General features: G+C 41.9%; 1 protein-coding gene and 2 long non-coding RNA genes across 7 annotated transcripts; all 3 read left to right on the forward strand.

The window, feature by feature from the left end:
* Window positions 1–32,299: 32,299 nt before the first annotated feature.
* Fam204a (family with sequence similarity 204 member A) lies at window positions 32,300–140,662 on the forward strand. Of its 5 annotated transcripts, none has more exons than XR_005875892.1 (9): window positions 32,300–32,407; window positions 114,959–115,200; window positions 115,680–115,767; window positions 115,993–116,023; window positions 116,213–116,312; window positions 125,714–125,803; window positions 133,700–133,907; window positions 139,034–139,140; window positions 139,597–140,662. XR_005875892.1 is itself a non-coding variant. In XM_005085346.4 (8 exons), exons 1-8 carry the CDS (start codon window positions 109,328–109,330, stop codon window positions 139,646–139,648), a joined length of 771 nt encoding a protein of 256 aa, XP_005085403.2. In that variant the 5' UTR covers window positions 109,325–109,327; the 3' UTR covers window positions 139,649–140,662. The 5 variants fall into 5 exon arrangements, 1 of the variants encoding a protein (XP_005085403.2); XR_002386093.2 differs by lacking the exon at window positions 32,300–32,407 and adding an exon at window positions 109,325–109,388; XR_002386094.2 differs by lacking the exon at window positions 32,300–32,407 and adding an exon at window positions 109,325–109,388 and having other exon boundaries at window positions 115,993–116,015; window positions 116,205–116,312.
* Window positions 140,663–229,832: 89,170 nt separating this feature from the next.
* LOC110343770 lies at window positions 229,833–231,726 on the forward strand. The gene is made up of 2 exons (XR_005871280.1): window positions 229,833–229,876; window positions 230,781–231,726. It is a non-coding gene; the product is annotated as an uncharacterized LOC110343770 (long non-coding RNA).
* Window positions 231,727–245,225: 13,499 nt separating this feature from the next.
* LOC110343777 lies at window positions 245,226–266,896 on the forward strand. Its single transcript, XR_002386106.2, has 3 exons — window positions 245,226–245,318; window positions 263,111–263,173; window positions 263,267–266,896. It is a non-coding gene; the product is annotated as an uncharacterized LOC110343777 (long non-coding RNA).
* The last annotated feature ends 21,462 nt before the right edge of the window (window positions 266,897–288,358 follow it).

Raw genomic sequence — 288,358 nt, forward strand, 5'->3', positions numbered from 1 at the left:
TTAAAGGCGTGCGCCACCACCACCCGGCTTCTCTTCCCATCTTAAGGGCTTGTGGCTCACTGGCTTTCCGAGGGAGCCATTGGCCAGATTAACGTAGAGCACAGAACCAAGAAGCTGTTCCAACGAAAAAGACTCCATACAGTCTCAGGGCATACTTCCTGCGGGTGGCCACAGGGCAGGCATAGGACGATAAGTTTTCCACTGCTCTGTGAGGTAACCCCCACTGTAGCTCTGGAGAGTGATCGTTTGGGATTGGCAACACTCTCTGGTGATTCTTTTTTAAATTTGTTTACGTGCACACTTGTATGCGCCTGTGTGAATGTGGGTGTACATGTGCCATTTGCATGTAGAAGTCAGAGGACAATGCTGGGTGTTATTCCTGGTCTCCTATCTTGTTTGAGACTGAGTTTCTTGTTCACCAATGCTTCCAGGGATCCTCCTGTGCCTGTCTTCCATATCACAGCAGGGGTGTTAGGATTACAGATGTGTTCAGGCAGATCTGGTCTTTTTTAGTAGGTTCTGGGGAATTTTTCCCTCCTGAGCCATCTCCCTAGCCTGAGACTCTGGTTTCTAATTGACAGATGGTAAAACAATTGATGCTTTTGTGGTTGTTTCCAAACTGGAATCCTCAACTGCCATCCTTTCCATTCTTAGAGTATGTCATGGGACATTCTCTCTGTGTACCTGTGCTCCAGGAAGAAAAAATAATAATTCTCCTGAGTGGTAAATTCTCATTAATCCCTGGAACAGTCAGAATAGTGATAATGAAAACAGTAGGGTCACTTATTGCCCATCTACTAAGTAACAGGCTTTGTAAAAAAAATAACTTAATCTATCTGTCATTTAATTTCCTCAATACTCTTAGGACAAACCCACTAATATCTCCACTGATAAAGCAATGGACTGGGTCTCAGCTTCTGGAGATCTCTACAGACATACATAGAAGTGATTGCAGGTACTATAACCCCAAACCCCATGCCTGCCTCTAACTACCAGGCTGAGCTCTGGCGGAAGAATGCCACTGATTCTGGAATATGTAGAATCTGCTAGTGCAGTAATATCCCCTCCATCTCATTACTGTCAACATGCTCCCAAGTGTAGGAGAGCAGAAAATAGACTCGGGAGAGCTCCTCTGGAAAGAATGTGTGCCATTAACTTTACAGATATTACTTATATGTTTACTCTATGATGCCAATTAGATATAGCAATTAGATATTTATTGGCTATTTATTATTAATTAGTTGTTCATTAAATATTCATTGTGACTGTGTCAATTTAAACTTTCACCAGTGAGCTGGGCCTGGCTAGGAATACCTGTCAACTCAGCTACAAAAGGAGGCTGAAGCAGAAACATCTTAAGTTCAAGGCCTGCCTGGGTTGCCTAACAAGTTCAAGGCCATCATGGACAATTTAATGAGACCATCTCAAAATAAAATAAATAGTAAGGGGGCTTGGGATGTATGTCAGCGATAGAGCATTTGTCTAGTGAGACTCTCAGTCCTATCCCCAACACATAGCAAACAAGCAACTACTGAGATCCCTCTCCTGAGCAGGGCAGAGGGTCTTTGCTTTCTACACACCCTAGTCTTCATCTGGACCAAGTATTGCTACTTTTAAAAATGACAGCGTTATGGGAACTGGTTGTTATCTGATTGAGGTTTTGATCTGCGTTTTGTGTATTGAAAGGCTGTGCAACATATTGACTGTATCACCATTTCACCCCTGTGTTTTTCTTTTATTTGTTCTCTTATTTTTTTAAAGATTCATTTCATTGTTACTATGTGTATGTGTGTGTTCTGTGTGTATTTTTACGCTTATGCAGCTTCCTGCAGAGGCCAGGAAAAGTTATCAGATCTCCTGGAGCTGGAGTCCCAGGCCATTATGAGCCACCTGATCTGGGTGCTGAGAACAGAACTCCAATCTGCCAGAGTAGCAAGTGCTATTAACGGCTGAACCGTCTGCCTGGCCTCTGTTTGCTTGTTTTTTGGGGGGGCGGGGAGATAAAATGCCTCTCTATTGCTCACACTGTTCTCAAATTCATTAACTGAAGAAATCCCCCTGGCCCTGCTTCCCATGTAACTAAGACAACAGCCATTGTATACAACATTTTCTCTTGTACTATTTTCCTTTTCTTCCTCCGTCCCTTTCCTTCCCACTTTTTCGTTGATACTGGTGATTGAACCAAGGGTCCCATGTATAATAGCCAAGAACTCTACCACTGACTCCATTCCATAGGAATTCTCAGACTGAACACTGAGGTTTCACCAGCAATGTGTACCACAACACTTTCTGCTGCTCGTTGTTGTTAATTTTGTTTAAGGCAACTTTCACAATCACGATTGCATACATTTTTTGCTTGTTCTTGGCGGTATTTCAGAACCTCATATACAGAGTTGTTTATATTGTCTTCTAATCTTTAAGCTTTGGTTTCACATTGAGGCCTACAGCATACCTAAAACATATTCTTTTCTCCACTGCTGGATGAACGACTGGGGTTTCTTCTTTCACAGAACAAATCCACTCTTTTTTTTTAGCTTTTTAAAATTACTTTAATTTTAAATAGCTTGCTTCACATGTCAATCCCAGTTCCCTCTCCCTCCCCTCCTCCCGCACCCCCCACCATCCCCCCCCCAGCCTCCCACCCTATCCCCACTTCCTTCCACATAGGGGGTATCTAGAGTCTGTCATTTCACTCAGGGCAGGGTCCAGACACTCCCCTAAGAGTCCAGGCTGAGAGAGCATCCATCTTTGTGTTATGGACACACGAAGTCTGTTTGTATGCCAGGGATAAACACTGATCCACTGCCCAGAGCCCCAAAGGTTGCCCAGGACTCCTCACTGACTCTCATACTCAGGGGGTCTGGATCAGTCCCATGCTGGCCTCCCAGCTGTTGGTCTGGGGTCCAAGAGCTCCCCCTTGTTCAGATCAACTGTCTCTGCTAGTTTTGCCAGCCCATTCTTTACCAATTTGGTCATCACTCCTCTCTCTCTGTCACTGGGTTCCATGGGTTCAGTTCAGTGTTTAACTGTGGGTGTCTGCCTTTGCTTCCATCAGTCACTGGATGAAGGTTCTAGGATGTCATCTAGGGTAGACGTGAAGTTCATTATCAGGAATGGACATTTAAAGTGGTTTCTCCACTATTGCTTAGCTTGCCAGTTGGTATCATCCCTTTAGATCACTAGAGGTCTCACTGGTGCCAGATCTGTCTTCTAACCTATGGCTCCCTCTTTTATGATATTTCTTATCCTGTTCCCCCCTATTCTGCCCCCACTCAACCTTCCTGTTCCCCCAAGACCTACTCTCTCTTCCACTTCTCTCCCTCTCTTCTTCCCAGCTCCCACTCTCCCCCACCCCTTGCCATGTTTCCAATCTGTTCAGAAGATCTTGCTAGTAATTTTTTTCATTTTACATACCAACCCCAGTCCCCCCTCCCTCCCCTCCTGTTACCCCCACATTCCCTCTCCCCACCCCCTCCCTACTCCTCAGTGGGAATAAGGTTTTCCTGTGGGAGGCAACAAAGTTTTGCCAACCAAATTGAGGCAGGACCAAACCCCTCTCCCACTGTATCAAGACTGAGCAAGGAACCCCCCCCCCCACACACACACAAGAGAATGGGCTCCAAGAAGTCAGATATTCTGGTCCCACTGCCAGCCCCCTCCCCCCCAACAGATCAAACCACATAACTGTCACTGACATTCAGGGGGCCTAGTTCAGTCCCATGCAGGTTCCCTAGCTGTCAGTCCATAGTCGGTGAGCTCCCAATAGCTTTGAGTCAGCTGTCTCTGTGATTTTCCCCATCAGGATCTTGACAACCCTGGCTCATATATTCCCTCTTCCCGTCTCTCCAACTGAACTCCAGGAGCTCAGCCCAGGGCTTGGCTGTGGGTCACTGCATCTGCTCCATCAGTTACTGGATATAGCCAGAACCTCTGTTCTATTGTTCAAAACAGAGTGGTTTAGGGCTCTGGATTGCAGAGGTGTCAGATGGAGAAAAAGCCATTCCGGCTTAGAATGTGCCTTCTGGGCGCATTTTACAAAATCAGCCACCAGAGGGCAGAATGCGCACGAGCGTCCTAGATCAAGGAAGACACAGGAGTCCGTGTTGCTTGTGAGCTTTTCCAATGAGCTAGCAAAAACTTTCTTGCTTTTTTAAAGAGATGTTTTTCAGCCATGGTTGCTGTTTATCCCAGTTGAAGTCCCCTCCTATCCTGAAAGAGAAGCTCACTCTGTAATTCTTATCAAACTCTTGACGTTTGTCACAAGAAAATGCTGGAGGGAGGGAGAGAGGAAGAGAAGGAGACAAGGAGGGAGGAAAAAGGGGTGTGTGCATCGGGTACTCTAACTAAGCAAGCCAAGGGACTTGTCAGTGAGTACGGTAATGTTTCTAAGGAGGCTGTTCTCTTACTGGCCATGCTATTTTGTTGTTCCTGATCAAGCTTTGTGGTGTGGGAAATGGGGTCCGCATCCCTTGGGCTGTTAAGTCAAATACTGTGATGTTTTCCTGCACTGATTTTTCTTTTCCTTTCTTTTCTTTTCTTTCCTTCCCTCTGTCCCTCCTTCCCTCCATCCCTCCCTTTCTTCCTCCCTCTCCCTCCTCCCTCCCCTGTCTTTTTTATAAGTAGAAAGAAAATCACAGCTGGGGAAATAAGCTACAGTATAATTTTTCTCTTGGCGCCTTGCCGAGATCCCTGGACTAGGGATACACACAAAGATCAAACTCTGCCAAGGGACTCTTGGAGCTCTTTGTTGTTAGAGCCTCCATAGGTGCCACTGTCCTGCTTTTAACTAATTGAACTTCATTCGGAAGAGATGCTTTTTTTGTTTTTTTTGTTTTTTTGGTTTTACGAGACAGGGTTTCTCTGTATTGTTTTGGAGTCTGTCGGTCCAGCCTGGCCTTGAATTCACAGAGATCCGCCTGCCTCTGCCTCCTGAGTGCTGGGATTAAAGGCATGCACCACCACCGCCCGGGCAAGAGATGCTTTCTTATTGGAGAAGTCATTCGTTTTTTTTTTTTAAGAAGAATCTACAGCTAAAAAAAGTTAAGAAAAATTATTATTTTTACTCAGAACATTTTTTTGAGAGGCCTTCCTTGGTTTCCACGGAAACTCCCCCTAGTTGTCCTCATGGCGATGATATCACCTCCTCTGGAAGGACATAGCCAAGCAGCATCAACTACACCTCCCCCTCAGTTGTCCCTGACTTTGTGCTTAAATGGTTCACGTCCCTGCTGAACCACGAGGCCACTGAGAACAAGAACCTTACCCTGGGCTACTTAGTGTGCCCAGAGCCAGCACTAGTTGGGTCTGTGGCGGGGCTCAGCCGACTTGAAGTCTAGTTCAGGGCTATCGTTTCAGGTCTCACACATCACCTCAGAGGCACAGCTGAGCTTTCGCCTCACGGTCTTGTTTGACCTGCCTGCCGCCTTGATGAGAAGCACTCCAGCCACATGGTATAGCTACATGCTGAGGTTTTGCTGTGCGTGTTCTTCAGAGCCCTGTGGTATCCAAAAACTGATTTACACAAGCTTAAATCCAAGCCTCCTGACACTTCAAAAAGTTGAATTTTTCTCATTCCACATGATAAATGGCTTTCGTGTGCCTAGGCCTTTAAGGTTTATGTCCTGGGAGGGCAAAGGAGGGTAATGAAAAGAACATGGCCTCCTGGGTCAGTCGGTAGATGCTTACATATTGGTTGCACGCATAAATGAATGGTTTGAGGGGGTTACAGATATGAGACACTGCAAATAATGCATGTGTTGAGTGCTTTGCTAAGTGCTTGCTTTGAAGTTTTATCATGTTTACTCTTAAGAACTCTTGAGGTAGGTCTCCTTGTTAGCCCCATTTTACAGCTAAGAAACCCAAAGCTTGGAGAGACTACTACATCTCTGAAGCTACAGAATTAGTCAGTTTTTGAGTCTTGATTGTAACCATGGAATTTTGGCTCTAGAGCCATAGCTTTTACTCCCTGTGCCGAGTTGTGAGTGTGTAGAGTTCTTTAGGCAAAGAACAGGTGTTGGTGCTGGAGAGACTTGGAAAATGTTTTCTTAAAATTATACTCTGTGTGTGTATGTGCTACCATATCCCACCATTGACTATCACATCTACATGTTTTTGTTTTTCATTGAGTTCTGGGGACAGAACTCAGGTCCTCATGCATGCAAGGTAATTTTCCTGACTGAGCCACCATCCCCACCACCACCACCCTGGCCTTAAAGAGTATACTTTGATGGAATAATAATGTAGAAACTAAAAAAAAGACTGATAAACATACTTGTTCTAGTTCCCAGATCTTCTGATCTTTCTCTAATAAAGAGACATCTGTATTGGATGAAGACAGAACTCCAAGCTTCTCAGGCCTTGGGACTTTTGGAATGGCAGGGGGACCTCAAAGCAGACAGGGCTTTCAAGGAGAGGCTGTTCTGTCACCACAAGGACTTTCCTCTCATCTTCTCCCAGTGGCGTTAGACTTGCCTTGACGATTCCTTGTTGGGAACAGCTTCAACTGGAGGGGGGGAAGCTCTGGGGGATGGGTTTGTAGCCAGAATTTGCCCTCCTAAATCTGGCCCAAGCGATAGAAGGCATCTTTGGCCTGGAGAAGTGTAATACAAAGAAAATCCTAATTGCTACAGCTAAGTAATTAGAAGATCCAACCCATAAATCAGAGTGCAGCAACCCCTTTAATTATGTGGACAATTAAGTTGGTGAGTAACGCACTCTCTCCCTTGGCTGGGCATACTTAACAGCCAGGAATGGCAACAAGTTTCAAGCTGATTTATCATGATTTTGTTTGGCCAGATGATTTTTCTGCATTTTAATGTGTTTTGTGGTTACATATTTGCTGTGAACAAACAATGCTTTTCCCAGGTAGTGCAGCATGCAGAGGGTTGGCTGCACAGCTTTTTTGTTTACTATTCCTTCAGGCCTCTCCTAAATCAAACAATGTTATGTACTTGTTTTTAAGTAGCTGCACTAAAATCTTAAACAGTCTTCCTTGGAGTCCTTCATTCCCCCCCACCTTCTGCCAGTGTGTTCACACACAACGAAGTATTTGGGAAGAAAAAAAAAGCGATCTATTTTCTCGAGTTGCATTTTGAGACCAGGGTGTAAAGTTTCGATATGAAACTTTAACAACAGCGCAATCAGAAACAGTCATTAATTCTTAGTGATGAGACTCCGAGGAGCTGGGGGTCACACATGGGTAATGTTAAAGTGCTGTGTGCACACGGTCTTATGTTAGGCACACCACTGAAATTTCAAGCTGTGTTTCTTGGGGCTGGGGAGATGGAGCAGTGGGTGAGTGAGCTTGCAGCACCAGTGTGAGGACCTGAGTTCAAATCCCAAGAACCCATGCAGAAAGCAGATTGTGGTCATGCGAGGTGCCTGTAATCCCAGTAGTGATGGGGGAACGGAGACGAGAGAATGGATGGAGCTTGTTGGCTGCCAGTCTAGCTCAGGTTCCCGATGAGAGACCCTGTCTCAAAAGAATACGGCAGAGAATGATAGAGCAAGACCTCTGGCACTGACCTCTGGCTTCTGCAAGCATATATGGCTACATGCACCTGCACGCACATGTGTAATGCCACATGCATAAATACACAATACAAATCATGTTTATTTATAATATAATGAAAGTGTTAGTCATGACCTCTAAAAGTTTGTTAGGACTCAGTAGGACTGAAGAGAGACACCAGGCTATTTTTGTATACTATGGATGAGGGTTAGAGACACTGCACAGGAGGCTCCTAGGATCTGGGACACAGGCCACACTAAGTGCCACAGTAATTATAACCAGAATCAGCACTGGCTTTCCTGTCCACAGGCACCAAAAGAAGCATAAATCAGATTGCAGAACCCTGGCCTCGTCTGTGTGGTAACCCCTCAGAGACCCTTCTCATAAAGTCAGCAGAAGGAATACGACATTGGCTAATGTTTTTCCTTTTAAAAAAGGATTTACTTTATTTTGCATTACGTGTGTGAATGGATATATACCTGTGAGTGCAGGTGCCAGTGGAGGCCAGAGGTGTCAGATTCCTTGGGGGCAGGAGAGATGATTCAGTGGTTGAGAGTGTACACTGCTCTTGCGGAAGACCAGGGTTTGGGTCCCCGCACCCACGTCAGGCAGCCTCAGGATGGCCTGGTGCTTCACCTTCCTAACTGGTGTCACCCCAGCCTCGTAGAGTAAAAGCAAGGCCAGTAGCCAAGTTCCAGGGAATCTTCCTTTATAGAAAGGATTCTTCCTTCTCTAGGTGAACTTTCTGAGTGGTGCTGCCCTGACAATTGTACATTTGGTGGATACAGTTCTTTTTTTCAATTGGGTTAGTGTATTAGAGTGTGAGGTTTTGTGGAAGAAAATGATGGGGAAGTGTGAAAACAGAGACGGCTTCGGGAGAAGGAGAGAAAGACCAGCCAGGAAGATCATGGAAGGTTCCCAAGTGGTTCCAAGGGAAGGGAAGAGAATGAGATCTCAAGGGACTCCTTGATGGGTGGTTGATGTCTTTCTGTATGTGTTTCTCTTATTGGTTAATGAATAAAACACTGTTCGGCCAATGAGGCAAGAAGATAGGTGGGACTAGGAGATGAGGAGAATTCTGGGAAAGGTAGGCAGAGGCCCCAGCCAGAGTCATGATGCTGCCAAGGGAGTAACAACATGCCAGGGCATTACTGGGTAAGCCACAGCCTCATGGCAATACATAGATTGATAGAAATGGGTTAATAATTAAGACAGAGCTAGCCAATAAGAAGCCCTAGTCAACAACCAACAATTTTATAATTAATATAGCATCTGTGTGATTATTTGGGACTCAAGGGCAGCAGACTGGTGGGACAGAACCACCGCAGCAGATCCTGGATCCCATAGCTGTTAATAATGAACAGTGGGTTCATGTGAGGTATTCTTCACTGATTCTTACTGTCCTGAGAACTTTTACACATTTCTATTGATTCTTGAATCAACCACAGGAGGTAGAACTTCACTATTTCCACACCAAAGATGAATCCCCTGAGGTCTCAGGGACTCATCTGAGGCCTCAGAGTCAAGGTCCATGTACAGACAGGTCGGCCGTAGTGGGTAGGTGCTTGCCTAGGGCTCCAAGGACTTTTTCTCCAAAAAAAATGGGCTTTATCTTCCAGAAGATTTGTCTTTCAGAAATAAATCAAGGAGACTCTTGGCTCCACAGCTGTCCCCAGATCTGAGGCCTACAGTGCAGCATGGTTTGTGCTGAGCAAAGGCCTGGAGACGGACAGAAAACGGTGGCCAATGCCATGAAAGATGTTACACTACTAGAAGGGAAAGCAGGGACCTTTGTGCAGCAGTGTGGAAAATTCGGGAGAATCCCCACAACAGACCCTGTGCTAGTTGGGCTAGTGGTAGGTATTCTGTGTAAGTGGAACAACCATCTGTCCTGAAAGACAAGCCATGAGAGATTAATGGTGGCATGGGGTTAGCAGAGATTGCTTTTTTGTTCCCTTAAAAATCCATTGCTTGGCAACATGCAAGGCATATATTTAGAATAAACCCTCAAAGAATTGTAGCAACATCCGGGGCTAGGGGAAAGTCTAGTTGGTAAAGTGCTTGTGGTGTAAGCGTGAGAACCCAAATTTGATGGCACCCAAGTTGGGTGTGGTGGTACGTGATTGTGATCCCAGAGATGGGGAGGTGGAAGATTCCCCGGACTCTTTCATGTGCTAGTCTAGCTAAGTTGATGAGCTGTGGGTCCTAGTGAGAGACCCTGTCTCAAAAATCAAGATGGCTTGTCCCTGGGAACAACACAAATGGTTTGCCTCTGGTTACCCTACCCGTGTCCAACACCCCAAAGAGAATTACACACAATACTCCAAAACCAAAAGATTTGGGGTAGAAACACCACAAACATTGTGTCATAGGACCAAGACATCACAGCAGGAAAGAAAGAGAAGAGAGAAATGATGCCCAACTAATTTAGTTTTGCTGTTATTTGATGACAGTGTTAAAGAATATGAGGACTTGTCTAAAGTTCTGGCTTATGACTTGCTTTTTAAAAATGCCACTGAAACCCAGAAACCCTAACCCTAAGCCAGCTGTAGCCTCGGGGGGTCTTGCCATCCCTATACAATCAGAGTCATCACAGTATTCCTTGGTGGCACTTGAAACAAAAGCAGAGGAATCACAGCAGAAGATCCATTTGGGGGAAAAAATTTAATGCCTTTTTTTTCATACCCGATGCTTGGCTTTGGATTAGCATCCAAAATGCAGGTTGCTTCCTTCTGCCTGGCTCTGACTGGGAATCTGTTGAGGGCTGCCTGTCCTATTTAATGCTGGGAATTTCACAGGCGGTAAACAGCATCTGGGCATCGCTGCCTCCTTTGATGTTTAGCACAATTTACAACGAAAGCTTTGGGAGACATTTAAAACCATGCAAGGTCCTAAATCATTAAAGGAATGTGGTGCTAGACTTAAAAAATGATAATTGAATGCATTCAACAATAAAGCTGCCAAATTTTAGTAGCCAGTTTGCTAGAGGCTCTTTGGAAGAAACCAAGTTAAACTGGAGAAATGAAGAAGAAAAGAGTGAAGAAAAGAAAGAAATCATTAGAGAAAAACAAAATGATGAACATTTTCGAGTAAGAAGTTGCTGTTCTATAAGCCAAGCACACACATTGAACCAGGGAGGAAAATGAAAAATAGGTTAACTGACAGCATTAAAAATAGTGATCAAAATGTAGTCACCCTAGGTACTGCTGGTGTTTGGCCACCTTTGACAATGTGGGGACAACACTTCTAACAGCTCTACCTTCATGGAGTTGAGAGCCTGGTGTAAAATTTAAATTTTTTTTAATTTTTAAGAATTATGTGTATGGGAGAGACAGCTGACCCCAGCAAGTGGGAGCTCACCAGCTCCAGACTGGCAGCTGGGGAACACGCACAGGACCGAACTAGGCCCCCTAAATGCAGGTGACAGTTGGGGGGCTTGGGCAGTTTGTAGGGCTTCTGGCAGTGGGACCACTACTTACCCCTAGTGCATGAACCGGCTTTTTGGAACCCATTCCCCATGGAGGGGTACCTTGATCAGCCTAGATGGGGGTGGGGTGTGTCCTGCCCCAAATGATGTGACAGACTTTGGTGATTGTTTTCCATGGGAGATCTCTCTGAGGGGTGGGTGGGATGGTGGGAGGATGGAAGGGAGAGGGAACTGGGATTGGCATGTAATTCTAAATTAATATATATTAAGAATAATTACGTGCGTGGTGCTGGAGAGATGGCTCAGCAGTTGAGTACTGGTTGCTCTCCCAGGGGATATGATACCACTCTTCTAGCCTCCATAGGAATCATGCAGGTACATGGTACACAGAGATACATGCAGGTGAAGCACTCATGCCCATAAGATAATAATAATTTGTGTGTGTGTCTATATGAGGGTTATGTGCATGTATGTGTGTGTGTGTGTGTGTGTGTGTGTGTGTGCAAGTACCCCAAGGGCCAGGAGAGGGCCTTGGATCCTCTGGAGTTAAGAGATACGGGTTGTTATGAGTGGCCTGGCATGGGAGCTGGGAACCACGCTTGGGTTTTAGGCAACGGCAGCACATGCTCTTAACCACTGAGCCACTCCAGCCCAGCAAAAAAATATTTTTAAGGCTCTTTGGATAATTTCCAAAGTATCCAAAAACCAAACAAAAGGGGAAAGCAACAACTATTATTGTTTCTTCTCTTATAGTATTTCAAAACAAATCCCAGACCAATGACAAACAAACAAACAAACAAATAAAAACAAACAAAAAATAAACCAGAGCATTTTGTTTTCTTACATGTCTGGGGAATACAAACATTTTAAAAACAGCAACTCTGCAATAGCATACCACACTCAAACTAATGCACTTGATTCCTTAATATTAAATATAGAATGAGTATTAACATTTCTTTCTTTCTTTTTTCCTTTCTTTCTTTCTTTTTTTTTTTTTTTTTTTTTTGGTTTTCCGAGACAGGGTTTCTCTGTATTGTTTTGGAGGCTTGGAGGCTGTCCTGGAACTCGCTTTGTAGACCAGCTGGCCTTGAACTCACAGAGATCCAAGGTGTGTGCCACTGCCTGGCGACTGTTAACATTTCTACTTTAAGCCTCTTCGTTTGTTTATTTGGGTTTAGTTTTGCTCTTAACTGTTTTTTTCCCAGTAAGAGTGCACGTTGTTATGCTTGTAAGGCTTCTTTTCTATTTATTTCTCCATCTCTGTTTTTTAAAAATTTCTCTTTCGTTTTGTATATGTAGTGTGTGTGTGTGTGTGTGTGTGTGTGTGTGTGTGTGTGTGTGTGTAGGCTGGAGGTTTATGTCAACTATCTTTCTTGATTTCTTCCCATTTATAAGATACTGAAACACTATCTCTCATTTGATTAACACACAGAGCTTCCTGATTTCACTATTCTAACTAACCAGATTGTCCTGCCTCTGCCTCCCGAGTTCTTGATCACAGGCAGGCCACCATGCCTGCCTGACATTCCTATGGGTACTGGACATCACAAATCTGGTTGTTTTTGTGCTTGCATAGGCAAGCACTTTGCCTACTGAGCCATCTGCCCAGCCTTCTTTCTTTCAATTTATCTTGTTTTGCACCTTTAAACATGTAGATTTAAATGCATTTTATGTATTTCAATTCAATGAAGCTATTCTTCTGATGCTCACATTATTGGGGGTTGGCCAGTGGAGTTTACACATTGGCTCTTAAATCCTTTGACAAGTCCCTGCTGTCTTTGGTCATGCCTCCTCTGCTTCTGACGTTCAAGTTGGTCCAAACTCACTTCCGTGTTTCCAGAAGTCTTCTGTTGCTCGGAAAGGCCATGTTTTGGTTGTTTGGAGACCACAGTCTTTTTCAAGGTGCCCTTTCTCACAGGTTGGTCACTGTTTTCATCCATCCTTTTTACAATGGGTACTGTAAATGGGGAAATCTTTTAAAGATAAAACATAGTGAGTTTAATACCAATTCTTCCAAGGCAAGACCAGGACCACACGGCTTTTATGTGAGGCCTTATATGTGTGTCTCTTTTTATGTCTGCGTGAGTATTGAATCATCTGTCCTCATGTTGGTGTCTCTATTGCCATTTGTATTGCATGAATCTTCTTACTGAGCATCCTCTTCAGGAAAAGTTCAGAGGAAAAAATCTTCTGAGTTCTTTTATCTTCATAATAAACCCCGTGTATTTGTACTTTACCATAAATTTGACTGGTTATGAAATATAAAATAGCATCATTTCTTTGATTATCTTGAAGGTGTCATTTCATTTGGGCGTAAGGCCCAACTATTCACCATTTAATGGCAATCTTGCATTCTTTCCAAGTGACTTGGTCTTTATTTGAAACAGAGGACTTTTGTTTTTTTGTTTTTTGTTGGTTTGTTTTCTGTTTTCCTTAAAGTCCAGTAATTTGTTGTTATTATTGTTTCGTTTTGGTTTTTGGTTTTTCAAGACAGAATTTCTCTGTGTAGCCCTGGCTGTACTGGAACTCACTCTGTAAACCAGGCCTGGCTTCAAACTCAACAGAGATCTTCTTGACTCTGCCTCCTGAAAGCTGGGATTAAAAGCATGTGTCACCACTGCCTGGCAAGTTCAATAACTTTTAAGATTACATTTCAGTACTGCTTTTCCCTCCCTCCCTCCCTCCCTCCCTCCCTTCCTCCCTCCCTCCCTCCCTCCCTCCCCCTCCTCCCTCTTTGTCTCCCCCTCCCAGACTATGTCTTTCAATATGTAGCTCTAAAGTAGTGGTTCTCAACCTTGCTAATGCTGTGACCCTTTAATACAGTTCCTCATGTTGTGATGGCCATAAAATTATTTCGTTGCTATTTCACAACTGTGATTTTGCTACTGTTATGAATTGTAATGTAAATATCTGATGTGCAAACCCAAAGGGGGTGTGACCCACAGGTTGAGAACCATGGTGGGTTTGTTTGTTTCAGGAAAATGTTCTTGAATTCTCATTTTTCAGTATTTGACCTCCTCTGATGATTCTTTGTGTTTCCTTGAGAATCGGAGCCCCTATTACACATGCTACCCTTTTCTTCCTACCTGCTAGATCTGCCCTTTAAAAATTCTTTCATGGCTTCTTTTCTCCATTTCGTCCTTTTGACTTTCTGTCTCACAAGGCACTGTGCACCATGTTTGCTGTCTTTTACACTTTTCCAGTTTGTTATTCATGTACAAAGTGGCTTGTTATTTTATTTCTAACTTTTCTTAACTTCTACAGTCCCGTTTCTGAATCTATATTTTTTCAATCACTTTCTACATTTCCTCTAGCTCATGGTGAAATATTAATCTACATTTATCATCAGATTTTGTGGGTATCTTTTACCAGCGACCTGCTCCTTCTCTTAAAAGTGAAAATCTTGTATGGGGAACTCCACCCTAAGCCATTTTTTTGGTCATTATTATGTCATGTTACTTGATAGTGGGATGGGGCAGCCAAGGGATTTTTTTTCTCTCCCTTGGTTTCTAAGCTCCAGAGTTCCCTCTTCTTCCTCCCTCCCTGCCTTCTAATCTTTTTGCTTCTTTCTATTCTCTGTTCTCTTCCTCCTCCTCCTTCTCCTCCTTCCCCATCTACCTCCCCTTCCGTTTAAGAATACAGCTTCATGCTGTACAGTCGCCAACCCACAGCTTCCTAGAGCTTCATGCCGAAGAGTAGTCTACCCACAACTCTGTGTTGAGATTTCCTTTTCTGGTCCTGTCTTGTTCTGGATTTTCATTTCTCTTCAGTGAGACACTTTCTCCTGGATGGAAATCTTGCTGTTTATTTAGGGGAGTTGAATCGTTCTTGTGACTTTGAACGTTGTCCATTTGTTAGGTATAGATGGGAATACTAGTCCCTTAGTTCCCCTAGTATACACCCTAGGTTTAGATTTGATGCCTAGGTGAAGACATTGAAAAAGTAATAATGGGTCTGATGGAAAAGAATTGTGTAGGTCTCGAAGTCAGGGAAGGGAAAAGAGGAACACACGTGTAGGTTGTAAGCTGTACTTTTTGAACCAGACGATCAGACTAGGTGTCCCAGGAGTTGCTGAAAGCCCAAGGGGGAGAAAGGCTCGTGCTGTACAGGTATAGGACGACTTCCAGAACGGAGGGCATGAACTTGCAGGCCTGGTGCGGGCCACAGTGGGTTTGCGAGCCTAGAGCTGGAAGATGAGACGGAAGGAGTGGAAGCTGAGGTCAGAGAGCTGGAGGCCATCAAGTTAAGACTTAAGTCTCGCGGATCTCTGCAGGAAACTGGAATTTTCATCAGAGTAAGCTGGGAAGTGAGAGTTGAGTCTACTCCATCTGCGGGCACAGAAGAGGCCAGGTACTCCGAAAAAGCTGGAAGTCCCTGCCACATTGCTAAGGGCGTGTCAGGTGGGGTGGTGCCGGCTGGGTCTTGGGAGGCCCAGATTGGGGCTCAGGGGCCCGAAGGGTGTTTGCTCTCGTAAGAGTCAAATCTGCCTGACTCTCCCTGGGTGTTTTTTAACAGTGTGCTACTTTTATGATGATAATTACCCACTGCGGGTTTATAGGCATCCTGTGTTTGATGTAACAATTTATGAACCGACGACACCGATTCGCACCTTTCATCTTAAGATTTTTGAAGACGGCGACAGTTTCTACTCTGAAGAAGCCAATTAATTAATTTGATTCTGCTCTTTCATCACTGCGTCCATTTCAGAGCTGGTTACACCGAGGGCTGTGGGCTGCAACGGGAGGTGCCTGGAGCTCCAATTTCCAGCTGCTCCCCCGCCCACAATTCTCAGAGTAGCTTTGGACTTTGTAACTTAAATGTAGATGGAAATGGAAACGGTTTGGTCTGGAATACGATTGGAACTTCTTTACAGTTTGTGTTTGTGTGTCTCACATATGTGAAGGTGAGTTTGCCCGTGTGTGGAGGTGAGAGGCCACCCTCAGAAGTTGATCCTAGACTTCCACCCACTTTATTTAAGTTAGTGCCTCTTGGTTTTGCTCACGGGTGAGTATTGTTGGTCCCTAAGCTTAGGGGCATTTTCCTGTCTGTACCTCCCATCCTCTAGGAGGCGCACTGGGATTTCAGGTGCACACTACTCCATTCAGCTTCATGTGAGTTATCAGGATTCAAACTCAGGACTTCATGCTTGTGTGGCAAGAACTTTACCCACTGAACCACTGCCCACAGCCCCAGATAGGACTTCTAAAAAGAAATTTGAGTTTCCCTTTCCCGATAAACTCAGAAACGAAGATTCTGAAAACCCTCAACAGTGGGGCTATCTCATACTAACTTAATGTGAGCTGATTTCAATTTTCTGCATTTGGAATTTTAAAAAAAAAGGCAAGAGAGAGAAAAAAAAGGCAGGAGGTTTTCCTGTGAGAAGCCAGTTTTGTGCATGCTTGCCTAGCACGGCAGTACTGTGCGCCACCCACCTGCGGTTATCTGGCACAGTAACCTCAGTAGTGGAATTAGGTTGTGTGTCCTCATCGAGCTGTTTAGTTCTCTTACCAAGAATCCCGGGTTCCTAATTCCAGTCTCTACCTCATCTGCGAAAAGCAGCACTTTGTCTCTTTGTTGGAACAGAGCCTGCTAGGCTGCATCCTGAGAAGTCAGGGGTTCCCGCAGAGGCTGGTCCTTATGGGTGACCTGGGGCATTTTCAAGAGTAGTATGCCTTTATATGGCACACCCTTCTTATTTTCCACCTTTTGCCATGGGGGTCTTAGGTTAAGAGTCAGGAACTTCCAAAGTGTATCTCAGAAGTGTGTGATCCCAAGGAGCGGACCTTTAAGACCAGTGTTCATTTATCTAGTTTACCTTGACCATTGTCTTTCAATGCCTTTCGTCTGTCAGCCTGTCTGCAAGAGAGTCAATAACTCTTTGGACCCAGGGTAGGCTTTAAACGCTGTTCTTCCAGTTGCTTTTCAGGGTTTTCTGCTTTCTTGGGGAGGGGGGATACAAACAGTGCCAGACACGGGCTGGTGTGTGTTCTCTTATTGGTCTTGGTTTCAGCAACAGGCCAGCTGGCTGGTGGGGGGCAGGGAACGAAGAGCCTAGTGCATACTTCTTAGGTTGCTTTCCTTTTCCAGTTCAACCAGAACTCAGAGAGGGGTAGCATCTGCAGGCCTGGCTGTCGTGGGCTTTCAGCTTCTTGGATAACAAGATAAAGGGCAAAAGCTGAATTTTCTTGTGCCAAGAAGATCAAACCCAGGCTGCAGAGAGTGGCTAATGGTACCCATTAACCTCTGTGAGTGCTAAAGTCCTGCCGTGGGAATTTTGCCAGAAGCAGCCCTGAATAGAAAACAAGATTTGCCTGGCTCCAAATAACCATGGGATGGGGGCATGGAGATTTATAGGAAAAGCAGATAAGCTGTTCCGTGCCCAGCCCATGAGGATGAACTCAGGGCTGAGTCCAGCATGTGAGGAGCCAGTGTGATTCAGATACATGTTTGGTCCCACGGAGAAGTGGACAAAGGGAGTTCCTGAGCTGGATGCCTGCCAATTCAGATGGGAAGCGTGTGTGCAGGGTGGGCCAAGAGATAGGTATCTGCCTTCTGGGTATTTCTGCCATGCTGGCCACTCTGGGGGTTTCATGGGCTTCTGCTGACGCCTAGGCTTGGCTCTGCTCTTCTTGCTGGTGAGACAGGGATAGTCAGCCACATGTGAAATGAGGAATGGTTGAGCCTGAGATGGCACGGACTTTGTGGGGTAGGAGATTGGAGCATGGGTCACCATGAGTGTCATTTGAAACGCTGTAAGGCTCTAAAACCACTCCATAAGAGAGTTCCCCTCCTCTTCTTTGACAGGTTAGCAAGCAAGCCTGGGTTAGTTTCTCAGCTAGTGAGTCTGTGAACTAATGATTGTGAGTATTTTCTATAACCAGCCAAATAATATAAAACGTCACCCAGTTTGAGGGAGAGGTGGCCAACCAAATCCATCTACCCCCAAACAAAAGGCCGTGAAATGAGGTCAATGTCGTTAATCGTGAATCCCGCCACTGCATCAATGGTCTGGGCCAGGACATTTTGTTCTGTTTGGTCTCATTTGTAAAATGGGACCATTGTCTATAAAGCCTTCTTCGTCTTCAAAGTCTAAAACTAAGGAAAATCTCCCCCAATTAATTTCAGTGTTCAGTAATTATCAATCCTAGACCATTCTAGTCAATCCCTAAGAGTTTCCAACATGATTTTTGTACTAGATCCCTCTGGCAACACTACAACTATATTTAAGTTACGCTTGGGTATCAAGGTTATTGAAGCCTTGTAGAAAGAGTTTGGCAAAGACCCTTCTGCTTCTATTGCGTGGAATACTTTGAGAAGAATTGGTATAAGCTGTTCTTCAAATTTCTGGTAAAATTCTGCACCGAGGCCATTGGGTGGTGAGGGGTGGGGCAGGGGAGGGGTAACTAATTACCTAGAAGATGCCGGACTTGGTGACTCTGAAAGTCACTTCCATGTAATATTGAACTTTGGGTCCGTCCCAATTTCTGATAGGTGTTATGATGGCTAGAATGTTCCAGAAACGTTAACCTAGTAAGAACTAAAGGGATCAAGAACCCATGGCTCCCACTAGAGAGCTGAAGACAGCGCCTTACTCTTGGATCAAGATTCTTTCGAAACAGTCTTTTAAACTATAGGCTATTTTATTCACAAATTTGCAACAGCATCTCTTGGACGTATCACACGTTGTCTTGAGGGCCTATTTAGTTTGTTGGGCGTCCTCTTTCAAGCTAATAGCTTCCTACACTCACGTTGACAAACTGCAGGCTGAGTCGGGAGAAGGCAGGAAATGTTTAAATTAAGAAATGGATTCAGCGGCAGAGATCTGTGGGTTTCCTGGAAGAAACGCGACTTCAGGTTTTCAAACTTCAAATCTGGTTCTAAACTTCCGCTCTATAACAAGAAAAGGCACCCGTTGATGACCCTCATCTGTGCTCATTGCCCACCTCACCGGTGAATCGTCCCTCAAGTGGCAGAACTGGAAGGGAAGTCTGTAAAGCTTTGCAATGAGGGGAAGAAACTCTCATTTCAGCCTCCCTTGCTATGTATGGGAAATGCCTTAGTCTCCTGACAGAGATTCCAAGCAGATAGTGTCCTGTTTTCCAAGATCTAGTAACTTACTGGCCACGGGTCTGTAGGGCTTTTCCTTGTGTTGGCTTTTGCGGAACTGAGCTTCAGCGCTGGTGAGCACAATGCCCATGTGATCCACGATTCCGCCATTTTTTATCCATGTCCCAGACCCCTCAGAACTCAAAGCCACAGATGCTTTGACACAACTAAGAAAAGTTGGGGTGACTTTTATTAGCTTTGATTTTTTTACTTCATTCTCATAAACTATGCAAAAATGCATCGTTTATAAGAACAACCCAGAAGAACCGTTGCCAATTACAGTGTAAAACGAGAAAACGATGCCACAGAAGCAGAGACCTGGCTGTGGCAGATGCCCTGTCAAAGGAATGATTTATAATCTGGAAATGCAAGCAGCAAGCGAGGCCCACCAGCTAGGACTGCATCATCCGAGGCAATCAAATCCTGCAAATATAAAGCAATTTTGTATTCCCATTTCCAAGGGTTCCCCACAATAAGGACTCTTGTATGCCCAAGTTTAGTATTCAGAGCAGAAACCACAAACCCTAACAGCCCCTCCTGGTCAAGATAGTTAATCACAGTTCCCAGGCACAGACAGGCTGTCAGAGCATCGCTCCAAGCGGCTGGGGATTTGCCTGTGCGTCAGCTTCTTTCTCCGAGAACTAGAAAACGATGGTGGGTCAGACATCCATTTGCTTTGTATATTGATATAATTTCATCAGAATTTATGATGTGGGAGTTATTGCACAGGCAAGAAATGTAATCTAACCTTCATCTCACACAATGCGGCAAAGATATTATGTTCTCCAGAAAATATATCCTGACTTGTTGAGTCAGATTATACACATGCTATCCTAATGGACTTCAATATTTCCTTGGACAAGTCATTGCTATTTGCGTGTATATTAAATTGGCTTGTGTAGAAATTCCCTTTTTTTAAAAAAATAAGTAATGAAGAATTCTAATGCTATTACTTCTTTTCACTTTTTCTCAAGTTCTGGCATGTGCGTGCATTCTGGTAAATTTTAAACATCTGTGTATAGCTTATCCTAATTTCTTCAGCTCATTTTTGGATTCCTAATATGTGACTATTGCAATGGCATACATACACGATTCTCTTTAATCCTTATGATGACTTCACAGGACCCCAGTCCTGAGATGGAGGACATGTCAACAGCCTTCCAGGACTATTTTTTATAGATTATTGCCACACCAAGACCATCAGTCTAGCTATTGTTTGACTCACAAAAGAATTTTTTTATCACCTTGAGTTCTGTAGCTTTTCTTAGTGGGAATTTGAACATGAAATATATCTTTAAGTGAAGAGCTTTCAAGATGTTGCTTAAGTGTTTCATCTAGAGCTAGACTTTATTTGAATCAGTTCCTGAAATTAAAATCTAAGGAAAGAAATGACAACTTAAAGATGCGGAGTAGTGAGTATATAGAAGTATCTTTCCATAATATGTTCTGTTTTCTGCTAAGGAATGTGACTATGTCACTTATCTTGATCCAGGCAGCAAGCGTCACTGCTACAGTCCCTGTACACTGGTTTTTCCGAGCTGCAGACTCAGCGTAGAATTAAGTGATGAGTAATTTAGAACCTAATTTTTGAAATTATGTCTCAAGCAAGACAAATTTTATCCAAATGGGAGAAAATTCACCCCAAATAATAATTGCACCTCTTAATTTAGTGTCTACTGCCACAGGCTGAGTTGCAAGGGAAGGGGATTTATTTTGGCTCATGGTTCTGGAGGAGCAAAAGTGGCAAGGTCACACCTAGTGCTAGTCTTCTTGCTGCCAAAGTCTGTGTGGTCAGGGTACCCATGGCTAGGCTAAGGCAGCACATGTTCTATGTGTACCTTCTGGTTCCTTTCTTCCTCCTTCTGTTCTTCTTACATTTCCTTTCTTATTTTATTGTGTGCATGTATGGTGTGTGTGTGTGTGTGTGTGTGTGTGTGCACGCCTATTCCTATGTAGGAATGCAGGCACATACATTGTTCAACACAGGTGAGGGGTCAGAGGATACCTTGGGGGTTGGTCCTTACCTTCCTTGTTTGAGACAGAGTCTGTTCATCATTTTGCCATGCAAGTTGACCCATGAGCTTTTTGGGATGCTCTTGTCTCTGACTCTCATTTCTCACACGGAAATGTTGGGATTATAAATGCTTGCCTTACATGCCAGCTTAATATTTTTTCATGGTTTCTGGAGATTTAAACTCAGGTCCTCATGATTTACCCACTAAACCATCTCCCCAGTCATTTCCTTCCTTCTTCTTAGGACGCCTGTAGGATTCAATCTTAAAAGTTCAATGCTAATAACACTTTCTAATTCCAACTACCTCCTAAAGACATGATATCTAAACATTAAAGCTGGATTAATTGTATATAACTTCAACAGATACCTTCAGGGAGGACAGATGACATTCAGTCCACAGCATGTCACATATCTCTGCTCCTCACCTCCCATTATTGTTCACATTTTGCACATGAAGAAATTTGTGTTCAGAAAAGTTGAGCACTCAACTTTGTTCAAGGCACATGGATAGCATAGGTTGCTGCCTACATAGAGACCAATGAGTGTCATATTTCTGGGTTTTTCCCCCAGATCCAGGGTGGGACTCCTTTCGATTATTCTTTAACAACCTAAACCCATTCCCATTTTCTTCTTTGTCCCAGAGAAGCTCAAAAGTCCCTTTATAAATCACATTCAGAAACCTGTGGGTCTGACCAGGGTTCAGTGAACCACTTGTTCCCTTAGAGAAGGGATTCACGTACTCAGCTAATGGTTCTGCCATATTTTCATTCACCCTTTCTTGAATAGGGTTGCAGTGTCCAAAGCTATATCAGCCATATCACAGCCTTGAGGTGGAAACGAAGCATTTTGATATTTGGCTGGGACATGGCTAAGCAGCTAACCCATTTCCCAGTTTCCTACCTCCATTTTTCTTGTGGAAGAAAAACCAACTCTTGCTTTATGCACAGATTTAGCAAAATGTCCCCTACGGAAGTCTACCACCCACTGTGTGAAAAATCCATTTGGTCTTAGGTTTCTCATAGGAAAATATAGGCAGAAAATGTTCTTACTCTTGAGTCTTCTGGTGTGGCCCATATGGGGAAATGGCTGTCTCCAGGGAAGAAGTTACATGTGGGATGTTTACAGCTCAGGAGATCCTGGTACAGTGCAAAAGTCTGAAGAGGGTCTGAAAACCCAGTCACCTTTGCTATCACCTCATTATATTCCTTATTAAACCCATTCTTGTCATTTGGGAGGCTTCTTGACCACCAAACAACTATGCGATTGAGTAGACTCGCTGCGGCAAGGCTCATGGGAGTTAACTTCCCATTCCACTAATCTTATTCACATTTATTTTCATCTCTGTAACCCCATGAAGATAAAGTTGACAGAACTAGCAAACAAAATTACTAGACACCAAACTGTAAACGAATTTAAGATGGACAAAGAACATTATTATTTTTTTTTATCAAGTATGTCCCATTGAAGCCCCAAAGTGAGAGTCAGTCCTCCGTGCAAAAAGAGAGTGTCCCAGACCATCCAATAAAGCCATAGGTGATTCACGTACTCAGCTACCTCAGGGCATCTGATCACCACCTTCACCAGCTCTGTATTCTAGATCTACTCACTCTCAACCCTTCCAGATTTGATGTCCAACTAGTGGTTTCTGTCCCTCAGCCTTTGTTTGTTTCCTGGTGACTGTTCCACCAGGAACTCTTTCTCCACATTCTCCTTCCAACATCTCTCCAGTGGACACTGTCCTTCCAGTTGGTCCCCACAGCATGGGCATAGGAAGCTAATCTCTCCTCTATTCACGGACATGGTAAGTTTGTTTTCAGTTGGATGACAACATCATTGTTCACCTACCTATTTGAGAAGCGGGAGAAGAGTGAATATGGTATGGTACCCGACTTTGAAGAGTCTGCTTTGAACTGAAGGAGATGATATTCACACAGTGCTGTGCTGTCATGCCATAACTTATGACAAACGCACAGTGCATCTCTCGAAGCCAGGGACTCTTTTTTGTCTCTAAGTGTTTACTGGAATGCAAGTTGCTCCTCAAGTAGGGCTTTCATTTTCCCTTTTCTCTCTCCAAATCCAGCCCTTTTCATCTACCTAGTCTTGAACTGACACACAGGGCTGTCAACAACACAGAGACTCCTGGTACCAGTGTGGAACCAGCTCTGTAAATTCCCAGGGGTTGGGCACACAGCTCTTTATCGTTGTCTGTGTCAGCGTTACAGCACAACGAAGGCCCTCAAAAATATTTATGGAACGAGACATTGATGTGCTTTTTAAAGCAAAGCTTTTCAAAAATGGAGGAAACTGAGAGGATTGTGTGGCTTTTCTAAGGTAGTAGCCCAACCGATTGCTGAGCAACAGTCAGAGGTCACAGCTTCAGAATTTATGCTCACCTGCTGTATTGATAGAGTCAGACAAGAACGGTACATGCATAATTCCCAACTCCATCTAAAGTAGAATGTCCTTGGGCTATTTCCTGTCAGTTACCTTGAACAGACCTGATATATGGCTTCCAAGCAATCTAAAGCTATGCACTATTTGTACGAGTTTTTGCAATGTGGAAAACTTTCTCATAGGCAATATGTCACCACATACCTTTCAGGTCCCCATTGGGGTCCTATCCACTTGCCAGGGTCTTTGCACACTCCTGGGTGTTTAGAGAACCACTTTCTCCCCTCTTGACTGTTATGTGAATCTGTTTCTACTTAAGGGCACATCACAATAAAACTGGCTGTTAAATTTAGTCTGGCCTTGGTGAAATATATGTCCACTTCACTGGTCAAATGACTAGAGCTACATTTTTCAGCACTTTTCAATGCTGGGAAGGTCTTTATTTTCTCTTTGCAAGATCTTTGCAGAACATGTTTCAAGAGGCTGCACTACTGAAAACACGATGCTGGTGATGTTAGTAATATCTAGGCAGGAATCAATTTCTGTCTCTGTGGCTTTCCTCTCATCATTGTGTAGGGATGAACGGCAAACACTGGGCTCACAATGGGCAAGCCTGTTCATCAGGTAGTGCTGCTGACTTGTTCTGCTTGGAATGACAAGGTTCTCTAGAAGAAAGCTGGAGGCAACTCACATGATATTCTTTAGGGGAAATATGCTTCCATTACTTTAAGAATGCTCAGGAACTATGCTAATCACCATCAGTGCTCAAGAAAGGGGATAGCATAGATTGTTGTACTGAGCTAATTAGTGTTGAAGAGCATCTGAGCTGGCAAAGTCAAGTAGAATACTATCTCATGACCATTCATTTGGTTTTGTTGGCTTTTCATCCCCACTGTTACCCTCTTGTAAGCAAATCTACGCATATGGTTTATTTCATTGTTTCTTAATCATTTTGTTATCTTAAGTCATTTCTATTTACCTACTCCCCTGTAGAAAGAGTTCCTTTATTGTATCATTTTTATAATGGTGACTAGACAATTGGGGAGAGAAGAAAGTAACAGCTTGAAAGTATGAAGAAATTATGAGTGGCATTGTGCTGAAATTGCAGGCAATTGTCTTGTTGAAATATTATATAATGTTAGCAAAATCATTTTGACCCACGTGGTGTGTGTGTGTGTGTGTGTGTGTGTGTGTGTGTGTAAAATGGTTTTACTGAAAATGTTTTAAAATGACTGGACTAAATGAAAACAATAAATATAAGTGCACAAAATTGTTCCCACTAAAAGGCAAAGTTCAAGACTGAATTGCAGCTGTTCAGGAATTAGGATAGTTTGACTTGCTACTTTTCTACTTTAAGATATCAGACACTTATTTTGGAAAGAATAAAAATAATTTTTCATTTCACTTGAAAAAATAGTCTAAAATATTATTGTAAATATCAACCCTATCAAATGTAAAGCCTTCCTGTAAAAGTAACAGAAGTTTTATTTTTTATTTCTTTATTGTTACTTTTATTGATTTTTTTGAGACAGGGTTTCTTTGTGGCTTTATAGGCTGTCCTGGAACTAGCTCTTGTAGACCAGGCTGGCCTCAAACTCACAGAGATCCGCCTACCTCTGCCTCCCAAGTGCCACCAATGCCCAGCCAGAAGTTTTGTTTTTTAAAGACTATAATGATAAGAATTGAAATGGCTCTGTGGAACAGGAAAGAAGCCCTTTCATGTATTGTTTAAGCACAAAAACATAATATGCCATGAAGCATAATAAGCAATACGGAAATAAGAGCTTACTTAATAAATCTTGAGAGTGAGGAAAATTACTCTTTCCTTCCTATATGCTCAGAGTAACCTTCATATGAGAAAAAGAGTAAGCAAGAGCAAAAGTCAAATCAATAAAAATTTGCCAAACATGTAATAGAACCCCAGCTACTTGGAATATAGTGAAAGCAACTGAAATAATTATAAGTTATTATTGCATTGCAAAAAACCTCAAAATGCCTCCACACTAAGTATAGTAAATAAAAATAAATTAAACTTTTAGACAGTAAATTTCAATAAGAATGACAATGCATAGTATTCTTCTTGACATATAATGATCAAAATTGTAAGGATAACATAAATATGCTAATTAATAAGCAGGTCAAAGTATTTTCCAAACTATTTAAATGTGAAAAGCACATAGTATGTTTTGTGATTAAAATTCAAATGAAAAGTACAATTTATCTCTATTAATTAAAAACTGGACTACCTAATAGGTGATGGTCCTGGGATATGTTTTATCATAAGTAGCAAACAGTAATTGTTGAAGTTAGTAGAAATTAGTACAAGGAGCATTCAGGAGTTATGAAATATTTGTGTCCTCTGGCAACTGCTCTTGGGACTCAACGGGAGGAAATGGAGAGAAAGTAAAACATTATCTGTGAGGAGCATGTCTATTGAAACACCACTTGTAATAGCAAATTTTAAAAAAAGACAAGAAAAGAAAGTAAACAGTTTACAACTGTAGGAATTAGAAGGAAGGCTCGGTGGTTTTTATTGCACTTCTAAGTACTGGAGTTTGTTTTCCAGCATCCACATCAAGTATTCACAACTACTTACAACTCTAGCTTCAAGGAATTTGGTGTCCTCTTCTGGTCTCTACAGGTATTCAAAAGCATATACACAGAAATGTGTGTGTGTGTGTGTGTATTTGTGCACACACACATACCAGCAGATGAAAATAAATACAACTTTTTGAAAAATCCAAAACCGAAAGTGTAACTATAAATACACAACAATAAAGAAAAATGTAATTGATAACATTAAATAAAAAAGAGTGTGTCACAAAATTGTTTAATAGTTGTGGTAGAGCTGTATAAAATATGAGTAACAGCCTGAAAGAAAGTATGAAGAAATTATGAGTGGCATTGTGCTGAAATTACAGGCAATTTTCCTTGTTAAAGTGTTATATAATTTTGTTAGGAAAATTGTTTTGACCAGTGTGTGGTGTGTGTGTGTGTGCAGAGCAATGGTTAGTAATTACGTGACCTTGAAGAGGTTACTGGGGACCTTTTAAGCTTCAGTTGGGCCATGCGTATGCAGAAGATGATAATAGGATTCACTTGGAGTTGTTATGAGGCCAGATGAGGCAATGCAGGTACCACACCCGTTCCTCATGTGTGGCACTGAGTGAAATTGCCATCAAGTGTGTGAGAGCAGCAACATCTTAGGGTGGGGCGATGATTGCCAGTGTTTGCTCTGGTCTCTACAGTTCACAGAAACCTGTTCATACTTCCAATCTTGACCATTAAGTGTTTCCCTAACTCTTGCCTGCTATATCTGATTTAATTTCCCGCTCTCCAAGATGAGCTACTGGCTCTGGCCAAGCCTGAGATTTCCCAGCCACTGAACAAATACTGACAAAGTCACACTCAAGCACATTTATGTTCCAGAAGGAAGACAGGCAAACGCACAGCGCAAGAACATTTCCAATGGTCATCTTCCCACCGTTCTGTACTGGTACAGTGGGATTGGTTGTTAATGGCAGGCTGGGACACAATGGTTGGTTGATATCTTGACATATCTGTTGCTAAGTATTCAATACTAAATCTGTAGTTAAGTATTTTAAATATTATGTGAAAATCAATGTACATGCTTTGGTTACTTGCTTTTTATAACCAAAAATAGGTCCTTGCATCCTTCACATCTCAGTTCTACAGACACCCCATCTTGGGATTATATCCTGATCTCTCCACTTTCCTCCTCTTTTCCTCCTGCTCTCTCTCTCTCTCTCTCTCTCTCTCTCTCTCTCTCTCTCTCTCTCTCTCTCTCTCTCTCTGTGTGTGTGTGTGTGTGTTTATGTGTGTGTAATAGAGAGACAATTCATGTATTCATGTATTTCAGTGTGGTGTGTGTGCAAGTGTGCACATATATACATATGAAGGCCTTTGGTTGTCCTACTGTATCTCTTCAACTTAACTCTCTTAAGACAGAATCTCTCGCTGAACCTGGAGCTAGGTTGGTAGCCAGTAAGGCCCCAGAAAGTCTCCATTCTCCTCCACCATTCACAGTGCTGGGGTACAGGTGTTTGTGGACACATTTAACTTTTTTCTGTAGATGGTGAGATCCAAAGGCAGCTGTTCGAGCTTACGCAGCCAGTATTTATGCCCACAAAGTCATCTTTCTAGTCTATACCTCCTTCTTCTTTGAAAATCATTATCAGTTTTACTCAGATCTCTAAGTGATTCCTACAGTGGAAAACATGCTGTTTTTTGTTTTCATCTATAAGGACACTGAATGTAAGGTACACATCCTAGAAGTACACACTTGAATCAATGGACTATTTTATTGTTGCTGTTTGTTTTTTGTTTTGTTTTGTTTTGAGACAGGCTTTTTCTGTGTAACAGCTCTGGCTGTCCCGGAACTCACTCTGTAGACCAGGCTGGCCTCAAATTCACAGAGATCCATCGGTCTCTGCCTCCGGAGTGCTGGGATTAAAGGCGTGTGCCACCACCGCCTGGCTAAGTAGTAGCTGTTGGGTTATGGGTTTTTTTTGTTGTTGTTGTTGAATCAATGAACTTTTTTTAACTAACAAAAGACCAAGTATTTACCTTATATCTAGTTTTCTTCAAGAAGAGATATCAGCATTGATCCACTCATCATGATCAAAGGGGATTATTTGGAAATCATCCACCCTAGTTCTCAGCCGAGGGTGTGGCTCAGTTGATAGAATGCTTGCCTAGCATGTATAAAGCCCTGGATCTGCAGTACCACATTCACTAGGACTAGTGGTATAGACCTATAATCCTGCAGCAATGGAAATGGAAACAGGAGGATCAGAAATTAAAGTCATCTGTGGCTACAAAGGACACCCTGGGTTATGAGAGAGGGGGAGAGGAGGGAGGGATGCAGAGAGGGAGGGAGGGAGGGAGGGGGGGGAGATATGCTGGAATTGGATTTTTCATAACAAAGCCATTTTAGGGATAGCTCATCAGTTAAGGACCTTGGTTTGATTCTTAGCACTCACATGTGAATTATGACTCTCTGTAACTCCAGTTCCAGGAGAACCTAATGCTCTCTGCTGGTCTCTTCAGACACCAGTCACTCACATGGTGCACAGAGATACATGCAGGACACACATCCTGTATGTGTAAATTATGATATCTTGATGATGACGATGCCAGTTAGAGCTGTTTTGCCTAGTTGGAGTTTTCTTTCTAACATAAGTACCTTGCTGACAGTACTTAGGTCTCCAGCTTAAAATGGAAACACAAGATGTAAAAGATGATAACTAAGTGCTCAGTGTGGATTGCAAGTGTAGCTTAGAGAAGAGGCTGTGTCCTCACCCCGAAAGTGCCCTATTATAAAGAAATCAGTCAGCTTTTTTTTCCTGGCAATTTCCCAGCTCTGTATTAGCTATCCAGATTAATGTCAGATCATACCCCAGGAATTATTCATGAAGCCCCTCTGCACAATGTAATTGCAGGGCTTGGCATCCCGAGTGGAGTCTCGCTGTTTTATAGATTAGTTTCTCTTCCTGTCCCATGGAAGAGACAATGATCTGAAGCAACTTAGTCTAGGGAGGGGAAGGAGTTGTGATTTCACATGAAAAAAGCGTTTGTCAATTGAGAGATCCTGGATCTCACTTACCTGTGCCTTGGGAGAGGGGACTGCAGCCTCACTGAGGAGATAGGTGGCTTTGGGCCCATGAATGGTGACTTTCATTGTGGCTCTTTCCCAAGTGAACAGAGGGGCAATTTATCTACATTTAAGAATTAATTGTATCAAACAGTAGCTCCACTAATCTCTGCCACCACATCACCCAATGTAATGTATTCAAGTGGATGAAAATACCTTTCTATTTCCAGGCAGGCAACTATCTGGCTGTACTGACCCTTTAAAGAGTATTCAATGTAATCCAAAGATTAATACTCAAGAGAAGTCCGATGTTTTACCGCAGACATCAAGTCAGCTCAGTGATTGACCCTACTGGTTGAGATTATAGACTCTGATTGGATTGTTCAGATTACTTTTGCGTGTACTTGCATGGGTGCACATGTGTTTTGAGGAACATATGTGTGCATGTGGGGAAGCCAAGAAGAGAGCCTTGGGTGTCATTCCCTAGACACCATCCACTTTGTCTGTTGAGGCACAGTCTTTCTCCCTGGCCTAGAATTTACCAAATAGGCTAGACTATTTGACCAGTGCTTCCCTGGGCTAGAAGTATGAGCCGCCAAAGGTGGCGTTTTAAGATATTGGTTGGGGGGGAGGTCAAATTTGGGTTCTCATGATTGAGGGACAAAGAGTTGAACAACTGGGTTATACCCTGAACCCCAAGGCTGTAACTTTTAAAGGTTAAGAAAGGCAATTAAAAAAAACCTTTTCAGTGGAGTTTTCTTGTTGTTTTATGTTTACTACAAGGATGATAGTCTTAGACCATTTTGCATGAGTTCCTAAGGTGCATGGGTGTTTTATCTTCTATGTGATCAATGAGTGTATTCATAAATTAATATCTATAGATATGAATCTATTCATTATAAAATGCATATGTATGTACTATATACATATTATATAAAATAAATATTTTGGTTCTAATTGAAACCTTTTCTGGAGGAAATTTAACAGAACATTTACCAAAATAAGTTGATGTACTGACCTAATAAGAACTTGTATTTTCCTCACAATTATATTAAATTATAGCTGCCAGGTTACCTCTTTGTCCTGGTCAGTAGTTAGCAGGTTAATGGGCTTGTCTAATTGCAGGAATCTTCATCTTTCTAGAACTCTTAAAATACATTTTCTTTGAATCCAACCTTTTTTGTCTATGCACCCCAATTATCAATCAGTCAACCATGTTTTTATTTTGCATGTGTGAATGTTCTGTTTGCACTTATGTCTGTGCAACATACGTGTGCCTGGTGCCCATGGAGGAGAAAGGAGGGCACTGAGTCCTCTGGAACTAGAGTTATGGATGGTTATGGATTGCTATATAGGTGCTGAGAAGCCAACCCAACCTCTTCAAGAGCAGCCAGTACTCCTAACACTGAACCATCGCTCTATTCTCAGAGCTACACTTTCCATTGTCTGTTTGCATGCTACATACTTACTATGATACTTGCATAATATAGCTACACATATGTGTGTGTACACATGCATACACAGAGATATCTGTATATGCACATGTACAAATAGGTAAATGTATAGATATGTGCAAAGCATTGGGAGATATCTGGATAATGCTAATCCATAATTTAGATACCTAAACAACACTATTGTCACATGTATCTCATTTTTTACTAGACAGTGTGTTTATAACTTTTACCTAAAGATGGTTATTGAGAAAGCAGTGAGAAAAATCCACAAGGATAGAGCGTCCATTACTAAAAATAGAGATTTCACACACACACACTAATGAAAAAAAAAGGGCCATCATTGTGAACTTGTTCTGTGACCCAAGAATGTTAACCTCAAGTTGTTTCCTTCCATGGAAATTCATTAAAGAAAAACACAATACAATATACCACAGATTCTAATAATTTAACTTGAAGTTGGTTTTTTTTTCAGATAGAATGTATCTTGGCCTAATAGGCCCTATGCAATTATTTCCCACATATCACTTCAGCTATTTGGAAGATTTAATAGGAGGGGAGATTCATTATACACTATGCACACTGTGCACATCTGTATTTTATACCCACAGAGACTCCACTTCTTAGCAGAGAAAAAATGTCTCCTGGAAGACTTGCAATAACACCAGTCACTCTTGAGTGGCCCTTAAGGGTGTTTGAGTTAGCACCACCACATGCCTACCAGCCCACTTTAATTCTGAGAACCCTTCAAGAATATTCTGCACCCACAGTGGCACAGAGTTTATTGAGCACTGAAAATGCAATTCTGTTTTGTACAAATGAAGCCTGGAGCACAAAGCTGAGATGCTTTGCTCTGGTCATAGAGTTGAGCAGATGTTGTAAATCCCCTATTGGTTTTTGGTGGGCAAATATGTCTTTCCAATTGGAGGTTTTCTTTTTAAGTTTTTACATGGTGTGTGTGTGTGTGTGTGTGTGTGTGTGTGTGTATGTGTGTGTGTGTTTGTAGAGGTCAGAGAACAATGTGTTGGATTTGGTTCTCCCTCTCCACCTTCTAGGGATAAAACTCGGGTCCATCAGTCTCAGTGACCAGTGCCTTTACCCATCAGCACCAACTATTAGTTTATTAAATGTCAAGTATCTACTCACCTTGGATGCCAAGGACATTATAGCTCTTATATCATCATTTTGGATCAGCATGCTGCTTTTAAGCATAGAGCTCTTTCTCTGTCTAAGATAGAAGTCAGTCCCTGATGAGATTTTGTGTTTTCTAGATCCTGGCCCTCTCCTTGAATATGGTTCTTCACTTTTAATTACATGATTTACTCTCTATATTTCCCATTAATCTAGAAGCATTTTATATATATATATATATATCCCTTCTCTCTCTCTCTCTCTCTCTCTCTCTCTCTCTCTCTCTCTCTCTCTCCCTCTCTCTCTCTGTGTATGTATGTATGAACGTATGTATGTATGTGTGAATGAATATATGCATGCTGGTACCCATACAAGCTAGAAGAGGGTACTGGATACATTGAAGCTGGAATTATAGGCATTTGTGAGCTGCTTGTGGTGTGGGTGCTGGGAACTGATCTTAAATGCTGAGCCAGCCCTATAGTTCTGGGCCATGTCTTCCTTATTATGTTTTTATACTCTCTACTTAGCCTGGGGTCTGTATGCACTGAGTAGGCACATTTTAAATGTTTATTAAATGTCTGAATGGACCAGTGAGCTACTCTTCAGTGTAAGTCTAATAGGTGGAAGCCATTTAACTACTAACCTTCCCTTACAGTCCTGCAAGAAAAGATCAACAACTCCTGCCAAGCCAGCACTTTCCTCTAGACTCATCAGATAAAATGTGTGGTCGATTGCATGCTTCGAACTTTTCCTGCCAGAGGAGGTAAAGAACGTATTTCTCCAAGTAATCTCTCACTGAAAGTTCTATTTCTTACCTTGGAAATGTGCCTACTCTTAATTTAGAAGCTATAGGTTTCATCCCCTTGGAGTAAATGTTAAAAATTCTGGAAAAACCCAGAAAGATCTGTTCTTCTTTATACTATGTGGTGAGCATTAATTTAGGACTCTTAGCATTGGGCCATTGATATGCTAGTCCCCAAAACTTGTGAATGTTTTCAAGGTGCAAAATGCTCACTCATGTGTGTAAATGGGTTAAATCCTTGCAACGTCAGAGGCAAACATTGTTGTAGCTGCAATGAAGAAACAGACATAAAGAAGTTGTTTAGCTTGTCTAAGGCTGCCTGGTCAAAGACTGCCAGAAGAGACTTGGCCCTCGGGAGTGTGGCTACGTGGTCTTGCCGTGCATAATATTCTAATGTCATCTGGATGTTTTGAGACGGACTCTTTTTGATTAATATCTTTTTCCTTTGTTGCTGACAAGGCAAGGGCCTGTGGCTGCAGTTGAGTGTCTGAGTTGCAAGTGTGTTTTTTTCCAAAGTAATTATGCCTGAAGACGAAACAGGGAGAATAAGTTGGTAGTGGATCAATATATGTAGATGGGGAAATGCATTTCTAAAGTTTCTGGAAAAAAAACCCTTGAGTGTGTGTCGGCTGGGGACGGGGCGGAGGTCTTACTAACCCTATTATGTGTAGCTGAGACTTCCATCAAAACCATAGCAAACCTCTTACTTTTCAAGTACGTGGGTTACAGGTATGATCCAAAGAAAAACAAAACAACAAAACCTCAAACATCAGAAAAGAAGCAGAACCTCACTCATCAGAATTATTTTCTGTTTGTTATTTCAAAATTCTTGGGTCTTGAGCGGCTTGGCAAGCATTCCTTGCTCTGTCCAGCAGAGGGCAGGCGAGGTAACAAAAATCTCCAGCTAGGCTAAGTAAGCTTCCTCTAACAGGCAAGAGGCCACTCTGGGCACTTCAAAGCCACAGGTTGAAGATGCCAGGTTGCAGGGCCCAGGAAAGAACAATAAAAATTCCTCTTTGCACTAGAAGAAAAATAGGGAAGAAAGAGTCCTTGACAGAAGGGCTTGACACTTCTCTGTTAAGGTTTGAATTTTGAGTGTGAGAAAAGTTGGGGCTGGAGTGTTAAATGTGAAATCGGAACTGTTTCTTCCCCAGAGCTTTGGCAAAGACCATTTTCATTAAAGAAAATGAACAGGGGCCAGCGGAGAGCAGGGGAGAGGAGCAAGCCGGCAAGAAATCAGGGTTTCAATAGGAAAGACCCAGGGGAAGTTTAAACTCCAGCAATAAACTGAAGTTATTCTAGAAGAAAATTTAATTTTAAATTGTTTTATCATCATTTTCACTCTGGCAGTGGTAAGATCGCGCTAGTTCCTGGAGTCATTCTCTGCAACTTTTGCACCTGTGACCAACGTTCAAAAGTCACTATCTGGATGCTTTTGTTCCGTGATGCTCTGGAGTTGGGGCCGTGAATGCATTGTCTATTTCCACAGAAAACCTTCTCCCAAACCATTGACTCTGTGCTGAGAGTGTGCGGTGTGGTCAATGTGTGAACTCTTCTGAACTTGATCTTATTTTGAAAACATGTGGCATGTGTCTTACAATACGAGACAAAACTTGAATTTCAAACTGTTCTGACACGCTCTCAAGGCTGATGCATGAAAGCCATATTAACCCCCCACAGACACAGACTGCCTCTATTTCGTCCTTGGACTATGTTTTGGATAACGCTGAGGACCAGCTTTCAGAATGCGGTAGTGAGACAGCAGCACAATTTGATATATTTTATTCCTGCAATTAAGCAACGTAGCCTGAGCAAAGGTGGGTTGGGGGGAATTGGGTTCCTCATTTTGAAAATGGCAAAGCGACCCTAGTAGTAACAAGTAAATAAAACATGCTCAAGGCTAGAATTAGCTTCAGAGCAGTAATAACAACCCGGGTAATCCTCGCGGTATGGTTGTACCAGAACTACCCGAAGCTTTTTCAGCACCAGTGGGTAAAGGACCTGCTTTTAAAAAACAAAATGACAGAATGGAATTTGAAGATTAGGGCTCTCCAAAGGCCATGGCATCCTGTTTTTCTGTTTCCCTCACCAAGACAGGTGAATTCTTCATCTGAAACTTGCCATCATCAGCCCTCACCCAAAAGCACTCAGCCAAGAAGTGACCTAACCCTTCAAAGGGCACAACTCTATTCTGTGAGGAAAAATAGAAGTAGCAACTAGAAACTTCAATCGGCGCATTGGTATCCCAAAACTATGACAGTGTCACACCGGTGTCATTAAAGCTAACTAACCATATTAAACGAATATTAGAATATGGGCTCCTTTGCATACCATAATGAGCAAAGCTGCTTTTAAGTTTCTCCCTGTGCTTTGAGGTGAGCTGACATTTACATTCCCAAACTTTGAAGTCGGAACAAAATGCACAGGTAGAGGGTACTAGATCAAATAGTAATCAACTTCAAAAAGCGTTTTGGCTGCTGGATGTCCCTGGGCTAATTCCCTCTAGACATTTTAAATGTAAATGTCTAAACTCATTTAAAAATGGTAAATTGGTCTAGGTTCAATCAAAAAGCATCCTGACGCAGAACAGGGAGACTAGGCTAATTGTCATTTGTTTGTCAAATGAATTTCATTTGGAAAGCAATGAAACCTCCAAGCTAATTCTTTTAAGGTGAGCTGGTAGTTGTATTATCAGTTAAATGCAGTAAAATGCATAATCATAGGATGATAATGGAAACAGAACCAGTGTTAGCGCTGGGGCTCTGGCTGCCACAGGGCATGGAGCGATGCAACTTAAGTGCTGTAATGTTGCCTTGGCCACAATGGTACCAAGTCTGGTCTTTAGCCTTACAGATACTTTCTTTGCATTTTAAAAAACTTTATCAAAGCACCACGGCAATATAGAAAATGTCAAAGTGAAATGCACTGTAGGCAAATTGAGATTTCATTAAGTTTAAATTTATTGCTTTTGACTGATGTATTACCATGCTTGTTAAGAGCCAGTAATTTGGAATATCTGTCTGCTTAGTAAAATAGCTTTGTCTCCTTGCATATTACTTTGCATAGACTTTGAAAGGCCACAGTCATTCCAAGTCAGTGAGGGCTGTTTTTAAGTAGTGTTTTGAAAATGGTAAAGCCCTCTGTTCTGGTAAATGTCCACACACATCCTGAAAGTCATGTAAACACGATGGAAATTAATCGTGGAACTCAAATCTATGGGGTTTTTGTTGAGTCTTGACTTGTTATGATATGCGCAAAGATGGATGGGATTTAGAAGGAGGATGGATGGCAAATGAGGATGAAGGATACACCATGTCCAGTTACCAGAGAAATTGAACTCTGAGTGGAGCTGGTGGAAGAATATACCTACAGTGGTTTGGGGAAGGCAGGGAGATGGGATGATTCAACTTAGATATTTCACAAGTAAAGACAGGGAAGAGTTGGAAATCACGTGACTGTCTGAAGTCCAGGAGAACACATAATTCCTGTGTCCACTCGGGTCTCAGCTTCATCGTTAGTTGGGCTATGGAACCTTCCTTCTCCCTTCCTTGCTGCAGCGACTGGTCCCTAACACAGCAGCTGCAAAACTTTTCATGAAAAGATTGTGGCGGTTTGAATGTGAATGACCCCCCACACACACTCTTGGCATTTGAACATTTGGTTCCCACTGGCAGTGCTTTTGGGTGGGTCTGGGAAGAGTGGCCACGCTGGAGGGAGTATGTCACTGGGGGATGGTTTTGTGGTTTCAAACACTCACATTATTCCTAGTTTGCTTTTTATGCCTCATGCTTGCATTTTAAGATGGGAGTGAGTTCCCACCCTATTGCCACATCTCTCCATTCTGACAGTAATCGACTTTTATCCCTCTGGAACTGTAAGCCCAAATAAACTGTTCTTTTTTATAAGTCTCCTTGATTATGCTGGTTTATCACAGCAATAGAAGAGTAACTAATACACACACAGTAGACCTGGAGGCAAAACTTTATGTAGGTATTTGAATGGCAACAACAGAAGTAAACATGCAGAATTACTTTGGTGAAATTCAAAATAGAACAGTTTAGTGCCTTTGAATGTTTTCTTCACTATAGATCTACTAATGGGAAGAAAGGAGTTCTTTTCAGGGAGGGAAACATTCCTTTGGTTTGAAAACAGGCAGTGGGTTGGATTTGAGTCCGGGCCAAAGTTTACAAATCCCGAGCTAACATGTTATGCTGTTTGGTTTTCTACACTGCACAGAGGACTCTGTAATCACTCTCTGACTTCTCATTTTGATTATCTGTCAGTCTACAATAGAAAAGAAAGTTCTATGAGAACAGAGGCCTCATCTGTCATGGCAGAGTGGGTGCCAGGGTCACCAAATGGTAGCAATCATTTGGTTGATGCTTAATGAGCACAGAGTGAGTCCAAATGCTATTGCCAAATGAATAGATAAGAAGGCACTGGCAGGCAGTGGTGGCACATGCTCTTAATCCCAGCACTTGGGAGGAAGAGGCAGGTGGATCTCATGAGTTTCGGTCCAGTCTGAGTAGCCAAGGCTATACAGAAAAACTGTCTTAAAAAAAAACAAAAACAAAAAAAAAGGAAAGAGGAAAGAAAAAGAAAGAAGACACTGGACTTCCCAAGGGACAGGAAGTACCATTGGAGAGATGGCTCAACAGTTTAGGAGCACTGGCTTCTGCTGTTCTTATAGGACTAGGGTTCGATTCCCAGCACCAACATGACAGGTCACAACTGTCTGTCACTCCAGTTCCAAGGAATCCCACATCCTCTTTTGACCTCCACAGGTACCAGGCATGCACATGGTGCACAGACATACATGCAGCCAAATCATTCATACACATAAAATAATAAAATCTTTTAAGAATTGTGTGTGTGTGTGTGTGTACACACAAAAATATAATCATATATGTGTATGGTGTATACAGCCTTTGGAAGGTGCATAGCCATTTATTTCATTTATTTGCTTCATATATATATATATATATATATATATATATATATATATATATATGTTTCCATACACCCTGAGGGACTGGTTCTAAAGCCTCCTCCATGCATCTGACATGAGCTGTTTGTTCTGCTGGGATCTCCTCAGAAGCTCCAGGCTCAGAAGAGCAGCGGTGGTGGGGGCAGCTGTCCAGAGTTCAGCTCACTCACGATCATGACCAGGGGATAGTGATAAATAGCCACACAGTGAAGGATAATAAAGGCATTAAAATACGCCTTGTTCCGGATAATTAGCACTTCCTTATAATCATAAAACTAGGACGGAATCTAGGGACTAAAATACGGCATACGCCAGAAATAACCCGAGGTCCAAGTTGTATGCTTAGTGATGCCATTGGCAAAGATGAGGATGGGAATCTAATGGAAATGTGTGCTTCCTTTCCCCTGGGAGGTCCAGTTCTTAAGCTATTCATTTGGCAGTGGGATCTGGATCTTACTCTGTGCCCATCAAACATCAACTGCGTGCTCCCAATGCTCCCCATGTCATACTATATTTTCAATTTACTAAGACCTATCTGACTAAATCACTTCTTAACTAGATAGTTTTTTTCCTTATGATAGACCACTTTGTTGGTATATGGCAAGGAGGGCACCTATAAATGAGAATCTTATATATATATTTTTAAAGTCAGAACTAAACCTACTTTATTACCTTCCTTGACTATGGTGACAAACTGAGCTTAGTGGTGGCTCTGCACAGGGTGTGACCTTAACCCATCAAGGAAGACCATTTGGAGATGTGTGCTACTCTATAAGGCAGGGTGTTAAAAGAAACTTCAGCCAGGACTGAAGCAAGGCATTGCTAATCAGAAAATTAAATCAGTTCTCATATTCTAATTAACTGATACTTCACGAAAGGTTATCATATTCACATTGAAGAGTTGCATCTTTATCAAAAATTCTGTGGCTTTCTCAGTGTTATCTATATTCCTTATATTTATTGAAATGTTACTGGATAAAGGGATTATATTTATAATATATTTATAATTCTCACAATGATCCATTTGGGGCTTGCATCATTAGCTCCATTTAGTAGATTTGAAGAGCCAAATCTGATGTCTGGTAGCTGGGAGCAACACAGGTGTATATGAACCCAAGTTCACCTGCATAGTCATTGGCTGAGTAAACTCAAGTGTTTACTGTGCTTGTGGGATAAAACAATGAAATTCCATATAAAGGTGGCAGGATATAAAATAAGAGCTTTTAAGTATCTGATCAATAGGGTCAGTCAGGCCAACCTGTATTTATAGAAGCAAAAAGGGAGTTTTGGTGAACATATGTATTGAGTTTACAACCATCTAGTCAAGTTGACTGAGGTGCCAACCAACCAAGCCCCTCACCTACCAGTCTGCCTGCTTTTATGTTACTTTCAAGAGATGCTTCATAGAGGCCTTTATAAATCAGTGAATTCAGTGTCACCCAGGAATTTGTTCTAAAGAAAAAAAACTCTCCCTCCCCCCACCTTTATTGAAAATAGCTTCCCCCACATAATATATAATTACAATTTCCCCTCCCTTTACTCCTCCTAGTTCTTCCCCATCTCCCCTCCCATCTGGATCCATCCCTCTTCTGTCTCATTATAGAAAACAAACAAGCTCCCAAGGGAAAATAGTAAAATAAAATAAGATGAAACAAAAACTGACACATCCTAATAGGAAAAAGCAAACAGAAGGAAAAGCACCCAAGAAAAGGCACAATGAGCACCTATAGATGGAGTATCCACTCATACACACTCAGGGATCCCCTAAAGCAACAAAGTAGAAGCCTCAATATATACGCAAAGGATCTGTAGGATAAAACGAGAAACGTGTGTGTGTGTGTGTGTGTGTGTGTATGTGTAAAATAAATAAAAAGTAAGATAATTTTTTAAAAGCCCCGACATGACTTTATGAGATAAGGAATCTCCAACCGTACCTACCATTAAGAGTGATCTGTTTCCCTAGTTCGACACCCTAGGCAAAAAAAAAAAAAAAACCTGTTATTTCCTTTTGCAAGCAACTTACCAATTGGAGCCTAACCCATTGGAGATGGCTCTGGGTTAGGGATGGTGGGGAACATGTGTCCGCTTTTCCTTTCAGCTCTAGGGCTCCATCTTCTGCAGACCCATGCAGGCCCTGTGTATGGTGCCTCTTTCTCTGTGAGTTCATAAAAAAACAAAGCCAATTCTTGGACTCTCTCCTGCACCTACTGAATCAGCATCCCTGAGGCTGGTTCCCACACTCTGTATCAACAGGGGCTCCCTTTGTTCTACTGCACAAGTATGCTGAGGAATCTCTACTTTAGATACGTGCTACCCCACAAGTGTGCTGGGGCTCATAGTCTCCACACTATTCCATCTCCACAACTTAATTAATTCCCTCCCCCTGCTGCAGTCTTCCTACTTGCATCGGCAAGAAACAGTTGACAATAATAAGCTAAACTCCCATATTGTTTAGAAGGCCAACTTCTCTAGGATACTCCTAATAAATTCGGCATGTGACCAGTTCAATCTCACACATTTTAAGCAAGCAATAGGATTGTAGGAGGCTAACCACTGGACTCAGCATTAACTTGGCAAGTTTATTGACTAGTTTCAGAATTTGGTGTAAGTTTTTTTTAAAGGGGTTTCTTTTCAAAAGTGGTAGTCTATTCATAATAGGGATGATAACTCTTAACTCAAGGGACTGGATGAACATCCTCAAACTATTCTGAGTAAATGGCAGATTGCTGTTCACTGCTCACTGTAGAACTAGCCACAGTATTAAGAAGGGGGGAAAAAAAAAGCCCAGGCGGTGGTGTCACACATCTTTGATCCCAGCACTTGGGAGGCAGAGGCAGGCAGATTTCTATGAGTTTGAGGCCAGCCTGATCTATAGAGTGAGTTCCAGGACAGTCAAGGCTACACAAAGAAACCCTGTCTCACAAAAATAAATAAATAAAATAAAACAAAACAAAAAAATGAAGGAAAAAAGGGAGAGGTGCTTTTTCAGATGGTCATTAAAAAATGAAAGGACTTGCGTCTTGGAGAATTCCTGATTCATTTGAAGGTACAATTTTTTAATTTAAGAAATTATGGAGCCAGAAGTGGCTCATAAAAAGTTGTTAGAGTACTGCTCTTGAGGGAGTGTCCTCATTTTGGTCCTTCTCTTCCATCCTATGACGTCTTTTGGGAACTATCCCAGGTTGGGTAGCTGGTGAAAGAAAACTAATGTTCTACTTGGCAGGCTGCTGTCACTCCACCTGCGGGGACATGAAAACCCTGACCTGAATGTATCCGCCAAAGATCATGCCCATTAGATTAAGTCAGTTGGATGTGGAAAACACAATTTGCAAATTCATGTATGGGGACGCACTTATTCTTGAAAATGTTTCCAGGCCAGAGCCAGTCGAGGCTGCAGAGAAGTGGCAGTCAGTTCCACTTAGCCACCCACCTGTATACTGCCTGCTGGACCCCACTGAGATGATCTGATATTCAGCTTAGATACATACCAGCTGTAACAATTCACTTTAGAAAGGGAATTATTTCATGCCCAATTACAACACTCGAAACAGTGTAGCCTAAATATACACTTTCAAAGAAGCTGTTAAATGTTGCTCTAAGAAGGAAAAACACATTACCTTCAGTAAGTTTTACCTTTTTTCACGTTATCCTTTTAATATGTTTTTGAATAATGAATGGATTGCATTCTGTGTTTATTTCAGCTCCAGAAAGAGAGAGTGCCACTCAGGCAGGGGAAAAAAAATAGATGTTTCAAATCACTAGCAGTGATAAGTGGCCCTGCGCGAATAAATTTGAAAGAGGGAGGCGCTACAAAGTCTCTCTATTAGCATCATGACACCTTGCAAGAGGGAACTTGTGCTGGGGAAAAGTTGGGAGCAGTGTGACACATAAGAGGAGAAAAACCTGCCTTCGATTGCTTTCTAGGCTGCACACGCAGGCACACATGCACACCCCCCACAGCTCAGCCTTAGGCTTGTAGCTGTCTAGAAGTAAGACAGGAAGGTTGCCAGGCTCTGGGTCTCTAAATCCTGTCTGATCTTCAGACATCACCTCCCGTATCCGAACAAAACATCACCTGTTGGTCATGGCTATCAGAGAAATTTGCATAGCTGCCTCTGGCGTGCGAAATCTGTCCTCGCCGAGGCAGACATTTGGAAGCAGATAGAGCCTGAGAAGAATGCCTCTTTCTGACTTTAGAGATTAATGTAGATGAGAACCCATCACAACCGTTTTAGGGAGACACTTCTCTGCTACTGATAACTGGAATTGGGACTATCGACTTACCTAATAATGGGCCCCTTTTAGTTCAGCCACGGTCACTTATCAGCTGCATTAGTTTAAAACCTGCAATTTTGAACTTCGCATTATTGAGCTTTAGGAAGATTAAATTACTGAACTTTTGTTGGTGAGTATCTCTGTGAAATTTTCTGAAAAGGATAGTCTTCTTTTAGGTGAAAGTGAAGCCAAACCACATACTTTATTGATATTTACAGGCATACAAATGGTTGTGCTAATGTACTCTAATGTCTGTCTACTTGATAGAGAGACAGTGGTTCTGTTTTTCGCTTTTCTTTTTCTTTCTTTCTTTTTTTGAGATAATGTGGAGTACTGTAGTCTCTTTGTGAGCTTAATCCTCATGATTGATGCTCCCCTTCCTTCTTTTCCCCAAAACCTTATTTATAAGAAGGCTTACACCAAAACTATTTCTCTGAAAAAAAGCTCCACGGTTGCCTCTGATGTGAGCATAGTCTCCAGAGGGTTCAAATACAAAAAATAACCCCCAATTTGGTCTCTCTCCTCTCCCCCCTCCCCTCCTCTCCTCTCCCCTCCTCTTCTCTACTCACTCCTTCTCTCCTCTCCCTCCCCTCCTCTCCTCCCCTCCCCTCTCCTTTTCTCTCCTCTCCTCTCCCCTCCAGTCTCCTCTTCTCTCCTATCCTCTGCCCTCCCCTCCTGTTCCTCCTCATCATCCTGCTTCCTCTCTCTATCTGTCTCTGTCTCTCTCACACTGTCTCTCTCTCTCTCTCTCTCTCTCTCTCTCTGTCTCCTGTGTGTGTGTGTGTGTGTGTGAGTGTGTGTGTAAAGGTAGTTCAGTAGTTAAGAGTGGGTTCTGTTCTTGCAGAATACTGAGCTCAGTTTCCAGCACCTATGAGGGTGCTGTAACCTCCTGTAACTAGCTCCCAGGGGGAACCAAAACCTCAATCTCTCCAGGTATCTGCACTCACATTCATATTCTGTCCCAGACACACACACATATACACACCATTAAAAGTGTTTAAAAACTAATTAAAATACACAAAAGTAAAAATCCAGTGCATATCGAAGTCTTTTTCTAATTCTGGTTATTTTTAACAGAGCTCAGGTGTTTGGTAGTCATTGGGAAGGAAGGAACTTTGGTCACTTGCGTGTCTGTGATGGGCACAAGCAGTGGCCTGAAAAACCCCCAGGACTTGGTCATGTTTTGATTTTAATAGACGGCTGAAAATTTGTAAGAATAATGAACAGTAGCCAGAGGTACGTTTCTTTATAGTAAGCCTTGACACTGATGAAGCCGATGACCATTTTATAATCAATAACATTTAGCAAGGCACGAAAACAGCACCTGCCACTCCAGTAATGTACCAGATTGGTCAGAAAATGAAGTTGTTCTTATGTGATTTCCAGACAGTTCAGTTTCCATTTAAATCAAAACATTGTTGATAGTAAATTGGTTCAAGTGGTGAATCTAAAAGCTGTACTCTTAGTTGGATGTTGGGGGGCACAGGAAATAGTATGCAACTCCAGCAGTTTTGAAGGCTGAAGAGGGAGGCTTGTGAGTTGGAGGATACCCTGAACTACACAGTAAAACCTGGATCTCAGTAAGTGAACGACTAATGAATGAATGCGTGCAAAAAGTAAAATAAAATCAAGACTCATAGTATCTTATTGGCATTAGTTAGAAAATCCTGGTATATCTGTTCTGTGTTGGTTTGGAATCCTAAATCTGGAAATGAAAATAATCTTTTACAGGACTTTTTCATGACCTGAATTAGGATGCAGAATGGGCGTAGATTTTTCCACATCCTACTAGACACCCCAAGTTTGTGTATATCCAGGTGTTTATCACATGGATCCATTCCCAAGTGTGGGGACATGTGGAAAGGTAATTATCGACAATCTTACGAATGACTATTCACCAGGATCTGCCCACAAAGGGGCTCTGGCTTGAAATGAAAGTTTTGGTGGGCTTATTTCATTCCTTATTTAAGTATCAGGAACCGTCTGCGTAGGCTCTTCCCCTAGCTGTCTTACTATGGTACACCTGTGGGGACCATAGTGTATCCAATATTTGAGATAACTAAAGTCTCTTTAAACAAGATACATAGTTGTGTCAAGGGTAGGTAGACTTTTCCTGAGACACCAAATGCCCCTGGAGCACAAAGAGAACAAGAGGACAGATGGGTGTAGGGACACTAACGGACATCAACATCTCAGAGACATCAACTCCAGAGAAGTGAAGAAAGGAAAGGCCAGGGGAGGAAGGGTCACTCTGATAAGAACAAAGAAGTCGCCTCCAGAACTTTCTCCCATTGTACCTATTACACTTACGGGTGTGAATAATGATGTTTTGTTTTCAGAGAGACAGTCATGAGCAAAAGAGAGAGACAGTGAGTGATAAGCAAGCTTGGGGAACCTGAGAATGGCACATTTGTGATAATATATGTTAATTTAGTTGAATAGATGTGGATATTTTCTTAAAGAACAAAGGAAGTTGGGCCACTGCTAAGATCCACATGCTTAGGGCTTTCTATAGATGTTACTTGTATTTGAAATGGGCGAATCATTCTCGGTCATATTTTTCCATTACATTTTGTTGGGATGGCTTATTTTATTTTAAATTACCTTTTATTTCCCCTTGTGCTTTGGAGATAAAAACTCTAGTGGAGCCAGACTTCAAATAGATGATGTTCCAAGCACATCAAAACAAAGAAAGTGTTTCTGAAACCAAATGAAAGCATTTTTTGAATGACTCCCACATCCATTCAGGGCTCCTTTCAGCTCAGCGGCTCTGGCTCAGATAAAGCCTCAGACACCTCACAGCCTATTCAAAAGTATCAGATTCAACCGAAGGTGAAGAAAACAGGCTATCTGGAATATTCATGAGTTGGGAACAACCCAAGTTTGGCCATTGTCTGAATGACTCTACAACTTCTTGGGGTGTATGTTACATAACAGATATTCACAGGCACCCAGAGCTCCTATCAAGCCAAACCTTGTAAGTGAGTCCACAGCCTCCCCCCTCCCCCGGAACACCCTGCTCCAGCTCCATAATTCTTTAACCCAGGTTCCAAGGAAAACACTGCCCCGTCTTTGAGGTGTACTTTGAGCTTCAACTAGGGCCTTGATAATGCTTCTTAAAGTTTGTTCAAATTCATGTTTTGTTTTCACAGTATGTGGAGTTTTTTATCTCCCATTGGAACAATGCCAGGACTAGCATCTCATAGTTTTCTGAACTAGAGAGACAAAATGTTTACTGAGCCAGCTGAGACCTAAGCAGAGTGTACTAAGAAGCCTAAATAAACCTGTTTCTCTTCTGCACAGTGAGAGTGGTATTGCTAAAGTGTCTGTACTGAATCAGAAATTACAAGACACAGTTAATACAAACACTTAATACTTCCTTCTCAGTAGGATTGCCATCCACCTAATGGCTTGCCTGCAGCTGAGTTCAAATACGTGTTCCTAAAATCTTACATGGTAGTGGAAGAGTCCCTGTGTACATCCCAGATCTCCTTCTATTGTGTCTTTGAACAGGCTGATTTTTTTCCACCCAATTTTTCCATGTACATATTCAAGGAACAGAATCTTACCATTGAATCCCACTGCCATATTACCCAAATATAAATAGATGGCAAGCCAGCAATGAGATCTAAGGCTGACCCTGAGCCTGGTGGTGAAAACTGAGACAGGAGGGTGCTAGGGAAACCAATGATACTGTCCACAGAAGGTCAGATTATGCCTTCCCCAAAGGTATGTCCTATGCTAAGCCTTGGAACCAATGGACGTGAGAAAGGGTTTTCACAGATATGATCAAGGATCTCAAGATGGGATGGTCTTGGATTGCCTGGGTTGCTCCTAATTCTAGTGACAAGTATCCTCCTAAGAGACAGAAACCTGAGAAGAGCACAGCATGGAAGGAAAGGGAAAATGAACCGCGAGGAAGAGGTTAGAGTTGTGGTCACAAAACCAGGAACACCCAAACTGGGAGGTAGAGAGAAGAACTCCCTTAGAACCTTTCGAGGGAAAAGTAGCCTGCTGATACCTCATCTTCAGGCTCCTACTTCTAGATTCCATCTGGATCTTGTTGCCATTCATTATTGCTCTCTAGGCACTAACTGTGTTGGTGTGGCTGTTCTTTGCCCACAAGAAGCCACAGGCACAGTCTGCCTACCAGTTGCAGGAGCTGTGCCAGGCACAAAGTACCATTTCTCGGATATCAGTGAAAGACCAAGTCTAAAGCATGCTGGAAACTGCACTGCTATTGGGCATATGAGAGCTCCCGCTTGAGGGTCTGGCAATTTGGGTCTCCCAATTTTTTTGTCCCATGATAGCTTTTAGAAAGTCCATGTACTTGACTGTAACCGTGACTGGTGCTGCTGAAGTTCCTTTCCAGTCTGGCCCCCAGCCAATTAGTCCCAAATAGACACACCGATGCTATATTAATTGTAAAACTATTGGCCGACGGCTAGGGCTTCTTACTGGCTAGTTCTCTCTTAATTATTAACCCATAACTACTAATCGATGTATTTATACATGGTCTTTCTTAACAGAGAACTCCTGGTGTGTTCTACCTTCTCAGTCTCTATGTGGCATCTCTTTCTGTGGCCTCCCTCTGCCTTCCTTTTCCCCAGAATTCTCCTGGGCTCCTAGCCCCGTCTAGCCTCCTGTCTCTATTGGCCAATCAGTGTTTTATTCATCAACCAATAAGAGAAACATGTATACAAAAGGACATCCCCCATCAGACTGGTTCACTTGCAAACACTTCAGGATCATGCCTTTTGGGGTGGATATCAGGGGTCACTACTGTGTTAGCTGATCTTAGTGGAAGGTAGAAAAAGGAACATCTGCTCTATTGTCTTTACCTGAGTCTTTTTGGCCACCCGCATAGGGCTTCAGGGTACGTGGTTGGTTGAGAGGGAAAACAATGATGAAGAGATGGGTGCAGAATACATGCTAGGATATTTAGGGAAGGCTTTCAGCTGGAGACTTGGCCTTCCAAGAGATTCTGAGTCTCTCTCATGATGGTCTGCAATTCTCACAGCTGTTAGCTTCTTTACGGAAAGGGGGATGCTTGGAAATGAACTAGCTGGAGGTATACTTTGGACAGCTTTCACATCAGGGTTGAAACTCTGACTTACCGCCTGGCTTACAAGGAAATTCCTGCCCCAGTGGGCCTCTCTTGGTTCCTCTCTGAGCTCTTTTTTTTTTTTTTTTGATACCTCATTTGAAGTGAGTGCCTCAGATTTGTTGACTGGCTCCCTGTTCCTCACATTCTGCTTTCCTGCATCTTAGTCATGCCTTCTTCTCCTCTGGAGAAGCCTTTCGTGATCTAGATTATGCACCTTTTAGGGAGACATGGTGCTAAGCTAATCTTGCCATTACTCTCTCAGTGTGCCTCCTATACTGAAATGCCAATATTACTTTTCTATCCTGCCCTTCACTTCCACGTGAGCTCAGAGGTGAGCAGAATGCCTGTCTGGTCTTTTTTTTCTTTGTATCATATACATGCCATATTAATGTGACCCTAGGCATTTCCCTGTCATGTGACAGAACTCCTGGGGAGACATGAATAAATATCTACTCACCTCAGATAGTAGGGATATTAGAAAAGTCCAAATTTTGAGTTTTATTGGGGTTATTTACAGGACCAGAAATAACTCAAAGTCATTTGCATAACTGAAAGTCCACCTCAGCATGGGTGACAACACACAAAAACTAGAAACCTGGATTGGACTGCACTAGCATCAGGCAGCTCAACAAATTGGGGTGTCTTCTCCGGGTATCTCAGTTGGTCTGAGTTTCTCTTTCAGACAGCTAGTCTGGTCTCTGTTACTTCCAGGCAGTGTGGCTAGTCTAAGCCTCTTCTAGGCATCAGCTAGTGTGAGCTAAGAGCATCTCTCAGCAGTTCTAACCACTTGATTTTCTTGGAGACCTGGTGAATCTGATCGTTTAAGGGACTTCCTGAAGTCTTTGAGTTGTTTTCTCCTGAACATTCCTGTAGGATTGAATGTTTCACATACCCGTAGAACATCCTATTGTTTGATCTCCCTTTCAACATCCTGTGTCTAAATAAACTTACCTGCAAGATGGACAGTTTTATTTTGGAGGAAACTGACATACAGCAATTGCCAGCACCCTAACTATGTATGCCATCACTTGATGTCCAAAATCTGAAGTTTCATTTTAGAGCTGTATGCTTGCATTCACAAATACTACATACATATATTTCATCTACACTCCCATCTATCTATCCATCCTATCTATCTATCTATCTATCTATCTATCTATCTATCTACCATCAATCTATTATCTATCTACCTTCATATTTATCTATTCATTCAAACATCTACCTACCTTGTCTGTCTGTCTATCTATCTATATCTATCATCCATCTATCCATTTACTCTGTCTACCTATCCGCCTACCCATCAATCCATTTACTTGTTTGTCAGCTAGCCATTCAACTACCCACTCACACCTGTCTATCCAACAATCCTACCCATCTTAAATATCCATCTGTCTCATCCATCTGTCCCATCCATCCATCTGTCCATCCATCTATCCATCCATCCATCTATCCATCCATCCATCGTCTATCCACCCATCCTTCACTTTACCTAATACTTTTCTCCAACTTGTTTTTCAGTCCTTAATATCATGTCTTAGAGAGTTTTTTGACTCCATGCATAGGGAGCTACCTAATTTCATTTGTGCCTCAATAATTGTTTATGGGCAGTTGGGTCTTTGCTTGTTATAAGTCAGGTAGCAAGGCACCTCCTCATCCCTGTATACTTGTACACAAACGTCAGAATTTCTTTTTGATAGATGCAGTTACTGAGTTAAATTTCCAACTATCCTTATAATTTCCATGAAGACTCTTCCTTTGGCTTGATACCTGGCACTCTCAGGGAAGTACCTCTATCTGGGGAACATTTGCATTTGTTTTGAGTTGTAGTTTTCAGTTCTACTTCAGGCTTATTTTTTCCCCATAGATTTGTGCTTTTCTACCTTCAGAAATTTCTTCAAACTCTGCTCACTGTTTTCTATTTTCTAGACACATCATGAGCAGGCAAAGGCACATATATTTCTGATGATTCATAGAAGATAGTAGTGAACTTAGCCAGCTCTGTGGAACCATGTGGTGATAATTATCTCATGTCCCATGACCAGCTATACGTGGAATATGTACTTACTTCGAGAGAGAAAGAGGAAAGAGAGAGAGAGAGAGAGACAGAGAGAGAGACAGAGAGAGAGAGTTGCTGCTTTGGGTAGGTACCAGTATTTGATCAAGCACAAACGTTTCCTTAAACGGTCTGGTCTGGTAGTACTATTTGTGGATCATTCCTGAAGATATTTCACTACAAGGTACTGTGTAGCAGGTAACTATCTATGTGGGGGCAGAAGTAGGATGAGTTTGGGGGCAACATTTAAAGGCTTAGTTTCCATGTGCATTCAGTGTGAAAGATTATCCTCCTCACCAACAACCCCCCTCATTTCTGGAGGCCCCAGAACCTCCTACCAGATAATGACAAGGAATTTAACGGACCTCTCAATTTGCGTCCAATAAAAGGACGTGTTGGCATACATGTCAGAAGCTCAGCTGCTTTTTTACGTTTCCTTTAGAGATTTGACACCACTTAGATTTCTAGGGATGTATGACTGTTAATGGGACAGCTTCAGAGGATGCTTACAAACAAGTACAGTGCTCGGGATTCTTGGCTGGAGTTTGCTACATTCCACTCGAGATTCACAGAGACATTCTAACAACCTGGCTTCTATCGACTGAGCCCCAAACAGGTCCTAGTCTCCAGCTCCCGCACCACTCCGGTTGCCCCTGCTGACAGGTGCTGCAGATGTGAGGCCTGCTGGGCCTTCCTCGGCAGCCATCTGTCAGCAAGGCCTTCGCTCCTCCAGGCAACAGGCGTGTTGATAAGAATATACACTTTCTGCAGTTGACAGACTTTGCTATTCAAAACACTGTTAAAAAATGGCTATAGGAATTTAATTAGCGACTTCCATTAAGAGATTAGATGAGAAGGAACAAAGAGAAACCGAGGGAAAGGCTTCTTAATAAAACGGGAGAAGCTCTGGAATTATTCATGGCATAACAAAGGAAATGTAGAAACTGTTCCGTGAACTGTCAGAGGTGACAGTTATATTCGGATGTTTTCTTGTGGCCTGGCTGGGCTCTGACTAATGAGGCTCAGAGTGAAAGGCAGAACTCTGAGAGAGCGCCCGGTTCTGGCTCCATAGAGTGAACGATAGACCTGAGCAGTGCAGCACTGTAGTGTGCTGCCCAGTAAGGGTGCATGGCCCCTAGGGTCTGCGACTAGTGGACTTAGCTCCAGTGCTCAGGGGCTTACCCTAACATGGGTCACTTGTTTTATCGCCATGCTAAGATGTGGTGTGAGAGAATAAAGGATCGTACACATCCATCCTTTCTCAATAAATAAATAAAAATAATATAAAAAAATTTAAGAAGTGCATGAGTCATTCCAATGACTTGGCAGAATCATGGCTATGCAACTGTCTTCATCTGGTTTACAGTTGCTAGTGCAGAATACAAGAGACATAATTTATAAAGAAAAGAACTACAGTTCTCATTGGGAAGTCCGGTATAACGGCACAGTAGTCAGTGAGGGCTTTTGTGCTGTATCACAAGAAGAAGAGGTAAGAAGAAGAGGAAAATAAATACGTTTATTCCTTATCAGGAGCCTGCTCCTGTGATAGCAGACGGACTCCCTGATAACAGCTTTAGTCTGCTTTTGGAGGCAGACTGTTCATGATCTAATTAGCTCTTAAAGGTCCTAGCCCTCAACATTGTCACATTCAGGAGTGAGTTCCTGAATGTGAAGTCTGGGTAATGTATCAAACCTCAGCAGTGTGCATGGGGGGCATGTATTTAGATTTTATATAATAATACTAAGTGGAATTTCTGAGCTCATTTTGTTTAAATATCTTTGTTTCCACCCATGTAGCCCAGGCTGTCCTTGAACTTGCTATGTAGCTGAGGGTGACTTTGAATACCTGATCTTCCTGCCAAGTAATAGGTTTACAGGTATGCACCATCATACCCAGTTTGTGCAGTGTAGAACCTAGGGTTTTATGAATGCCGAGAAAGCACTTTGCCAACTGAGCTACATGCCTAGCCCATATATCTTAGGTTAATTAGCAAAACATATGGTTGGTTCAAGAGCCAAGGGTGAATTCACACACTGATTCCTTAAATGTCAGAGCTCTTCCTGAAGAGATTCCTAAAGACCAAGCAGAATTGAATTCTGGAAACCAGGTTTCCACCTGCAACCAACCTGTGACTGATTCCATCAAGTGAATTGCTTCTCATATACGGAGACATAAATGGCTTTTACATTATAATGTCTTCTCATTTTGATTTTTTAGAGGCTTGAAGACAAATGGACTCACATGAGAATCCACAGTGGAAATTCATATCAGAATGTGTCAATGAAAACAACTTCATTTTTTAAATTTTTGTTGACTTAAACAGATTGGTAAGATTATCTTTATGCTTTCCAGAAGTTCTGATAGCCATGGAAAACTTGGTGGAGTAACTCAGTGGTTGAGAGCTGTCTTAGCATGTGAAATTCTTGGTTCCATCTCACCTGTGTGTGTGTGTGTGTGTGTGTGTGTGTGTGTGTGTGTGTCCTTGTATAAATTTAGGCTTGAATTAAAGCTGACCTCTGCTATAAATCTGTCAAATGTATGTAAGTATGTGCACAAATTTGTCTAGTAAAGTAAATAAAGTTCTTAGGAGATTGACTATCCTTAACTCCAAAGTCAAAATTAGATAAAAGGGCATTAACAGCTGAGTTACACACAGCCTTACATACCATGAATACAAGATATCTTTATAGTGGGTCCTAGATACTAATATGTTAATTATTAATTTTTTGTTTATTTTCCTAAGGAGGAAAAGCTCATTTAAGATGAGATAGATAGGTGAACTTAAAGAGGGAATAGAGAGCTAGAAAATGGCAGATGGCATGCCAAAAGAGCCAAAGGAATTATCATCATTGCTGTTTGTTCTTGTGAACTCAAAACCTTTTTTTATAGTTGTTAGTGTAAAATGAACTGAATCAGGAAAAAAATGTGTGACTCCAGTGTTGCTAAATGCAAGTGATCTAGTTTATGTGGGTCACAAGGGCTGCTCTGTAGCCTTTGTAAGTGACACATCGATGACCTCCGGCCTTTTGGGGTCTAGATTTCCTATTAGGTATCCCAGTGGGCACTCCCACCTGTCCCTTCCCCCTGGACTCCTCTCTTTATCTACCAGAAAAAGGTCCACAATGACTCATGACTTAGTTATACACCTTTTATAACCAAAATGGGGGATGGGTCTCTGATGGCTTAACCCCCAGAAACAAAGGACAGGGCAATAAACGTTGCTTCTTGCAACTACTGGCACAGGGTTTTAACCCCAACTCCACTCAAACTGTACCATTCCTAAGAATGAGTGAAGCACGTCTTCCTCAGAATCTGCCTGTTTAGGACCATTTTCAGAATTGATCAAACTCCCACTTTCTCTTCGTACACCTGAATTCAAAGGTCACTTCTGGTGCCTTCTGAAACATCCCTGCTGCCTTTGGGACTTGAGTTCTGTGTTGTAATTCCCATTGCTCATCCCTGGGATGAATATCTCTTTCTTCCGCAAACATTTTAAGAGCAAGGACCACCTGCCACCTGGTGTTCTAGACATTGGAGATAGCACGGGAAACAAAAGAGAAAAAGAAAAGGCCCGAAAAGCACAAATGCTGCCTTCATGGCATTCACATGATGGTAGAGAACATCAGTAAATGGGCATAGAGCGAGGTGCACAGAATTTCCATCAACATGAGTGGAAGAGGGTGAGGGATCCCCTCAGATGTGGTTGCCTTGGTAGCAAGAGAAGATTTCCTTGTGGGTTATGGAGTAGGCTTTTGAAGGTAACACCCTTGTAGAGCAAGAACTAGGCCTGGCTTCTATATGTAAGAATGCCAAACTCCAGTAGTTCCCATGTAGGGGGTACCAGTAATTTCTTTCCCAACAAAGGAAAGCTCTCAGTACTAACTCTTAAAACTAGAGTCAGTTCAAGGAATACACTCATGAAAATTAAACACCTTCTTGTATTTTTTTTAAACACGCTTGAACCAGAAAATCTTGGAATGGGGAAGCATCCTTGGCTCTTGATCTTGAGAAGTCAGAGGTGGCCAAAGCTATTTGGGGCTGAAGAGGGTTATCTGATCTTCAGGGAACAGGCAGCCGGCTGTCCCCAAGATTATCCTTAGAGGGACTATGATGTCCCTCCATCCTGCAGTATCTCTTTTAAACTTATGTTTAAATAGCCGTACTTAAGTGATAAGGAAAGTAGCCTTTCACCTCCAGGATCCTAACTGGATTCAAACTCTAGTCTTCGGGGAAATGAGTTTGGTCGTCTAAGCTGAGCCTCGTAGACAAAAGTCCTTATCTCCAAACTCCAAGCATAATTCAGCCCACCATGGTAGGACTGGAAGTCTGCTCACAGGGAAAGAAACAGAATGAGTTAGGGTGGAAAGTAAATTACCAAAGAAGTTCAATCAATCCCGAATTCAAATCCACACTTTAAATGATGGTTGTTTTTTTTCTGTCTGGAATACAAGACTTATTCTGAGCATCACACCTTCCTAGCTGCATCCCCAAGAGGGCGTGGGCACTTAAAGCAATTAAATCTCTAAAAAAAAATTGGTTCAAAGCTGCATAGAAGCATAAGGTTGGGCACTTTAATAAATTTAAATATTCTATGAATAGTTTTCTTATCTACCGAAGAAGAGCATGGCCCCTATGTGCTGCAAGGAAGAGCCGTGACTTTTTTTTTTATCTTGGATATACCCAATGATGTCTAAACACATCAAGGAAATATCATGTGCTAAGACTGTGCGTTCTCAAGCTGACCTGGCAAATTTAGAGCAACACAACCAATGTTGTCCCCCAAACACTGCAAACTCAAGAATAGAACTGAGCCAAAAGGAAGTGAGGAAGACCAGGTCTCCAGATGACTCTGCCTGATTCTGCAAGGAATAATTATAGACAAGAAGCTTGGCAGACTGAGCCCATGGGTGAAAAATGTACCAATGGAGGAACACTTTGTGGGGGAACAGTTGCTTTCGAAGGTATGTAAAGCCAGGCATTATTTTCTCCGCCTTTGGCCTGCCCCCAGCCCCTCTGTGTTCCATTGACAGACTTAACATTTTTGCCCACAATAAAATGGATGACAGTTTCATTACAGAATGGCATCACTTGTCAAACTTTGAATTACTGATCATAAAAATATCTGTTCTGCTTTGAAGGATTGTTGGAGGACTTCCATTTTCCCCTGTATGTATGTATGTATATTTTTTTTATCAGTAGGGACTGTTTAGTGCAACACACACAAGCAGGGTGCAGAGGGGAGGGAGGAAGACATCAAACCGGGCTGCGGAGCCCAGGGCCTGCTGTATTCTCCCCATATAAACAAGCTTCTATCACAGCTCAAGACAGCAGAAATAAAAGGGAGCTTTTTTGGCTCACAGCTATAAAAAAAAATTATCATAGTGATGAAGTTCCTCAGCCATCAACAGAGCTGTGATAACGCTGTTTGATGATGATTTTCCCATGAATGTTAAACAGCCGCCACTGCGGAGGCAAAGGAGCTTATCTGCACCTAATACTGATCTCTAATTCCTGCCCTTCTTGAACCATCCATTTTCTAACAGCATTAACTGGCAAATTTACATCCCATCTTAATGCTGCTAAAGAGGACAGGAGATGAAGAGCAAATGACAGCAGTGTAATGAGGGTGGCTTTTTTCTCCTTTCTCTTTAATGGCTGAAGATTTACACAATTGTCTGTAAGCTTATATAGAGAGCTTACCTGAACCTTTTCCCAGCATGGATTCGACTTGCAGGCGCTTTTGTTAACTAAACACACATAAATATTTTTTAAGGAGGTTTAGTGGACTTCAAAAGAAAGCCAAAACATGGGGGGGGAAGGGGGTAAAAGTCGCCAATTCAAATGTCATAAATAATATAAAATTTTGTAGAGGGCTAACAATCTCTGAACAAGTGAGGTTGTTAAAAAAAAAACAGCATTCTTAGAGATGACTGCACGGCCAGAAAGATTTCAAATACTAAGGGATGGTTAATTAAAGTGAAGATTTAAAAGGGAGCTGTGTTCCACGTGCCACCAGGACCTGGGATTTCTCTGATCATGTAACATCCCCTCGAAATACTACCTGTTCACTAACAGGGTGTGAAGAGATAGAAGGTAGTTTCAATAGTAAATCTGAATGTAGGCAGCTACAATAGCTGGATGTGGGGAAATCCCATTTGTGTGTCCAGATGATAAAGTAAACCAAATTAAAAAAATCACCATGGACAGAGCCATTTAACATCACAGGCTAGAAACCTTGAAGTTGTCTTTGACTCCCCCATCCCTTTCATCCTCTTTATCCAGTTCATTACCAATCCTGCCTTTGCTTCCTTTGAAATGCTTTAGGAAAAGAATAAATAACTCTTTTTCTTTTCTCCCACTGCCCTAACCCAAGTGTGTCTAGCACTTCTCGATTTAAGTAGGGTTAGACTCCCACTGTTTCCCCCAGCTCTTCACCTAGATGGCTCCTTTCGCAGTGTTGTTTAAATGCACCTTAATATTTCTACCATGCAATTTGAGTCATTAGAAACCAAACAAGCCTGTCATTGTTCCTGCCCCCCCCACTCCACTATTCCCAAGCAATAATCCTCATGGCATCCTCTACAGTAATGAGCCTTGAATATTAATTTCATACAAGACATAAGACCCCCGTGAATTGAAAGCTATAGAGTACCGGAAAGGGGGGGGAGATTACGACAGAAACTAGATGGAAAAATGTGTCACATTCCAACACTGCAGCAGAAGCTGTAGAGCCCCCCTTCTAAGGACAGGAAGTGGGCATTGTTGGCTTTTTGGCCTATGTTGCTCTCAGTGGCATGTTCTTCTTTGTTTTTCGTCACTCTTTCAAGATGTACACAAACTCTTCTTAGCTCAGAGGAATATAAAACTGAGCTACATTTTGCCTGCTGACGATAGTTTGCTAACCTCCAAGTCAGAGGACTGGACTCTGGATTATTAAAATGGCATCTTACCAAATTTACCCTTAAATTTGATGTGAAAATAAACAAAGCTGTGTATGGTACTGCATGTCTGTAACCCCAGCGCTCAGAAGGCTGAAACAAAAGGATCAAAAGTTCAAGACTATTCTGGGCTACGTTAAGGAAAAGCCTAATGGGCTTTTTTTTAAAAAAGAAATTGATATATTAACTTTAATAGTCATAATAGAAAAACAAAGGACCTTAAATACCCAGCAGGGTTGCCCAACCTTTGATATCACAACACAAAATTGTTATTTTTAAAGTTCATAATCAAGAACTATATGACTTACCAAAAATTGAAAAAACAATGATCTCATGATATTTCAAATAAGTCTATGATTTTTGCGTTGGATGTGTTCATAACTACCTTTACCCACATGCAGTCTTAGAGCTATGAGTTAGACAAGCCTGCTAGAGCAATCTTGAAAAAAACATAGGTCAGAATTAGAGGACTCATACTTCCTAATTTTATGACTTACAATACAGCTATAGAACAAGACAATGAGTGAAACACTTAAGTAGAAATCAAGCACAGAGCAGAGAACCCAAAAGTAGGCTCAGGGTTATGTGCTCAATTGATTTTGATCAATTTTTGAGCAAAGCAATCCAGATTCAACGGAGTAAAAGTGGGTTTTCCAAGGAATGATACTAAAATTTGAAGATTTGTCTGAAAAGACTCCAACTTCTTTGTTACTAGGACACTCCTGTCCTTTGGTTTTTCTCTTCCTAAAGAATACTGGAAGCTTCTTCCCTGGCTGAGCTGAGGTCTCTCCCTAGCCCTGCCTTCCATGGTTTCATGACTACCTCTTGCCATTCTCCACAAAAAGCCTCTCCCGAATGCTACTGTCCCCCTGACCTGGGGAAGTGTTAGTGGAGCCTGTAGCTTCCTCATCTGTGAGATCATGGAGGAACTGCTGGATACAGAGGAAATTCCTGTAGACCCCTGAGAATGGGACCTGGAAGACAGGACACATGTAAGCCCTACTGCTCTTTCTTTCATCTTTGAGCCTATTACTTTTCATATCCTCCTACTTTCCTGTCCTAATTAGACAGAGAATTGTCTTCATTAATGATTGAGTTGGAAAGACTTGGCCCACTGTGGGTGGTACCTAGGCAAGTTGTCCTAGAGAACCAGAGATCAAGGCAGCATAGAAGTCCTCCATGCTTTCTACTTCAGTTCTTGTGTTTAGGTTCCTGCCTTGAGCTCCTGTCCTGACTTCTCCCAGTGACTGACTGTGACCTCAAAGTGTGAGTTGGAAGGGACTCTTTCCTCCAGTTAGTTTCTGATGGTCAGGGGGGTTTCTCAGAGCAACAGAAAAATCAAGCTAGGACAGTCCTCTCTTGCCTGGAAGGTCGGGAACTGTAATAAATGAGGGCCATTCTGGTTTGCTTTGTTTTCTTTCTAATTGAAGGAAGCATTTTCATTTTACCCCCAACCTATAAGCTCCTTTTACTTAGTCTAGAACTGGGCAAACAATAGATGCCCAAGTACTTTGCAGTGTTGTTTCCAATCCTGTAGTACAAGAACAATATGAGTCCTTGTTGTCTATTTCATGGCTGCATTGTGGCAATATAGACAAAGAGATGTAATTTAATAGGAAAAATCTGTAAGCCGAACCAAGCACTCATCTTTGTGTTTCAGTATGTTCTAGAACCATGATAAGAAATCTTTTCAGACACCAATTACAAGCTAACAGATAACTCCATTTCTATTTCCCTAATGCATGGTGAATTTTTCATACTTAGCGCTGGCATGTCAAGCATTTGGAGGAAAAATGAAACTTTGGCTTTATAGGACACTTAGAGATGTGATTTTTTCTACTGACCTAGACAAATGTGTTCTCACATAGAATGTGTACTGCCAAGCTTTCCACCCATGAGTGTCTAAGGAGGGAGAGGATAAATCCATTAAAATTGGAAATAATCAAGACCTCACTTGCACTTTGAAAAGCTTTCTGTAACATTATTATAATCAGTTTAATCTGTATAGAATTTGGGGGTTATATTGGTCACTAAAATATAGATAAAACTTTTTTCCCCAGTGTTGAGCTAGGTAATCACAAACACAATAATTACTGATGTAACACTATAACCAAAGATACAGTGTGTTATGTTATCATGTTGAACTGGCCACAGAGAGCAAATACACATCAGAGAAAGAATGAGAATCCATTTATGAAAGACGTATTGAGCATTAACTATGTACCTGCATGGGAGACGGAAAGGAGAGTTTGAGCCCAGTAATAAGAGACAGCACAAATAAAAGCCAAATAAATGAGGTCATTTCAGATAGTGGCAAATGCACTGGCTGTTGAAAAACAGTAGCTGGACCTTGGTTGTTGTCTGACAGAAGAGACAAACATTAAAACTTCTTATTTCTTAGCTTCCCAAAAGATGCCTATGTAAAGAAATTATATATAGAACACCTCTGTGGAGGGTGACTTTATTGCCTTCTTTGTATGTTTCTGTTTTCTCGTTTTGTTTTGTTTTTTAAACATGGATATGTTGTACTTCTATACGCAAAGGGAAATTGTAAATACAAAACTTTACTCTGAGAGCCACTAAATCCAGATTGTGTGGACCCTCCAAATAAAGATACCGTAGAGATTTAAAATTCTAACGAGAGACCATTATGCATAACTTTTTTATATTCATGGATTCTGATGTCTACTAGATAAGGTAGGATTTTTCTAAGAGTCATGTAGAGAAATACCTAGCACTTAGATACTGTTATGGAAGTGTTTTCTAAATTTAAAAAAATTGATCAGTGAGTCAAAATGATGTCTAATTCAGTTTAGCGAACAATTTGGGGGGAATTGCACCATACAACTTGTTTTGCAGGCATCATGGAGTGGATACAAATGAGCGTGAATTGTCTGAAGTTCAGGCTTAACTCCATGCCATATGTTTGTTCCCTCCCCTTCTCCTGTTTTAAAAATGTTAAATTAGTGCATATTGACTATACCCGTTAGTAGATTTCTTTATGGCTTTTTTTTACATGTACATAATGTATTTCTATCATGTTCACCCTATACCATCTCTTGTTCCTCTCCCAATCCTGCCATGCCACGTCCCCTTCCCAACTTGCTTCCCTTTTTAACTTGATGCCACCCTCTGTCATTCTCTATTTTAAGAAACCCGGAAGCCTTGGCTCTAAGAAACTTAGAAATCTGTCTGGATAGTTGCACAGTTATCTAGCTAATTTTTATGCAGCAAAAAATATTTTAAAACGTCTTTACATTTTTTTAATAGTCAATGTTCGTTGTACATGATACTAGGTTGTAAATGACATTTTCTTACAAGTACGTATTACACACTGAGCATACTCCTCCCATTCTACTCCACCCTTCTCCATCCCTCTCCCCTCATCCTACCATTCCCCTTAATTCCTAATACAGTTTCTCTTCTACTTTCATGTCATCTGCACAGATACAACTTTATGTCTCTATACCAAGGTACAAGAACTACAACTGATGCTTTTGTTTCTGAGACTGGCTTAATTTACTTAATATCATCGTCTCCAGTTTTTGCAGGTATTTTCAAGAGAAACAGCTTAACTTCATTCTTCTTCGTGGTTGGAAAAACAGCCATTGTGTATACACCACATATTCTTTATCTGTTCCTCTGCTGATGGACACCCAGGCTGTTTCCATAACTAAGTTACTGCTGTAGTAAAGGCTGATATGTGAGTACCTCCAAGATATTTTGATTTGAAGGCTTTTGGGCAAATAAATATCCAAGTGCTATATCTGGGCCACATGAGTAGGTCCATTTTTAGGTTTTTGCTGTTTTGAGACACCTCTATGCTTATCTCTATAATTGCCGGTCCTACTACCTAAAGGTTTCTTCATCTTCCAATAGTCCCACAGGCTAGTGACCAAGTCTTTAGCATGTGACCGTTGGAGGTCCTTTCAGATCCAAATCACCATGGCCTCTTCTCCAAATCCCAATAAATTTCATACTTACCTCTTATAAGTTCTTGGGAAAGCCATGATATTTAACTGTTTTTACAGTGAGTGTGGGCAATTAAACATTTCCAAATTTTCAGTGAATTATTTGCTGTTTCAAAGGGATGGGTCTTCAAGGGACACTGAAAAATTAAGGTGTTATGGGTTGGGCACACTGGGTACATGGTGGGTTCATTCTGAGTCGGTGCCTCTTCTACTCCTACCGTTTTCTTCTAAAAAAAAAAAAGTTCCCCCAAACAGCTCTGGATTTTCTTCCTAAGCCTTCCGTGGCAGTGGCTGGAAGGATCTCAGTAATGAGGTTGAGGGAGGCAGGCTGTTTGTGAGAGTAGGTCTACTTGAGTGCTAGTGTGAGTGTTAGAGACTATGTGTGACCCCAGAGACAGAGCCTGGGGGAAGCTCTTTCCTTGAGAAGTGCAGGACAGGGAAGGTAGGGGTGGTTGGAACCTGTATGTTAGTTATGCCCCTGCAGGATCCATGGGATTTCAGATCCCATCCTCCGATATCTAGAGCACTGCAGACCCATTAAGTCCCATGGTCTCCTTCCTCTACCCAGGTGAACAAACATGTCCATCTGTTGTTGTTGCAGAATATTTGCTTATGCCTTAAAGGTGTGTCTCTGCCTAAGACACCTTCTGATTGGTTTTAATAAAGAGTTGAATGGCCAATAGCTAGGCAGGAGAGGATAGGTGGGACTTCTGGGGAGGGGGGAGGAGAGAGACAGAGACAGAGACAGACTAAAGCTGGGAGGAGGAATCTAGGCATGCGATTTCGCCAGCAGACTCAGAACAAGTCGGATGGACCATACTAAGAAGAGGTAACCGAGCCACGTGACAGAACACAGATTAAAGAAATATGGGTTAATTACGTTGTAAGAGGTAGTTGGGAAAAGGCTTAAGCTGAGGCCAAGCTTTCATAATTAATAATAAGTCTGTGGGTCATTATTTGTGGGCTGGTGAGCCAAAGATAGTCTGGCAAGAAAGCTTGCTGCAATCTGTCATTTCTGTCTCTGCCCCTCTGCCACTTGGCCCGTCTCTGGCACTCAGCAGAGTCCAATCCCAGTCCTCCCAGGACATGCCAGTACCTTCCCTTCAAACTAACCTCTGTTTTCAGGTGCCTGTGCCTGGAAATAGATTTATCTACCAACGCCTTAGATTCTTCTAGATATTGACAATTATCTCCACACAGAATTCTCCAAGTTGCTCTAGAGTCTCCTGCCTGGACTGGTTATGGGAACTTATGTGAGGTACTTAGCTTAAGTCTCAGCCTGGCCTCTTTTCTTTTCAAGTGCTTTCCTGAGCCACCCCCCCACCTCACTTTGCACACCCCTGTGCCTTTGTTAATTCTCTTGGCTTCTGGATACCTGGTTCTTCCTCACAAGCATCCACATCCGTTGGGTAACTCCCAGAATGTCCCCTGACAGAAGACTGTCTTCACCCGAGAGCATTCCCCTGCCCACGCTTACTGCAGGTAGAAGCTTTTTAATGAATGAACTAAATAGTGAAGGCCGTTTGCTGTTTGTGATTAATATTCCTACCACCATGCAGAGTTTGTTGTCCGTGATCCAATCTGGTGTAAGAAAGCCCTGTGAAATAGGTAGGTCCAGGGTTACCTCAGCTTATAGAAAAGAAAGCTAATGCTCCAAGCTGTTTGTTCCTGGAAATTCAGTCATTCCATTCCTCTGCTAAGGCAATATAAGGAAGTAATTAAGTTCTATTTATTTGTGTGTGTGTGTGTGTGTGTGTGTGTGTGTGTGTGTGTTTACTGGCAGAACCATCTCCCCATCCTGACCCAGCTGATCTTTTCACTAGCTTGAGCTGACAGCACTGATGTGTGTATGTGGGGGTGGGGGTGGGGGCTGGGGGCATTGAATGACTAAACATTAGGTGCTCACCTTCACCAAGAACTAGGCACTATTCATTCACTTCTTTTGTGAATATTTACGAGGAGCCCACTGTATGCCAATCATCCTTCCTCGGTGCTGCTCAGGGTATGTGTAAACAAGAGACAAAATGCCTGTCCTGGCTGGAGTTGGAGCTCAATGATAGGACACTTGTTTAGCAACCATAAAGCCTTGTGCCCAGTAACCCTGAACTGAGCAAAAGCACCCTACTCCTCTCAGCTCTTACTTATGTATTATATTGCTTATTCTGTATTATTTGTGGATGTGTGCACATGTATGTGCTATGGCATACATGTGGTGTTCAGAAGGCAACTCTCTGGAGTTGATTCTCTGCTCCCACCTAGTGATTCCTAAGGGTCAAACTTAGGTCAATGTGTTTGGCAGCAAATGCTTTTACCCACCGAGCTGCGCCACCTGCCCAAACACTCTTGCTTTTAGTGGCCTGGTCCTGAGAAGTGGTGTATTGTCAGTCCTGTGTTAGTTGGGATTCTGCCCCTGCGTCCCCTCTTCACGTGGAGACAAGAAGCAGTTGGGTCTGTGATTCTGTGGCCGGTCTCTCAAGGGCTCCTTTTAGACAGGAGCTGAGTCTCTAACTTTTTAATTACTTTTTGGAGGTCAAACAACTCCAGCAAATTTGGTCAATGCGCTGAAAAATCATATCAGAGGCAAAGCGAGCAGTATAAAGCCACTGGTGTCACTGTAGCTCCTTTATTCAGTTGCTGCTGGTGGAGAAGATATGGTGTCTCTTAAGGTCAGTGTTCCAAGTGAGGGAAATGGTAGCATGGAAAACCATGGGATGGATTTTCAGCTGGATTTACTGAAAGACAAGAATAAGTAGTGAAGCTAATTTTAGAGGAGAAACACACACTCTAAGTTTAGGCTAAAACATGCATGCTTGTGGGGCACATTGCTCCTCAGCACAGGATATGATATGTAGTTGATTTGATTCACAAAATAAGCCTAGATGATCTGTTACACACTACAATTACTTCTAAATCTTTTTATGAGGGACACATAAAAAACCGGACTTTCTGTGCTGTCAGAGATGTTTTCTTTCATTTCTCCCTCCCCCCCTTTTTCTAATCTTCCTTAAAATATTGGTGTGAATTAAACTCACGGAGGAGGAAGCCAGCGATGTCTTCTATAATACAGTTATGAAAATAAGAGGAGAGTTGTTACTATTCCCATCTGGGAAAAGAGATGTTTGCAGACTGGTGTGGAAGTTACCACATATCTCTGGCCCCCAAACTCAAGACCTGGTTAAAGCATTCCCTTTCCTGCTTCAGACAGAGAAACACATTTGACCAAAACTAAAACTATGAATACCTATCATCTGCCTAGAGATCCCAGGAAATCATCACCAGCAAGGACTAGGGGCTTTGTTGGATCTGATTACACATAATACTTTCAGTGGGGAAGGATGGCAGAGAGTTTGAATGGTGCCATGCTGGCCTTTGCAATTTTAATTAAACCATGCTCCATCTGGCTACTGCCGTTAAAGCAGGAAGTCCAGTACAGGAAGTCTCCTCTGAACTCTTATCTCGGATCAGCAACAATATAAACATAAATTATACATGTTATATATATTAAATATAAATTATACATTTACAATATAAATTATACATACACCCAGAGGGTCAGAACTGGACACACATTACAGAGTGGAAAATACTGTTTGATTTAGTGTAATATTTCCGAGTCATCTACTTAAGGCTAAAGAGTCTACCCGTTCATCATTGCATGGCAGTGTACTCAGCTGGCAGCAGACGGAACTGTCACCATCATTTTGCCCATGCAGAATTTTTGATGAGTGGTACTCCATGTGGCTACAAATGAGAGAGAAGGGGAAACAAATTGGTGCTGAACTGAGTACTGAACGTCTGCTGGTTACCTCTGGACTTCCGGAAGTCCCTTTTAAGTGCAAACTGTTTAAGACATGTCCCTTATCATATGCGGGTAGTGGGGTAGTTTCACAATATGGTTGGTGCTTCAAGGCTCATTAAAAACACACATTGTAGGTATCATGACCCACAATGGCATATGAGAGTTGGGAAATGATAAGGATCGAGTTTCTGTGCCCTAAAGATCATGACTGTCCCTCACTGTGGTGACTAAAGTACAGATACCAGCTTAGTCTGTGGATTGGGAATACGCTTTGCTGAAACTATAGCTCTGTGTCTAAGAGTGGAAATACTACAGGTAATGACTTGTGGAATAAAAGCCACAAGGCTTTGACAAATCGAACCTGAAGAAAACATGAATAAGTGAGAATTTAGGAGCTTGCATCATATTAGGGATAACAGGTTTCTTATGTCCAGCATTTCTAATCGGGCACTTAGTGTAGTTACTTTCTAAACTGGCCATACAGCATGCACTGTACTTTCTGTAGACACCTGATGCGTTGCTGCAGATGTGAATGTGGAAAGGGAATTTTCCTAGGCAGAATGATTTGTCATGTACGGAATTCCCTTTTGTCACCTGCTTTAGAAGCTTAGACCTCCATGCTTCATCTTTCTTTAGAATGACCCAGGCATTGTGTTTCGTGTCTATTTGTGATTTTAAAAAAAAGATATTATGTGTGTGCATGTGTTTGCATGGGTGTGTGTGTGTGCGTGTGTGTATGTGGAAGCCAGAAGACAAACTCGGCTGTTGTCTGTTAGGCTCTGTCACCATGTTTTGTTTTGTTTTGAAGCAAGGTGTCTCACTGGCTTGCCACCTGCCTAATAGGTTAAGCTGGCTGGATAATGATCAACCTTTCTCTTCTTCTCTAGTGCTAGTGTTTCAACAGCACACGACTACGTGCTTTTTAAAATCAAATCTTTATTGTTTAAATATTTATTCTCCCCGTCTTTGTCTCTGTCTCTGTGTCTCTCTGTCTCCGTCTCTGTCTCTCTGTGTCTCTCTCTGAATGCCATGTAAGTGTAGATGCTCACAGAGTCCATAAGAAGGTGTCAGATCCCCTTGATCTGGAGTTATAGGCAATTGTGAGTCACATGATGTGAATGCTGGGAAACAAACTCAGAAATCACTCTGTTTCCGACTGTCTCTCCAGATCCACCTGACATTTTAAAAATGTGGGTTCTGGCAATTGAATTCAAGCCTTCATGCTTTCAAGGCAAGCATTGAGCTGTCTTCCCCAGTTGTGATTATAATCAATAATTTAACAGGGGTAGACGAATAGATTAAAACCACTGCTGCTCCCTTTCCTAACAAATATAACTTCAGGTGTCTCTAGAACCCATGAAATATGAAGTTGTATACATAAACCTTCATTAAATGTGAATGTTTTTCAAGGCTTGAAATTATTATTTTATACTACAGTAAGGTTTTCTGTTGTACATAAATAGGCCTTTACAAAAACATCTTCACAGATTTCAGTAACGACAATAATGAAATAGTTATCTGCTTTAGTTTTGCTAACTACAAATGAAATTTTGTTAGTCTTGGTTTTGTTTTTTTTTTCAGGCCCTTGCGGTCCTGATACTCACTATGTAGACTAGACTGTCCTGGAACTTATAGAGATCCACCTGCCTCTGCCTCCAGAGTGCTAGAATTAAAGGTGTGCACCACCACCATCACCTGGCTCAAATGAAGGAACTTTAAATTTTGAGTCTAATGAATCTAAATGCTTAAGCCATAGCTATTTCATAGCAAGCAGAGACAAGCGCTTAAAAACAATTGCTGTGCCTAATAACTGACCTCAAAACTGGAAGTGTTTCTCCGTTGTATATCAGTGTACATATGAGCATGATGCTAATGTGCAGAAAACAAGTCAATATTCTCTTATAACCAGGAAGCTGGTATGGCGTTCTAATGAGATGGATTGCATGCTTGTTTTTACATAAAGAGTTACCTTGACGTTGAATGTCAATGCATAGTACATAGAATATCTTTAAAGTTTTTCAGAGTTCATTGATGTTTTGACTTGGTAATTATCAATGCCGAGCCACTTCACATAAACATTTACTACAAAATAAGAGGATATGTTTAGGGCAGTTTCAGAAATGTTCAGAAATTCCATTCTAATCCCAAGACAAAATGTATTGAATTATTTTTAATGAAACTCTTCAGCAACTTGAAAAGCGACTTTTAAAATCAAATGCCCTAACATTGTACAGTCCAAAGATAACTGCTTACATACTTGTTGAGGCGCAATGTGAGGAAAATATTGAAGATCTTTGTTTTTTCTTTTTTAAGATTTATTTATTGGTTATGTACAGTGTTCTGCCTGCATGTAGGCCTGTGCACCAGAAGAGGGCACCAGATCTCATTATAGATGGTTGTGAGCCACTAACTATATGGTTGCTGGGAACTGAACTCAGGACCTCTAGCAGCCAGTGCTCTTAACCTCTGAGCCATCTCTCCCTTCCCAGATCTTTGTTTTCTATAGTTAACTCATCATGTGTCTATAAGAGCAGAAAACTTCATAATGATGAGCACTTTACTTTGTAACACAAGTCTCAAGACTGAGCTGAGGTGTTTCACACGTTGCTTTGAAGGAAGAAATGGGTCACTAGGGGAGGGCATTGAGGTTTTGAAGCCAAGTCTCATTTTCTCAAAAACAGTTTGTTACTGGTACTGGACAAACCCAAACTCCAGCACCATTAAATGGTGGGGAAAAATAGTGCTTTCAAAGAATCGCTGTGGTACAATTGAATTTTTACATAGGAAACAACGAAGTTGGGCCTCTCAAGCTTTAAACAAAAATTTGCTCAATCAGTTGAAGCAATCAGGCATAGATGCTACATTCCTGTAATCTGCAGGCGGCTGAGCCAGAATATTACAACAAATCCGTGCCAGTCTGGGTTACACAGTGAGTACCCCTGTCCCTCACTCCTCTCTCTCTAACACACACACACACACACACACACATGCACTCACGTGTGCACATACACACACATGCATGTATGAATGTATGTGAAAATAAAAAAAATCTATAAATTAAGGTCATGAGAGAGCATGCTGGTAGAGATGGGGTTCTAGCCAGGATTCTTTTTTAAAAGGGGTATTATTTATTTATTTTTGATAATTTCATCCATGTAGACAATGTATCTTGATTATATTTACCCCAACCTCCCCTTACACTTCCCCAGGTACTTCCAACACATTATCTCCCTTTGTATCCTCTCTCTCTCTCTCTCTCTCTCTCTCTCTCTCTCTCTCTCTCTCTCTGTCTATCTCTCTGTCTCTCTGTAACCCATTGAGTCCAGTTAGTGCTGCCTGTTGGAGTATTGGCTGTTCTTGTTGGCTTGATCTTGTGCAGGTATCCATGACTGTAGCAAGTTCCTAGATACACTGACCATACCATGTCTAAGAGATAGCATTTTAACAGTACCCCTTTATAACTACTAGTGCTTACATTATTCCAACCCCCTCTTCTGAGATGTTCTGAGACTTTGTGCATGTGTATGTTTGAAGATCAAATATCTATGCTGGTAACATCTCTGAGCACATATAGGACCTGACTAACATCATAAAGTATAAGAAGCATGGGTAATTATAATCTGTAATTCTCAGAAACATAATTGTTCAATGACTGAAGCTTCCCAAAATAATTTAAACAGTCTTAAAACCGGTGTATAGCAAGGACACTGACCTCAAATTTGTAACTATATACATATATATGTAAATCTCTAAAATAGAGGTAGAATTGAAATGTCTTGACCAGAGGTAGAACTGTGTAGTGCAATATGATAAAAACAATCTTAAATTGTATCAATATACAAAATATCTTAAGCACATGTGAAACATACATACATAGAATATAAAGATCATTTTATATTTGTGTGTAAAACATCATAAACAGAAAGAAGAGCCTATACAGTATGACAAAATATAATATACAATTATCCAAGACAGGTATACAAAGTTAATTTTACATATGTTTCAACATACTAGAATCTAACAACGCCTAGAACTCATCATTGCTAAAATAGTTCACAAGAAGATATGTTAATCTACCTATGTCCCATCCCATCCATACTCTTTAAACTTTTCTAAAAGAGATTCCTGAGTCTGACCATCATCTTCAATTACCAACCCTACCCAACTTAAAACCAACCCTAAGCAGGTGATAATTATCCGTTTTGTAGGGAAAACCCCCCAACATACCATCTAAGCCATGTTGGGCACCAATTGAAGGTGGGGTTTAAATGAGTTCACGAGACCCAAGATAAATGATAAATAGGTGTTTTATTGGGGAACAACGTACACAGATAAGAGTAAATAACCGCCTCAGCCTTCCTGCTCCAGAAGATGCAGTCTCTGCACTTCCAATGCTTTCTGTGACCCAAGAGAGGGCTTGCCTCCAGCTCCTCTACCTTAAAGGGGTCACATCCACACCTGAAACCATGCACAAAGGGTGTGGTCACTACTACAAATTCACTGGTAAGGCAAGATATCACTATGTGTGTGTGGTGTGTGTGTGTGTGTGTGTGTGTGTGTGTGATATAGATGTTCCATTTAGTGATGAGCACTTGATAGTCACTTGCTCTCAGCACTTAGACCAATTAATGAATCTCTGCATTAATAACTAGCCACTGAAGAAAGAATCTTTTGTGTCTGGGGTTGAAGACAGCAAAGATCTATGGGTATAAACACAAATATTTAGAAGGCAGTTTGACAACACGTCCATTTAGCAAGACAATAGTCATAGCTTACACCTAGATCCCATGGCCTTCCAAGAATGGACTTTTGACCACCAAAGTGAGGGTCTTTTTTGCTCTACACATTCTTGGGTCCACAGAGTTGAAATCATGCAGACATATCTTTCACTTTGGATTTTACTTTTATGTTTTGCCACAATAAAACAAAACTAAAGTTTCATAAAAATCCCCTTAGTGGAGTGGATAGGTGTGAGGAAGGAGCTAGGGATTAGTTAGTGCAATAATTGAAAGTCGAGGCTGGACCAGGAATGGAGTTATATGACATGGCATGAGTGCGGAAATCTAAATTTAGTGTCTGGGAAGAGGGGTGGTGCTCAGTGACAGCTGGAGAGTGGTATGCAGCTGACAGAGCCCAGGCATTTGAAGGAGACTTTCCACGGTCATAGCACACATGCCCACATCTCTCTATATAAAGGGTATTTATGTCTCCAACAAAACTAAGCTCATCATAATCTGCTCTTTGGCACTAAATGCTCAAGGATATAGCCCCTCTACAGGTGATTTCCCTTTTGTGGAAACGACAAAGGAAGGGCTAAGACAGCTATTTTATTAATATTATTATTATTAATTATTATTATTATTTAAAGACTTCTACTCAAAGTTAGATCAGAAGTGATTAATATTGATGTCCCATTGAGTTGTATTATATTCTTAGTCACAGAGTTCAAAGTTCTACTTGCTTTTTACCAAGGAACCCAATTTTGCTGTTGTTTTTTTATTTGGACACACTAATAATCTACAGAGCTAGATGAATTGTGTGATTCATGAGTGCACGTGATTACTATGGAAAAGGGTGGGGCCGATGGGAACAGACGGGAGAGAGATCACCGCTCTCGCCCAGCTGTGTCTTGGCTCCAAATGCTGTTTCTGCACATCTGTAGCCAGAAGACAAGTCCTAGTCTTCCGTCACTACTGCTCCTGGAATTAAGCTGACAGCTCCCCCCTTGTAGCCGTGGAGTACCAGCAGAGCCATCTTGAGACTTAAGCAACACAGAGGCTTACACTGTATGGTTCTCACGTTTCTTCCCAAGAGACGCAAGTGACAGAGTTTTAGAGAACTTGCCAGATTTTTAGATTTTAATAAGAAAAAGAAAGCAAAGCAAATGCGTTGACTCAATGAGAATTTTATATATTTATGTCAATTGTCATCCCTTAGGGCTCTAAGTATGTTGAAGCTCAAAGAAAGCATTTCTCTAAAAACTGAGCACACACACACACAAAAAGACATTTCTGATGCACTCATCATGTTGCTATCTAGCAAAAGAACAGGCATGCGAACATCAGACTTCCTCCCTCTCTCCCTCCTTTCCACTGCGTCTCTGTCTTTCTTTCCTTCTTAGTGAGACACGATCCTACTTTGTTGGTCTGGCTGGTGTAGAACGCTCTATGCAGACCAGGATTTCCTTGAACTTGCATTCATTCTCCTGCCCCCATCCCCCACATGCTTCACCACAATACCCAGGCACGGACCGCAATACCCAGGTTTGTTTTCTTTTCATTTAGTCAATTTTTATTTTGTTTTTAAATTTTATGTATATGGACTTTATGCTTGAATATATCTTATGTGTCACATGTGTCCCAGGTACCCGCAGAGGACAACGATGGCGTTAGATTCCCCCCTGGAACTGCAGTTATAGACAGTTGTGAGTTCGCATGTGGGTGCTAGGAACAGAGCCCGGATCCTCTGGAAGATTAGCCAGTGCTCTTAACCACTGAGGCTTCTCACCAGCTTCCATATCTTTTTTTTTAATAATGAAGCCTTCTTAACTTACCACATAGAGCATTTAAAAAGTAAATCGATGTTTAGACAGTAATAATACCTGGGAAAGTAGTGAAAGCTGTGACAATTGGATATTTGATCCCATAGTCTTGAAGTACCTGAAAATCGTGCCCATATCAAGTCATGCCTACTGCTACATCTATACTGTCTAGCATGGAAGATGATGATCAGTACACATTCACAGTATGAACACTAGTGACACTGAAATTGGTGTTGCTGTTGTTATAAATGGATTCTGTATGCACTACAGGGAAAAAGAAACCCAAGATACAACACCAGTGCCAATTCAGGGGCGTTAGTGAATAACTGGGGGTGGGGGTGGGGGGATACTTGAATACAAAGTTGCTTTATTTGTGATTTCAAATCTAAAATAATTATACCTGTGCATTCGGTTTTCTTTTTCTATTGCTATGATAATGCACCATGACCAAGGCAACTTACAGAAGAGCCATATCTCTAGCTCTAACCTTGTTTTTAAGACAAAGTCTCTTACTGACCTTGAGTTCACCAAGTAGGCTAAGATGGATGGCCAGAGACCCCAGGAATCCACCTGTCTCTGTCTTCATAGCACTACAGTTAAAAGCAGGTGCCACCATGTCTGACTTTTTGTTGTTGTTGTTTTCTTGAGACAGGGCTTCTCTGTGTAGTCTTGGCTGTCCTGGAACTCACTCTGTAGACCAGGCTGGCCTCAAACTCACAGAGATCCCGCCTGCCTCTGCCTCCCAAGTGCTGGGATTAAAGGCGTGAGACACCACTGCCCGGCCACATTTGGCTTTTTATGTGGATTCTGAGGATGCAGAAAGCATTTTATCAACCGAGTTACCTCCCCGCCCCAGTGATAAGAATGCTTTTGATTCTGTATCATTATTTCCAAGTTGTTTTAGTAGGAGGACTTTTCACTTGTCAACCTCTTCCCTTGCCCTCATTTACTGCCCATATTCAGGCATCACGCAGCCACTGCAGTGGGCAATTCTTAATTAGAATTTTTAGTGCTGGTCTATCTGCCATGGAAGTCTCTTCATCAAGCTTTGGACCACAAGTTCCAGTACCTCAGAGGTATCCCCTCATTCTCTTTACAGGTCAAGTAGCAATCTTCCCATTTCTAGAGACTTGAATACAGCATTTATTACCATTATACCTAGGAATGACTGCTTCCCCTTTCAAAACTAAGTTCCCTTAGTGAACAGGAATGCATCACGTGAACCTCCTCCCATATTATACACAGCCTCCATAGCACAAAACGGGAGCTATCGGGGACTGGAAACCACTGATCTCTTTCTGTATACCTTACCATGACTCCCCTTTACGAACACCGCAACTGAGGGATTGCAAGATCAAGTTGCTCAGGCTCATAAAGCTGGTGCTCAGCAGTTCCAAAACAGAATTTGACTTCAGAAGCATCCGTCTTGACCTCTGTTTTTATTTTTTTTGGTTTTTCGAGACAGGGTTTCTCTGTATTGTTTTGGAGGCTGTCCTGGAACTGAGTAGTTGTTGCTCAATAAATTTCCATGGGATGATTCTTCCTCGGAGCCCATGCGCTTCTGCACTTACGCAAGAGCCAGACAGAAAAGATGTCATTTCCCCATTTGTCAGTCTAGTGCCGCCCCCAAGCATCCTCTATGAATGCACCTCCTTGGTGAAGGACCCCTCATTACCACTCATTTTCACAACAGGGATATCTGACCAGCCCTGAACCTGGCCATGCCACTGGTCTAGTTTTCTATGAGGACTATCAGAAAGGATGCTCGGAATGGCCGTTGATTAAGGCAGATTCTGACTCAGCAGGTGGAAGACCAGGCCTGAGATTCTGCCTTTCCAACTACAACCCAGGAGGTGCTGGTGTGACTGGTTTGTGCATACAATGTCAGATGCTCAGGAGATAGCATTACACACTCCTCTGAGCAACCGTTTGCCCTTTCTGTTTGCCGTCACTGTCTGCCTTGCGCGATATTAAAATGAGAGTAAAGGAACATGTGCCAAGTAGCTAGTACAGTGGTTAGACATAGTAAGGATGTTTGGTTGGGTTTGGTGGCTTTCCCATTTTGTTTTTATCAACATAAACCAGTGTAAAAAATCTGTAATGATCCGACATCACAGTATTTCCACTGGGAAACCAAGACACGAACCTTCAGTCACACATAAGTCTTGGCTCATTCTCTTAAAAAAAGAAAAAAGCAAACCAAACCCTTGTATTTACAATATCCATCTAAGTGGAGGGGTGGTGGTGGTACATTTGGGTAGTCCCAGCACTTAAGAGACAAAGGCAGGAAAATCATGAGTTCAGGGCTAACCTGGGCTACATAGCAGAATCTCATCTCAAAAAATACATGTACACATCTATCTGTAAAGTGTGTGTGTGTGTGTCTGTCTGTCTGTGTGTGTGTGTGTGTGTGTGTAAAAGCCCTTCAGAACTTAAACTCACTCCCTAATTGCCCATCCTCTGCATATTCTCTGTCTGCCTATTAACAGCTGATGATGAATCACATCAAGAGAGGAAATCCTTAGTGCTTCTGGCTTCTCACCATTACTGCAAATCCGAAAATTGCCCAGAACTGCAGCTTTGAAAGCTGCTCGCTCCTTAGATTTCTACTGTGAATTTGCACATAATCTTCCACCCTGACGTACCTTTCAAGCTTCCTATTTAACTATTTACCAGACACACCCTTTACATGTTGCCGTGGCCCCGCAACCTTCCCCCCTCACCACCCATGCTACTGCCCCTGCCATTCCTCACTGCCTGTGGGTGTGTCTCCCTAGCATGCAGGGGACACCTGCCTCCTTATCCTTCTGAGGTCCCTAACTAGACTGAACCAGGAACTTCTCTTGGTCTTGAACTCTGTTACTGACATTTTGACTGACACCAAGCATGAAAATCACATTAGTCTGGTTGTATAAAACCTTCACTGGCTACCTGTAAAGTACAGGATTATGTGTAAAGTCCTAGTTATTAACTTACAAGTCCTTAAATTGACTCAGGTTTGAATACCTCAGAGACATCCCAGAACCATACATTCCCAGTCGTTTCCTTTGGTCTCGCTCAATTGGATTAGTTCTTTTTGGCTGAAGACATTGAGCTACGGGGCATTTTTTTTAATGTTTGCTGTCTACTTATGGAATGTGTTAAGCGTGGAGGTCAGGCTGTCTTACTCTCTGTCAAGCTTTCAGCCCAAATTTAAGAGCTAGCTTTCTTTTCTAGATTGCTGATTCGGTCAAATCGGTCATAAATCGATCCGGCTGTGTTTTAGTTTCCAAATCACTGCTCCACTCTGGTACTTTTATGACGCTGCTCTAAGACTTTGTTTGACATGTCACAATTAAAATTTTATACTATTCCACTTAATATCTTTGTTTTTCACATGCTGGCTTGAAACACTGTCAAAGTGAATTTACTAATTAAGTGCTGTGTGTGACATATTACTTTCCCCCATCTGCTTCAGAAGGATGTCACAAAAGATGTTATATACAGAAGAGTCTGGATTGTGAAATATTAGGGTATTAAATTCAATTATGTGCATATATTTTACCTTATTTGAGTTATTAATCAATCACTTCACTATTACAGTTCTCAAGAATTAATTGTTGAATGGACGAACAGGTGCCAGACACACAGGGGAACGTACTGGCATAGGTCGTAGATTTCTTCAGCAAATTTAATTTAACATCTTTTGATAAGGCATGAATATGTCAAAAGTGGACTAACAACAAAATATTTAAGTGACAGGCTGCAGCGGTAAAGAAAAATGTGGCACACAGACAGCACCCAATTAATGCCAAGCAACTTCAACATACCCTCACAACTCTATCATGTCTGAGAAGAGTTAAGTTTCCTCAGATCGGGTCAGTGAGAGGGAGACCCCAGGTATGTTTCAGATGGAGTTGGGAGGCTTTGGGGCATCACAAGAAACAGAGTGATAGCAGAAATGAACAAATCTCTATGATTTTTCTATCCTTATTTTTTTTTAAAGACAGTGACTCATGTAGCTCCAGATGGTCTCTTTTATGTAGCTAAGGATGACCTCACAGGCATGTGCCACCACATCCAATAATTCCAGGGAACAAACCCATGGCCTTATACATGCTAAGAAAACACTCTACCTACTTAGCCACATCCCGATTGTGCCTTTTCTTTAACATCGGCACAAGGGGGTGCATAAATGAAGCACATTTCCCTGAAAGTAATTTTTTAAGTAAGTAGGTTTCATTATAGATTTAATTTATTACATCAAGAAGTTTCTTATTTTTACTTTAATGGAAAGAAGACGTTTATTTCGCTTTCCTTAATGCCTCAAGATACCAGATTGGGTGCAGAAGATGGGATAAGCAAAGCTGAGATCATGAGGAAAACTCTTTAGGGAAGTAAAACTAGGTGAATTTGCTGGTGGTATTGTCCTTGTTGGGACTGGTTGAGGACAGCTCAGTAGGATTGGGGAACCAGGTCTGATATTTGGAGCTAAAACTAGATAGCATATTTGAGGATCACAGCCGCCATCATCTGACAATATAAATCTCTTTCAAAGCTTTTGAAAGCCAGTCTGGTGTATTTCTTTGGGAAGAAATATATTCCCTATATATCATAAAGAGATCAGTGTTACTCCAATCTAACTAAACTGAAGTCAATTAACAAAACTTAGCGTGGCCTATGATGGGTCACCTGCTGGACCAGGAGATAAAGAAACTAGAACAGCTTAGAGTCTACTTGTTAAGTAAATGTCTGACACAAAAAATAGTTATCCATGGTGATGGTGGTGGGGACAGATAGAGACTGAACAAGTACCAAACTTAAGGTCAAGTATTATTAGTCTGTGTCCCCAGAATTCAGAGGTGCAGACGAGGAGGAAGATATAGATTATTTGAGAGAGAACTCCACTGGAAAACACATGGCTCAGAGTGTAACCCGAGTGACACAAGCATCATTTGGAAGCCTGACAAGAATTTGGTGCTGTAGGCCTCATCTCAGACACACTGACTCAGGACCCCTGCTTTTTACAAGACCCCAGGTAGATGCCAGCACTACTAAGAGACGCCAATCAACCTGTGCTGCACCAAACAGAGACCTCCAGGAAGAGAACCCAAATCTGATGTGGGAGGGACCCAGTTGTAGTTGTGGACTCCCAAACTTCTCCCTCTGGGAGACCTTCTTGATTCTTAGGTAAAGTATTTGAGTGTGCAGTTGTAAGCTTCAGGTTCTGACAGAATGTGGCTTAGTAGCCCAACCATGTGGAAATGTACTCATGAATTCTGAAGTGTAGAAATGTTTGGAAGGTGGGCACAGGCTTAGGGAAGGGAAAAATGGAAAATGCTCACTATTCTCAGCATGTTTGATCCTACCTGAAAGTGCCTGCAGTTAAGGTTGGAGTCATTCCTTTCAAATATTAATATATATATATGTATATATATGTGTGTGTGTGTATGTGTGTGTATACATATATACATATATATGAAATGAATGGATGATACAGCTGTGTGTGGTAGCAGAATACTGTAATCTTAGTACCCAGAAGGCCAAGGCTGTAGGATAGCAGCAGTTCAAGGCCAGCCTGGGCTATGGAATGAGATCATGTCTCAAATAAACAAATGGCAAAATGACTTTCCTGCTTCTGCTACATAAGTCCATGCTTATCTGGTTTGAGTTAGTTAGAGTAGTTCCTTAGAGAGCGGGGAGAGGATAGACTTGTAGATGGAATCATCAAAATACGAGCCATAACAACCAGTAGAATACTCCAGAGGTGAACAACCATGCCACGACCTTCTCATATGAGATGAGTTCATCATGACCAGGCAATGTTCTGCTTAACTAGCTGTAGAGTATGTCTCACACTTTTATTTTATTTTTAAAGATTATGTACATTTGTTGTTTTACCTACATGTGTGCAACTGTACCATGTGCATCCTTAGGGCCTACAGAGGCCAGAAAAGGATGTTGGATTCCCTGGAACTGGAGTTGCAAACAGTTGTCAGCCGTTGCGTGGTTGTTGGGAATTAAACCCATGTCATCTGCAAGGGCTGAACCACTGAGTCACCTCTCCAGACCCAACATCTGCTTTTCCTATGTATGAGTATTTTGCCTATGTGTGTGTTTGGTACCTTTGGAGTCCAGAAAAGTGTATTAGCCCCCTGTAACTGGAGCCACAGATGCTGTAAGCTCCCATGTGGCTGCTGGGAGACCTGCATCTATTTTTTTCCTGTGTATGAGTGTTTTGCCTACATGTGCACTATGTATGTGTTTGGTGCCTATGGAGGCTAGAAAAGTGTGTTAGCCCCCTGGAACTGGAGCTTACAGATGCTATTAGCTGCCATGTGGATGCTGGGATTGAACCCAGTTCCTCTGAAGAAGGAACAGAGTTCTCAACTGCTGAGTCGTCTCTCCAGCCTTCACAACTCATCATTTTAAGATTCAACTGATCCATCCTTTTTTCCTGTTCTTTCCTTCCTTCCTTCTCTCCCTCCCTTCTCCTTTCCACCCCCCCTTTCTTACTTCTTTTCCCCCATTTCCTTTCTTTTTCTTTCATGTGTTTTCCATGCAAATCAAAACTATCTGAAAGCCTGCCAAGGCCAAGATGTAATTGAAGGTGGCATTTAAGCCTTCGTGTCTCCTTTGTCTCTAGAGACATCATCATAAAATAAAGGACTTCGTCAGGTAATGTTTTGTTCATTATTCAACATCACAACGGGGTGAAAAAAGATAATTAGACATATGGCGCTGCCGACACATAGTTTATGAGGAGCTTCTAGTTAATTAGTTATGGTAAAAGGTTTTTATATATCCATAATTACTTTATATTTCAGGGTGGGGGGGGGGAGAAGCAAACATCCATGTATTTTATTTTACCTGGTGACAAGTTTATCAAAGTGATGCTGGTGTGATGATTCTTCGGTGCCTTCTCCAGACTTCCTGGGATACCACGCAACATGTCACAGGGGGATTTTTAACAGCACACAGCCCATGCTGACTTCAGTAGAAGCTACACATCTGCAAACTTACAGTCTTGCTAGATCCTATTTTTAAAAGCCATCTTCTTCGTGTCCTAGGTTCCCTTGATCATCCAGGTAAGGTTAACCTAAGGAGATTTTTTCAGAGAATAATTATAGCAAGTTTGCCAAAATATAAGACAAGACACCTTATGAGGGTGCTTTTTTTTTGTCTTTTTATTTCTGCAGTCAGCCACTGAAGCAGAAATGATAGCCAAACAGTACGCTGGGGAGAGGAGGTGGCTTCATGGGCACAGCCCTTACTAAATAAGTGTGAAGACTAGAGTTTAAACCCTCAGAAGTCACATAGAAGCTTGCTGTGGCCGTGCACACTTGTAATCCCAGTGTTTCTGTGGTGAGGGGACAGACAGCAAAGAGACTCATGTCTCCAACAATGTGGAAGCTGTAAGCGCTGACACCCAAGGTGGTCCCCCTGACCCCTTCACATGAGCCTTGGCACACTTATGTCTGCACTCACACATAAACACACACACACACACACACACACACACACAAATTCTAAAAAATATACACCAGGAATGTAGCAGTTTCTAATTCATTTGTTTAAAATAAGTCTAAGCCACAAAATGTGTCTTTTTTTTTTCCTTACCACATATTTTCCTTGAATGGGTTTTGAAGAACTCTTTCTAATTAAGAAATGGAGTTAAAAATCAAGATCAGTAATACAAGGTTTCTCTTTCAGTGTTTAGGCTCAGGGAAAAGCCAGGAGACCTCCGTTGTGTCCTATACTCCCTGAGTATCTTGGAGCACAGCTTGCCTAATAATTCATGATGCCTACTCCTGAGAGAGAGAAAAAAAAATTAGTCAAGTAGTAGCATGCCTTTGATTTGTGAACACCTAAGATATCACAAAAGGCTGATGTCCCAACCGTGGGACCTGAGCACAAATATCCCCAAACGCAGCCAAGTGTTTTATTTATTAGGACACAAGATGGAAACTTGAGATGGGTGACAGAGAAGACTAGACCCACAATTTCCACAGCACTTTACAAAATGCCAATGTCACTTTATCAACTGAAAGTTGCCAGCTGGACAGCTGTAAAGAGAGAGTGGAAGACTCATGCTTCTCTCTGATCCTGACGTGGTACTTGCTGGCGTAACACTTTGAGATGTGGCTATGGGACTCACCACAGTGGTCACTTTTAAGTGTCCAGTGCAGTTTACACACGCCGTATTCAAGGCTGATTATTTTTTTTTCACTTTGTGGAAGCCTAGGCAAGTGGGTGACTTACTTGAGGCAAGGTTGCTAATCTTTCCAAGCCTTGGATTCCTTATGTTGAAAATGAGATAAATACTAGGATTAAGATAAGCATCAAATGTGAGGTGGTTAGCACAATGACACAGTAAATAAACATTAGCCATTGGTGTTTTTACTCCACTAAGTACCGTCATTACCAGTCTCACAGATGATGAAGTTCAAAGGTAAGGACATTGCTGTTCCCATAAGGGTGATCTGGAATGGATACTCAGGACCCACACTCTAGCTTTTATTCTCACCAAAAACAACTGTGATGACACTAAGCCCGTCATCTCCTCCCTTGCCTTTCCCTCTTGGCTCTTCATTCTGCTAGATAACCTAAAAAGCAGACACAAAGCTCTGTCTCCTTTGCCCACCTTTTGTGGGGACCTGGAAAGCACTAAAGGCCTGGTAAGCAAGGCCTACCTTTCTTAAAAAAATTATTTTACTTTCAAGCGTGTGTGTGTGTGTGTGTGTGTGTGTGTGTGTGTGTATGGTGTGTGCACACACATGCATTGATATACAAGCACAGCCCTCCCTGCAATGAAGTATAGAAAAACATCAGGGCTAGTAAGATGGTACAGTGTCACATGCCCTCCCCCAAATAGATAAATAAGTCTAAAAACATTTTTTTAAGGACCATGTGAATGATCTATGGAAGAAAACAACTAAAGAAACCACACTTGGTTGGCAGTATGTGGAGATTCTGAGTATGTGAGAGCAAACCGTTTTCTTTGCTGCAATAATTAATGTGTTTCATATCCCAGATACTTATTTCTACCCTAAACACGAGCAATGCCTCAGATGTGGAATTATGTCACAGTGTTATGCTGCAGTAAAGAGAAGCCATCTTTAATCTCATTTCCTTGAGATAATTAAGACAATATTTACTATTTCCGTGTGTTTTAATGAGACTACTTTTAGCTAAGATTCTAATCGATAGTAACTGTCCTATAATCTAGACAGCAAATATCAATTTGGAATGACAAAACAATGCTTGGAAATAATCTTTGTCTCTCTCCAGAAAAATCAGAGGTAGTAGTTTTAGTATATGAAGGGTGTGTGGGCTCCTAAGATGTGTGATACTTCAGTGTCTGATCAGTGTTCTAAGCTTATTTATACAAAGTACCACAGTGTTCACAATTCCTGAATAAACAGTTCTCAATAAAGCACGCTAATTAATTCTCAATTAATTATGCTAGTTTACACTAATTATGAGTGTATTTACAAAATTGAAGATTAACCTGGAAATTTGAAAGAGCACCATTTATATTGATGGAACAGGGATGTATCTCGTGTAAGCACCCACTGGTGCAATGTTCTTATTTTGCTTTGCTAGTTTGATACCCACAGGGTTCAATGCAGAATGGGAGCAGTTGACATCAGGAGGTAATCTGTTTGCAAAGTTACCCATTTCACTTCTACCTCCATAACTGCTACTGACAATGATAAATCGTGTGCATCCATAAAAGGAAAAACTAGACTAGGTATCTTACAGCACTTTGTCGCTGCCTGCTGAGGCTGTGGGTACAATGTTTCTAGATCCTCTGACTGCTTAAGGGAACTGAGAAGGCAGCAGTAATCCCTGCTGAATGCAAAAGAATTGAAAAGCTCATGCTCAAGGACACGTAGCTTGAATAGCAGGGCCAATTACCTTGTAGAGGTTCAAGTGGGTGTATCAGTAAACCGAGATGGCTGTTGGAGATAGCGAAGACACCGCATCTCTTTAATAGTTGTCAGGATCCAAGGGTTGTAGCCCCAGTTTTAGAAACTGCTACACTTGGCACACATAACAGTATTTAAGGAGCTTCAAGGACTCAGTTTCTCCAGGACTTACTGATGATCATTCATCTGATCCATCAGTTAGTAACCACTGCACCTTCAAATACATGTGCACATACATGAACACGAGTGACCACCTGGGCATGTAGGTCTAAGCATGCATGTACATCTCTGTGTGAACATGGATATATGTGTGTACACATGTGCGTCCTTCTGCACCAAGCTTGGTGGTAGTTCTCCAGTATTTCAAAATGAAAAACTCAAACTTTATGTAGCTCTCACCCAAGCCAAGGCGGTGGGTATACCATCGTTTTCTCAGCAGAAAATTACTGCTTAGCGGATATGTAATCAACATGTTGAGGTGGTGGGCGTGATGGTGGTGGTCTACTATGGAGAGCTGAAAGAGTCAAAATGGCAGAGCAATTTGAGACTATGACTCACTGAGTAGCAATTTCCAAGCCCAGTTCCCACGCTGACCTCTTCTGTGCTCACAGCCAGAAGCTGTTCTGAGGGTTAGCATCTGGTGGAATAAGCTATCACATTCCAAAGCAGATAGAAAAGGGCTTCCTCACCACAATGCTTAGGTAGAGCTTGGAGGGGCCTCTCCAATGGGAATTTGGTATAACCCTCGTTTCCCATTCAAAAGGCTTGATAACTTAAGTCCTAACCCACTTTTAGCTCTTGATGAAAGAAATCATCTTCTAAGGCAGGCCATCTATGGACTTAGAATGCTGTGGATTGTAACCAACTACTATGTGGAGAGTGTTGTTTCACTTTATCTATTTATATACCTACTAATTTGGTGTTGGGCATTGTGCTTGCCTAGTACTGACCTGTTTTCCAAACTCTGTCAAGAGTAATTTATACATCCAAAATGAAATTTGCCACATTAAAGCCAAGTTATTAATGTCAGGAGTCGCCACTGTGCTAAGAACAAAGAAGAACTCTAAGCGCTTATCGTTCATTCATCTCATGCTTTTTAATCCCTGGTGCATTTCTTTAATGCAGAACTGATCTTGTCATAAATTATTAGTTGTAAATTATTTGTCTTGTGACCACTCATTTGAGTGAACTGTGAGTCGATTTTGGATATAATTTAAAAATATTACCAAAATGAGTCATAATTCACTGACCAAGAACATCCAGCTAAGAGCTATAGACCAAAAGAAAAATGAGTCATGGTTTCATCACAAGAATTACCTTCGGAGAAATATTAAAGAATTAAGTATTATTTTCAGTACATTGGGATTAACTGTTATTTGCAACTGAGCCACTTTGCAGCAAGCACTGTACTTGATAGAGAGAGCAAAAACACAGGAAGAGCTCTGCCAGGACCTTTCTCTCTCTCAGCCTCAATCTAGATTAGTGCCTCCCAACACCCATCCATTTTCTGCTTCCCTCTAGGGCATTGCTAGCTACCTCAAGTGATTTTATGAAATTCTTCCAAATTCCCCAAATAAGATTAATTTTAACTCACATTGGTGACAAAAGAAAAATGGGTGCCATATGGCAGTTTGCAGGACAGAAAATGCCGAAAACCAAGTTAATAACTTGGGAAAAAGATTCCAACTCATTAGCCAATTTAAGCGAGGATTTAAATAACACTTTCCCCATAAATAACGATGCTTATTAAAGTGTGGTGTGAGAGTAGTTGAGACTATCCTTAGGGTGTAGTCAGTATATATGCGTGTGTGTGTGTGTGTGAATGTATGTATGTGTATGTGTGTACTGTGTGGCATGGTGAACGTGGTGGTGTGTGTATGTGGGTAGTTTTGTGTGTGTGTATGTGTGTGTGTGTGTGTGTGTGTGTGTGTGTGTTACGACACTTTTGAGGCCACAAATTCTCAGTAAATAGGAATGTAGTTCTGAAAATTAAAAGAAAAATAATGTTACTGAGTCTCAAGTCCTCAAGTTACATATTGAAATGCCTCCCCCTGCCCCAATTGGATACACATCCAAGTTTCAAAAATGATTTGAAAATGCTTTTCTTTTTTAAAGTATATTAGGGGGATGTTTTCCCTTATGGGCTGCTGCACTGTACTTTCAGATGTGGCATCTCACCTGAAATGTAGTGCTGGTGACATGACTGGCCACAGACAGAGAATCTGAAAAGACTATCTTCTGCACCACACGCAGTGGCCAACATTGATACAAGAGCTTGGTCTTGCTCTGTCCCATCCCCTAGAACAACAGAGGGAGGGATTACTAAGGGATACTGGAGCATAGAATAAAACAAAGTAGTTGGTTCTCAAAGACAGAATTTGAAGTGAGCGGGAAGGCACTGGTCACTTGGAAACCCCTGAGTGAGGACACAGGTGATGGACCACAAGGATGGAAATTGGAAGGCTCGGGGCATAGTGGAAAATGAATGATGCCTTCTAAGGGAAGGCATCTGAGCCTAGTTAGTTTGCATTTCTCTTTTACAGGGATTAGCTTTCTGCATAATTACAAAAAAATGTGTTTTTATTGTCACTTGCAGGTCCCTGAAGAGTTTTTATTTTTATTTTATTTTAGATTTTTATTTTAGTGTAGGAATATTTTACCCTGCATGTGTGTTTATGCAGCATGTTACGTACCTGGTGCCTGTGGGAGTTAGAAGAGGGTGCTGGATCTTCTGCAACTGGTGTGACAGATGGTTTTGAGTCACTATGTAGAGACTGGAAGCTGAACCCAGGTCCTCTTCAGGAGCAGCGGTGCTCTTAACTGCTGAGCCAACTCTCCAGCCCCTGAAGAGTATCCTCAAAATTTCACCTCCATTCATGTTAATGTGGACTAAAGATATTCTGATTTTAATATTTATTCAGGGAGAAGTAATTAGAAATAATACCTAGATAATTATATTGTTTTAAGCATGAATATTTTATTATACTCCAAATTGGTTGAATTTATTAAAGGGTTCATTATAAGAAACAAAATGCCAAAGAATTCATTAAGAATTTAGGGAATCTGGTTGTATAGGCCATCATATGTAATCTATCTACCCTCCAGATGAATTATACCAGATTTCTCAGGGACTCATAGATCTTATTGTTAGTAAACTGTAAAGCAGAGTAGACAGCTTGCCATAATTCTAGACTCTACTCTGAGTTAGTCTCCCACTGAGCTCAACAAATTCTCACATGTTTCAGGCTGGCTTTGATCTTAGTACCTAGAAGAGGGAGGATACCCTTGAACTTTTCATCCTTTGGCCTCCCAAGTGCTGAAATTATAGACATGCACAGCTCACCACACACAGCTCTCCCCCGAGTCTCTTCCTGTAGGTGGTGGACACAGAAAAACACAAGCCGATATTGAAGGGGACTTCAAGTTTACTTATGGAGGCCAATAATCACAACAGTAATTTTCCCTGATTGGCCAAGCAACAGTTTTCCATCCAATTAATTTCTGAAAACTCCTCAGAAATCTCTGATTTCAGTTTTTGAGAAGCCACAATTGGGGCCAGCAAGATGGCTCAGCAGGTAAAGCAACCCTGATAGGCTGAGTTCAGTCTCTAGGACCTACCTAAACAGTAGAAGAAGACAGTCACCTCCTACAGGTTGTTCTAGGACGTACCTACACGGTAGAAGAAGACAGTCACCTCCTACAGGCTGTCCTTGACTTCCACATGTATGCCAAGGCGTGCGTGGGCATGTGTGTGTGTGCATGCACACACACACACACACACACACACTCACACTGGATAAATAAACGTAACAATTGTTTCGAAAAGAAGCCAGTCACAGTTTGGTTTAATAAATATGCATATAAGCAAACCATGCTAAATTTACATGGTAAAGATGTCAAAAAAAAAAAAAAGACATGTCCACAAACCCGAAAACTTTGTGGGAGGGAGGGAGGGAGGGAGGGAGAACCTCTTTCTAGGGAAAGTGGGCAAGCCTCCCAATAGTCAGCCTTCGGACCTACAGATGAAGAACAGGAATTTCAAAGCATAGGAGAGAGGTGTTTAGTGCAGAGAGGGTAGCAGCTGGAGGACATAAGGACATCTGCTCCAGGGGGCAGGAAGCTGTACAACCTTCCTGGGGTGTGAGTGTGCGGACATGCTAGAAGGGAGCAAGCATTAAAGGGCATGTGTGCGAACTGAGGGTAGGAGTTCTGATCAAAAGCAAGGGCACTTTAACACTATGAAGACTTCCCAGGAAGTTCCGCTATTTATAGCAGTGGTGCTGGCTGCGTTTATTTGCTGGGTTGCGTTTATTCTGTACCGAACGCAAGACTTGTTATTTAAAAAGATGTATTTAACCACTGCCCCAAATCTAGACAGGGCACTCCCCATTATTAAGACGGGCCAGTGATTGGTGATGCCATTCTGTAAATCTGTCTCTTATTGGTTGTTGAATAAAGCACTGTTGGCCAATAGGGAAGCAAGATAGGTGGGACTAGGAGTCGAGGAGGATTCTGGGAGAGAGAAGCACAGGGAGCCATGATGTAGCCGCCATAGGGGTAAGAAGTCCGGGACCCTTTCTCCAGTAAGAGAAATACTTAGATTAACAATTATGGAGTAAATACTTAAGTCAGAGATAGCCAGTAAGAAACCAAGCAAACTGCCAACAGCTTCATAATTAATACAGTGCCCTGTGTGTCTATTTGGAACTGATGTGGCTCTGGAACCAGGCTGGCGGGAAGGCTTCACTCTACAGGCCAGAGAGGCTGGTATACCAATCCTACAGCTGCCCAAACCCAGAACCGGGGTTATGACTGGGCCCTCCCAACATCCGCACTATATATGATCTGCTGGAGCTTGTGAAGGGATCTGGCCTGAAGACCCAAAGCTGTAGGATCTCCACAACACAGGGCAACAACAGGATATTCAGGAAGGAGGAGTCCTAGTGAGGGCCCAGCATTAATAGTGTAGTAGAAACCAGAGGCCTTGAGCTAGACCAATGGCCCTTTGCCATAAACACCTGTAAGTAAAGCTATATGAACAAAGGGGTTTATGTAACATTGAGGCTTCCAAAAGATTTTTAGTTCCCCCCTCTCCCCTGCCTTTTTTTCTCTTAAACTTTGTTTTACTGGGGGTGGGGGGCCGGAGGAGCACAGGGGAGGAGAGCAAAGGGACGGGTAAATGAATGGGATCAAGATACATGATATAAAAGACTCAGAATCAATAAAAAGAAAGGAAAAAAAAAAAAAAAACGACGGGCCAGAGATCCACAATTACTGGGAATCTAAAATAAGTCATGTGTACAAACTGAATGAAATCATGGTCCACATTTGCAAGTGAGACTAAAGTTCTACCTTCCATGTTTCCTGTGACCGTCATCTACTGCTAAGAAGCTGCCAGGAAGTATGCCCATCATGGAATTGACCCATTAGCAAATGCTCTTTGAATCGTGGTGGGAGTCGTGGTAGTTGTGGAGGGGGGAGGGGAAGCTTCTTTCTTTTTCTATTCTCTATTGTTAATTATAAATTTTTACTACCGAAGCTTCCCCTCCCATCTCTTCCCTTCCTTCCAACCACCTCCCCTCTGCCCACCTTCCCAGTCCACCCCTCCTTCACCTCTGTTCAGAAAGAGGCAGGCTTTCCTTGGAAGCCAACAAAGCATGGCCTATCAACTTGAGGTAGGACTAAGCTCCTCCCCTAGTATTAAGACTGGCCAAGGCAACCAAACCAGGTTCCCAAAGGCCAGACAAAGTGTGTTACAGACACCCCTCTCCCACTGACAGGAGTCCCACAAGTAAACCAAGCCACACAACTGTCACACATATGCAGAGGGCCAAGGCCTACCCCATGCAGGCTCCCTAGCTGTGGGCCCATAGTGTGTGAGCTCCCATGAGCTGGCCAGTTGCTTGTGTGACGACCCTGACCCCATCCTGAGCCATCACTTCAGTCCCTGAAGAAATGTTTTTGTTTTAAATTAACAGAGTTGTATAGTTACATATATAGGCCCACAGTATGAGCTATGAAAAAACTGGATGCCTGGGGTAAATGCTAGATTTGTCACTTATGAGCTGCGTGCACAAGCTTTGTTTGTCCGTTCTGTTTTGGACAAGTTATTTAACCTCTCTCTATGTCCGTTTCTTTAGAACGCATGTGAAGTAGGACCTCCCAGGTAGGATTCTAGTAAGGGTCCAGGTGGTCTTCTCTGTCCCTTTAGTCTGTACTCCAGCAGTTCTCTCTCCTGTACTATTGTTTTGGAAGGTCATCCCGTACGGAGGGCATCAAGGGGGTGATTTGCCTTATGGCTTGCTGTGAGGAGGTAGCAGCCAGAGGGCAGGAAGCAGGAAGAAAGTGAGGTTAGAGGTGTTTAAATCCTCCTCTTTCTGCCAGGTGGCCAGGCATTGTCTGCGACCCAAGGTTCTTGCCAGGCTGCCTCTGGGAAGAAGCTCATGCTGGTGTACCTCCTGGGCTCCCCTGTGAGTCCCTGCAGGTGACCTGGGAGGGGGTGACAGGTGCCTTGTCACGGGTGAGGCAGGGTGTTGCACCGTCCCTTACTGAGTTCCCCAGAGCCAGGAACTGCTTTGCCGTTTTATTCGTTGCACTTCAATGTATCCAATTTGTGTGTGTGTGTGCCATCTGTTTCCTGCCAGGATCCTGATTAATATGACCAGGTCTTCTTTCTGAAGCACTTAGAACAATAGCTGGCTTGCAGTAATCACTGTATAAATATTTGATAAACAAAAGAAATGAGAATAGGAACCATTTGTAGTCAACATTAGACATATGTTTCTGTAGCCATACAAAACAGAACTTCACAGCTATTTTCCCAAATAAAAATACTCTCCTCAGTGGATTTTTATATGGATGGAGACACTGTCAATTTTCAATCACATCTGTAGTGCTTTGGTTTAAAGGAAAAAGACACCCAACTCCTGAATAAAATGTTAAGTTGTTTTTAACTTGACTTGAGCTGATGGTAAATTTATTCATTATAATAATTACATATAGCTACTTTTCTCTTCTTAATAGTCTTTGCCGCCTTTGTCTTTACACTCTTAAAAACTTACAATAGTTTCATTGATGTTTGGGGATAATTTGGGATGCAGACATCTTTGCTTTTTTATTAGCTGGTCAGATTGGACCCCTTTTCGCTACTGTTTCTAACATTAGGGATTCGTCTAAGCAGAGTGACACAGGACCCTGCTGTGCACAGAGGAGGGGATTGGGCACACCGGCGCCCTTTGTTCCTTCCCTCAGATCTAGAACCTTTGGGTCTAAGGCACTAAGGGACCTTTTTACCTTCATTTTATTCCAAGGTGTTTATCTGTCTCATTCACCATTATTTTTGGTTTGTGTTGTGATCACACGAACCAAGATCACACAAACCAAGAGTAGAAGCCACCTTTTGTTTATTTCCTATTTCAGGTATGGTTATCTTGGGTCCATTGTGGTGGTAACATCTCCATTTGTTATTTTAAAACTAATTCATTTCTTAATATTCTGGTCCCAAGCAAGCAGCAAAAGAGAAAAAAAAAGGTTTGAAGCTTTGTTTATCTGAGCATATGTTTCCTTTTGCATTTATGGAAGATGATAACTTGCCTAAACAGAGTACCCTAAGGTCTCCAAATCTCTTCCTAAAAGTTCTGTAGATGTTACTACAGCAGCTCCCAATTTCTTCAATAGCAGGGAATATCTGGTTTGTGACACTTGTAACTAAACAAGGATACTCTCTAGAAGGCTATTGCTATAGAAATAATATGCCTTCTTACATGTAGAGACTAAAAAAGGAAAAGGCTCTTTAATATAGCACATGTCGAGTTCTGGCTAATGCCCAAAGAGGAACTGGCCTTGAATAGATTTTACTAACATATACATCTAAGGCTTAAACATTCCATTTGTGCTGTCCTCCTTAAGTCTTTTTGTGTCACCATCCCAAGATACACTTTGAGCAATACAGAAAGAGACAACAGACTGCAAATCTGGTCACCTGGGAACATAGAAGATGTATGGGACTCTGTGCTGCCCCTTGAGCTGCCCGACAGAGGCATGTTCTTTGAGACGGGCTTAAAGGCTGGTTGTAAGGTGATTGTTATGGGAACTGAGCCCAGTGGCTGCTCAACCTTGGTGAGCAAACATTCATATTCCAGCATCCTAAAGTATGCTCATCCCTTACAGGGCCTGGTTAGCATGCTCCTGATCTTTGTGTGTGTGTGTGGGGGGTACTTTGGAGACGGTGTCCCTTTAGCTAACTTCTGCTTTATCTGATTCAACGTCTCCTAAGCAAATCTATTTGTTAAGTCCTTTATGGCATCAATTCCATTACTTCACATTTCTTCTATAGCACTAGACCACAAAAATAGTTTTTAAGTTTCAGCGCCAGACTTGTGGAAAATGTAAGTTTATTTTGAAATGATACTCTACACGAGGTAGCTAGAAGGATGTCTAGAAATAAGCTTACCAAAATAATAAGACATAATTAGAACACACTTTAAAATATTCAGTTGGAGAAGAGGACAGATTACATGTGTGCATGGAACCAGAAAAAACTTAGTATGACAAAGATGTCGTTTCTCCTCCCCAAAGTTTATAGATCACAGTAACTGGTGCAATTGGTAACCATTGGGGTTCTATTACACATGCAAAATAAAGCCAGTGTGGACTGAAGATCTAACATGAAAACAAAATTTTAAGACATTTAGGAGAAAATAAAGTAGAAATATTTACCTCATGGTAGAGAAAGGGTTCTTAAGTCAAATTTAAAGACAAAAGCCTCACAAAAAAATAGACTATAAAGGCTTGTACATCAGTCATTTAAACACGCATACACATATACACATATATACATACATACATATAATTTAAAAGTATAAGGGGGAAAGCCACAGATTTGAAGACATTTGAAAAAATGTATAACAGTCAGAGTACTAAATAATAAAAAATTGAATTCAGTAAAAAAGAAGAACAATATATAAGAATAGACATCATAGTAAAGGACATGTGGATGGGTAACAAATAAAGAGAAAGATGATGAGTCCTATAAGACTCCAAAAAAATAGCAAAGATAAAATTGTAGTGGGAAAAAAACTCCGAGACTGTGAAGTGTTGATGGGAAAGACCAGGAGCTCATATGATGATGGGTCAGAGTTGGTGCAATCACTGTTGGTGGCCTCACTTAACCAAGGTGCATGCACTGAAGCTGAGTATGGTGGAGGACACCTATAGTCCCCAGCGTTGTTGCCAGTTTAGGAGAAGTGGGAGCAACCTGGCCCACGTGGCGAGTTCAAGGCCATCCTGGATTAAAAAACTACTACCATCACCACCACCAAAAACGCATGCTCTCTCATGCCACCAATACAGTTACTTCTAGAGTAATAAACCTCCAACGTGGTAAATGTCCTAGTTAGCTTTTTTGTCAACTTGACACAGTCTTAAGTCACCTAAGAAAAGCCTCATTTGAGGAATTTCTTAGCAAAGAATAGCCTATGGGCATGCCGATGGTTAACTGTCTTGATTATTAACCAATATACGAGGATACAGCCCTGTGGGCTGGGAGAGCTGAGACCTGTTGAAATTCTTTTCAAGAGAGGCTGGGGAAGATTTTAGGTGCCAAAAAGAGCTGCCCTTGTTCCCAGGAAATGACACATGGTAAATAATGAGCAGGAAAAAAAATGGGTTATAAACAAACTAAAAAAGATATGAAATAGACCCTTGACAGCTTTCAACTTCCTATATGTAATGTTGGGTGCCAGAAGTAGCTCAGATTTCCAATTGTTCTTAATAATGAAAACTCAGAGTCAGATATTGGGATTAAAGCTGAAGATCAGAAAAGCAAAGCAGCCAGCCACTAGAGAGCTCTTATCTCTACCAATGCTCAGACCAAAGGGGCGATCCTGTCCTCAGACTGCATCCTCAGACTGCCTTGGCTGCATTGTTCCTCAGGCTGCACTGCTCCTCAGACTGCACTGAACTCCTGTCTCCTCCTGCCTTATATTCCTCTCTCTGCCCAGCCACATCACTCCTGTCTCTACCTCCCTTGTTCTGGGATTAAAGGTGTGGGATCCCAAGTGCTGGGATCACCTTTGTGTGAGCTCTGTTTCTCTTTTAGACAGATTCAATCTCTAGTAGCCCTGCCTCCCAAGTGCTGGGATTAAAGGTGTGTACCATCTGGGGCCTGGCCTCTATGGCTAACTAGTGTGGCTATCTTGGCACTCTGATCTTCAGGCAAGCTGTATTTGTTAGATCATAAACAAAATATCAACCACATTGGGCAAGATAAAGAAAACTGTTTTCCAAAGCACTGGAGAATAGAGACAGGCAATGGGGGATGGGGGGAAAGTAGTATTGGAGGATCGGAACGACAATAGAATGCCTCCCATTATAACTCTACACTAGAAATCAGCCCCCGAGTCCCATCCCAAATAAAATTGCCATAATATGGCTAAAAATTCTTGCGACCTTTCTGGCACTAGAAGGCAGGATATAGGGGAGACATGATTATAGTAACTGGAAGGTGAAGAGGGAGATCTTGGGGCAAAAGAGAGCCAGAGAGCAGGATGTTCTCTGTTCTGTGTATGTATCGCACGCGCCTTTGACTGACTATATTTGTGGGAGTAATCAGTAAGGATAACCTAAAAAATTTTTTTAAGTGTTTTCTCTACAAAGAATTCTATCAGCTATTAAAAAAAATCTGCTGAGTTTTTGTACTAAGCTAACAATGTTGAGCCGCGCTTGGATATCATACTCTTGGTGAAACATCTCCCCGGTGCACACACGCGGCACGCGTTGCAGAACCCTTCGTGCTCATCTTTTCCATCATCTTCTCGTGCTGGTTCGTTTCTCTTCTCTGAGCCTGCTGGCTTTCCATATCACTTCTTCCTGCTCACTTTTGCCCCTGGCATGTTAATCAGTCATATCCTCTTGCTCACCCGCTTTCTGCTCACAAGGTTGTTTAGCTTTGGCTGTCACATGATTCCCCATCCCACCCCCACCCCTCCAGTATCTTCAATAGACTTGGGACAATTCACTTATAAAGAGAAAGGGTTCGTTTAGTTTATGGAGGCTCTAACGAAGCTCAAGCGGTCTCATTCGTATTGCTTTGGGGATCTAATAGGGGAGCCAGATGTCGGTAACGGCGATCCTGTGCCAAAGAGCGCTGTTCAGTAGAGGAAGCACAGCCGTAACTGTCCTCTAGAAATGAAGCTCATTGAGACCAAGGGCCACAAGGTCATGATCAGCCCTTGGTGTAGGAGGGAGAACCTTAGACAGAAAATGGTATCATTCCTCGGGTACCTTTTCACCCTTTGTGTGTGTGTGTGTGTGTGTGTGTGTGTGTGTGTGTGTGTGTGTGTGTGTGTGTCAGGGGCTTTCAGGGACCCTGGAACTTGGACTAGTAGATTAGGCAGGCTGACCAGTGTGCTCGAGAATTCACCTGGCTCCACCTTCCCAGCACAAGGATTTTAAATGCTCATTAGCATGTGAGCTCTGGGGTCAACTTGGGTTCCTATGCCTGCCACTTAACTAAGACACTTCCCCACCCAAACGCTTTCATAAACAATGTTACTAAAAAAGAAAATGATGCCAAATTATTTTGGGACTATATCACACACCTCTGATGATTTTAAATTACCCAAGAAGACTGCTGTATTCGTCTTTACCTTTCTCTCCATCTACCCACTTTACTGCCAGAATATCTACCTTGGCTGAGTTGGTTTATAATGAGAACTAACTAAACATTTACCTGCATGAATGAACTGTGCTTCCTCTGTCACAAATCCCAGAGTTAATTTTTTTAATGTATGTGAAAATTATGGTCCATAATGTCATTCACTTGTCTCCCCGTTATGATATGTCTTCTCTAAAATACTGCTAATAAAATTATCCTGCTGTAAGATTAGCAACATGCCTGTGCTTCCTTGGAGTGTCCAGCCAAACCCTTCTCTGGTCATCTGTTGCTGCTGGAGTGTTCTGTTGCCTCTATTCATCAGGCTTTCTTTCTACGTGGCTTGTTCGATTCACCCTGAGAATATTTCAGCACTTCAGATTGTTCGATGTCCAAAGTTCCTTGGGTACCTGCAAGATCTATAAGCTAAAACACTCCTGGGTTACAGGTTTTAACTTCATTGAAAACCGACTGCACATTTTTATCATTTAGTCATGAGCATCGGGTGGCTTTCCCGTTTTCTGCTGAAGGCATGGTTCTGATTAGGCCAAAGCCTTTCAGCCTACACAATTAGCGTTTCATAGCACACTAGGGAGCATTTATTAATTTCCATTTTACTTGTCTTTTGAAGGTTACGAGGGTTACAGGTTCTAAGTTAGAGTTATTGAAACTTTAAAAGGTGTAAACAGGTAAATATTATGGTCCTTGGAAAAGTGAGAAAATTTTCCCCTTTAAGCATGTGATTAATATTACTAATAAAAATGTCATCGGCCTTTCCTATCATGGTGACACAGCTATAAACTCATTTTGCATTTGTGTGTGTGTGTGTGTGTGTGTGTGTGGTTTTCTTTCTATCTCTAATAGGATCCTTTTAAGGACTGCTCAATATGAGAAACTACCTTATTTAAGAAGGTCTTGGTGCTTTGTTGGTCTTCCACGATGATTCTACATGAAAAGTAGAATCTTCCTATGCATTTGGTGAAGGCTTGTCTTACACTAAAAATCTGTTATTTGTTTAGTTGTTTAGATGAGAGTTTTGAGATGCAGGTTTTTTTGTTTCTTTGTTTCATCCAGTGGAACAACAACAACAAAAAAGTACTGCTTCTATTAAGGGTTCAATTTTCGGAACACTGGAAAGCATATTCTTTTGTGGGTAGAGCACTTCTTTCTCTACTTTAATTTAGTTTTGTTTATACACTATTACGTAACTTAAGTAACTATTTCCTTACAACATTAGTCATAGTATACAGGATTGGACATATAGTAAATATTTAACTTTCATACATAAGAAGCAATAGCTTTTAAACAGCCTTGGTTAGGATAACGTGCTTTACCCAAGTAGAGTACAGGATTCAGTACAATCTGCCTCACAACCAAATTTGAAAACATTTTTATGGCCCTGAAGAGAGAAACCACATTTATTAGCAACCACTCCCAATTTTCTTCCTACTGCATCAGCCCTGTACCTCATTAATCCACTTCCTGCTCCATAGATTAAGCAGTGTTTAAATTTTGTATTTACTTTTTAAAATTATTTCCTTACTTATTTTTGGTGTTCTGAGATAAGGTCTTACTACATAACTCAGGCTGGTGGGGTACTTACAGTCTGTTTGCTTTTATTCTGCTAAGTGCTCGGATGGCAAGCCTGTGCCAGCAGGCATGGAATTTTAGTACAAATTTTAATTGTTTTAAAGTTTTGGTGACTTATAGCCTTATTAGAATGAGTACACTCAATGCCCCAGTCAGATTATAGCATTTTAAAAAATCTTGTCAGGATTTTTACTTTTCAAATGAAGTACCTGGTTGAAAACACTGAAGTTCATTAACTTGTGAGAGTGCTATTCTTGCCTGTGCTGTTCCTCTGCTTGTTTCTTTCATATTTATACTAACACAAATGCCGGGCTGTTACATTAGAAAGATGCCAAGTATTTGAACATTTAGCGTGATCCGCACCCAAAGGTTCAAAACAGAATGACTCAGGCAACTGTATCACTCCTACTTTTTATTCAGATTCCCTCACCAAAGAGCAAGAGAGGGAGAGGGGGAGGGGGAAAAAAGGGGGAGAGGGAGTGTGTGTGTGAGAGATGGGGGGGGAGGGAGAGAGAGAGAGAGAGAGAGAGGTCATTGTCAGTACACATAAGGAGTCTGCATTGTGCATAAACCATACATGTCCACTATAAATATATTTGTGTGTATACAGTAAACATGCTATGTGTTTCTAGTCCATGTACATAGGATTTATTTCTACAAAACACTGAAAGTCACAAGACATTCTCTAGAGAGTCTAGGGGTTAGAGTCTAAACATGGAAAGCAGAAATCTATAGACTAGTTAAGTGTCTGATTCTCCTGCCTTTATTCATGCCATTATTTGAAAAGTTGGAGGTCGTTTGTCCATTCACTCATTCATTCAACAAATGTTTATTGATTAATGGCAATGTAAGGGTCTGGTATAAGACCCAAGGAAAAGCTCAGAGCTGTTTTATAGCTGCTTTGGGAAGTGTCTCCCAAATCTAGCACATGAAAGGGTGGACTGTCTTCTTACAAGAAAAGAGCTTAAAGAGTCATGCATCTTCTTCTTTTTTCCTGAAAAAAAACTGCAGACTATATGTTTTGAGAAAATTCAACATAATTGGTATATACCCATCTTTTTAGGTGAATTAGGCCTTAACTGACAGATAACCCATTTTGTCCTAAAATTCAACAAACACTCAGAAAATCTCATTCCACACAATTCTTTTGGCTGCCGCTTGCCATTTATAGTTGATGGCCTTAAGCAAGAAATAAATGTAAGGTTAGGAAAAAATATTAATGCGAGTTGATAACAAAGCCAAATTCTGTAAATCTATAGCAGCTTACAGCAGTCACAAAAGCATGCAAAAGTCTTTCATCTATTCAAAAATATGCAGTGCACAGAATGTCTGCTAAGGTGCATGACAAGTCAGAGTTAAATATATATTAATAAATGAATTAGCTTCATAAATAATAGCCATAATGACATTTTAGGAGACAATAAGTCTGAGGATTGTCAGAAAACGGTTGATGTATGAGCTTCACGTCTCAGTGATTCTTCAAAATGAATAGGCTTTGCAAGATAGTTCAGACCCGAGACCAGCCTATTTCCTTGAATAATTTACTTGTTGTCAATTTGTACAGCCACATTACACATGCAAATTGTGCTGCCTGTGCAAACACCACTTGGAGATGATAAAAACAAATTTACGAAGGCTATAGAAGGAGGATTTATTTCACTTTCTCACCCAGGTCAAGCAATACATGTATCTGACGATTGTGTGTACCCAATTTTGTTGTAATTATATCAGCAAATTATTCCTTATAATCTTATTATTTTTAGCAGTCTCCTTGTGCTTGGGATAATTAGCTTTCTTCACTCAGTGTAAAAACAATTCAACTTGCCAGCCAGGCAGGGCATAGCTCCATTATCTGTTTTGGGTTTAAATTTATTCCCTATATTCTTGGACACTTTGTGTAAATTAAAAATTTCATAGTCCCTAATACTGTACACGCTGTTCATTCAGTGATGAATTAAGGCCCCTAAACCTCTCCGTTTGCTATTAGATATCTCACCCACTTTATATGTTAATCTGTGCTAATGAATTCCACAACCCCTAGCCACAGCGAGATGACTAAAATTATTACCACTTACAGAGATATGCCTTTTTCATTTAAAGTTCAATTCAAATTGCTCCCATAAACAGTCTGCCACACAAAGATACCTCCTATAAAGGAGAGTTACTTACCTATAAGTAGAGTTCTCTGAAGGTAGTATTATCTTCAGATGCACATTCCTAGGTCACGTGCCCTCAGGTCTGTGGCATGGTGAGGAGAGGATTCAGAGCTGATGGGTAGGTCTTTCTTTCCTTGGGGCTCTTCATTAGCTCTGTGGCCTGTATTCCTGAGGGTTACTGGTGCCACACCCCTTCACCCAGCCAATCCTGTTCTGAGCATGACAAGCCCAGTGTTGATGACTGAAAAAAAGAGTTGAAGGACTGGTTGTCTTGAGTAATTTCATACAAGCAAGAAGCACACTTACCACCTTAAAAAAGTTACCTATAAAATTGTGTGCCTCATCATTGAAAAATGAATGTGGGGGGCTTTTAACATATAGAATGACATTTAGCCTCTATATTACTTTTATATGAATAGCATTTTTATTGTGTAAGTAATGCATTATCCTTGTGGAAGAATTAGAATATATAAACACAAAAATAGATTTTTTAAAAATCCCACTTGCTCCCACCACCCAGTGATAGCCACAAATGCTGTCTGATCTCTTCTTAGGATGACAAGAGACTGTTATTGTGACTTATACCAGTAATTCCAGCACTTGGGAGGCTGAGACAAGGGGACCACTGAGAGTTCAAGGCTCATCTGGGCTACGCAGTGAGTTCCAGGTCAACTTGGGATGTGCAGTAAGACTCTACACACACATGTGTATATGTCTATATGTGTGCAAGGTCTTACAGTACACACACACACACACGCACACACACACACACACACACACACACACACACACACGGGTTAAATCACTAGTCTTATCATTCCCTTTTTCAGCCATTCTAAGGAAGGCACACAGGGAGCCCATCCCTTTGCCTCTAACTCTATGACTTTGCCCACTTTCAGAATAGCATCTGTGCCTCTCACTACAGTTAGGTAATTCCTTGAGTGTGTTGTGCTGAGCCCTTAGACCCATTCATTCTTTTACCCTCAGCAGAACATTCAAGGCCGTTTTCATATTACTTTGGCACCGGTGTGCTTGAGGCACAATCTGTTGGGAAGGTCTTTGTGGGGACTTTATCGGATATTGGGTGGGTGGAGAGGTTGTTGGTATAGATGCACTTCACATATGCAGTTGATCTTTCCATGCTTCTCGGAATGTGTGTTGCCATTGTGGCTTTGTAGATGAGAATGTTTAGGGTCAAGGGGATGATGCAATGTGCTTAGAGAAAAGAATTAGTGCCTGGGCCTTTGCAAATTCTGATGGGAAAACTCTTTAATTCTTGCTCTTAATTGTCACTTGAGACTTTGGCACTAGGGGTGGAGAGATACTCGTGTGTTTTTAGTATTTCTCCTTAAGGAAAGATCATCTCCCATGCTAAACCTTTGCGATCCTTTTGGGTTAGAAATTCAGAGCCTCATACCTTGTTTTATTTAGAAGCTCTTTAATTATTTATTATCTTGAGAAGGTGATTTACATAAAGCAAATATTTCACTTCAGGGGAGTTTATAATAGTCTACCTTTTATAGTATCCTCTGCTTAGAAGTCAAAACAACTTCTTGGGAATGAGGTTTGTTTTTTTTTTATTTCTGTCCATGGTTGAGAAAATTAATCCCCAGATTAACTTCACTAAAGATCAAACTGGAGAGCAGCATGATGAGAACCTGCCCCAACTTCCTGAATCTTTTCCTCATGGTGTTACACATCCACACAGTTAAGATGGAAATACATATGATAGATTACAGCCTGGAAGTAGGTTACATTTAGAAGAACTGTTTTATATATACCATCTTCAACTATGAGGCCACCATGTAGATGATAGATGGAGCAGCTGCAATTAACCTGAGTTGATATTTGGCAGAGCCAGGTGGAAAACTCTTAACACATAATCTCCCTCAGAGTGTGACATGCTATTAAGGAAGGATTAGATGTGCTTCCCTGTAGCATCTTCTCTGGAACACAGTGTGTCTGTCTCACTGTTTCATTTCCACTTATGACTCCCAAGTGTTTGAGTCTCTCTCAAGAAACTAAGCTCGGAAGAATGTAAAGTAGGCAGGGTAGGCTTTCTATGCATCAACCATTCTCAGGCCTGCCTCCTTCTTATCTCTCTTTCCCGTCAACCCTGCCTCTTCTTGAGTGCCCTGTGGCCCATTAGTTCTCCATTACCTCATGAAAACCACTTTTCTGAAACAAGTTGGTCATTCAAACACATTGTCAACCAGTTGACTAATAAATCTTAGTGTGCTTTCTTCCCAGCAGTATTTTCATCTTGACAGGGATTAAATCCTAGTGCCGATGTTTGTGAGCCAGGAAAATGTTCACAATGACTGTCAAATGGTGCAACTTAGCTCAAAGTTCTCAAGCGTTAGTGACATTGTGCAAGTGTGGCATGTCATGTGGAAGACTGGGTTGCTTTCTTGGTCCATGTTACAGCTTACATTTTGGGCTGGTCTACTCATGTAGAAAATGGGGATATTCAAGACCCCCCTCATATGGTTGCTATGCGGGTTATATCACTGTGTGTGTTTAAACACACTTAGATTAGTGCTGACATTTCTGAGGAACTCTGTCCATTCTGTAGTCTCCCCCCCACTTGAACTTCCTCCTCATTCTTTGAGATGATGTGGAATGGAGGAACTTACAAGAGCTTAGGAACCAAGTATTCTGGGCGTAGATCTTGACCATATGGTAGTGAGCACATAATATTTATGAACTTTCATTTCTTTTAGGGTAAAAAAGAGATGGTTTAAATATGTCATGTTTTGTTGTGAAAATTAAGAAGATAATGTCTGAGCCGGGCATTGGTGGCGCACGCCTTTAATCCCAGCACTCAGGAGGCAGAGGCAGGCGGATTTCTGTGAGTTCAAGACCAGCCTGGACTACCAAGCGAGTTCCAGGACAGCCTCCAAAGCCACAAAGAAACCCTGTCTCGAAAAACCAAAAAACCAAAAAAACAAAAAAAAAAGAAGAAGATAGTGTCTGCTTAGTAATGTGCTATATACCCAGTGGGTACATATTAATGAATTACAGTTATTGCAGATAATTAGGTTCGAAGGTACAATTTTCTAGATATGAAATTGTCTCTGACAATTACATAACCAAATATAGGTGTCAGCTTGTTGACATTTAAATAGTTAAGTTCCTAGGCTTCTGAGCCAGAATGCCATTTCCTTTACACAAATATTTTCCTGCAATCTAAGGCAAATAGACAAATAAAACTACAATGGTATTATTTGGAAAAAGTGTTCTGGGAATGTCCTAACAAGATGTTAGGGAATGGACTATCACGATAAAGAAAGGTTGAATATTTGAAGTATATGCTGAAAGACTTCAGTAAACAAAAAAGTCATAAAAATAAAAGATACAAATTCTGTTAAGCATAGTTACAAAAATTTTATTTTTATGTGTGTGTAACTGACTTTAAAAGTTATTTTTATGACAGGCAGTGGTGGTGCACACCTTTAATCTCAGCACTTGGGAGGCAGAGGCAGGCAGGTTCTGTGAGTTCAAAGGCTACAAAGTGAAGTGAGTTCCAGGAAAGCGAGAACTGTTACACAGAGAAACTGTCTCAAAAACCCATTTTTATATAGTAATATATTTAGTATTATATAATAGCAATTATTAGTAAATATGTTATATATCTTAGTGTATATATATACATATATACACATATATGTGTAGGTAAAACACAAAATAAAAATAAATCATTTTTATTAATTAAATTTATTTATTTACTTTACATCCCAAACAAAATATTCCCTCCCTCTTCTCCTCCCATTCTCCCTCCCCACCTCCTCTCTGCCTCCCTCAATCCACTCCTCTTCTCTTTCTGTTCATAAAGGGACAGACCTCTCATGGATGTCAACAAAGCATGGCATATCAAGTTAAAGTAGGACTAAGATTCTCTTCTCATATTAAGGCTTGGTAAGGCAATCCAGTATGAGGAATAAGTTTCCAAAAGCCTGCCAAACTGTCAGGGACTGAGCCTGTTCCCACCGCTAGGAGTTCTACAAGTAGACCAAGCTATACAATTGTCACACATGTAGAGGGTCTAGGTCGATGTCATTCAGGCTCTTTAACTATCATTCCAGTGTCTTTGAGCTCCTATGAATCCAGGTTGTTTCAGTGGGTTCCCTTGTGTTGACCTTGACCTTGACAATCCTTCCTCCCTCGCTTCAACAGTATTCATGGAAGTAATCCACCATATAAACAATCTGAGAGAAAAATCAATCTTTTATAAAAGAGATTCCATGAGAAAGAGGGTGGGGAGCTAGGTCTCTCAGTAGAGTGTCACCCAAGCTTGAGGACCTGAGTTTGTATCCTGAGTACCCATATAAAAATGGATGTGGCACAGTACATGCCTCTAATCCCAGTACTGGGTAATCAGAGGAGGATTTCTATGGCTACTGAATTGTCAGTCTAGCTGAATTGGTGTACTCCAGCCTCAACAATAGACTGTCTCTTTTACTTTGCTTATAATTTCAGAGGTTTCAAAGTAAAAAGTAAAAATTTCTTCTTTTAAGGTGTATCTGTCTTGTATTGATGGAAAAACTAGCATGACTATTATACAGAGATATAGGAGAACATGATGATTTCTTTTTTTCTCTCTTTAAATTTTTTACATTTGTATGTGCACATACACCATGGTATACATATGGAGGTCAGAGAACAACTATAAGAGTTATTCTCTTTTTCTAACATGTGGGTTCCAGGGAATGAACTTGGGTTATCAGGCATGACAATAAGTACCTTTTCCTGCTGAGCCATTTTGCTGGAACAAACCATTTTCAACATAAAAATCAATGAATAGTAATCCTAAGATTATCCAATGTTTGAATTAAAAATGAGAATTTTTAAATAATTGTGTTTTAGGGTGGAAAGGAAAACAAAACAATGAAAAGATAAGAAACCTCGGTTCAGAAATATAAAGAATACAGAAAAACTAAATAGGAAGTACCAGTTCAACAACGTTATATCAGTCCTTCCCAAACTAATCTATAGATTTAACGTATATCTGATCAAATTCTCCACTGTAGTTTTATTTTTGTAGAACTTAAAAAACTCAAATTTGTATTAAAAAAAGCAAGCAAAGATAATCAAAACTATTTTGAAACAACAATTACAAATGGTTGTAAAGCTTATACTACCTTGCTTAAATGTATTGTAATACTGCTGTAACCAAGATGGTGTACTATTGGAGGAGAGATAGACCAATATAAGAGAATTCAGGGTCTAGAATATATATTCACATTTACATTATTAGCTTGAGTTTCAATAAATGTACACAGTGATTTAGAAGAGAAGGTTAAAGAAATCTCTCTGAGACAACTGGACATCTGGGTGCCCAAAAATGAGCCTTGACTTCTGATTGGCACCATATTTAGAACTGACACAAATAGATCATAGACATAAAAATTCTATAAATAAAACAGAGAAAATGTCCTTGTGAACTTGAATAATTTAAAAACTTTTAAACACACACACACACAAAACCTAACACCACAAAAGAAAAAAATCAGTAAATTGAAATTCATAAAACGAAAATCCACTCTTTGAAATCCAGTGTGAGGAAACAAAAATCCCAAACCATAGAAGCCATAAAACACTAGGGATATTAAATTTAATGTCATGCTTAGCTATAGCTACATATCTCTGTATACGTGTCAGACTGTTTCTGCCTGTCCCCAAACCATAAAGTAACAGGAGCTCTTGTACATTGTTGATTGCTGATGGGAATGCACAGTGGAATCATGGGAATGCACAGTGGAATCATGGGAATGCACAGTGAAATCATGGGGATGCACAGTGAAATCATGGGGATGCACAGGAGAATGGTGGGAATATATTTAGCAAACCGCTTGACAGTTCCTTAAATAGTTAAGCTTTACTGTACAGCTCAACAACCACCTACAAAGGGATATTAACCCAAGAGAAACTGAAACCTTTTTCCACACGCAATCTATGCAGTGTTTCTTAGCATTTTACACTTTATTGCTAAAATTCACAAACATTCCAAATAGCCTTCAACTGGTGAGTAGACAAGCTTTGTGATCACTACTCATGGAATGCTACATAGCAACAAAAGGTACAAACTTCTGATGCATGTGGCAACTTTGATGATCCTTCCCCAATGTTAAGCTGAATAAAATAACCAGACCCAATAATCCATTTAGGAGATGTCAAAACTATAAAATATTTCAGCTGTTTATAGGAACTGGAGGGTAGGAGTTCTTTACTACAAAGAATCTGGAGAGTAAAATAAAAAATATTTTCAGATAATAGAAAAATCAAGAAAATCTGGTGTCCGCAGATTTACTATTATGTGATAAGCTGGAGGAAATTCTTTAGAATAAAGAGAAATGAAAGCAGATATAAACATTCATCTGTGGGATGAGCATAGATGGTTGTAAATAAAATACATATAAGTAAATGTAAAAGATTATTTTTAGTCCTTACTCCTGTGAAAAACATACAAGAATTAAAGAAAAAGAAGCGACTTCATCATGAAATCCACACATTATATAGATATAATATGTAGGACAACTTCTAGGATGGGTCCAAAGCATTATAGAGACTTGTGCAGTTCCAAGGTTTCTAAATTGTACGTGAACTGTTAAACACACCCTCTGCGTAGTATGTGAGAAGTTATGGAAAAATACTGTAAACCCTAGACTGACCATAAAGTGATTACCAAAGGGCATAGATAAAACCCAATAGTGTGCATTGGAATGCAGTTTCGGAAAGCACCTGAGGATGAGCATAGAAAGAAAAGTAAGACATATTTCTAGAGGTGGCCAAGGCTCAGGGCTGAGCAGACAAGATGGCAAAGGTCTGTGTGGCATCAGATCTGGTCATGTAGGCTGAGAACATATCAGTAACTCAAGAGCGTAGGGCAATAGCACTTTTAGAATTGGATTTAAGTGCTAAGTAGCTTACTTAAAACATGAAGACAGCAAGTGCTGTCATTTGGATATTGAAGACTCCACCTCAGCATCCTGTGTTTACCTGGGGTTGTGCTTCTGGGTGATGAAAGAGGCTTGAAGGAGGTCTGTGAGTTGCTGGAAGTATGCCCACTAAGAGATTAATGAGACTCTGACCATACCCTTTTCTTTTGCTTCCTAGGCCTTGATGAGAGCTAATGCCATGCCATACTGCCTTACCATAGCACAGCACAGTAGGATCAACACGTGACCTGAGACCCCTGAAACTATGATCCAAGGAAAAAATCTTTACCCACCTCCCCCAAAACTTTTTATAAATTATATCAGATATTTGCTTATGACAAGAAACTAGCATAGAAACAATTTGAACTTTCTAAGACAGAGCACAGTAAGAGCGAGGACATTTGAGGCAGATCATTCAGGAGATGCTCAATTTAGCAAATATGATTTCTTCAGTAGAGACAGTGTTCTGGGTGACCTGATTGTAGGTGTTAGAAAACAATGCCACATCACTATACAGAAAAGACAGCTAAAAACCCTGAGCAAGCTGTGATTTCCCTCCCCTCCTCTCCCCTTCTTTCCCCTCCTCTCCCCCTCCTCTCCCCTCCCTTTCCGTTGACTTCCCTTCCCCTGCTGCTTTCAATTGTGGACACATTGAAAAGGTTCCTGAAGGGATCTTCTGGTCACACAAAAGTGTTTTTGTTTTCCATTTTAAATTTACAACTTCTTCTTTACAGGTACTTCCTCTTACCACCATGATTGTCAAATATAGTTGGGATACCAGGTAGTAGTATTTTTATGAATCATTAAAAAAAGATGATGGAGAAGAGACACTAGAGTTACCTGATAGACCGAGGTTTCCAGATGGTGTATCTGTTCCTAACTGATCCCTTCCTGTGAGGAAGCAATTAGCTGAAAGTCATTGTGAGCTGTAAAGATGCAAGAAAACTCAGAGATTAATTTTTAGAACTTTTTGTCTTTCTATAGCAAATGGAAAATATATTGGTTCAATCCCCAAAAGTACTATACTAGGAGACCACTTGCATGGTCATTGGCCATATTACATAGTTTTATTGTTGTTTAGAACAAACCAGGGATATGGTACTGTGGGGAGCCAGTGAAACCCTAAGTAAAGTTATGAAGAGTGGGTGAAGTCTTGAGTGAATGGGTATTATTTAACATGGGCACAGTCATATCAAAAACTAAGTTTAAGACCATGATTATCCATGGTCTTAAACTTCCCAGTACAAGTATCTATGAATAACTGCTCAGTGTGTGCAAGTACAAGTGTTTATGATTGACCATTATGTGCAAAACTAGCAACTTCAACTTGCTCCTCCTGGATGTTTACAGCCTAAGATATTGTCTACAGAGATTTTTCCCCCCTTCTGAGACTAACTGGGTCTTCCCCTTTGTGCTATAGAAAATAAAAGTGCTGAGGTAGCTGCTACCACTCCATGAGAGTGCACATAGACTACCTGACCCCAGCGTTTCTGTTTCTCTATGTGTTATGTCTTTACTTTTTGTCATTTCCCTCGTCCCCCATTACCTTTAGTCAGGTCAAGACACCAAGCCATGCAGGCTGTCATATGGTACAGAAGGTAGACAGCAGCTCAGATCTTGTGAACAACCGATGGTGGAAGGTGTTTGAAAGTCACATTTAATTAATGATATTTTATAGGCACTTACAGTGAGGGAGGTAGCCCCTGTGGCCAGGCTGAATTCATAAACCTGAAACAGCATGAATAGAAGGAAGAAGTGCTCGGTTACAACGAAATGCAAAGAAGAATGGAAGGCAATAAAAATGGATGGGAAAAAACTAATCGATGTTCAAAATTGCCCCTTACCCTTTATTCCCATTGACTTGTCTGGATGCTAGTCTTTCTTCTATAGTGATCTTCTAGCTATGCATGTTGCTTTACATAGCTCCAAGTCAACCTTCCAGATGTTTAACATTCATCTTCCCTGGGGACCTAAATCATTATGTTGTTTTCTTCATCAGAATCCTATAAATTCTTCCGTTGGATCAACTAGAGCATCAGCATTTGTCTGAGGAGTTGCTCCAAGTCTGACCCAAGAATATTTTTTTGAGATAGGGTCTCAGCTATTTATCCCAAGATGATCTTGAACGTGCAATGTTTCTTCCTCCACCTTCCAGGTTCTAGGCTAACAGATGAGTATCACCATCCTAGTTCTAAGCCAAATTCTTATGGTTTTGCCAAATCATGCTGTTCCTAGTACTCAATACTTGTTTGCTTGATGTTCCTCAGCCGCGTGCCCCATTCCTCTTTATCTAATTTACTTACATTTTCACCCCTGCCAAGCTTAAAGAGCCCGTTCACATACTTCTGTATCCTCACCCCTAGACGGAGATGGCACCAGACACACAGTAAAGATCACTCACTATATGGTGATAGGGAAGGAGAGAGAAAGGACACCAAAGCCTCTCTTTTCATGAGACCCCACTGGTTATGCCATTTCACTGGTTATCACAGATGTCTACCCTTTGACTGTTCTGCCCTGGGATTATTAAGATTATTAAGGACCCCCCCCCATGAGGCAATATGCAACACTGGGGGGAAGCAGTGACTCAGTGTCCAGTGAGCCCATTGTATTTGTCTGTTAGCTTTGTGTGCCTTGTCCTGGTTCTGCGCATCCTGGGTGCGTGGCATTAGACAAGCTGTTTCAACTCCTACCTATAAAGGTGATGCACCCATATCTACCTCATAGGATTGCCTAAGACACTAGAGGCAAAATATAAATGTGCACAAATACTCCTTAAATATCTCTCTTATGCTGTCTTTCCCCATCAGACCTGAAGAGTTTGAGAGTACTAGACATGGACACTAAGGAAAAGCTGCTCCTCTTCAGCAATTCCCTATATTATGGAAAATTTCTTTCCTCAAATGTAAATTCTTGCTTGATGTCATAGTGTTGTTAGTTAGGTATATTTTTGAAAGATTTAACATTGTTTATATATGTTTTACTCTGAAAATGTAAAATAAAGTTCATATAAATTATAAATTCCCAATCATGATGGATAGCAACCCAATTATGAAATTCAGAAATCCCTGGTTTCAATTTCTTCACCTAAGTCGCTAGGCCATATTTTTGTAATTTTGAAAGAGAAGTACATTGTATAGAAGGAAGTTAATTATTCTTTCTCAGTTTCAGCAAGAAGTACATTTATTACATGTTCAACAAAGTTGTATTCACTTTATCCAAATGAGAAATAGTTGGGGGACTTCATTATATTTGGAGAACATTTCCATCAATCAGAGATTTAGCAGCCACCAAAAAAGAATTCCACAATTAATCTTGTATATCATGGGTGTGACTTGTAATCTCTACACTAAGAATATTAAATATGAGGGAGAACTGTTCATAAACCTTAGTGTTCCTTAGCAAAGAAAAAGAGCTCTGTCTTTTTGAAGATATGAAGAATTTAAATGAAACTTACATGCTCGAAATTAGTGCCAGATGCAATCCAATTCCAGCACAACTCACTAGCTGTATGGTATATTTCACTATGATTTACTAAAAAGTATTCAACAATCCTATGTTTCACTGAAATCTCAAAAATACAAGTATTTCATTCACAAAACACATGGCTTGGCAGGCTTCCAGGATGGGAACTTTCTGGAGTGAAGATAAATTTATTGATTAAGATAAATCAAATAACTGACATTTTCCTTAGAAAACTTGCAAAACATAAGATCAGAAGTTGACAGTCTTACCATTTGAAGCAGAACACAACTCTGAGTTATTATCAGACTTCATTAGTGTCATAAGTATATATTTAAGAATTTCATGTTAATATTGGGGAAATATAATGTAATTATGTACATGTAAAATGTATATAAACTAATGGTCATAAATCTTTGGAAATTTTTATCAATTTCTACCCAATGTACAGTAATATGCAGTAAATAATGAACATTCGTGAATGGAATATGTGTAGAAGTAATTCAGATACTTAAACATGCATCATAATTTCTTTCCACCCCATGCTATGACTTTTCTCCCTGTCCTCTCACTGTTCTGGCCATATTTCTGCCTTTAGCAATTGTTATGGGTTAGACAGTTGTGTGCTTTCCCCAAATTCATGTCAAAGCCTTAAGCCACAACACAGCTATATCTGTATATGGGGCCTCTAGCAAAGTAAGTTAAGTAAAATAAGATCAAAAGGATGGGTCCCTGACCTATACCATTAGTGTTCTTATGAAAACTCCAGAGAGCTCTCCTAAACTGTGTTCCAAAGAACACATAGATAGTAGCTGCCTACAAGCCAAGAGAAGACACCATGCAAGCAGACTTTACAATATCTAGAGCAGGAAAAATGCATTATTTAAGATACTCAGTCTATAGTATTTTGTTATGCTAACAACAGAATAGCACAATTAAGCCTCTCAATGCTGACAATTACAAAACGGTATCACAAAAAAATGAAAGGACCCAGAGACTGTGTACTGGGGTTCAAACTTCAAGCTGAAGTTCAAAAAGCAAAGTAGTGGGCCACTAGCTCTTACTACCACCTCAGGCTGAATGGGCTGATCCTGCTGCCTCTCCTCAGTGTGACTGGAGAATCCTAAAACTTCAATGTCTTCCTATCCTCAAGGTGGCTGGAGAATGAATCTCTCCTATCTTCAAGTGTGGCTAGAGAACCAATGCTTCCTACTCAATAATGAAGACCCCTCTTCTATCTTTTATACCCATCTAGCTCTGGGATTAAAGGCATGTGATCTGTTACTCTTTTAGATGGATTCAATCTCGTGTATCCCTGGGTGGCCTTGAAGAAAGATCTGGCTACCTCTTAACCTTGAGTCCTGGGATTAAAGGTGTGTACCACCACCTCCTAGCTTCTAGCTGCTAGGATTAAAGGTGTGTGCCTGACTTCCATGACTTGTTACTGACTTTGCTTTCTGAATCCTCAGGCAAGCTTCAATAAATACAAATAATATATCAGCACACAAAACCAGTTTTATATATTTCCTTTACATTTTAAGGATGTGAGTCAAAGGAAATCCCAGTCTTGTCACTGGAGAGTTTCATGTGAATCCTTGAGTTATTCAGCTTTGCATTTCTCTAAATCACAGGATGCTTGAGGTGGAAACTCAGTCTTTTAAACTTATCAAATTAGGACACATTACCACCTCATAATCTTGCACTATCTTCCAGGAAATATTGGAGGTTGCATGACTATTTAAGCAATAGGATTAACTACCTCTCAATGCTATATGAATTTCTTATTATTAAATACAAACAAAAATTTTGTGCATCAGAATATTTTTAAAAGGCTTGTGTTGATAATGTTAATAAGTGAAAATTGCTGGGCAGTGGTGACTGACGCCTTTAATCCCAGCACTTGGGAGGCAGAGGTAGGTGGATCTCTGTGAGTTTGAGGCTAGGCTGGTCTACAGAGCGAGTTCCAGGACAGGTTCCAAAGCTACAGAGAAACCCTGTCTGGAAAAATCAAACCAAATAAAAAACAAGTGAAAATTATTTTGGGTTAAGCAATGTGTACACTGTTTGGCCCACAGCTAACTAGCTCTTTGATTTGAATAGCTAAATACCTTGTATTTCAGCCTAATTCACGAGTATATTAGTATTCCTGCAACATGTTGCTGAGTCTTAGTCAAATCATAGTAGCTGACTTTTAGTCAGTCATTGTGACAGCTGATCAGACCATGTTGATCTAAATTAAATGCCCAGATATGACCAACCATGCTATTATATCAGTTTCTTTTCCGTTTTTAAATCTGCAGAGATTGCTTGCTCACTGGTGGAACTCTGAACTTGACTGGATCATAGCCCTACTCCACACGACACAGCTGTTTAAAATAAATTCTTCAAAATTTAATTTGCCCTACTTTTTTTTAGCTTGTTTAAAATGTTTTGTATCTCGTGTATACATGTGCAAACAAACATGTCCCAGGACACATGTATAGACTCCAGAAGACAACTCCCAAGCATAGTTCCTCAGGGATATTCACCTGTCTTTTGTGCTCACTGGCCTGGAGCTTGCCAAGTAGCCTAGTCTGGTTGGCCAAGGAGCCCCAAGAGTCTGCCTATTTGCCTCCTCAGTGCTGGGATTACATGCACGGGTCACTACCCCAGGTTATTTAAGATATGGATTCTGGGGATGGAATGAACTCAGGTCCTCCCACTTGCTCGGCAAGTTTTTCACTGATTGAGCTACCTCCCAGCCCTGTATTTTCTCATATAACTACCACAGAAAATAGGAACATATACTTAATACTTCAGAAAACGTAATCACTTCTGAAGTAGTCCTATACTCATCTCGGTCTCTCTGCCTGGTTTTATTGTCTTCACGTGGTGATATTTTCCGATCTTTTTGTCATTTGCACACCACCAAGTTTCTCATCAGGACCTTTACAATGTTCCCCAACCTAGTAAACAAACTTCTGACCAGGGGTGCTTCAGCTGGATTTCCATCAACCAGATGGTGAGTGCCTAGAGAACAGGAATCAGACTGAGAATTGCATGAGGCCTGGGTCGCAGTGGACACTCAAATATATGCAGAAAGAAAGAAAGAAAAAAAAAGGGGGAAAAAAGAGATCAAGGAATCCAAGAAAGGAAATGGGATTGATGAATGAAAACATTCCCTGAAGAGGGCTTCTACAACAATTCAGTAAGTGTCGAAGTCAGTATTTTCCTCAGCCAGAAGCACCAGCACAGGCAAAGAGCTAGAAAGACCAAAGCTAAAAAACAAAACAAAACAAAACAAAACAATAACAACAAAAAAACCAGAGCCGAAACCAAAACCTGCTGGGTCAAAGGAGAAAGTGAGGAAATGGAGGGAAAACAAACAAACAAACAAACAAACAAACAAACAAACAAACACAGCCTCCTCCTGGGGGGGATAGATGAGCAAGCCAGGCTGTTGCCTTGGCGACCTCAGAACCAGAACGGCCGTAGCCGATTGGCTGAGCCGCTTGAGCCAATGAGGAGGTGCGATGTTGACGGGGTGCTAAGATGGCTGCTGAGCCGCCGCTTCCCGGCCGGTAAGTTCGGCTTCGCGCAGCTCGAGTTGGCGTCCGGCTTCGCGGCGGCCGGTCGGGCTTGGGTTCCGGGGGCAGGGAGGGCAGCGGAGGAGTCTGGGCGGCCGGGCTTCACGGCTCCTCCGCGGGGTCGCGGAAGCGGGCTGGGAAAACTCGGCTGTGGCAGACCCCGCTCGGCGCCGACCCGGGCCGCGCGAGGAGGGGCCGGGCAGGTTCCCAGTGTGCTGCCGCATCGGGGACGGCGACTTGGGCGTCCCGGCGGGGATCCTGACGCGGCTTTGAGATCCGGAGGTGGCGCGGCCCTCAGAGCCGCCGAGTTCCAGGTTGTCAGCTTTCGGAGAAGGTGGACCTTTTTTCCGAGCCACCCCGGGTCGCAGTCTTGAACCCTGTAAGTATCTGCACCCGCGCGTAATTTTGTGAATCTTTGCACACGAGGTAGGGGGACTCTGGGGTGGTGGGGGAAAACGTAGTTTCCGGGCCTTGGCTGTAAACACACGTTGTCTTGATTCAAGCTCACCCTCTCTTGCAAAGAAAAGAAACAAACAAGCAAAAAGAAATCCCGCTAAGTAAATAGTTCATGTGAAACAGAACCGAACTCGGGCCTGAGATCCCCGTGTGTTTTCTGTGCAGTTTTGAGAAAGAGGAACCCATTTCCTAACAGTAAATTGAGACATTTGCATCGATGTTGATAGTTTTTAAGCTCATGAACTAAATAAGTGCTTTCTTGTGGTCTTACAGGTTAGATGGCGGTTATAATTGCTCTTAAAATAAGATTAAATTTAGATGTCTGTGATTTAAAATGAATACAAAGTATAGTCATTTGGTGAAAATGCAGTTTACGTTCTGTCATATTAGAGACAGGAAATGCTTATCCATTGAGAGGCTCAGGCTTTTTAATCATGTGGGCATTGCTTTTAAGCAGTTGGGCGGTCCAGAAAATACATTTCTCAGACTTTTACGTGTGACTTTCAGTATGTTAGTTAGCGTAATATCTTGCCTGGTTTTTCATATGTAAAAGCTGTATTTAAAAAAATCAGTGCGTTATTTTAGCAATCTTATAATTACAGCCTAGAATCATTGTTTTGGCTCTTCTCCCAAATCATTGTCTTCAAGAATGCATCACCAACTTTGCCCTCTAAAAAGAACATCATTGAAAGCCACCAGGCTCTGCCTTTGTAAAATAAGTGGATCACAATGATTTAGGCCAGTTGTGAAAGGGTTGATGTTAATTTCTAATGAGTGTTGTGATGAGGATTAATGCCTGCCTCTTGGTTTGTGTGCCATGTGTGACATGGCCTGCTTTGTTTTTCTCCTACCGCTTTTGTGTCTTTTGTTGCGACTGGGTTTCCTGTCCTTTTTTCAGTAGCCTGGGTGCAGAGCCTCTAGAAGCTGGTAATCTTGACTGGATTGTGAGGTAGAGGAGAGAAACTGCCTTTCCTGGACTTGAATCAAGACTGCATGCTTAGGGGAGAACAGGGTATTACATCAAAGAGTGAGGCAGTTCTGGGGCGTTTGGCACACTTGACAACATTAAGATTATAAACATTTTACAGACGTAAGACATCTCAGTGGTAGCTGGTGTGACACTTTGAATAAAGCTTAGTAAGGATGGAGACCCAATGCCCTCTCAGGGCTGGAAGTCATCTGAATTCCAAGCCTGTCACAAGCTACAACTTTTACTATTGAGATTTGACATCTATATTTTCTGTATTTTGAGAGATGAGATGATATTCATTAAACCTTAAATTTTTTTTTATTTATGAAAACGGGGTGTATAAACATCTCTGGTAACAAGCGAAGGATAATGTTTCACTGGTTTTAAGTTTTCTTATCAAGATGATATGCTATGGGGGATTATAATTTGATTTAAAATAAAATACTGAGGTTAGCTTAGGGACTTACATTATAAAACTGAAAAAACCATAGAGTACCATCTGCTGAACTACTCTGTTGTCAATGCATTGTTTTCTGCCGGTTTGTGCTCACCATGGCAATGGTTGTTTTTTGAGGGTGAAACCCTCTTTATTTAGCACATTCAGTTCATGGCAATGGTGTCTGTTCAGAACTAGAAGATGTATCTCATGTTGTACACAAAATAGTTTGTAGGGTGGGCTAAATCATAACTGCAGTGGTGATGACCGCATGAAATGGAGGTGATATTTGAAACTTTAGAGAAAAGGGGGATTATGGCTCATCTACATCTTCCTTGCAGTTATGATTAAATTAAGTATTATTGGGTTACAGGCTAAAAACTGAAAGCCTACAGATTAACTCATTGGCTGTGCTATGTGCCTGGCTATAATCTACTACGTCGAAGAATTGACTGTTTGTCTGTTATTATTCCACATCTTTTGAGACTGGCTGAGTGAATTTTCTCAGTTAAGAGACTAATTTAGGGTTTTTCCTCCCTTAAAATAGACGAACATCCTGAAAGGAATGAAAGAGACACTTCAAAGAAATAATCTCCCTTCAGAGAAGTGCAGACAGAAGTAACAGAAGGCCAGTTGGAAAACTATGCGTGACACATATTGATAGGAATAGGAAGCCAGTGCCTCACACAGAAGCTCACGGAAGGCATCACCACCAGCCTCTCTGTATTGACTGGCTTGCAGTTGAGCTGCTGCTTCAGTGGGCAGCTTGGTCTTGCAGACTTATTGCCAGTAGTTACCTGAGTTTATCAGCAGAGACCCGAATCTCCCTTACATCTGTTCTTATGTTTCCTTTTTCTTTTGTGCCACCCTCCAATATCACAGGAGACTGACGTGTGTGGCTAAAGATTAAGGACTGAACTAAAAAACATACCTTATTTGAATTTTGTATTATGAATTTGGAGGTTCTTTTAACTTTTCTTCTTCAGGTACATTTAAGAAACTATCAAGCTAGAAAAATGCTGAAATGAGGACAGTTTTGGATACCATATCAGCAGTAGATAAAAGTAATTTTGAAAAAAGTTCAGAAAGCCATGAAAATTGGATAGCTGCCTGAAGACTGATAAGGAAAAGCATAACTTGCGTAGGGTAACTGAGACTTCTCTCTATGGGAGTGCACATTTGGAAGCCCAGAGTGTAGATTGTGAAAATTCCAGACACACTAAAGCAGAGGTCTGCTCATAGGTGGCACATGCTATTGACTGTCCAGGCTGAATGACATCTTGCCCTGGTGTAAACATTGCTCTGTGAGGCTACCGATGCTGTCCTGTTTTTGTGTACTTTTGTTCTCAAGCTCTTAGAGAATATCTAGCATGCAGTGAAAAATGCCATGGGCATGCTTTGTATAGTAGGCCTAAGCATGCTTTAAAAATGTCTCAAGTGTGTTACAGTTTTAGTGTCCTCAAATGCATAATGAGCCTAAGGATGTTTTGGAGAATTTACTTTACTACTCTGCTATCCCTGCTGGTATATTTTACCGAGCATCTTAAGAGTTTTCTTTATCCTAACTTTGAAAACCTACAGACCAGGTTTAGGGGTAGATGCAGGTTCATATAACTTGAGGATTCACTTTGAGTTGAACATAAATTCTGGATAGAAAATTACACACAATGATTAGAGAAGTCCTGTATAAATAAGGAGCATTAATATTTGAGTTCCATTAATGGTCTGCCTCTTGTTTTATTGCCCTCTTCAGAGGCCAAATACCAGGTTATTTATAGACATGCTAGATTGTGGAGGAACATGATTTGTATCTGTTGATAAATGAAGCACCACAAATATCAGAAACTTCAAAGGTTTTTTACGGGCCCTCCTATCCATATTAGGGGTGATAAAAATGCATTCCATGACCAAGAAATAATAGCAAGAACCACTGAGCGTTTGTTTTTTGATGCACAGTTCAAGTTTGTTTAAAAGAAAAACAGGTTTTCAGCACCAAACATTCAAACATTTATTGAACCCCTAGAACCTCCTGGACACTCTTGAGTATCTCACTTCATCCTCAGACTAGCCAGTGTGAGTCTCCTGTGCTACAGATAAAGAAACTGAGAGTCAGAGTTGTTAAGTGATTTCCTTATGCTTCTAGTGGAACTGGAATCTGGAACTGGAGTCAGGAGACTAGAGGGGTCCTTTTAACAAGCCAAAAGAATGTTTCAGAAAATCAAGTTCTGCTGAACCTGGCTTAAAAACACAAAAATAGCCGGGCGGTGGTGGCGCACGCCTTTAATCCCAGCACTCGGGAGGTAGAGGCAGGCGGATCTCTGTGAGTTCGAGGCCGGGCTGGACCGACAGCCTCCAAAACAATACAGAGAAACCCTGTCTCATAAAAACCAAAAAAAAAAAAAAAAAAAACCCCCACAAAAATAAACCTGTTTCTTTAAGTCTGAGAGGCAGTCCTTAAGAGAAAGCAGAAATATGTAATTCAGAGCAATGAAAGATCCTTAATACCTGTGACCTGAAGAGAATGGGGTTGGTTTTCTTGCTGGCTTAATTGCGAAATAGGGCAGGACACTCAGCAAGACATCTTTCTGTTCTGTTGAGAGCTGTAACTGTTTTGAATTCAGTTGTATGAAAAAGGTAGTCCACACTGTCAAAATCAAATGAAATTTTTGTAATCTTGGAAATGATTACACTAATTCTGAAAGTCATTTTCATGAAACGTAATGATTATACCAGTGGACTATACAAATAGTGTAGAATCCTGTACTGAATTTCTTGTTTCTCAAATATATATAGTATTGTTATTCAAGAAGTATGTGTGCTTGTTACATTTTAGAATTCTATTTCTTCTGGTTTGTTTTAGCAAACTGTAAAATGTAAAACTAGGGTATCTTCTTCACCTACCAAACCTGTTGTTTACTGTTAGTGTTCCTACACTTACCTACTTTGTGTATGGGTGTGCTTGCATACACAGAGGTGGAGGCCAAAAGTTGTCTTTCACCTACCATGTGTGGATGGGACTCAGCAAATGCCTTTACTTGCTGAGCCATCTTGTTGCCCATACTTCTGTACCCTTTAAAACATGTATACAACTTACAGTTTTTCCTTAGCTGCTACCCTGCTCCTTGGAGAGTCAGCCCATTGAAAGTTATGTGTGCTTCGTCTGGACGATGCTTCCACCCACCTTTATTTCGTCCCTTAATAGGTACAACGTGAAGCACGATATTTTAAGCCCTAAGCTGGCTGTGACGTTTCTTGCATACACTCGCAGCGCTCAGGAGGCGGAAGCAGGAGGGTCTTCAGGAGTTCAGGGCCAGCCTGGGTTCCAGAGTACGGCCCTGTCGAGATAAAATTTAAAAATTCCTACAGAGTGTATTGTTGAGTGTTTGGCATTCTTGAGCCGTGAGTGCTTTGCTAAGTTTCACTTAGGCAGAATAATTCATACTTTAGAAAACTAGTATTCAGTTTTTTCTGGAGGTATTTGTTGTTAACATGCTTAAACTGTTAAGTTACTTTTAAGCTTTTTTTTTCAACTTAACACAACTGATTTTAGCTATTTTATATGGACGGTTCAGCTCATTTTAGATTAGAAAGTATAAATTGGCTGTTCCTAGATCATTGGTAAACATATTGGTCTCCTGGTTTTGAAATAGTTTTTGTGGTTACTATTTGAGTTTGAATTCATCTTTCCCTTTCTCCTTCTAGAAGAAAAGATGTGGAGTGGTCTGTTACCTCCTGGGTTAAATGAAAGCGATGTTGAATCAGATTCTGAAGATGAAGCTACACTAGAGAATCCAGAACTTAATTTACAGGAAGATGGAGAGACTGACAGCAGTAGGAACCCAAAAATGTCAGATTTCCCAGCAGGCAAGCCAGAAACTGAAACAGAGGCTGATGCAGATGCATATGAAAAGTGTCCTTCTGGAATTCCCCTGAACATGTGGAACGTAGGTTTTCTCTGTGTTGTTAGGAAAGTGTGCTTGTGTATATGTGCACGTGTTCTCTGTGTCTGTGTGGTGGGCAGAATATGTTGGTATAAAACAGATAGCAGAAGCGGCTCATAATACTGTTCACTGTTCTTTTAGCCATTTGGACACTTTGATTCTAGTTTTACATAAATAGAAGAACAACAAATTTATCTGTTCTACTTTGCCTAACATATTAAATTAGTTTATTTCTTTTTTCCCCATTTAACTGTGAGTCACTGAACTTCATTCTCTGCTATCAAACACCTTGTATCATAACCAATGAATATCGCAGTCAGCTGAGAGCTGTGACAACTGGAGTATCTTAGGAGCAGAATTATTTGGTTGGTGACTTTAGAAATGGTATAGCACAAGGATTTTACTCAATACATCTGTTCGTTGTTAGAATGTATGGTTGTCTCCAGCACACACACACACTTGCCTTCTCTTTTTTTACATAGAAATTTCAAGAATTGCATAAAAAACATTCTGAGCAGAAAAATTCAGCATCAAGATTCAAACAGAAAAAAAGAAAACGCTGCAGAAAAGGTGTTTATTTTAAATTTAGATTGTTAGTTGTACTGACTCTAAATTGACTGAGTTAATTTCTTTTTTCTCTCTTTTCCTTTTTTTTTTTTTAAATTTAAGTTAGAAACAAGCTTGTTTCACATGTCAATCCCAGCTCCCTCTCCCTCCCTCCTCCCCCAACCAAATTTCTTAAAACTTGATTTTGGAATAATGACTGAATAATTAAGTATTCTAAATTCCTTTTAGGCAAACTGAAAAATGAAAAAGAATCTCACAGGTAGGTGGAATTTAAAATGGTTACTATTCAGCAGTGTTGTGGAACTTTGTAGATTGCTGCACTACTTATCTTGATAATGATCAGACATGAGAAGTAGTCATTGAAGTATAGTTATTGCGGGCACTTACAAACAGTCAAAGTAAATAGAGCCGTAGTTTGTGTACACAGACTTAATTTGTCTTCTCACAGTGAGCAGTCCTCAAGTGACACCCAGTGGAAGGAGCTTACTCAGTATTTTGGAGCCAATGATAGATTTGAACCCCCTGTTAAGCAGAAAAAAGTTGAGAAGGTAAGAACCATCTTATTATTTTTGTACTATTCCATTATATATTGGCTAGCAGGACATATTTGTGATTAACCTTACCTAAGATACTGCTTCATATTAGAACAAAACATCTTGCTATGTTCCAAAAAGATGCTTTATAAAGAAGATACTAAGTTTAAAACTCAATCAGAAGTCTAAGTTGTGAAAGTACTATTGTGAGGGCCTCACTCTTTTTGCCTTGGGTGGTGAAAGAGGCCCTCTCACTGAGTCACAGGTGAAGACCCTACAGGAGGAGTTTGTAAACCGAAGTTTCTCTGTTCAGCCCTGTCCTGTAGCAGCTTCCAAAGAATCATTCAGAGACTTTTATTAATTAATAATGCTCTACCAATAGCTCAGGCTCACTAATAGCTAACTCTTACATTTAAATTAACCCATATTTCTATGTTTTGCCTTGTGGCTCAAGACCTTTTACCTCATTTTCTTTTCTTTCTTTCTTTTTTTTTTTTCTTCCTTGTTTTTATGAGACAGGGTTTCTCTGTATTGTTTTGGAGGCTTTCAGTCCAGCCTGGCCTCGAACTCACAGAGATCCGCCTGCCTCTGCCTCCCGAGTGCTGGAATTAAAGGCATGCGCCACCACTGCCCCGCCCGGCCCTTTTACCTCATTTTCAACACATCCTGCTTGTTTGGCCACTGGCTGGCATGTCTGTCGACTCTGCCCCTCCTCATGTGAGTTCTTAGTTTAATTGTTCAACCTTATCCTGCTGGGCTATTGTCAGGCAGTTTTTATTATTAACCAATGAGAGGAATACATATTCACAGCATACAGAAGGATCATCCCACAGCAGGGGTTAATGTGAGACCTGTTCGTTTTTTAGTGAGAAGGTTAGACTGGCTGGAGTGGAGTCTATGAGGAACAGGGTAGCTAGCCCAAGACTCAAGATAATCCTACAGAACTGTCAAAACTGGGTGGGGCTTCAGAGCCAGTGGACTTCAGAGAGCCAAATGGACTTCATTTGGGCGCACTTGGCTTTTAAGCGAGTGCCTTGATGTAATTTGTGATTTAAAGGTCCCCTGACTGTTAGTGGAGGATAGATGATGATGTGAAAGTAAATGAGAAAACCGCGGAGTGTGCACACGATACTGACAGTGGTGATGAAGATGCACACAATACTGACAGTGGTGATGAAGATGGAGGAGTGGGCTGCTGTGAGGGTTTGATGTGAAAGTAGAATTGGTAGTCTTTGCCTTCGCATCGTTTCTCAGGTTTTTCCTCTAGCGAGTTAGAAAGTTGAGAAAAGTTAGAAAGAGAAAAGATTGAAAGTAGAAGCTATTCAGAATTCAGTTTGGGGCATGAGTGTTAATCAGAACACAAGAAAAAAAAGTAAATACTTGCTCTAATTTGAGGTGGGGGCTCAGAGCAGTATCTGATCATGAGGTATATAGTTGTAGTTGTTACTCTTTAGAAATTAGAAAAGATCTTTAAGGAATAACGCACATATTTATGGTGGGGAGGGGAGTGGTGTTGGTAGAGCCTACGAGTGAGAGACTCCTGTGTTCCCATGGTAGGGTTAGAGGCCTAGGGGGAGGCTAGTGGAGCCTGTGAACCTGTGTATCCTGTGCTTGCTTTAGAGATACCTCTACATGGGTCACCGCTGAGGACTACCCAGTATACCCAAAGACCTTTGCCAGTTTCTGATGGGTTGGTATTTTTGTGAAAAACCTCTCACTAAATCTGTAATTCGTTGGTGATATCTTACTGTGGAGATGTAAACTAAGGGCCTTTCTCAAGAGAATTTTGTATGTGATGTGTTTTAGAGTTTTGTTGTGTTTGATATGAGGCCTGGTTATATTTATTGCCCAGGCTAGTATTGAACTCCTTATCTCAGTCCTTCAGCCTGTGACTGGGATTATAGTCACAGCACACTCATGTGGCTTCTTCTCTCCAGTTGTACAAAGAACTATTAATTCCAGAATGACTCCTATAAAACCGGATACTTGGCCTGGGATCATTTTCTGCACCTACTACTGAACAGATACAGAAGTAATACATTTCCTACAAAGCACATTGGTAGAGTTGCAAGTAAATTCTGAGTCTTAAGATACCATGCTGATGTTCCCTCAACTCACTGTGGAAGGTAGTGCATTTCCAAACATGTTTTTGTGATGATCTTCACCCTTGTGATTCATGTGTGCCGGGAACAGGTCATGTGACTTTGACTTAGGCTCTTGATTGCCAAGTCTGCCCTGAAGCAGGGAGGAAGACCTTGTTGACTGCCCTGAGCCATGGGCTATCTCTGGTAGACCCGTTATGGAGTCCTAGCCACCGACTAGATCAGTGGTTCTTAACCTGGGAGTGGAATGACCCTTTCACAGGGGTTGCCTAAAACTGTATTATTTACATTACAATTCATAACAGTAGCACAATTGCAGTCATGGAGTAGCAATGAAAATAATTTTATGCAGGGGGGGCACCACAATATTAAGAACTGTATTAAAGGGTTGTAGCACTAGGAAGTTTGAGAACTACTGGGCATGAATGATTAAGTATTTGTTCAACTCTTTTTTTTTTTAACCTGTGAATTAAATGGCCTTTGATTTTCAGTTATTTGCAATATTTATTATCTTTTCTCATAACAGTATTGGCTTCAGAGTATCTAATTGATAAGAGACATTGAAGCCATGAAATCAACTTTGTAAACATTCTAAAATGCAGAGATTTAGAGAATAATTTTTTTACAACCTACTAGAATCCTGTTGTTACCCTATTGTTTGAAGTTGTATAGTCTGAATATTGGCTAGACACGACTAGCTCTTGTGGAGTTACAAGGATTCTTCATAGTATCATTTGAAGAACTCCATCTAAGGACCTAGCAGCTTATCTCAGTGTGCACTACATCCTTTCTAGAAAAGTCAAAACAGTTGAAAGTACGAACTCTGTTTAAGAGGAATTGCTATGAGTCTGACTGCGATCGTATGCGCATCCATTTTGTAAGTTTGGGTTCTTTTCCTGCAGCTATTCCTCTGCATAAATGACACCTGGTGAAAAAAGCTATGGGTCTTCTAATCAAGGAAACTGTTGATGGCCAGGCCTATATTTTGCCAGCAGTTACTATCCTACAAGTAAATGCAAGCATGAAAGGAAAGGAAGGCTTTAGTAAAGCTGAATTATTTCAGCTTCTCTTGGGAGTTGAGTGCAATTGCATGCCAGTAATTCTGCACTCACTGTCTAGGTTGGGATCATGGTTTTTACATGATGTTTCTGCCAAGGTCTTTACTGTGAGTCCAGCAAAGTAAATAAACTTAAAAAGCAAAAACAAAATGTCCACATTGGAGACACCATAATGAAAGCAATGAATAACTGTAAGTTCAACAGATAGTTAGGAATCTGGTATTACCATGCAGACACGTGGTACAGTGTAAACAAATATGGATTTCCAGTCTAGCGTTTTATTCTCTGGAGTAGAGGCCTGATCTATTTCAATATCAGAAAGTCTTTTTATTTTGTTTTCACTCAACCCTCAAGAACAGTAAAGCAAAACAAAACTTCTTAATCTCATGTCTATCATACACCCACCTTTGGAGTCCTGCCAAGCTGAAACTGTTGCTCAGCCCAGAATGCGTTATCATAACACTGCTGTCACCTGCCTGCCAGACAATACAGAGAGGCTTATGGGGTTTCTTTAAAATATAGTCTTCCTAATATCCAGCACTGTTTTAAGGTGTTCTTTCTGTTAAATATAGCTATAATTGTATTTCTGGCAACAGTTAATGGAGCTTATTAATAATTTTTTAATCAGCAATTATTTTACATCTGTGTGGGAATTTCTGTAGAATAAATTTTGCTCATTAATTTCACTATAAATGTCTCAAATATCCTATGGTTGACTCAGTTTTATTAGGTAGCAGTCAAACAGTCATTATCGAAGTAATAGTCCTGGGTATGTCAAATGAATACTTTTAGTATGAAAACTACAGGTACTTTTATTATTCTTTTAGAATTACTGTCTTTAATGTTTGTTTAAAGTTGTTTACTAAGTTGTTCAACTGCTGTTGCATAGAATAGCGCTTTCAAACTTGCTCTATTGTTGTGGTAGAGTATTTTTTCCATCTAGATCTTTATGTGGAACTCCAGTATACAGATCACATCAAAACCTGGCTGCCTTGAGTGCATTGGGAGGGAGGTGCAGAGTTTTGGGAAGAACTGGGGTACCCGAAGTTCTCCTGATATTAGTTACAATGTTTTCTTGTGATTTCCCCATGGCCATCTCTGTAGGGAGGGCCAGTGTTAATCTCCTGATAGATGCAGAAACAGCTTAGTGTATTTGCCTTAAAAAGCAAACAGCAGGAAAGATATAAGACCTTAAACTCAAGTCATTTGGTCCTCAATCTGACTTTTTCTAAAGTAATAGATGAGTTTAGTTTTTAACTTACTTAATTTTTGTATGATTTATATATAAAATAATAAAATCATCACATATGACTTGTATAATATATATCTTATGTTTGTATTGAAATGTTTTTCCTTCCTGTTCTTTATGGAGAAATTGTCCCATTTTGCTTCTGGATATTTAAATTCAGTCATAATTGGGCAAATTTCAATCAGTAGTTTATTTTTATTGTTCTTTAAAGATTGAATATATTATTCAAATAAACATTTAGCCTTGAGATTTGTGTAGAAATATATTGTGATGCTGTTGGACGTAAAGAACTTTGGTCACATAAAGAGCTTTCAGGTACACATGTGGGTTGAGTCCCCATCCGACACACCTGCTTGGCTTGACATCTGCAGGACAGCTTTATTGACTACAGGTCAGTTGTCGTCTTATGGGAACCTGTTATGTAGTGCCCTTAGCTAAAATTTCCACTTGTGGCTAAATTGTCATTCCTTTACATACCTGTCCTCTGAGATATATTTTACCCTTAATTCTCATTCAAGTAAAAAAGTGTGAAGAGTACACCAAGGTACTGTAGCTGTCAGCCATGGTCTGCAGCTCCTGCTGCTCTTCTGGTAAAATCCCGTGTAAATCAGAAACTACTTTGGGACCTTCTTGAAAAGCTTGAATACTTAAATCTTGTTTAAATCTTGTTTGATACCAGGTGGTGGTGGTGGTGGTGGTGGCGCACACCTTTAATCCCAGCACTAGGGAGGTGGGGGCAGAGGCAGGTGGATCTTTGTGAGTTCGAGACCAGCCTGATCTACAAGAGCTAGTTCCAGGACAGCCTCCAAAGCCACAGAGAAACCCTGTCTCAAAAAACCAAAAAAAATAAAAATAAAAATAAAAAAATAAGAATAAGTCTTGTTTGATGAGGCAATTTACTTGCCCAGAGTTGAATTCTTGATACTTGGAGAAGGTGAAGTCTGTAACCTTACCTGAAAGTCACCTGATACTAGAGATGAGAACAATTAAACACTACTAGGTGTTTACTGTGTTCTAAATACTGGCTGATAGTTTACATGTATTTTCTTGACCCTAATCATCACTTTGTAGATAGCATGGCTTTATATTTACTTGATTTCAATGAAAGAACTGCAGCCGTAGAAATTTGGATACCCTCCATAGATTACTTAGTTCCTGAATGAAAGTTCTACTTCATTTGACTTTTTCAGTAGCGTTTTTGGCAGAATGCTGTGAACTTATCTTCTTATGGTGATGGGAGTATTTATAAGAATTTTGAATGCATTTAGACTGCTAATATGTTCTTAATAAATACAAAATAGAATAAAAAATTCAGAGCTAGGCATCTTGCATAGATTTGCCTGTAAACTCTCTGTTCTAGAGGTTGAGGCATGATGAGTGCCGTAAGTTCCCAGCCAGCCTAGGGTACAGTGTGAGACTGTGTATCAAAACAAAACTGAAAAAGTGAAGGGAAGAAAAAGACAACAGCATTGTATGGACGAAGAAAACAGACTCACAGTGTAGACCAGGCTGGCCTTGAACTCACAGAGATCTGCCCACCTCTGCCTCCCTTTGCTGGGATTAAAGGCATGCAACACCATGACCTTCAAGGACTTTGAACTTCTGATCATCCTGTATACACCTACCAAATGCTGGGATTACAAGCATGTGTCACCACTATGCCAGATTTAATGCAGTGCTAGAGATCAAACCCAGGGTTTCCTGTATTTGAGGCAGTACTACTTGCTAAGAGATGTTCCCCATTCTCATTTAATTTTAAAGTGAAACTTCGTCTTTATTTAAGGTGAGCAGCCCATAAGAGTTTCTGGGATAGGGGAGTTTTCCCAACCCTTTGTGACATTCAGTGCTGAGCTAGATAGCTCTATGTGTCAGAGGGATAGTAACAAGTCAATTCAGTAGAATGGTTTAATATGTGGACTTACCCAGGTCTGAGAATCTATGGATTACTCTGGGCATTGTATACAGGAAGGCAGCACCCAGATCTTTAAAATCTCAAGAAGCCTAGGAAATTCGAAGGGAGCATAGCTACTGTGTACATAATATTCATGTCTTAAGAGAGGATTAGTGGGCAGGTTACTAAGGTGAAAAGAGTGGAGCTGTCTAGGTGATTGCTTGGGTAAATACTGAATTGAGGTATCTGGCTACCTCAGACGTTGTGATATAAGAAATTAAATTTGATGTTAATATTTACTTCATCTGTCTCAGAGGCATTTGAGAAAATCTTTGTTCTGCAAAGGGAGTAAAGGCTATTGTGTTAGCAGTTTGTAAATAAATAGCTTCATTTCCATTATAGATTAGACATGAATTTCAAAATGGAGAATCTATAAACTTCTAATTATACTACACTCGGGGAGCTCAAGATAAAAATACCCTTGAGCCCTGAAGAAATACAGAAGCCAGAAGAAGCACCAAATCCTCTGGAACTAGAGTTCCAGGTGGTTGTGAGCCGCTCGATGTTGGTACTGGGATCTGAACTTGGGTCCACTGGAAGTTCAGCAGTGTTTTAACTGCTGAGCCATTGGTCTATCCCCAAGAAATACATTTTTTATTTATTGCATATAAATTTGTATGAATAAGCATGACCATATGCTATCCCTTTTTGACTGGAAGGACATCATTGCCTCAGTGTTACTATTGTGGAATTCTTATCCGGGGCTGTCAGTGTAGGTGGGTTCCTTCAGTATTAATGCAGACGTAAATCACTGCACTGCAGCTTTCAGTGTGGTGTACAGGCTGAGTGAGCGCCTCCTGTGTGGAAAGAACGGGTGGGATTTGGGGATGCTCCAGGCCAGTGACTTTACACAGAGTTTGCATAGACCTTAAGAGAGGAGAAAGACAGGGTTAGGAGAACAAGTGCTGAAGGGGGCATGAAGTTCAGTGACGCCGACAGGAGAGCAGTTTGGTGTGGGACACCGGACAGGTGCCATGGTCAGAAGGTAACAGAGTAGGGTGATACCTGATGTGAGCCTGAAAAGATGGGGAAGGGTTTTTTTGTTGTTGTTGTTGTTTTGGTTTTTTTAAGGGAAGTATGTCAGAGGCACTAGGAACATTAATAAGATGGCACTTGTGGCCAGAGATTAGGAAGTATAGCACTGCTAAAGATGAGACTATGAAAGAGTTATCTAGATAAACCTGATAGCTAGGTAGTTGATCTGCATTCGGGCACAAGAACCTTAGTTTTCCATCAACCCGAATAATACATTTTTGAAAAGTGTTTGATGAGCCCTACCTAGTTTGGTAATTCCATAACATTTAAAATTTTGATTTCTTGAAGTAAATTTAGTAAATTAAAACATTTCTTTAGTAGATTTGCCCTATTGGCATGTAAGAGCCGGTCCGTAGACCTCAGTTGGAGGACACAGGCTTGGAGTAGAAGAGTTAGAGCTTCCTGAAAACGAAAATGGTTGGGAAAGAATCTTCCATTTCTATAGGCACACACGACAAGAGTAGAAAACGAGCTTTAGAGTCTTATATCCTAGGGTCATAGGGCAGATAGTTGAATGAAGGTCTCCAGCTATTATGGGAATTGAGTTGACTACCCCAGTTCTGAGATGGGATTGTGATAAAGGAGTCTTCTTATGCCAGACATCAAGTGAAGTGCCCAGTGGCCTCTGCTTCAAGTTTTTGTTTGCTTGGTTTTTGGTGGATTATCTTGTAGTTAATAAGAGTCTTCATTTTAACAACAGTTCAGGAACAAAATCTTCCTCTGTTGACTGCTATGATGAAGTTGGTGGAAGAGATTTTTTTTTAGCATTTTGCTCCTATGTAAGAAGGAGGAAGTTTGTATGAGGTCCAAGATTCATTGTGTTGAAATAAAGGAATAGGAGACAGTCACTAGAAATAAAATTGTCCTATTAGACCACTTAAAGCTCTGATGTTCTGTAGTAACTTTTCACAGCTAGACCTTGTTTATGTCAGGGTGTCCTTTGATAAGTGCATGATGAGCCCTATCTAGTTTGGTGATTCATGACAGTTATAATTTTGATTTCTTGAAGTAGTTTTAGTAAATTAAAGTATTTCCATAGGAGGATACAAGAATTATTTGTTGCTTTCTTCTCTATATAGTCAGCATAAAAGCCCATTGAAGATGGCAAAAGGCTCATTAGTGAAAGTGTTAAGCTGTGGTAGTGGGCTATAGATGAGAATTCAGACTTTTTACAAACCTGAATGTGGGGTGGGTTTACAGCTCATAGACTAATGTCAGCCAAGTTGCTTAAATTATGGCTATTTCTACCTCTTACAAATAAGCTACCATTTCGTGGAGCTTTTAGAAGGATGCAAGTGATAGCTTTAGTATCATAAGCCCCTAGGTTCTACCATGTGGTGAGTACTCCATAATTTTAAACCATTTCTGTAATTAATTACTATTGCTGTTATTAGGGAATAGCAATCTTTGGTTTACCCCCCCCCCCCATAAAGGGAAGCTTTTTCCTTGAGAGGAGCCTTCCCGCCAGCCTGGTTCTAGAGCCGCATCAGTCCCAAATAAACACACAGGAGGCTATATTAATTATGAAGCTGTTGGCCTTGTTTGTTTCTTACTGGCTAGCTCTGACTTAAGTAATTACCCCATAATTGCTAATCTAAGTATGTCTCTTACCTGAGAAGTTTCCGGGCTTCCTACCCCATGGCGTTACATCTCGACTCCTGTGTTTCTCCTTCCCAGAGTTCTCCTGGACTCCTAGTCCCACCTATCTAGATTCCCTATTGGCCAGACAGTGCTTTATTGACAAATGCACAGGACTTCCCCAACACCCCCCCCCATCTTAATTTGCATCTCCTTTTTACTGTTAACTTGTGAAATTTGAGAAACTTTATTAGCCACTGAAAGTTTCAGAAATGTCTTATTGATAATCGGGGATCGATGCAAGCTTTTATAGGGTTATTGAGAGGGCTGAATGATGTTGCATTTGCTATAGTGCTGTGACATAGTCTTAGTTAGCAAGTGATTGACTTTCTTTCCTGTCCATAATTGTCTTTGTTTTTTTTTTTTTCTTTCTTTCTTTCTAGTCAGGCCTTGAAAAGAGGATAGACCAGGCTGTGGAGGAATGGGATGTTGAAAAGGCCGAAGAGCTCAGCAACCAGCTAGCTACTCGAGAGGTAAGTCAGACTGATTCTGATTTTCTTCTTGCCCTTATTCTTCTCTCCCTTTCTACTGTTTATTTTGAAAAGATAGGTTTTGTGCTGACTCTGGTGCTTTAAATCTATTCTGGTCTAAAACTTAAGCTGAAAATTATGCATAATTGATATTTGACCCCAGTTTTACCTGACTTCAGCAGGTTTTTTCGCTTTATTTTGTTTGAGGGTGGTATTGTTTTTCAAGTGTGATTAGAAGGGTGCCTTCATTTTTCCATTTCTGTCTTGCTCAGTTGATCCTCACTGAGGGCAGCTGTGTGTTAGACAGTCACACCCTTCAGCCTTTCCTTAGCCCTTGTTTATAGCCTTTTATTGTAGATTCTGTAGATACTGCTCAGTCCTATGGGTTTTCACCTAATTCTCCCATAGTGTATAGTATAAAACTAATAGATACATTTCCAACTGTAGAAGGTCACAAAGATTCACACCTTTGGAGGTGGGGGGGTCCTGTAGACCTATCACTCATACCTCGTATGTTTTCCTGTTCTATGGTTCCTTTCTCTTTGTAGACTAAAAAACTTGAAAATCCGTATCCTAGTTTTAATTTTTAGTACCTGATTCCCTATCTTCTTATCCTTTAACACTCCTTGGTGTTAAGTCACATAAAACCCATCATAGTTCATTTATGAAAATCCTGGCCCTTTCTAGTGTTCTAACTCATTTGCAGGCTTTTGTTTTGTTTGCTTTTCTTCCCCCCAATCTGAAGTTAGAAAGTTCTATTTCCATAAAGTATTCTATGGAAATACTGTTGCATTCTTCCATATCAATTGTCTAAAAATCCCCAACATTTGTGGCCATTGTGGGGTTTTTTGTGTGTGAATTTTTGTCTGCAGGCCTTAAAATATCTTTTGGATTTTTATGTATGGAGTAAAAAGATTCAAAAGAAAGACTGAAGACTGGTGATTCCAAAATCATATAAGAGATTTAAGAATTTCAGAAATGTCTTTTTTCTTTTAAGTCTTTAAAAGTAATTGGTCACATTAAATATTGCAATGTATAATTTTTATACATGTATATTAGTAGCTAATATAAAAGAAAGTACAGAGCCACGGGTATTAAGGACATTGGCTAGAAATAGCATGATGACAATTATGTGGCATTGAAAAAACAAAAAATGTTGATAGTTTAATCTGGGTGTGGTGGTTCATCCAAGCACTTAGGAAGCTGAGGCAAGAAGATTACTGTGACTTCAAAGCCAGCATGGGTTACAGAGTGAGACACTATTTCAAACAAAGCGAACTCTGACATTTTATGAATTGTTCTATCGTGGTAAAGTCAGTAGAATTTATGCTTGTAATCACGTTGAGTGTGTCACTGAGTTGCATCAGACACACTCACACTGCTATGCAGAGTCTCCCATTACCCATCTCCAGAATTTTTTTGCAAAACCAAAACTCTACAACTTTAACTTACTCTGCAGGTTTCTCTTCACCCTACTTTGACATTACCACTTTACCTCTGCACTCAGTTTCTGTAGGTGCTTCATGTAAATCATATGTTTATGCTTTTGTGTCTGGTGTAGTTTGTTTGGCATAACGTCTTTAGAGATTATTGTGTTGTAATGTATGTCCAATTTTCTTGTATTTCAAGACTGATACCTGTCTCATTTGGGGTATTTGTGTCATTGTTTGTACATTTAATTGCTGGTAGACAGCGCTCCCACTGTTTGACTATTACAAACCATGCTACTATGAACATGAGTATACTAGCATCTGTTTGAATCCCTGTTTGACCTCCCTTTGTGTAAATAGAATTGCTGCATTATTTAAGAAAAAATAAATGCATGTCAGGCATTTGGTATGTTTTTAATTTGTGAGGATGCTATGACTCAGCACAGCCATCAAAGCTTTGTCAGGTTTTCCTTGTAGCCGAACTATGAAATATACTTGTTTGCTTTTTTCTTTTAAGGCATTCTACTCTTACCATCTTCTGATGTTCCTTATACTTACAGTTTGACAGTTGCTTATTTTTTTTAAATGGGGGGTCATATTTTGATTAAATGTAGCTCTTGTGTGGATATAACAAATAGTATTTCATCACAATTTTGAAGGGGAAATATAAAGTTCATTTAATAAAATCAACTTGAAGGTATTTCCTGTTAGTTGTTGGTTATCTAGGCTTCTATTGAGTAAGACCCCTATGAGTCCCGGTCTGTGCTTTCACTCAGCAAACTTGTGTGCATGTGTGTGGGGGGCATCCTTGGAACTCAGCCATAGGTGTGCTGTTAGTTTCTTAAAAGTATAGTTAATTGCTGAGATAACAAGATTATACCAATTAGTGAATGTCATCTGCAGATTTCGACAGGTTGGCCATGGAAACAAGAGGGCATGGTGGGGAGGAGCAGTGCTTGTGGACAGGACCTCAGGTTTGGCTGTAAGGATTCAGATTCAGGAGGACATCAGGGTGGGTGTGGGGAAGAATAGGATCTAGGGAGGCTTTTGAGGACTGGAAAGCACACGGGGCACTAGTAGCCAATCGGTGAGTTGCACCCTTCCCAAGTTGTGGGTGTAGAAGCTGATGGCAGCCCAGTGTGGATCCGCCGTGAGGCCTTTCAGGGGGCTGGTGCTTACCTGTATGTCTACTGAGGAAGTACCTCACCCTGTGCTACTTGTTCACCAGCTGTCTCTTGAATGGCTTGGAAGGTTTCAGGGCTGCTTCATATTAGTTTGGGATGCTGGTCAGGACTTGTTGTATAGTTGTTGTGAAGCCCAAGACAACACTTAAGAAAAACCAGCAAGACTAGTGTGTGATTGCTTGATGATTTTTAGAAATGTTGTGTCTGTCTTCCTTGCACTCTTAAAGATTATAGGACTCAAACTCTCTTGCCTTTTCATGCATCCTTCCTTTGGAGGATCCAAGCATTGTGTCCCGTGACCTCTTCCTACTACAAAGGCAGTTGCCACAGCAGAACCCCTCCATCTGTCAGTCAGTTGTCTGTTTACCTTGCTGGGAGAAAGGATAAGGCAGAGCATAGTTTATTCCACCTGAAACCAGGGGAAGTTTGCAGAGAAGCATCTGTTGCATTACAGGTTCTGGGTTCCTTTTAGCAGGGTTAATTATTTCATTTGCTGTTGAGGAAGTTGTGCAGTTTGAGGCCAGGGAGATGATGTGGTGTGTAATGGTGCTTACTGCACAAGAGTAGCAGCCAGAGCTTGGTCACAGGGATCCATGTGAAGGTGGGAGGAGAAAACCAGCTTTACACAGTTGTCTTCCCACACTGAATGCTCCCGTATCCATACCACAAACACATATAAACAAGTTTGAAATAAAAAAAGGGTCTACAGGTTGCCTCAGTCAGGGACCTGAGTTAGATCCCTGGTACCAAATGATAGACAGGGAGAAATGATGTGGGTGTGCACATACATACACAAAGGAATTTAATTTTTTTAAAGTAAGTTGCAAAATTTGTAAAACTTTTTTTTTATCATTAGTCCACACACTATTTAACTTTGCATTTATTCCATTCATTTTCACACTAACAAAGGTATTTCCTGTTCTCTAGCTCAGCACTCTGTTGCAGTGTTCCTTGGATCTAGAGTAGCTGTTCTGTCCTCGTTTTCAAGACCTTGTTTTTTGAGGAGAAGCCAGCTAGTACTCACTGTTCAGTTTTGTTTTGTCTAGTGTTTCCTCATGATCTCAGGCTCTCCAGAGGCATGTGCTATCTCTCTGTGTGTGCCACTTTTTGATAGTTTTACTTTGATGGGGTGATACCGCTGAGCTTCTCCACTGTGCAGTTAGTCTTCCCCCCTGTGATGAATAAATGCTTACTAGCACATCTCTCCTTGTTAGTTGTACTTTGACCTATTTCAGCGTCTGTTGCTGGTTCTTTTCTTGTGTAGGGAAGCTATTACTGTGGTTGCCAAATGAGTTTAGATCTTTAAAGCAACGTTTGACTTAAATAAATAGTGTGTGTGTGTGTGTGTGTGTGTGTGTGTGTGTGTGTGTAACACACATATGAGTGTAGGTGCCCAAGTAAACCAGAAGAGGCATCAGATCTCCTGGAGCTGGAATTCAATGTACTTGTGAGCTGCCTGATGTGGTTTTGGGAACTGAAGTCTAGGCCTCTGCACGAGCAGCAAGTGTTAACTTGGAGCCATCCCTCCAGTTCCACTTGACAGTACTTTCCTTACATGGCAAAGGAAGATTAAAATTTAGTTTAGTTTACGTGTGAGGATTGTAAATTGTTTTCTGAATCCATATCCAATCTCATGAACCTGGATAATTTCCCAAATGGTGTGACGGGTTGGGAAGGCACCCCATGTGTGTTCTGTTCCAGCCTTGCTGTATTAATTCCACCCTCACCCTGGGAGCTACCTTGCTGTATACATGTTTGACTACCTAAAAATACCTCCAGTGTTTTAGAAATAGGGATTTCTTTGAGGACACTGATATTGTAGTTTGATGTCTTCTCATCTTGCTGTTTTAGAAGTTGGAATTTTATAATACTGACTAGGAGTTTTATTTCAAGATCTGTCCTTTCCTATAATACTCTATGACAAATGAGATTGCTTTAGAAATACTGTTTTTAGCACATGTGAAAATAACATTTTTCTCAATTGTCCCTTTACTTTGATACATATGTAAAGCTGTGTTATGGTAAATTCAAATGATTTATTGTGAGTTTAAGGAGTTCTGATTAAAAGAAAAACCAGTTGTTTATATCTTGGATAATTGAAAGGACAGCTGGGTCATGTTTGCTGTTCTGACACAGACTCAGAAAGGCAGCCCGTGCTGTGCCTACCCTTTGAGCACCTGTGAAGAATGTCCAGTCAGGAAGAGCTTTGGCAGGGAATGGTGCAAACTTTAGATTCTCATATTCTGTGACGATGAGATGGGATTTTAGAGAAGTATGAGTTTGGGGCAGAAACCTTTTATGAATAGAGTATATATATGCATGGTAGGTGTCCTTTTGAAACTCAGGTAGATTGGTTTTTAATAACGGCACCGTTTGCTTTTCTCAAGGAGCAGTGACTGGGACCTGCTGATAAAGCCTTTGCTCAGAGGCACAGACCCCAGAGTTCTTAAAACCCTTTCCAGCCATAGGTGAAGCTCATTTTGATGTTTAACATTTAAAAGCCTGTGAAGCGAGTAGGGCAGCATCAATTTTGAGAAAAAGGAAGTTAAAAGTAGAACACGTCTGTGAATAGACCTTGAAAACAGCCGTCAAAGAGTGTACGCCAAAATTAGGCTGTTGGTGTGCTCTCATTGTGTGGCAGCAACCACATGATTTCCCAGAAACGTGTCCCTCCAATTTGTGATGACTAAGTTTGTGTGGACTCTGGTTTGGGGGAAGGGGGTGACTTAAGGTCTGTGTCTAAGCTGAAACTGCTGTGTTTTTGGGTTGCTGTGCTGCTTCAGACTGCCCCTCCCGCCCCTCCTGCCCCTCCTGCCTGTTCAGTGCTTCAGCAGTTTCTAAGGAGAAATAGACATGTAGACCTAGACTGATGCGTTGACTCTTGTGTAGGGCGTGTCGGGCTGAGCTGATCTGCTCCTCTTTAACCCTCGTCCTCAGCTGCTGTCGTTTCTGATTCATTCTCTTCATCATAAGGCCCACTTCAGTCTAAAGAGACCTGTAGAAACAAATACTTTGAAATTCAGTGCTAATGCCTGAATTTAATTTAGTGGGCAGCAGTTGGAACAACTATCACATTTAGTAAAAAGGATTTTTCTCTAAGCCTCTTTCCGTTAGCTTGTGGAGATAAAAACCAAGTTCACTTGGCCACAAAACAGTGTGTTCCCACCCTCAAATGAATTACCCCTCCTCTAACTACATAAATTCCTCAGGTATACTTCAGTTCCCACCCGTCTAGTGTCAGGGCAGAGTGGCTCTCTTTCTGTTTTCATGAGTACGTTTTTGGGAAGAAATATCCTGAAACCAAGCTTTCAGGTTAAAACTGCTCAGATACAGTGCTGAGCAGTAAGTATATTTCAGTTAGCCACAGTGAAAACTCGTTGCTGGATCATCTAGCCCTGCTGAAGAAGGGCAGATTCTTTCTGTAGTTATAAATATTGTGATTTCTGACATCTGAAGAGTGGGTAAAATGGTAAAAATACAGTACATATTTTTATATATATGTACACACTCTAAGTAATATGTAAAGTATATATAATACATATTCATATTGAAAGTAAATGTCATATCTTTATTCTAACCAGTATTTAATGGAGAGGAGATGTTGCACTTAGTGGTGTGTTTGATAAATGCTGTCAACCATGAGTTTTCTCTAAAAGCAGATGGTAGGTTTTACTTAGTCATTTTTTGTGGATATCTGCAGGCTCTGACAAAATGCATTTAATACTGTTCTGCCTTCCAGTCCTGATGTTTTCTTGCTTGACTTACTTCCCTTTAGAGTAGTTGGTACAGTTAGTACCATTTTCTTTTTGGTATATGTCACTGGTGTATTGGCAGTAGGAAGGAGGATAGGGCACTGGGGAGGACAAGCCCTCTCAGGCGTGGGCTGTTGCTGCTAGGCAGCTCTACCAGCTGCTAGAGGAGATGCAAGCCCTCTCCTTGGGGCCATACGTGTCTGCTGAGGGTCATCCAGGACTCCCTTTCATTAGCTTTGGTCTCTCCCAGTGCTGTTTAATTCAGACATTTCTCCGTTATCCTCTTGTTGTCTGCACATAGCTGGCTGTGGGGGCTTTAACGTGGTAGTTTTTTTATTTTTTTTTTAAGCCTTATTCTGCTTAACTCTAACAAGTGATTCAGTTGTTAGTTACGTGTAGATGAACTTAGCACAGTGCATGGATTAAGCTTGTCTGACCCTGTGGGAGAAGGCCTGGATGAATTCCTTTACACCTGGTTTAAAGATATTTTCTTCCCATAAAAAACCCTGCAGCTTCGAAGTCAAAGCATGTTGACCTCAGAAGAGTAAAATTGGTGTTTAGCGGAGGGCATCTCTCTGTGGTTTTCAGGTGTGCTCATTCTAATCTCATTACATTGTGATGCTTTCTTTTAACCTGTGGGGTCTGGCTGGGTGCTCACCTCGAATGGCATTCCTTATGCGCTGTCTTAATTATGTTTATCTGTGCTTTTAACTAACCTTAAAAAAGATTTCAGATGTTACAAGTCTAATTAAAGAGACAGACAAAGCACAGTTTATACTGTAGATTTTTTTCTGCAGTTCAATTAATCAGCATGTTTTCTCTTTTAATTAAAACCATTTTAGTAAATTAAAGCCCACAGCAAAACACATATATAATTTGTTTGTAATTAGCTCTTAATTGGTGGTAGTTGAAGCTTAGCACCCTTGGTTTCTTTCTTCATGATTGCCATTTTATTAGCAGCCAGTCATTAATTAATCTTTTTCTAATTAGCTTATAAAACTGTTGATGGCACATTATTGTAAATGTGATTTTAAGTTCAAAGCTTGTTAATAGGCTTTCTTACTTAGAAGAACAGAGATAAAGAAATTGCTGAAAACAGTACTACAGTTCTTTCAGAAAACTGTCTTTCTTATGGGGGCTGTGTAAAGCATCTAACAGCTTACGGTTAATTTTTTAATGCCTTTTTCCCCTTTATGAATAGAATAAGTTGTTTGAATATAAATGTCAATATCCAGGAGTAATTTCAACAGTGTAACATCTTTTCCTTCTGCTTTTGGAATGTTGTAATGTATGTATAATTTGAAGTTATTAAAGCAGGTGTTATATAAACTATTTCACTATTAAATCAAAGTTGAGTGTATGATCATATTGTATGCATATGTATATGTGTATATATGCATCTCTCTTTCTAATGTGTTTTGAATCAGGATTTGTTGGCTGCGCTTTAAAATAAACTGGCAGGAGTTATAGGTATGTATGTATAAGTATGTATCTGGTGGTACTTCTAGACACTAATGTAATGTACAATCATAGGCAAACATGTCAGCCTGTGTATGCAAGCACTTCAAGTTGACATTGAAACAAGATGCCAGAGATACAAAGAAAAGAATTTTGTTCAAAATTCTACTGATCGAGCTGCGTCATAGCTTGGACTGTTGTCGGAACACTGGCATCCCAGGTGTAACCATGGAAAGAAAGACTATTGCAACATTGACTACGGCAGATACCACCTTAAGCTGGGGTTTGTGTGAAACTTATTAGCCTTGTTACATCCTTTCTTGAAATACACTGGCATCCTGAGTTGTTTTTAAAAATCAATTATTGCAAAGTTTGAAACTTAATTTTAAAACACAGCAGAACTAGCTATTGGAAATGCTTGTTCTTTGCTCTTGAACTTTGTATGTTATTTCAACTTTGACTGTGTCTTTGGTTGTTTTCAGAAGGCATTTTACGATGGCATGCGAGAGACACTAGAAAGGGATAGCTGACAAGGAAAAAATTAAAAATTGGATAAAAAGTAAATGAATAATGTCATATTACTAAAAAGATGAGAGGCTAATTTGTGCCGACTTTTTGCTAATTTTGTTCAAGCTTCAAAATGAGGAGCTGTCACCGTTCTGTGTAGCGCTGATGACAGTGCCAATGATCCATGAAATAAGCTGCCGCTGGCTTTGTTCTGATAAGAATGAACAAATCTGCACAATGTTCGGCTCCCAGAATCTCATTTTCATACTTGCATGCAGGCTAAAAGAAATAAGCTGTTTGCAGGCTTGATTAATCAGACATTGGAGGGTTTTTTGTCTCTTTGATCTCTTTCGTCTCCTAGGTAACTTGCTTGACATTAATGTTGAGCTTGAGTAAAGACAATCAGGAATTGTCGACCAAACTGATATAAAAATTAAAGACCTTAACACTTTAAGTACTCCAGTAATGGTTCCGCTTTACTTCAGAAAACATCTGTTTTCATTTAATTAAAGAACAAAAGAGAATGGCATAAATATTTTTCATAGAGACCTATTATTCTATAAAAAGTTAAAGTATGATAATTGGTATTTTTAAATAAGTGCCTTGAAAGTGTTCAAAAGGGAGGCAAACTTCATAACTCTGTTACAAGCTAGTAATTTTGAGATGACTAAAATATTTTATAAAATGGATAAGCAGTTTGTAATTGTGCTAGATTAAGCTGTAGGAATCAGATGCTGCAAATGATTATCAGGAAACTTTATGACAACATTTGCAAGAGGCACTAACTTCATTTTGAAGTTTTTTAATCTGCACTGTTTATAAAGATGTGCCATTATATCTGTTTTACGACCCAATATGATTTACACGCACTGAACCTGTAAAATTGAAAGGAATTAAAAAAATGTCGTGGTGCATTTGCTTGAGGTTGTGCAGGCGCTTTTACAAATCTTCCAAGTGGCTGTAAAGATGAATGCCTCAAGGGTCCAGCCAGGGCCCTGCTTTTCCAACCAGCTAAAGCCCTTATCTTAAATCCAAGCAAAGTACCATTAATCTTTTTGAAAGACCTTTTATGGCTTTTAATATATCCCAAATTAGAACATTTTACACCCTTGGTTCCTGAAATATGGTGATAAAAAGCCTTTAGAGCTTAATTTTCCTTACCGCATGCTCTGACCAATTTGCAGTTCTTTGTGATAATGTTTAGACACCTTAATTAAAATGCAGCAAAATATTGGATGTTCTATATGGAAAATGCTGATACTCTGGCTACACATACAAGAAATTCTGTATGTATTTTTATTCATTAAAAAAGTCTTCTTACATTGTGTTACTATAGTTATCTGATGACCCCAAACTGGTTTGTTTTTTTTTTTTTTAATTTTTCTTACTTAATATAAAAGCCATTGACCAAGCTTTTAGGGTGTTTACATTGGGTAGGAAGATGCATTTTTTTTCTTTATAGATGTGAAAGGGTGATTCTTCTCTGCCTGTTTTATTTGTTTGTCATAGAGAAATACAGCACAATATTCTTTTATATTCTGAAACTCAGGTTTGTCATCTTGACTGAAAAAATACATTTCTTCGCAACCTTCTTTTCATTGAAGGCCTTATTATCCTCTTGTATTTCCAGATATCCTTGTTCCATTTCTTCCTCCACAGAAATGAGTGAAACACATTCATTTAAGTATTCAAAGGTCAAAGACGCCTATGAATTTTCATCATCGTTCCAAATAAGTATTTTCTTAACACACACACACACACACACACACACACACACACACACACACACACACACATGCGCTACATAGAACAGCCTTGTTTTAATGTTTATTAGTTGAACGTTCTGTGTTCTGTCTAACCTGGCCCATGGTCTAAAGTAGGTAGATATGTACACCCTCATAGGAGCATTGTCTGAAAGTGCTCCTGTGAACCTGGTAGTTTATTAACATAGTTCACAAAGTGATGGCACCCACTGTGCTGAGAAAAGAATTCTTAAAAGATTATACTGTGTCTTGATAGTGGTCTCTGTAACTTTGCCATGGTGCTGGTGGTTCTGGATTTGGTTTTAGTTTTAGCTTTGCAGGAGCATTGGAAGCATTTCTCTTAGGCTGTGGTTGGGTGGAGAGTCAGTCCTTTGGAGCACCAAGGTGCTGGTTGCCTTGTCTATCCTGTTTCTGGGGAACTCAGATGAGGAACTTCAGTAAGTTAAAAATACATCTTTCACTCATGGAGATGGTATATAGCAAATGTGTTCACATTGTTTCTTACCCAAGGTAGAGGCTGAGTTTAAATAAAAAGTAGCTGAGAGGTACATAGGACTGTGAACTGGGGAAATTCATAAACTGTATCATACATCATTCTTTTATTTGATTTTTAATGCATCAGAATGAAATTAACAGAGAAATACAGATATTTGGGGAATGGGGCAGGAAAGAGATTAAGTCATCCACGTGAATCAGCATCTTGGGCTCACTTGGTGCTCCCCATGTGTCCAGTTTTACCTCACACTTCCCAATCCCTGGCATATAGCTGGAGCTATGTGATTAACTCTGATCAGAAGCAATGTCTGTGTTACTTTACCAGCCAGTATGAGACCCTCTTAGTTCTGACATGGTCCTGCCTGTCCTCCCGGTTAAAGTGAAACAAGTGATTGATATTTGTCACTGCACTAACCTGAGCAGCAGGATCTAATGTAATCTTTCTTCATGTATGACAAGTACACATGTTTTCAGTGAATGGGAATTCTATCTTAATGAGAAATGATGCCCCAGCACTTTCTCTTGAGTTTCCTGTTCTTAATTGCAGTGATGTCCAGTCCATTGATTAGTCTTTGTGTGCTGTGTGTGTGTGTGTGTGTGTGTGTGTGTGTGTGTGTGTGTGCACGTACCTTCATGTGTACTATGGGTTGGGTGTAGAGAGAATATAATCTTAAATCTTCACCGGCCCTGCCAGCTCCTGGGGATTCTCCTGCTTCTGCTTCCCATATTCCTCATAGGAACTAAAACCGAAGCATTTGCTACCATGCCTGAATTTATTGGGGGTGGGGTGGGGGGGTAGGGTTTCCAGGTATTTGAACTCAGGTCCTCACAGTAACATAGCATCTCCCTGCCTAATTCTTAGCCTTGGGGTAGGGGGTAGAGAGGTTAGCTTAGGTGACCTTTTCTGGGATAAAGAGTTAGGAAAGAAGAGAGTTAATGGAACAGAGCCAGCATGGAGGCAGCCATACTTCTCTCTCACCCATTGTGTGAAGGGATGTCCAGTATGGCTTAATGCTACATCTCCAGTGGCTGGCAGAAGCAAGCTTCTGTGCCTCCATAAAGGCTCTGGAGGACATGCTCTTGTACCGCTGCGCAGCTGGCACTGGTCTGGATTTTGAGGAGACACTGAGGTTGCTTTATCAAGTGGGTTTTGGTCCTGCTCGGTCCTTTCAGTGGCTTTGCTGCTGTTAACCATGTCAGCACCTTGGTTTGATTGTTCCCTTTCTTCTGGAGGGGGGAAGAGAGAGAGAGAGAGGGATGGAGAGGGAGTGAGGGAGGGAAGGAGGGATAGGGGAGAGAGAAGAGGAGGGGGGGTTTCTTTTCCTGAATTGAGAAACCAGGTCTGTTTTTCTCAAATTTGTGAGGGCTTGTCTCTTTTGCCCTAGAGGAAGTGCCGCCCAAGATCAGCTGAGAGATGTGTCAAGCATTACAGGCTTCGTCTTCCTAAGTTGACTTCTTGCGCATGAGCTCTTCCAACCATTGCCTTCCTAGGCTGCCAGCCAAGCAAGTCTCTAATCCTCAGATTTTGATAGGCTAAATTGAATGGCTTCCTCTCTACCAGTCTGTCTGTCTTCTAATGTGCATTTAGTTGAATGAAGAAATAGAAACGCCAAGAAACATCAGAAAGATGGAAAGCCTTTGTTGATTTAAAGCTTGCTTTGTTTTTGAGAGAGTCTAGCTATGCAGCCCTGAGTGGCATGGTGTTCATTATCACAGCACAGCTTTGCTTCACTGGGCAGCATCCCTTTGCTGGGATTCCAGGTGTTTCCCACCCTACCACCAGGCTTCACCTCAGTTCTTGATGTGTGAGTCATACACATGGATGGATAGTTTACATTGAGGACCTCCTGAAACTTACGCGCCCGCATTGCTGCACTGGAGATGCTTCCTGGGAAATACTTTGCAACCTGGCAAGCCTGAGAAGTGCAGAAGCAAAAAAAATATATAGGCTGAGCTAGAGAAGACACCTGGATTGGGGGTTGTGTTAAATGAATCTTGTGGGGCCAGCAGTTAGCAGCCAGGGAAGCATGAGCAGGGCTGCTGCCCAGGGAACAGCTAAGTCCTGGAGTCCAGCTTCTTTACTTTCTGACTCCTCTTACACTCTTTTCTCTCTCAGAGACTTAAAAGCTGTTGCCCATCATGCAGAGTGCATTTATGAAGCAGTGATTAGCTTCCCCATGTCTCATTAATCCCATCTGTGACTGCCAATCAGAACTTCTGATCAGCATGAGATAGCTGGTGTGACCATACTGAGTTGCTATAATTCTAGCCCAGAGCAAAGAAAGTTGATGTCTCTGTCAGTCTGTTTGCAGCCTTATCAGGGCAAATTCCTGTTCAGCCTATAGAATCGCTGAGATAGCTTGAAGGGCCTCATTACTACCTTTGTGGGCCTCAGAGGGATCTGAGTTTGGGAAGGGTTCCCATCCAGGAGATGGTGCCATTTGAGCAGAGGATCTTTGAGTAGTGGAGGGAAATACAGGCCATATCTGTGTATTTGCTATGCTTTGTTCAAGGGTTTCTTTATTTTTTAGGCACAGTTCCTGAACCATGTGCTCCCAGTTTTTTGTACTATTATAATTCTTATATTAGCTGGAATATTTCTTTTCACATATTTTTTCCCTTTTTTTTTTTTCATAATTCTTAGCTCGGTGTAAAAATTGCCCAAGCAATTGCCTGCCACAAGTTTGTTAAAGCCAAAAGGGAGGCTGAAAACTCACAAGCTGCTCGAAAGAAGAAGAAACTGGCGTGGGGGTAAGTTCACTTAAGACCTCTGTCCTGGCATGGAAGAGAGACTGGGACTCTATTCCAAGCACACACATGGTGGCTCACAACTATGTGATTCCAGGGGATTCGATGCCCTCTTCTGGTTTCTGTGGGGACCACCACAGAAGCAGACATACGTGCAGGCAAAACACTCAGACATATACAATAATAATAATGTTTAAAAATCGGGGGAAAAAGAATCATGATTCTATTTACTTGGTAGGAATTGCAGAAAGTATGCTTGTCCATTGAATCCAATATGTAGGCCACTTATCTAATGTTTTATGTCTCAGTGGAATGGTTATGAGGTTATAAATATAGAGGCATTTCCTCAGCCTCTGGTGTTTGTGAATTTATAGCATGTTGGTCACTTACTAAGCATGTTATTTTAGTAGAATATTTTGTTTTAGAAATGAATTGAGATTTTTATGCTCTTTGTTTTAGGTTTGAAGCAAAGAAGAGATGGGAAACTAAAAGCAACATGGGATATATGTAGCCTTACAGAGTTCTTCAGGACGTTTATTGATAGACTATCATGCTTCATTTACCAAAAAGAGTTTCCTGCCTAGGTTAAAAAATGTCAAAAAATTGCTAGGGCTGGAAAAAGATAAGCCTAAGACTTGGGAACTGATTATAAACTCTTTTCAATCTTTTTTTCTAAGAAGTCTGTGAAGGAAATTAACATTTTTATATTTATGTGAGAAATTTTAAGCATTTGTATAAGAAAAAAGGATAGGGTTTTATTTGTATAAGCCTGCAGTTTAAAATCAAGTTTGTGTTTCATCTGTTTGGTCTAGCATAGCCTGTGAGGTCCTTATATTCCCTTATCTAGTCTTAGTATGGCTGCACTTTTTCTAGAATTGTGTTTTTCATATTGGCTTTTGTTTATAATGGATTAGTCATAAATAGAAAAATTCTCAATTGTTGCTAACTTTACAAATGACTTTAAATTACTTTAATGCTATAAAAATAATTATTGATTCTTTTTGGAGGCAGTAGAATTAATGTTTTGTTGTCACCTAGTTAAAGGAATTGGTTAATTTTGTGTAATGTCAATGGAAGTAATTACAGTAAAAAGTGGACATGATGTATCTGGAGAATGATTTAAGTTCAGCTTTGCCTAGAAAACATCTTTCTAAATATTTCTCAACCATGTCATTCTTTAAATTATGATTGTGCTAACAGATAGTTGTAACTCGGGATATCATAACTTTGGATTGTCTAACAGCTCATTTGTTTTTACCTCTTCCCCCACTACTGCTTAAATAGAATGAATTAATGAGGCTAAAAAGAGAGTTAATACCTGGGAAGTCATTGTCCTTAAGTATGTGTTTTACAGTCCTAGTGGGAAGAGGCTTTCAAAAGTCATTTGATAACTGGCAAGACTACATGTGGATACTGTGGAAAATGAGTCATGATTATAATTACATTATTTTTAGATTTAGCAGTAACAGTTTTATTAACTTATGGTGATATGTAAATTTGCTTTATATAAAGAATAAGTGAATAATTTGTTGCCAAATGTCGTTCAAGTGTTGCCAGGTGGTAGTGGTGCACACCTTTAATCCCAATACTTGGAGGCAGAGGTAGGTGGATCTCTGTGAGTTCTCAGCCAGCCTGGTCTACAGAGTAAGTCCCAGGACAGCCAAGGCTATACAAAGAAACCCTGTCTCAAAAACAAACAAACCAAACAAACAAACAAAAAAGAGTTCAAATGTCCAATCTTATTTCCATTTAATTGGGAAAAACCAGTGTACAAAAAAGCAAGATTTAAGAGATTGGATAACCACTGACTTGTCTTCATAACTTTAAAATGTTCCTGAGTACTGTTTACTTACAGTAACCTACTTCAGACTCCTAATGAGTGAATGTATGCTTAACAGTATAGAGCTATTTTCTCCACCCACTATACATGAGATGGATTATCTTTGAGAAAGTTCCTAGAATGGATAGTTTTGTATGTAAGGCCTCAGAACATGTGTTGTCCTTGGGCCTCCACCTTAATTTTCTGTTTCCTTACATTCACTTAGGTCTAATGATTTTTGTTAGAGATTTTCCTTCTCAGGACTTGGCATCTTGCTTTCCATTAGGGTCAGACTATGGAGCCTCTCGTTCAGTCTGATCAGCAAAGTCCCCCTCACCTACACCTGGGCCAGCAGTTTACCTCTCTGGGCCATTTGTTCTGTTTTTTAAGATACATTGATTTCCATATATGTGTATGGGTGTTTTGCCTGCATGTGTGTCTCATGTGCATGCCTGATAACCTATGAAGGGCAAAAAGAGGTGTCATAGCCCCTGGAACTAGAGTTGTAGGTAGTTGTGTGAGATACCACGTGGGTGCCCGGATCCTCTGCAATAGCAGCCAGTGCTCTAACTGAGCACCTCCCACCCCACCCCACCCCCCTCACCCCTGCCCCCGTTCTTATGTCTATCAGACAGTGCTTTTGCTTGTATCTGCTGGTCTCTTATTTGGTATTAGTTTTATTTGGGATCTGTAATTTAACTTAGATAACTTTATCCATTAGAGCAATAAAACGGTAGCATGATTCCTAGAATATCAGTGTTGCCCAAGGGGTGTAGTCGTGGCCACATTTGAAGTAAGGGTTCTTTTTGGGCCAGTTAATAACTGTGGTTCCTGAAGCTTCAACTTGTTCATTTACTACCTCCAGAGTGCTTGAATTAGATTAGTAATGTGATTGTCAGTTACCGTTGAGTGAGATTAGTGTGTTTGAGGCCATTGGTATGGAATTAATGTAACATGATTTATTGTCTAAGTACTTGAGGCCAGAACAACTTACTAAAGAGGAGTACTTTTGAGCTTTTACTGCACTGATTTTGCGAAGTAGAGCTGGTAGTGCATTCTTGTTTAGGAGCCCTCGGGGTGTCTCTGATTTCAGCAGAGCTGTTCTGTTTCTCTCACCAAAAGGAGAGTTTGAATGTGCAATCTCAAGCTTGCTATAATTAGTTCTGATGACAGTTAAATACCTCAGCCAAGACTATAAATCAGCAGTTAAGCTCTGATTTTTTTTGCAACTGACCATAAATCTCGAACACTGTAATTTTGGGTAGGCAGATAAAGGAGGGGCAGGCCTTGGACAGAAATAAAATGTCACTGGAACTTTGGTAACAGCTGTAAACCTCACACTTAAAATCTGATACCGCTTACACCTTTTGTCTAAGCCATCTTTGAAGTCCTCTAGTAACTTAGGTTATTAACAACCATTGAGAAAGTTGAGTCCGTGTGTCTGTGTGTCTGTCTGTCTGTCTTGTCTCTCTGTCTCTGTGTGTGTCTGTCTGTCTGTGTCTCTGTGTGTGTGTCTGTCTGTCTGTCTCTCTCTGTATGTGTGTCTGTCTGTCTGTCTCTGTGTGTGTCTGTCTTTGTGTATGTGTGTCTGTCTGTCTGTCTCTGTGTGTCTGTCTGTCTCTGTGTGTGTCTATCTGTGTGTGTCTGTCTGTCTGTCTGTCTCTGTGTGTGTCTGTGTGTGTCTGTCTCTCTCTCTCTGTGTGTCTGTCTCTGTCTGTCTGTCTGTCTCTGTGTGTGTCTGTCTTTGTGTGTGTGTGTCTGTCTGTCTGTCTGTCTCTGTGTGTCTGTCTGTCTCTGTGTGTGTCTATCTGTGTGTGTGTGTCTGTCTGTCTGTCTCTGTGTGTCTGTGTCTGTGTGCCTGTGCGTGCTGGTGCACACCTGAGTGATCTTCAGAACTTTTCACCTCATTTGAGCTGGGGCCTCGTTGAACCTTGAGTGAGGCTGGAGCCCATCAAGCCTTGTTCTTGCCTATGTACCCTGCAGCACTGGGGTGGTGGACCTGCAGATGACCATGCCCTGCTTCTTATATGAGCTTTGCAGGACCAAGCGCAGGTTCTCCTGCTGTGCAGCAAGTACTGTTACCCCTGAGTCATCTCCCTAGCCCAAGAAATTAAAATGCTTAAAACATGAATGCATTACTTTCAAAATGTCTACATTCACTTAGTTAGGGAAAGATTAATGCTATACGTTTGGAAATCTATATCTTAATAACGAAATACATCATATAAGGCTGATGTTTCAATCAGATGGCAGTTGTGTGTGGGATTTTTTGTTTTTGTTTTTTAAAACAGTAATAAAGTTTGGGAAAATAAAATGATATGTCCAGTGCCATTTTGAATGTGGTCATCAAATTCAGAACCTCTTGATACAATTCAAGTTTTTTTGTGTGTTGGCAGAAGTTGGCTTTATTTTTAGTCTCTGGCGTGGTTGTAAAAACACTTTGCATGTCAATTTAATATTTTTTTAAAGCCAGCTGTTTATTCATTGGCTTAAAATTTACACTCTAGTAGAGTCTTAGCTCTGACTTTGATAAAATAAATAGCAATATTTAGACAAAATGTACACATGAACATCTTTTTCCAGAAAACAATGTAAATTAGTGTTCATGGCATCAGTGCCTTCTAACCTGGTATCAGGCCTGAAAGTATGCTGTAGAGTTGGGTCTTTATAAACTCAGGGCAGCACATTTTATGTGCTTTTCCCCATTCTGTATGTGTGTGTGTGTGAGTGTGAGTCAGTTAGTCAGCTTGACTGAGGACCTATCTCTACTCCCTGGGTGCTAGGATTATAGAAGGCTACTGTGACTGCCCAACTTTTACGTGCATTCTTGGGTTCTGAACTCCAGGCCTCTAACTTGCAACACTGAGCCATCTCCTAGGGTCACTTGATATACTTTTATTATGAATTAATCAGAACATGTCTTTAGTTTTCAGACTCATTAACTTTATGCTAGCAAGCACAGTGATATATTGAGTCATTTTATTAATGTGTATGTGTACCTTTTTGTGATTTAAAGATTATTTTTGTTCTTTGACAGTTTCATATGTATATACAACATACCTTGATCATATCTACCCCAACTCTCACCTCCCATTCTCCAGCATGTCCCCCTTACCTTCAAATACATAAATGTGATGATGATGATGATGATGATAACCTACTGAGTCTTATTAGTGCTGTGTAAACACATATGAGTTTGGTTCCTTCCACCAAAGCATGGGTAACCTACAAATAATCACTACCCCAAAGAAGTGTCCTCATTCAGCAGCCTCACCTGCCAAAAGCCCTTCAGCTAGGGGTGGGGCCTAATGAATTCCTTCCCGTCTATGTTGAAATGTTGACTGGCTTGATCGTGTGCAGGCCTCATGGGTTCATATGTGCACTGGCCTTCAAGTCTAGAAGATAGCATGTTATAGCACTGTTCCCCATCTTCTGGCTCTTTCTCTGTTTGACCTCCCTTTTCTATAAAGTTCCCTGAGCCTTGAGCATATATGCTTTTGACCTTACAAAATACTAAAGTAAATATAACCATTTTCCACGTTTTGATAAATACACAGAGCTGCATTCTCTAGTCTGCATTGTTGTATTTCTTCTCCATACCGCCCACCTCGAAAGGAAATTTTGCTCACATACATGTTTGCATTGTGGCAGTAATCAGCAGACTGACTAGGGAAGGGACCCTTGACCTCAGTGAAGAACAAGGCAGCGTGGCAGGTTGTGGTAGCCATCAAGAAGCTTAGTCACTGCCCTTTGCTCTGGGGGTCGGAATGAAGTATGTTGCCTCTTTGCCATCTCTACCTTCTGCTCACTGGTAAATGCTGTGCAGGTGGGTATTGCTGTTGCCGGGTCGTCTTGAGCTGTAGCAGTGCCCCCTGTGTAGCTTCTTCCCTGCTGGCTTTGGCGAATCTGTTCTTTGGAACCCAGCTACTGACTCTGGTGGGACAGTTTATGAAATGCCACAAAATGCCTTATGTTTTGAGATCTGCTTGTAAAATTAAGAATTAACTGAGACATAATTACGTTTTATTGGTATTAGTAATCCCTTTTTAAATTCAAGGAAAAAAAGCAATAAAATTTTCCAAGTGAGATGGCATTTTCAAGCATTGGGTGTTTATGTCTTTTTGCATTCAGATCAGACTTATTAGGGTGATAATATTCAGGAATGAAAGGAAAGTTTGGGGGGCAGTGCTCCCACTCCTAAATGCTCCTTTGCCAGGTTTCTCCCTATGTCTTAGCAAATTGTTGCCTGCCACCTCCTGAGTTTGTGGGCCACCTCTTGTTAAATTGCCGTGAGGGGCTTGCTCAGTTACAGGTCTGGAATGAGGTAATCCTTTCCCACCTCTCATTCCTCAGGGTGTGTCTGTCCAGTTATTACTTGTTCATTGAACCTGGAGCTTTAGAAACCAACTACAGTACAAGCTGTAATTATTGATGTCTGTTTCATTTTCATCTGTAAGCTCTGGCATTTGATCAAGAAGTTAATATATCACTTTATCTCCAGGCTAAACATCTCAGCTCTCGAGGTTTTATTATTTGATGGATAGCATACAATTATGGCTGCCCAGAAAAAGAATTGTATTTATTTGTAAGGTGGATGATGCTAGAAGTAATTATGAATGTCACAGGGAGTGGTGAAACAATGAAGCTTTGAGTTCCTTTGGATTCTTACCCTGGTAATATCTGAGAAACATTTCTTGAACACCTCCTCTCTTTTAGCTCTGAAGTGATTCTGGTACAAATGCAATCTAATAGAAAATACTATAGACTAAATTTTAAACAACAGCATTTACATAGTTATTAGTGACTCAGTGGCTTTGCTGAACACAGACAAATAGTCCTATGTGGTAATTTAAGTGACCCAGGCCTTCAGATTGTAGTTCCTGGTTATCTATCACATGTCCCCATTCCTCGCTGGGCAAGTGGCTGTAGTTGCTGTCTAGCTTTAATGACTGATAGATCCTCCTGTTAGGTATTGTCATGGATGTATTATCCAAAATACAGTAACTCAGGTACAGTAGGAATCGATTTCTTGTTCACCTGAGGCACAAAGTCTGATTCTGCTACCAGAAACCTCTGCCCCATGCAGTCCTTTGAAAGATAAGTCTGCCAGCAACTTTCCTTCCACCTTTGCATAGCAAATCTAACTGTCACCTCCTGAATCATCCATAGTTACAGACCTGGCTTGAAAATAAATCCAGCTAATCCTGCTCACTCTTCCCTGGCTACAATTTCATTACTGTACGACACTTACAGCAAGGGAGGCTGGGAAATACAGACTACTGTTTGCAGGAAGGAGAGGAAATAACTTTAGTAAGTAGCTAGCAGAGTCTGCCGCACTGCCTCAGACACACGTGACCTTGCCGTGGTGAGGGTAAGCTTTGCTGATACTGCGAAACCGGCTGCTGCCTGTGGTTTGACAGAGTCGTCTTCACTTGGATATGTTGACAGAGCTGAGTCACAATAGCCACTTGTAACAACGTAGAGTGTGGTGGCAGGGCAGGGCAAGTGCTGAAGGGACATCAGTGAGCTAGGCACAGGCAGTGTGAGGACCCCGCCAGGCAGGAGCTGGAGACACACTTGAGGAGCCACAAGAGGAGAGTAAGCAAAGCCAGGGCTGCAGGGTTGGCCTGAACCAGCTCCCTGCTGTTGGGATGCATACGTGGTTGGAATGCGGTTTTTCTAGGCATCCTGATGGGCGAGTGACAAGGGAGGCAGAAGGATGGCAGGCTTCTGACTTTAAATGATCTCAGAGGGACATCAGTCCCAATTTAGACTTGCCACGTCAAGGTTCCTAGGGAACGCACGAGGAATGTCAAGTGGACAGCTAAAGGGATGGTGGGGGTGGGGGGTCAGAAAAGAAGGCTGCTGCAGAAGAAGGTTGAGGTGAAGTTCCTAAAAGGTGACATGTCATCATCTGTAGAAGTGAAGAGGTGGCTGTTTGCATCAGATGTGGCATAGGGTCATGGTCACCAGAAACCTTAAGCTGGGGTGGAAGTCGATGGTGCCTTCAGTGCGTTTCCTCAAAGTGGAACTACAAGTCTCTTCTGAAAGTGATATAGACAGGCATGTCCTTGAAAAGTCTAAAGAGAACAAACTGAGCTGACAAGATGGAAGTGGCTGAGCAGATCAGTGCTGGTGTGGAGGGGCGGAGCTCCACATGAATCCTGCATTTGTCACTTCACACTGGAGTCATGGTCAGTGACTTAGGAAAGCCAGCTTCTGGTCTAGAGGTCTTCCCCGGTGAAGGACAGTTCTCTAGAATTAGAGCTGGTGAGCTTGACACGCAGGACAGCACTGGGGAGTGTACACACTGGGATAGCTATCTGGCAAGTCTGAAGGTAGCCACCCTGAAGAGGGGAATGCTCATGTGTGCAGCAAGCATCTGGACAAGCCATCCTGGATGTTTGTTTATAGCAGGACAACATCTGTGTACAGGAGATCTATTTAGACAAAGCAACATGCAATGATGATCTTGTGATGGGGAAGTCCTTCTGTGTATACGTTGATGAATAAAGCACTGTTGACCAATAGGGAAGCAAGATAGATGGGACTAGGAGGATTCTGGGAAATGTATTGAAGAGAGTTGTCACCATGTGATCTCCCAGGAGGAAAGGATGCATCAGGAAAGGTGAGTCCTTATAAAAATATGTGTTGGTGATTATGGATCAGTAATTAAGTCAGAACTAGCCAATGAGAAACCATAGCAAACGGCCAACAGCTTCATAGTTAATATAGTGTCTCGTGTGTTATTTGGGGGCTAAAGCGGCAACGGGACCCAGGCAGCTGGCGGGAAGAATGCACAACACAATCTTGAAATCAAAAGGGTTTAGATAATGCCCAGTCTACTTGGTGTCTAAGATTAAGTGAGGAACAGATACGCTGGGCTAGATGGAAACCTGCTGATTCTGAAACTAAAGCGTGACTAACTCAAAATACATGAAACTAGGTTTCAAATCCCCTTAGTCCTCTGGACTTTGCTTGGCATTTCCCATGGTGCTCACATCCTCTGACCCCAATCTAGGTTAGACCCACCAAATCAAACAATTTATTGCCATTTCTCTTTAGCTTGGAGAATCTCCACAAACACTATAGAAGTGGCAGATTAGCAACCCGTAACTCTTCACTCTTTGCATACAGAGCTCTTGCACTATCCTTCTAAGCAAACATTTGTTCTGCAGATGAGAAAGTTGGGGTGCTAGGAGGATTAAGAGCTCTAAGACAATACAACTAGCATGAAGGGGCCAGAATAGAATCTAGGCCAGGCCTTTGGGTTGTGCCCTGTTATGGTGTTCTGTGTGCCCCCTAACTTAATCCCTAACTGTGTATGGTATTTTGAGAAGCAAATGAGAGTTGGTTCTGACTGTTGTCATTTGTGGCCTCATAAGAAGAGAGACCAAGCTAGCAGATGTGCTGTATTTCACTGCAATGTAGTAAAGAAGCCATCACCAGATGCTGAGCAAGCATCACTGTTGTGTTCTCGGCCTCCAGAACAGTGTCCTAAATAACCTGCTTCATAATGTGTGTGGTCCTTGGTGTTATCAGCACCCACCTGTCACAGAATCACATATTAAAACGAAAATGCCAGGGTCCCTTTTTGGGGTAGTCTGGTTGGCAAACTCCAGGCCTATCTAAAAACACAAAAGGCAGATGGCACAAGGAACAGCACCAGAAGCTGTCTTCTGGCTTCCACACAGGTGCATGTATACAATCTGGTGACTAGTGTATCCTAACAAAAACAGGCTTTTTTTTTTTTTGGCCATATGAAGACGCTAGAATAGGAAAGATTGACAAAACAGGCAAACTTGCACATTCTGCCAAAAGCCACAGGGAAAGAAATGTACTGTGTAGTGCAAATATGAAGTCTGGCTCCACTCACTAAAACGCTTAAAGATTGTAAATAGAAGAAGGAGAAGAAGAAAGCAAAGGAAGGCACCATTCATGTCAAAGATTCGATTGGAATCCTCACTTGACACTTGTTTCCCAACAGTGCTCCTAAACAGGAAAAGAAAATCTAAAGTCCACATGCATAAAAAAGTTCTGTTCCCAATGACAAATAGCTTTAAAGTCCTCAGATGAACCTGTGCACCTTGGAATAAAATTAACACATTACCAGAAGTGGCTGAAACCATTCTTGAAATCGGAAGCCACCTGCAAGATCCTTGCTCAGTCCCTTTACTTCTCCACCCATGAGGTGGGGGCGTGGGGGTGGGGAACACAGGAGAAGGACACAACACACACTACCTAAGGTTCTCACTGCCAGAGTGCAGGGTGCCACTAGAGGATATTGCAAAGCTGAGGTCAGATAACAGGCTTTGGAAGAATACCCTTGTCCATTTTCTTGATTCAGTAAATACGTGATGAAAACCATACTGAACAAAACAATTACAGGCTTCATAGAGCTTCTGTTCTAGTTGTGAAAACATAAACTCTACAGGACCACAGTGGTACCCAAGCAATCCTGGCCAGCAAAGCCAGTATCAGCCGATGTATTTGGGATTCTGATGCACATGCAAGGATGAGAATGTACCAAAGAACTATAGACAAAAAGAAGTCCATGTTGCTGGCATGCAAATGTTGTCAATAGTGAAGCAGTTCTGGTCCACAGGACAACTATATTCAGATCCCAGCTCTGCCACTTAAGGGCATGCAACCCACACATCAGTGATCTTTTTCTGTGTTAGGTTCTTCTGAAAAAAAAAGGGGGGTGGGAGTGACACCCAAATGAGCTACTACTAAACTTGAAAAACGTACAAGTACTTCCCGAACTAGCACATTGCAGCTAAGATGCACTTGGGCACCTAACACACCATACTCCTTTGTTCTGTCTCTGCGAGGATGGGCAACCAGGGAGACAGGTAATTTAGTCAGTCTAGACCAATGATCAGTCAGCCATGTATACTTCCCTTTCATTTATTACCTAAACTCAAAGGTTGCTGTCCTTCAATGGAACCACAGGGTACAGATACCTTCCCACTCTCTTAGACTCACTAGCAATTGGGAGAACTGCCAAGACTATCAACACTATGGCTCTCATAAACATCTTTGTTGCTTCTGTCTTACTCAGGAGTCTGGTGTCTTGTTGGCACCCATGAACAGGCTAACTTGGTAACTTAAAAAGTGGGATAAGATTCAAGATCCTTCCTGATTCTTGGGGAAAAAAATATTCAAATATTTGGTAGCATTACTAGTTTTTACTCCAGTCTGCAGATTTTCTTAAAGAAACAACAGTGAATATGGTGATTTCTATTTTCAAAGAATTCCCAAATGAAGAAGAGGTAGATTTCATGAATAAAATTGACATTGAAAGAGGTTGGGGTCTATAACTCAATTAGCAGAGTACTAGCCTAGCACGTTTGGAGCCTTAGGTTCAATCCCTGCAACCACATTAGGTAGGCATGGTGGACTGTGGATATACAACCCATATTCGTGAGGTAAAGGCAAGAGGATTTGAAAACCAAGTTTATCCTTTGTTTCATAATGAGTTCAAAACTATCTGCTTGGGACACATGAGACCCTGTCTTTAAAATATGGTACACATGAAAATACGATGTTAGAAAAGCTCAGACTTTGGGATATTTTATTTGGAGTATGACCTCAGGTTCTGGGCACTAACTAGCTACAGACCTGTGTGGTGCCCTGAGCTAACACTGTAGAGTTGTTGAGAATAGCATGCAGAATTCAGCACAGGACCAGGCATGGATAAGCACTCTATTACCAGTTTGGATTCTTCATTCCTTTTAAGACATGGCCAGCACACGCATGAACTTCTTGGATCTTCAGGATTAGTAAGGCCTTCATGACTCTCCTACATTCCAGGTAGATGCTGTTTCTTTGGAACTATCTGACCCACACCTCAGACTTTGCCACAAAGACTTCCACAGTGCTAAGTCTCTATGATGAACTAAGAAAAGGACTACCTTTAGAGTCAGCTCTTAGTTTATATGGTATTTAATATGATTGTATAAATTAAGTTTATATGGCTTATGCAGATTTTATAAATATGCACAAATACAGTATGCAAGATATGCTCTGTGCAAGTTCTTGCCCGAGGCTATAACCCATAGTCTAACAGGTCTTTTACTTTTTATGCTACATCCACATGATCTTTCCCATCTCTGGGCTACCAATCAGCTCTCAAGTCATGACAGGGAGACTTCTTGTTATAAATGCTCAGCCTAATGTAGGCTCTTTTCTGGCTAGCTCTTTTAACTTAATCTACTAGCATGTTTCTCTTTACCTTTTGCCTCAGGGCTTTTTGCTTTTCTTCTGTATATATTACTTTCACTGCTTCTCCTGTCTGGATGGTGACTGCCTGGCTTTTTGCCCCAGGTATGTCCCCCCCTTGTTACGGGATTCTTCCCACCAACCTGGTCCCAGAGCCGTGTCAACCCCAAATAACATATTAATTGTTAAGTTGTTGGCCATTTGTTTTGGTTTATTAGTGGCTAACTCTGACTTAATTATTAACCCATAAACATTAACATATATTTTTATAAGGTCTTATCTTACCGAGAACGCCAGACTTGCATCCTCTCCTCTTGGGATCACATGGTGACTCCTTATTCTTAATTACATTTCCCAGAATCCTCCTTGACTCCTAGTCCCACCTATCTTTCTTCCCTATTGGCCAACAGTGCTTTATTTATCAACCAATAGGACAAACATATACACAGAAGGACTTACCCCATCATCCTCTCTTTCCTTGTTCTCTTCTTTTTCTTCCTCTTCTTTCTCCCAAGTCTAGATTTCTCCTCCTACTAATTCTCTCTGCCTGACAGCTCCTCCTATCCCTCTCCTGCCTTGCTATTGGCCATTCAGCTTTTTATTAAATGAATCAGGTGCCTTAGGCAGGCAAGGTGAACCAAATGCAACACATCTTTACATAATTAAAATGTGACACACCTTTACACAGTTAAAGTAATAGTCTGCAGCATAAACAAATGTAGCACATCTTTGCCTAGTTAAAGTAAATTTTCTATGACAGTCTCCTATGTGGTAAATATTCACTGGTAGAATTAATGAACCAAGGAACAGACAGATTCTTTAATTTTACCTATCTTGAGATATTTCTGCACTAAATTGTCCTTTGTATAGCCTCCTGGAAGCAGAGATCATTCAGAATATTGTTTTGTCATCTCTGTGTTGCTGATTTTTAAGCTGCAGAGAGATGTATGTGTGGACATAAACACTAATTTGCACAATTAGTCCTCGCATACCTTCTCAGTTTCCCACATCTGTGGAAACACTTGTTTAAGCACACCTGGGTTGTCTAGATACACTGTGGCTTCTTTGTACTTGTCTCTGCTCAGCAAGCCATCCTCGACTTGAAATTGTATTTCATTTGAGGGCATGTAACACCCACTTCCAGTCACATTAGGCCTTAAGAACAGCAGAGGTAAAGTAGTTTGGGCATTTTGAAGCTCATTATCATCATCAAGACTAATGTAAATGTTATAAGAATTGTTACATTCCCCCCATCTTTCCACTCCCCCCCATCCAGATTGAGAGTAAAGTAGCTTGGCCCTGCCCCTTTGCTAGCTTTGGTACTGTTGATCTGTCCCTGCTCCTCAACATGGCAGTGTTGGAGAGCTGGCCCTTGTGGCATAGTTACAGGAGAGCTGGCCCCGATGGTGTGAGCCTTGAGCATGGGAAAGCTGGTCCCTAGTTTGCCAGTCAGCTGTTGCAAACAGGAGAGCCAGTCCTGCCCTTTACCTGGGCAGGAGAGCTGGCCCTTGTGGCATGGGTGCAGGAAAGCAGTCTGACGAACCAACTCAAACCACCCAGTTCCAGGTCCAGGGTGTTGAGTTGGCCTACCCCAAAATCTATTCCATCTGAGAACTGCTGGAGTTTGTGAAGGGGCTGGTCCTGTGGAACCAAATTTGCAGGATCTCCATGACAAAGGGCAACAACAGTATATCTAAGAGGAGTGCTGGTGAGGCTCTGGAGCCAGTATTGATAGTGTAGCAGAAGCTAGAGGCCTTGATTCAGACCAGTGACTAACTGCAATGAGCATTTGCAAGTAAAGCTGTTGGAACAAAGGAGTATACTATGAGACACACAGACACACTGCAACTACCGTGGTGAGATTTTTTATTATTATTATTTATTTTTAAATTTAAATTAGAAACAAGGTTGCTTCACATGTCAATTCCAGGTCCCTTTCCGTTTCTCTCTCTTCCTCCCATGCCCTCACCCCAACTCCCCCAACATCCCCTCCTTTCCCCAGGGAGGGTGAGGCCCTCCATGGGGGTATCCATAGTCTGTCATTTAATCCAGGGCAGGGCCTAGACCCAACCCCAAGAGTTCAGGGTGAGAGTGCATCTCTGTTGGAGATTTTTTTTATTATATATGGTTTTTTAATTTTTTTGTTTTCTTTTGGTGGGGAGGTTGCAAGGGCAGAGAACAGATATGGAGGGATGGGGAGATGTATGGGATTGGGGTACATGAAGTAAAATTCACAAAGAAGCAATAAAAAGCAAAAAAAAAAAAGTTCTTTCTTATTGTCTATGTTTACAGTCCTGCCTGACAATTCCCAGTGTACTTTTCTCTACATTTTTTCTTTCCTCACTCTCTAATAGTAAGAAAATCCACTTGTCAAAGAATTATGATTTTCTTTTACCCTTAAGGAACTGAGCATTCAAGACTTTCCTCTAAGGAAGGAAGATAAGGCAAACAACCACATCAAAGACTTTGTTTGACCTCCAAAAATACTTAACCAGGATTGGTCATTGATCAACAGGAAGAGGAAACCAAAGGGTTGGGGAGAAGGATGCAGACCCTCAAGTAGTGCCACCCAAAAAGAAGATGGGGTAAGTTTAGTCAGGGTTCTGGAAAGATGTAAACACTGGAGTATTCGGGAATTAAGCAGTGAGTTTTCTCCATTTGGGGTTGAAAAAGGAAGCATTCACAAGACAAAGATGGAATTATTTGGGCCCAGAGGGAATTGTCATGCATTGTATGCTGTCCAGGGGGCTGCAGAAGGATTACAGCCACCATTGTGGCTTCTTTAGAGTGAGGCAGCAAACAATGTCTAGTGGTTGCTTAGCAACCATTAGCCCATCGCTGCCCTTTTCCATTAAACATTATCTGCCTTCTTAGATTGTTTTAATTTACTTTTTAAACAGGAAAGGTAATGCAGCAGAATTACCAGTGAAACTAATGATGAAAAATGTGAAGGTTTTGTAAAGGTTGGATCACTCTTGAGTGGGATAGTTGGCAATAGGTAGTGACAGTTGACTGAAATCTTAAAACATTTTATCACCCGTCCTCGTGTTGGTAAAAGAAAATACACACACACACGCACACACACACACGCACACACGCACACACACACACATGGTGAGGGGGGGAGTGGTGATTACAGTCTCTGATACTTTAAGACTCAAGCCTGAGATCCAGCTTGAATAATCTCTACTCTCTACTTTGCCCTGCTCCTCAGACAGCAGTGTCTCCTTCAGTACAGAGTGGTAAACAGTGGGTGACACGGCATTCTGGCTCACTCAGCCCTGTAGACACCTAAAACCATAGCATTTGCAGATCTGAGAAGAATGTAGAAATGATACCTGTCTGTATAAGGAATGCTTTCTGGCGCATAAAGAGCAAAAGTTCTGGTTAGGAAAAGGAGCGTTGATATTTAGGAGCCTGTTTGCATCCTGGTTTCAGAAAGACATGAGCCACTTATATAGGGGAGAAGCGGGGTGACCAGAAAAAGTGTACATACAATCAGGATTAGGAAAGAGATCCTCCTAGTCCGTTGTATACCTTGCTTATAACCTATGCTTTTTAAGTATCAGCGGGTTCACCACTTTTGCTTATGGGACCTTTCTTGGAAGGGATTCTAGGCAAGTCAGTGGTTGACTCTATTGGCCGGATGCTAAAAAATATATTGCCATACACATGACGTTAGCTCCTTGGTTGTTGCAATACACATTAGGTGACTGTGACCTGAGAAGGGTGTGTAGACAACTGTGTTCTGATTCTGATTTTCCTACTTCTGGGACCTTGGGAAAGTTTTTTTTTTTTTTGCATTCTTCACCTGTAATCAAGAATTTTAATATTTTGTCAGGACTGTCTGGGAATTTAGTGACAGACATAGACGGCAATCAGTTATTACCTGATCATTGCTGTTTCTGTATCTGATTAGTATTTAGGTTACCCTTTCAGATGTCTCTTCCCAAAATACCATCTGAATGGGAAGAGTGGAGTACATGCCATTCTGGAAGGGCTCTTTAGCAGAAAGGAACCTTGCCCTGTGGAGTAATTGATGCCTTTCATACAATGGTGAGTCAATATGTTAATGCCTGCAAAGGAGGATCAGCTGCTGCTGCTGTTTCTTCTTCTTCTTCTTCTTCTTCTTCTTCTTCTTCTTCTTCTTCTTCTTCTTCTTCTTCTTCTTCTTCTTCTTCTTCTTCTTCTTCTTCTCTTCCATTTCCTCTTCCTCTTTCTCCTCCTCCTTCTCCTCTTTCTTCTTGTTCCTCCTCCTCCTCTTCTCCTTCTTCATTTAATGTGACCAACACAGTGTTAAGCTTTTCATATGCATTATCTTCCTTAATCTTAAAAGTCTGTGAAATCATAGAGTAGCTAAAATTATCCTTATTTTACACATAAACAAACTTATATACAAGAAAGTTGTGGAACTTTTCGAGACTAACTAACTCATATAAATGGCAAAGCCAAGGGCCAAAGTTGGACTAGGGTTTGTACTATCATCCAATCCCTGAACTGGGCCAACTAGGCCTTCTGGGAATAAGGAAAAAGAAGGTCTGTGCAAGTCACACATCTGCATAAAACTTACGGTCCTTGTCATCTCCTGCTGTGTCAGTGAGGCATAACACTGAAAGACCCTGCCCAGCAAAATGATGACAGCCACAACAGAATCACATGTGGTTAGAATTACCATGATTCCCATGCAACCAGTCCAGGTTACTAGCTCTCCAGTTAGCAGGCGTGACATCTGTAGAGGCATCTGCAGAAGATGTGCATTTGAAGTTCCGTGGGTGACTAGCTGCCAAGGATGATTGGTTGGCTGATGTGGAATGATCAGGAGAAGTAGAAAAATCAGAAACAGAGGATTTTGGTGTCTTGGTCCAGAAAAATCAGAAGCAATTTTTAGGGATCTGCTCATTCAACACACCCTTATTCCTATATACCAGTTTTCTAGGCACCAAACTGTCAAAGGACAGCCTTCCTTCTTGCAGCCATTTTCCTTTGGCAGCTTGCAGTTTAGTGCACAAGAATGATTTCACCAAAGGATCACCCACGAAGATTTAACAAATATACCAGGGATAAATGTTATAAAGGTGTTTGTGCTTCTGGAAGGGATTGCAATGGTGATGTGACGTAACTGGGAATGGTCTGGGACTTTACTGTGGAAATGAGAATGGAATTCAACTCTAGAACATGAAGTGGTGTGAGCCAGGAGAAGAGGCAAAGGGTTTGTGGTGAGAGGGAGGAGGGACCTATGTTGAGTTAACAATCCCAACCCTTCTGTATTACATCTCTAAAGGATACATGGCATTGAGGCTCGGAAATCCCAAGATTGCTCAGTAGTGGCCTAGCATACAGATCCATATGTCTCTGGTCTCCATGGTTGTTAGCTTTGCCATGTCATCAACCTCTGAAGACATTACCTGTGACATTGCCTGGTGCCTCTCTGTACATCTGTCATCTAACAATGTGAATGAGCCACAGCTTTCCTTTCCTTCTTGTTGTTGGAGCTTTTCTATCTGTTAGGATAATGCATCTTGAAAGAGATGAATCAGCTTGAGAAATTGGGCCCCAGGAACAGCACCCTAGCCTTCTGTACAACCAAAATGCCTCTCTTTCCTTCCTAGAAGGCAGACTCGCTATCTTTGTAAAAAAGGCATTACTCCTCCATCTCCAGCACCCTTTAGGTCATGAATACAGCTGAGTGGAAAATTGCCCCTATGATCATCATCATCATTCATTTATATTTATAACCATCATTTTCTTAAAAGGACAAAGGATAGGCTATCTCCAGGTCTACATCCCTCTGTTTGGTAATGTTAATTGAGTAATTAAAAATGATGGCTAAAACTGCTCAGAATTTTTGTGTCATTCATAGTCTCTGAGCTTTATGTAATACATGCTTGGTGGCTATCGCTCTGGATTGGGAGGTGGTGTTTCCATACTCTAAGGCAGTGGCTCTCAACCTGTGGGTCATGACCCCCTTTGGGAACACCTATCAGATATTCTGCTTATCAGATATTTATGATTCATAACAGTGGCAAAATTATAAAGTATCAACAAAAATAACTATGGTTGGGAGTCACTACAACATAAGGAATCATATTAAAGGGTTTGATAGCAGTAGAGAGGCTGAAAACCACTGCTCTAAAGGGACTAAGCAGATAAAACAAATGAAAGGAACAGGGATTAGCATAGAATTCATGGGGCCACTAAGACTGGATGTTCTATTTTTAAAAGCCATGAATTTAAAAGAGAACAAAGGGGAAGGGGGAATGATGTAATTATAATCTAAAAAAAATGAAAAATAATCTAAAAAGAAACTCAAACATACAGGTATGTATGAAAGTTCTCATTTTTGAAATTTTTGCCGCAGTCAGCTACTAGGTTGAAGACAATGCACCACAACTTTTTAGGGGACTACTGTTTTGCATTTGCTGCCATACTCAGAGAACCAGAAACGTTGTTTATTGTATTTATTCTGTGGTTTCTATCTGTATCTGTGATTTGCTTACCCTACTTGCTCTCAGTGTTACCCATTAAACCATGAAAACCACAAGCCGACTGTGATGACAACGTAGTTTTCAGGTCCCAACAAACCACATTAAAGGCACGAAGATGATGAAACCACTTGCTAGCCAAAGCATTCGAGCGGTTGGGGGAAACCACCAATTTCAGCACCTGAACATTGTCAGCATCCATGCTGGGAAAAAGCAGTAAGGCATCTGATGGACCAGTGAAAACCTCCAAGTGTCCAAAGCAAAGCTAGACAACTCAAAGACGACGCGGGTAGAAGTAAGGGGGTCTAGAGCCGTCAGGCCTCTAGGAGCTCACAAAACAATCCACAGTGAACTCCCTTCGGGATAAGGCCCAGCGGAGGAGGTCAAGATTGATAGGATAGAGCCAACTGGGATGAAGGAAGGGAAGGCCCATATGAACATTATTGAGGAGAACTGAGCTGGGAAACCACAGGGGGCAACCAAAGGATGCTGGGGAGGGAGGCTGAAATCAAGTGAGGTCTCACAGGAGGCAATAACCGACTTTGCAGCGGAATGGGGAGAAGAAAGAGCTGTTTCTATCTTTTTTTTTCCCACTCACCCCGACTTTGAGATTTATCCATTTGGTTGCATGAACTGGTAGTTTCCATTTCATCATATCTCCTAGGTACTGTTCCCAGTATCCCTTGTGTTCTTATACCACATTGTTTATGCATTGTTCTTTTGAAGGATGTCTAGTTGTTTCCAGTTTTATACTGTTTAAGACTAACGCTGTGCTAGTCATCTCTGTTCAGTAACAGATACCCTGAAAATTAAAAGCTAAAAGGAGGCAAGGTGTATTTGGGCTTATAGTTTTGGAAAATTTGGTCCAGGCTCAAGTGAGTCATCACTTTGGACCTCTGATGAGGCAGAGCGAAGATGGTCATAGCTAGAAGAGGGAGGTGAAGGAGAAGAAGTTCTAAATGCATCTTCCAAAGATGTGGCCGTAATCACCTGTTTCCTCCAAGGAGATTCCGCGTCCTGAAGTTTCTGCCTCCTCATGATAACATTGTCCTACGGAGTTCAAGCCTTTAGCATGGCCTTTGGTGACATAAAGATTCAGATCACAACAAGCTGTTATGAGCACCCTATTATCCCAGAAAGGCCATCCCCCATCAATGTACATCAAATGCCCTGCAAGCGTGACTGACGTGGAAGAGACGCCATTTCTTCCTTGAACCTCAGCTTGGCCATGTGTCACTTTTGCTTCCATATTTCGTGTTGTACCTGTGGTAGACTTGGTGCTTCAGAGGTGGGTTGTCCCCTTTCTGCTTCCAAATTAACGTGTGGGTGCATTCACCGTTCTGTGTGTGGCACTTACACAGAAGAATGCATTTTAGCCTGTGCCACTGAGATGAGACACAGAACATCGAACCATCTAGAGAACTTATTATCAATTATAAATTCTTGGCCTATAGCTTAGATTTGGGCATCCGGGTTTCTGGAAGCATACCTATAACTCAGTGTTTTGCTGTGCACACATTTGCAGCTGTGGCTCTCCTCTTCTGATGATGTTCTTAAGACAATGATATTAGGAAGTGTGCCACATGTAGCGAGTACTCTTAACCGCCAGCTGCCTGGGTCCTGCTGCTGTCTCTGCCACCAAATAACACATGAGACACTATATTAATTATAAAGCTGTTGGCCATTTGCTATGGTATCTTAATGGCTAGCTTTGACTTAATTACTAAGCAATATATTACTGATATATATCTTATCTTACTGAGAACACCAGGCTTGCATCCTCTCCTCCCTGGATCACATGGCAACCCTCTCCTCTTGACTACATTTCCCAGTATCCTCCTCAACTCCTAGTCCTACCTATCTCTCATTTCCCTATTGGCCAACAGTGCTTTATTTTTCAACCAATTGGACAAACATATACACAGAAGGACTTCCCCCATCAGGAAGGGTATGGGAAGTTGTCTTTTCAGCTCTGGGCACATTTTTCAGGTCTTTGATGATAAAATTACGAGTAAGACCTAGATTTGTAAGGCGTTGCTCCCTGTGTATAGATCTCGCTTCTGGAAGATTCGGAGTCATGTTGACAGAATGTTATGATGATATAGTGCCATTTCTTTCTTTCTTCCTCGGCTCTTATTTTATAATGGCAAGACAACTAAGATAGAATCTCCCAGCCTGTGACGACTGGATACATTTCTGGCCAGTGAGATATAAAAATGCTCGTCAGGACAAATGTCATGAGAGTGTTGGGATATTAGGAGGTCTTCAGTTTCTTTTGAAATGTCTCTGAAGTTAATAAAATGGATTGACAGATGGCAAGAGGGATGGACAACAATGGATATTTAATAAAGCAAGTAGGAAAATGATAACAGCTGAGTCTAGATGTCAGGAATACTACTGTTTCCTTCCAAACAATTTTGATTTTAATACATGTCTAAAATATTCCCAGAATGAAATGTTGAGAAATGAAGAAGGCTTTTGCCTTTCATCTTTCTTCTCTTGAGTGTTTGAGCCAAATGTAGACATTGCTATGGCCATCTTGTGACAATGATGGTTTGGTCTCCTACTAGACAGGAGAACCAGGAACATAAAGGCTGCAGATCCTTGATGTATTCTTTGAACAGTTACATCAGGACTTTAGACTTCATTCTGTATGAAGTAAACCAAGCTTCCTGAGGTTGAGACAGCTTTGATTGCATTTTCGAAAGCTTTTGGATACTCTATGAAAAGGTCTTGTTTTAAAGATGGGGCGTGTAGTAGAGGGAGGCAGCCCCCCAAAGCTTTTCCCTCTGTGACCTTTTTGCAATAAATTCAATGTACTATCTCCCTGAGAGTTCCAGAGTCTTCAATCCTTCTTCATTAGGTGGATTTCTCAAGTAGTGACTTGAGTTTGCACACCTAAGCAGATGAGACACAACATGGGGCAGTCCGTTTGAGGGGTCAGAGATCTGATTCCTCACTTGAAGAAGCATCCCTAGTCAGAGAAGTGTCACTACTATGGACAAGGATGCCTAGGCTTCATATGGTATAGATCTATCTTTGCAATGGGGGGTCAGGCCAGAAGCATGCAAGTTGAAGCAGTGTGAGAGACTAACCTTGGGAGTCAGGGATTTCCTAAATGTGATGTTAATCCAGAAAGATTTAAGGTCACCAGAAGGGGCGGTATCCTAGCATACTATTGACATGACTAATGTCTTTATTATTTGTGTGTGTGTGAGGGGATACATGTATACATGCCCACTATATTACTTATACTACCTTGTTTCTTAAGACAGGGTCCCTCACTTGTCTGGAACTTGCCAAGTAGGCTTGTTGGGATGGCCAGCAAACTGGAAGGATCTGCTTGTCTTTGCCTTCTTCCACTTGGTATTTGTTTGTTTACTCATTTATATATTCATTTATTTGTGTGTGTGTGTGTGTGTGTGTTTAAGGTGTGTGACTTTTGTTTAACCCTGTGACACTGTGTTGCTGTCCCTGTCTAAAACACCTGGTGGCCTTAATAAACAGCTGAACAGCCAACAGCAAGGCAGGAGCAAGCATAGGCAGGGCTGGCAGGCAGAGAGAGTAAATAGAAGGAGAAAGGAGGAAGGTAACAAGGAGAGGAGGGCATCAGGAATCAGCCACCCAGTCACCCAGCCAGCCACGGAATAAGAAAGGAAAGTGAGACATACAGAAGTGAGAAAGGAAAAAGCCCGGTGGGAAAAGGTATGTGGGTTAATTATAGTTAAGCAAAGCTGGCTAGAAACAAGCCAAGCTAAGGTCGGACACTCATAACTAAGAATAAGCCTCCACGTGTGTGACTTACTCGGGAGCTGGGTGGCAGGCCCCCGCAAAAGCCGAAAGAGTAAGACACATTTCATACAACATACGGGTGTGAATTTGGTAGGTACCTTTGTGCCACAGCAAGAGGGCAGCTTATGGGAGTCAGTTCTTATTTTCCACCTTGCTGAAGCAGGGGCTTGTGTTTTGGAGATCAAACTCAGATCTTCATGCTTGCAGATGAAGCACTCTCCTGACTGAGCTATCTCCTCTCCCCCTCACGATGTGCAGATAGCTGTTGTTGGACTACCTAACTTTAAAAATAGAATTTCCAGAGTGAGATCTAATGGAACAACCACAACTCTGATTGTAGAAAAATAACTCTATTAAGGATTATCCTATTTTGATCATGGACTGTTTTTTTTGTCCTGTGTATGTATTAAGATTTTGGTACATTTTCTAGAATTAGTTCATCAAAGCATATCTACTCTCTTCCCATATCAAGCCAGGTTTTTTTTCCATCTGCTGTCACCTCAGTTGTGTGTCTCCTGAGACTAGGCTCACCACCCCCCCCCAAAAAGGTGGCAGTGGCTGTGGTTGTTTGCACCTAAATAGGGCTGACAGAATTTCTTCCCCTCTGTTCTGCTCGTCTCTGAGGCACAAGCTCTTCAAAAGGAAATTTCTAGCCAAGAAGCAAGAGAAAGGTCCTTCAAGGGTTTGAAGGTCCCTGGAAGCTGAACAAATCTGATTTGGCTCTGTGCCTGCTAAGGGAAAAGCTTTCTCCACCAAGACTTCCTAGGTTCATGACTGTGTTTGGATCCAAGTATTGCAGTGGGGTACCGATACCTTGGAAGACTATCATTGAGTTTCTGCTGGTTGCTCTCATCCTTGTTAGCACTCTCTGAGTATCTGGAGTATAGAGCCTCCAGGGTTTGTGGCTGGTGACTTGCTGTCTATGTGAGCCTCTAAGAAAGGCTCTGTCCACTAGTCACAAAGCTCTTGGCCACCCAGGGTTTCCAGTGGGAATGGGTGGGGAGTGCCTAGCCATATTCCTGGTGTATTAGGGTTCTCTATAAGAACAGAACTGATAGAATGAATAGGTTAGGGTATGAAAAGGAGTTTATTAGATAGGAAGTGGGTAGTCCAACAACACCTATCTGTACACTAGAAAGACTGAGAAACCCATAATTTCAGTTTATGAGGCTAGATCCTCTCTAGTCCCAGTCTGGTGCTGAAGGCCTGGAGGATTCCTGGAGAAACACTGATTTTCAGTCCACATTGGAGCAGCAAAAGCTATATTCTGACATCAGCTAAAGTTTACAGCAGCAGTGGCAGCAACAACAGTATAGACACACTCATCAGCAATAATTGAAGGTAGGTAGGCTAGGAAGCCTGTTTTTCCCCAGAACATCTTTGTATCTGTGCTGCCACCAGAAGGTGTCACCCACTCTAGAAGAGGGTCTTCCTCTTCTAATTAACCTTTCTTGGAAAAGATTTTGCACACCTATCTAGAGGCATGTGTCTTGGTTGATTCCAGATCAAACAGGCTGATATACAATATTAGCTACACAGTCTGGATGTGTAGACCATAGAGATAGACCAGCAGCCTTCTGAATCATGATCCTGCCTGTAACAAGCATTCTTCTTGCCAGCCTGGTCCCAGAGTTGCATTAACCCCAAATAACACACAGAGACTCTATTAGTTACAATGCTGTTGGCCAATGTCTGGGGCTTCTCATTGGCTAGTTCTGTCTTCAGTATTAACCCCATAACTACTAATATGTATATTTCTATAAGGTCTTATCTTACCTAGGATGCCAGACTCATGTGTTCTCTCTTCCCAGGATCACATAGCAACTCTCTACTGTTGATTACATTTCCCAGAATCCTCCTCAACTCCTAGTCCCACCTATCTTGCTCCCCTATTGGTCAACAGTGCTTTATTTATCAACCAATAAGACAGACATACACAAAAGGACTTCCCCCCATCACCTGCCTATGAACCCCATGGAGAGAAAGCCTGGCTTCCAAACATAGGCTGAAACCTACCTACAGGGCCAGGATGACTCTTCCCTGGGAAGCCTTCCTGCCTAGGGAGCTCTCCCTAATCCATCTAATCTGGATTTTAATGCCTGGATCATTGTCATCAGTCCAAGCCTCATTTCTCTTGCTCAGGTCATTATTATGTTGCCTACTGGATATCCTATTTTGCACCCCTCTTAGCCAGAGATCCAGGGTTGTGTGTGTGTGTAAATCTTATATATTTCCAGATGCCCTCCATGTCCCTATGTCCTGGTGCTGGGTAGCCCTCTCCTATGTAGCCACATTATCCCATACCTCCCCTCAAAAAACCTTGACCTATTTGTGGTAATTCGTAGACCTCAAATTCCAGCAAGTCTTTCCCTGTCCCACCAGCCGGCTCCCAAATCATGATATGGATACTTATAAAAACTGGGCTGATAGCTAGCTCTTATAACTTAACCCATTTCTATTCATTTGCTTTCTGCCTCATGGCTTTATTACCTCATCTCCATACTGCCCATCCTGCTTGTGCTCTATATCCGGCTGGCACTTCCTCTTCTTCCCAGCATCCTCTGTGCCTGGAAATCCTGCCTAGCTATTGACCATTCAACTTCCTATTAAACCAATCAGAGTGAGACATCTTCGCAGTGTACAATAAGATTATTCTACAACACCAGCCCATACGCCTTTTTTTTTTTTTTTTTTTTTTTTTTTTTTGCCTGCTGCTCCCCAGCCCCAAGCTAAGGACAGGGCTCCTAAGAGTGCTTCACGAGTATGTGCTCAGTATGTTGGAGGGGTGGTGTAGAATAGTTCTCATGGCAGTCACGGTGCTGCCTAACTCATAGGCTGGCTTCAAAAGCACATCCAAAAAGCAAAAGGCAAGACAATGTGACCAATACTTCAATAAAATCCCCAAGGGAATCATCACTTTGGTTTGGACTGTGCTTTATTTTTTGGGGGGTGGTGGTGGTGGGAGTTAATACATTAATTTAAAACCAAACTCTAAGCAGTGCTGTTGAAATTCCTGCACAGGCAATGAGGAAACCTCAGAGTCTTGTTTCCCTCTCCTGCAGTCTTAGTCTAGAATTTTTTTTTCTATTGTTGTTCACAGATGTCATGCTCTATTAATCCCTTGGTGACCTATATTGGTCAGTCATCACTATTCATTGTTGAGGAAACTGTGACCATTGGGGCCATTCTGGAGACTGACTCTATCATTCAAGGTATGAGATACTTGTCTAATAGAAGTTTTCCAGCAAACAATGGCCGCTAACATTTTTCCTGTGTTTGCTACCTGGTAGCTACTATGGAAAGTACTCACATGTACTCATTCACTCAAACTTTCCAGCCACTCTGTGGAGGTGGGTACTGTTGTCCCCATTTTATAGATGAGAAAACTGAGGTGCTAGGAGTTTAAGTGACGGCGAAGCATATGTCATGATTCACTTAGCGGGAGGAACCCATCACTGCAGTTCGGTTAGCCCATCTTTACAAGCCATACTCATCAGTACTGTATTGTTCTGTCGTTAAGTCGTAATAAATTCTGCTCCCATGGCCATCGTACAGTTGCTTGTGGGAGTACGAAAGGAAATTATCAAAGATAAAAAGGAACTAGTGCAGTAGTAGAGATGGTTCATCTGCTGCTAAGAATAGTGTGTTCCAGAATCCGGAAGCCTGTGCCGTGCTAGAGATCGCAATGTGCATGGGGCTTGTAGTTCCCTTCTCCAGTGGTGGCAGCCTTCCTGCTTCCCACTGTTCCCAGGAATGCCCCCAGGATGGCTTCCCACCGTCCCATAGATGCCACCCACCACTCTGCTTTCTCCGTGGTGCCGGGGTGGGGTGGGTTCACACTTCCCCGGAGAAGAATACCATTTACTTTTCCCTTTAAGTAAACTTCCCAAACCCATCCTTTGATAGGCTCTTGTTCTCTGCCACTAGGGAGTGTGGACAGGCAGGAATGTCTCACTACCTACCTTTGCTTGCTTGCCGAGTGTTGGGCAGAAGACTGTAAGTGAAAATACACCCTGCTCGGAAGGCCCGCACCCGCATGTTTGATTCCAGAAGAACTTCACGTGGCACCAGAAGAAAGCGACTGGATTTCTGGGTTGTGCTTGCTGCTGTGGCCCCTGAAGTCCAGCTGGGTTGGAGCGGACATAATTGAAGTTCTGCGTGTGGCCCCATGCAGGGTCAATCCACCTCCTTCCGGGACCTTTGTTGGCTCAGGAAAGGCAGCATGCCAACCGTCAGGAGGAAAAGCACCAGGGTTTGTCATGGAGAAACATAAAGTGTGACTCAGAGCAGGATGTGGGTGTGGGGAGTCTGGAAGAATGGGGAGTGGGAGAGCTGCCATTTTTGCTGCTCTGGATTCCCAGCCCCATCCTCCACCCCCTTTTTTTTTTTTTGGCTCGGGAGATGATTGAACATGTGGCTCACAGCTGACTCCTGCAGGCCTTTAGATAAACGATGAGAAGACAGGTGACACCTGGGCACCTTTTTCCAATTCTGTGTGTAGAGGGAATGGGCCAGATGGCCTTACTCCTTTACCCCACGCAGTCACTTTCCAATGAGAAGAGAAAGGGGGCGGGGGAGGGGGAGGGGAGATGAAGGAACACTGCGGGCGTGTGCTCAGACACAGGAAGTAGTGTGTTCAAGCAAGTTTGTTCTGGTGAGTGAATGCTTATGACCATGGACACTGTTTCTCTCATTCCCAAAGCCTCTAACTATGGTCTGGTCAGAGACTCCTTGAAGGTCAGATACAGGTTGCACAGAATTGTATAGAGTTAGGTTTATCCTAAGGGCAATCTTTTGAGATAAGTGTCTATCAGTTTCATCTTATAGACAGGAAACTGATGCACTGAGTGGCTAACCTCTCCGAGTCTCTACAGATGTGCAAGTATAGATCCAGGGGTGGAGATTTGGAGCCCATGTCCAAACCACCACTCTGCACTGATGTAAATCCCCTGAGGTCTACTGACCTAGTGTTTCCCAAGTGTCCCTCCTGAGTCACCTTTCATAATTTTAACCTTTCCTTTTCAACCATTGACTCTACTTACTTAAGTCTATTTTTTCAAAGGAATCTTGACACGAAAAAAGCCTGTTGCTAAAAATAGCAAGGGAAACCTTAAAAAAAACCTTCATTAGAAACAGTATTATTCCTTTTTGTTGCAGATTGTTGTTTCCCATTCAAGTCTCAGAGCCCCAGGTCCCTCCAGTGGAGCTTGAAGGAGAACAGACTGGGGAGTTCCTCTCAATTTTGCTTGCTTCCTATTCTCCGAGAAAGTCAGTTTAACAAGAGTTGTCTTCTTACTACAGAGGAAACTGAGGCTAGAGAGAACTGTTGTGCTCCAGACTTCGATGGCTGTTGTGAGATATTAGTTTAAGAAGCGTTACATTTGTTTATGCTGTGGGGCATTTGTTTAATGATGACAATATGTGTTGCATTCTTTTATGCTGCATTTGTTTATCTCTGTAAAACTGTTACTTTGCCTGCCTAGAAACACCTGGTTGGTCGAACAAAGAGCTGACTGACCAGTAGCTAGGCAGAAGAGAGAAATAGACAGGGCTGGCATGCAGGGATTATAAATAGGAAGACAAGATTGAAAAGGAGGAGAAAAGGCAAAGGAGAGGAAGACGCCAGGAGTCAGCCACTCAGCAAGCCACACAGCCAGCCATAGAGCTAATAAAGCAAGAAAAATATATAGAATAAAAGAAGGTAAAAAGCCCAGAGGCAATACATAGAAGAAGAGACAGGATAATTTAAGTTAGAAAAGCTGGCTAGAAACAAGCCAAGCTAAGGCCGGGCATTCATGATAAAGAATAAGTCTCCATGTATTTAGTTGGGAGCTGGGTGGCAGGCCCCCAAAGAGTAAAACAAACAAACAAACAAAAACTACAGATGCTGGCACCTCCATGTCAAGGTCAGGACTCAGGGTCCCAAGTTCCCAAGCATCACAGCTCACCTCCATGTCTAGGCACGTTTTCATGTACCCCAAACCATTTGGCAGGTTCTTTGAACTTATATCTCACCTATGGCTTACCACCAGGTCTTGTCCTTGGCCAGCCTATTTCTGTGACACTGTCAAGCCTCTGCTATCCTAGCTAGTATCATCCATAATGAACAGAGCCTTTGACCATGTGTGAGGGGGTTTAGATATTGAGCTAAGAATCTGGATCTCTGCACCTACTGGGGTTTGCTTTTCCTGGAGACTGTATGTTTGGCTTCTTTTGCTCTCTCTAAATTGGGGCTAGTGGTATATTCTCAGGGAAGTTTAGGGGGGTCACTGCTATAAGTCAAGTGAGTTCATGGATTTGGAAGTGCTGTGGTGAGAATGTTCAGCTAAACATGCAAACTTGTCGTCATTCTTCCACTCTCTTCTCTGACATCTGTAAATAGTGAGAACCATGGGGGGGCGCTTAAACCAACCCAATAAAGTTCTCCACGTTGCCTCATGCCTAGATGGGATATCTGCTCACCCACAGTGCACATGAAGGAATTCAGCTATGACACCACGTGGCCTCCAGCACAAATGGATTCAGTGTGCAAAAGACGAAGTTTCTTTCAACCATGTGTTCCCTCACTGTGCACGCCATCCCCTAGAACATCAGTTCTACTTGCTTCCAAATCCAGCAAGTCCTATTATCTGTTTTCTTCAATCTGGTGTCTGTACAACAAACAGATGAGGGGGAGTGGCTGTTTCTGGGATAGTGCAAAAATTATTCCGATTTTGGCTCAGACAAAAGAGGCGAGACAACCATGAGTCACCAATGTGTGCAAGGGACACCAGGGGTAACATGGTGGGGCAGTGCAAAAGTTACACCAGAGCTTTAAAAGCTTCATAGACACATAGAGTTTTGATGGTTTCCAGAATATGGTAATGATGAACTCATTTCCATAATGTTCTCTTGAATTAAAGACTTTGCCTTCATTGTTCCTTTTGCTTTCTGTAACTCCTTGCCATTCTTCTAGCCTCTGCTCAACTACTCTTAGTCTCAAGAAGGCCTGCCTTAGCCCCTGTTCTAAAACACATCCCAGTCTATCTCTAGAATAGAACTTCTGGTCTTTTGACACGCTGTCATTTACCTATCCATCATCTATCATCTATCTATTCTACTCATCTATCTATTCTATCATCTATCTGTTTTATCTATCCATCTATCATCCATCAATCTATCTATCATCTATCTATCTGTCTGTCTATCTATCCATCTATTTATCATCTGTCTATCATCTATCTGCCTATTATCTATTTTATCATCTATCTGTTTTATCTATCCATTTATCATCTATTTTATCATCCATCAATCTATCTATCATCTGTCTATCCATCTATCATCTATCCATCTATTTATCATCTATCTTCATGTTATCTATCATCTATCTATTCTATCTAGATATCTATCTATCCATCTATTCTATCATCCATCAATCTGCTATCTATCTATCTATCTGTCTGTCTGTCTATCTATCTATCAATCATCTATCTTATCTATCTATCATTATTCAACATCATTTACTATGGCTTTTCTTTAGCTCGTCTCAAACATTTGCTCATTAGTACAATAGAACTTTTCTTAATGATCATAGTTGACAATAAATATTTGTCAGCTCTGAGTTTTCATGGAAAGCTTCCACTTTTAGCATTTGTCACATTGTGTTTTTCTGTGCATACTTTCATTTCCAGGACCCAGACTTAGTCATCTTTATGTCTCTTAAACAAGCCAGTTTTGGCACCTAGAGGCCTTCCCAGGTGAGACAGTTCTCACAGATCCCCAGACAATGTCCCACAAAAGGAGCCTCTACAGCAAAGCAGGCTTAGAAGTTGAGGAGATGGCTCAGTGGGTGAAGTGCTTGCTACCCAAGTGAATTCTGGAGATCCAGTTACTAGAATTTGTGTTCCTAGGACCCGCTGAGTGGCTCCTTTATAATACCAGCGCTCAGAAGCCAAATAGGGGATGTTTGGAGCAAGCCGATTAAAGAGACAGGTCCAATCAATTGAGAAACCCTGCCTCAGGAAAACACCTGCCAAATAACCTCCAGCCTCCACATACACATACATTCATACCCGCATGTATGTGCTCCATGACGTGCACACATGCATGCACATGCCACACACAAATACATATAAAAAAGAAGCAACATGAGGCTAAACTTTATATAGATATAGGTATCCCAATCCGCTTGGGCAGTTTTGTGGATCTCTTAGCAAATGCTTCCTGAAGTCATTAGTAGGGCAATTAGTCCAGATATGACTGACACGAAAAGGCAACTTACTCACCCATATACAGCCACTTAAAAACAACCAGAATGCCCAAAGCTTCAAATTAGCCACCCCAAATGCCCCACCTAAGTACTTTTTAGGACTACCATTACTGTAGTAACTCGAGGACAATCCTGGTGCTCACTTTGGGCTCAGTTCTACTGAAGCCAGAAATTACCTTAGTCTCTTACGAGCCAGCCCAGTAAAGACTCAGTTACAGAAAATTAAAACTTTTTTTTTTTAGCTAAAATTACTTTTACTGGAGCCGAAGGAACCTCTCAAATCTAAGTGGTTTTCTTCTTAAAAAAAAAAAAAAAGGATAATTTGTTGGACATTAAAATAACAAAAGCGCTTTGAGAAAGGATTATGGGTTTCTGGTGTGTCACCACTAAGAATAGATTTACTTTGCATCCCACCGATGTTGTAATCTTGCGTTCTGAGGTAATGTTTTAGCTCGTTCTCTTCACATAAATAAAGATCTCAATGATAGCACTCCATTCCTTCTCCAGAGAATTCCTTTAGATCTCCCCTTCCCCCAGACTCTCAAGACTTGTAAACCATTTCACTGGGCAGGGCCGGGAAGGGGTGACAAATTAGATGCCGAACTCTGTCACTGGCAGGGAACTCATTACCAGAGATTTTCTCTGCTACAAGCTTAAAATTGGAATGTTGGAGAATTGAATGTTTGAATGGGGGTGCTTGCCTGTACCGAGAGGAGAAACACTTTTTTTTTTTTTGAAACGGGGAGTTTAAAGTTCTTAAACCCACCGAGGTTCCTAGATGCGGGATTTCTCTGAGCCCATGGTTAGGGATGAATGCCAGCTTGGGGCAATTCGGATTTCAGAGAAAAAAATTTTATGTTTACAGCCTTCATCAGTCTCCTACTCTCTCTGGGCAGCATAGATTTAATTAGGGTTAAATCTATTTTTAACTTTATATACATGTGTGTCCTTCCATGTAAAGTGACTGCAAACACTAGCCTTGAATGTCTTTCAAGATGGAAAAAACAACTGTATGTAAATAAAGGCCTGATATTTACTACCTGCAGAACAAAAAACTGGTCACCCCCCAGCTCCTAGCTGGTTGAAGGACTTCCTTGGCCTGCACTTCTTACTTATTAGCTTGATTACTAACTTGGATTATTCTTCTCAAACTCACCCCGAGACTGGCCTTTGAATGCAGAGGAAGAATGGTGTTTCTGTTCCAGATTTTTTTTTCTTTGTTCGAGTGACTGAAGAGAATGTTGAAGTACTTGCTGCTTCTACCGAGGCAGTGTGAGGAAGTCTGAACTGTAATTAATTACCATAAATAATCAGGCCTGGAGTCTCTTGGTACAGGCTCCTGAAAAGCTTGAGGACTCTGGGCTACCTGGTGTCATCTGTCCTTGCTGGCATCTGTCAGGTGGGCTGTAAAGAAGTGTCTCACCCACCTTAAAATGATGACTGTGGCCAATTTGTGGCTTATTAGCTCTGCCCAGCCAAAAAACAAAACAAAACAAAACAAAACAAAAACCCTCATTCTATCAGTTGGCTATTGGGCATTATTTGGATTCTATTTGATAAATTTTTTTCCCAAACAAATGCTTTACCATCGAACTGCCACCCCAGCTCCAGCCTTTTGGAGTTGAAAATGAAGCAACTGCTTTAAATGTTTTAAAGGAAAATCATTTGCATTTGACTCACACAGAAATGTCCTGGATCTATGTAAACTTTGCTTGAACAACAATGAAAGAGGTACAAGAGAATGCCAACATCTCCAGCAGGTCTCAAATCTGATCAACACAAACATACAGAGAAAGATTTAGATCTGGAAAAAAAACTGAGTCCAAAGATTATCAAAAGTACAAATAGTATCCAACGTTTGATCTCAACAATAGTCTCAGATTCTGGCATCTGAGTTGGCGGGCGGTTTGTTTCCAAAGTCCTCGCCCTCCTCCATCATTGCTGGAAAAGAAGGAATCAGTGTGTTTCCATTTTATTCTCAAAAGCCTTTGTCCCTGAAGGTTAGACTTAAACAGAAGCCTTCCGACTAAATACCAGCCATGGGACTTCTGCGGCAAACAGTGAGGTCTGAGTGTCCCTGTGGAGGTTGGGAGATGAGCTGGTGACCATGGTCACTTCGGCCAGCACTCCCCATCCCACACCAGGTGGCAGCTGAGTTGTGTACTATCCCCAGAGGGTGGCAAGTCTATTTCTCCTAACTTCTCCTATTCCAAGTGCATGTGGCATTTCTTCTAATTAATGTGAGAATAGAGAACCAAGAGGGGGATCCCTCCAAAGAGTTGTTTTGAGGAGTGGCAAATTAATCCCCTTGGACTTGCCTAGAAGCAGGTGAGAGATCTGTTTTGTTTTGCAAAATTCTGCAATTAGACGTTCAGAAGTTGCGTTTTTAGCAAAGATTTAAGTTGGTAAATTTCATGCACTTTGGAATGCACATGCACGGGTGTATGCACACGTGTGTGTGTGTGTGTATATGTATGTGTATACATACATACACACACACACTCACGTCATTTCTGGAGAACAACCGTGAAAAGTATTTTATGATAATTGAAAAACCTTTGCTGCTGAATTCTTCCTCTCCCCCCATCTCTGGCCTGCCTGCTAGCCCTCAATGCAGCTCGGGAATACCTCAGGGTGAGCAAGGCTTTTCAGGCAGAACTTGGACATCCCCCATTTAAGTCCCTAAAACAACCCCAGGAGATATTAGTTATCTTCATTTTATAGGTGAAAAAATGAGAGATCAGAGCATTTGTGTGACTTGTTTAAGTCACCAGATGAGTAAACACTGGAGACAGGATTCAAACACAGACAACTTCAGTTCAAATCCCCAATGCTTTCCCCTGGTTCTCTTGACTGAAGTTTTTCTGGAAATAAGAATAAAAGTTGGGCATGGCAGGCTTGGGAAATGGCTCATGGGTAAAGCACTTTCTGCATGAACACGAGGACCAGAATTTAGAGCCCCAGCCATGATACAAAGCCCCCAATGCTTAGGAGGCAGATCCTTGGCTCAAGCTGGCCAGTCAGACTCGCTGAAATGCCAAGCTAGCTTTGGGTTCACATAAGAAACTCTTTCTCATCGACTGCTAGGCTCCACATAAATGGACACAGACAGACAGACAGACAGATAGACAGACACACACATAAATACACACATGCACACACTCACACACATACACACACTCAGACACACATACACACACTCACAGACACATAGACACACATACACACACACACTTACACACATACACATATACACTCTCTCTCGCACACACACACATACAAATACTCACCAACATGCCTATAGGCACACACAGCACACACATGTTTACATAAAAAAGAAAGTTGGAAATTTCAACTTTTCAACTCTGAGATCAATACCTGAAATGGAAGATAATCACAGGCTATGCTTTCAAGCTAAATATTTGTTTTCCACTTGATGCCCACGTAATTAGGACCTCAGTTACCACCAGTTAACGTACTTCCATCAGTTATGATCTTAGACTCGCATCTTGGGTATGAACTATAATCAGGCCGGCTGAATGTGCCTTCTCACCAAAGTCTTCCTAACACACTGAAGCAGCTCATCTTGTGAAGTGACCACTGTCTCTCTCATCTTCCAGCTACAATGTCTAGGAGGTCAGAAATTGGCTCTTACCATATTTAATTAGAAAAAAAGTCAGTCCTTCCAATCATTATACTTGGATCAGACTACATACAGTAACACCAAGATAGGCTTTTTCTTTTTAAACTGCTTCCACACTGGTTCAGTGGTGGTGCCCAGTCTCTCCAAAAGCACAGGGGATCACGAATTCTGTCTAACAGATGCACAATTTTGTTACCCTGAAAACTGAGAAACCAGTGCTTGAAGAGTATATGGAAAGTGACCTGTGTTCCTGTTCACCCTTGTTGTCATGTTGCCAGAGAGAAGAAATGAATACAGTAAGACTTGTGAGCAAACTGATCTTGCTAGAAGCCTGGTTGCCACAGTCTTGGAAGACCCACACTACGCAGAGTCACAGATCCCTTCCCTGGGCCCATTTTGGAGGGAGAAGCCTGCATGAATGCCAGTGATTCCCCCCAGGTCTCTTTACATGCATGTGGTGGCAGAACCAGGATTTACATTACATCCCTTCCTTTTTAATTCCACAGTGATTGGCACTGAAATATCTTTTAAATTCATTCCAATTGGCTAGAAGGAAAAAAAAAAAAAAGACAGTGGCCTGAGATGAATGGTATGGCAGCCTCAAGTCGACTGTCATAAGAAAATGCTTACAGATCTCTACTTCATGCTAGCTGCTTACTGATCCAAGTTGCTGCTCTTTGTGCATAAGCATTCTGGTACATTCTGATCTGTCCCTTTGCATACCACCTACCATTCCCATGACTATTAGGCTTTTATACTTTTCTCCAAGGCACATATTTTAGGCTTCCTTCTCTACTCTCTCACTAAGCCATCGGCCAAACAGTTTACAGTTAATAGTAAGTCTCTGTGTGTTTATCTGGGGCTAAATGGCCATGGGACCAGAAGGGAAAGAAACTCTGTCTACAGAATGGTGCCCTCAATGTGGGGCAAGCATTTCCATATAAAACCTAACAAAAGTTTAAAAGGGATTTTAAAGGCAAAAGAACAAAGTCAAGCACACCTTCTTGGTAGCAGTATTTTCTCGAATGGGCTCTGTTTGCTAGAGGCAACCAGAGGCTCATGGCTCTTTTAAGAGAGGCTTCCTGACTCAGCATTAGTGGCAAAAAAACATGCGTGGCTCTTTTAAGAGGCCCTGCTACCAAATAATTAAGTGGTGTTTTCCAGCAACCCGCAGAATGCTTCTTGGTAGTGGCATTAACCTAGAAACTCTGCAGAGTTGTGGCAATAAGCAAGGCTTCCCATCAGTACTCTGCCATGAAGCTAGACTCCCAGAAAGCCAAGGAATAGAATGGGGTCAGCTTCCACTTTAATCCTACTCTTGCTGTTTAGCAGATAAGACTCTTGTGGTCGGGAAAAAGAGAGATACAGAGGAAAGATGGATTCAGATGAAGAAAAGCCTCCAAAGGGTTTACAGTGTGTTTTAAAAAATGCATAGGGCTGAGAGAGAAAAAAAAAAGGATTAAAGTCATTAAAAAAGAAATAGAGTAGCTGGGCGTGGTGGTACATGCCTTTAATTCCAGCACTCGGGAGGTAGAAGCAGGCAGATCTCTGTGGTTTCAAGACTAGCCTGGTCTACAGTTTCAGGACAGGCAAAAATATACAGAGAAATCCTGTCTCAAAAAACAAACAACAACAAAAAAGTAAAAGAAATAGAGTAGTTAAAAAATGCCACATAAAGATGGAAAATACACAGAGAGTCTGGATACTGTATGTTATTGTGTTGTCTTTGAATTGTTTGATTGCTGCTGGATTAATCCCACCTATAAATTTGAAAATGCCTTGACTTCAAAATTTAAGCCTAAGGACACGTTACTTTGGAAAAGAGGTTCTGCTTTTGTTTCCATAGAAGAAGGAAGGCTGTGGATTCCTTCCAGACTAATATGGTTCAGTGAAGCAAGATTCCCTGAAGCAGTGGCCCAGGTGATACTCTACAAGACTCCTCTTGAACCATGCAAATATCAAATACAATTCAGAGAAAAATCTGGAATCTGGAAATCCAGTGTTGAGACAGATCATAAAACCTTTCTGAATTTTAGCTCCTTGCCCATAAAATGAAAATACTAGTTATTTTCTGGTAAAGATGTGAGAACACACACACACACACACACACACACACACACACACAGAGAGAGAGAGAGAGAGAGAGAGAGAGAGAGAGAGAGAGAAGTACTTAGTACATGACAATGGTAGGTTATGTTTTATTAGCTGAGTAGTTTAAAGGTACCTATGGATACTCTGTATATGCTAGAATGTGATGGACCTTGGGAAGTTATGCCAGGTGATAGAACACAGAAAACAAAGGTCATGCATTGGTTATATGATGCATTCTTAGGAGATGTCCACTATAGGCAAACCCATAGAGGTAGAATCAGATTGGCAGTTTCTAGGGGATACAGAGAGGGGAATGGAGAATAATTATTTAATGGGTCAAGAATTTCCTTTTGAGGGTGATGAAACTTTCTAGGACAAGGTAGATCTAGTGACTGCACATTGTTATTGGACTAAAGGCAACCCAAAAGCAAAAACCTGAAAATTGTTAAGATGGTAAACTGTGTGTATTACATATACTTCACCACAATTTAAACCAGTTGTGTACACAGACTTTCTACACATCTTTCTCTGGCTTTTGCCTCTTCAGGATGACTTATCTCTCCAGATGTACACCATGGATCATTTTCTGTAGTCACTCATCCCAAAGACAAACCCATCAAGGTCACAAGGTTTCCCACCCTGAATGTTTACTAACAAGCCTCCCACACCGAACCTGATTTCTCACCACCCTCCAGAGCAGACAGTGATGCTGCCTGTCTCACTGAGTGCCTACATCTTGTTAGTGCAGATGTCAGTTTCTTAGGTCACTGGATAGAGGAATGTCAGAGGCTGAATTCAAATCCTTGTTCCCAGGTTCCTGGCCAATGCATCAAATGATTCCATTTCATGTGAGGCTAGTTTCTTGACAGCACATTTTCTAGTGTACAAATGACTTCACTTTAATGTTTTTGTATGAGAAGGCTGTTGGATTGATGTTTATTCCTGGCTGATTCTCAGGATAGGGCAGACTGTGGCCTCATGGAGACAGCATTTGGACTCTTGGCTTGCTTTCGTTGGAAATTACTGCCTTCACTAGGGGCCATTAGCACATCAAAATGGTGTTTGTTGATTCAGGAAAAGTGATACATTATGTTTGCATTTATTCTTTGGTTCCCCAAAGACTAATTGTTGGTTTGTATTTTTAAACACCCTTTCAAGTGCTAAGAGCCTCTAATGAGTTAAATTAACAAGCCATTAGGGTTAAGAATCGTGGTGTTGACATGGACACAAGTGGTCCAATTACTGATGCTGGACTGGAGGATGCAACCCTTATGCTTGGAGCCCAGCTGCCCCAGCCATTTCCGGTGTACTAAGACACTTGACAGAGCGTTTCCCCTGATTGTTTGGTTTATCCATGCGTCATCAGTATTTTGCCATGAGGACCAGACATTATGCAGACGAGGACACCATGACTTGGAGGGGTGTTGTGCCCAATCAGACCAGCAAAGGGGATGTGTGTGGGACCCCAGAGAACACCTGCTTTTTTGTGCACAATGGAGACTGAACTGCTGGTGTTTGCACAGAGTCCAGCTTGATACAGGCCTGAGAGGCCAGCTTCTATGGTGCCATTTAGAGAACTGACTTAGCTCTAGTGGATAATCCCTTCCTGCAGCTCAGTAACTCTAAGGCCAGTGCAGCACTGCGGCAGGACTGAAAAAAAATCTGTGGGGGCTGTACCTGGAATATGACGAGGTGCTCATCTCTCAGGGGAGGAGAATCTTGCCCGTTCTGCAGAGATAATGCAGTGGACGTGTTAGAAACTTCTAGAGAGAGGTTCCAGGGGAAGCTTTCCACTGTCTGGGCTGATGTCATCTGCGTCAGTCATGGCCATCATTTCAGCCTATGCGGCAGTTTATTGCTGCAGGTTTGTTATCGTCTTTAGTTCTCTCAGCTGTGCTGTAGGGTTGCAGAAGATAGGGAAACCCAGTGAAGTGGTAAAGTCACAATGGCCCATAGGAACACTCTCTTGGGGCACTTTGTGATATCCGAGACAGACCCCCCTTCCTTTGGGCTGTTCTAGCTTTATTGCTTATATTCATAATCTTTCTTGGATGGGCTCCAGATGTCCTAGATACTTCACGTCTCACCAGGCCAAAGTCAGCTGTGGTATTTTTTAATGTAACTGGCCCCCATAATCTCGTAGGGAGTGGCACTCTTAGGAGGTGTGGCTTTGTTGGAGTAGGCGTGACCTTGTTGGAGGAAGTGTGTCACTGCGGGGGTGGGGCTTTGAGGTTTCCTATGCTCAGGATACCACCCAGTGTCTCAGTCAACTTCCTGTTGCCTCCAAGATGGAGGACTCTCAGCTGCTACTCTAGTACCACATCTGCCTGCACACAGCCATGCTTCCCAACATGATAATGGGCTGAATCTCTGAAACTGTAAGCGAGCCACCCCAAATAAAATGTTTCATTTATGAGAGTTGCCATGGTCAGCCGGGCAGTGGTGGTTCGTGGCTTTAATCCCAGCACTCGGGAGGCAGAGGCAGTCAAATATCTGTGAGTTTGAGGACAGCCTGGTCTGCAGAGGTGAGCTCCAGGACAGCCAGGGCTACACAGAGAAACCCTGTCTCAAAAGTAAAACCAAACCAAACCAAACAACAACAAAAACAACCCCCAAAGGGTTGTCATGGTCTCAGTGTCTCTCATCACAGCAATAAAAACCCTAACTAAGACACCAGGTTAACTTGTGTTGGGTAGTGGCAAAGGGCCGGAAAGGTTCATATCAATCCATGGACTAAATCAACCACAAACAGCCCTTGTATTTTGTAACACTGGGGACAGGGTCAGAATCACTCAAAACTAAGGGCCTCCTACCTCCTTTTGTGGCCGGAGGGAGATGTTTCTCTTGCCATTCAGCAAAAAACCAAGTTGTCCCTGTCTGAAGATTGCTAACCAAGGTCTAGCTTCCCAGTTCTAGTCTTGATACTATCCCTTTGCTGTTCTGAGCAGTGCAGCACTTACGGGGGCTGCTCTGTGCTAGGGGAATTTGGTTTCTTTTTAATATGTAGTAATCACCATTACATCTCAATTACTTAACAAATAGAGAAGCACAGGGCCATGTTATTTCCAAAGAGTCTCCTGAGAGTATGGCTGGAGATCTCCAAATGTTATCCAAAATTAGCCTGGAGAGGGCAGGCGATCAGATCTTTTAATATATGCCCAAGGGAACACAAGCGTATTATGTACTACTAATGCAGGCAGTGCTGTGTCTAGCCATGGCCCTTTCAGATCTGGAAAGGGGCGCGTTCCTTCTCTTCCTGCTTAGAGACTCCTAGACTTTGGAAGAGGCTGCAGCGAGGTCCCTTGTTTCTAGAGATGGCGGCGCGATGGATGGCTTCCTTCTTTTAAGCTGAGAAGCCCCAGCTTCTGGCTGGAAAGGAAATAACAGGTCACCACAGACAGAGAAAAGCACATAAGAAGGGAAAACTCATCAGTAAATGCATAGTGTCAAAAAGAAGTGAAATTGTTTGATGTCTGCAAGCAAGCAAACAAACAAAGCCTCACAACTGGATAGTGAGACGTTTTCATCTCCCCTTTGAAACCACAATGGCTGTCTCCTAACTCTGGTTTGTCAATAAGCACTGTTAATATTTTGTGAAAGGAGTGCATTGGGCAAGGCAGCCAGCCGTAGACCATTTTTTCTTGGGAAATATACAGTTTCTCAAGGCATTTTTTTTTATTTTGTCTTGGCAGTTGGCACTTTTCCTATGAGAAAACAGGAGAGGTTGGGGCAGACCCTTAGTCTAATTTCCAAGACTTGAGTCTGGCTTGATGTAGAATTGTGACCACGAAAGCAGCTTTGGTTTACTGGTGGCATAGCACTCAAATTAAATTTGGGTTTAGCTAAAAGCCCTCAACATATAATGAGGATTACAAGTTAGGGATCGGCCTGCCCCTGAAGCGTTCGATTTCATTTTGATGGGCATCTGGTAGGGCTCACTACTTGCTGGGGGCAGAAGGCATGCTTTTCATCTACTGGAGTCTGGAGACCTCAGGTACTCTGTGTGATGGCTTTGCATGTGGGTCTTTATGCTGAATGAATAGCTGTGCATTTGTTGTAGAATCAAGGACTAAATAAGTAAAGGGGAGAGAAGAGATTACCCTTTGAGCACCCGGGTTCCCACTAAACCAAAGGTAAGCTCTTTGTAACTGTTGATCAGAGAATAAATCCTCCTTTGCAATTCCAGAGATGCAGGGAGCCTCCTCTGCACCAGCTCTGCCTGCACACACGGTTTCTACTGACCTTGCAAGTCTTGCAGAACTGCCAGTGTGAAACTTTTCTGACCTTAATTGCTGGATTTTTTTTTCTCTCTCTCTCCTTGAAATGGAAAATGGAAGTAACCCAGCCAAAGTTAAACTTTTCCATTCAAAAGGGCGCCAAATCATTTACATTTTCAACTTACCCCATAGTGACAAAAGCAGGGTAATTTTGGTCAACACATTGGAAGCCCCATTGTTTCACGTTTAGTGTGTGAAACCTCGACACAGAACGTTACTGCTATCATTCCAGACATTTTTTCCTATTAGAAATCAGAGATGACAGCCCTAGATGGGTGTTGAACACTTTTTTTTGAGGAGACACAGCCTTTCCAGTTGATGTTCTATATGATACCATTCAACTTAATGCAATAACTAGGTCTGTGCTACTAGTTGCTGATGATCAAACATGTATGGGATAAAGATTAGCACATATATGTTTATGTTATTTTAGCAGAAAAATCCATGCACTGTTGGTAATGAATTGAAGGTTAAATAACAATTTTTTTCTTGCAACTATTCCTGTTGTATAGTCTATGAACTGAAAACTGGATTAACCTTTAATTACCCTCAATGATCTCTCAACCCCGAGACAACATTGTCACTGCTACCAGAAGTATTTGCATATACAATTTAATGAGAGAAACATCTGTTTGCATATCTGGAATCATTTACTAGCATGCAGATAAATGAATACTTACAGTGAGATAGGCATCCAAGCTAATGTCTCATTTTCTTGAGTTTCTTCTTGCACCCTCTGATTCCGCTGGACTTGTATTAATTAGATTAGAGGCTGGCTTGAGCCCACAGCCTTGCACAGAACATACAAATACAACAGGATCTACAAAACTGCACTTCATTCAGCAAGGAAAAAGACACAACTCCTGGGCCTTATAAAACAAATGTGCTATAAGCCCATGTGTATGTTCATGTGATGTGTACATGCGTGTATCTTAAATCAAACTGTGTTCAACTCAAATATTAAAAAATCCTAGGACTGGAGAGATTGCTCAGTATAAAGTGTTCGCTGTACAAGCATGAGGACCTGAGTTTGGATTCCTAGAACCCATATAAAAAGCCAGGAATGGTGGAGCATTTGTCAGGGGGTTTGGAAACAGAGGTCTGCGGGACTCACTGGCCAGCCAGTATAACAAAAAATGGTGAATTTTAGATTCAGTGAGACACTGTCTCAGAAAATGGAAAGCTTAAATGAAGAAACTCTAAGCCAATCTCTGGTTTCCATACATGCATGCATAAGCAAATGTACCTGCACAAATGTATGTGCACATATGCACCCATCATACAAAAAAATAAGCATGGAATTTAAAAAGTCTTTTGTATGGTTGATTTGTGATTGATTTACTTTTGCACACACCTATCCTCTGACAGTGATGATGCTTCTATGATGTTGTTGGACAGTTTTACAGCTAACAGAAGGCAAGGACAAAGCTCATAAAGCCTTTATTTTTCTGTGAGACTCATGGGTGGGGGCAGGAGAGGGTCTGGTAGGGCTCAAAAATTTGATTATTACTTCGTTAGTGGCTCAAAAGAGGGCTGGGCCTCCAAGCCTCCCAGCCTAGTGCTTCTCCATTGTCTTTGAACTGTGCTCTTTCTCGGTGGTTAATATCTGAAGGCATTTAAAGCCTCAACTAAAACTATTTAATGCAGTTTCCTAGGAAATCCACCCAACTACTGAGGAAGCCACCTTTAAAAGTGCATTGTATATATAAAATGCTGACTCTACACAACCTCTATCATCAAACCTTCATACTGTTTGTACACATGCTTCAACTATTACTTATAGGATGTTTTTATTTTTGTATTGATCCAGAGATCATGAAAGACTCCTTAAGAGATTTTCAGGCCTTTAATTTCATCGTGTTTTTTTGTTTTAAATGTTTCTTTTGGTAGGAAGAAGGGAAGTGCTGATTATTTATGCTTTTTAGAACAAGAAGAAGAGGAATCTCAATTCTAACTTAGCTTCAGTCTCTTCTGAACACCATTACTGAGCCCTTAACACCTCCAGCAGTCCCAGTCCATCCCGGAGTCCAGGGCCATTGCCCTCACCTCCCCAGTGATCCAGTTTTTTTTAAAAGAGTTGCTTCTAATGACTATATTGTCTCATCAAGATGGAGAGGATTCTTGGCTTTCATTAGTGAGTCTATCCTCATTAATTTAAACTAAGTGGTGGGAGTGGCGAGGGGGCCAGATAGATTAACTAGGGAACACTTTGAACCTTGGAAAAGATGTTTTATGGGCATGTACTATTCTGACACCCATGGATGTTCTGTAATTAAAGCCGGTGTAGGACTCGAAAGGTCTTTAAGAAACAGGATTTAAATCAATTGGTTTGTGACTGAATATCCATTATTTGCAGGCGATGGTGTGTCATGGGGCTATGGGAAGCAATTTGTTCTATAAGTGTGTTCAGCATCCCTCATACCCTCTCTCTCATCGATACCCTACTCATTTGCACTCTGCACAACAGGAAAAGCACCCCTAAAGCTGAAAGAGAGCTAGTCCACATAGTACTGTTTCTACACCAATCGGATCTTTACCACATTCTCTGTGTAGAACTAGACAGTCTGATTTAAAAAGACATTTCCAACCCTTGGTGTGGATTGAGCACTGATCCTAGAGGATTAGGTTTCCATGTGAAGCACAGTTAGTTTGTATGGTGACTTTAGTTCTCTGTCTCCTACCACTTGCCAGTAAGCAACATTATAATACTAGGTGAAAATTCATTCCTTCAATTGTAACCATAAATATTGCATGTGAGTGCTTATCTTGCAGAAGGCATTCAATAACAAAGAATGTTCTATCTCTCTCTCTCTTTGTCTCTCTCTATCTGTCTTTATGTCTCTCTCTGTCTCCCTCTGTCTCTGTCTCTGTCTCTCTCTCTTTCTGTGTGTGTGTGTGTGTGCAGATGGATTGTTGCAGTATACAGAATCCTATTCTGTTAGTCATTTACAGATTCCAAAGGGTTGCAATCCTTTCAATGACCTCAGTACAAATTCTAGTGTAGGACAAAGTTTTAGAAGAAAGAAGTCACTCTTTGTTTCTAGCAGTAGTCCACCCATTATATATCTTTCAGAAGTCTAAGATGGGTTGCTAATCTCATTCTGGGATTGTTAAGGTCATGGGCAAAGTAAGAGATGTGTGAGTGAGTGAGTGAGTGAGTGTGTGTGTGTACATAAACATTTTAGTTGGGGAGCTTCATAAAGAAAGGGATTCTTACTAGGCAATTGGAAAGTACTAATCAGACTTTGGCTATATTATGACTTTCATTTGTACTAGAATTCATTTTGGCAATATTGTATATTAATCTACTTACATGTTGACTCAACCCATGGGGATTTGTTGCATATCTGGCTGTTTTCTGGGTTCTAGAATCTACTATGGTCACTCTCAGGGAGAATTGGTGATGATTCACAAATGCATCCACTTCAAGAGAGAAGGGAAGAGATATTCTGGGATGTGGACCCTGTGGGCAGAGGCCATATTTGGATGAGGCAGATCCTGTGCTGTCCCATTGGCTGGGATTGCTTTTGTACATCATTTGTTTTTGCTCTGCCCACTGGATCAGGACCCTGGAGGCACGGTCAAGCCCCTGGTTGCATGAGAAGATGGAGGAATACACACCTTGAAGAGATGAAGGTATCTGCTGTGGTCCTTGGGCTTCCAAAGCCCCATCTACCTGGGCGGGGTGAGGGGGAGCATTTAACACCACCAGGATCCCACTCACTGGCATGAGGGAAAAACTAGAACCAGAAGTTGGGAAGCACAGACAGTAGTGCTGGCTACCACTACATGGCTTGAAATCAAGACACAGGTTAATAACTACTTACGATGGGGATGGGTAAATGTGTTTTTGAGGTCTATGTGTAGCTAGGTAATCAAAGAATTCAGAGATCTCGATGGCATGGGATTCGTAATATCTTCCAGGAGAGATGAGCGAGAGTCCTTGCCACCTTTCTGTGTTGTCTCCAGCCTCGCTCCCATTCTTTTTCCTGTGGGATGGTGGACAGGTGGGAAATTTTACATAAATTACCTTATTGTGTGCCTCGGGGCCTTTACACCTGTTTTCAATCCTGGGCTCTCTTTTTCCCGTGCTTTGTGTTTTTTTTTTTTAATTTTTCTTTTGTGAATACTTTTCTGTACTATTTTGGTCAGCTGGGACCTCACCTCCCTGTGGGCCCCACTCTCCTCTTCCCCCATCACCTCTCCGCTAATCTCTATTGTTTGTGTTCCATATTTATTGCCTTTGTTGTTTGAGCGTCTGGAAGGCAGAGGCTGTGCCTCAGCATCTGTGCAAGAATGCTTGTGAATGAAAGAATGAAGTGAAAGGAGTACTCGTTTTTTCGATTCTCTGCTGTTTGTACCCTGTTAGTGTTGAGGTCACCAAGAGGAGTCGCTGTTTTGTTCCCTGTAAACTTCTTGGGTCGCCAGGAGGGGTCGCTGTTGGTGCTTCATTTGAACTGTTGGATTTTTTTTTTTTTTTAGAGCGAGAGAGAGAGAGACAGGGAGATCAATCTCTCAACATGGAAGGGTCTAACTTCTTTCACCTTCACTCTTCCTTCTCCCCAATTGCCGCGAAGGCAAGCCAGAGTCTCTGATGATGGAATTCTTTGGGTTCAGGGTTCTCCAAAGGATGTAAATTGAAGCCCCCTCCCTGTCTCCTCGTCTCCCCCGCCCCCGTCCCAACACCTTGTGGGATGGACCACAAATGAGCTGCAGAAATTGTTGGCTGGGTCCATCCTGTGGCTTATTTTAGACCAGAGCACCTACTTGAGCAAGCAGTGACCGATAAAGGGGGCTTCCGATTACGTTCCACACCCTAGAGCAGAGATTTTTGAGACATGAGAACAACCACCACCACCAAACAAAAATCCCTACATGTCCCCGTCATCATTACCCGGGCTAGGGGATTCATTTGGTTTCCCTTGGTTAAAAAAATAGCTAGGCTAAGAGACAAATTTTATGTTAATCACAAGACTGGAAGACACACCGGCATTAGCTGACAGCTGTGAATTTAAAAGACAAATAGTTATAAAACCGTTCATAAAAGTAAAAGGGAGGGTACAGCCCTATCTTTCAAAATGGCAGAACAAACAAACAAACAAATAAAACAGAACCAAAATCTTGAATCCAGGGACAATTTTTTGTACCTTCGTAATAAATTAACATTTTAAAACCACTTTTTACCTGCTGAGATGATTCATTCTGCTAATATGGGTAATGCTGTGGACTCGAATAATTAGTGTAAATTGCCTTTGAATAACACGGAGCTGGGAACAACTTTAACTCGAGAAAGCTTAATGCCTCTTTCTGGACAGGATGAAGAGTCCTTAATGGGGCCTGGAAAAACAACTAATACCTACAAATCAAAGGGGGAAAAGCCGTTTTTTGATGCATGTGTGTGAGAGTGTGAGTTTTAAACTAAATTGTTAACACTTCTCCCTGCTGAGGGTCACGGATTAGCGAAGCTGGGAGACTCTTTGAGAATCTTTCACACTGACCAGGGGAGGTAGGGGGTTCCAAACACAAGTGTTTTCTTAACCCTAATCCCTACCTCCTTGACCAGGACAGCTCTGCATTTCCCCTCTAATTAGGTGAGGAATTAGGTGGATAAATTCACTCAGGGAAGAGGGTAAAGTGATTAGTCCATTCTGGACCATGATAGTGAATTCTGGCTACTCCTTAGTTCTTTCCAAGATAATAACTTTTCTCCTTCTTAAAAAAAAAAGTGTTCCAGCAAAACCTCACGCATGTATTTATAGGTGATGCTGATTATCTTTGGGCAAGTCTGGGTCAACATCTTGACAAATGATTTTTCCTCTTCTCTGCCCTTACTACCTTTTCATCAGATTTTCTACCGTATTGAGAAACTTCTAGAGCAGTTTCTCATCTGAACCAAGTATGATAATTATTTGTGCAATCTGAACAAAATCTAATAACCTAACCTAAAAATGTATTCACATTTAAATGATCCTTTCAGTGAAGGGGGAAGGAGGACTTGGCGCTTAGGAGCTAAGATAAAAACCACTTTGATGCATTTTTCTGCATATGAATGCATTCTGCTATGTGTGCCTCTTTTTTTTTTAAAGATCTTGTAGATACTCTTGGTGGAACTGTAATTTTAAATTTCACGTTGTATAAAGCAATTATTGAATAGTTTCAACCTGATGAGTTGCTAGCAACCTTTCCTGGTGATGAACTTGCCAGGGCTACCTAGGTGTTGAAGGCAATTTCTATACAAAAATTCCTGACAGGTATAAAAATAAAATAAAGGGCTTTATCTATTTATTTACTTTTGTGAGTAGATGGTGGATCCTAGGGTTGCATCTGAACTTTCCTCTGCTTTTACCCCTCCGGTCTGTGTGTGTACTGCACATTTTGTGCACCTATTACGAGGCTTATATGTCCTAAACGCACAATGAAAAGAACTTTTGGAGAGAGAAATGTCATAACAGTAAAGAATAAGAACTGAACTGAACTCCTGGAATCCGGTGTCAGAAAGAGAGAACTGTTGGGCAAAGGAGTTAAGAATGGGCTTGTTTAACCAGCAGAAACAGTTGACCTGAACAAGGGGGAGCTCTTGGACCCCAGACTGATGGCTGTGTGGAAAGCATGGGACTGACCCAGACCCCCTGAATGTGGGTGTCAGTGAGGAGGCCTAGGTAATCTATGGGGACTTGGGTAGTATTTATCCCTGATGTACAAATAGACTTTGAGTGCCCATGCCACAATATGGGAGGCTCTCTCAGCCGGGACTCTTGGGGAGGGCCTAGGCCCTGCCCTGGATGAAATGACAGTTACTGAGATCCACCATGGAGTGACTCACCCTCCTTGGGGATCAGAGTGGAGATTAGGTGGGGGGCTGGGGGACTTGGTGGGAAGGGCCTGGGAGGAGGGGAGGGAGGGGGAGCTGGGATTGATATGTGAAATAAGATTGTTTCTAACCTAAATAATAAAAAAAAGAACAAGAAAGATTGTCTTTCCACCTCTATCCCAAGGTATCTGAAGGGACACGGCTGTAGCTTCAGTGGGCAAGAATCTAATCGTGAGCATTTGGAACAACTGATTTTAGCTTCTGAGAATGTCTCTGGAGATTATGAATGGGTCAGAGCAAAACAGAAGCAAACCTCAGGGCTGTGGCTGAGTATTGAATCTTCATGCTCTATTCCTGAGTTAGGCTCATTCATCCGGCCAGGAGTAGACTTGGGAAGGCACATTTTTATTTATTCATACACTTTTTTTTTCTCTCTGAGCTGGAGGTTTCCCTCCCCAGATCTACAAATGTCACGACTGGTTTAAGGAAAAGCTTTCTGTTGCACAAGACAGATCATGCTGCCTTAGCTGGGACACTGTTGCCTCTTGATCTTACAGCTTTGCTTCCTGTACTGAAGAAGACCTAAGGCAGTGCTGGTCAGCAGTTTGGCTTAGATGACTGCTATCGTCAACCATCTCTGTCCCTGATTGCCAGGAGGTGACAGGGTGCTCTGCGGTCTGCCACTCCCTCCCCGGTTAGCCAGGTTAAGCCAGGCACCTTGGAGGCTCGTACCACACTTAAACCTGTTCATCTCTGAGTTGGTGCCTTTTGTTTTGTTTTGTTGTTGTTTGCTTTGTTTTTATTTCTAAAAGCAAGCCAACAATTGAGATATATAACATGCTTGCTTTAAAATTCCTTGGGGCTGCACATAAGAGAGGAAGCGTATGCACAAAGAAGGTCAAGTTTAAATTTCTGGGCCACAACAAAGATATCTGATGGAGAACACTGGATTGCATCTGACCAGTCCCATCTTTGGGGGGTCAACGTGGAAAAGCTCTGTGTGAACAAAATAGGAAGTCTCAGCAGAAAGGCCATAGCTGGCCTAGCAAGTTGGGTTTAACCTCCTTTATTCAGTGCGGAGCTATTTGAATCTCGTCTGGTACTTCTGTTCCACAGCCTGATCTATTGTTTGTTTGTTTAAACACAGTACCAGGGGCTAGCTGAGACCCTTGGATTCTAACCCACTCTAACTCCTAGCAAGTGGCCACTGTGCTGAGACCAGTCCAACAGCCACCTAGATGTGGGCAGCGGGACTTCATCCAGGATCAGTCAATGAAGTCTCCCAGCAGAAATATCTGTGTGTCAAACTGTAAACTTGATAATTGTCAGAATACATTTAATGCAGCCAGCGAGAACACCGTACCAGAAGATTAACATTTTCTGTGAATAATTACAAGCTCATGCAGTTCAGCCTCTTATCACTTTATATTGAGTCTAGAAAGTGGGAGTGATCTTTTTTAATTTGTAATTATTTCACTTCGATGCGAGGTCCGGCGGCCTTATTCTTAGTCTTTCGGGATGGAAGACATTGGTATGCAGGAGTCATGCAAGAAGACGCAGTACACTATCAGAGGAGGACATGTTTGATTATTCTTTAAAACCAACTCAGAGAAGTTAATCTCATTGAACTTCTTTTTATTCAACAAAAGAGTTGGCTGTTTCCAAGTCTAACATGACTATAATGTTCATTAAATGGACTTCTTTACACCTTTAAATGGATTAACTGCACATCTTCACAGTCTAATTATTATATATGTCATTCAAAAAAATCACAGATCTAATTCGGGGCATGATAAAGGCCTTTCTTTTACGGCCATGGAAAAGATATTGCAGTAAATGGATGTGATTTTTATCAGGGCCAGTGTCATTTTTTTTAAAGGGCACATGTTGCTCCTGGGAGGTGGGAGAAAGGGGGAATGGCAGGGAACATACCCTAGACGTTTTATTTCAGAGATTTAGGATTGGCTCATGCTGATGCTCCTTTTGGGCTTGTAGTGCCAGGCACCTTGGAGGTTCCTCCCACCAAAGCCTATCTGGTTAATGACTTCAATCTGCCCCAGACAGCTCTTAGATAAGTAATAAATTATGGGCCACCCCATTGGATCCTTGGCCTTTGTGCGTCTCCAAGATCTTTTCCATACAACCCTGTTGGAGAGGGAGAAGCCACTCTTGATTTCAAGCTCTAAGAAAACATAGCCCTGTTTGCACGTGTGTCTTTGACAATAGCTCTCTTGGCTCTGTTTTTTTTCCGGGATCTAGGTGAGGGTTGTGATGGTATTTCACTCTCTGGGTGCATGAGGAACATCAGGGAGCCCTTTGCACCCCATGATTCAGGGTCTTTCTGCTACAAGCTGAGCAGGGCTCAGCTCTGCTGTCAGCTCTTCATCCCACTAGTAATGAGGGAGAGATCTCCTGTGGAGCCTCCACTGCACCCTAGGCAGCCAAAGGCAGAGTGGGAATGTTTCCTGGAAGCTCCAAGATGTCCCGAGAGAGGGTCTGACGAAGTCTGTAGTCCAGTCAGAAGGCCTAGAGGGCTTACTTGCTTTGGGGTGCTTGCTCAGCAAACTCCCCTCAAGAATACACAGTCAGTATGAAGCCACTTTGGAACCCAGGGTGAGAAACCAGAGGTGCATGGACACACCTCCTTGGAGCCCATCAAGCACTGGGCTGGGGTGGGAATGTGGGGGGGCAGCTCTGCTATTTCCTTGTGGTCCAGCAGAGGGAGTACACACTGCTCTAGGTGGAGAGGGCTGCCCTGGAATTGCCCCTCCTTAGGGATATGACTACCAAATGGCTCAGACGCTTTAAATCTCAGTTTTCTTCATCTAAAGACAGAGATAGCTATACCCATCTTTCAGTGCTCTGGGATTTAGAAGTAACACAGACCTAAAGGCATCAGCACGTCTGGCCCAACTCTTCAACCATCTATAGTGATTAATGTGGTCTGGGAAAGGCCCTTACATCATAAACAGAAAAGAAGTCCAAAGCTTACTTTCCATTTCCAGCCTTTGATGTTAAGAAAACATTTTTTTGTGTGTGACTTCAGATAGGGTTTCATGGATCTTAGGCTGGCTTTGAACTTGCTGCATGGCCACGTTGAACTCCTGATCTTCCTGTCTCCACCTCCCAAGAGCTGGGATTACAGGTGCGCACCACTGTGACTTCTGTCTCTGTCTTGTGAAAGAAAATATTCTAAACCACTCAGAGTAGAAGCCCGACGAGGGAGGGCATAGTGGTGACCACAGGGATGGTATTTGGGTCAGAGTGGGCAGTCTTTGCGGTTCTGGCCACAGGCTCTGTGGTCTCACATTCCACCCGATGTCTTATTTCCACCCCAACCTTGTGCACTCTCTGCAGTACAACCTCGGGTTATGAGTGAGGATGGCATGACCTGCGGTCTTAATGTGCTGCCCTCAAGCCTGGGATACCAAGTTCCCACCTTTACCTGCCTTCTGATGTCCTTTGCTTTTGGCATTCCATAGAGTATGGCAGCAATGGGAAAACACACTCACAGAGACTCCTGTGCAGAGCTGAAAACTCTTTCATAAATCATTTAAAATCCATAGTGTACCAACAGCAATTATCAGAATTAATTGCTCCTTAAAACATAAGGAATTGTGCTACAAAGAGTCAACAACGGCTTGGGACTGTGCATCTCCTCTTCAAGCCTTGGAAAGGAGCTTGCAAAGCAGGTACCAGGATAGAGCAAACAATGGCGAATTGTGTGTTAGGTACTGTGTCCCTGTTTCCAAACTAATAAATACTGAATGAGTAAATAATTTTGTTTTCTCTCTGGGTTATAAAGATTCAGTCGTATTTGGCCAAGTAACTTCAGGGAATATCATTAAATACTTTTCAAACAGTGCTTCTTGGAGACACATTCTGCTGTTGGACAGTGTCTATGGATTGCGATGAGAAAGGAGGCAGAAGGAACTATAAGTAAGGAGTGGGCATGATTCCCCACAAAAGGCTCCTCAAAACTGTGCACAGAAACCAGTGCTGGGAAGCACACAGGCATTGTTCACTTATTCACCTGCTCACCTAACAATACTGAGTGCAGTGGGGAGGCCAACGTAAAAATGGAATATTACATTACTGGTGTGATATTTTTAAGTACATGTATATGTGTGCTTCTGTGTGTGTGTGTGCACATGTGTGTGCATGTATATGTGTGTGAATTCAGGTACCCCCTGGGTCCAGGAGAGGGAGTTAGATCTTCTGAAACTGGAGTTACAGGAGGCTGTTAACTGTCTGATGTGGGTGCTGGGAACCAAACTCAGGTCCTCTAGCAAGAGAAGTATCTGATTTTAACCACTGAGCTGCTTCTCCAGCTCCCACACAAATCTGTTATTTAAATGATAAGTAAAACACCAGGTATAAATATATGACTTCTGAATATTTAAGACTAGAAGGCTAGCCCAGTGTGGTGGTGCATGTCCTTAATTCCAGGTAGCCCCCAGGAGGCAGAGGCAGGTGCATCTCTGTGAGTTTGAGGCCAGCCTGGTCACCTAGTTCCAGGATGGTTAAAGTGGGCTACATAGTCGGACTTAAATAAAAAAAAGAGAGAAAAGAAAATAGAAAAGAAGGGTAATACTTTACCTGCATATTTATATGCATATCATATTTATGAGGTGGAGATGTGAGTTGTATACCTAAAAATTTTTATGTTTCATATGAGAGGATGCCATTCATTAGCCAGAAAGCATCACATATTATTGCTTCAAGATTTTTCTCTTCAGATGCATTCAGCAATGGCCATTTCCATCAGAGATTTATTTGATCTTTGTTATTTTGCCCAGCACTCCTGAAGGAACAGACTACAGTTTTGATTTGCACATATAGTATTCGGAGACTCGATGCCAGCTTCGATGCTCAGGAGGGAGAAGGATCTTTGTTAGGGAAGTAACTTATTGAACAATTAACATGTGGAAACTATACCAAACAGTATGTGTAAATGGTAAGTTCACGTTGAGTCTGCAAAGGGCGGAGGCTCATTCTTCCTGTAAGGAGGACCGTGACAACTCTTGCTGATGGAATAAATGGGATCATTATATTTCAGCCTCCAAGTAATTATCAGAAATGAAGCTTTGTGAATTCTTCCCTAATGGGGCCACCTGTCATCCTTCAGTCTTTGTATATAATGGCATTTCATTTCTGAAAACTAGGGCCCCAGCATAGCTCTTCCAAATGTTAGCTACAGTGTCTCTATTCCCTCCCTTGTCTTGATATGACAAAGAGAAGCATTTTTCAGGTGGTGTTCTATCCTCCACCCAACATATGATTGTGTGTGTGTCCAAAGCGCCAGTGGCAGGTACAGGAAACTGCAGGAGAACCAGGTGTTTCAGCATAATTGCTCCCTTATAGGCAATCCTGATGCTCAGACATCCGTGTGAGGGTGTGTATGTGGGGAGAGGGAACTGTAATTTCTCACCATGATCTCCCCTGGCTATGGCCTGATGCCAGCTGCCCTGGGCTTGTGGCACTTTATCAGAGAGCTGCTGAGAACCAGGGGAGGAGGGCATCTCAGTGTGGGTTGCAGTCATGGAACCAGAGCTTCCAGAATTCACTCAAGGCCTAAGCCGGAACCAGCTGCAAGCATGCAGCAGGCAGGCTATGCGGCTTAAGACTTCTCAGGCTGATGGTGAAAGCCATTTGGCCCTGAGGTTTCCAGTGTGACTTACAGGTTCTCAACTATATGGCTGCTTCCTGGGGCCTCTGTAAGTTATCCGAGATTTTCCTACACCAAGGTTATGGCTCTAATGCCACTGTGGTCTGTTTGATCTTTGAGATAAGAAGAGTTGGAAACCTTCTTATATTTTATGTTGATTCTGCCTGGTCTTGTGGTGATTTCATTTTCACTTCCCTAGAGACCTGGCACAAGCTTTTGAGGATCCAGACGAAGAAGGATCTTTGTTCAGGAGGTTTCTTACCTGGCAATTGGCACATGTAACTCACACAGGAATGGTATGTGAGGGGAGTGAATTCGTGTGGTGTTCCCAAATGGCAGAGACTTCCTTGCCTTTTGTCTAAGATGGACACTATTGTGTGGTTTGTTCAGTGACTCCCCCCCCTCCTCCGCAAGTGGCAGAAATTCCTTTGATAGCTTTAGAAGCCCCACTCCCTCAGTGGCTGTGTCCTGACAACAGCTGTTGATCTGTTAAAAACACTTGCCTGGTTTACATGCAGAGGTCTGTAGATGAATTCACAGGCCTACATGTAACTGACCTATTCTACGACATGGGGGAGCGGGGAGGACTGTGAATGTCTCTCATCTGAGTGACGATTATGAAAGTGGTTTCCAGGGGTTGCTAGTTAGGGTGGGGAAATTACTTTTGAGCCTAAGTTCAAGTCCAAGCAATCACAAATGCCTGGTTCACAGGAACACTTGCCCTACCTAGGGAATTACAGTGCTGTAGGTCTGTGTGGATCGGGACTGCAACATCTCTGGGAAATATAATTTCACACTAATTAGGACTTCTCACAGCCTGCTTCCTGAAAGGTTCAGGTTTGCATTAGTGATGCAGATTTTAATCAGCAATCAAGTGCTCTCTCCAAACGCAGCAAGAATCCCCTGTATTCCCTTCTATCAACAAAAGATTTCCCAGCTGCAAGTTGGACCCAGCAATGCTGAGTGTCAAATCAGCATCGTAACCCAAAATGATGTCTCCAATCCTCCAATCTCCTTATACACCCTAAACTCCTGCTCCTGTCCTCTCGTTAGATATAGTTTTACATTGGGTGATTCTGACCACAGCCCCCAATTTGACACCTGTTGAAAAAATATTGGAACCATATTTGTAACTAATCACAACCAAGATGTCAATTTAATTAATCTGACAATAGAAATGCCCCAGAGATGGAGCCTATGCCCAGGCTGGCACTCCCAGTCAGGCCTGGGCTTGCTGTCTGTTCCCTGACAAGCCTGGGACAAAATTAACACTAAATATAAGGTAATTTAATTAACTCCTCCCATCCCAGCAGGTGGAGCACAGTGCTCTGGGCACCCCAGGCCTTCTGAAGTAGGAGGGTGGCACCCCCAGCGGGAAAACACTTAGGCTAAGCTTTCATTATTTTAAGTGGGTGATTTGCAGCTAAGGAGATGGAATGAAACTCTTTAGGCCACTAAAGTAACAAATAACACAGTTGTTCTTACCCTTACAGATGTGGCAATAAACTGTGTGAAATTCATTTATATGAATACATACCTTAATCACAGAACAATTCTTCACAGACCTTGAAAGAACAATTCTCAACTTTATATGGAAAAACAAAAAAACCCTAGGATAGTCAAAACAATCCTGTTCAACAAGACAACATTGGGAGGCATCACCATCCCTGACTTCAAGCTGTACAACAGAGCTATAGTCCTGAAAACAGTTTGGTATTGGCACAAAAATAGACAGATAGACCAATGGAATTGAATTGCATACCCCAACATTAACCCATACACGCATGAACACCTGGTCTTTGACAAAGAAGCTAAAATTATACAATGGAAAAAAGAAAGCTTCTTCAACAAATGGTGCTGGCATAACTGGAGGCTGACATGTAGAAGACTGCAGATAGATCCATGTCTATCGCCATGCACAAAACTTAAATCCAAATGGATCAAAGACCTCAACATAAATCCAGCCACACTAAACCTGTCAGAAGAGAAAGTGGGGCCAGGCGGTGGTGGTGCATACCTTTAATCCCAGCACTCGGGAGGCAGAGGCAGGTGGATCTCTGTGAGTTCGAGGCCGGGCTGGACCGACAGCCACCAAAACAATACAGAAACCCTGTCTCGTAAAACCAAAAAAAAAAAAAAAAAAAAAAAAAAAGAAGACAAAGTGGGTGGCACCCTTGAATGAATTGGTACAGGAGGCTGCTTCCTGAACATAACTCCAGTAGCACAGACACTAAGATGGACAATTAATAAATGGGACCTCCTGAGCATGAGAAGCTTCTGTAAGGCAAAGGACACAGTCAGCAAGACAAAAAGGCAACCCACAGATTGGGAAAAGATATTCACTAACGCCACATCTGATAGAGGGCTGATCCCCAAAATTTACAAAGAACTCAAGAAGCAAGTCTCCAAAACACCAAAGGATCCAATCAAAAAGTGGGGTACAGAACTAAATAGAGAATTCTCACTAGAGGAGTCTAAAATGGCTGAGAGGCACTTAAGAAAATGCTCAACATCCCTAGCCATCTGGGAAATACAAATCAAAACAACTCCGAGATGCCATCTTTACTCCTGTCAGAATGGCTAAAATAAAAAACTCCAGTGACAGTTTATGCTGGAGAGGATGTGGAGAAAGGGGAACACTCCTCCACTGCTGGTGGGAGTGCTGACTCGTACAGCCACTTTGGAACTCAGTATGGAGATTCCTCAGGGAAATGGGAATCAGTCTACCACAAGACCCAACAATTCCACTCTTAGGCATACACCCAAAAGATGCACATTTATATAACAAGGATGTTTGTTTCACTATGTTCATAGCAGCATTATTTGTAATAGCCAGAACCTGGAAGCAACCTAGATGCCTCTCAGCTGAAGAGTGGATAGAGAAAATGTGGTACATTGTCACAATGGAGTACTATTCAGTGGAAAAAAACAATGGAATCTTGAAATTTGCAGGCAAATGGATGGCACTAGAAGAAACCATCCTGAGTGAGGTAATCCAGTCACAAAAAGAGAAACATGGTATATACTCACTCATTTATGGATTTTAGACATGAATCAGGGGAGTGCCAGCATACAATCCCACTGCCAGATAGTCTGGGAAACAGAACCTTCATTCAGTTACTGATGAAAGTAGAGGCAGATACCCACAGACAAACACTGAACTGAACACCTGGAATCCAGTGTCAGAAAGGGAGAACTGATGGGCAAAGGAGTTAAGACTGGGCTGGTTTAACCCACAGAAACAGTTGACCTGAACAAGGGGGAGCTCTTGAACCCCAGATTGATGGCTGTGTGTAAAGCCTGGGACTGACCCAGACCCCCTGAATGTGGGTGTCAGTGAGGAGGCCTGGGTAATCTATGGGGCCATGAGTAGTATTTATCCCTGACGTACACAAAGACTTTGAGTGCCTATCCCACAATGAGGGATGCTCTCTCAGCCTGGACTCTGAGATCCTACCCTGGATGACATGACAGACTCTGGAGATCCACCATAGAGGGCCTCACCCTCCCTGGGGATCAGAGTGGAGATTGGGTGGGGGGCTGGGAGGCCTGGTGGGATGGGATGGAGAGGAGGAGAGTGAGAGGGAGCTGGGATTGACATGTGAAACAAACTTGTTTCTAACTTAAATAAATATAAAAAAAAAGAGTCAGGGTCCCTCAAGGATTCCTCACAGAATATGTGGACTCTCTCAGATAGAGAGCAGGAAGGAGGGATGTAGAGAGAACGTCAGAGACAGAGGACAACCTGGTTTAAAAGTCAGTCTGAAAGCCACCACACCAAAGGGAAAATGCTATGATAAATATGAGAAAAATACTTATGAAATTATTTTATCTTAAAGTTTTTTCAGCTGATCCATCCATCCATCCATCCATCCAAACATCCATCCATCATCCATCCAAACATCCATCCATCAAAACATCCATCCATCCATCCAGGAAACTGAATACCTTGAGTACTCCAGGCAAGTACTTAACCGGGAATGTACATCCGCAACCCATTTTTTACTTTATTAGGGCACATCTAACTAAATTGCCCAGGCTGTACTTGAACAGGTGATTCTCTTGCATCAGGGTCTCAAGTAGCTGGATTTACAGGCCTGTGCCACCATGGCAGGCTAAGGGCTAATATTTTAAGGGACATATTAAAATCCTTTTTTTAATTTCCAAATTTCAATAATATTGACTCCCCAATTCCTTCACCCCCAGGATGAATATCAACCCATTTAATTATTTTTCAGCATCCAAGCAGAAGCCCAAGGACAATGACAGAAAGATCCAGAGTGACCTCTCTTGAATGTAAAGAGAAAGTAGGCAAATGGAAAAAAAAAAGTGAACAGTGGCGTTGCAATGGTGGGCAAGTTGAGCTTTTAACTCACACATCGATTGCCTATAGAGGTCCTGAAAAGAAAAGGCCTTTCAGGCACCCATGGAGGGGCTTGCTGAAAGCCAGGTTCCTGTTCTCACCTGAGTCTTGGTGACAATCCACATGATGGATGATGAATACTAGCTGTGGCTCTGTATGTGTGGTAAGGGGACCAGACTCTCTCCCTGTGAAGCCAATTAGGATAGACTTCAAAACAATAAGGAGGTAGCGGCATATTTCAAATGCGAGTGAAATAAGGAACTTGGGTCAGGAAATACCAGGTCAAAATAAAAAAAAAAAGCCAGCAGAACCTCATTAAAAGGCTGATCAACAGGATGGGCCCAAATCATTCATTATGTTAATTTGCAACAAGGAAATGAAAATCTTGGGAGAAGCTGGAGGGGGTGGAAACCCAGCTCGGGGTTCTCTGCACAGAGTGTGTAGGAGGTGTGTGGACAGCGGGTTTCAGCTGTCTTTTCTTTCATGAAGGAGTTGTTGGTATAGGATGGGAAGTCACCATGGGGCCATTTGCTTCGTACTTGAGCGCTGGCCTGCACTTCTGAGCAAAGGTGCTGAATGACTTGCTGGCTAAGCCGAGACTGTGCCGAGAGCGCATGCTCTGAAAGCGTCTTTGGAGCTGTCAGGCACATGCATGGTGCTCTAGCTTCCTGGACGCTGGACGGAGGGATTGCACTTCAACAGAGATGTGGTTTTCACACAAAAGCAGCTGTTATGAAGCTCTGTGCATACAGGAAGCCAGGGGCTTGGCCTTTCTCCTCCGTGTTTCCTGCCACAGAGGTACTTCGGAGCGGCTTTCTCACCGTCAGTGTCTTGGTCAGGGGTGGAATTCGGGATACATTTCTGAGATGTGGTCATGTTTTTTTGTTTTTGTTTTTGTTTTTTTTTTGTTCTGTTTGGCTTTTGAGGCAAACCAGGCTAGCTCTCAACTCATGCTTTTCCTGCTTCTGCCTTCTGAGAGAGGGCTCACAGAGGTGTGTGTGTGTGTGTGTGTGTGTGTGTGTGTGTGTGTGTGTGTGTGTGTGTGTGTGTGCTTGCTTGGCTCTGGTTGTTTTGCTCCCCAGTGACAGTCCCTTTTATCTTTGCTGGCTTATGGTTCATAGCCCTGTGAATGAACACATCTCTGGAAGCCTCAGGGAAGGGAAGGAGGACAGCAAACAGGGAGGCCTGGAGACTACCACCTCTATTCCTCCAGTACCTGCAGATAATGAGAAAATATAAAGTCCTGGGGCATCCAGGGCCAGTGTAAGGACACTGCTTCTAGGGGTGTCTGAGGCTGAAGGCCATTTAAAATGCAGGAGGGAAAGGGGAGTGGGCAGTGACCGAGGGTGGCATAGGAAACCCCCCTCAAATGGAGCATTCTACCACTTAGGTCAGCTAGCAACAAGCAGCCTTGATCCTGGCAGGAACAACCTCAGCCATTGAAGAGGGGAGGAAGCCAGAGAGGTATCTGCTCTTTCAAAGGGAAAGTATAATTTGTAAACAGTCAACATCTTAGCAAGCCCTAAAACAGCAGCCTTGGCTTCTAGCAGATTTAGGAATGCCTGCCTGAGTAACTGAAATTCACAATGTTTTTTTTTCTAAACTCACTTTGTTAATTTGCAACCTGGTAGTAATTAGGGTGACAAGCCCCCAGGGATGGCCTCCAGCTTGGCTTCCAATTGCAGGGCTGGGGTCCCAGTGTTTTTCTTGCACAGGTGGATGCGGATTCCAGACAGCTCAGTCCTGTCCTCTCCTCCCTCTACACCATCCTGCCGGCTGGCCTTGGAACGGCGGCGGGAGCAGGCTAGGATTTGTTTGTTTTGTTTTAGAATTCTAGTGTTTCAGAAATCGCCCATCATTTATCACTCATCTGAGCAATTGTGGGTCGATGCTGGCTGGATGCTTTTACCTCCCAACTCCTCCTCTCTCCCCCTCCTGCCACCTCCCACCCTCGGGGGAAATCAAGAAAAACAAGATTCTACTTGTCCAAGCCCTTGGAGACTCCTCGGAATTGCTGGAGTCGTCACAATAAGTGGTAGTAATAGAACTGTACACAGGATTGTAAATACAAACTGGTCTGTGGAGTGGCAAAAAATAATGAAGTAATTAGGTGAACTATCATCAGCACCTGTGACTGATGGCCAGGGCACCTCTGCCCGGCTGCTATTGTTTGCCAGGTCTGGAAGTTGTGGCACTTCTCTTCTCTGCCCTCACTGGCACCTCTCTGACCCACCCAGATGCCTGGTGATCTGAGCGACCCAGGATGAAGATGTGGGTGCCACAGGGCTCAGCCTTTGGAAACCAAAAAAATGGAAAACAAGAGTCCTGCTCACCAGCCCATTAGTGTTAATGCCACTTTAATTAGCAATTGCCGGGAAGTCTGAGAGTGCTATTTAGTGGGCCGTTTCTAGGCTAAACCTGAGCCTTAACAGACAGGCCCAAAGCGTAAGACGCCCTCCAAATGGGAGAGACAGTTGAGAGGACGCAGAGATTAGAAAAACAACTCAGCTGTTGGGTCTGAAGGGAAGTGACCATTGGAATGCTCACCTGCTTTCTGGTACCTGCCCTCATCTGGGATTTCTGTACAGAATTCCACTAATTACGGGAGAAATGCTATTTAGGATGTAATTGCCACGAGGAGATTCTACCAACCTTCTTCACAGATGAAGAAATGGAGGCACAGAGAGTTTAAGTGACTCATCCAAGGCCACAGAGCTAGGTCTCCCAGTTAGTACCAAACACATACTATTACTGTTTCTGTCTAGTGAGCTGTGGCCCAAGGGAGTCTTCGTAGTGTATCTGATCCAGACTAGAAACCTAGGAGGGAAAACGGGTACTCACAGACTTGCCAAGGACTTGGGAGAAGCCATTGTTTTTCACTGGCAGAAGAAATGTGGACACAAGGTATGCAGGTCAGAACTGTTACTGCTCAGTAACAGTTAGCAAGGAGAAAACCTACTTGCTGCAACACCCCTTTCCCCAACATTGTGTGCGCATGCACACTCACAGATACAGGCAGACTCACACACACACACATACACGCACACACAGATACACAGACATACAGGTGTGTGCACAACCCCCCCCCCAGTGCTTCTGAAATTCCTCCTACCCAGAGTCTGAGTCCACAGAGTTCAACTTAAGTCAAAGGCCTCTGGGGATTTAACTTCTAAGCCACCAGAATGGTTAGAAACCCCCGCCGGTTGATTGTGTTTTGTTAATTTTATCTTCAGGGCAGGCAGAGTCACTCATCACTGGTGCATAGAGAAGTTAAGGAGAGCATCTTACACAGGGGGCCAACAAGAAACAAGCACCCAAAACTCTTTGCAATTCAACTTTCTCATCTGTAAAGTGTGGGAGGGGGGATGACCCCACTTGCTTCTGAGGTGTGAGTGTTCAAGAAATGGATGGCTTTTCACTGCTAATTACTGTTATTTTCTCCAAAGAGGATTTGTCAAGGAGGCGCTAACAAAGCTTTCTGTTGAAGTCTCTCACCTTGCCGGTCCTCCTCTGTGGCCCTGTATTTATAGCTGATAATGTTGCCCTCTGGTTCTTGAAACAGGTCTCTAGATAGCACAGGCATTGGGCATCTCCAACCTGGATCCACCCAGGGTTACCTAGGAAAGGAAATAGTGGCTTGAGCAAACTGCCGCAGCCTTGCCTGGCTCAGAAAGTTTCTAATCTATGGTGCCTCAGTCCTGGGCAATCTGGGCAATCTGGGTCTATCCGTTGAGGACAGAAGCATGCCTATGATTCATTGCAGGGACTACGACTTCATGGAGCGCCCAGCACAACCTCGGTTATTTGTTGAATGGATAAAGTGTAAGCTAAGTGCTGGCAGGCATTCTGGGGTCTCATAATTTCCCATCTTAAAGCAGCACAGGCTTTAAGAAGAATCTCCACACAAGAGCTCATGAGTGGGAAGAAGTCATCACGATCCAATGTGGACAGACGCAGCTAGTGAAAATCCCGTGTGAAAAATGAACCCGAGGGTTGGGGGTGGGGTGGGGGGTTTGGATCGGAAACCTGCCACCATTTTGCGGGGGGGGGGCGGTTTGTGGAATGTGAGAGGGCACTCCACCCACACGGGAAGGCTGCCATTCCCAAGTTTGGTTTCTATTTACCCCTGTGCACCTGATAACAAATGGTGTATCTTCCATTTCTAGTCCCCTCCATGTCTTTGTTTTTTCTCAGCTTGCAAACAATGCCTATGTCAAAGAAGAACCCTAAACACAAGCAGAATCTAGCTAGGAGGGGGGAGTGAATGGTGCCCCAGGCAGGGCTTTGGGCTTGAAGGGGAGATGCTCAGGCCCAGATTCCACATGCTGTGTAGACTCCAATTACCCGAGGACTTAGAGATCAAACAGCCCAACTGTGCCGCACAATGAAGGAGGAGGTCTTAATTTTACCATGTGCTACACCCTTCCAGCCAGACTGTGAGAAACAATGCATTCCCTTTATGTCCTCCTGTGCACAGAACCTTCCTGAGATTGTCTCCTGTTATCCCAGCAACATCCCTCTAAATGTGGGCAGAGGGGAGCCTTAAAGCATTTGCAAGAACTGTGTGATTTCCTCTGCCCTGGGGTGAACATCATGGCCAGCAAAGACAGCTTTAGCAGACTAGCCCGTTCCTACTTTTTAGGACGGAACAGGGTTTTAGTGTTATTTATTTTTCATTTTAGATCTGTGTTTTAAGACGTCTTGTTGGCTTGTGGGAAAATGAGTTTGCATGAGCTGTGCTGTGGCATGCACACATAGGACTTCATATGTAGCGTATGAGGAAGCCTAGAAAATAGCATGGGGCACACACTAGAATTTTGCAAGTTTTGTTCTCTTTCCTCTCCTTGGTACACACACCCATTTGGTCTGCCAAAAAAGCTAGTAAAATTTCCCTTTCAGTTTTAACAGCAGTCAATATTTGGGAAATCGCAGTCACATTGAACATTTAAGATTGAGAAAAGCAGATATCTTTGAACTTTGTAGACACTTTAACATGCATGCCCCAGTAGAACCCAAACCCACAGTTTTTAAAATTTATTTCTATGAACCAGTGTTTTGTTTTTGTTTTAAACTCTTCTAGTTTCCAGATAGTGGATCTTAAAAGTCTCAAACAGTGTGTATAAAGTCCCTCCAGCCCCTCCAGGTTTTTTTTTTTTTTTTTTTTGCTATAGGACTTCACTTGTGTCATAGTCAGATTCTTCAAGTTGTTACTCTACACAGCCTTTGCTAAACATGAGCACCAGAGACATCTCAGGTTGATCAGTGTTTCCATGGAAATAGGCAACCCTTTGATAATGCACGAGAAACAACGTGTGAGATGTTGGAGAATGTCAGCTCCAACCTGGGATCAAGATCAGGGTTCAGAAGACACATGTGTGACCCTGCAGGGCCAGTGTTTCCAATAGACAGCCTGCATTGCTAATTTGGTGATTTGACATTAACAGGGAGGGGACATGCTGTAGTAGGATTTTTAATTTCGGAAGTTAGCAAGTAAATCACTTTGCACCCGATGGTCTTCGAGAGCGGTTAACACAACTTTGGAAGCAATGCTTCCCGTTCTTAAAGGCAATATGCACACCAGCGTGGAAAAACTGGGGTGAAGTAAGGTGTCCCCTCTCTGTGAGTTCCTAAGCAATTTATCTTAATTTAAGCTATTTTCTCTTATTCCACCACTGTACCACACCCACTTACGGTTAGTAGTTTTTGTGAAATTCAGAGCTAAATGTCTTGGATCACTTGGAGCTGTCTGGATATTACTTTTTTGCTGATACTTGCTACAAGAAGAACTCTCCAACTGTGCACTCTATTTTGGATTGCTTACATGAGTAAACCTGCACGCAGATCTTTATTTTCTATCATTCCTTCCTGACTAGATCAATATTTTACCGGAATAGCCTCAAATTAGAAAGTTAAAAGTCTGATTATTGATTATTGTAAAATCTGCATTACGGGCCACAGCGGAGCACTACCATCCTCCTGCCGGTGGTTAAGAATTAAGACGTCGGAGGCAGGAATCAGCACAGGACACTGGCTCAAATGAGGATTGCTTCCCTCGTGTCAGGAAACCCAGCAAGTTCTCTGAGTTACAGAAGCCGCCCTCAGGCCATGGTTTCCACAGACAGGAGTGGTCTCAGCTTGGGGGAAAGGGTTACAAAGTCTCCGACTTACCTTGCTTGTAGCTACAGCTCTGCAGGAATGAGTATCCCCTGTTACAGAGAAGTCTGACTTCACACGGATCCAGGAAGAAACCATTTCTCTGACCACTCACGTCTTGGTTGCTTCAGACACAGGGGTTTTGGGAAACACCATGCGTGCTTTCTTTAGTGGTTCTTCTCAATTTAAAGGCTGAAAGATGGGCAAGTGTCCAGTGACTGCGCGACCGGGACTGGAATTCGCAGCATGATTAGAAAGCTTCTCTCACGACATGGCACAGTTTGACGGTAGCCACTAGATGGCGCATAAGAACCATTTGTGTCAGACCCTCACGCAAATAGTCAGGTCTGTTCACAGCCTACCAGAGTCCGAAAATAATCCCTTCCGAACAACTTTTCTAATAGGTTATTACCACCATCCCAGTGTTTACATGAAACCTAAATGATCTTGATTTGCCTGTTGACTATAGAGGAATCCTTCACGGAAGATCCTGTATCAGATTGCAATGTCTCCATTAGCAAATGTGGCATTTAAATCTGAATTAAGTCAGAGAATGGAATCGTGGATTTTCTAAGTGTCCACTTTGTAGGAATGCTACTTATGTTTGTTAAATGCTAGAAGGACATTTTGTTACCTGAAACAAATACACGCATCAACAAAGGGAGACATCGTCAGTTTCACATTGTACAGTTATGCCATAGATATGTTAAGCCTGGTATTTCAGTGGCTGCATTTACATTTTTCTACTTATTTTTTGAATGTCTGTGAGGTCAAGCCCTACTGTACACATGTGGAGGTCACAGGACAACTTGAAGGAGTCAGCTCTCTCCAACATGTAAGTCTTGGGGCTCAAAATCATATCATGAGGTTTGATGGCAAGTGTGATTATTCACCAAGCCATCTTGCCAGCTTCTCATTTCTTGATGTAGAACAAATCTGAATGTCAGGAACAAAAAAAATCTGAGGACACAACTTATAATTTCTCTCTCTTTGAGCCAAGAATAGCATTCTCTGCCTTAATAAATGTAAACTTCTATAGAGAAAATACTGAAAGGGACAAAGTTATAGTGGAAGTAATTTTCTCTTTTGTGTTTTTGTCATCAAATACAAACACTATGACATTATTACATTATTTCTAAACTTTTCTTTAAAGACAGGGTTTCCCTGTGCAGCTCTGACTGTCCTGGATCTTTCTCCTTAGACCAAGCTGGTCTTGAACTCACAGAGATCCGACTACCTCTGCCTTCCTGAGTGCTGGGATTAAAGGCATGTACCACTACTACCCAGCCTAAATTTATCTTCTGGTAAGCATTAATAATAACAGACCTTATACAAATATTCAGGGTGAAAACTCCACAAGGAAACATCTTCAAGTCGATTTCAAACTTCCGAAAGAGACTCAGAAATCTCTGAACTATGTTCACTGAGAGTCGGGGGGCGGGGGCGGGGGTCACAAAATCAGGAGAAGTTGCTCTCCTTCTTCATCCCCAGAATAGGTGTGATATTTCTTCTGAGCCAATCTGGTGTCCAGAGTAAAGAATACCCTCATTTTCAGATCACTAGCTGTTTGTTTGAACTGAAGAATTAGTTGCATTTCAAAATAAGGACATGCCTAATGAAATGATTAAAACACACAGCATTAAATTATAAGCAGATGGGAGAGAAGTGGGTGGGGGGAGGTGGGCTTGCTGGGGACCTGAGTCCAGGGGAGCTGGCAGCTTTGGGCTTTCCTTGGGGATATAGTAGACAGTTGCTTAAGCAACAGAGGGCAGGAATCTCTCTCTCTCTCCCTCCCTTCCTCCCTTCTTCCCTTCCTCCCTTTTTCTCCTCCTTCTCTGATGAGGGGGAATAGCAATGAGTAATGTAAGAACCCCCCCAAAAGGATGGCCATTATTGAAAGACGTGAATGATTCCTGGGAAAGGAACCAGGAGCTGCTTTTGGGGGACAGTAGTCTCAAGGAGTCAGGCGGAGGTGAGGGAACCAGTCAGGAGCCACAAAAGTCACCGTCTGGGATTCTGATCCTCACCTTTGGAAGAAAGAAGCCATTTCCCTAGCTGTTGCCTGGCTCCAGATATTTATGAAATACCTTCTACCCTGAAGTTTACCGTGTAACATGCTGCTCTGTGTAATCCAATGGTTGGGGCTTGGTGGGATGGAGTTTACAGCAACTGAAAATAGAAACTTTGTGGAAGGAGGTGGAGTGGGTTTCAGACTGTGTGGACAATCGGCTAGTGGCACTCCATCATTTGACATAATCCATCAGAGTTTAATTCCTGTAAGGCCGTTGGTTCCTTGGAAACCAACCTTAAAAAAAAACATATTAAATATGTGCCATGCGGCTTCTCCCCTGGAGAAGCCGTTCCCACCCGTCCCAGCTGTCATCCCGACTCTCAACTGAGTGTAGGTTAATGGATACAGGTCTAGAGATAAAGGAAATACACTCTCTCAGCCGTTGTCTAATTTCAAAAAGGCTTCTCGCCTTCCTCTGATGTATGTCCTCTTTGTCTTGGATGTCTGCAAGGGAGAGGACAGCACAGTTCTCGTGACTGTGGATTTTACCCAGGGCCAGCTAGGCACTTCCTGAGGGCAACGGTGGCCACAGGAGCTGAAATAGATGTTTGCTTTAATAGCAGAAAGAACACTTGGATACAATTTGTTACATGCACGTACACACACACACACACACACACACACACACTTCCTGGGAAGGGCTTCTGTACTGTCTCTAGCAGGTAAGACCCTTCCCCTCCATTTACCTGCCCTGCATGCTGTCTACTGGACTTTTATGTCTGTACATAAAATAGATATGTCTGGCCTCACTGTGGGAAGAATATTTCTGGAAGTCCACCGATGGCTGCAGAATCATCCTCCTCAGTATCATCCACCAAGGGACAGTGCAAGGAACTGATCTCATACCGCTCATCACCGAACCAGGATGTCCAGTCCCAAACCTCCGAGGAGACATTACATAAATAAGTGTTTAGGACCTGTGTCCTAGATCCCCATTCTGTACTTACCAGGGAAGTCAGGCTCAGCGGGAGGCTTAGCTATACCACTGGTGCTGGCTATAGTGGACAGAGCTTGCTCCTCAGAGTTTCTCCTCAGACCACCATGAAATGTTAATTTTGTTTTGTTAATTTTGTTTGTGTATGTGTGTGTATTTGAGTGGAGGCCAAAAGTAAACCTTTTGTCAGTCTTTGTACTTGTCTTCTGAGATCACTGTCTAGGGTGGTTGGCTAGTGAGCTCCAGGGCTACTCCTGTTTCTGCCTCTCAGTGTTGGGATTGCAGACATTTATTCAATTATTTGGGTGGGTGGCGGAGCACGTGTCATGCATGGTGTAGGCATAAAGGCCAGGACACAACATACGGGAATCGGATGTCTTCATCCATTGTGTGCATTCCAGAGACTGAACTTAGGTTGTCAGGCTTGGCTTCGAGTGCTGTTACCCACAGAGCCATCCTCCTGGCCCATGCCGGGTTTTTTACATGGATTCTGGGGATAAAACTCAGGTCTTCATGTTTGCAGAGCAAGTTACTTTACTAACTGAGCCATCTCCCCACCTTTTCCTTGTTAAGATTCAAAACTGTTGGGTGTTTTAAATATAGCAGGCCTCTTTCAGTCCTTGGAAAAGAGACAGGCCGTAGATTATATAAATATATAAATATATAACATTCATGTTCCGAATATAAGAATGGCATGTATTGAATTGCTACCCTAGAGAAGGATCCTTGGTGATTTGATATTTCTCCGTAGGAGATGAGAGAGGTGGTTAATATCTTCTGTTACAGGTTAGAGTAGGCACCTGAAGTTAGGCACCGGGGTGGGGGGTTGAGAGGGTGGGGGTGGAGGATGGGGCTAGTTGACAGCTAATCAAAGTCTATCAAAGCCTATCACGGTGTGGTGAGAAAATGAGTCAGGAGTGACCAGTATGGGGCAGGTGTAACCCCCTGTGGTTAGGCCTGGGGAGGAGCTAGAGGAGTGTATGGAACACCAACTCAACCTGCATGGAGGAGACCCATACCTCCTCCTGGACCATTGTAGTTTTCACAGGCTCAAAGGGAAATTGGTGACCTGGCCGCCAGAGTGGGAGGAGCCCATGCTCTCTTTTGAGTTTCTAGCTTTGCGTGCCTTTCTGCAGACCTGGAGCTGTGACCTCTGTATCTCAGTTGAGTTTCTCAGTCATTGTCTTGTTTGTCAGTTGTTGTGATAAAATACCGGACAAAAACACCTTAAAGGAGAAAGGGTTTATTTTGACTTATAGGTTCAGAGGAATACACTCCTTGATAGTTGGGACTGACTGGCAGGAGGGACAGGAAGATGGCCGTGCTCGGGAGACAAACAGGAAGTAGGGCGGGACTATCAAACCTCAAGCTCCGCCCCTAATGATCAACTTCCTTCAGGGAGACTCTGTCTTCTAAAGGTTTCAGAACCTTCTTGAAAAGAAGCACCAGCTGTTCCTTGTTCTTGGCGGCGGGGAGTGTTAGGGCTGTGGGTTTTGCTGGCCCACCACACCTACTATGTAACACCGGACCTGTGAAGGTTTGCAGGTTCTCATTAGAGGGTTGCATCTGCCCGGGAGGCTGCCTTGAAGGATGCTGAGCAGAGGACTCAATGGTAAAAGGCACAGAAGAGCTGCACACGGCATGGACCACATGCTTCCCCAGTCTCAGCTAAGCTTATTAGGCAGTGCTGATGCTAGGAGCCCATGGACCTCTAGAGAGAAACAAAGGCCAAAGGAAGCCGGGGTTCAGAGTAGTCTGTCATGGCTCAGGGATGCTTCCGGGGTGTCTCAACCAGGACCCTCACACTTTCTAGAAACAAGGCGCTGTTCTTCAGGTCTGCGTGCGTTTGAGGAGAGGCAGAGTCCAACTCAGGCCAACAAGCATCCTGACTCTGGAGCTGATGCCTGGTAAGATTCCAGGAGGCTCAGGTCAGCTCTGAGGACTTCAGCAAGCTGCCGGGATCCTGCCCAACCAGGAGGTGGCTCAGGAGTGACTCACTCAGCTTCGGGTCCAGTTGCCTGGATGGAAACAGCTTCAAAAGGAGCCTTGGGTTTACTCAAGAGCAGCTGTGGATCTGTGGGTAGGTGGGTGGGGGAGCTGAGGAACAGAGGAAAGAGTTGGAAAGTAGGGAAGGAGCTGTCGCAAGATGTTTGGGGAATGAATGTTTGGGGTTTGGACTTTATAGGGGGAGATGAAGCCTTCGATTTGTGGTGTGTGTGTGTGTGTGTGTGCGTGCGTGTGTGTGTGTGTGTGTGTGTGTGTGTGTGTGTGTGTGTGTGTGTGTGTTTATGCCAGACATCGACATGGACTCTCTTATTTTTTTGAGACAGGGTTTTTCACGGCTTGGAACTCACAAATTCAGCTTGATTGGCTGATCTGTGAGCCACAGGGATCCCCAGCACCTGGTTTACAAACAGGCATCATCAGGTCCTTGCGCTTGCGAGGCAAACATTTTACTTACTGAGCCGTTTTCTTGGCTCTGCGTTCGTGTTTTCATCGGCACTCAGTGGTCAAGCTGCCCTGATAATCCCCTGGGTCTCCTCACAGAAATTGTGTTCTTAGGCAAGTCAGTCCATCTGGTCTCTTCTCACAGCCTACACTTCTCACAGACACCTAGACATCCCACATCAGAGACGAGCCAGGAGGGGAAACTGGCTATCCATTTGTGTAGCTTCCCCCAGAAGATATTTTTGTGAGGTTTTTTTTTCATCTGTTGAAGGTGAAGTGAGTGAGGGTAGGGCGTTTGACCAAGGGATGGAGAAAACTCCAAACTAACAGAATCAGTCACAGAGGATTTGGAGGCTGGAGCTGTTCAGAGGCAGGGCCTTGTCCTGTCTCAGGAAGACAAGAGAGTACCCCACCCCCAGCAGCTCTACAATAGGTAAGGAGACTGTATGGAAGGGAATTATGTCCATGGCTTAAGTTACAGAAGGGAAAACATACTGCACAGAGCTTGGAGTCTAAAAAAAATAAAAATTAAAAGAGGGACCGTGCAGAAGAGGCAGAACGAGAGGACAGACTGCCAAAGAACATGGACATTCCAGCCCCGAAGCCATCCTGAGAGTGCAGGGCCCTCTTCATCATGGGTTGTTTAGAGTAATGAACCCGATCCCACCTCTGTGCCTGGGAATGGGCTTGCTGACCTAGGCCAAGAGCCTTCCAGTCCAAACAATTCCCTAATTATTGACCCAGGTGGCCAGGGGGTGTCTCAGAGGAAGAGGAGTCCATTTTCAACCGATTTATAAACAGTCTGTTGCCAACAGTGCTTTGTCATTGACTGGATCCTTTTCAAGTCATGGTGTTAGCAAAATCTCCATTGGGGTGTTTCCCCTCAGCAACTGCATCCTGGAAGATCCTCAGAGCTCAGCCCCTTTTTTTCAGCCGAATGGAATTCCCATTTGCTTTGAGCTGGCTTAGAAAAAAGGTCCCTGGAGTCAGCTGAACAATTCTTTGGCTCCTGGGAGGAAGGGAAGCAGCAGAGATACCCTGCATATTTGTATGTTGCTTTTGTAGCTGTGGATGGAGGTTTTCTTCCAAGGACTGTGGGTGTGAAGTAGGCTTCTGTGCTGTTCCCATTTAAAAATATGCAGTTTACTTTGACCTCCTGTTCCCCACTTTGGCTGTGTTTTTTTCATCATGGTGGCTTGATATGAAAACTTAATGTTCTCAAAATTCTGTCCAATAGACTCCCTGCTACCACCTTCATCTTCCAGGCTCCAGGGGTCATCTTCAGAGGAGTTTGAGAGCTAAGGAGATGGTTCCAGAGGTTGTTGGGCAAGCATAGCTACCTGAGTTTGATCTCCTAGAACTCATGTCAGAAAGCCAACTGGGATGGTACATGTTTATTGTCCCATCGATCTGGGGGCAGTAAAAGGGACATTCCTGGGCTCTGCTGACCAACTGGCTTAGCTTCCCTGGAGAGTTCCAGGCCAGAGATAATTGAGAGAGAGAGAGAGAGAGAGAGAGAGAGAGAGAGAGAGAGAGAGAGAGAGAGGTGTAAAGCTTGAAGAGGGACACTAGAGACTGATAATTTCTGGCTTTTTCATGCATGTGCACAGCCCACAAAAGGAGTTTTAGTTTAGAAAAATTATTTTAATGCTTCATATCTTTATTTAGCAAATAACTTTGTACCACAATTACATATATATACACATATACATATATACATATGTATATGTACATGCATAATTATATATATGCATATACATATACACATATACATACACACACATACATATGCCCCAGCTTATATACCCTGTATTGTAATAATAATTCTTGGTACAGGCACCTGAAAAGCTTGAGGACAGCTTGAGGGAGTAAATGGCTTTACACTGAGGAGTCAGTCATACATTCCTGTTTGTTGGTCCCACGAGCCATGCAGAGGCCTCTCTGTGTGTGCATATGATTTGTCCCCTTCCCAAACTCCCCACTAAGAGGTATTGCAAGGGTGGAGACAATCATCTCAGAGAAGTGGGTGTTTTTGGAGGTGATGAGGATGGAGTCATCTGGGTGGAGTTCCAGACTTGACCTCTGGTGACTTTCTAAGCGGGACAAAGATAAGAAGAGACAGATATTGTTTGCCTAGTCTTCCATCATGTGATGTCACATGCTACCTTGAGCCTCTGCCAGCAAGAAGGCCACCATCAGGTGTGACTGGTGACCTTTCTTCTAAGCTGTGAGTCAAAAACAAACCTATAACTTATTTATAATTTATCCTGCATGTGGTACTTTGTTATTAGTAACAGAAAATGAACTGAGACCCCTCAGAGTGTAGCATTCTTGAATGCCTCCCTCCGGGCATCCTATGGAGGGGGAACTCACCACCATTACCGTTTCAGGGACCTTCCACTGGAAACACAGATCCTGAATGGAGAACCTGATGCACATGTATTTAAAGGATGCACATGGAAAAGCCAGGAGCTGCAGTAGACCTGTGTTCCTTAGACCCTCCTCCCCATGCTGAAGACACAAACTCAAGTCCATTGAACAGAGAGGACGGTTCAAGTCTATAAGACTTGCTTCCTTGCTATAAGACTGAGACAATAGTAATAGGACAGGGCTAAGATGTTAATAACTGGGAAAGGTAGAACTTATGCTACTCTCCCCAACTCCATTCTACACTGGAACCCTGTTCTTCTCCAACTACCAGCACAAGATAACCAGGGTTGAGCCAAAGATTGTCCCACATTTTTTTCTCAAGCTTTATCCATTGGTTTAGCAATTATATTTGAGTCTTGATGGGTATGTAGGGACAACTTCAGAGTTCAGGAAAGCTATTATACATAATGGTGTTTCTTAGGGACTAAGAAATAAGAAATCACCAAAATGCTCCACCATTAAAAGCCTTCTAAGGAATGGTGTACCATCAGTAGAAATATGTTTAATGAGGCTTTGGAGGGCTATAGGAGAAACTTATCACAGACAAAAATGATATAAGTACAAAAATTACAAGTAAATATTTTTTAGACTAAGTGGCACTAAATGATTTAAATGGTAGTTCAAGTCATCATGAAGTGATGATTTCTGATATGTGGTAAGGGTTCTTTAGCAGAGTACAAACTATATCCCAAATGGGGACTGTCCACAAGTGAGGTTTTACATTCCGTCATGGAATCCATTTGTTGATGCTGGCATCTATGAGCTACATGTTTGGGTGGGTGGTCAGGGGGCTATACTGCCTTGGTGCACTCTTGGTGCCTTAGAGACTCAATCTTCCTCATCATAGGTGAACATTTGTAGAATGAATGAATGATCTCAAATGGAGGCCTGCAACTCTTGAAATTTCTTTGTGTCTGAATAGTGTTAGCTGATATTACAGGATACCACTGAGGATAAAGAACAGTAGACAATTAAACAGCTACATCTAAAAAGGAATATATAGGATAGAGGTTCCATCTTCCTATTTAAAATAAAAAGAAACTCCCATCAGCCATCTTTTCTTGGTTAGAAAAATATTTTCAAGATGGTATTTGGTGGCTCAGGACTGTAGTTCCAGTGCTTAGGAAGCTGAGGCAGGAGGATCACAGTGTTTAGGTCAGTTTACATGGAAATACCCTGGCTGAGCTACCCTAACAATAGCAACCTAAGTGTGAGAGAGTGTTTATTTTGGCTTACAGTTTTAAGAGGACAGTCCATCATGGAGAAGTCACAGCTGCAAGGAGCATGAGGCAGCTGGCCTCACTGTATCCAATGAAGAAGCAGAGCATTTATGGGAGATGTTATTTTGTATATGTTTCTCTTATTGGTTGATGAATAAAACATTGATTGGTCAGGCAGGAAAATAGGTGGGGCTAGGAGACAAGGAGAATTCTGGGAAGTGTAGGCAGAGAGGAGTCATTATGTGAGCCCAGGAAGAGAGTACGTTAGTCAGGGGTTCTCTGGTAAGATAAGACCATATAGAAATACACAGACTAGTAGTTATGGGTTAATAATTAAGACAAAGCAAGCCAATAAGAAGCCCAAGCCACCGGCCAACAACTTTATAATTAATAGTGTCCATGTGTCTATTTGGGGCTGACGAGGCTGTGGGACCAGGCTGGCTGGAAAAACCATCCACAACAGAGCATGATAGATACACGTGCCTAACTTGCCTTCTCCTATATAGACCAGGATCCCATCTCAATTAACCTAATCAAGATACTCTCCGACAGGCATGCCCAGAAACCCCTCTTCCAAGTGATATCATCAAGCTGACAATGGAATTGACATTAGGCATCACAGAATCTACCTAAACAAAAGGTATGTATTGTAAATGCTTGATTTACTAGTTTTAATGTGTATAACAGTGAGGTGTGTTGTAGTCTTGGCAGTGAAACTCTTAATTAAGGGCAAGACTCATAGCTTTCTACATTAGTCTGATGCAGTTGATCAAATTCAGAAACCAACATGGATGTATTATTATTAACTGGACCCTAGATGTTTACATTTCATGGCTTTTTTCTCCCCACAAATAACTCCTTTCTCTTCTGAACTACAACCTAGGTTATTATGCAGCAGACAGGTCATGTCTTATTCCAAAAAAAAAAAAAAAAAAAAAAAGGAAAGGAAAGGCCTCAAAGCTACCCTGAGGAAACATTGAACTAGAATTCACTGTCTATCATGAATGAACATTCCCATTTAATATGCAGTAAGAGTGTCTACTTTATGAGTAGTTATTGAGTACTTCCTGTAGGTTGTTATACAACAAGAGCCATGTCCTGGACAATCATATCCATTATTTAATATTTATGAAACTTTATGAGTTAGTTGGTAAAATTCAAATCTCAAGTCTGGTTTGTTGCCAGACTCTAAGAAAGAAAACTAGTCATGAAAGTTGGGAAGAAAATATCAGAATTTAGATATGGCTGCCATTCACATTCTTCTGCAGTGGATGGGGCATGGTTTGCTTAGAGTATACACTTAGTAGTAATAAGGCAGAGGTTCATCTAGACTCCAAAGTTTAGCATTTTAATCATCTTAGGAGACACCACTGTCTCCGCTACTGATACCACTTAGAAGTAGTTGTCTACTGCCGCATAGCAAATGTTTCCAACATCAATGAGGTAAACAGCACCCATCTTTTTTAAATGTCCCTGATTTTGTACATGAAAAATTTTGTAGGGGGGGCTGGAGAGATGGCTCAGAGGCTAAGAGCACTGACTGCTCTTCCAGAGGTCTTGAGTTCAATTCCCAGCAACCACATGGTGGCTGATAACCATCTATAATTTAATCTGGTGTATATGTAATAAAAAAATAAATCTTTAAAAAAATTTTGGTAGAGGATGGGCAGATGGCACATATCCACTCAGAATGGCTCACAAAGCTACAAGCGACCTGTATGTCACACTGGAGAATCACCACCAAGATCTTGGTTCTGGCTCATGGTTGGACTCTGGTTCCCTGGTTCTTTTCTGTATCAGTCGAGTGAGAGGATGGGAGGGGCAGGGGTTCTGTCCAGGTGTCCTTTCCTGCACACAGGTTTTCCACGTGGCTTGTCTGGGCTCCCAGAAGCAGCGGTCTCACAGGAGTGAGTAAGCTTCCTTCAGAGCGAGTGCGGCAAAGGAAGGGAAGCAGGAATTGGCGGTTTCTTGAGACCTGGGCTAGAAACTGTCTAATGCCACTTCTTTATTGGCCAGAAACTCATGGAAAGCAATCTCAACTTCACAATAAGTGATCGTGAGAGTTTTAAATTTTGATAAAGTACATCTGTTTGTTTTCTTTTATGACCTGTGAATTTGGTATGAAGTTTAGTAACTCTGGCTAGCCCTAAATTTTGAAAAAGCTCTACTTTTTTCCTTAGAAGCTTTAGTTTTTACATTTAAATTAGTGAACTCATTTGAGATAACTTTTGGGTAAGGTGTGAGTTACTCCTCCCTCCACGGGTACCTAGTTGTTCCAGCATCATTTGATATAAAAGCTATAAGTTGCTTATAGGTTGAATTTATTTCACACCTTTGTCAAAGATCAATTGGATGTGTTCTTGAAAGACTATTGGTTTTTCTACTCTGTTTCATTGACTTGTGAGTTTATCCCTTGAGCATACCACATAGTCTCAATTATTGCAGCAATTCAGTCTAATTTGAAGTAAGTAGAACAGCCCAGCCTACTTTTTATTTCCTAGCTTGTCTTAGCTGTGGTAGTTCATTTGCTTTTTCATATAAAAGCTTAGAATATTCTTGACTTTTTATAGAAAATCCCATTGATAGTTTTGTGTGAAATATTTTTATTGTTATTAATAATCTGGAATCCAGAACCTCTCACATGCCAGCAGGAATTCTATCTCCAAACTACTCCAGGCCCATTTATTTATGTCAGACCTGTTGTCAGTTTTGCTACTACTGTCATTTCTCTATGGTGAGTCTTCCATGTTGTATGTAGAACTTGCCTTCTCTTTTTTTATTTTTTAATTGTTTTATATGTTGTGTTCAACACAGAAGTCTTGTGTGTGCCTTGTTAGGTTTGTGATCACATGCTTTATTTGTTTTGAGGTGGACACCATCAAATCAACAGATAAATATTAATTTTAAGTTGGATTGGTTTTTTTGTTCTAACATACTATCTTGTTTGTTCATTCATTCTTTATCCTGAAGCCTTGGTGAATTACTAGTCATAGAAGATTCCATTTTAAATTGTAGACACTTCAGTCCTCCACAAGTAGGGGTGGATTTATGTATTCTTTTCCAATCTGTACTTCCATTCCTTTTTTTCTGGTATTACAGTGAGTAGGAATTCTAGCACTCTGCTGATAAGAGCAGGGAGAGTCAGTAATCCAGACCTCAGCCTTTCACTGTTAAATTTAGTGTTAGTTGCCGATTTTTGACAGGTTCTCTTCATCAAGTTGAGACAGTCCTTTGATTCCAAATTTCTCTAAGTTTATTTTTTGGATCATGAGTGAGTGCCAAATTTTGTCAAAAGTGACAAATCATGATTATATGATCATGTGATTTTCAGTGGTTATGGTGTGTTACATGGGTTGACTTTAAAATACTGAACCTAACATTCATCATGGCATAGAATTCATTTTATATTTTACTCAGTTATATTTGCCAATATTTTGTTAAGAGAATTCTTTTTACATCCCTATTCCTAAAGAACATTTATTTATGGATATTTCTCCTTTTTTTGGTACAATTTTTGTCAGCATTGTAATGCTAGCTGTTCTCAAACAGTTGTGAGCTATTCCTTAAACTGGTGTAAACCCTGTTAATTCTTAAGATACTGAGTAGAAACCTTGGTTAAACTTCTGGGCCTACAGGTTTCTTTTTTATGAATTTTCAAGCTATGGACTCAACTTCCTTAGTTGTCAGAGTATTTATTTCACACTGAGTTATGACAGTTCTTTTTTAAGCAATGGTCCATTTATTCCAACTGTCAAATTTATGCATACCAACTTATTACTTTTTGATATTTTAAGAGTCTGTGTTATACTTTATACTCCATTTTCCATAAATTTATATCCTCTCTGTTCTTATTTGTGTTTTGCTATATGTTTGCTAGGGTTATTTATCTTTTTTTTTTTTTTTGGTTTTCCGAGACAGGGTTTCTCTGTATTGTTTTGGAGGCTGTCCTGGAACTCACTCTGTATATCAGGCTGGCCTCGAACTCACAGAGATCCCCCTGCCTCTACCTCCTGAGTGCTGGGATTAAAGGCATGCGCCACCACCGCCCGGCAATGTACACATATTTTGTTTCATTGTACATTTCTGTTTTACTGTTTCAACTTAACTAACTTTTTTACTCACATTTATATTTGTTTTAGGTTTATTATGCTCTTTCTATGAGTTCTTCATATGGAACCTGGGATTGTGAATTAAATTTTCAACTTTCCTAATATAGGCATTGAGTACAACTGGTTTCCTCACCAACACTACTTTTTCCTTGCCTCCCAAACCTGATATAATTTTAATTTCTTCCCGGTTTGTGTATTTGATGGCTTCTCCCAAGGTATCCTCTTTGACTCATAGATTATTTAAAAGTGTGTTGTGTATTTTCCAAGCATTTACAGTAAGATTTATTTTTAATCTATGCTATTGTTTTCTAGTTTGAATCCATATATGGTCAGAGAACATTTTTTGTTGTTGTTTGATTTCAATCCTTTGTATTTGTGTTTTAAAAAAAAAGACTCAAGATGTGGTCTGTGTTGGTACGTGTTTCATGGTTTCTGCCTGATGCTTGGTAAGATGCTTATAGGCATTAGACCCTAGTGGTTGATTTCTTCTGTGTCCTTGTTGATTGATTCCCTAGTTGTTACATGAAACACCGACAGAGGTATTTATATCCCGCTGTAGCAGTGGACCTACTTTGCCTTTCAATAGCCTCCTTATTAATGAATTCTTTTCAGCTTGTTGTTTGGTGTACACATATTTAGGATGGCTACATCCTTTTGGTGAACTGACTTTTTTTTAAAATCACTATATAATGCTCCTCCCTGCCACTGGTAATTTTCTTCACTCTGAAGTCTTGGTTTTCTCTCATATCTGCTGGTGTCTGTCTTTCCCCATCCTTTAGCTTTCAACATGCCCATCTTACAGTTGTGATGAGATTCTGGTGGACAGAGTATACTCAAGTGTTGGTTTCTGATCTACTCTGCCAATCTCTGTCTTTTAGTTTGTGTACTGAATCATCTACACTTGAATGGCTATTGCTGTATTAGGTCTTAAGTCTATCATCTGTATTGGGTCATTTACATTTAAATGATCATTACAATATTATGCCTTAAATATATTATTTAATTTTAATTTAATTTTGTTCTTTTTTTGCTTGATGTATATTTTTACTTATTCATTTGCTTTAAATTCACTTCTTGTGTTCCACTTGAGTATTTTTATTTTTATTTTTTGCAATTGCATCTTGATTTATCTTAGTGCTTTAGCATTACTATAGCATTTCCCTGATTGTCTTGGGCATTGCATTGTGATTGAATAGTTACCAGCTTTTTTTGTTTGCTCGTTTTCCTAAACCAGTTTCCATGAACTCTGGAAATATTATTTTCCCTTTTGTCTATTTATTCTTCTTCAAGTAATGAAACATTAGTTTCTTTTTCTTTTTTCTGCTTTAAACATAACTTAAAGAACACAAGAGAAGGCATTGTATGTTTGTCTATTTTTTTGCCCACCACATTTTCTTCTTTTTCTCTGGTGTTCGAAGTTTTCTTCTTTTGTCATTCTTCACTGCTAGCTAGGTATGTTTTTTTCTTTTACTTCATTTGAAAATTTACCAACTTCCTTTAATACTCAGAGGATTTTTTTTCCAGTATGACAATGACATGCCATGGACTATGAACTCCATGGTGGCTTCTCCTTTGCTGTCCTTAGGGTTTTTCCTCTTTTTATAGGAGTGGTGTCCTTTTTTGCTCATTGATTTCAAGATTCTTTTTTTCTAGCTGGGCCTGATGACTGAGGCAAGAGATTTCAAGTTCAAGGCCTGCCTGGGTTGCAGAGTGAATTCAAAGCCAGCCCGGGCAACTTAGCAGGATTCAGTCTCAAAAGTTAAAAGGAGGTCTGAGAAGCAGAGCTAAATGGAAGAATGCCCATTGAGAATAAATACATGGCGTCCTAGGTTCCATCCCTAGTATCAGTAAACAAAACAAAACCTAGATTTCCTTTTAAATTTCTAATTAATTAATTAATTAATTAATTAACCATGTAGCCCTGGCTGGCCTGGAATTCTCCATATAGCACAGGATCACTTTAGAGACACAGAAACCATCCTGTCTTGATTTCCTGAGTGCTGGGATTACAGTCCTGCACCGCCATGCCAGGTTTCTTTGTCATTAATTTCAACAAGTTTGACTGTGGGATCTGGGGAAATGACTCATTCTTTAAAGTCATCATGAAGACCCAAGTTTGATCCCAGAATGCATATAAGAAAGCTAGGAGGGTATTGGCATACCTTTGTAATTCTAGTAGAGAAGCAGAGAAAGATGGATCCCTGGGGCTGGCTGGACAGCCTGCCTAGCCTAATAGGAGGAAACCTCAATGAGAAACCTCAGTAACAAGATAGGGGACTCCTGAAGAACATCATCTGGGGCTGAGCTCCAGCCTGTGTGTGTGTGTGTGTGTGTGTGTGTGTGTGTGTGTGTGTGTGTGTGTGAGAGAGAGAGAGAGAGAGAGAGAGATTCTATTCTTCATATCCAATGAGTCTTTCCTCTCTTCCAGATCTTGATATATGTCTTCAAGATCCCCGCCTCTGCTTTTCTAGTGCTTGGATATATAAGGTGTATGACATCACCTATATATATTTTAATATAGGCTTAAGAATGAGAGTTGATAGAGAAAGAATTGTCCAGAAAGATACACCTAAGTGCATGGGTATGGGTTTCTCTAAGAGAAAGTTCTAATTTATTCTACATATTCAGTCACACAAATTTCCTCGTATTTCCTGTTGCCCGGATGAGACATTTTTAATTGTTTCAAGTTGTTTGCTATTGCTCATCAAAACATTTTTGTGATGGCTGCTTTAAGAATCTTAGATAATTTGAATGTCTTTGTCACCCAGCATGGGCATCTGTTAACTGTCTTTCTCCTTCAGTTGGATGTCACCCTGATTCTTGGCATCTTGAGTGATTTGAGTTGGAATATGAACATTTTGAATACAATGTTATGAGACTTTGAATCTCTACAGGAACAGTCTTAGAACGGATTAACACTTCCAGAAAAGTTGCAGGATACAAAATTAATGTAAGAAACTCAGTAGACTTTCTATGTACCTATAACAACTTGCTGAGAAAAAGGTCATAAACACACTCCACTCACAGTAGTCTTAAAAATATCTCTTTAAGAGGTTAAAGACCTCTTCAATGAAAAGTTTAAACTCTCTAAATAGATGGAAGAAGTCATTAAAGATGGAATGACTCCCTATGCTCATGCATTGGTAGAACTAACATTATGAAAATAACAATCCTACCAAAAGTAATTTACAGATTAAGTGCAATCCCTGCAAGAATTCCCCATGACCTTCTTCATAGAAACAGTAAAAACAAACAAACAAAAACCCTGAAGTTCTCTTGGAAGCACAAAAAATCCCAGATAGCCAAAACCATCTGAGCAAAAAGAATGATGTTGGAGGGATTCCCATACCTCTTCTCAAGTTATACTGTGGAGCTTCTGAAATAAAAACAGCATGATACTGGCACAAAAATAGACACAAGGATCAATGGAACAGAATAGAGAACCACCTGACTTTGACTCAGCCACTAATAAACACATACTGGAGAAAAGATACCTTCAACAGATGGTGATGAGAAACCTGGACGTCGACGAGTAGAAAAAAACTAGATCCTTATCTCTCACCCGGAACCTCACCTTTCACCTGGTTAATTTTCTTTTGCACAGCCTGGGCAAAAGGAGGATAGGAGGCATTACCTCATCATGGACGGTCAGGGGTGAACATCCAGTTGCCTCTTGCTCTCTATTGATACCACATAGAGGGAAGGGCGGCTTGCTAGTGCTGGGTGGGTATGAGAGCTCTTGCTTGTCACTCAAGCTCAGGTTGCAAACCTTGTTTTTCAGTTGCCGCCTGACACCCAAGTAGTGGCATGGAATCCTTTGTAGCTGTAGGATGAAAGCTTCCTAGAGTTTTTCCACTGATACCACACAAGCAGGGGTTTGGTGGTGATGGGAGCTCATTACTACCTAGCAGGGATCAAGGTCCAGCTCCACGACCATGTTATCACATGCTTCACCTCCTCCAAGCTCGTGGTGGGTGTGAGTTTCCTCTTTATGGCCCGTGAGCATCAGTTCCGGCTCCCACGTGGTATCCATGCCGGCTCTCATGTGGCCTTGGCTCCCACGTGGTCCTAGCTGCTTCTCTGTGATGGACACCTGTATTAGGTGATCGCCAGGAGTTTCCTTTCTTGCTTGACTGCTCCTTTCCTGGTCCTGCCCCCGGAAAGAGCAAGCTTCTTGTTGGGCATGTTTTGGCTGTACTGGTTGGCTTTATCCGCTTGCCACTTCTTCTATCACCTTGTTTGAATGTGGAGTCTGAAAGAAAGCCAAGGACTCATCAGTTGAGCTGTTCTTGGGGGTGCTTCTCTGCCTGATCTAGCCTCCTTTCTCACTTTGGCGGGATCTCTAGTTTCTCATACAAGTCCCAGGGGTTTTAGCCTTATTTAGAAGGAGGGCTAGGGAGAAGTAATTTTGCTTCACCATGCATCTTCACTGATCTTTAATTATCAAGAAGTAAAGACTTTTCTTTAAACATAAATTTGAAGGTACGGGCCGCACAGAAGAAAATGACATAAAGCAAAAACAAAGCAAGCTTAGATGTAAACATGGGCAGTAATGGTTCATCAAGTTGCTTTGGAAAACTTTTCCATCATTTGAACTTCAAACCCCGCTAGACAGAAACAATGCTTTTTTTTTTTTTTTGCGTATACATCCCCATCCTCATTCTGGTGGATCCTTCTAGAAACCTTGTGAGGGAGGGAGGGCAAATGTAATGCTAATTTTACAGAAAGGAGAACAGTGCTGTATAAACTGGGACAAAACATAGCTTCTATCAAATATCTACCCTTAAAAACTGGAATATTTGTTTTCTTACTGTGAAATGAGCAGCTCCCTTTTGTAAAAAAACATAAAATGCAATGTTAACAGAAGCTTTCTCCCCTACCATCCTAAACCAGAATGTTTTACCTGCTCTAATGTTTCCAGGTTGCAATCATGAGGACACTTGTTTGGAATCAACGAGAGGGTTGGGATTTACTGTTTTTCTGCCCCTTTCAAACACACGGCTCCATAACTCCTCCAACTCATGAATCATGCTTTGAAAGTCTTGAGTTATATTTTGAATCCTCATCTGGACCCAAGCTGGAGAAATGGCCTCTCTTTTTAGTTTCAGAATTTTTTCCGTGCAACTGAGGCCAAGCCCCACAGCGGCTTTCTCCACCTGCCTGTGCACATGTGGCACTCCAGGACGTGGGGGCCTTTCTGAGGAGTATGTTAGGATGCAAGAACATTGATGGCACGATTCTGACCCTGAATTAAAGGCAGGAGTAGACTGTAGCAGAATCTTTCTTAGGTACAAAATGATCTCACAGGGTGGGAAAATTCCTGGAGTTTGAGTCTCTCTCATTAGCCTGCAAAAGACATAGAGAGACGAACTAGGAATGGGCTCTCTCATTGTTGTGTACTAATTTAAGAGACTCAAAAATAGGATCTACTAAAAAGGAGGCTATAGGCAAAGTAATAATTACATTAAGCTATGAGACATTTGGTACATGCCTGTAATCTTAGTTACTCAAGAGGCTGGGGCTAGACGATTGCAATCCAATGCCAGCCTGGGTTACAAGAGTGAGTGTGAGCCTAGGTTGAGCATTTTAGGGAGACCATGTATTAACTAAAATAAGCAAAGGGTTATGAGTTTACTCAGTGGCAGAATGCTTTCTTAGCCTGTGCATGGCCTACGGTTCCTTCCTCAAAACCACACCACAATAAATCAAATTCACGCTAGAAAAGAATGTAGTTGAGAGTAAGGAATTGAAGGCTGGCAGAGTGCAACACTGAGTTAATTAAGGGACTCAGTAACGGCTCATTAATAGATCCAGGAATAGCGTAGAAAACTCATTTTCCCAACTAAGGAAACCCAGATTTCCTTATCCATTTCATGCTCATCAACTTTATCTATGGCTACTTCTCATGGCAAGGACACCCATCTTCACCCTCAAAGAACTCCTGGTCTGGCTGAGGATACTACACTACCAAGCAGGTTGTACACACAAGCCGTTGCATCTGTGAATTTTGCACTAGGCTGACCCTGAGATTCCTAAGGGGAAAGCAAGGAGTACGCTGGCACAAGGATGGTCTTCACCTTATGTTGAGAGGCAGTGCACATAAAGGTGACCATTGCCAAGGACTGGTTTCTAGAATGTGGGAAAGGAAGCCCAGGAGGGCGGGTGTGAGAGACTGAGACTACTTGGCTTGCAGTGGTCAGTTGGGAAAGGAGTGACAGGAGGGAGGAAGTGTTTTTGGAACATGAGCCCGGCACTGGAGCCTAAGATGGATTGCAAAGAAGAGACCTGCTTCAAGTGGTGACAGGTCGTTTATTTTGAAAGAAACGTGCCCTTCGTGTTTCAACAACAAGCCTCCAGGGGGAGTAATTAGTCTGAATCCTCTTGAGCTGTTTACAATTAATATGGATAAATAAATGTCTAACATCCAAAGTTAGCCAAGTCCAAAGTTTGTCAGCCCTTGGGATTTCCCTAATGTAATCCTGAAGTCATTAGTCAACATCCTCCAAGCATCTTCGGAGTCCCTCCACTGGATTATACTCAGATGTGGCCTAAACCATGTGCAGACCTGAGACTCTTCTCTCTGCTGCCCCTTTGCTCACAGAGAAGGGAATAGTTCACAATGCTAAAATGCCACTTTTGCTCAACATTATTCAATTTTGTATCATGGTCTTGTAAACATTATGAGAACCCTTTGGTGTCTTACCTGCTAACTGTGTAGGGAAAAGATGAGAGAATTCCGTAGAGGGGCAACTGAGAAGTTTAAATAATGTTAGAAAGTGCTTGATTGGTTTTGTTGCAGCATTCACAACCATGGACCCTTGCCCTGAAGACTGAATCTCACAATACAGGGCAGGCTATAGGCGATTGAGGGTCTCAGAGCAGGCTGGTTTGGTTTTCAGACAGGGGTGTGTGATCTACCCCACAACTCCACCCTCCAGTGACCCTTCAAGAGATGTCACTCCCTGCTCTGCCCCTTCTGTTAGATGGAAAATTAGGACATCAGTTCCCAGGTCCAGGTGGGGTGCATGTTCTCTAAGGTCCCTTCAGAGTACAGTTCTTCTATTCCTAATATCCATCCCAAGTCTGTTCAAGTTTCTGGCCCATACTTGTTTCTTCTAAACACGGACCAACATCTACCAATTCTACAGTTTGGGGTATGAACACTTGGAAATCTTAGAGAGCTGGTGGCACAGATGGTGACACGTGACAATCATTCTAAATCTCTCTCATTTCAAATGCTGAGTATCGTTTGTTTGCTTGTTTTTAAAAAGAGGAATGCCTCTCCTTCTTTGCCCCAACATGTGATTAAACCAAGTTTTCTGGGAAGTCTTTCTGTAGGGAAAACCATACTAAGTGCTGAAGAGGTTAAGAGAAAGACCTACTGTACAGGAAATGCCCAGAGACCCAAAGGAGGAGAAGACAAGGCCAGTTATTAATATACGAAGCAATGGTCCAGCATGGGCTAACTGCTAAGCCAGGCTGAAGCACCTATGAGCGTTGCATAAACCTGTTCTCAGGAGGGCAGCTCTGTTCCACGATAATAAAAGACTCAGAGACAGATATTGGGGGTCAAGCTTCAAGCTTCAAACTGAAGATCAGAAAAGCAAAGCAGCTGGTCATTAGCTCTTACTCTGCCTCAGACTGAAAGGTAATCCTGACTCCACCAAACCTCAAACTGCTGCCTCTCCTCAGCATGGCTGGGGAATCCTGAAGCTTCAATGTCTTCCTATCTTCAATGTGGTTGTAGAATGAATGCTTGATCCTGTCTTATGTACCTCCCTAATTCTGGGATTAAAGGCATATGACCAAAGGCATGAGTTCTATTACTCCTCATTCTTGTGTAGGCCATAGTGGCCTTGAACTAACAGAGATCCGTTTACCTCTTAATCCTGAGTCCTGGGATTAAAGGTGTGTACCGCCATTGCATGACCTCTATAGCTGTGAATGATTTTGCTTTCTGAATACTCAGGTAAGGTTTAATAAGTCATAAGTAATATATCACCACACAGCTCACAGAGGAATGCGTCTGGGTCAGGGGTCTGCTATGATGACAACTTTTGGGTTGTAGCTATTTTGAACCTGTTATCTGTTTGTCTTGAAAATACAAACACTTCCCTTCTTCAGCAACCACACTGGCCTCCATAGAACCGACTTCTAGCTGTTCTAAAGAATATGGGTGGCACAGCCAAACGTTAGGCAGACCTTGAAAGGTTCTGTGGAAGATGGGAAAGAAAGATTATGGGAGCCATAGAAGCAAAAGACACCACCACAAAACCCACAAAGTCAACTAACCTGGGCTCATAGGGGTTCACAGTGACTGAACTGACAGCTAGGGAGTCTGCTTGGGATTGATCGAAGGCTCTCTGCATATATGTTACAGTTGTGTAGCTTGGCCTTCTTGTGGGACTCCTAACAGTGGAAGCAGCAGTTGTCTCTTACCCTGTCACCTGCTTTTGGGACCCTTGCCTCGTCCAGCCATAATGGAAGAAGAGGTACCTACTCTTACTGCAACTTGATATGCCATGACTGGCTGAAATACATGGGAGGACGACCCTTCTTTTGAAGAGAAAGGAAGAAGATTGAATGGGGTAGGAGAAGAGGGTAGGTTCTGAGGACGGACTGGGAGGACAGGAGGGGAGGGAAACTGTGATGGACTAGGAAAATTAATAATAACAATAAAAGGGTGATTATCCATCCATGCTCTGGTCACAGCTACCTCAGGCAGTCTGTCCTCCCTATGTCCAGCTCCATCTTCCTGCACGGTGTAGAAACCTTCTCCAGACAGTTTCTTTGGATGCCTTTGTAGATTCTAACTTATTCCAATTGTTATCTGTAACATATAGTCTTCCCGCCAGCCTCTTGGGTCCCTCTGCTGTCTCAGCCCCCAGAAAACACACAGGAGGCTATATTAATTATGACGCTGTTGGTCATTTGCTTTGTTTTCTTATTGGCTAGCTCTGGCTTAATTATTAACCCATAACTGCTAATCTGAGTATTTCCACGCAATCTTCTCTTACGGGAGAAAGGGTCCGGACCTCTTACTCCTTTGGCGTCCTACATCGTGACTCACTGTGCCTCTGTTTCCCAGGATCCTCCTCGACTCCTAGTCCCACCAATCTTGCTTCCCTATTGGCCAACAGTGCTGCACTTAATAAACCAACAAGACAGCATACACACCGAAGGACTTCCCCCGTCAGTTTTCCATTTCTTTGGCAAAAGTAAAGGCAGGGATGATGACACATGACAATGATCGGATGAAATGAAGTTAAAATGTCAGTGCATTAGTTTCCCAGGACTCCCCCAGCAAAGTACCAGAAGCCAGCGGCTTAACACAAGGAGTTTCTCTCTGTTTTTCCTCAGAGTGGAATCAGAGGCCTCCTTGCTTGTCCCTTTCTAGCTTGTTGAATTCCTTCCTGCCTGGCACTCTTTATTCCTTGGCAGGTAACTGCATACTTTGATATCAGCCTCCATTGTGGCATTGTCCTTTCCCTGAGCCTCTGTCTCCTCATTCCTCTCCCCCTTTCTACTTCCTTTCTTGTGAATGTGAATGTGTGTGTGTGTGTGTGTGTGTGTGTGTGTGTGTGTGTGTGTATTTTGGTTGTCATCTTGACACACTGGGGAAGAGGAAATCTTTTTTTTCCTTTTCTTTTTTATTTAATTTTTTAAATTCATTTTACATACCATCCACAGTTCCACCTCCCCCTCCTCCTACTCCCTCCCATCTCCCATCCACTCCTTAGAGAGGGTAAGACCTCCCATGGGGAGTCAACAAAGCCTGGCACATCAAGTTGAGGCAGGACCAAGCTGTTCCCGATGCATCAAGGCTGAGCAAGGCATCCCACCATAGGGAATGAGCTCCAAAAAAGCCAGCTCATGCACCCAGGATAGATCCTGGTCCCACTGCCAGGGCCCCCACAAGCAGACCAAGCCACACAACTGACACCCACATTCAGAAGACCTAGTCTCATGCAGGCTCCCCAGCTGTCAGTCCAGAGTCCATGAGCTCCCACTAGTTCAGATCAGCTGTCTCTGTGGGTTTCCCCATCATGATCTTGACCCCCTTGCTCAAATAATCCCTTCTCTCTCTCTCTCTTTGGCTGGACTCCGGGAGCTATGCCCAGTGCTTGGCTGTGGATCTCTGCATCTGGGGAAGAGGAAAAATGAATAATTTTCCTGGATGTTATTGACATGTGGGCATGTCTGTGAGGCATTTTCTTGATTGCTAATTGATGTAGGCTGGCCCAGTCACTGTGGGTAGTGCCATCCCTGGGCAGATGAGCCTGGGTTCTAAAAGAAAGCTAGTTGAGTGTGAGCCTGTGAGGGAGCTAGATGGAAAACCGGTTAGCAGTGCTCTTCTGTGGTTTCTGCATCAAGCTCCTGCCTTGAGCTCCTGACTCGGCCTTCATAGACCATGGGCTATAACCTCTAATCCAAACGTTCCCGCCCCCAGAAACTTTGTTTTGGCCAGTGTTCTACTACAAGAACAAAATGCAACTAGAACAGTGTGTGTAGGAATGGGTGGATGGGATGGACATTGGTCAATTACTCTCCACCTTATGTTTTGAGACAATCTCTCAAGAAACTTGGAGTTTGCTGACTCAGCTTGACTGGCCGGGCAATGAGCCCCAGGGATCCTCCTGAGTCTGCCTCTCTAACCTAGGATTATAGTTAACCTTTCCACATGAATACTGGGGATCAAACTTAGGTCCTCATGCCTGCATGGGAAGTACTTTACCAATTGAGTCATCTCTTCAGACCCTTCCTTCTTTTCTTATTCTTTTTCTTTTTTCTTTTCTCTGTGTAGCCCTGTCCCTGGCTATCCTGGAACTTACTCTGTAGACCAGGCTGTCAGGACTCAGAGATCCACCTGCTTCTGCTTCTGGGATTACAGGCATGTGTCACCACCAACCACCACCTGACCCTTTCTTCTCTTCTTATGAAGACAAAATAATTGGATTTAGGGCATAGTCTAATCTAGTGTGACCTTGTCTTAATTTTATCTGCAAACACCCTGTTTTTAGACTCCCTTTCGCGCCCCCCCCGCAATGATAGGGATTTAACCCATGGTCTTATGCATTAAGTGCTCTACCATTAAGCAACGACCCCAGCCAAAGACCCTTTTTCTGAATAAGATCCATTCTGAGGTTCCAGAAACACAAGAATTTTAGAGGAACACCTGTTCATTTTACTACTATTAAAGAAAATGAATAATGGCGTAGGGGAAAGGGCATCAAAAGGATGTATGCCGAAAGTTAGTTCTTCCTAAAACTCATGTGTTGAAGATAACTCATCAAGGTGATGCTATCACGTGGGGCATTTTGTTGGTGATTGTGATTTGAAGCTTCTAGTCTTGAGATTAGGATTATATATAATTAGTGTCTTCTAGTTCCCTGGCCTTTACCAGATACTGAATCTTGGGCCTTGGTCTCAGGTTTCCCACCTTCCACAACCATGAAACCCCCATGGTTTATAAATAAATATTTAGTGTGCCCAATCTGTAATTCCTGTTCCTTACATAGGAACACAGTCAGATTAAGAACTTGAGGTCCACCGTGTTTTCACAAGTTGTCTCCTCAGTGAGAACTAGCTGTGCACTGCTGGCTGGGTGAGGTCGGGACACAGATGCTGAAGGTTGTTACAAAGTTGTATGAAGAACTTCCAAAGGCATGGAAAGGTCTGCTTGGAGCGTAGGGAGAGGAGGCTTCAGGGACCATCCGGACAATCCGCGCACATGCTGGGGTCTGTGGGCTATGGTTTACCCTGCAGGCCTGGCTTTGAGCAAGAAGGATCAGTAGTTTGTATGGAGCTAGAAACAAGATGAGACATGTGTGGGATGGCTGGGAGATAGTTGGGCCAAGCAGTGGACATCAGGGTGAAGAGTGGTCGCTTGTGCTCAAAGTTCCAGCTCATATGGGGGCCTAGGAGTTCAGATCCCTCCAAGGGGGAGGCATTTCTTGGTCTCTGTTGGAGTTTAAGCCAGCCTGGGCAGTGCTGTGTGGTTGTCTTTTGTTGGCTTTCGACCCCATTGTAAATCCTGGCCTGCTTTGATGTGTCTCGGCCATTTCCTCGTTTCATTTGGTGGAAGCACGGCTGCCCAACAGCCAGGTTGTACACTCACCTCAGATGTTTCATGCCAAACACTGAGTTTTACAACCTCGTATCATACATGTCTCTGCCCCCACACTTCTTTATCTGTAAGCGGGGTTATATATGTGACTCTGTGTCTGGTCCACTCTGACCCCTGGACAATTTCCAGCCTGTGTCTGGGGTCTGCAGGCGTTCTAAATCTTGTGCAGTCCTAATTTGTGTCTTCTTTCTCAGCAGGGCATCCTCTGGTACTGCTCTGTATCAGGGATGAAGCAGGCTGCTCTCCCCTCCTTCGCTACAAACCATAAAACTAAGCACGGCAAGACGCTCTTGATTAATTTCATCCGAATGACTTTTTAAATCCATTGACTAAAATGCCTGCTTAAATCATTCATTTCTTTTGCAAATGTGTTTGTAAATAATACTTTAAAAACACTTCATCTAATTATTATTATTATTTTTTTACCACAGCTGAATGTTAACAGATTGAAGATGAGATTTATGTTTAGACAGCATTAAGGTACTAATTTTTTCCTCAACAATAGGCACTGCAATTGACAAAATTAAAACAGAAAATGTAGACCAACAAAAAATTAATTTGCACCAGGCTTAATAGTTTCTCTAAGTAGATCCAGCCACTCCTTGGCTGCCTCAGAAAAGCCATAAAATTTTTTTCTGGGAAGAATCTGGCACTGAGGATTCCACACTAATTACGTTTCCTCCCTCTTCGCCTCGCCCCCTTTGCTTTCTCCCAGAACATGCAGTTTCCATATCCAAAATGCTCTGGGCTCTGCTGGGGTAAGGAAGTCAGGGGAGGCAGGGGCAGGCTGCGAACCACATAAATAAATGGGAATTTCCATGTAGACACGAGGCTTTTCTTTCTTCAAAAAATGAGAATAAGGCACGAGTATAAATTCCAAAAAGAGCAATTTATTTAAGTCTATCATTTTTTGGCAACACAATAGAACGCACGTCGGGTGAGTAGTCACAAATCACTTCCCTTCCCACTGTCTGTGGGCTCCACCATATGTTAGTGGGGTACAATTCAAATGCTAAGCTTTACTTTCTTCCCATGTGAGGGAGCATACTGAAATTCTAACACCTTGCCAGCTCAGCCAACATTTTGGGACAGTGGTGGTGTGAAGAAGAGAGAGGAAGTAGAACTGACCCTGCAATCTGAATATTTCTAATTATGTGATTATTTTTTTTGAACACCCAGAACTTGTAATGTAAAGATCGGCATGTCTTCCCCTATTTACGAGTTCTCAATCGGCTCTTGAGGCTAGTAGGAATACGTACCTCTTCTTGTCTAATTCAACTTCTAGGAAGATGTCATTCAAGTTGTGTGTGGTCACGTGATCAAAAGGAATTCTGTATAAGGCCTTCATCCCCTTGAGTGACTCCTCATATGTAGCAACTCTCACCTCCAGCTGACACAGGAGCTCAGAAAAGCTCTTCATGTCACCCTTCTTCAGCATCCACTGAGCAGTATTTATCCTCTACCCTAGAAATCTTTGGGGTGTTAAAATTTTTATGTAACTATCCGCCAAGCTTGCCTTGGCCGTGTTGCCCTTGGGATAAGCCTGGACTGTGGTGATGTCTTGCTTGTACAAACTGGACATTGGTTGGTTATTTCCCAGGCTGAGTAGCCAGCCTGGAGCCAAGAACTAGGGACTTTAGGTAGTCAGAAGCAGTCTTTTGATTTGAGGTATGATCTTCCCCAAGCTACCCAAGCAGCTTTTTTTTTTTGAGCAGGTTTATGCCACGCCATCTCGAGATCCTTAACTGACCAGTATGTGTCCTTTCTTTGTTCATTTTTGCACACAGGGTCTCTCTCCTTCCCGCTGACCGGGGAGCTGGGGGTCTGAGGTATGTAGCTGGTAGAAAGGTTATAATATCACATGTTTCCTGTGGGCACACTTGTCCATCTGTGATGGGTAAAAAGTGTTGGTGGATAGGCTGGAACGATGAGGGTGCTTGTTGTCAAATCCGAAGGCCTCTCACTACTACTCGGCGCGTCTATATTCTCCACCCTCAAATAAGTAGATATTCAAATTAAGAGTGAGTTGGTGGAATGAATAAAGGTGACTGTAAGGCAAGCGGCCCATCCTTAACCTAAATTGCCACTCAGTGTTCATTCATTAAGACCTCATCTCTCTGTAACCGCACACCCAGGGAGACTGAATTTAGTCAATCTTCAGTGCCAGCTTACTCGTCACGGAATGACAGGTGGACATTCTTTGTGTTAACAGTGTTTGTGATCTCTGGGCCCAAGCACACAGTACAGATGTGCTGGCGAAACAGGCTTCTTAGAGACGTTCAGAGCTGACTCAGTATGAGGTCAAATATTTTATTAAGCCCTGCTCTTTCAGTTACTTAAGAAAAGAAAAAGAACTTGTGTTTTCATTTATAGCATGACAGTGTTTGAAACAGTATTTGAAACCCCTATGAAACTTAAAAAACGAGGGGGGAAAATAATGTTTTTGGTTCTTGGGAGTTCTAAGAACAAGTTAAAATAGTAAATTTGCCTCTCTAAACTGTGCATCAAAATCTTCCTTTGAATTAAAATGAAAAAAAACAAAACAAAAACATGGGCTGTGTGTCCCTGTTTGACTCTAAAAGAGCTTTCAGACTGCTTCCTACAGTCAGTTTTAGCCTAAGCTGCCTTATTGCTAAAGCCTGTAACTTGATACTAAAAGCTTGTCAAAATTAAGTGCATGCTTTATAAGTTTACATTTTTACAGTCTAACTGTTTTTCTTTGATATTTGACAGCAACACAAGTTCCCATGTCATCTGGCCCTCGGTACTTTCAGAACTTTCTCCTGGGCCCAAGCGAGGGAACTCAAGGTTGTAGTGAGTTATGGAACTTTTAAGCTGCCTGCCCAGCAGCCAGCCCTTGGCCTCCACTTGAGGGCTAACACCTGTTGGCTGGACAGAGCAATTAATTTCTTTAAAAAAATGTGGTAAGCTGCCAGCAATCAAAGTTAAAAGGATAAAAAATATAATTTTACCTCTGAGCTTCCAGAAATGGCCTTTGATCTTTCCCAGTGCCCTTGGGACAGGAGGCAGAGATCTACAATATGTTCTTCACAAAGAAGCATCTTTAGAAGACGCAAACAATGAAGAGCTGGCAGTACCCACCCCCAATATCGTTTTGTGTAGCTGCTCACACTGAGATTGAGCAGAGACTGTCACTCACAACCTAAAGTCTTGTCTACCGAATGTCAGTCCTTAGGAAAAGCTTAAATTGGACAGCCTTAAATTATGATCTAGTCCATCCCTTGCAAGATCAAATGTAGGTTGAGTTTTCTGGCTTGATGGTTATAATGTTATTTGTTGTAGGATGTCTGTATGTGAAACAGATAACTGTGAACTTCAAAGAGCTAAAGTACCAACTGTGGGCTGGCGCTTGGCCACACATACAGCCTCCCTCATGCTCCAGACCCTTTGGTAGTCAAGACAAGGTCACTGATCAGGGTAATTTGCAGGAAAAGTCAATTTCTCAAGTACCAAAGCAGGTGCTGTGGCACTCTATGACAATTTACTGAATCTAAATTGAGGAAGTTGAAAAAAGCAAAGGTCACGAGCCACAGGAAGAATGGAGGAAAGAAAATCCCTCTGACTGTATTTTTAACTCCTCTTCCACTAAGATGCACTCGCCAGCCAAGGCGATTAACACCAAAAACAAATAAATGAGGATGGCAATCTCTCACTCTAATCAGCAACTTATCTGATTTCTTTAAATAAAAGAGGGGGGGTTTCGTGTTTGCCTGAATTCACAAGGAAATAAGCTCAATTTAATAAGAGTTAGAGAGTAGTTCTGCTCATTAGCGATTGAAGCAAAAATCAAACCAAGGTGTCAGAGCTTTACATCTTTAAAAAGAAATCACACATAGGGTTGTCGATTCAGTGGTAGAGTATTTAACTTGATGTGTGTAGCTCCAGATTCATTCTCAATACCCCCTAAAATTATCAAGCACATAGTATATGGTTAAATATATGATGCACACTTCTTAGCTGAGAGTATAAAGTATACATTGGGGCTTAATATATGACAAGCACACAGTACATCCTGAGTATTTTATTGTAAATTTGTGTATTCTCTACTTCCCCAGCACTATGGTTATAGAACACAGTGGGTAGGAAGTACTTGCAGGGTAGGAAGACAAACAGACATTGGGCTCCATAATGTCCTTGCTAGTATAACAAGGATCACCGGGGATGGAAAAGTCAGAAGATTTGGAATTGAATTCCAGCTAATCACTCATTCTGTAATTACAGCAAATTACTAAATCATTTTAAGGCTCTATGTTTCTCATCTGCAAAATTAGAGGTTTATTGTAAGGACTAAATGAGCATATATACATAAGTGTCTATAGATATGCACCTAACAATTATAAATACCGATTATCACTATTACCCCAAAAGGCAGATTTTACTGTAGGCTTCTCTGTGCCCCACACTGTGCTTCAAGCTTTACAGGTGCTGACGGCTTTAAAAAGTGAGTTAACTTGAAGAAATATGTTAAGTAAATCATGGTATGGATGGAAAAAACGATAGAAGTAGCATGGAAAAGCCTGAAATTGGGGGAATATTTCCTGATTTAAATTCTTCTTGGGAAGAAATGGAGACACAAAATTCTCCACTGGTATTTTCTATTCATGAAAATGTTCTTTAATGTAAAATCTCTATCATCTATCTGTCTGTCTGTCTGTCTATCAATCATATATATATCATCTGTCATCTATTATCTATGATCTATCATTTACCATCTATCTATCTATCTATCTATCTATCTATCTACCATCTATTTATCATCAATCTCATCAATCTATCTGTAGGTATGTATTTTGATAATGATCTTTACATATCCAAACTGGCTTAGAACCTGATATGTTGCCAAGGAAGACCTTGAAATTCTGATCCTCCTGCTTCCAACCCCCAAGTTTTAGGATCAAAAGGTGTGTACCACCACCCTCTGTTTATGTGGTTCTGAGGATCAAACCCAGGGCTTGTGCATGCGACAATCTACTAACTGTGCCTTAATATAGATTTTTTATAAGCAGGTGTCGAACCCAGCAAATTGTAGGTAAATGAATTGATTTTAGTTAATCAATTCCAACATTAAACCTACAAGTAAGGTTGGTATAAGACTTGCTTGATGCCATGATAAAGATTTTCATTGAAGCAACACTATGCCCCAATCCAGATCTATGGGAGCTAGCTGGAGGGACTCTGAGTTGTGAAACATCAAGAAATGCAGCTCAATAATTTCCAGAATGTTCCCTTTGGAACCATGTGCTCTGTCAGTGAAGGATAATCCAGTAAGGACATTCCCCCATTAATAGCGAGTTGCTTCAGTGGATGGAATACTCCTCTTTGAGTTAGATCTGTCAGAACACTGTCCAATGAGTCCCATGTCCTTGTATCTGTTCTGACCTCGGGGACTTGGTTGTCTTCTTGTTCTCCAAGACTAGAGAGTTAGCCTCTGTCTCCAGACTCCAAATATCCAGGAGAGATCCTCCCTGCCACACACATTTGATGCCACTCTCAGTTTCCTCCTTTGGTCACAGGGGCAAGAACTTCCAATGTCCTCATTACATGAATTCCTGGAGACAATACAATATTTAGGGAAGGGGCTGGATCATCATGGACTTTATTGGAAGGAACCACTAGGGAAGTATTTGGATAAAACCTAGTTTCAGTTCAACTTAGCTTCTTTTTTCCTACTTCTTTTGTTTTCTTTCCTTTCCTTTTCCCTTCCCTTTCCTTTAAGACATGGTTTCTCTGATTAGCCATGGCTGTCCTGGAACTTACTCTGTAGATCAGGCTGGCCTAGAACTCAGAGATCTACCTGCTTCTCCCTCCCCAGTCCTGGGATTAAAGGCGTGTGTTACCACCACCTGGTTCCAGCACTAAGTGTCCTCTAGGAAAGAAAAAAATAAACACAACATCATCTTAGATGTTTTAAATTGGGGGATATGTTAAATAAGAAGATAAAACAGGAGTAGGGGCATATCTTATTTGCATTCAGCAGTAGACATTTTCTTTTTAGTGCAACAGAACTACATGTTTTCTGATTATTAAGTCACATTTCTAATCATTTTCTACACAGGAGACATCTCTTTCCTCTCTCTCTCTCTCTCTCCCTACCTCCTTCTTTCCCTCCTCTCTTTCATGAAGAGACATAGCTAGCTTGGGAATTCGACCCTGAGTTGATCAGCCGGACAAATAAATAAATACAGCAGAATACACAAATACAGCTGGCCACGCCTGCAAGCCCTTGTTTGGGTGAGAGGGGGCTTCAAGCATGCTGGCCGGTCCTGCCCCGCAACACTGACCATCCTTCAAGTGTAGCTGACACCGTTTTGCCTCAAGCAAGGTCAGAGCACCAGGAACAGAAACAGAGGGGGGCATTGTCTCCATGTTCTCACAGAGGCACTGGCCAGTGGACTCTGATCTGCAGCTGCGACTTGGCCTCCCATGGTGGTATCACCAGGGTCTCCTCAGGCAGCCACCTGCCCTCACCCATTAGCTACCTCCCTCCCATGAACCTGACTCCTATAAGATGTCTCATTTTGGCTTTGTGAAAACCCTTCAGTCCTGAGAATATGAGAATTCTAAATTCCCTCGCTGTACAAATTGCCTTTAAACGAGGAGTTACTTGGCCTGTGGTGAGGCTGTTGCCTGGCACCAGAGGCTCAATGATAGTGATGATTAATGACAGTCAAGTAAGGTCAGTGTATGGAGTCAGGGCATCATCCCAACATCACCCTAAGCAGGAATGTGGACATACCTATCCAATGCAAAAAAGTTTCTACAAATTAGAAGATTTTTGTAGAGACAACAATGTTCTAAAGCTTTCTGTACTATTAGTCAAAAGAAATGAAAACCAAGCTCTATCATGCCCATGTCGAGAGAAACGTATTAAATTTGAATTTTGGCTTAGTTACACATTTTGTCCTGTTGGTAAAATAACATTCTGATGGTTTAAGATTCTAAGCATTTCTATACAGAACCAATTCCTGAGAAAAGTAAATACACCTTTAAATGAGAAGTTCTTAATCACCCAGAGATTTCCATAAGGAAAAAATGTTTAGGGGGGATTTTGATCATCATTTGTCCATTTATTTTTCTTATTGAGTTAATTTAATTATCATTGAGACACAAACATTAGCTTCAGTGCAGAGCTTCTCACATCTGTTAGTAAAGATTTGATTAGGGCTACACAAATGTGCTAGATTAAACTATCTAGTTGGTGAAATTCAAGCCACCTGGATATTTTAGCAACATCAATAAGAATAATTCTCTTTTTCCAAATCAGTAAATCCAAGCTATATTAAAAAGAATTAATTAATGAGTGCCAGATAGGCAAAACAAACATTTGACAATGAGCTAGATTATCAAAGGTTTTGAGGGAGATCCCACTCAGCTTATGTTTAGATGTCAAATTATATTACCAAAAACTAAACAATCTGTTAAAATGATGTCTTAATGCAATAAGTCTCTCATGATGTTTTTTAAAAATTTCTTAAACATTCTTAGTAGGAAAAAAAGAGATTCTCTTAATTTACCAATGATAATCAAATCATATGATGTTTGCCCCATATTTTGCCTAGGTTATTTTCAAGAGCTGTTAATATTGTTTAATCCTACCAAAAAAGGAAAAGAAATTATCAAGAAGTTCTGTTCATGTATTCTTTGTATCTCTTGAACTTTGCCTTGGAGAAAGAATTTACTAAAGACAGATGGACTGAATAGATTAATATAACAGAAAATAATTCTATAACCAAAGGAACTCAAGAGTTTTCACTCAAGTAAAGAAATATTTTCTACATTCCCATTCTTAATTCTATCCATGGGCAGATAGTACATATTTTAGAAGATGTGTACTAATCATCTCTGTCACAACTACTGAATTTTGGACTTGTAGTCATAGTGGATGTGATTGTGTCCCCCCAAAAAACTTTATGTACAAAAGTGTAATAGATTTGGCCCACTAGCAGTACCTTAGTGATCCCTTGTGAAATCCACATTCCATATTTTAAGGATCAGACAATTTAGGTCTCTTGTAGGAAAACCACTTACTTCCCCAACGTTAGGTAGACATCAAAATCAAATGTAATCGGTTGAGCTGCTGCTGAATCTGGCCCCTCCAGCATCCAGGCCTGCATTCACCCTCAGATGAATTAATTACAATGACATGTGGATGGCTGGCTCCCTTCACACTTAAGCTCTCTGCCCTCCTCCTAAAGCACATCTGAAATGCTTCGTGCATTAGATGTGGATGGAACTGGGATATGTAGATGATTCCTGGAGTCCCCAGAGAATAAGATGCTTTTCAGAGACCTAAGCAGAATCACAAATAATAATTTTGGGGGAAAGAAACAGGAACATCCTGACAGCTAACCAAGCATGAAAATGCTTGACTGCAGAGCCACACATGGCTTGCTTTATTAAAGACCATTTCAGTCCTAGAAAAAGTGCACTTCTATTGAATATTTATAACAAATATGATTGAATAAAAAGAATTTAAAGCGGGGGGGGGGAACCCTGTGTGTTGTGACTCTAAATTAAATCTTATTTTTCATGGTTGACAGTGCTTTGTATTCCTCAGGTTTGCTTTGTACAAAGAACCATCCTCTTGCAATGCCCCATTCCAGCACTGAATAAGACTTTCCTCATTAACACTTCAGTTACCAGCATCCATTTTCACAGAACTCATCCTGTCCATTTGAAAGTGTTGAGACAGGAGTTCCTAAGAATGCTGGAGTAGATCTGGTATCAGTCTGGTCTTTCTCTAAGGCTCCTCGTGTGAGGAAGCTTTGTAATCGCGGTTCCAAAAACTGACAGTCTAGAAAGACATGATTGATGAGAAGGAATGGGATGCTGGAGTCAAAAATGCACCATCATTAACTAACTAAACCAACGGAATGAAACAGGGTTTCCCAGGGGCAGTGGAGCACATTCTTCTAAGAAGTATAGACCTAACGTTTAGGATGCGTTTGACCAAAGGCTGTTGGGGGAGTGGAGAGAGCCATTACTTAATGGTTCCCAGCTTGCAAAGGTGAAATAACCCCTACACTGTGTGACTGTGTGTGTGTATGTGTGTGTGTCTCTCTCTCTTTCTACACACACACCCACACACACACACACCCACACATGCACACACGTACATGCGCACGCACACCTTATCCCCTTCTGTTCATGTTTGATGTTCTTCTGCGTTTGCATTTCTAACCATACAGTTGTAGGTTATTTCTTCTCATATGTTATGTGTTTTCTGAATTTTATTGACAAGGTTTCCTTGCTAATAGTAAAAGTAAAATTCTACTACTATTGGTTTCTGAAATAGACAATTTAAGCAATTTAGAGTGAACTCAGCAGTATTATTTATGACTTTAGCTTGTGTAAACAAAAGGAAATGCATCATATGAGGGATTAAAATATATTTTATGTGTAATCATGCATAGGTCTTTTCACAATAACTGTGAACAGAAGTTTTTCACATATACTATTTATTAGAATTTAGCTTATTTGTAACACAATGGGCACAGAATATTGTTTTAAGAGACAAAATCAAACCCAAACACCATACATTTTTTGTAACATTGAAGAACATAAACTAAAAAAAAATTTAGATAAAAGCTTGACTTTCTCTCTCCCCTGAAATCCACCAGATTGCTGGAGGTCAAGGATAACAAAAGCATGAATGATTCAGACAAACACCTTTTGAACTCTCCCCAGGAAGACTTGGTGGTGTGAGAACTCAGGGTTTTCAAGGGAATGCATGCAGGTGGCCGCTTCTCCAGACATCTTGAAACAGTTTCCGTGCCTAGCAAAGGAGACTCTGGTGTCAGAATGAGCTTGCCTGAGAGTGAGGAAAGTCGAGTACGTAAATGACACACATGTATTACTTCAAGAGTGATGCCGACCACCTAAAGGGTTAGCAGAGCAGCGTCTCATTACCCTTCTCTCGGAAACTGACCCAAAAGTAGAGACTTCCACCTAAAATGTGTTGTTTTCTTTGTGCTCCATTTACTGGAGCAATATATGTCTTGGTTTCTATAATAAACTATTAGGAGACATAGGAAATAAGACTTTATTATGCAAGGAAACAAAGACAAAAGGTAAACTATTGACTGCAAGTGGGTTTATGACAAATATTACCCGCAAGATACAACAAATACCTGTGCATTGTTAGCGAGTGAAAAATCTCGGATTTTCTACCTTATGAAGTCCAAAGTAAGTTTGTAAGACTTTGTAGTTTAAAATTTTACACTCATGTCATTCCTTGTTTCATGTTATAGTCTTATTCTCCACCCCTATCTTTTGTTCTCTTGAAGTATCCCGGGTACCCTTACATTCCATTTTAGAACTAGAAAGAGTTGCACATATAGTGTGAATTTTACACAATTATGGAAATTTGGAGATGCTATCATTCACTGATAGGCACAAATTATAAGAAAAGCTGAAGTCATTAGCCAAATAAAGGATTAGAGTTAACAATGAAAGTGAACCTAGAGTATAATTAATGAATTCTCTAATTGCTCTTCCTGTGTTAGTTCATTAAGCCTGACTCTCGGCTGGATTTGTGGGCATCTGTCTCCAGCATCTGTCATCTCACTGATTCTGCAGCTTGACTCTATTGGAGCCTGGGAAGAAGGCTGGGTTTGCCTTCCTTCTCTCTGCATTTCACTCGGCACTCTGAACACGCTGGAAACAAAAACTGTTCTTCCATACATTAAAGCAATGGGCAGAGCCACCTTGAGAGAGATTTGACCAACCTAAGACTTACGTGAGGAGACTGGAGACTGATCAACCTTGGCTAATGTCAGATCCTTAGCTTGTCAGTTTCTAGCCATGTGTCATCTTTGGGGGCAGAGCCTAACTGATGAGAAAGTGGGTAGGCACATAAGGCACATATCTGCTCAGAGAGATGACCATTCATGACAGCACAGCCATAGTTGGTTTTTTTTTGTTTGTTTGCTTTTGTTTTTGTTTTACGTTTGGGAACAAGAACTTCTAGGTCAGTGTGTGTTCTGCACCACATGACCCCTCCCAAAGAAGAAATGTCTAAATTTTGCTCCGAGATTAACGGCATGGAGAAATTTTTGTTATAGTCTTTAGTGGACTAGTGTTTTAGATAACACATGGGTAATGGGATGAGTAGGAAAGCAAAGCTACAGAAAGAAGAAATAGGTGTAATTGGCTTGTTGAGCACTGGGACTTTACATCTAAAATAGGATAGTTGTTTAGGATTCCATCAAGAAGAAACAGTAACATTTTGATTAGAATTGTTCACTGGCAGAGATAATCCCAGGATGAATGAGTTTAACACTGGAAATTATGTTGGTGAATACCATACTTGGTTAATTTTTTTAACTTGTTGGTGATAATTTGGATACCCAGTTGAAATGAATCTGGAAAACCTAATTTCAGAGTCATGGAAACTGTGGGACATATTGAGGTTAAAAAAAACCCTGTATAATATATATATATATATATATATATATATATATATATGTGTGTGTGTGTGTGTGTGTGTGTGTGTGTGTGTGTGTGTGTATGTGTGTGTGTATGTATAGTGTTTGTATACTACCGTCATTTTTAAAGTTGCTTGTTTTTGCCTGCACATGGTTTTATATAGAGACTCGATCATGACGATCACTATTCCTGGTGTCTAACATACTTGTGATGCTTCTGAGTCCCAGTTGCATGGGTTTGTTGGGAGGTACTCTTTTGTATAGACACTTGTTATATTTCCAACTGGTTGGAGGATGAGGGGTAGATGGAATGAACACAGGCTAGAGAATGAGGATTTACCAGGTCAAGTGACCTTGGTAGGTCTTGTCCTTGTTCCATCTTGGCTTGTCAAAGAAAGGAGTGAAATGACTGATTTCCAAAATTTCTTCCCAAGTCTGACTCTGGTTGACGTTGTATCTTTTTTCTAGAGAAATGCTCTTGTTCTGCAGGGTGGTAGACTTACAGGATTTCTTTCTCTGGGTATAACTGCCCTTCTTTCTATGACCGGGGAGTTACAATTTCTTACTTTAAGTTGTCAACGAAGATAAATTTTTGAGAGCATCTGAATGATTGATCAATTCGGGAAGACCCCCATTTCACCCTCTTATGAGTAAACTACACTTGCAGCTTCATTCATTCATTCAACAAATCTTTGAAATGCTCTCTCTGTGGGCATGTCACTATGAAGCAGATAACGTAGAGGACAGAAGGGAGTGGTCCTTGCTTTCTTGTAACTCAACTGAAGGAAGAGTTAAGTCTTATAGTAGTGTAGTTCCAGCTGAAAGGATGGAATCTCCTCTCTCCTGGGGAATATTTGATGTAGTCTATTAGACTTTAGATTGACAGTATAGAGCCAAGAATCTTGGAAGATTGAAGAATCTGGGGTTCAGTAAAATTCCTTCCCCTGGAGAGACAGAAACAACATTTAGCTGTTTTCTCCTAAGGTCCCAAACAAAATGATTCCACTGAGTTAATCATGGGGAACCAAGGAGTTTATTGGGCTTGCTTTCATGGCAGGGTGGGCATGAGTGTCCAAGGAGCCACAGTGGGAAGTTTATACCCAGAATGGATGAGCCCCTTTCCCTCATCTCCCCAAACCTGTATGTTCTAGTTCTTCCCTTAGATACTGAGGGAAGATTGCATCCAAATTGCTGGGAAGAGTGGCTGGAACTGCAGGTAAGGATCCAGGGACTGATCCTACCTTCTCTTATGAGGGATTGTCAACAGTAAAACAAACAAACAAACAAACAAAAAAACCAACCCAGCTATGATGATTTTTTTGTAAGAATTGCTGATACCCTAAAGATGGTGGAGATTTTGACATGGAGGATGGCATCTTACAACAAAGACAATAAAACCAAGCACTGAACTGTGATACCACTAAAATAAAATCTCCAAATTGGTACCCTAGAGTGCCAAGAATCCTTAGGTCCCCTGAGGATGATATAGGAACAACTTGGAGAAATGCTTTAGGGAGGTGAAACATTGTATTATTTTGATTGTGTTGACTCTGTAGATCAAATGTGTCTAATTGTTGAATGAGCACAATGTATTGTATGTCATGTATTAGCTGCCTTCCTAATGTTCTGAGAAAACAGCTCTGCCAAAAGCCTGCTTACAGAATGAAGAGTTTATTTTGGCTTATGGTTCCAGGAAGAGAGTCCATGGTGATGGGGAAGGTATGGCAGCAGGTGGCTGAGCCAGAAGCTGAGAGATCACACCTCAGTCACTCACAGGAGGGAGAGAGGAAGGTGGAAGTTGGGCAGTGGTATAAACTCTGAAAAGTCACCCTCAGTGATGAACTTCCTTCAGCAGGGCTCCTCATATCCTTCCCAAACAGTGCCACCAACTGGGAACCTGTGGAGCCTATACAGGATGTTTTTTTTCTAAAAAAATGAAGCAAAACCTGGGGAAGTGTTATTTGGAATAAACTCTTGGTGGTCTGAATGTAACTGACTCCCTGCAACCTCTCTTTATTGCAATAAAACCCCAATTGAAACAAATGTGGTAACATGATCTGTAACCCTGTGTTTTATAACTCTATGGTAGTCACGTGATATCCATTTAATTGATATGAAAAATGTTAATAGTTTAATAGCCAAATAGCTCCTGTCACACACAGTGAAATTTCAAACAAAAAATACAAAGTTTCAAATGAGTAAATGGGTGGATCTGGGAGGAATGGGGCAGGGGAAGAGGAGAATATGATCGAAATGCATTGTAAGACATTCTTGAAAATAATAATTATTTTTTAAAAAAAGAGAAGAAATGTTTTATTTCGCCAAAAGATGAGGAAATAAAAATGAATATAAAGTTGCTGATTTTTGTGATAGGTGACTAGGTCCCACGGTGTTGCTTGGACTGCCGGGGATGATCTTGAACCTCTAGGCACACGTGATCCTCTTGTCTCAGCTTTGAATAGCTGGTGCCACCACACTGAGCCAGAGGTATCAGATTGTCTTACAGTTTAGAAAGTGTTTTTAATGGAAAAAGAAGCAACGTTTATCAAGGCATATGATGGTGGTATAAAATAAGATGACGGCCTCTTGTATACTTTTCTTGCAACTCCTTGTACGTTTGTATCCTTCTTTGAATGGCATTGGGCTATATGGATTGTAGATATACAACCCAGGACAGAAAACTTACTTGAGAACTACTTCCTGTTGCTGTAGTCACCCTTTGCTTTGTTTCTTGTTCTGGGAATGGAGCCCAGGCCTTGTGTGTGCTTGGAGAGTGCTCCCTCTCCTACTGAGAGCCTGGGGCCTTGCATGTGCTTGGTGAGTGCTGTCTCTTCTGAGACTCCAGGCCTCATGCATGCTTGGCAAATGGTCTCCTATTGATCTCAATCCTTTGTCCTGCAAGTCTGCCACATCCTAAGGAAGAACATTCTAGAAACACAAACTCCTACCTCACATACAGATAGTCATCATGATAACATTTATAACATGAATCTGTAAGAAACAATCTAAAACTGAATCGGTGGGAATTATATTATTATATTAATTTCTAGAAAAGCTACATATAGTCATATAAATTCAATTTCAAAGCTTGCATAACTGGGAGAATTTATATAAATAAAATATAAAACAAAAATAGAATACTCTGATTGTCTGGCATGCACCAGGACCTGGGATCTTTCCCCAAGAATCTTCAATAATAAAAGTATTTTAGGACCTCAACCATTTACAAACCAAAGGTCAAGTAAGTATAGAGGAAAAAAACTAAGAGTCATGTTAAAATAGAACCTAGCATTTCTTAGAGTCCTGGTGATGTGTCTGTTTGCCCAGACACAGGAATGATAGTTGGGTGTAGATGGAAGTTTCCGTCCTGCCCAGTCCCACAGCCATTGAGTCCCAAATAAACACACAGAGGCTTATATTAATTATAAACTGTTTGGCCTGTGGCTCAGGCTTATTATTGGCTAGCTGTCTCTTAATTATTAACACATTTCTACTAATCTCCGTGTAGCTGGAGAATGCCCAGGTGTCCTACCTTCCCAGTAGCTATATGGCAGCTCCCTGGCAACTTACTCTCCACCGTCTTCTTTCCATACTTCTTGTCTGGCAGCCCCTCCTATACTTCCTGCCTGGCTACATCCTGTCTGTCCACTGGTTGAAACAGCTTTATTCATCAACCAATAAGAGAAACATATATTCACAGCATACAGAAGGACATCCCCCATCAGGTGGAGCTAGGTGGGGGTGAAGACCCTCAAGAGCATGGGAAGGATTGGTGGGAAGAAGGAAGGCTCCACTGCTAGGGTTAGAAGCCTACACTGAGTCCGCAACACAGTTTTTGACTCTGAAGACTGGAGAGTTTCTAGTTTGGGAAGACAGGTCCGAAAAAACCCCAAGATCTGCTTTCAGGGAGGGGGGCACCATCACTAGGTAAATGCTGTCATCAGGGGACACTTGCTTCTGAAGTCTATACGTCCTCTGGCTCCTCCTTCCTGGCCTTTTAATATTGATAACTCTAGAGCAGCAGTTCTCAATCTGTGGGTCATAACCCTTTTGTGGGTCAGACGACCCCTTTACTGGGGTTGCTTAAGATCATCAGAAAGCACAGATAATCCATAACAGTAGCAAAATTACAGTTATGAAGTAGCAGTAAAATAATTGTATGGTTATGGGTCACCACAACAAGAGGATCTATATTAAAGGGTTGCAGCATTCGGAGGTCGAGAACTGCCGCTCTAGAGGACGTGGACTGTTCCAGACTCTCATGGGAAAAGTACGTTAGGTGTGTTTAGATTGGAACCAACACTATACAGTCTGTGGAGCCTGGAAAGGCACATTTATTTGGAGGCTCTCTTAGTAAAACATGATCATGTGTTGACGGCTCTTTGTACAATGAGAAAGAAAATTATTCGGCCCATGTAGGCAAGTACCAACTTGCGATGACATTTTCTGTGGAGATGTAGGATGTCTCAGTAGTGTCTTGCTGGAAATTATCTGTTTTCATGATCTAATATCTACTACATTTGAAGGAGGTGATCATGTGGATATGTGTGTTTCCATAGAGGGGGGAAATGCCAACACATTCACGTTTTCACCTGTAGAAATGGATTGAAATGGTGCTTGTGGATTTGCCAGTGAACTCTGTCATAGGGTGTCATAGTTGTCAGTTATCTACTGAAGAGTGCATCTGAAGGAGAAGCTGTGTTGGTGGCCATCCTGGTTGCTGCTTCTAGATGAGGGTTTTGATGGGCAGTTTTAAAACTGGCTCCAGCTGGAGGCTCTTGGGAAGTGTTGGATAACAGCTAACACATCACACTTGAGCTTGTCATCTCTTCAGGAAAAGCTAGTCTAAGTCCAGGAGTGACAGGATTATGGTGCTTTTGGCTCTGCTGTTTTGCTCTGAAGCTGTTGAAAGGGTTTGTGTATTTCATAAAGCAAACAATAATTAATGGTCTAGGCTTTACTGTGCTTGGGTTCTGGGAGCTTTAGCTCTAATTGGCGTAGCTCCCAGGGCTCTGGAAATGGGAGTAGGCACAGTAGAGGATGATGACCCAGCTGAGGGTGACAGAGGGTATGTGTCCATTGATACCCAGGATGGAGCCATCTCACAGGGGATTTTCTATTAGCCAAGAGTGACAATTCCATCCAGAGGGTAGAGCTGGCCAGGGTGTCACCCAGTGCTGTATAAGATGGGAGTAGAATCACTGTGTCTCCATATTGTCCCCTCTCATGACACCTGACATTGGAGCTGTCATGGAGAACCCTGCTCTCCCTGAGTCACAGACCACTAGCTTCTTCCAAGCTTTGTTCCTTGGAATTTGAACTTTTTAGAAGAGAGACACTGTAGTGACATCTTGCTTTGCCGGTGAACTCACAGTGGTGGCCATATCCTATGGGCTTGGTTTCAGGTGTTCAGACTTGACCCTCCAATAAGGTAGAGAAGGGGATGGCTCGATCTCTTGGGTTGTGGTGAGAGCATCTGAAGGGCAGAGACTGCATGCATCTTCTGGAGCAGGAAGACTGAGGTGGTTATTTACTATTATTTGTGTAAGTGCTTCCCTAATAAATACCTATTTGTCATTTGTCTTGGGTTTGGTGGATTCATTTAACCCCCGCCTTCAATTGGCACCCAGTGTGGGGCTATTTAGCATTTCCTGTGGGAGGACCTTCTGTTAATATCTTTTGACTGGCTGAGAATTATTTTAAGTAGGCACCGCTGTGATCCTGTCCTCCCAACTGCCTGAGTCTGATCATAGTACCTGGAGAGAGCCTGAATCTTAAGTCACAGGGTCATGTGTGTCCTCTCCCACCCCCCAGCAGCCTACCAGTAAGTTCCCTTTAGTGACTTTTATACCCACGGTATGGGCCGTGGTCCTGGTTAACTGCCAAAGAGTGATCTCTGACGCCCGTGTTCTGCTTGTGTGTGTAGTTGTGTGTGTGTGTGTGCATACTAGTTTGTATGTGGGCTCTCGTGTGTGTGTGTGTGTGTGTGTGTGTGTGTGTGTGTGTGTGTGTGTGTGTGTGCACATGCTTGTGGAGGCCAGAGGTCAGCCTCAGATGTAATTCCTCAGGAGCCATGCACCTTGTTCTTGAGACAGGGTCTCTTAGTGTTGTAGTCTAGGCTAGGCAGGTTGGCCAATGAGGCCAAGAGATTCACTTGTCTCTGATGGGACTGTAAATGTTTCTGATGAGGGTTGTGGGACCAAAGCCAGTTCCTCATGCTTACAGGGCAAGTAATTTTCAGACTGGGCATCTACTTAACCCACTCCTTCATGACAAATCCCATGTTCTTCTACTTTTTTTGTATCTTTATTTATTTATTTATTTTTTTCATTGTACATACTAACCCCAGTTCCCCCTCTATCCCCTTTTCCTGTCCCCTCATCCACTCTTCAGATGGGGCAAGGCTTTCTTTGTGGAGTCAACAAAGTCTGGCATACCAAGTTGAGGCAGGACCAGGTCCCTCCCCTTGTTTCAAGGCTGAGCAAGATATTCCCCCATAGGGAATGGGCTCCAAAAAGCTAGTTCATGCACCCAGGGTAGGTCCTGGCCATGCTGCCAGCCCCGTCTCAACAGATCAAGTAACACAACTGTCACCCACATTTATAGGCCCTACTTCAGTCCCATGCAGGATCCCCAGCTGTCAGTCCATAGTCTGGGAGCTACCATTAGCTCGGGTCAGTTGTCTGTAGTTTTTCACATCATGATCTTGACACCCCTGGCTCATATATTCCCTTCTCCCTCTCTTCAACTGAACTCTAGGAGCTGGACCCAAAGTGCTTGGCTATGGGTCACACTGCATCTGCTTCCATCAGTTACTGGGAGTAGGTTCTATGAAGACAATTAGGTTCTGTTAAGACCCTATGAAAACCCCCTTTCCTCCACTCAAAATCTCACAAACTCAAGGGATGCATTTCTTTGCCTTTCCAGTGCTGGATTCCAGGTATGTGCCATGGTTCCTGGCTTTTTTTTTAATGAGGACAGTGCAGATCTTAACCTAGGTCCTCATGACCATGTAGTCAGCATTTACTGAATGACTGAGCCATCGCCTCATTACCACTTTGGCTTAAGTGGCTTAAGGCATGATGGTATCCGGGGACATCATCAAGCCGAGTGGGGAGTACCTTGCTTATGGCCTCTTGTATAAAGTCATTTGAGTAGGTGCATTCTTCAGTGGTGGCCAAGACCAGGGTGGTCTCTTAATGCACCTCACTTACGGGACAACAGTAAGAGATCCAGAGCCTCCTGGATCCCACCACCCCTATCTGCCACCAGAGCAGGGTGGGGCAGTGTGAACAGGGAGGGACAATGCTTCGGGGTAGCAGCACTAAGAAGCTGGTGAAGGGAAAGGTCTCAGCAGAGCAGACCAAGAGAGAACTTCCCCTGTTTGCCATCTGAATGCTGTGGCACACTGATTGGTCAAAAGGTGTGTCGTCTGCTGCAATCTCCATTCTTAAGGGGATGTCCTAATCCAAGCGGCATCTTCAAAATGCGTCATTCCCAACGAAGGGAATCATAGGTTCTGATTAAGGACTTCCAGACTGTTGACAATCTTTGCACTTATTGCAACTTCTGAAATGAGTTGTCTTGGGCTATGACACTGCTAACATGGGTCAGCATGCTTGACTTCTTTGGGAACAGGAAGCCACCGGGACTTTTGAACGTGTCACTAGGTCTCCTCTCCTCTTGCTTTGCACTGTGCCTTTTCTGTCACAGAGTACCATATTTGGAGGGGAACCTAAAATTTCCCTTATGTGTCAGACACTATTTTCAATGGCAGATGCCTTCATGAAAGATTGCGAGCCTTATTTCCTTTCAAGGACATCTCAGTGTGGGGCTAGTTCTGCCTGTCTGTGTTCAGGGCCAAGGACACCCTGTGTAGCAAAGAGCAGCGTACTCTCACGCCATCTTTCTGTCATTGGGGAAGAATGACAGAAAGAGATACTCAGACACTTGACGGGTACAGAGACCCTTGGCTCCAGGTCTGTGGAGCTCAACTTTCCACGGAAGCTCAGGCTCAGTGTGGTTTGCAACCCTCCACCTCATGCTGATCCAAAATGTAGCACAATCTTGAATGAGCGCTCACTCACCTTACTGACTGGCCCGATGACACACTCAGGTTGGGCTGATGGAGGGGCTGCCCTAACCCTGGCCTTCTGTTCTTGCATCTCCGTCATCCTTTTGTTTCATTTTGCTTTATGAAATGCCATATCATTGTCTCAGGCTAGTACCAAACTCGGCCCTCCTTCTTAGTTTTGGGATCACAGGTGCTATCCCCCACGCCTAGCTCTTCATCCCATCACACCCACCTCTCACTCAACTTTCACCCAACCAAACCCCAGACCTCAATTTATCTCGTATTTTTCTTTACCCTTTAATCTGGGCTCTGTCATCTTCCACCTGCACTGTGCAAAGCTTCCAATAGCTCTCCTTATTTCTTCTGAGCCCTCCCACTAATGCAGAACACATATTCCGTTCTAGAGCTGCACAGACCTTCCACTTTGCCTCAGCCTTCCACAGACTTACCTGGGACGCCCCAGTATGAATCTTCTGTCCCACCCCAAATCTGTGAGATGAGGTTCCTTTGGTTAGATGTTCTCAGTACTCGAATAGTAACATTTTTGTTTTTTAAATAAAGGATCCGAACAAGAGTGTTACTGATTTTCCTGGCTATGTGGTCTTTGTAACAAATACACAACCCTGCAGCTGCAGCAGAAAGCAACCATAGATAATAAGCAAATGAAGAGCATGGAATGTGATTCATTAGAAAAAGAGATATTGGACCATACTGAGTCTGTGAACCATATTTTGCCAGTCGTATGCCTTGAAGCATTCTGTGTTTTTGCTTCGTAATTTTTTTAAAATTAGTGTGTTACTAATTACTCTATCTGGATGATTCTTTGTTCCTTAGATTTCTTTTCCATGATGACAGAGATCAAACCTGTTTTGCAGCACCCAAACATGTATCCAAATGCAGCAGTAGCTGAAGCTACATTTCCCCCATCAGATTGTACCTTCAGTCTTTGGTTTGAACAATGAGAAGGAGGCCTTTCCAGTTGGAGACAATAATTTGATTCTACAAGGAACCTGGAGCTGCTGCAAATATCTTGGCACTCTGCAGATCCCCAAAGCAAAGCCAACCCTGAGAAATCAAGGGAAAACAATTATGTTGGGGATACATCATTCATTCCCCAAATGTCACTTACTCTATGTAGCTAGTGTGTGTGTGTGTGTGTGTGTGTGATATGATGATGATATACTTTCCTGACATGTGGAGGCCAGAAGATGATGCTGGGTGTCCTGTTTTATCATGCTCACATTATCCCCTTTAGACAGAGTCCATAAGCATGAAGCTAGGCTGACAGCCAGCAAACCGTAATAATCCTTCCATGTTTCCCCACACAGTACTATGGCTATAGGTGTTCACACAGTTATGCTTATGCCCAGATTTTTACATGGATGTGAAGGATTCAAACTCAGGCCCTTACCCTTCTACAAAAAATGCTTTCATTCACTATATCATCTTCCAGGTTCCCTCTGTGTAGCATTTGACTATATTGGACTACAAAGCCTCATGAGCTAGTATATTCCCATTTATATGAAGCTATAATACATTTTTCCCCTACCTCCCACCCCCAGGATCCCAATTTACTCAGGAGAGCTTCTCTATTTCCTCTTCTCATGGAGGTCTATGTATGCCTCTAATTAGGGGCCCTCTTGTTTCCTGGCTTCTCTGGGTTTGTAGACTCTAGGCTGGTTATCCTTTGCAAAAGTCCAATATCCACTTTTGAGTTAGTACATACCATGTTTGTCTTTCTGGGTCTGGGTTACCTAACTCAGGATAGTTTCTTCTAGTTCCATCCATTTCCTGCAAATATCAAGATTCCATTGTTTTTTTTCTGCTGAGTACTACTCCATTGTATAAATGTACCACATTTTCTTTATCCATTCTTCAGTTGAGGGTTATCTAGGTTGCTTCCAGGTTATGGCTATTACAAATGATGCTGCTTTGAACATAGTTGAACAAATGTCCTTGTGGTGTGTGTATCCTTTAGGTATATTCCCAAGAATGGTATTGCTGGCTTGAGGTAGATCAATTCCTAATTTTCTGAGAAACTGCCATACTGATTTCCACGGTGGCTGTACAAGTCTGCACTCCCATCAGCAATGGAGGAGTGTTCCCCTTACTCCACATCCTCTCCAGCATAATCTTTCATTAGTGTTTTTGAGCAGTTCCTTAAGTGTCTTTTGGCCATTTGAGATTCCCCTGTTGAGAATCCTTTATCTAGATCTGTACCCCATTTTTAATTGGATTATTTGGTGTTTTGGTGTGTAGTTTCTTGAGTGCTAACACCTGACCTGAGAAAGTGGGAGCTCACTGATTCCAGACTGATAGCTGGGGAACCTGCATAGGACTGAACTTCACCCCCTGAATGTGGGTGACAGTTGGGGGGCTTGGGCAGTCTGTGAGGCCACTGACAGTGGAGCCTGTATTTATCTCTTGTGCATGAACTGGATTTTTGGAGCCCATTCCTTATGGATACTTTGCTCAGCCTAGATACAAGGGGGAGGGGGAGGTTTGGTGATGTGACAGACTTTGATGATTCCCCATGGGAGGCCTGGCCTCACCCTCTCTGAGGAGTGAATGGGGAGTGGGATGGGGAGGAGGTAGGGGAAGAGAGAGGGTGGAAGGGAGAGGGAACTGTGATTGGTATGTAAAATTTGGTTGTTTTAAAAATGAAAATTTAAAATTTGTCTTCTGTTGGGTGTAATGGAAGAATGGGGATATAAGCCCTGATGTTTTCTTACTCCTGCAATGGTGCTGATAAACTATGACTTGAAAGGTTGCTGTAAAAATATACACAATATTCCTAGTGGGTATATATCACTTTGAGGCTGTTGTAGAAAAGTACTTTAAGGTATGTTACCTTTGTTTATGCTGAATTTATTTAACTCTGTGAAACTGTGATTCTTTGCCTAAACTAAACACCTGCTGGTTTAGTAAAGAGCTGAACAGCCAATAGCAAGGCAGGAGAAAGTATAGGTGGGAGTGGTGGGCAGAGAGAATAAATAGGAGGAGAAATCTGGGAGCAGAGAGAGGGGGGAGCGGGAGAACAAGGAGAGGAGAGGAGGATGCTAGGGGCCAGACACCCAGCTACACAGCCAGTCATGGAGTAAGTGTAAAAGTGAGATAAGATGTCAGAAGATGTAAGAAGGGGAAAAAGCCCAGAGGCAAAAGGTAGATGGGATAATTTAAGAAAAGCTGGGTAGAAACAAGCAAAGCAAAGGAGTTTGCAAGAAAGGATAAGAATCCATGTGTGATCTATTTGGGAGTTAGGTGTTGGACCACCCCAAAAGAATAAAGAATAAGACAGCCAATGACAACAGAGGCAGTGTCCCGGAGATGCTGACGACATCATGTGCTGGTGAGAGTGTGATGTGACAAGAGCTGTCAGTCATGGTTGACGGGGACAGTCCTGATGGGGAAGGGGTTCGGCAGTTCCTTGTGAACCTATGCAACCCCTCACCCTGTGATTTGGCGACACTGCTCCTTGATATTTACCCACATGGACTGCAGCTGAATTCATGGCTGCCAAAACATGGGAATAACTCTCACAGCCTGGTGTTCTCGTTCCATTCTGTTGCTGTGACAAAAGACTGTGGCCAAAAGCAACTTGGGGTGTGTGGGGGGATCGTTCATTAACTGACGTTTCCAAGACACAGACTGAAGGAAGTCAGGTCAGATAAACAAGGAAGACACTATGGGGAAGGGCTGCTTGCTGACTTACTTGAAGGTTCATGCTTAGCTAGCTTCCTTATATAGCCCAAGACCACCTGCATAGGGACGGTGCTATCCACAAAGCTAGGCTCTCCCACATCAACTATTTATCAAGAAAAATCCCTAATAGACCTGGCCACAGGATAACCTTATATGTGCAGTCTTTGAAATGAGACCCCTTCAGATGAATCTAGGCTACGTCAAATAACATCTGGAGCTGACTTGGACACCTCAGGTGAAAAAAATAAACCAAGGTGCATCTAGATAACATGATATTAATCATCAGTACAAAGAAAGCCTGGAGAGGTCAGTAGGAACGTTGAATGCGTAATGGCCACACAAACGAAGCCATTTTCAAGCTGGGTATGTTGGCATAAGACTAATCCTAGTACTCAGGAGGCAACGGCAGGCAGAGCTCTTGAGTTTGAGGTCAGCCTGGTCTGCAAGTGAGTTGCAGGACAGTCGGGGCTACACAGAGAAACGCTGTCTCAAAAAAACAAAAACAAAACCAAAGCCAACCAAACAAAAAAATGACATTGTTCAGATAGTGCATACCGTGTAATCCCAGCTATATGATTATTTGGTAGACAAGCTGAAGCAAAATCCATCAGTAGTTACTAACAGTTCGGGGTAATGGAGCCATGGATAGGAGAGCACAGGGGGAATTTTAGGGCAGTGATCTGTCCTGTGTGATGCCACACTGACAAGTGTATGTCATTATGCATTTTCCCAAACACACACAAGGTCAACGCTAAGAACGAAACTCAGTGTGCACATGGGGCCTTGGGTAGCAATGACAGGACAGCGTAGGTTAATGGACTATAAGAACTGTGCCTCTGTGGTGGGACTGTCCACAGAGCAGGTCATGCATTTGGGCAGTAGTATGTAGGAACACTGCATACTCTGCCCAGTTTTGCTCTGAACTTAAAGCTGCAGCAGATCAGACAAAGAACTCTGATGTAAGTTTTCCCCATGTCAGGCCATTTCCCTTTGCTGAGCTAGTTACTCCTGTGTGATCCCTTTTCCTATGCAACAACCATTTTCTCCATGCTGAGCCCATGGCTTTTTTCAATGTAAGCTCATTTTTTTTCATTTGAGAGGTATTCCTGGCTTTCTTTTTCATAACACTTAGACCCAAATCCCATGTCCTCACCAGTACCAAAATGTTCCTGTGTGTACTGACTCTGTACTTCCTGGCTTCCTTGCCCGTTCCTCAGGACCTTTGCAGTACTCTCTGCCTCGAAAGCTTGTCTCTTCCCGCTCGACTTCCTGTCACTCCATTCTATTGTCTGACAGAATGCTGTGTCTCCAGAGAGGCCATCCTGGACCCCTCATCTTAAAATATCAACTCTACTTTGGCCCCCTTTGCGCTTCCCCCCAGCCTGACATTTCTCTGTAGCTCCAATCGCTGCCTGCTTCTATTTACGTTTTGTTTTCTTTGACTGTTCTGTGGCTGACTTCTTACGTTTTCATGAGCTGCTTTAGGCTCTGGTATCCTCACCTTTGCATGTACATCTCTCCCTGGTACACAGAAGCAACTCAAATATTTATTGATTGAATTCATTGCAGCCAATTTCTATATGTCAACCTTGCAATCACATTAAATTCATTGCTTGACTTCCTGACACTGGGAAGAAATCTGGGTAGGTGTGCCCCCACTCTCTAACAGCTCATTCCAACGGCTGAGTCGCAGGTGACCGGAGACTGCAATGTGCCTCATTTATTCCACATCAAACACCACAACGTACAGAATATCACATGCTTCCACGTGAAGACATACTTTTCAAGAGGATTAGCTTATAAGAGTGAGATAATCCCCCTGGGTTGGATAAATAGATCTTATAGAAATTCCTGGGGCACGTTCTACATAAGGCCTTTTACTCAAATTAAATTAGCAACAAAATGAGCTTTTCTTAGAGTAAATTAAAGTTGGTTTTCCTTAACAAGCTGTTTAAAACTATCACAATCTGATAGGCAGAGACTTCCCCCGGGCACACAGACATCTCAAACCCTTCACACAGAACGGCAGGGCCCTACTCCAAGAAGGGGCCAGGGGAGAGAATATAGAATGGGGAAAGAGAAAAGGTTGGGGGAGACAGGGAGAGTATGGGGAAAGAAAGGAGAGCGAGGGAGATGAGAGATTAAGTTTGTAGCTCTGGAAAGGACCCTGGCCATCTTTGCAAAGGAAGGCAGATTTGTCAACATTCCCCATTTACCAGAAGGTTCCAAAGACTCTGGGAGACTTCAGGTTGGCGTTGGTACCTATGTCAACCTGAAACACTGCAAGGAACTTAGACTGTATTGAAAAACCAACTCATTATCTGCCTTCTCACCCCGAGCAAACCAAAGCCGGGATTTTGATTATGTCACAGGCTCGCAGGATTTGTCAGTAGCTGCCACCAGGGCAGTGACCTCACCACAGACACACTCACAGAATACACACAACACTAAAGCTTGCTTCTTACCTACAAAAATGTTGGTCCAGATGATGTGAGTCTAAACCCCCCGCCTCTCCCTTAGGTGCAGAACCACGTCTGCTCCGGACTGAATCACACTGCTGTGCAAATATTTTACTTTCATATATCATCTGTAGCAAGTGTAATACTGAGATTTAAAGGTAAATAACTAGAGAAATTGCAGTTGTGCTATCAGACTGGAAATCCTATCACTGCAAATCAAATTTTGCCATGTACAGCCAAAAGCAAATAGTGGTTTTAGTCACAACCCATTTTGTGGGCTCTTCAGACAGTATATAGACAAGGCTGTGATTTTAGTCAACAAATAATCAAATGAAAACATGCTTCATGGGGGTTATTCTCAGCTAAAGGCTTGGACTCTTTGTCTTAGAATTCTGTATTTTATTCGCCCCAGAAGGCTTCAGAATTACACTAGAGGAAATTAACATTTTTGATATGATTGGGAAAAGGGAGAGGCAAGCCCAGTGGGCATATTAAAGTACAGTAAGGTTGTAAAGGGAGCTAGCTTCACTGGCCATGTCTTTGTAGACATCTCAACTGATGCGTTTAGGACTAAGGCAGCATCTGTGAAAGTGGGGAGCTGGTGGAGCACAGAGGGGGGATATCAGGATGAAAAGATACTTATTCACTCATCAACCAATCACTTGAAGGCAAACTCTGAGCTAGGATTTGGGAAGACGAAATACTCTCTTAACTCATCATTCACTTAGGTATTAGCACATGGGCATCAGTAGTGTGAAACAGGCACTGCCCCCACGACACAGAGAAAGCACCCCTTCCCCAACCCAGAAGAAATGCTTCGGTCCCCACAGAGCCCCAACTTAATCTAGAGACTCAGGGACTTGGGTGATACTGTACATTACAGCCACATCTAGAGACACGGGGGCTGGGGTTGGAATGGGAGAAGCAGGAGGGGACCTAGAGGCGTGTTGATGGAGTCAATGGCTTTACTGTGTGGGCCAGTTCAGAGCAATGACCATGTCTGTGGGAATGTGGTAGCCTGAGTGGCTCACTCGGTTTTACTTCAAGTACTTCCTCTGGAGTCAAGAATAGAGATGCTGGAGGTCCAGGAGTTGAGAGCAAGGGTGGGTTGGGTATAAGCAGAAGCAGGTATGTTCACCAGGAGAGTGATAGATGGAAACTGGGTAGCAGAGAAAACAGACCTCCACTGGGGTAAGACAGTTGTTCAAGCTCATGTAGACAAGAATGGCGGCATTTGATCCATGGACGGAGGTTCCACATCCATTCCTAACTCCAGGTTCAGACTCTCAGCCCAGATGGCAATCCTTATTCAAGAGGAGGGGCTGATGAGATGGCTCTCTGGGTAAAGGCTCTTACTACAAAACCCTGGGTGACTTGAGCTCAGTTCCAAGAACCCAGAGAAACATGGGAGGAGAAAAATCTATTCCACAAAGTTGTTCTCTGACCTCTAGACATGCTGTTGCATGTGTACCCATGGCCACACACAATCATCAATAAAATAAAATAAAAAAGAAGCCATGGAAGCTATGTGTTTTGAGTTTCTTCTGCTCTGACAAACAATTTGGCGTTCACATTACCTCTTCATATATCTGAGGACAGAGAAGATCACACTTGGTTTTATCCAGCTTAAGCATGGGCTCACTAAAGTAGCCAAGTCTTCTAGGCTGAAGGGGGTTTATAAGACTCTTGGCACTTCAAAAAGGAGCAAAGGAAAAAGAGGAAAGTTAGCCAGAGTTCTTTCTATTCCATCAAACCCCAACTCATTTTATTTTCTCTATTTTCCTCCCATCCATCATTCATCTTTTCCACCCTGTTTCATTCTGTCCCATCTCTTCCTGTACCATCCCCTGCCTCCCGTCCATTCTTCTCGCCTAACCTTACCATCCCATCTCATCTGATGCCATTACATTTCCCCATTCTGTCTTATCCTCTCCCATCATATCCCATCTGCTTCCTCTCCTCCTCTCCCTTCCATGCTCCCCCCTCCCTCTCAGATTACCCTATCTTATTCTCTTATCCATTATATCTTATCCATTAACTCCCATTTCACCTCATCCTGGAAGTCATGGTACCTGCTTGAACCCTGACTGAGTTGAGAATACACAGTGACAAGGAGATGGCTTCCACCATGTGATAGAGTGGAATATTGGGAGTGAGAGGATTCTCCTCTGTTTTTGTCTTCTCGAAGGAATTCAGCTGGGAGATACAGTCTAGGAAGGAGCTTATTTAGGAAAGGATAGTATAGTCCAGAGAGAGAGATTGGAATGGACTGGCCCAAGGGTGTGTGTGTGTGTGTGTGTGTGTGTGTGTGTGTGTGTGTGTGTGTGTGTTGGGTTCCACATTATAGATGTTTTAGAAGTGCAATTGTATTAAACCATCCTGGACTTTTCAACTGGTGATTCAGGCAAAGAAGGGACCACAGGGATTTCTCATTGAGTGGAGTAAATGGAGGCACCATGTAGGTTCCCACTGTGGTGGCCACAGCTGTGATAGTGGCAGCTGCAGGTGTTAGGTCTTGGAGTGGAAGAATAAAAGTCTAACTTATTCAATTCTATGGCATGAGGCAATTTTTCTTGCTAGCAGTGATATATTAAGTTGGTGAGAACTTTCCTCAGTCTTTTTTTGCTAAGTGACATTTGTCTTATTTTATTTTGCTTCCATACTTGTTTGTGAGGAACTGGAGGGGGGATTTAACCCAGGATCTGAATTAATCTGAATTAAGAAAACTCTCTTCCCCTGAGCTATAACCCAGCCAATGTTTTCCTTTTTTTTTTATTAGCAACTTTGTAAAGATATAACTGACCTAAAACACTGTGGTAGTGTGAATGTAATTGTCCTCTCCCCCCAAACTCACAGGGAGTGGCACTATTAGGGTGTATGGTTTTACTGGAGTAGATGTTGCCTTGCTGGAGGAAGTGTGTCACTGTGGGGGGTGGGCTTTGAGGTCTACGTTGCTCAAGCTTTGCTCAGTGTGACACTCAGATCACTTCCTGTTGTCTACAGGTACAGATGTGTAACTCTCAGCCCCTTCTCCAGCACCAAGTCAACCTGCATGCCACCATGTCACACACCATGATGATAATGGGTGAAACCTATGAAAATGCAAGTCACCCAAATTAAATGATTTTCCTTTATAAGTGTTGCCATGGTCATGGTGTCCATTCACAGCAATAGAAACTCTAAGATAAACATGTTGTATACATTTAAAGTGTCCAGTGTGATAGCTGGGCATATGGATATACCCACAGTTAAGACAGAACAATGTGGATGTCTTTATATACTCTTCAATACCTTCCACCCACTCCCCAAATTCCCATTCCCTGGTGTACTTTCTAGTAGATTAGTTGCATTTTCTTAATTTACCCATTAAAATCTGTAGCAAATAGGACTTCAGTGGTTTATCTCCTGAGGGTAGAGCCCCCATCCCAACTTAGCACCCTCATAAAAGGGATTCCAGGTAGCTCTTTACCTCCCCCCCACCATGTAAGGACACAAAAGGAATCAGAAAGGGCCCTGCCAGGCACCAAATCATCCTTTTAGTGCCTCAGTCTTTGTCCTTCCATCCTCAGAACAATGAGAAATACAATTTTTTTTGTTTAAAACACCCCATCTGTGGTATTCTGTTATAACAACCCAAGCTGACTAAGGATCCACAGTGTGTTCCCTTTCTCCCAGCATAATATTTGACAACTCAGTCATAAAGTTGGGTAAATTATTAGTTCATCCCTTTTTATTATACAGTAACATTCCTTTATAAGGATATGCCACATCTACCCTGACCTGTTCATAGGCATTGGAGTTGTTTTGTAGTTTGGGCTATCATGAATAAGGCTTTTATAAATATTCATGTGTATGTCCTTCTATGGAAAAATGCTTTTGTTTCCCTTGGTAAATATCTGGAAGTGGGCACTGCTGGCTCATGTGTAAATATTTAGTATATTTTGGAATCTTAAAGCCCACCCCCAATGACACACCTCTTCCAACAAGGCATATGCAACATGCAAAGTCTCCCAGTCTATGATTGATGCTTTTATTATTTAGTGATTCCTTTCTTATTACCTCCCCTCCCTTCCTCCCTTCCTCCCTCACCTCCCTCCCTCCCTTCCTCCCTTCTTTTTTAAAGCAAGAAGATTTTCCTACCTCCAACATCTCATGTACTGAGCATATAGACATGCATACCATACCCATTTGCATGCAATGCTGGAGATCAAATCCAGGGTTTCATACATGACAGAGAAGCACTCCACCAACTGAGCTGTTAGGGCCCACAAAGATGGCTCTGCTTCATTTTTTCTCAAAGTCAGAGGAAACTGTCCTTAGTAGGTCAAAAGACCTAAAGGTCTAAGGCTCTGCTACTGCAGGAGGTCTTTGTCTTAATAGCGGATGTCTTATCTAAATAAGAACAGACTTGGGCTTATTGTGGTTACTCTTGACCCTCAAGGCCTGATAATGAGAAATTAAGTCTAAGGCATGGTTAACCAAATGTTTGGAGGATTAAGGAAGAAGGTCGTTTCCTCATACATGATAAAGAAGTCTTCTGCAAAGTCCCCCTTTTGGTTGGGGCACTTAAGAATGTTGAAGAATAGAGAATGTTGAAGAGTAAGTAAAGAATGCTGAAGAACAAACTTGGAGTGTTCAGTAGTCACTGGATTGTCCTCCTGACTCCATCCTGTGTCTCTGTCTTTTTCTTAGCGTCTTCACCTGTCCTTTCTCAATCCACACTCCCCCTCCTCGATACGACTGAAGGCCCACAAAGATGGGTTCCCACACGGAGCTACATCCCTAGCCCAGTGGTGCCTTCCAAACAGGGGAAAATTTTCACTTTCAGTGAAGTTCATTTCTTCCCCTTAGTCATAGTCTTGGTATCATATCTAAGATCTGGCCTAACCAAAGGCCACAAGTGTTTTTGTTATTTCCTCTGGAGGTTTTATAGTTGATTTCATATTTGCTTCTGTGACCCATTTTTTTTTGAGTCAGTGTTTGCAGATGACACAAGAAACATATCAAACTTAGCATCAGATAGGCACCACAGGGCATTTATTCACTCACCACTCCAGCATTTGTAAACAAAATAGCATCAGTATGTGCTACTCTTTCTGCCTACTCTTGATGGCTGGATTCCTCTCCTAGAAGCTAGACATAGTCATTTATTTTAAGTAGCTTTCCTGAAACATTTGAAATTGCTGGCTTGAGAAATTTGGTGCTGGGCTGGAGAGATGACTTAGTGGGTTAGGGTGCTCCCTGTCTAGTTTGACACCTCAGTTCAGTCTTTGGGACCTGCGTGTTGGGAGGGAGAGAACTGACTCTCACAAGCTGTCCTCTGACATCTATGTATACACAAAAAAATACATGTACAAAAATTTAAAGTAGCACGTTTTCTGCCACCAGGGAAGAGGGGCAGCATTCACACTCTCCACGATGAGTTTCCTGAAAAGCAGTTTTGTGTTGGGTTAGTCAATGATGTTATTTGAGATGATAAAACCCAAATAAATAATAATTAAACAGCAATGTGGTTACATTGTCTTAGAATTCACTAACTCTCTCTCTCACACAACAAACAAACAAAAACGAAAACTATAAAAACAAACAATTATATTGTATGTGTGTGTGCTTGAGCGTATGTATGTGCCATGGATGCAGAAACCTGCCAAAATCCGAACCCCTGGAACTGGAGTAACAGGATTTTGTGGAATATCCGCTGTGGGTTTTGGGAAATGAACACTTGTCTTCTGCAAGAGGTAAGGGCTCCTAAACTGCTGAGCCATCTCTGTAGCCCCAAAATGTGTTTAAAATCACATTTCTAGAGTTGGAGAGATGGCTCTGTTAAGAGTATGCTCCTCTCACAGAGGACCCTGTTCCCAGAACCCACAATGGGGTGACTCACAATAACCTGCAACTCCAGCTCAGGAGGCTCTCTCTCTCTCTCTCTCTCTCTCTCTCTCTCTCTCTCTCTCTCTCTCTCTCTCTCTCTCTCTCTCTTACACACACACACACACTAAAAAGATTTTATCTAGATAATGATGTAATCTTTGATTTTTTCTTACACACAGAGAGATGTATTACAGACATTTTGAATACCCCCACTGAGAAGAGGATAAATAATGGTTCTAAATATTTAGTTGCCACAAAGGCAGAAAGCAGCCTTATCAAATAAGTGTCAAACATTCAGGCCCATCACAGAGACTGTCCTTTTGTCTATCACTCGTAATCTTCCAGATCAGCAGTGATGTTCAAAACAAATAGCTCAGGGCTAAGGCGTGCCTCTTCCAAAACCTTCCAGCCACTGGGTTGTCATTAGCAAGTCAATTCCTTGTCTTCTTGCTTTGATTTCTTAGCTTCAACTTGGAATGAGGAAAGGAAAGAGAAAAGAGACCTAACATGGAGCAAATGTCATACCCTCAACATGGCTTTAATATTTACTATATGAGAAACAAAATAAACTTAGGTCAAAGAAACTATTTTCCTCCTCCTCCTTTATATGGAACAGCAGATTTCTATCCAGTATTTTGAGAACCAGGGCTGCCTAAATAAGATTTTAAAGTTATTTCCTAGTGCTTGTTGAAGAAGTTTTGGATAGGGTCATATTTTGAACATATGTAGAGAGAAGCATTCCATAATTGATTTATTAACATATGAGGTCATGTTTATGATTTCTTTCTGAAATATTTAAAAGTGGAGTATAACTGCATAATCCTGTAAAATCTATTCATCACAAAACCTGCTTCAAAAGTTCATAAAAAGCACAGAGAGAGCCAGCATACTGTATTTAGTTACGGTTGAAGTTTGTGCTCCGAAGGACAAATGAATACGATTTGTATTTGCTATGGGTCTGCTTGCGTTCTCTTCACAGCACAGGGCATCTCCAGAGACTCGGATAAATAAGTCCAAATGGCAGAGATTCAGAAATCTAGAAAAAATGCAAACATTACATTCTTCTCCCCATGGTGGACAAGACAGGAATGATTAAGAAATCCTTTAGAAAATATTACATTTTCAAGTGTTTTCAAAAGGCCGTGGAATTCCTGAAGGCTAAATCTCTCCCCATCCGTTCATCTCCAGCTCTCCTGTCAATGGCTGTGATCTCTAAAAAATGTGATGCACGGACTTTGTTCTGTTAAGCCCTTCTAATTTAGGCTTCATGGATCCTTTAGACTCATCCATTACTTGTCATCATCCCCTCTCGATCCCAACAGTTGCCAGAGAAAACTAAGACCCTGTGCTGGCTCAGATAGGCTAGGTTGACTCCTTTGTGGGCAGTGTCTGGGTGAGTGGAAAGCCTTCTTCCTGGAAATTTTACCTCCAAAAAGTGCACGTGTCTATGTACATGTAGATAGGTGTGTCTATGTACATGTGTGTTGGTGTGTGTCTATGTCCCTGTACGTAGGCTTGTGTATGTACACATATGTTCATGTGGGGGCAGAAGACACCCTTGAATGCTGTTCTTTAGGAGCTTTCCACCTTGTTTTTTTTTTTGTGTGTGTGACAGGGACTCTCCCTGAGACCCAGAGCTTACTGATCCATCTAGGCTGGCTGATGAGCGAGACCCAGGCATCCACCTGCCTCTGCCTCCCCAACAAGCATATTCCTGGAAATAATGGGTGCTTAGGAATCAAACCCTGCTTATGTGATTGTGAGACAAGTACCTTACTGGTAGAGATATCTGCCCAGCCTCTAAAATCCCATTTAAAAAAAGACTGTTAGTATTCTTGCAACATCCTATGTGCATGTGTGTATGTTCATGTACCTGGGGGTGCTTGCAAAGCAGGAAGAGTGTGTTGGCTCTCCCGGAGCTGGAGTTGCAGGCAGTGTGACTGTCTTGTGTAGGTGCTGTGAGCCAGACTCCAGTCTTCTGGAAGGGCAGCAGCAAGCACTGGCAATAGCTGAACTGTGACTCCAGTCCTCACTGAAGGGGGTGACGTAGGCCTCTAGTGTCAAGCTTATTTCAAGTAGTGCATAGATTTTTTTTTTTTAGTTTTTTTTCCTGAGATAAGTTTTCCCTGGATAGGTACAAAGGTGTGGTACTTCTGGAAGCTTGTAGAACTTTAAAAGAGAAAGAAAAGAGAAAGAGAGAAAGAAATTGTGGGGGAAAGGAGGGAGCAACAAAAGAGACTATTTTTAGTGCTAGATTTCCTGAGACTTAGGGGAAAAAAAATAAGGAAGGGCCCTTATGTTTGTAACAGAGCTGCTTTGCCTTTCCCATAGACATGGAACCAAATCGTAGCTTTCCTGTATGGATAAAACCTCGAGTTTTACACAAACACACACTTGTCAGAGATTTTGATTCAATTTTTTAATGACAGTGAAATGTGAGGCCTATTCAGGTCTATTCAGAACATCTATTGGGTAGACACACGAGAGCCCTTAACTGAGTTAGAACTGGGTGTGGATAGAGTGATCAGGAATGCACAAATGTCTGGGCTGAAGAGGTGGCTCGGTAATTAAGAATGTGTACTAATCTTGCAGAGGATCTGAGCTAGGCTTTCAGCAACCAAGTCAAGTGGCTCAAAAATAATCTGTTAACTCCAGTTCTAGGGAGTCTAACTCCCTCTTCTGGCTTCTCTGTAAACCTGCACTGATGTGCATCTACCCCCATATAGATGCATAAACTAAACTAGAGCAGATATTTATAAAAAAAAGAATGCAGAAACGTACATATTGATGCATACAAACGTGTCAGTACCTGTATTGCCATTGTTTTGGGATATCCACCAGAGAAGACTACTCGGACATGAGTTTAAGCCAACTGAAAGTCTTTATTAGCCTGATGGTGACTACAGTGGGTGTTTGGGATCCCAGCATAACACCAAGCCTTTCTCAGGGTGAGCTTTTAAGCACAAAACCCACGTTCTGGGTTGACATACTTCAGGTAACAAGTTCAGTTAGCCAGAAGTGGAACTACAGAAACCAAAAGGCAAGACTGGTAGATTTAGGGATTGTCCCAGAACTATGGACTGTAGTTGAATGCTTTTCTTCGTCTTGCTGGTCACCCTGAAGTGGTTACTCTCCCATATCTCCTTATGAAATAATCACTCAGAGGCTAATATTAAATACAATTGTTTGGCCAATGGCTCAGGCTTATTATTGCCTAGCTCTGTCTTATAAATTAACCCATTTTAAAAAAATCTGTGTATCACCACGTGGCCATGGCTTACCTGTAATGTTCTTGAATCTTACTCCTTCAGAGACCACTGACTCTCCCTGACTCTGCCTTCTTTTTCTCTGTATCTCTGTTTGGATTTTATGCCCTGTCTGGCTATATTCTGCCTGGCCATTGACCAAATCAGCTTTATTTATCAGTCAGTAAAGACAACACATATTTGCAGCATACAGAAGGACATTCCACATCAATGGACTTTGATGGATTTGTTTTCATTCTGGCAGGTGGTGATGTCTATGTGCTGAATGTAATGGCCTGGATGGCACTTCCATTATAGAATCCATGTGGTAAGACCTAGGGGTTTTCTAAAGTCTTGGGGCCAGTTACAACCACAATCAGTTGTGTCTTTACCAGGATGATGTTCATTTCTGTTTGTACAGGTGAGAATTATCTGCATCCCTATTGCTTTCCTGCAATTTATAGAGTTGGAAGTTGTTCAAAAACAGTGAGAGTGGAGATGCCAAATAGCCAGATACTCTCTGTGATGTTAATCTTGTCAGCTAAGAGATATGTCTGTGAGGATATTTCCTGGAAGCATAAACTGGGGGTGGAGGAAAAAAGTACCCTCCCTACCGCTGTGGACATTGCCTTGTCATGACAGCCCAGACATAGAAAGGTCCAAGGGAAAAGCAATGGTGCTTCTGTCTACTCAACCTTCCTTCTTGCTGCTGAGTGCATCTGTATTGTCACAGCAGCTTCTTTGGCTTTCCAGTGTGAAGCAAGTATACCAGTTGTCTCCAAGAATCCTACAGGCCTCCAGCACCAGCTTGGAACAAGTGAGGGACCCAGCTTTATGGAGTGAGCAGCTGCTGGCTTTTTTCCCACTCCAGTACACACAGGGCCATTATTGGACCACCTACCCCATAGCAAGCATGTAAACCAAATCTTAAGAATATCCACTTAGAGTATAGACTCATACTATTGTTTCTGTCCCTGACTGATACACTGTCCCAGAGGATCTGTTTGAAACCAAGTTTTCCCACTCTCCTTTTGGGGTTGGTAACTTTGTATTGGAGGGCTGCAGACAGTGGCAAACCACCAGAGAGTCAGGTCCAAACAATGCCCAGCTGAAGGGAGTTAACAATCCTGTCCATTTTCAAGTCTTCTACAGTTTTACCAGAGAAAGAGAAATTCAAGGACGTTCAGCATTTATCTAAGACCGCACCTCTTTGAGGTGGTAGAATTGACCTCCACATAATTTCCAACCCCAGAACACATTTCTCTCCATCTCATCTCTATGAAAACAGAGTTGGTGATATTTGGTTCCTTCCGTGCCGTGATGCTTGAACAATTACAATCCAGGTACTCTTCATCTTCCTCTGCTTCATGTTATTAATTGAGGAACTCAATTAAGACTCCAAGGGTCTTGAAAAATGATGACTATCTTCACTCCAATCCCTCAAACTGAAGATGTCACCACACAAGGAATATCAAGGCTTAGGTGAGTGAGGGCCTTATAGCTTCACATAAATCAGCACCATTATTTTCTAGTTCTCCATCTTTACATCCTTTAGCAGAGCAGAGTTCCAGAGATGTCAGAAAAGACTAACACTGACTCATTACATTAATATTTTTTATCCTGATGCATGAATAAATTTCCCTTGGAGATGAAAAGTCAGTTGGCACATTCCAGGGTTGCTATGGAAAGATTCTGACTGACAGTCCAGTGGCAACTGTACTCAGCACCCGGATCTTAGTTCCTAAATATCAAGTCCCCAGTGAAACAAACTAAGGCTTTGTAGATGCCTCTCAATGTGGAACAAAACAGAGAGCCCTGGAAGGGGCTCAGGGATCAGGCAAAAAAAAACCAGATTCTGGAACCAGTTAGAGATGTTCCCAGGGCTGAGACAAATTGAGCAACGGAAAGAATGGTGACTCTTGTTTAGGCACAGCACAGTGAATTCATGAGTCCATAGTGTTACAGACAGCAGAAGGACACCAAAGAACCCAGAGGTGTCAGTGGCAGGAGGAACATTTTTCATTAAAAAAAATGGCAGCCACCAGTCAGAAGTGAAGGGAGCATGCATTGAAGATGGAGTCTACAGCTTGCCTGTGTGATCTAGCTTGAAGAGTTCATTTAATCACCACAGTAATGATGGAATAGATACAAGTCTGTGTGTCTGTATTTGGAGTACTAGGATGACACCTCAGTGCAAGGACACTCGAATAGCCTGGGTGAGTCCCTGAATCTGATTCTAGCATTACAAACGCCTAATGCATCTATTAGGATTTCTTGAGCGAACTTTTAGGTTCTGATAAAAGAGACTTGGAAGCTCATTATACACTTTCATTGTGCATACCTTTTATGTCCACCTAGGTCTCTGTGTTTAGTAGTGTGCATGTGTGGGTAGTTTAATCTTATTTAGACTTTTTTCTTATTCTTTGAGAATTTCATACGTGAGTACAAAACACCTTGATCACATCCACCCCTCACCACCAACTCCTCATGATCTTCCTCCTCTGAAATTCATGCCCCCTGTCTTCCAGTCATTTAAGCATGTAACCTGCTGGATTCAATTGATGTTGTCCATAGGCACATGGGTGTGTGGCTGACCCCATGCCCATCCTTCAAAAACTATTGACAGCCTATACTCTTCCACAGAAACTGCAGTTGAATCTCTGACTTCTTATAGTCATTCTCCTGACACTTTCACCCTACTCCCTGAGCCTGAGGGAAGAGGCTGTGTTGTGGATGACCCGTTTGGAGATGGGCACTCCATAGTTCCCTGTTGTTTGCAGTTCTCCGCAAAACCCTCAGTACTCTGCAGAAAGACGCTTCTCCAATGAGGGCTGAGAACTGCACTTATCGGATGGGTGTAAGGATAAGTACTTAGAAGGTAGGAGGATTCTATATCAGTTTATCAAAATGGCAGTTTAATTATACTTCAGCGGTTGTGATTTTAAAGTATGTTCTATGCTGAAATGAATTATTCCTATCTTCCCGTGCATACTTTGTCTCCTTCCACTGGATAAATATTGAGAAACAGAATACCCAATTCAAAGGACAGTTTTAGTATCCATTTTCCAGTTTTAGTGCAGATTTCCAAGAAATGACGTACTGATACCTCCCTCTGCAGTTAGCTTGCAGACTTGGTGGTTTATTCACAGTAGCCATCATGTTAGCTGCTATCCACTGGGCACCTGCACCATGCTCCATATCTCATAGACATGTTTCTCCATAGTCCTCATCAGCAACTTTCCAATGCTTCCAATATTTTTCCATATGAACAAGGGACACCAGGCTCCGAGGGGCCCAGTCATCCAGAGTTACAATGGGGAACAAATGTGCTGGAATGTGAAGTTATTTCCTTCAGTCTCTGGAGCACATTCTCTTTTTCTCTTGGCTGAGCAACCTCCCACACGGTTCTGGAAACAGGGTCTCATTTCCTGTGACTTTGATGGGGGATGTTCTTCTGTATGTGACTTGGTGTTTCTCCATGTTTAATTTTCACAAATGACAGTTCACCCTTTCCTCAGGAGAGGGAGTAACTTGTTTTCTCATCCTGCCTGGATCCTGTTTCCCATGAAGTTGGCTGCATCCAACTCTGCCTTCCACTCCCACGGTGCATATGCAAACACTCATGTGTACTTTTGCTCCCTGGGGGCAGACACAAATGCACCCACACCTGATGCCTCTGATTCCAATCTAAAATCATATGTTTCTGTCTTGTCCATGGCATTATCTTAGGAAAGACCCCTGTTCTTCAAAACATCCTATGTTTAGTTCTATACTTAGCCTGGAAATATAATATCTTGATACTAATATTGACAACTTTACATCTTGTTGAATTGCTTGCTTTTATTTTATGTTCTTAGCCTTCTTCAGCTGGGGGGGTGATATTCTGAAAACTTAGATTCTTCATTCCTTTTGCATGGTTACATTATCAATTTTATGCACAGTTTGTTAGTTTGTTTCCATATATATTTTAATCTCTTTCCCAAAACTAAAAACTATGCCAAATAGAAATCTTATTTCTTTTATCCTTCTAGTTTTTATCATTCTGCTCTTATAAACAGTCATTTTTAATCAGTCACTGCCTATGCCTTTTGTATTTTTTGCAGGATATGGGGGAGAAAAATGATTACTCCATCTGTCTGGTGTGTAACTAACACTTGCATATATGTATTTATATATAGTTTTGTTTTCTGACTTTTCACTTTTTTCACATACAATATATACACCAACTTTGTCACCCACCAGTTCCTGTGTACGTTCCTCCTTTAATTTTCATGACTCTGTACTGTTGCCCTGAGTGGCTGCATCATTGTACACAACCATTTCTTATGGATATTAAGGTCAATCTCAATGAATTTCAAAATCAAGGAATGCATTTTAGCTTATCTAATGTGACGTGTGTTTTCATAGCAAGAGGCTTGAACTTGGCATTCTGAGCCACTGGCGAGTGCATTCTGTAAACGGACATTGGCCATGAGAGATGTATGAGGACTCCATTTCCTTCAACTTTGAAGGGCGTGATCAATTTTTTTTTTACATTTTGCTTATCAGATTCATTAGAAATAGGCAGCTTTATTTTATATTCCTCATATAATAAGGGAAGTGAAACAGCTTTTGAATTTATTTATTTATTTATGAGGTAAGGTGTCACTTAGGAGACTTTCAAATAGGGTCTTACATCTGGAACTTACTGTGTAGACAAGGCTGGTCTTGAACTGACATAAACCATGCTGTCCTTGCCTCCTTAGCTCTGGGCTTGCAAGTGCAAGCCTCTTTTTAATCTATAAAGGTCATTTTTTCTGTGCCTATATGCATCTTATATATATATATATAATTTTGAGTATGTGAATTTTGTTTCTCTCTTTTGTTTATTTTCCTGAGTTTCTTTCTTTTTTGTTTAAAAAGCAAAGAGCATTAATTCCTTGTGGTGTGAGTCATAACTTTCATATTTCAGGCTAAAGATTATGTTAGTTACATTCTTTTCCACAACTCTTTTTATTTTTGGAGATAGAGTCACATGTATCAAACTAGGCTGACCTCAAACTCTAATCCTCCTGCTTCTGAATCCCAAGTGCTGGAATTACAGGACTGTGGCACCACATCCTGCCATTTACACAACTTTTATATTGAATATTTCCCTTGTAACATCTTCATTTTGTATCACAGCTAGAAAACTTGCTATACATCTAAGTTATATAAGAAACTTACCCATCGTTTCCTCCTCTACCAAAGTGTGTTCTTAATATTACACTCCAATCTCTCTTATATGTAGTTCATTTTGTGTTTTTTGAGGGTAAAGGAGATTGTAAATTAACTTTAAGATTATTAGTTGCTTGGCTTGTGGTTTCTTTTAGAAATTGGCTAGAAAATGTGACTTCTAAAATGCGAGTACTATGAGCATGGGGGGGGGACACAGGTGGCAACATTGTTGCAAGAACTTTAGTGTCTGGGTGGGAGTGTCTTGTTCCTAGACTGACCCATACAGAAGATCAGTGTCTGGAACCCTCAGTCTGCATTAGCCCTGGCAGGGAGATGTGAGTCTGGGCTATTTGAATCACAGGTAGACAGGTGGACCTTCAAGAGACGCTGGTGGGGCTTGAGCTAGGGTATAGTTGATAGAGCGCTTGCTTAACATGCATAAAGCACTGTATTCCATAGCATAAATGAGGCAAGGTAGCTTGCACTTGTAACTGTAGCTCTTGGGAGTTAGTTGCTGGAGGTTCAGGAGTTCAAGGTCAAACTTGGCTACATAAGTTTCAACTCGGTTTGGGCTCCTCAGAGTCTGCCTAAGAAGAAACAAAATAAATAGCTGATGATGACAGATGACAGACAGGCAGGCAGGCAGACAGATACATAGATAAATAATTTCTTCTGGAAAGATTGAACAGGAGATCCAACTAACAGAGATGCTTGCTCTTTAAGCAAGCAGGCAAAACAGGTAACAGAGGGGTCAGAGGAGGGAAAAGCAGGTAACCAGGGATGACTTCAGGGAACAGTCATTCCCTCAATCAAGGACTAGAATGAAAGAGCTTCATAGCTACAAAGACTAGCTCCCATGAAGGACCAGAGTGCTAAAGCTGGGCTGGAGGCATCAGAAGAAGTTGTGAGGCTACCTTGGAGAAGGTGGAGCCAGTGGTCATAGTTCCGTGTCTTCCAGGAGAGCTCATGTTCACATGAATTCTATATTCTGTAGTTAATGCTTTGGATATAGCCCAGCATGGAAAATGATATGTGTTCTTCAAATTCAGAAGTGGAAGGAGAAACTCAGCCATCTCTGAGAGTTTTATGGATAAGCCCCATGGGCATTAAAAAATGCATTGCACAGAACCAAACACAACTTATAAGGATTTAGAGATATTTCTGACATACACCGTAAAATCTGGCTCAAGAAAACATCCATGAGTTGAGAGCATTGCTCTGAGTAACAAAGAACTAATTCCACTAAGTGAATTATCACTGCATATGAGCAGCAGAGGAAAAGTTAGCGTTTGGTTTAATTAATGCCACTGCTGTCATTCATGCACCACCACTCTTTCCTTGGTTGTGGTAGGTTTTTCAATACCAGGTTGCAGAGACAACCCAGAGGACTTGTTCTGGCTACACATTCAGAATCTGGACCCCATACTGGCCACCTGAAAGAAAGCCAATACAAAATCTTTCACCTCAGACTCCTGCCATCTGTTCCATCAAAGCCAAGAGGTTGTGGAAATAGAAAAAAATCCCATTCTGAGTATATGGAATGATCCCTGGGATTCCCTGGCCAACTAGTCTAATTAATCGCTGAGCTTCTCATCCAGTGAGAGACCCTGCCTCAAAGAAAATAAGGTGGGGAGGAACTGACAGGTATACACCCACCCACCCACACACGTGCACACGCACGAACACACACACACACACAAACACACGCAAACACACACACATACACAATGAACACATATACATATGTGAGTCACACAGATAAATACACTGTAGCATAATAAATGAATAAACACCTCTCACAAGTAGGTAACAATTAGGGTACTGTTAAGTTTTTAAAATCTTGACAATGTAATTGTAGGAAAATATAAAAATGGCTTATGAAACAATAGCTTATGAACTTCTTTAGCAGGAAAATTATTTAAAAATCTCTGCAGAATCCAAATACAGACATATAGACACACATACATGTACACGATGGTGGGTGTATACATCTAATGTGTGTGCATATTCGCACACATGCTGAATTTTAAATGTTTGTCTCTAGATTTTGAAGTAGGAAAATCATTTGAGAGCTATGGAGATGAGTTTGTACTCACGTACTGATAGCCACGTATAATGTGGGTCTGAACTGATGCCGTGCCTCTTCCCCCATAGATACTCATTACAAATATGATTAACATTGGTGTCTGCTGGGGTAAAATTTCATGTTGGTCTTCTTAATAAACACAAGAAAAATCAATCTTTCTGGGGGATTCCAAACTGACAGCCATAAGGCGTACATCTCTTTTTCATCAGCCTGCAGACTCTTTCAATCCGTTTTCAGCAAACAGCTCAGCTCTGAGTGGCTGCCCTGCTTGGTTTGTCAAAGGCATGCCTCAGATTTGGATGATTGATGGGGGTGCCCAAGGGATGTTCCAGTAGGTCCTTTATGCTCTATTCTGATGACAAGGTGGAGCATCAGTTGGGTAATGTTGACATGCCTTTGAGAAGCGGTCCTCCTTATCACTGATGTGTCTGCCTCCCTGAATGTGGGCTGGAGTTAGAAGAAGCCTCAGTACAAATCTTGCATTGAATGACTCGGCAATATTCAACGCCCCATTTCAAGTAGCCACATAGGTCAGTTGTGGAATGAGATGCTCTAGTTCATGAGTCTTTTGGAGGTTTCCTCAAGCTCACCAAACACTAGGAGTCACAGTAACTATCCCTCACTTACGAACTTCTCCAAGTAGCTAAAACTGTTTTGAGGTAGCCCCCAACTCCTGGTGGTGGGGAGGGGAATGTGACAAATTCTTTTCATTCTAGTAGTGACCAGCAACAAAGCAAAAAAAAAAATGATTGCACTCAAGTGTGGCTTAGTGACTGCTAAGTTTACTTTACTTAGAGGAGCGCCGGTGAAGAGTTTCTTGCTGGACCATGGCTGACTGAAAGGCAGAGGCCTCACTGAGAATCCCACCTCAGAGTGGGTGAGGACGCTTGAAGTTGCCTCCCTAGGGCTGGCTCCCTGTACAGCTTGCCAATCAAAACAGTCTCTCCAGAAATTCTCTCCTTTATCCGAGGGGAAGGGCCTTGGGAATCTTGTAAGTTTTAAAAACTCCCAGAGCCTTGTGAGTTGTGCGTGAGCTTTGTAAGGAGGGAATGTTTTAGCGTGGAAGACACAGATGCACAAAGACCATCGTCAGTGTAGCAGAGGAGGTTGAGAGCAGCATCATGAGGGCCTGATCTGGGTTGAGAATCTCCTGCTAATGACCAAACACCTGACTTCGGGCACAGACTTCATTTACTGTGCCTGCTTCCCTCGTCCTTACTGAGTGAGGTCACCCGGCGGCTCCCTCTCTAAGGGTTGGGAGGAGGCGGTCTTTGCATCAGGTCTTCAGCCCAGGCCTGAGAACAGAAGAGTGCTGAGTGAAATACAGACCCACAGTTGAGAGGACCTGACGGCAGCAACAGGGTCTCTCAAGGAGGCCTCCACGTACAGCCACATCCAAAATTATCACCACAGCGGTAATTACTGAGCAAGGATGGATTTCAGACCTCAGGAGGTGACATCCTAGTACATCTCACCTGAGCACTCTCCCCATTTCATGGGCCAGAGGCCTCCAGTCCATGGACAAGGTCCCTGCAGTGCTCTGCTGCAGGGGGATTCCATTGGCTTCTCTTATCGTACTGCAGGTTGAACACATCACAGGTCACACAGCTTTAGTGGGATTCAATGTCCTTTGGCCGCACAGACGTCCTGTTGCCTGGAACTCTGTTCCAGCGTGTGGGTCATACTTCAGTCTTCCAGTCACATTTGTAGGAAGGCAGTTGTCTCTTCCCCCAACACAGGGCCGTTGTCTTAAAACGGAGAGTGTTAAGAGTATTTCACCTTTGTGCATTTTATATCAGTAGACAGCCCTCCCCGACTAGCTTGTACACCACGGTGTCTCTGCATGCCGTCCTATATGTGTCTTATGTTCTATGGTAGGCTCCTCATATAGTTTTTTTTTAATCTTTGGAAATACCAGTGTGACTGTTTATGACTGGTGGTGAAACACCTTAACTGTCAAAGCAAACTACTTACAGCATACGGAGGTCCTGAACTTGATCATCACTGGAAGGGAAGTTATAGATGCCAGTCAATGGTGTTTGACAAAAAAAAATCTTTCAAAACTTTAAAATAAGTCATGTACTGGGCAAGAGGAATGCATTGACTTTGTTAATTTAAAAAAGCCACAACCTGGTCGATGAAGAGATGGGGAGAACGCTGAAGTGCTTGCAACATAAACATAAGGACCTGTGTTGGATAGCCCGACAACCAAATGGAAGCAAAGCACCATTGTGTGCACCTGCCGTCTCAGCACAGGGGAAGTGGAGACAAGACGTTCTTCCTGGACGACCAGTGTAGCCCGATTTGGTGAGCTCAAGGCTCAGTGAGAGACGCTATATCAAAGGAGAGGGTGGAGAAATGACTGAGGAATATAGCCAGTGTCAACATCTGGCCTCCACACACATGCTGTGCGCGCGCGCGCGCGCACACACACACACACACACACACACACACATGTACAGACATGCATGCACAGACATACAAGCAAGAATTTACAAAAAAAGGCACACATCTGCTTGATGGTGAGAGATAGAAGAAGAAAGAGCAGCTGGTTTAAAAATAATAACAGCATCAGCAGCAATAGCTTGTGACTTTCCTTTGCAAATTCAAGAGTGAGAGCCAGACTCAGGAAAACGGGGCTGTTTGCTTTGGTACAGAAATAAGTCATAGATTATTTTCTTCTTCCAGCAAAGTACTAGTCAAGTGGAGTATTTATATGCTTCCTTTCACTAAAACGCTATTGAAAATGAATATGAACCTAGTGGGAATTTAAGCATTGCATATTGTCTGGCTGACAGAGTCATTTGTAAAAGTTGGGATATTTTATACCCCATCAGGGCTTCATTAGGAATTGTAAAGAACACTGGCAGCTGCAGTAGAAATACTATGTTCCTCCTCCCCGCAGTGACTTTTCCTTGCTCTTTTATGAGGGCCTTTAAAACTCATTTAAGTCGCTCCAAAGTTAATCATAAAGATAGATACCAACTACCCTGCAGAGACTGGATCCCTAAACTTTTCTGCTCTCTGCTCAAAAAGATTTTGGATAACCACAGGCAGGTGGTTATAGATTTCTTCTCTCGATAGGGTCTGGAAAGACACTCTCTTCAAAAGGGAGGTGACTATGGAGACTGAAAACCTCAAGACATCTGCACTCAGAGAATTTCAGCTGACTTAGACCAAAAAAAATTAAAAACTAATGAAAATGCTGACAAATGGTGTCTCTGCACGGGGGAGATTAACACTCCGACCACGAGGGTGCAAACCTGAACAGCTGGCACCTTGGAGTGGAAGGCTCGTGTCGCCTGTTTCCACTTGTGTTTTTTTGTAGATGTTTATTTTAAATTTGGTGCTAGGAACAAAAAAAGAATAAAGTGTGTGAATGGCACCATCCAGGGACACGCTTGCTTTAGCTTCTGGTAGAAGAACGAGGAGGAGAGAAGGGTAGGGAGGAAGAGAAGGTCGAGCTGGGGTGAAAACAGAGAAGGAGAGCAAGGAAAAGAGATACCTTAATAGAGGGAGTTGTTAAGGGCTTGACCAGAAATCTGGCACTAGGGAAATTCCCAGGAATGGGCAAAAGAGTCAAGATGGAGAAACCCACAGAAACAGCTGACCTGAGCAAGTAGGAGTTCATGGACCCCAGTCTGAGAGTTGGGGAACCAGTATAGGACCCAACCAGGCCCCCCTGAATGTGGATGTCATTTGGGAGGCTTGGGCAGTTTATGTGGCCTCTAGCAGTGGAACCATTTTTTTTTTTTTTTGGTTTTTCGAGACAGGGTTTCTCTGTGGCTTTGGAGGCTGTCCTGGAACTCACTTTGTAGACCAGGCTGGCCTTGAACTCACAGAGATCTGCCTGCCTCTGCCTCCCGAGTGCTGGGATTAAAGGCGTGCGCCAACAACGCCCGGCTAGTGGAACCAGTATTTATCCCTAGTGCAAAAATGGGCTTTGGGGGCTGGAGAGGTGGCTCAGAGGTTAAGAGCACTGACTGCTCTCCCAGAGGTCCTGAGTTCAATTCCCAGCAACCACATGGTGGCTCACAACCATGTACAATTCAATCTGGTGCTCTCTTCTGGCAAAACACTGTATATGTAATAAATAAATAAATCTTTAAAAAAAATGGGCTTTGGAAGCCCATTCCCTATGGAGGGAGACTCTCTCAGTCTGGATACATGGGGGAGGGCCTAGATCCTGCCCCAAATGATATGACAGACTTTGATGATCCCCCATGGGAGGCCTCACTGAGGAGTGGATGGGGAGTAGAATGGGGAGTGGGATGGGGGTGAGATGGGGGATGGGTTGGGGAGATGGTGGGAGGGAGAGGGAACTGGGATTGGTATGTAAAATAAGATTGTTTTAATTTAAATAAAAAGTAATTTTAAAAAATTGAAAAAAGTACACTGTGAAAGTGTTTCTAATCTATCCTGGCTCCTCAACCTTTCCTGTTCTAAATCTTTACAGGGAAACCAGGATAGAGACACTGTGAAGCAAAGAGTGTGTTCAGTCAGCTGATAATTAAGGTCTGGGTCAATGTGAGACCATCCGTTGAGCATCGGAATGGAAACCCCAGGCTTTCTCCTTGGGGCTTAAACCATGTGGGCATCATCACTCAGCCTTTTATAGAATAGCGTCTGTGACTGGGGGTGGTGGCAATAATCTTAGTGAGTGTCTATGACTGTTTATTTATGAACGACAATGGGTTGGCAATGGCATACCTTAATTACCAGCAAGCCCTGTCAATCATTCAGCTGCTCATTTTTGAGTTGGGTCACTGTCAGAGAATGTACAAGTTTTGCCCGTCTGGTGATGTCACATAATTAGTTGTTTTTGTTGTATTGCTCTCATGACAAGTATTTTGGGAGATGGAATTTTCATCTTGACATGCACACGTGTCTGATCTTCTCAAGAGAATCTTGCAGGTTTTCTGCATGCAGACTGTCTTGTGTTTCCTACATCTTTTACTAAATGACACGTTAGATGTGCGTCAGATGGGTTCTCTAACTGAGAAAAAAAGCACGAGTGAGAAGATCATAAATAGATCATTTGTAACAAAAAGACTGGGAAGAGGGACTGGGGGTATGGTGGCCAGTCACCAAAGCGCTTGCCATGTAGGCATGCTAGAAATTTGAGTTTGGATCCCCTCAGTGTAGGCATAAAAAGCTGGATGAGGTAGCATGCGCCTATAATCAATCCTAAAGCTTTGGGGGCAGGGAGGTGGAGACAGGACGAGATAGGAGGACCCCTAGGTCCTCTCTGGCCAGCTAGTCTAGAAAAATGTGTGTACTTCAGGTTCAGTGAGAGACTAACCCTGTCTCAAATAAAGCAATGTGAAGAGTGACGGAAAAAAGACATCTGACATTGACCTCTGGTCTCTCTCTACACACCCACAGGCGCGTGTGTGTGCGCGCGTACACACACACACACACACACACACACACACACACACACACAAACACACACACACACACACACCACAAAGAACAAGTCTTCATGAAAGAAAACATTTAATAAACTGTTTCATGTAAACAGATGGCCTCACCTTGTGGTCGACAGACTCTGGATCTCACTGGCCACATTCTGGCTGTTAGCTGTCACCGGGTTCCTCATGACCATGGAATGTGGACTTGGGGTGTGTTGACCTATGCTCATCTGGTCTGTGTCAGACACAGCCAATCACTGCACAGTTCTGTCCTCAGAGGCAAGGCACAACGATGGACACTGGGTTTTCTATGCTGAAGGTTCGTCGGGCAAACTCATAGAATCTTTGGGAGTCCCAGATAATGGGCCTAAAGGTCAAGAAGTCACAAATAAATAAATAAATAAATAAATAAATAAATAAAATAAAATAAAAAAAACCTCAGGTGGTGATGTTGTTGTTTGTTTTACTCTTAACTCTTTGCTCCTTTGGTCTTTTGGGTCCCGCCACTCACCTCCCAAGTAAATGCACACAGAGGCTTATCCTTATTTATGGATGTCCGGCCTTAGCTTGGCTTGTTTCTAGCCAGCTTTTCTTAAATTATCCCATCTATCTTTTGCCTCTGGGCTTTTATCTTTCTCTATTTCTGTACTTCTTATTCTGTGGCTTGCTGTGTAGCTGGGTGACTGGCCCCTGAAGTCCTCCTCTTCTCCTCTTCTTGTCCTCCCTCCTCTCAGATTTCTCTTTTATTCTCTCTGCTTGCCTGTTCTTTCTTGTCAAGCTATCGACCGTTCAGCTCTTTATTAGACAGATCAGCTGTTTTAGACAGGGAAAGTAACACAGCTTCACAGAGTTAAACAAATGCAGCATGACAGAACGCAGCCCATCTTTGCATCATTAAACAAATGTTCCACAGCATAAACAAACGTAACACACCCTAAAATAATATTCTGAAACATGGTGAGACAGCTCAGCTGCTATAGAGCACCATGCCTGTTACAAGGCAGACATCACAGTTTGTAACCCAAGGTGATCACCTCTGTAGCCGAACATTAAATGGCCCTCTGGAACCCTGCCGTGGCCACCTCTGGAAATTAGATGCTGTTGCTACTGCTGCTAAGCCTCCAGGTTTCCCTGGTATCATATTTTGGTGAAGAGTGAGGGTCTCTGCTATCTCATCATGGAAAATGAGTCATGTGGTCTGCCTGAAGTGCAGGGGAAGCTGCAAACAGGGAAATCTGGCACTTGGAACTTTTGTAGGAGCAGACCTGAGCGGTATTCTGTCTAAATGGATGGTGTTTTCCAAGGACATGAATGAACTTAAATACTATGTAGCTGAAAGTAACAATGAATGACCAACTGCTCATACTTTATTAAATCCAGGGCTCCCTGTGGGGCCAGCTGTCCTCTAGCTTCCTTGTAGCCCATTCTCTAAGCCACCACCTATCTTAAAGGAACCACCTACCTGTTGGCATCCTCATTATTCCACGTGTGCCTTAAGGACAGCATTCCCTCTGCTGTCATACTTTTGGTGCCCAGCCAAGTCTCTCTCATACTCAATAGACTGATTGACAAGAGTTATTCTCATAAAAAGCTGGCATCTGAACAGGTTAGAAAAAGTGAATGGAGCAACGAGGAAGTCAAGTTGCTTAAACTTTGTGATTACAGGCTCAGGGGATCTTCAATCCCTAGGAATGGTGACAAAGAAGTGCATTCATGGACATCTAAAGCTTCAGGTAAAGTATCTCTAGTGTACACCTACCATTCATCCTCTTAGAGGACTCAAAGCCTTGGAGAAAAAACTCCCAGGGAGATGATGGCATGCTTAAAGGGGGGTCATGTCTGCCAGGACTTTGAAAAATACCTTAAAATCCCACCGGAGGCTCTTTCTGTGGAACAGATTTCTGTATTCATTTCTGTCTTCATATGTATGTTAGGAAGATTAAAATAATGTTATTGCACTTTGTGCTTTTAGAGAAATGTGACACATGGAGCCAACAAGAAGAAACATAAACCTTGAAACAAAATCTGTAGCCAACTTTTGCTATGAGTTGTCTGTCTTGGATGATAAGCTAGCGTCTCTGAACTTGGCTTTCCTGTGGATAAAGCATACTTCCTACTTCTGAGACAGAGGGCAATGCGCTAACTGGTGGTGTAAGTGGCTTTGTAAGGAAAGGGAGAGAGACCTGAGCCAAAACAGTCCACTTTATCTTGCTGTGAGATGCCAGGCTCTACCAGAAGAAGAGGGCTCTCATCAGGGACCAAGATGTTGGCAGCATCATGCTCTTGGGTTTCCCAGTCTCCAGGACTTTGAGACAAATAAACCTGTCAAAGTTCTGGTCACAGTGAAATAAAGAAAGGGTAGTTCTGGGGTCCATTAGGCCATGATGATTTTGAGGTGTGAAAGAAGATGCTCGCTGATTTTAATGGCACCTACCAAAAGACCCAGTGATACCTACTCCTTTCTTTGATGGACCCTGGTGTCAAAGAAAAAAATACTTACTGTAGTCAATTCTTTCTCTTGTCTGGGGTTGATTTTTCCAGGTGCAGGAAGAATAAGCATTCATCAGGAGAAGGACACACCTCTCACGTGGACTTTGCCTGCAGAACCAAAATCTCTTCCCAACAGGGAGCTCTGGCTGCAAACCAGAAGGAAAGTTCCTATTTGTACATAAGCAATTGCAGCAGCCTTTGACAACTTTTCTCATTTGCTTTTGAATAATGAAGACAAGACAATTGACATTAGCTGAAGATATTAGGGTTTGGGTTACTTAATTTGCTCTTAAAGAAATTCTTAGCAGTGATCCCAAATATACTGTAACGCATGCCAATATAAATGGGATATGTCAAAAACTTTTAGAGCTGGCATTTCATCTTCAAAGCCAAGGAAGGGCACATTTCAAAACATCTTTAAAGAGTCACGTTGTGGTTGAGATAATTGGAGAATCTTTACAGCTGGGAGGGCCCCATGTGTCCTGGTAATTATCAAGTCCTTGGTGACTCTCAGCTCCTATCTCTACATCTTCTGGGATGCCCAAATCTTGCCTCCACACCCAGTTGCTGCTAGAGTGGATCAGTAAACCAGTTGCACCATCACCATATGAAGTTTACAGGCATGGGTAATCCCAGGACCCAAACCAGACAGGACCCTCAAGTAACACACACTTGTGTTGGGGTGCAAATATCATAACTAGGAGATAATGCTTTGAAGAGGATGATGATCTAACGCTGTCTATGTGTCCTTTCACATTCTGCCTGTCTGTTGTTTTACTTGTTTCTCTATCGCTTCTCAAACTGTAATTATCCATAACCAAATTGTCTTATTTGCTTGTCTGTTAAATATTTATCTCATACATTACATTTTTGTTTTGCTAAATTAGTTTTAAAGCACTAGATGTTACAGAGTTACTCTTTGAAGCTAGAACTCGTCATCTCCAGAAGTCTTAGTTGTAGTCATTTTGGTTTAAAATAATTTTGACAAGACAATCACGATAAAGAAAATGCTACATGAATAAACGGACTCACTGTGGTGATATTTATCGCTGGGAAGAAAACATGAAGCAATGTCAATTATGAATATAAATCATGGCTGAGTCGCTTAATAGAATGTGACCCTGTGCTTATGGTGACAATGTAGGAGTAGAAATTCTTATGACACAACATTAATTGAATAAAACAAAAACCAAGATTAAATCCATTCTGGGGCCATAGCATGTACTCAGCTTGCAGTTTCATTTGGAAAAAGAGTGAAAGGAAATGTATTTTAAGCTACTTGAAGAGGTGACACATGTGCAAAGGGCCTTATCCTAATTAGGGCTCTGTTACTGTTATTGAAGTAAAAGTTATTCAATGTAGAGGTTTATATCTAAGGTTTAATCTTTAGCTGTTTAAAGCAACATATTTTTAAATAGTGTGTGCATCATATGTGTCTCTCTGTGTGTAATATACGTGTGTCTGTTTCTTTGTGTATGGTGTGAGTGTGCCTGTGTGTTGTCTGTGTTTGTATTGTGTGTTCGTTGTATGTGTGTGTATAGTTTGTGTGTGTGTCTGTGTGGTAAGTGCGTGTTGTATATGTGTTTACATACTGTGTATATGTGTTTACATACTGTGTGTATAATGTGTGTGTCTCTTTGTGGGTGGTGTGAGTGTGTCTGTCTGTTGTCTGTGTGTGTGTTGCAAGTGTGTATGTTGCATGTGTGTGTAATGTGTGTGTCTGTGTGTGTAATGTGTGTGCTTCTTTGTGTGGTGTGTGCGTTGTATGTTTATAGCATGTATGTAATGTCTGTGTGTCTGTGGGAGGTGTGTGTGTGTTGTATGCATGTCTATAGTGTGTGTGTAATATGTGTGAGTGTGTCTGTGTGTTGTAGGTGTATGTATAGTGCATGTATAATTTGTGTGTGTGTCTGTAGTGTGTCTGTGCGTGGTGTGTTTCTCTTTGTGGTGTGTGTGTGTGTTGTATGTGTATGTGGAGTGAGGAACTGTGTATATACCACTCAAGGAGGCCAGAAGAAAGCAATGGGGTTCTACTTATCACTGTCTACCTTGCCCACTTGAGACAAGGTCTCTTATTGAACTCGAAGGTCACCATTTGGGATAGGGTGGCTGCCAGTGAACTTCGGAGATCCATTATTGCAACCTTCCTTTCTGTGAGAGGAGGCAGAACAGGCACTTTCCTCTTACCAAGGACTACTCTGTGACCCAGGAGTAGTGTGATCTGTGGGGTCTGCTCTTACTCAAGGCCTTTTTGGAGACTCTCACCCATGCTAGCAATTAACCCCTGAAACCACAAGCTAAGTAGTGTCTTATGGTTACAAATCACAAACATCGGTCTGAGGAAAATTGTGTAGCAATAAACAGTTCATGTCAGGAAAAAAGAGAAAAGCTAATGAAACCCACCAACAAACAGACACATGTCAAGTACCAGTGAGATAATAATTTGTTTTATTTTGCCGTCTTGATGCAGGGTCTCACACAGCCCAGAGTGGGCTCTGACTCACTACGCAGTAGAAGACAATGACTTTCAACTTCTGACACTGATAGGTGTATATCACTCGTCTCATTTATGTGGCACTGGGGATCGAACCCAGGGCCTCTTGTGTGCTAGGTAAATGCCTACCATCTGAGCTACAGTCCTGGCCCCAATGCTGTCAAAGAATTAAAAAAGAATGCTTTTCCAAAAAGGTCATTAATTTGAAAGAGAGTAAGGAGGGGCTGTGGGGGTTGTTTAGAGGAAGGAAAGGGAAAATTCTATTATAATCTCAAAAATAAACGTAAAGGATTGTTTTCATTATGTTTATTTCCACAAAATTTCCCAAACCTCTGTGGCTGGAATGCAATGAGATTTCTCTGCTGCCACCAGGAATATTAATAACCCAGCCAGCTCTTCAGAGAGGAATCTGGCAATGTGCTCCATGGGCTTGAGATACTTATTTGGATCTTTGGAGCAGAATTGACATGTATAAAACTCTATTCTGAGACAGGACTCTGAGACGAGGCTCTCCTATGGTTAGAACATGTGATTATAATGCATAAGTATGCACATTGTAAGTGGCTTATCATGTACAAGCAAATAAATCTAAATATAAGTAAAATTTTATGCAAAAGATGTTCATCATAGTAAAATGAGCCTTTATTTATTTTCTTTTTTATTTAAATTATCAACAAGCTTGCTTCATCTGTCAATCTCAGCTCCCTTTCCCTCTCCTTCTCCCCCATTCCTCTACCCTATCCCCACTCCATTCCTCAGGGAGGCTGATGCCCTCCATGGGGATATCCAGAGACTGTCATTTCATTTAGGGCAGGGCCTAGGCACTTCCCCAAAAGTCCAGGCTGAGAAAGCATCCCTCATTGTGGAAGGGGCACCCGAAGTCCATTTGTATGCAAGGGATAAGTACTGATCAACTGCCAAGGCCCCATGGATTAGCCAGGCCTCCTCAATCACACCCATGTTCAGGGAGTCTGGATCAGTTCCATGCTGGCCTCCCAGCCATCAGTCTGGGGTCCGAGAGCTCCCCCTTGTTCAGGTCAGCAGTTTCTGTGGGTTTCACCAGCCCACTCTTGACCCCTTTGCTCATCATTCCTCCCTCTCTGTCACTGGGTTCCAGGAGTTCAGTTCAATGTTTAACTGTGGGTGTCTGCCTCTGCCTCCATCAGTCACTGGATGAAGGTTCAAGGATGGCATATAAGGTAGTTGTCAAACTCATTATCAGGGATGGGCATTTAAGATAGTCTCTCCATTATTGCTTCATTTGCCAGTTGTTGTCATCCTTGTAGATCTCTGGAAATCTCACCAGTGCCAGATCTCTCCTCAAACATATAATGACTGCCTCTATTATGGTGTCTCTTGTCCTGCTCTCGTCTATTATTCCCCTGACTCATCCTTCCTGCTCATCCATGTCCTCCTCTCCTCTCCTCTTCTCACCCTCCCCTTTCCCCCGGCTCCCTCTCACCTCCTCCCATGCTTCCAGTCTGCTCAGGAGATCTTGGTTTATTCCACTTCTCTGGGGTACCATGCACATCTCTCTTAGGGTCCTTCCTGTTTCCTGTTTCCCAGGCTCTCTGTCAGTGGGATTGTAGGCTGGCGACCCCCTGATCCATGCCTAAAATCCATATATGAGTGAGGACATACCATCTTTGTCTTTTTGTGACTGGGTTACCTCACTCAGGGTGGTTTCTTCTAGTGACATGCATTTGCCTGCAAATTTCAAGACTCCTTTTTTTCCCACTGAATAGTACTCCATTGTGTAAATGTACCCCATTTTCTCTATCCACTCTTCAGTTGAGGGGCATCTAGGTTGCTTCCAAGTTCTAGCTATTACAAATAATGCTGCTATGAACATAGTGGAAGAGATGTCCTTGTTATATGAATGTGCGTCTTTTGGATATATGCCTAAGAGTGGAATTGCTGGGTCTTGTGGTAGACTGATTTCCATTTTCCTGAATAATCTCCATACTGATTTCCAAAGTGGCTGCACAAGTTGGCATTACCACCAGCAGTGAAGGAGTGTTCCCCTCTCTCCATAACCTCTATAGTATAGAAGCCATTCTGACAGGAGTGAGATAGTATCTCATAGTTGTTTTGATTTGCATTTCCCTAATGACTAAAGATGTTGAGCATCTATTGAGAATTCTCTATTTAGTTCTGTACCCACTTTTTAATTGGATCCTTTGGTGTTTTGGAGACTTGTTTCTTGAGTTTTTTGTAAATTTTGGAGATCAGCCCTCAGTCAGATATGGGGTTAGTAAATGTCTTTTCCCATTCCGCGGGCTGCCTTTTTGTCTTGTTAACTGTGTCCTTTGCCTTACAGAAGTTTCTCAGTTTCAGGAGGTCCCATTTATTAATTGTCGATCTCAGTGTCCTTGCTACTGGTGTTATGTTTAGGAAGTGGTCTCCTGTACCAATTCATTCAAGAGTACCTCCCACTTTCTTTTCTAAGAGGCTAAGTGTGGCTGGATTTATGTTGAGGTCTTCGATCCATTTGGACTTACGTTTTGTGCATGGTGATAGATATGGATCTATCTACAGTCTTCTACATGCCAATATTCAGTTATGCCATTACCATTTGTTGAAGATTCTTTCTTTTTTCTATTGTATAATTTTAGCTTCTTTGTCAAAAATCAAGTGTTTGTAGATTGTTGGTTGATAGCAGGGTTTTTGATTCTATTCCATTGGTCCTCCTGTCTATTTTTGTGCCAATACCAAGCTGTTTTCAGGACTATAGCTCTGTAATAGAGCAAGTCAGGCATGGTGATGATGCCTCCGGTAGTTCCTTTATTTGTACAAGGTTGTTTTGGCTATCCAGGGTCTTTTGTTTTCCATATTAAGTTAATTATTGTTCTTTCAAGGTCTGTAAAGAATTGTGCTGGGATTGCATTGAATCTGTAGATTGCTTTTGGCAAGATTGCTGGTTTTTTATTATATTGATCCTACCTATCCAAGAGCATGGGAGATCTTTTCATTTTCTGGTGTCTTCTTTAATTTCTTTCCTTAAAGACTCAAAGTTCTTGCTATACAGGTCTTTCACTCATTTGGTTGTAGTGTTATCCCCAGATATTTAATGTTGTTTAGGACTATTGTAAAGGATGGTGTTTCTTTGATTTCTTTCTCAGCCCATTTATCATCTGTATATAATAGGGCTACTGATTTTTTTGAGTTAACCTTGTATCCTACAACTTTATTGAAGGTGTTTATCAGCTGTAGGAATTCCTGTGTAGAGTTTTTGGGTCACTTATGTAAACTATCATATCATCTACAAATAATGAAAGTTTGACTTCTTCTTTTCCAATGTGTATCCCCTTGATCTCTTTTTGTTTTCTTATTGCTCTAGCTAGAACTTCAAGTACAATATTGAAGAGATATGAAGAGAGTGGGCAGCCTTGTCATATTCCTGATTTTAGAGGAATTGAGTTGAGTTTCTCTCCATTTAGTTTGATGTTAGCTGTTGGTTTACTGTATATTGCTTTTATTATGTTCAGATATGTTCTTGTTATCCCTGATCTCTCCAGGACCTTTATCATAAAGGGGTATGGGATTTTGTCAAAGGCTTTTTCAGCACTTAGTGAGAGGATCTTGTCGTTTTTCCTTTGCAGTTTGTTTATATGATGAATTACATTGATAGATTTTCGTATGTTGAACCATCCCTACATCCCTGGGATGAAGCCTACATGTTCATGGTGGATGAGTTTTCTGATGTGTTCTTGGATTTGATTTGCTAGTATTTTACTGAGTATTTTTGCATCAATGTTCATGAGGGAAATTGGTCTGTAGTTCTCTTTCTTAGTTGTGTCTTTGTGTTGGTTGGATACCAAAGTAATTGTAGCCTCGTAAAAAAGAGTTTGGCAATGAATTTCCTGCTTCTATTGTATTGGAGTTAGGTCTTCTTTGAATTTCTCGTAGAATTTTGCATGAAAGCCATCTGGGCCTGAGCTTTTTTTGGTTGGGAGACTTTTGATGACTGCTTCTATTTCATTAGGGGTTTTAGGACTGTTTAGATTGCTTATCTGTCCTTGATTTAATTTTGGCAAGTGATATCTATCCAGAAAATTGTCCACTTCCTTTAAATTTTTGAATTTTGTGGAATACAGGTTTTCTTTTTTTTTATTTTTTATTTTTAAATTTAAATTAGAAACAAGGTTGCTTCACATGTCAATCCCAGCCAGGTCCCTCTCTCTTTCCCTCCCCTCCTCCCACGCCTTCCCACCAACCCTCCTAATACTCCCCAAATTTCCCTAGGGAGGGTGAGGCCCTCCATGGGGGTGTCCATAGTCTGTCATTTCATCCAGGGCAGGTCCTAGACACTCTCCTAAGAGTCCAGGGTGAGAGTGCATCTCTCATTGTTGGATGGGCACCCAAAGTCCATTTGTATGCCAGGGATAAATATTGATCTACTACCCAAGGCCCAATAGATTGCCTAGGCCTCCTCACTGACACCCATATTCAGGGGGTCTTGATCAGTCCCATGCTTGATTAGTCTGGGATTCAAGAGCTAACCCTTGTCAGGTCAGCTGTTTTGGGGAGTTAAACCAGCCCAGTCTTAACCCCTTTGCTCATCAGTCCTCTCTCTCTGTCACTGGGTTCCTTGAGTTCAGCTCAGTGTTCAGCTGTGGGAGTCTGCCTCTGCTTCCATCATCCATTGGATGAGGATTCTGTTCCCCCAGACACTCTGGCCTTGGGATGTAGGCTGGCACTCCCCAGATCTATGTCTAAAATCCATATATGAGAGACTACATACCATGTTTGTCTTTTTGTGACTGGGTTACCTCACTCAGGATGGCTTCTTCTAGTGCCATCCATTTGCCTGCAAATTTCAGGATTCCATTGCATTTTTCTGCTGAATAGTACTCCATTGTGTAAATGTACCCCATTTTCTCTATCCACTCTTCAGTTGAGGGGCATCTAGGTTGCTTCCAGGTTCTGGCTATTACAAATAATGCTGCTATGAACATAGTGGAACAGATGTCCTTGTTGTATGAATGTGCATATTTTGGATATATGCCCAAGAATGGAATTGCTGGGTCTTGTGGTAGGCTTATTCCAATTTTTCTGAGGAATCTCCATACTGATTTCCAAAGTGACTGTATGAGTTGGCATTCCCACCAGCAGTGGAGGAGTGTTCCTCTTTCTCTACAACCTCTCCAGCATAAACTGTCGTTGATGTTTTTGATTTTAGCCATTCTTACAGGAGTGAGATGGTATCTCAGAGTTGTTTTGATTTGAATTTCCCAAATGCCTAAGGATGTTGAGCACTTTCTCAAGTGCCTCTCAGTCATTTTAGACTCCTCTAGTGAGAATTCTCTATTTAGTTCTTTACCCCCACTTTTTGATTTGATCCTTTGCTGTTTTGGAGACTTGTTTCTTGAGTTCTTTGTAAATTTTGGAGATCAGCCCTCTGTCAGATGTGGGGTTAGTGAATATCTGTGAGCTGCCTTTTTGTCTTGTTGACTGTGTCCTTTGCCTTACAGAAGCTTTTCAGTTTCAGGAGGTCCCATGCATTAATTGTTGATCTCACTGTCTGTGCTATTGGTGTTATGTTCAGGAAGCAGTCTCCTGTACCAATTCGTTCAAGGGTACCACCCACTTTCTCTTCTAAGTGTTTCAGTGTGGCTGGATTTATGTTGAGGTCGTTGGTCCATTTGGACTTAAGTTTTGTGCATGCTGGTAGATATGGATCTATCTGCAGTCTTCTACATGCTAGCATCCAGTTATGCCAGCACCATTTGTTGAAGATGATTTCTTTTTTCCATTGTATATTTTTAGCTTCTTTGTCGAAAATCAGATGTTCATACATGTATGGGTTAATATCAGGGTGTTCAATTCGATTTCATTGGTCTACCTGTTTATTATTATTTTTTTGCCAATACCAAGCTGTTTTCAGGACTACAGCTCTATAACAGTGCATGAAGTCAGGGATGGCAATGCCTCCAGATGTTGCTTTGTTGAGTAAGGCTGTTTTTGCTATCCTGGGTCTTTTGCTTTTCCATACAAAATTGATTATTGTTCTTTCAAGGTCTGTGAAGAATTGTGCTGGAATTTTAATGGGGATTGCATTAATCTGTGTATTGCTTTAGGTAAGATTGCCATTTTTACTATGTTGATCCTACCTATCCAAGAACATGGGCAATCTTTCCACCTTTTGGTGTCTTCTTTGATTTCTTTCTTTAAAGACTCAAAGTTCTTGCTATACAGGTCTTTCCTTTGTTAGGTTAGCATTACCCCAAGGTATTTTATGTGGTTTGTGGCTATTGTAAAGGGCGATGTTTCTTTGATTTCTTTCTCAGCCATTGTTTTGGTCTGTATATAGAAGGGCTACTGAGTTGATCTTGTATCTTGCCACTTTGCTGAAAGTATTTATCAGCTGCAGGAGTTCCCTGGTGGAGATTTTTGGGTCACTTATATAAACTATCATATCATCTGCAAATAGTGAAAGTTTGACCTCTTTCTTTCTGCAAATAGTGAAAGTTTGACCTCTTTCTTTCCAATTTATATTCCCTTTATCTCCTTTTGTTGTCGCATTTCTCTACTTAGAACTTCAAGAACAATATTGAAGACGTATGGAGAGAGTGGACAGCCTTGTCTTGTTCCTGATTTTAATGGAATTGCGTTGAGTTTCTCTCCATTTAGTTTGATGTTGGCTGTTGATTTGCTGTTTATAGCTTTTATTATGTTGAGGTAAGTTCCTGTTATCCCAGATCTCTCCAGGACCTTATCATGAAGGGGTGTTGGATTTTGTCAAAGGCTTTTTCAGCATCCAGTGAGATGATCATTTGATTTTTGTTTCTCAGCTTGTTTATATGGTGGATTACATTGATGGATTTTTGTATGTTTAACCAACCCAGCATGCCTGGGATGAAGCTTACTTGATCATGGTGGATGAGTTTTCTGATGTGTTCTTGGATCCGATTTGCCAGTATTTTATTTTATTTGCATCAATATTCATGAGGGATATTGGTCTGAAGTTCCCTTTCTTAGTTGTGTCTGTGTGGCTTGGGTATCAAGGTTATTGAAGCCTGGTAGAAAGAGTTTGGCAAAGACTCTTCTGCTTCTATAGTGTGGAATACTTTGAGAAGAATTGGTATAAGCTGTTCTTTGAATTTCTGGTAGAACTCTGCACTGATGCCATCTGTCCCTGGGCTGTTTTTAGTTTGGAGACTTTTGATGAGTGCTTCTATTTCCTTAGAGGTTATAGGTCTGTTTAAATTGCTTATCTGTTCTTGATTTAATTTTGGCAAGTGATATCTATCCAGAATATTGTCCATTTCCTTTAGATTTTCAAATTGTGTGGAGTATAGGATTTCAAAGTATGACCTGATGATTCTCTGGATTTCCTCAGTATCCATTGTTATGTCCCCCTTTTCATTTCTGACTTTGTTAATTTGCATGTTCATGCTCTGTTGTTTGGTAAGTTTGGATAAAGGTTTGTCTATCTTGTTGATTTTCTCAAAGAACCAACTCTTTTTTACATTGATTTTTTTGTATTGCTTTCCTAGTCTCTGCTTTATTGATTTCAGCCCTCAATTTGATTATTTCCTGTCATCTACTCCTCCTGGATGAATTTGCTTATTTGTGTTCTAGAGCTTTCAATTGTGCTGTTAATTCTCTAGTGTAACTATCCTCCAGTTTCTTCATGAGGGCACTTAGTGCTATGAACTTTCCTCATAGCACTGCTTTCAAAGTGTCCCATAAGTTTGGGTATGTTGTGTCGTCATTCTCATTGAATTCTAGGAAGTCTTTAATTTCTTTTTTATTTCTTCATTGACCTGGGAATGGTGCAATTGTGTATTATTCAACTTCCATGATTTTGTAGGGTTTCTGCAATTTGTG

The sequence above is a fragment of the Mesocricetus auratus genome, unplaced genomic scaffold, assembly GCF_017639785.1.
Source record: "Mesocricetus auratus isolate SY011 unplaced genomic scaffold, BCM_Maur_2.0 Super-Scaffold_4256, whole genome shotgun sequence".
Taxonomy (NCBI): domain Eukaryota; kingdom Metazoa; phylum Chordata; class Mammalia; order Rodentia; family Cricetidae; genus Mesocricetus; species Mesocricetus auratus.

Bases quoted from the DNA above. Each gene is read 5' to 3' on its own strand.
- Fam204a (XM_005085346.4), top strand. From the start codon at position 109,328: ATGAGGAGGTGCGATGTTGACGGGGTGCTAAGATGGCTGCTGAGCCGC. The intron at 115,201-115,679 runs GTAGGTTTTCTC...TTTTTTACATAG, and splicing joins TTCCCCTGAACATGTGGAAC to AAATTTCAAGAATTGCATAA. The intron at 139,141-139,596 runs GTAAGTTCACTT...TCTTTGTTTTAG, and splicing joins AAGAAGAAACTGGCGTGGGG to GTTTGAAGCAAAGAAGAGAT.